This window comes from Uloborus diversus, chromosome 6 (assembly GCF_026930045.1).
Source record: "Uloborus diversus isolate 005 chromosome 6, Udiv.v.3.1, whole genome shotgun sequence".
In the NCBI taxonomy this organism is placed as follows: Eukaryota; Metazoa; Arthropoda; class Arachnida; order Araneae; family Uloboridae; genus Uloborus; species Uloborus diversus.
The window spans coordinates 155161573-155449930 of NC_072736.1; the positions used below are offsets into that span (position 1 = coordinate 155161573).

Here is a 288358-nt window from a genome sequence, read left to right on the forward strand (position 1 = left end):
TCCAAATTTCAGATATCCTCATAGATATATAATAGCGAATGATCGAGTAACGCTCCTAACGTCACCAACAATGAAACTCGCTCCACGGCATTATAATTTGATAATACAGTAGACCCTCTGTTTAACGACTTTCAAGGGACCACAAAAAATCGTCAAGTAGAATGCGTCCTTAAATAGAATGTCTTTAAAACTACAATGGATCATCTGGAACCGTGAAAAACCGCTTTTGAATAGAGAAAATCGTTGAATAGAGCGTCGTTGAACAAAGGGCCAACTGTATTTTTTAGTATACTCTAAAAACAACAATTTCAAAAATGACGAAAAAGTACTCAAATTTGAACATATCGCGAGTCAAAATGGCTCCGACTACGTGGTACTCAAATTTGAAACATTCAAATACTCAAATCAACAAGTGTGCTCATTTTTGAGGTATTTGTCCTCATTTTTGAATATGGAATAATTTTAAAACCGAGCATTATATACTCATTTTTGAGTATAAAATAATTCAGCGCATTTTTTGAAAAAAAGGTACTCATACTTGAAACAAAAGGTTTCAAGAACATTTGAAAGCATGAATGTACTCATTTTTGAAAACATTTTTCTCAGTGAATGTTTGACATGCAAGGAAATGCCTTATTTTGACGAGGTTGAACTGGATCCGATATCTTTACTGTTTACTGGAGAAATTGTCATCTTAGGAGGATGAAGAGGGAAAAAATGGTCAACAATGAACGCTATCTACTGGAGTTTAGGGTTACTCCACTGGAGTTAGGGTTAAAATTTCAACTATCAAAATATCATCAAACAGGCAATTGCTTCGTTCTACTGTAGAAGCAATTTTCACCCGTCATACTTGACGGGCGATTTTGTAGTATTTCATAAAATTTAATGAAGGAGAAATAAAACATATTCTTAGTAAGTAATTTTTCACGACGTTATACGCATTTACAAAACTACAAAAAACTTCAACAAAGTAAGAATTACGAAACATCATTTATTACTGGGACACTTTCAATAGTACAGAAGCAGTTTGCTTTCTTGCAATGCGTAAACTCTTAAACAAAACAATAAACCGTCTCCTTTTACTTACAAATGTTTAAACAGTCCAGGACTCGTCTGCACATTTATAAACTGTTTGTTTTCAATGAATTCTACTAACGTTCCGGTGTTTGCAAAGTGTTGATCTGTGATTGGCAGGAAAGGATTTAGACGGCCTGAGTCATTTCCAATAAAAGTCTCCGCAAAAACATAACTTTAAGCGTATGATTGGATGATAGGCTGTTGCCATGACAACAGTTTCTCTTAGCTGCCAATTCCGGTAATGGCGAACTTTATTTTTATGCTTCGGTTCTTTTTCTTTTTCTTCTTTTTCTAGAAAATGATAGATACAAAAGAGATAGATTTTCTTCTAAGACATTCGTTGGAATAGTGACCCAAGGATGTTGGAAGCGTCGGATGCACGTAAGTATGAGAGGAGTTCCTAGCCTCTGTCTAACCTGAGAGAGTAATTTTTGGGGTTACGCCAACATCCCCCCCCCAAATAGATGTTTCTGTAAATATGAAAACTTGTTTTCCTTTATAGGGCGTAACGAAAGCGTAAATTAATAGACAAGTATAAATTACTAGAAAACCACCCGTCAATGTATGACGGGTGAAAATTGCTTCTACATTTGAACGAAGCACTTGCCTGTTTGATGATATTTTGTTAGTTGAAATTTTGACCCTAACTCCAGTGGATGAACCCTAAACTCCAGTAGGTAGCGTTCACTGTTGATCACTTCTTCGTTTCTTCATTCTCCAAAAATTGCAGTCTTACCAGTAAAACAGTTGAGTTACCGGATCGAGTTTAGCCTTTTCAAAATAAAGCATTTAGCTGCATGACAAACATTACCAAAAATTATTACCAAATTATCATGCCGTGGCGCGAATTTGTTCTAGACGTGGAACTGTCTCAGACAACAAGCTAAACGGAACGTGTAATTAAGAGAAACATTAATACATTATAAAAAGTGAACAAAAAAAATAATTAAAAATTAATTTGAATGTTGACATCTTGCATTCAAATTATGTTTTTCGCAATCACAAGTGTGTGTGTGTGTGTGTGTGTGTATGTAGGCGTGTGTGCTTGTGTGTGGGGGGTATGTGTGTTTGTGTGTAGGGGGTATGTGTATGTGTGTCTAGGCATATGTGTTTGTGTCTGTGTGCATGCATGAATATGTGGGTAGTTGTGTGTATGTGTGTGTGTACGTGTTTGCGTGTATGTATGTGTAGGTGTCTGTATTTATGCGTGTGTGTATGTGTTTGTGTGTGTGTATGTGTAGGTGTCTGTACGTATGCGCGTGTGTGTGTATGTATGCGCGTGTGTGTAGGATATGAACGCAACCTGGAGACGGTTTTTGCTATAGGAGCAGCATCGTGAAGAGCCGGTCGACGGTGATGCTGCAGATGGTGCTGGCAGGAAAATAAAATGATAGTACATCAAAACAGTCAAATGAAAGCAATAAGCAATCGTGATTGCTCAAAAAAAAAAAAAAAAACATATAAAGTACTCATGACTCTAATTTGTTGCCAACCGATGTATGAAAAACGTTTGCAGAAATCAATTTTTCGAATATTGACAATTTCAACGCTGATTGGATGAGGATCTCGCCAAATATGGCCAATATCACCAACTTTCGACGCAAAATTCGGAAAACAAAATTCGACGCAAAATTCGGAATTTTATTTTTGTCGCCAAGTGGACGATCGCTCAGTTGGTGAAAATAACTTGGAGATCAAAAGCTTGTGGGAGTCGACAAGAGGTCATCAATTTTAGAACATCACTTCAGTCTGCGCTGAAAACATGTCTTTTGCTCGCTTTTGGAGCCAAATCGGTGTTTATTGCAATACAGACTTACGTGATTTTATAATCTTCGCTATCAATTGGCGATATATCGCCAACCTTTTGTCACCAATTGCAAGATTTTCCACTAGATTGCCGAGTTGGCGACAATTTAGTGAACTTTTGTTTACTGGAAATATTTAGTGAGGCATCCATTGAATCATATTAAAATTATTGATGTTTGGAAAATGAATCTCTACAACACTTTTTTGTGTTGGTTCGTGACAAATTAGGGTGTGTTTCTAGATTCAACTGGGGCACTTTTTGCTCTTCATACACGCTCCTACAGTTCTTATTCAATTTTAATTCATAGATGATAGTAAAAACATCACCTGTCTTTACGTTTGAAGTACATTTCTCACTGTTTACAATTCCTATACATTGCTGCTAAATAGCTACAGTAAAATCTGTGAAGATGACCACCCTTGTAAGTTCACCACCTGTCTAAGTTGACCACTTTTTCAGGCACGGAATCAGCCCCTATCATGTAAATAAACCTTTAAGTTGACCGCCTGTTTATAGCAATTTTGCTTTAACTCGTGTACATGAGTATAAGAAAGTCATTCTTTCGAGGTATTTAAAAGCATCGTTTATTTAATCGACGTAAAAGGAAGTGGTGACAGGTCAAAATCAGATTACTTTATATAAGGAATAGTCAAATCCATTATAGGATTATGGGTACTTAATGCTTGAGTTTATCAATGGATCTATTTCAAATAAATCTAAGAAGGTTCTTCTGCCTTTATATAGGAGTTTAGTAAAACCCCATTTGGAGTATGCTGTGCAGTTTTGGTCGCCTTATCTGAGGAAAGATATTTGTGTATTGGAAAGGGTTCAAAGAAGGGTAACTAGACTAGTAAGAGGACTTTCAGATTTAGATTATGATACCAGACTTAATAGGCTTAATATGTATAGCCTGGAGCAAAGGAGGATCAGAGGGGACATGATTCAGTTGCTTAAATTTATCAAAATGAATGATGTTAATGGATTAAATTTTTGCACCGAAAGCAGGACGAGGGGTCATTGTTTTAAGCTATTCAAATCTCAGGCTAACCTGGAAATAAGGAAAAACTACTACTTTAGTAGGGTTGTGGGCTCTTGGAACAGCTTGCCGGAAGAGGTGGTAATGAGCAAGGGGGTGGATAGCTTTAAAAGGGCCATTGATCCTCATTGGGGGGTAATGAATTGATTAGGAACCAGCCTAGCTGGGCCAAGAACCTGTTACTGGTCGTCACAAAATGCATCTTTAAAATGGCGTCTGATTTGCATCGTTTTCTCTCGAAAAATCAGTCATTCAACAATTTAAAAAAAAAAAAGGAAAATGCTCCGTTGAAAAGATAAGTTTATTTTTAAGTTTGATTTTACAGACGTTTAAAAAACCGGATGATTTTTTTTTTTCTTTTTTTAAGTAAGTAACCAAGAAATCTAAACCAAATATCGACAATTATGAAGGTTACAAATCCATTTTGATTTGTATTTCAATGCCGATTCTGTACGAAAAATAAGCTGACTCACTTAAAACACACTATACATCAGAAGAATGACTCGCTGGCAGTGGCACAGCGAAGGGGGGGGGGGGTAAAAACACCCCCCAGAGCCATTGGTTTTAACTTAATTGCAAATTCTAATACAGTAGTTTATGCATTTAAAGGGCTGTTTTGATTTAAAAAAAAAAAACCTTCAGGAGGTATTATTGATCAAAAAATCCCCTCCAGAAGGTATTTTTCATCTAAAAACCCCTCCAAAAGGTATTTTTTATCAAAAAAAAAAAACCCTCTAGAAGGTAATTCTTATCAAAAAATCCCTTCCAGAAGGTATTTCTGACTGCGCTAGTGCTCGCTGGTGAGAGTTAATTGTTTAATTCCGCCCTTTCCTTCACTTATATTGATTAAGTGGGTTCATCTTAAAAGTTTCGTTGATAGTTTTATTTTTTAATGTTTACAATTTCTTTTCTCTCCAAATTCTTAAGTAGTTACACTCAGCTCATAGGATTTGTGAATGTCTGCCTGAAGTGTCCAGGCTGAAGCAGATCGAACAGTTTGGGAGGGAAATATAACAGAGTGAAATAATTCCAAATACATCAAGGCTAAAATAGATCCCACAGTTACATAGATCTTCAGACACGCCCAAATTTAACTATAATTAGTAATGGCTTAGTTAATTTTTTGAAAAAATTTTTCATTTTAAAATACTATCTATTAATCTTGCACAATTAAATTGCTGAATTAGAAAGATATATATAAATATTGATTTTGGCAACGTTTGACGAAATACTAAGAACCTTGTTTTGACCAGTTTGATGAAAAATGTTGAAAATGAGCCCAGGACGGATCCAGAAATTTTTCAAGGGAGGGGCAATTGATTTTTGTTACTTACTTTTTACTATGTATACTGATTTAAAATTTTTGATCACAAAGATTTTGGACTTCAATTCCGAAACAGTTCCGAGATAAGATCCCAAACCCAAACTTCCCTTCTCCCAACATGAATGAAACTCGCCCAAATTTGCGTTTTGAACCTCATTTTCGAAAAATTACCGGTGGAGAGTATCTCGAGGGAAGGGCGATCGCCCCCATCGCCCCTCCCTTGTATCCGTCCCTGAAATGAGCCATTATAACGGAAAGGTATACCACTCTTATCCGGGTTTTTGTAAACTCTCGTGGTTTTAAAAAGAGTACAGGTTCTTTTCCGCAGAAATTTATCCTTTTACCTTAAAACATAAATATTTAGAAATTAATCGAAACTATTTCTATGGTAAGATATATTAAGAATTTGAATTTTTAAAAGTCATTTTTTAATATGTTATTCCCGTTAAAAACAATCAAATCCATCGAGCGTGCTTAATTTAAAACTATAAAACGCTACCTTAAAACGGAGTCTGACTTGCACCACTTTCGCTAAAAACCAGTCGCGCAACCATAAGAAATGTAAAAAGCTCCGTCGAAAAAAAAAAAATTTTTTTCATTCGATTTTAGAGAGGTTGAGGGTAAATAAGGTGTCGACATGCGTGAAATATACAACCGAAGAAAGGTATTCGATGGCTGTGATAAATATGGGAATGCTCCAAGTTAAGTTAAGGAGCAATGTCTGCTTTCCCATTTCAAATGATCTTTCAAGAGTTTGGTAAAGCATGATTCGCGGAATTTGTTATACGTAAGGAAATGGAGAATACAAACAAATGGGGGAGACGTATGAGCAGGTTTATTGAAAATTATAAGCGGGTTGAAATGTTTCTGAAGTCTCGCTTCGTTTTCTTGGTAAAAAATTACTCTTCGGGTAGGAATGAAAATATATTTCTGGTGTGCCTTGAGTAGAAGTTTCGGGAATGTACGTTTGAGTTGACTGAGAACGGTTTTATATAGATGTAAATGAATAGTCAAAATAAAACGCATTTTAGGATCAAATATTTTTTTTTCTATAGCATTTAAGACAATTATAAGTAAAATCACTGTAATTGACATTTGCTCTGCAAGATGGAAGTAATGTTTACAAACTTTAGTTTTTTGACTACTTTATCTGTTTCTTGTAGCACATTGTAATGTATTTAAATGCATTTTTATCATATTATCATATAATTTAATAATTCCTTCCGAAACCAAAAATGTTGTAGAGTTTTTTTCTGGCTTTATCAAATACAACTTTTATGGAAACATACGATTTTTTTTTCACTCATGCGAAATGTTTTTTAATTTTTTTCTTGAAAATACTTACAATAGCAATATTACTATGCTTACACAATAACGTAAAAAGGTAATTATGTATTTTTCAAAAAATAGATCAAATTTTTAAAAAGATGAAATATTAATACTAAACAGAAAGAAAAAAAAGGAAAAATGTCTTTTGCAAACAATGTTATATGAGTTAAATACGAAAAAGTTACTATGTACTTTGAGAGTTTGTCATTTCTAAAAATACTCATTGTTCAAGAAATTTGTAAAACATTTAAAATGTGAAATTTACTTCACCTTTCTTCAGAAGGTTGGATTTTTTTCTCTAATTTAGTGTTCGTTCTTATGTCCTCGTTTTTGTCTTGTCTTTGTATTGTTATTAACATTTTTTATATAGCTCAAAATTGTTTCAGTTATTCCTTTCGGCTAGTCATTCAAAATTTAAAACTTCGTCAACTGTTTATTTCGGAACATTTTTCAAAATTCTAGAAGTTTTATGTTCATTCTTCCTTAACAATAAAACTCACTTTTTTGGCTCTTGTTTCTCTTATTTAACAATCATTTGGCGCAGTATAGCCTATTAAGGCTCTTGCACCAAAAAAAAAAAAAAAACACAACCAAACCAACCAACTAAAACATCCAGTCTGTATTTAAAAAAAAAAAGAAAATTAACTTTAGAAAAAGTTGTGGATGACATCAAACATAGGTGGCTTGTACGTGGGGTTTGGGGAAACTGCCCCTTCACTTTCAAAAGTAGAGGGGCTTTATACCTCTCTTTTCTGTTTAAACTATTGATCGAAAAGTGGCGAAATTGATCGATTCACATGTTTAAAGAAAGATGAATTGATTTAATAAGTGCGTTTTACATTTTTCTCGTGTTGTTATTTCATTAAAATTTTACTGGAATTTTAAATTGAAGGAGGAGATCTACAATGGCTATTTGTCCCGATTTTTGAGACCAAGACCGAGTTTCTACTGAGAAGGAACATTGGGCATCATTGAAAACAATTAAAAAAAAAAAACAATGCTGCCTCCTGTTTGTCGAATCAATCAAAATGTTTCAAAAAAAAATTTTTTTTTTGGAGGTCACAATGACCTCCGGTGACTTCCCATGTGGGCGACCCTGGGGGTGGGGCGCAATTTCTTTCGTTCGCTAGGGGCGCTAGACCCCATAGTTACGTTACTGGTGACACTTGGTAACATTAGTGAAGGTTCAGAAAAATTTATGGTAAAAAATGCTTTTTTGCAAAACTAAATCGTCAATTTAGTAAAATTTTTCTACAGTAAAATAAACTGAAATTTTAATACTAGCTTTGCTTCCGTATCAGATTGACTTGTTCACTTCAGGGTTGAAAAAAATAGGATCTCCTGCTTTTTCAATGCCAAAATATTATCTTTTATTTACACGCATTTTTTGCAACGTTTGACTCTTGCATGCTAGGAAGAGGCAAAGTATTCATCAACTGTCAAGCAATTTGTACGTTTGACAAGAAGTGAATTATTTCCTTTGTCATGTCAAGCAGTTGCAGCTGACTGGAAGGGTATTAAGTTCAAAGGTTGAGACTACAATGGCTCCTTGGACTACGTCTTCAGTACAATTTAACAATGAGTCCTCCACGTGCGATTCAAAAGGTTGGTTTGCGCATGGAAAAAGAGCAAGTGCATGAGGTTTGAAGTCTTGAGTCCTTTCATAGAGTTCGTTCTTCTCAAGTGCCTTTTCTTATCAACAAAATCAACAGATTTGTCATCACAAATAAATGATGCGTGGGAGAAGGGGGATGAAAAATGGTAGAGTCGGAGTCGGAATTCATGAAAAATTATGGACATATAATTTTTCACGAGTGTAAGAAAAATATCATCACTTGCTTTGTCATCATGTATGATTAACATATAAAATGAATTCAAAATTTTATTCTATATCGATTCAGTTTTGCAAAATAATGACTAATCGCAGTGGCGCACACAAGGGGAGGGTCCAGGGGGTCCAGACCCCTCCCATCGCCCTTGAGTTTTTTTAATTGACAATGATCCTATGTATGTAGTACGAAAAATAATTCCAAACAAAGGTAATAATAATTTCAGATTTAATAAATGAAAATATAAAATTTATTTTATCTTTCTTCCCCTGCAAAATCAAACTGTATGTGAACATAAATTGTTCTATTATGATAATTTTGCTTCGCTGTTTTTGTTTTCATTTATTAGAAAAATAAATACATTCATTCTTGTGCTTTCTGGTATGTTAAGTTTTTTTTATTAATGAATTAATTTTATTAACTAATGCTAAGTAATAATTCAATTTTTTTTTTTTTTTGAAAAATGTTTTTTATTCCGGACAATCGATAAAATCAAAAGAATATGTTTGGAGTATGTCGAAGTGTGATATGAGAATGATGGACCTTCGATCATGCCCCCCCCCCCCCTTGAAAAAATTCTTGTATGCGTCACTGACTAATCGTCATCTTGTCAGTACACGAAATTTTAGACAATTTCAAGTGTGACTCAGAAAATTTCATTCGCTATTAACACCCCTAGATAGTAAATATAATGACAATATAGTTTTTAGAAAACGCCTTCGTTTAGCCCCAGAACAAAATCCTGGATTCGCCATTGAACGGCGGAGATCATAAAAACAGCAATAACAAGCTATTCCAACAGAATAAGCTTCATAGAAACAGAAAGCTGATAAACATTCCCGGAGAAAGCTCTCTATTGAGAAATTCTTGCTAAATTTCGCATGCCTTCAGGGTAACTTGGTAGGTAAACAAGATACACAATTGCGATTCCGAGTACTCAAGCACCACAAGGTAAGAACCTCGACCACGTGTTACCTGTCCATCAGTCGTGAAAGAAGACAACCCGAGGGGTGAGGCTGATGTCTTGTTTAGGAAGATTTGCAGTTTTACGGGGGTCAAAGCGAAGGGATGTTTGTGCAACAGCTTCAAGTAACATTCTCAGATTTGACGTAAAAATGAAAACACAGCATGAAAGTTTTACTTTGGATCAAAGGATCAAGTGTTTATGAAGAAGTTAGCTTGTGATCGGTTAGATTTTTTATTGGTTGGAATTATATTTCTGTCGCGTCTACCTAGTTTTGTATTTTTTTAGAACATACAAATTCTGGGTTGCCGGCATGGAAGAAAGAGCTTGGAACAGGGCCTGATTACTTCACAGGCCAACTTGGCCTGGGCCCCTAATTACTTAAAGAACTATGCATGGCATCAGGGCCGTAGACAGGGTGGCGGCCGTCGGGACAAATCCTACCCCGAAAATTTTTGGATACACACTTTTTAGGTTTTGAATTCCAATAATGCTGCCGTTTAATTAGTCAACCTTTCTTGCTTAAGTTTATTTTCCATACATTTTTATCGTATACCTTTAAGATATTACCTCGCACTCGTTTTATAAATAATTTCGTCGCCTGATAATTCTCCAACATAAGACTAAAAAACAGAAAAATGAAATAATAGTTTAAAAAACTAAAAAAACACGCTTTCGTAGCAAAATGAACTAAAAAGTGAAAAATAATCTTTGGATGATAGTAGTTGACCAATCACTTAATTTTAATGTAATGCAAAAAACTGTGGGGGGGGGGGGGGCTTCTTATCAGTTGTCTTGAATTTCTTCCATTTGTTGTCCAAGCAAAAATGTAAATAGACAGCACCCCACGCTTTTTTGTATTACATTAAAATTAAGTGATTGGTCAACTACTATCATCCAAAGATTATTTTTCACTTTTTAGTTCATTTTGCTACGAAAGCGTGTTTTTTTAGTTTTTTAAACTATTATTTTATTTCTGTCCACTCGCTTCTATCCTCATTTGACCATTTTTATCTATTCAAATACTCTCTTACTCAGCCTGAAGGTTTAAATTTTTAATCAACGGTCTGCATAGGCGGCTAGTGCATCAAAAAAGTAGGGGATCAAAGCAGCTATTTAAAGTTTTTTTTAAACCAAAAACATCTAACCTAAATAAAAGATATATGAATCTGTTTTATTTATTTATTTTTAAATACATTTAAAAAATCTTTTCAAAGAAGTCCTATCTTTTTACACCTTGGTCTAAGAATGTTAATGACTTTTATTACGAATAACAGTTTCAAAAGACGGAAAGAAAAGATATTTTTAAAACTTCAATAAGAGACGTAGCGGATATACATGATCAAAACTATCATTTTAAAATCCAATCATAATTTTGATTAAATGCTTGATTTTGGTAGATTCTAATAAATTAATGCATAATGAATTTATATATTTCGGTGCAAAAAATTTTATCTAATAATTAATGCATTTGTATAGCCTTTAAGAACATTAATTTATTTTTTGAAGTGGCGATTGTAGATTACGTTTTAATTGCAAATTGTTTTCATTTATTCGCCCGAAAGTTATTCTAAAATCCCCCGTCGTATGCATTTGTAATTGTAAACATGTAATAAACACTGTATAATATGTTATAAACTGTATAAGTGTACGCAGTCCTGTTATTTTGTTGAGTAGGCTAGTCATCAGGTAGTGATAGTGATCTTATATAACAATCTCAGTACTCCCCGAATGAATAATTCTAGTGTAATATAAATTATTAAAAAATAATGAAGTAATTAGTTAATTAAAACAATTATTTGATACTAATTTTTTTTTTAAATTTTAATTGAAGTTTTTTCAAACAAAAATTATGTTTTTTCACATAATTCTTAAGCGCTATTTTCCCCCTGGATGACATGCCTGGAACCACTTTTGCATCTGACCATGTCCCTTCCCGAAATGGCTTAATTTTAAAAAAGAAAGTAATGACTTGTTAATCTTAATATATAAAAATCTTCTGTGGGGGCGGACGTTTGTCATCATAAGGCTTTTAAACGGCCGGACCGATTTTGATCAAATTTTTTGTGTGTAATTAAGTTGTGGCAAGCATGGTTTCGAAGCGCGATGGATCGAATCGGAAACGTTTTTGTTAATTAATTAATTAATTAAAACATTGGATGGTTATATCTCCCAAATGATTAATATTTATTTTAATCTATTGTTGAGCGAGAACTGAAATAAATATTTAACTCGTTTCCAAAGGACAATAAGAAAGCCAGATCTGCTTTACCGTAGAGAGAGAGAGAGAGAGTAAAGCCTTCTTTTCTTTTGTTTCTCGGCTCAAATCCATCTGAGTTTTGGCACCAATGTCAAGAATACTTTAATCAAACTTATCAGTACATTATTAAAGGAAAAGATGGGATTTAAAGACGAAACAAATTTTATTTTCGTCCAGATAAATTACAGCAGGGTAGTTCTGTACATAAAAGATCAGTGCCGTGGAAGATCTTTATCTTTAGTGGAAAGATCAAATTAGGCAATATATGAAGTTTTAAAAGCTTTCGTTTAAAAGATCGGACTGCTAATCGGACGGAGTTGGCTTCGCTCACTGATCGGCTGGATTACAGTAACGTGGTGGCTTGGCGACTTTTGCTATAAACAATAGAGTTGCGTGATCATTTGTTTACCTTCTAAAGCTACTGTTAATGTAATTTATTGTATTCTTTGTTTATTTGGCGAAATATTTCAAATTGCAAAGAATTGTTTTTCGTTTTTAAAGAGTGTTTAGCCATTTTAGTTGAAGATTGTGTTTATTTTACATCGGGAGGGCGGGGGGGGGGAGCAATTTTCGCTTATTAAGAGAACTGTTTTTACTTTTATTATTTTTTTACACGATATCTTTTCAATTGTTTTATTCTTTTTCATATGGGGGGGGGTGTTGCAGCGGGATTTCCCGTTTGTTCTAGATGGGTAGTTAGTTTTTTACACTTAATATCTGAGGACGCTTTTTATACTTTGAGTGTGGCTGAAGGAACAAACCATCAATTACGGGAGAAAAAAGTTAATAAAACAACTGCACAGTGGGCATTAGATAAATTAAGTTGTAATAAATATACGCATTCCGACGCCAAGCAGCTTAAAACAATTCCTTTTCACTTTTTTGTTTTCAAGAAAAAGGTCCAAACACTTGAAAGTTTGTTGAAATTTTTCAACTTTTCAATTTCCAAAGGGGCCCCGAAGGAGATTCCTAAATGCACACGATAAATGATTTAGTTCTGTGATAGACAAAGAGGACCCCCAAAAGTGCATTCCGACAATACTCAAACTTGTAAATCAGCCACGGCATTCCGAGATAGTCTTCAGGAGCCTCCGAATTATTGTGGGCCTAGGGCCTCAATTTTAGTTAGTCGGGCTAGGAAACTAAAGCCCTGGCTAGGAAACGAAAATATTTACTCCATAGGGTTCCTTCCGGGGAGAAAAAATCGAAAGTGAAATCTGTAAAAGAACTTTTCCTAATGAAATCTAAATTTTTCTTTTCCTTCTATTTTTTTTTTCGTTATTTTTCCAAGGAGTGAATTTACGAAATAAATGTTTCTGTTGATTTAGTCTTTTTATCGAAACGACAATGTAGTCTTTGGAGGAGCGCTCAAAAAATTTCAAAATTGGGTTGTTTCCGAAATGTTAAACGTATTTTTTTCTGAAAGAGCATGCTTAAACACATAGAATTTAACCATTTTTTTTAAATAATATTTTTTAACAATGAAGTAAAAATTAACTAGCTAAAAACAATTTGCTTAGATTAGTTCACATGTATAAATGCTACACATGAAACAAACCGCAAGTTAAGAAATATTTCAAGAGTTTTAAGGTTTATGACAAATTAAGTGACTTTATCCAGAAATTTCTCAAAAATTAGTCACCTTTTTTTCTGTAAATAGCTATAAATCAAAAAATATTTCATCATTTACATAATCTGCGGTCTATTTCACTCCCAAGTACTTATAAGACAGGCATGCCAAATTTCATGTTTGAATACTGAATAGAAATTGCAAAATCATGTGTTCCGTAGCCAGTATCGAGCAAAAATTGCATTCTTCAAAAAACGTAAGTAAAGATTCGACTTAACGCGTGTTATACTGCAGACACTTAGTATTCAAATGCTTATAACCTTAGAGAAGGAATAAATGGAGGGAGTAAGTCCAAACAGTGGCTTAGCAACAGCTGGCCCTAAGACCACAAGTCACGTGACTCATCAACGACGAATGGTTGGCACGTTCTGTGTGAAATAAGCGAAAGACACCTGATTTCTTTCAATGCTTAGCTTTAAAATCTGTCACGTGACTTGGGGTCTGGGCTTCACGAATGAGTATTCACCCCCTCCATTATCTCTTCTCAATGCTTATAACATGAGTTCTAATTCGCGTAGATTAAAAAACCAAAAAGTTTTATAATCTTAAAGAATGGGGCTGTTGAATAATAAAATTGTGAGAAAAAATGAATTTTGGTTGAAAATCGCCTTTTCAACGTAGTCGAATGCCTTAAACAATCAAGTTTACAAACTCTTCCAGATTACGGATTGAATTTTAATCGTCCACGTTTCGGATTAAAATATCACTTAGGACTGGATGTAACTTTTCCGAAAGGTTCATCAACACCTGGAATCACCATTCGTGGGAAGAAAAATGCTCTTCACGCCCTTAGGGGTGAAAAAAATATCGGATTTTATTTTATCCAATTGCCAAGGTCGACATGCGGTGGTCAGCGTCCATTCCTTCCGCTATTTCGTTACACAAAAAAGATCCAACATACCACGAATTTAAAAAGTTCTTTCGCATAAATCAAACTCGCATTTCAGTCCGAAACAATTATATATTTTTTCCATATTTTCACTTTTCAAAGTGTGGGATGAATTTTTGATAAACTTGTATTTATTCGTGCATGAAAATGAATTTGAATATCACCACAGAGACTATTTCATGGTTCTTTTCTGCATGATATACCGTGCCTGTACCATGAACATGACAGAGACGATCGAACCTAAACCGTGTGTTGGTTACCACGCTACCATGGCTACCGAGCAGTTCCCCCCTTTTCGGCCACACCTGTGCAGTTTTCGCTGGATTTTTTTGTTTATTTGTTTTTTGCCTTTTATTCGATTTTTGCTCTTTGGAAACAGTTGTGGGAGTGACCAGCTTTCCACTGGCGGGTCATCACACCATCTGGTGATACCGGCGTAGGGAAGCGAAGCATCTGGTTTGATTCCAGCAGACTCGAATAGCTCAACGCGCAACTGCGACTTTGAAAATTTTCCATCTTCAGCTTACCGCATTCATAGTGGCGTATCGAATGGGGGATATGGAGGGCTCTCTTCTTAAAAGGTTGCAGAACCTTCTAAGACAGTGCCAAACAAAAAAAATTCCTCCCCTAAAAATACAATCTTTTATTATCTACCGCTCTACTTGCATAGCTATACAACGCTTACCTATATCTACCTATCTGTCTATTGATTTATATCTATTTCTATCTATCAATATATTTATATCTATCTATATATTGATTCATATCAATCTATATCTATCTACCTATCGATTTGCATCTATCTTTATCTACCTGATTATCTATTTATACCTGTTCATCTGTATATATCTGTATATTAATGTCCATCACTATATATCTATCGATTTTTATCAATCTATATCTATTGAGTTATATACATTTTTATCTACCTATTTATCCATTTTTCTTTTTCATCTTCAGTTATCTATTTATCAATTCATATCAACGTATACATACATCTATCTATCTATCAATATATATCTATCTTTACTTCCCTATTTATCTATTTATACTTGCCTATCTGTATCTATTTATACCTGCCCATCTTTATCAATCTCGTTATATCTTTCTATTTATATGTCCATCTTCCTGCCTGGGTATAAAACGAAATGAAAACCCTCTGCATGGAAAGTTCCTTGCTATACGTCACTGCATTGACAAAAGCTTAACTATTCATTCTGAATTCTAGAATCTCCGGGTGTTTTTGTTTGTGTTAATTAATGGGGGGGGGGGCACTTTCGAGCAATAAAATCACGTAAAAAAATAAGCACGATGGAAGTATATTAATATCAATCAAAGCGGTGAAATACAAAGCGGTAATAACAGGTGTCTACCGCTTCAAAATTTTCAAATGCTGTGTGTACCACTTTTTTTTTCCTTTCATAATTAACCAGAATGAATTTATGGGCATATTTTGTCAAAAACCTGACTTCATGTATTGTTATACTTTAAATAAAACGCTTCACTGTATCGCAGCGAAACACTTCACTGTATCATCACAATGAAACACTCCACTGTATCACTCAATGCATTACAGTGAAACTGTTCACTGTGTCAGCAACTATGTATATCAGTGAGGCACTCCGTCTCTGCTCGAGTACCAGAAGCTCATATTTTTTTATGTATTGAAAAAATGACGGTACAAAAAATATTGTGATTATGTTGATGAAATGTATATTTTCACTCCATTTATTTCATTATTTGTGTTAATTTTATTTGATGATTCACTTTAACAACTTCACTTTTTCCTGCAAAAGTGGACTAAAACATTTTTCAGGCTCTTTAATAGGCCGGCTTAGTTGGAAAAAAATGTTCAACTCCGACAGTTTTAAAGCCTCAGACTCCGACTCCAGCTCCGCCAAGCGCTGGCAGCGTTTCGAACTTCCAGGGAAAATGACCGACTCTGACTCTAGGAGTTTTAAACCTTCGACTCCCGGCTCAGTCTCCTTTACCCCAAAATCCGTCCAACTCCGACTTCGCAGCCCTGGGTTTTACACTAAATAATAATACAGGCGTCTCTCGTATAACATGGTTAATTCGTTCCGTGTAGTATCGAAACCGTGTTGTACAAAACTTTTTTGAAAATAACTGTTGAACTCTTTTTTTTTTACACTAATTAATCATGTACATAGTAAAAATCATGTCAACATGTGTCGTGTTGTATCGAAACCGTGTTTCGTGTTATATCGAAACCGCGTTATATGAAACTTAGAAATAATGTAAATCAAGGGATGTGTACCGTGTTATGTCGAAACCAAATTGCAGAAAAACAAAGTAAAAACTTACAACGTTAACAGGATGTATTAAACAAAAATTAAATTCCTATCTTTTTTAAACATAGCTTTCGTGTTTTATCAAAACCGTGTAGTATTTATATTCAAGTTTCAAACCGTGTAATATCGAAACCGTGTTATAACAATCGCAAATTTGGTACCGTGTAATATCGAAACCGTGTTATAACAATCGCAAATTTGGTACCGTGTAATATCGAAACCGTGTTGTACAATTACCGTGTTTTACGAGGGACGCCTGTAATCTCATTTGCTCTGTAATGTGAAAAAGACTCTTCTAACTTCAAGACTGACTTTATAATTTTTAGTGTCCTGAAAATTTATCAAAGAAGGGATTTTTTTCTTTTGGTATGATTGAAATGTATCATCTTTAATTCTTATTCGAAATCTGTCAATGGGAACTGGGAATATTGCGAATATTCTATTAAAAATTCCACATTAAATCGCTAGACAATTAGTGTCAAATATTTAGCTCTGAAATTTGGGTAAGTTATGGCTGGGAAAGCGTAGTGTGATAATAGTAAGATGTGGAGATTACATTCTGTATAAAATTTTAGCCTTTTTGCTTAGTGAGCAATATATTTTAGGTTATCTTTTCACTCTAAAAATTGGTGAATGGTTGGAACAAATTTCAATGAAACTTCTTTCAAACTACTGTACAGACACGTGATCCAAATAGGATAAAAAAATATAGTATAAAAAAGTAATATTAGTCCATGTCTACGGAATCGACTTTATTTATACTCAACCCTATCGATTTTGAACAATCCTCTTTAGACACCTAGCATCCAGTCCCTTGGATTCATTTGAATTTTGATGTCTTGAATTCAAACTATGATTTTCACGATTATTATTGCGATTGGAGCCATTTGTAGAAAAAAAAAAACCCCAACGAGTATGGTAATATCGCAATTTGTGATTGCAGAAAGCATAATTTGAATTCACAATGTCAAATTTTAAATTAATGCCAGGGGCTGGATTTCTTTCTTTCTTTCTTTCTTTTTTTTTTTTTTCACCATTGAATACAGAAATCTTATGTGTGAATATTATGTGTAAACAGGACACTGTGTTTTAACAGTAATTGTTTGTAGCAGTTTATACCTCTAAGCGTTACGCCCACGTCGTAAGTTTTTTTTAGGGTACGCAGATGGTTTCATTATCTTAACTGTGTACTGCTTAACAGTGTATATAAACTCGGTAAGTTCATCACTTCAAGGGACAGCATCTAAATCAAGAAAAACTAACAAGAAAATTTCAAAATAAGTCATTTTTAGTCTTGATATTTCCGCAGCGTTCAATGAATGCATCTGCTTATGTCAAACGTGTACAAATCGAAGTTATGAGTGCAAAGTAACGAGTGTGAAAAATACCGCTTTTCACAAGCAGAAAAAACACTTGTAGTGTCTGACCATCGATTACATGGAAAGGCTAATATCCGGTTTATAGGCGGAAATGGACGTATCTATTAGTTTATAGGGGTATTAGTTGGTTTGTTACAGATGTGCACTTTTGCCTCTCTTATTTAGCCTTAGTTTTGTAAAAAATGAAAATTTGCTCTCAGCAACATTTTTTTAATCTAACTTATATTTGATCTATATTCTCACGGGAAAAATTAATTGATTTACTTATTCACAACAAAGTTTTGATCTTACCATTTTGCTTTTACGTTCCTGAACGAAATGAAAATATTTTCCTTTCTTTTTTTGTTTCCATGGTAACTATTTTTGTTTTCCGTTATTTTATTTTAGAGAATGCAATAAATGAATAAGGTACTAGTGACATTATAAAACGCGTGCATCAAAATCCCATCGTTATTTTCCCTTCTCCCCTGCTATATTCATTCAGATGGAATAGTCTTTTCTTGGCAGATAGCCAAATTACATACAATCCGAGGCCAAACATCAGTAATAATATCAAATCATGCAATACACCAAGAATATTGTGATTTCTGCACTAATAACTACTTTTATAATTGTTTTAAGACTTATATTCACCGTATTATAATTACATCTGTTCTTATAGATATGTTCTCTCTGATCTCTTGAGTTCATACTTTTTGAAAACTCGAATTTTTGAAAAATACACTTTCACATTCGATACTTTACATTTGTTTCGACGAAATGTGAAAAAGGTCAGACGTGAAGACAGTTAAAATACTCACATTTTTATGGTGAAAGATAAATCATTAAAAAATGAAGACTAAAAATGTTAAGATCTCATATGTACATGTATTTTATTCATATAACTTATACAAACTGCATAATTATTTCTTATTTAGATATTTATACACAAAATTTCAAATCTACAAATCGTCCCAGAAATCTCACTCCGAAACTTTCTTCACATCCTTCTAAAAGTCATTTTTTTTCAACAATGTCTTCAAACAGGAATTTAAAGTTCGCAGTTATATGAAGAAATGAGTCCTGAAACACACTTATATAAAGCAATTTTTTTGATGACTTAGAATATTTAGGAAATCACAACCATTCTCTCAAAACAGCCAGGCACTCAAACTTTTTCATTCATCCGTCAACCATTTTTGCTATTTGATACTGGGAGATGATGTTAAAAATGATTTTATGTACACATTTCAAGCACATTTGATTTCACTGGTGTTTGTCGAATGCTTCAAATATAATTCCACGCCACTTCTGCAACAAAAATATGCCGCCATGAAAATATCTCCAACAACGAAAAATGGATGGGGAGCAATTATATCGGCAGGTCATTCCATAAAGTATGATGAACGATCCCCCCCCCCCCCCGTTCCATCCCCAACTCCCACACATTTTAAAGTTCTAAACATCTTTTACCCTCTCTAGATTTTTTTTTACTCTGTCTTTCACTTGCGCAGTCTATGCTATGTTAAAAATAGGTTTTAATATATTAATATCATATGATGCGGTAAACAGTTTGAAATACAGGTATTAATTTTTTACTTCAATAAACATAACTAGGCTAACGGCACCAGTAACAGACAAAGGTCCAGTAACAGACATTCGTAAGTTTGGATTTAAATAATCAGAATTTTAGGCGGGTAAAACTGATATTGCTGCAACCCATGAATACGGAGGAACCTTCTAGTGCTCATAAGAGTGAATTTTATGAGCCAGTTGGTATTTACAAGGCAGTGGTAGAAGGTTAGCAACAGCCACCATGATGTCTTCTGGTGTTTCATGTTCATTTGAATTTAATAAGGTTTGGTTTTAGATCTAAAAATGAAGAACTTTTGCACATTTCGAAGAGAAAAGGTTAATTCTGTTGATCACTCATGCTTTCCTCATCCTATCTGTTGCTGGGTATCATCAGAATTTTCGGTGTCTGTCACTGGGGGTCGGAACCTTTTTTCGAAATTGAGCAAATAAAAGTAGAATTAACTAATTCAAAGAATCCAGAAGAAGCCAAACGTTAGATGAGGTGCAGTTGCATGAGAGAAAACTAGTTTGAAAAGTCTAAAAACATTAAAAGGTTCAGAAAATTGAGTTAACCTGAGAGCGATGTCTTAAGCATACCTGTTACTGGTGCCGTTACCCTAAATCCATTACATGTGTCGATGCTTCGTAATCTTTTTTTTTTTTCCTTCAAAATGTTGAGGAACGTAAAAAAGAGAAAACAAAAATTAATCCAGAGGAAAGCAAAGGTACGTAAGGGTACTTTTTAAAGTTTTGAGTAAAACGCGAGCTAAATTCGAAGCGTCGGTAGTCTTTCATTGAAAAATTCCCTAAATCCATACTCTAGAGCTGCCCCTACGAGGCTACTCGTACCAGCACTTGCCCCAAAAAAAAAACAAAAGTTAATTTCTCCGAATTTTATTTTTAAACTTACTAACTTACACACCTTTCCTCCTAAGGGCTTCAATTACTACAGGAAATTCAGAAATGGAGACTCAGATCTTCAGTTCAGTCATAAAGAGCCCGCTCAATTGCATATCCACCCTCCCTAATCCTGCATATCCACACACCCCACATGGTCAACTAATACTTTGTTGATATGGAAATATTCGGAATCTACAAACGTTTTGGAAAAGCAAGCTTAAATTACTTGAAAGTAAAGTAATTTCACTTAAAACTTTTACAACTTATGAAACTTACTAATATAAACATCTCCTAATATAAATCATCTAAACGCCCCCTGCACCCCCCCCCCCGGGGATGTCGTCTTTTTTTCAAATCTTTTATTAAGCAATTCTTACGCAATTATTTTTTAAAGCAATTCTTAGAAGACATTTTAATAAATAAAACAATTGCCAAAAAAGTTTGTTGCTAATTTCAAGCTATTAACTATTTAAAAAAATAGTTTAAAAAAAACTTCGCTGTTTAAGTGTTTTATTTAAATGAAATCCCATATTTTTTTAACCGAAAAAAGCCGACAAAATATCAACACAATAGTAGGTTACACTGCCTTGGAAAGGAAGAGCGCAGTATCTGCAGAAATGAGATTTTGAGAGATTTGAACGAAATTTGTTTTGGATTCCATACTAACAATTGAGAAAAATTGGAAAATGACGTTTTATTCGTACTTTATTTTCAGCGGAAACAAAATAAGCTAGCTTGTGCAACAAAGCTTAAGAACAATATTTGACAAAAAAAAAATAAATAAATAAATAAAATCAGATACTACTCTTTACCTTCCCACGGTAGTAACAACACTACTGCTTAATTGCTTAGAAGCACAATCATCGTCGCAGATGGCGGGAAGTTTTATCAAAAACATGATTTAAGAAGACTCCGTAAGTCAAATGGTAAACAATCTGACGTTACAATGGATTTAATCAATCTTAGATGTACAGGTACAGTCTAATGTGCTTTTCCATAAAAACTTTCTCTGGTATCATGAACAAGAAGTTGCAAACTTCTCGCTTACATTTTTTCTCACAATATTGCTTTGACTCATTTAGACGAACTAAACGAGGTATTTCTTTTTTTTAGGTTCACACATTCCACAAAACGATCTTTTGCTTGATCTGATGAAACTGCATTTGAGATATCGGGATTAATTAATGTCAGAGCATTATATGATGATGACAATCGTTGTGAAATATCGATATTAAAATAATCTTTTCCCCATCCTAAGTTGCTCGGGAGCTATTGCTGTAGGATGGATGTGGTAGTTGCTGGAATTGCACTCTCTGGGTGAATGCATAGCTTTGTGGTAGCTTCATCCTCGCTGAAGACATTTCTTTGGAAGAGTATCTTTCCTCTTTGGACGTCGCGCACTCACAAGAGAACGCCACCTTCATCCACTGGACATCACATTTACGTAGCTTATCTTCCTCTACCTCGGACGTTTTTCGGACGTCTTTCTGACTTTTTTCGGGCACCTCTGATATCTTTCATACGTCTTTTTGACGTTTCTAGGACATCTCTGATATCTTTCGGACGTCTTTCTGACGTTTCTAGGACATCTCTGATATCTTTCGGACGTCTTTCTGACGTTTCTAGGACATCTCTGATGTCATTCGGACGTTTCGGACAAAAATGGCACCACCATTTTTGTCTCAAAAAACAGGCGACAAAATCGTTTTCAGTGGCGTACCTCTAGCTTCTGTTTCGTGGTGGCCGACCCCTACGCGGCCTGTGGATGGGCGGGCATCATTCACTGGTGGGACTTGAAAGCTCGGATGGCGTTCCAGGGATGTGCGACGACAAATTACTTGGCGGCTGATGTAGTGAATGTTCGTCGTGGAGGTACGGTGGCAGTGAGTGCGGAGGTCCGTGGACACCAGGTGGCATTACGTGGTGGTCTGGCCCGTGATCGCTGTACCCGTGCATCTGAAAAGAGATTTAAATAAATTATAAACATTTTTTGTTTTGCTGAACAGGTGTTATAAAACTATTGCAACAAATCGCACACACAGTTCAATACCACCATAAGTGTAGAGTTTGGATACTTGATTTTATCGCTGATTTTGAAATTAAGTACAGTGTGGCTCCAACTATCCGGAATTCGACTATCCGAATCTCTTATTATCCGAATCACTTTCAGAATTTTAGGGGGGCGGGGGAATTAAGGCGTAAACGTACTGCAATTCGCAAAATAATGATTCTGTCGACGCGCACTATTGACTTTCCCTCCTTTAAGCAAGGGTAGGCGCAGCTCGACCATTGTTGGGATGATGTCACAGTCTCATAGTTACTGCAGTTCTACTATTTGCTGCCGTTCGTTGCTAGATGGCCGGCCATTTCATTTAATTCATTATGAAATCTCTTTCTTTAAAAAAAAACTTTTTCTCCCATTTTCAGCACACATATAGTAATTAATTAAAATAGACCCTATTTTGAAAAAAAAAATCCAACTATCCGAATTGTTGATTATCCGAATATGGTCCGGTCCTAATTGATTGACATAATTGGAGTCCTACCGTACAATTAAACTAAATAATTACATATATTGAAAACAATCACTTGAGACTTAATTTCATTTCAAAGTTCAACATGTCAGCATTGCAATACCACCGCCAAAAAAGATATTGAAAATTTGTATCTATGGCGGTATTGAACTGGATGTACGAAATATCTAAATAGCTAAAAGTTAAAAACTATATTTCAACGTTTCTCCAACTCAATCAGAATGTTAAACAAAACCTGATTCGAAACAAATTATGACGAAAGCGCACTTGCTTAAAATTGTTACATCCTTCTTGTAAAAAAACCTCAAATTCTGGAGTAGAGCAAATTTGAAATATTCCGTTGTTAATTATTATAAGATAATTTATAATAAGGTAATAAGGTAATTTATAATAAGGTAAGGAAAATTATAATAAGGTATTATATTATAATTTTCTCGTACAATGCTACCACGAATGAAAGATCCGAGATTTAAATTTAACAAAAGGAGAAGCAAATTTTTTTTTTAAACTTCATGTTAAATTAAAAATAATCACAAAGTCACAATCATATCGCCGTTTTTTGCTATTCAAAAATATATATTATGAAAAAGTCCAATGACAACTTTTCGGCTGAAGGTAAAATAACTAGATAATTGCGCCTTTATTCACAGCAAACATTACGTCTTCAAAGCACCACTTACCACAGTAGCAATTACTAAGCATTATGTCCAAAAAATTACAATGAAAGCACGCGTGTTTATAATCGCTACATCCTCCTTGTCAAAGAACTCAAATCCTGCAGTTGAACAGATTCTCGAGCTCCAGAGCAGAAAAAGCTTCCGCGTAGAAAAAGAACTTCACACATCATAATCTTCAGACAACGTCAGCCGCTCACGGCCCATTTGGAACGCTGTTATTATTTCCTTCTATTTAAGAACTTCACTCTAAATACAGGGAGGTCCTGCGCTTAAACACCTCTCGCGGAACCGCAAGTCATGAACAAAAGTTCACGTGTCAATATGTCAAGCAAAATTTTACAAGAGCTTACCGGGAACATTCTATTAAGGGAGATGGTTTCACCTTGACGGTACCGAAATAAATAAATAAATAACCAGTGCCTTCGTTCTGTTTATTTAGTTTACCCTCGGTTGAGGTGGAAGGCTGCTAAACATTCTGGCTACCCCTCCGAAGATTCTTCTGTTTGTTCTTTTGTTCCATTTTGACTTCGAACTGAGTTGGCCGAGGAGGAATTCTTTGTCGAGGTCCAGCAACTGCGATTATTCCGATGACTACGGGATGTCCGAAATCAGCCGGGGGGGGGGGGGGATTGATCTTTTGCTATTTTGGTTTCGTATTTTACAAAAATATTATTTTTACAGCTCTTCCCGAAACCTGTCACCAGTAGAGATAACTGGAATAAGCTTCTTCTACCTGACTGGATTATGTCAGGTAAAAAAATAATAATAATAAATAGGAGAAAAAACTTTCTCGGTTTGATCGCAATGCTAGAGTCGAACAGAGCTCCTGACAGAGAAAGCCGACCAAATAGTCAATGAAGAAAAATATGAAGTCAAAAGGTAGGGAATATACCCTACCCTACACCATACGTGCTTCTTTTTTTTTTCTTTTTTTACATTCCTTTGCTGCAATTTAGCAATCCGACTATAATTACCACCAGAACAATGTAAAATATCCTGCTTATGCTTTCATAAAAGATTTTTTTTTTTTTTGCATCAGTCACCAATGTCAAAACTAAAAGCAGGAGAATACCTTTTTGGAGTTTTTTTTTTCTTTTTAAATCTTTTTCAAGAACAGAAAAGAGCATCTGGTAGCAAAACTTAGATTCGAACAATGCCTTTCACTGAGGAAAGTCGACCAAACTGTCGAAAGCGAAAAATATTTCAATTAAAAAATAGGGAAGAAGTCTTGACCTTACGTATTTCGTTTTTGGCATCTATTGTTGTTTAGATATCTCAAATAATTACTATCAAAACAATGTAAAATAGCTCACTCAAGTTTATCTAGAAGATTCTTTTCTCATTAGCGCTTTAAAACATAATAAACAAAAGAGAATGAATTTTTAGTTTTTTTTTTTTTAAACATTTTTTACAACGGAAAAGAATGATTGGAATACTTAGATTCAAACAGCGCCGTTCTCTGTGGAAAGCCGACCAAATTGTCGAAGGAGAATAAGAATGAGTGAACATATTTTATTACATAAAATTTAGCAATACAACTTCTTGCACCAATCATCAGTGGGCAGTGATGGGTTAAAAACTAAATACGGTCTTACGACGAAATGCTTAAATTCTCAACACATTACCTACCGTGTGCACATATTTGTGAGTTTCGTTAAACTTCCGGAAACTCTCATATGCACACATATGTGCCTTTTATCGAACACTCCGCTCGGCTTTGCCCGTAATAGAAAAATTAAAAGGTCTTTTGGTTCGCCTGTATATTTACAAATAATGTATGGTGAACTTTCTCACCAATTGTCTTGTACCCATGTTACGGTTCCACGTTATGATAATTTCGTATCTCGCCAATTGGCTTGTGCCCATGTTACGGTTCGACGTTATGATAATTTCGTAATTTACTCGTCCATCTTATGATAATTTTGTTCTTAAAACTGGAATAGAAAAAGAACCACATCGAATTTTTGAAAAATCGCTTCGAGGTACACACCCCCATGCTACAAACTAACTTTGTGCCAAATTTCATAAAAATCGGCCGAACGGTCTAGGCGCTATATGCGCGTCACAGACATCCAGACATCCTCCGGACAGAGAGACTTTCAACTTTATTATTAGTGAAGATCATGCAATACCCACGTGCGTACATTTGTGTTCGCTGATTTTGATTAGCTAAAAGTTCAGCCGGCACCAAAGGAACTTTTCTTGTAAATATTAGCGGTAGGTATGTGTTAGAACAGGGTAAAACATTTAAATTTGTATTATGAGTTCATTATTAATATGAAAAGGCCAAAGAGTTCTGGAAAGTACTGTAAATGTGCTAGTTACTGTTTTTAACCGTTAAAAAAATTATTTTTGAGTCCAAGTCGGTTGTGTAAACATGCACCGGACACGGGGCACGTTTGCGTACATTTATTTTAACACCTAACGTCAACGTGGTTCGGTTAGTGTTTCGAACATAATGTCTTACCATCGTTAAAATAAAGCGAATTTATTACAGACTGAATAGTGCATAAAGTAAAAACTGAACGGGCATGAAGGCAGCACTACATGATTGTAAGCTATAAGATACGAATTTGTAACTCAATTAAAAATTAAATGGCGATTTTTAAAATTAAATAACGTGAAAATCCTAAAAGGTTTTGAGACAGTTCGGAGCGGAAAAAACGTTAGTGCACGTTTAGAGGTAAGACACAGTAAGAACGTGCGTAAAGGTGCTCAGGCGTCAACGCGTAAACATGCCCCGTCGCCAAGTTTTTATTTATTTTTAACGTGCAAAAAATTTTAATAACATTTCAGTTCACACAAATACAATTCTCAAAAAAGGATAAAATTCTGCTAATGTTTATATATTTGTTCTTTCTTAACTAAGTATTATTTATTCACAATAAGCTTCAAAACGTTCAACTCAAAATTTACTCGACTTGGAAAAAAAGATAATTCTTTCTGCGTGTTAGACAGGACTGAAGCTCGACGAATGCTGTAATATTTGTGAGAATATTTGCTAGGGAGTAGCATTAATCTGTTATGACTGTTGGATCTCCAGTTATTATTTGTTTTAAAAAAAGGGCACTGCATAAACGTGCCCGATGTGTAAACGTGCCCCAGTCTACTCTACTCAGTTTCATAATTTTTAAACCCGAGAAAAATTAAACTCGAATATTTCAATTGTTCATTTTTCATCGAAAAAAAAATAGATTATAAAACGCAGAAATTAAATATGAATTTCTTGAGAGGCAAGGCAAAGCGCGATCTATCTGATTGATCGACAAAACGACGTGCGTACAATATATTTGTATAAAAATTGTCATGAAATTAAGCCCTGCCTTTTTTTTTAAATATATATATTCTTGTTGCTCTCGTGAGCGAATATAAATTATATTCAACTATGAGCAAAATATTATTTTGTATCTATCGTAGAAGTACACTATATGTTGTTTAACGTACAGTTTTCATACGGGTTATTTGCTTGTTCCTTGAAAAAGATTGTGCAATTTTTATTTATTTATTCATTTATTTTTTTGAACCAAAATAGTCACACAAGAATCGTGACGGGATTTGAAATGCTGTTTAATTCAATATTTATAGTATTACCATTCATCTTTGTTTGTGACTATTCGTAAAAGAAAAATGTTTATACGAAAATTTAAAAAACGAAAAAGGAACAGAGGAAGGTTTCATTCGCGAAATGTTACTTCTTCTTGATTTTAACTCAAGTAAAACATATAAGCAACATCAAATATTATGCAGAATAAACATCAAACGAATATAGAAAACATCACTAAGATCTCTTGCTTCAAACAACCTTGAAGCATTTTTATCTTTTTCAAAATGAAACGCAAAGCGAATTCAATCTAAAAATTACTTCTCTTAAAACTCAAAAATGAACTCCTCTCTTTTTGAATTCATTAGTAATTTAATTCCCCTCCCCATTTCTCGAAATATGTCCGAACATAAGAGACAAAGAAAAGTAATTGAAACGTCAGCTTTTATCGCAAAAGAAAACGAGCGTAATAATTTTTAAAAGGAAACTAAATTCATTTAAGCATCCTTACATCCAATGCTATCAGAATTTCTTTCCTCGAAGCGCGCATTAAAAGCGAAATTCTCTCGACCCTCATCGTAAAGACCAAATCTCCATAACTCACTGAAAGTAGAAATAATTACAGTATCACCTCGTTCTACCTGCAGTCGCGGAATGAGATCAGAGCCCAAAATCAACCTAAATTTATTTCACTCTAAACATCCGGGATCTGGTCAACAATAAAGACACCAGCCATTGTAACATGAATCCATAACCAACGACAAATATCAACAAAGAGAAGAAGAAGGGGGGAAAAAGGAGGAAAATCATAACGTAAAGGCGAGGCAATAAAGTTGTTTCGCTTTTACATTCATTGCAGACAACATGGCAGCAAAGATGTCTGCTAGGGTAAAAAGAACAGCAGAGCAAGAAGGGAGAAGAGCGAGAGATATAGAGCCGCATAGATGCTCTTACTGAAAGAAGGAAGACGACAGAAAAAGCCAGCAGAAAAAAGTAACAGAAAAAAAAGGGAAAAAGAGTAGGGGGAGGAATTGCCTGGAATATGTCAAAATGGAATCGATGAAGGTAAAACGCCACGCTCCTCATGATGCCAAAAAGCTTCCTCCCAGTCTCTCGTACTTTTTTCCCCGATTTTTTTCCCCTTTTATTTTTTTGCACGGGCGTGGTGCATTCAGGAATTTTTCTTTTTAAATCAAGAAAAGAAAAACGTTGCTATTCTTCGTATATATAGGCATCTTTTCTTATAGTTAATTTTTTTTTATTCTTTTTCTATCAGTATAAGAGAACGATATTTTTTTATTACTTCCAACTTCGGGAGGGAAAAAAAAGGGGAAGGAAAAAGCGAAGCAATCCTTTTTTTTTCTTTCCCCCTCCTCTTCGATGAAAGCAGTATGTTTTAAAGATTTCTTTCTATTCTGTCTTTCACCGCACCCCCGCTCCATCCTTCAAATTCCGTTTCTTGCCGATTTTCTTGAATACCGATTGATTTATTTCTCCGTTTTCTAGCATTGTTTCTTTGATGCAGCATCTCATTAAGTTTTTCTTAATGTGAGAAAAAGCGCGTAATATTCTGAAAACGAACAAAGCTGAAAGAGAATTGAAATTGAAATCAATAAAGCTGGTTTTAAACTACCTTTTTCTTTCATGTGCATTACATTTTTTTCTGTTTAATTATGCTTCTTTTTGATAAGAAAACTACTTAATGCTAACGAAGATTTTTAGTTTTCATTTGCTTTCTGGATTCAGTTTCATTAGCATCTTTCAATAAATTTAAGTGCGTAAAGAAAAAAGCTGACAAAAATATGAGTGCTATAATAACAAAAATGGTAAAAAACAAAACTGTACAAATACAAAAGTTTGCAACTGATTGCGGGTATGTTTTGACGTTTTCTAGGAATCCTTTTGCAGTGTGGAGAAAAAAGGTTTTTATAGATGTAAATTTATCCTATAAAATTTACAGGCTGGGCCGTCATTTTAAAATTTTCCAGTAAGGGGCGACAAAGGGTATACATTCAATAAATTTTATATTAAAGAATGACAAAATACTTACAAGCAAAAATGCAAAATAACATTATGCTTCTAAAATCTAATGCTAGGGAGAGACAATTGTCATCCCCTCCGCCCCCCCCCCCCCCCAAAGAACACACCTAAAAGCTAACAAGCTTTGGTTCAATGACTTAACATCCATAACCAGACTTGACTTTCTGCATTGAAGAAAGAGTACCTTGAAACCCGAAATATGTATCTGAAATTAGTTTCAAATTTATTAATTTATAACTTTGTTTTTCTTACTGTTACGTTGACGCACAAACGTATTTATTCATTTCTTGAAGAAACTGGTGTTTTATCTAATTCTGTAAAGCAGACTTCTTTCTTAAAACTTGTCGACTGAATTAATAGTTCGTAAAAGGTAACCACACACAATAATGGTTTAGAATTTAAGCAGTTGTTTATGAAGAAAACGCATTGAATCATAGCTTTTGATTAGCTTGCCTTCATACGTTATTACTCCCTCGAAATTATCTTCAAAATAGCAGCAAAGCAACCACATAATCCTCACGTTGGCAATTCCTCCAAATTATATATTCAAACTAGTAGCGAGTGTAATTCTCATGCTGTCAATTCCTCCAAATTATCTTCAAAATAGCAGCAAATATAATATTATCACCACAAGTAATTCACATCCATCATTCAAAATCTACTTTGAATGGGTTCCAAGCATGATGCTCACCGCCAATCAAACGAGAGGTTAGAAACATGATCTCCATTTTAACAAGAGAACGTCAAAACATTGCCTTATGGCAGACGAATTCCATTGCAATGGAATCATCCCTGCTTTTTCTTACGCTAAAAGAAATATAATATTAATAATAAAAAAAACATTAGTGCAATGCAATCAAATTTAGTTCTGCGCGAATTATGCCAAAGGGAAATAAAAGTCTTATTTTAAGGTTGTATTCGTTTTGTCCCATTAGAATATTCTCCTTACCGAAATTTAAAAAAATACTCGGAGGCATACTTAACTGAAATAATTTAAGAGGTCCATTTTATACGATTTTCAAGATCAACAACAATCTAAATGTTTATAGAGTGTTAATAAGACTAATCAGTGGTGTATGTATGATTTGAATTTGTTGGGAGACAATATGATCCGCTGCTCCACCTTTTTTTTTTTTTTTTTTTTTTGAGCAATCACGATTGCTTATTGTTCTCATTTGACTGTTTTGACGTACTATCATTTTATTTTCTCACCAGCAACTTCTGCCAGCACCACCGTCGACCGGCTCTCACGATGCTGCTCCTATAGCGAATACCGTCTCCAGGTTGCGTCCATATCCTACACACACATGCATACACACACGCGCATACAAACTCACACCTACACACACACCTACACACACACCTACACACACACGAACGCCTACACACACACACACACACACGCGAACGCCTACACACACGCGGGTACACACGCAGCACTGCATACACAACATGCACACACATGCTTACATACACACATCCACACACATGCGCCTACATACACACACACGCTCGTGGTTGCGAAAAACATAATTTGAATTCAAGATGCCAAAAATTCAAATTAATTTTTTTTTTTTTCAATTTTTATGAGAAGGAGCAAACTTGAAATTGCCGCCCGATTCATTTTTCTTCAAATTTCTAGATCAAGTTTGCAGTAAAGGAGCCCAGCTGTATTCTCACCTCTCGTTGGGGATTTGTTGAAGATAAAGCTAGGAAATTATTTCTGAACTTGCCCACTGAATCATTACTTTCGCTTTAAAAAAATTCTGATTTTTTTATGTGCCTGGGTCCCTCGAACACCCCCCCCCCATGCATAAGCGCTTGATGCGAATGTGACATTATCAACCCTCAAGATACGAGGGGCCGAAGGCGTTCCCATTCCTAGTTCTCGACTTTAATAAGATAAGTGACGCCTTCAGCTGCTGTTTAATGTCCTGTAGCAAGTGTATTAATATCACGATTTCAATAGTTACACGCACATACATACGACTAACAGACATCACGAAAAAAATATCAGATTCGGGAATAACCAAGACAAACATTTCAAAGTAAATTATATACCTAGGTACAGGCGCAAAAAAAAAAAAAAAGTCGAAATTAATTCAAAAGTAACTAAAATAGAATTTACTACAATACTTCGTTTCCTTCAAGCAATAAAGTACAAAGCAAAAAATAAGCATTGGTATCGAAAGGGTGCATTAATGACGGATGCGAATGTGACATCATCCACCCTCAAGATACAAGGGACCAAACGGCATTTAAATTTAAATGAGAAAGTTTTTCGAATTGAAATGAAGCAATTAACATCTTCAAATGCAACATTCTTCGTCACAACAAGCTTGATAATCACGGTTATAACGAGTAAATTTCACTGTCCCATCTCGCACGTTATAAGAAAGTTCGACTGTTAAAAAAAAGAACAGGATTTATTGGTACCGAAAGGGTACATCAAAGACTTGCGAATGTGACATCATCCACGCTCAAGACACGAGGGACCAAACGGCGTTTAAATTGAAATGAGAAATTGAAATGAAGCAAATTAACATCTTTAAATGCAACATTCTTCGTTACAACGAGCTTGATAATCACGTTTATAAAGAGTCAGTATCACTGTCCCATCTCGCACGTTATAAGAAAGTTCGACTGTAAAAAAAAAAAGAACAGGATTGGTACCGAAAGGGTACATCAAAGACGGATGCGAATGTGACATCATCCACCCTCAAGATATGAGGGGCCACACGGTGTTTAAATTCCCAGTTCCCGACTGGAATGAGACAAGTGACGTCTTCAGCGGAATCCGCTTGACGGCAGATTGCTGTTTTATCTCCTTTAGCAAGTGGCTCGCCCAAGGGTGCAAGAAGCCGGTCGAAAGAAGTCTCCAGCGGAGCCAGACAACCATAAATCAGGCCAATGGTCACCTGATATGTCACGTGACAGGGGCGCGATAACTGACGCCCCCATCCCTCCCCAGATGACTTGAAAAATTACTGGTTCGCACCAAAGAGACTGGCACGATACACGACTTGGTTTTTCCGATTTCGGCTCTTCAGAACGCCTTTACGTATCACTCTTGGCTTCAAACAGTCTTTCTTCTTTCGCAGTCTATGATAAACTTTTGTAAAATGATACTCACTATCACAAACTCATAAATTCAAAGAAAAGAACAAAAAAAATTTTAGTAGGACTATCAAAGAGGAATTGTAGATTCGTGATAAAAGCTTTAGAACGCTTTTCATGTGAGCATGGATATTTTTATTGCCATTGTTATTCTTATTTTGGTGATCAAAAATAGGGAATTAGTTTAAGCAGTTAAAATTTCTTGAACTGCTTAAAAATCGGTGAAAATAATTTCGGAAGGTTTTCGATCATCATTAATACATCTTCATTGAAGCCTATGATTTCATAGCACTTAATTTTTCTCCAATTTCTGATTACCATCAGATTTTTATTTATTCCCACTTAAATGAAGGGATTAATAGTGGCACCAAAATACTTTCTGAACAATATACAGTATATATATATTGATTGAGAATATGGAAATCCCAGCGCAGCTACTTTTGATGCCTAAAAAGAATGTATTAGAGTAGCGGAAAAAAATACATTTTCTACAATCATTGAGGCTATGATTCACAGATAACTTTTCTGAAGCATTCAGTGGTGTTTGTAAAGACTAAGGCTTTCGCTATCGGTGTATGACTATTTTCTGGGAAAGTGAGCCCTGTTTCACCCAGGATCAGGATATAACAATCAAATCCAAAAGGTCTGTATAGTATAGGCATAGGCTATATCGACGTCCAATAGGTCCAAAGAGCAAAAGGTCCGGTGAACGGGAACCATGGACGTTTTGGTTTTGGACGTTATGTCTGACATTGCCGGCGAACATAAGATTCATAGTCATAAAGTCCGACGAACATAAGATCTGCGGACAGGAAGTCCCGTTTTTTGGACAGGCTGGACATAAGGTCCCCTTTTCTGAGAAGGCCAGACATGTTTCCCGGATTTTAAAATTTGTTTGAAACTTGTTGGTTTATCGTGATATTATAATTCGAGTTACTTATGCTTCTGGCAAATGTTTCGCCGGACGTAAGGATAAGTCAGTCAGGAGCAATAGCCTCAAATTTGAATTCGATGTAGAATCGAATTTCCAAGCAGGATTAATATCATGTCTACGTTTTGCACCTCAGCAAGGAAAGTGACACAACTCAAAAAAACAACAATGGAGAAAATCATGGTTTAATGCAATGGCAGTTCTAAGAGATTTAGTTTCAGACATTACAATGCGCTCCAAAAATTTGTAATGTGATGTTTACCGGTTAGCTTTTGCTGTCTAAATTAACAATGCATGCCTAAGTTTGACAATTTTTCTTCTAAGTTATGAAATTTTAAATGATGTGTCACTACTGATTATATCGTTTTTATGCCACCACGCATGAGTCATTAAGGTTAACCTTGTGTGAGTTTTGTGGCATGAAAGAGCCTTAAATTTAGATTTTCAAATCAACAGCTAGTACGCTTTTTCGAAATTTTGAGTTGTACAGTACTCGCCGCTAATAAAATCACTGGATTATAAAATCAGCCGCTTTTTAAAATCAAATCTGGAAGAACAAAATCATTCCAATACCAAAAAATGTTAAAACCATCCTTTAATAAAATCACTATCGCCGTTTTATAAAATCAAAATTTTGGACATCATGCGGAAAAAAATTGATAAAGACGCACCAAGAAGTGAAGGAATTGGTCTCAGAAGATGAGGTAATCTCAGCGCCAAATTTGCCTCTTCAATGGATGTCAGAACAGCTCTTGATGATATACGATGCACTTCAGAGCAAGGAAGAAAATATAATGTTGAACGATACAAAAACATTTAGTAAACTCTCAAACGACATTGAATCTTTACTCTCCAATTCTGTTAACCAAACTGCAATGCGCCAATACTTTAAGACCTTTGTGTGAAAGAAAAAAAAACCCAGATGTTTAGTTAAAATAAGAACTGTATTTCGAAATACTTAAAACAAAAATAAATTGCGTAATTCATTTCGTTTTTTAAAGTATTTAAACTTCAAAACTTTTCATTTTTTAAGTGAGTGTAGGTATGCCGGTTTATAAAATCAACCGTTTTATAAAATCAAGTGTCCTCAGAACGAATGTGATTTTAATAAGCGGCGGTTATTATCGGTTTTCTTGCCGGTTTGCGATATGTTAACCACTTTTCTACAATGAATTTGCCTTAGACATTAGACAGAGGCTAAACCAAGAATATCTCAAAGGGGCCACGTGCTACGATCCCGAAAAATGGTTTTATTCCATACAATGACATATCTTACTATTTGCGGATATACGACGCACGCCGATCTATATTCCCCAAGTTGCCGCAGAGCCTCGCTCACTCAAGTCACAAAATACTCCAAAATGATCAAATGTGTATAAAACTGATTATGTTTCTGTAAATGGCAACGTATTATTGAAAACAATCGCCACGTTGAAACAACGTCAAAAAAGCACAAATTGCCAATTACAGCAGACACGTGTTTCGGCGTTACAGGGAACGCCTTTTTCAATGCAAAAGTAATGAGCTTATGGATGAAACGACCTCCGATGTCTTTTCATCCATGTGCTTTTTTGACGTTGTTTTTTCTTACTTTACTGTTCAGCACAAAGGTATTTTTTTATCTTAATCGCCACGTTATTTATACGTTGGAAGCACAAAACGAATGCTTATGTAAATGTTCAAAATATGTATATAACTGCAAAGAACTGGTTTTCAACAAAAATAGCCTCAACAGTTTAGCCCTCCATTCGTATTAAGATACGACGCCTCATTTCCACTTACGCCAAAATAATGTTTCACGATCCAAAATAATGTTAAGAGAAAGTACGTGGCAAAACAGCAATCATAAAAATCAAGAATTTGAGAATGAATTTTTATTTTAGCTTATCATGGACGAAACCTTAGATGAAATTGATACCATAGATTTATCAGAAAAAATACATTATAGCACTCACGTTAATAGATCTGCTAACGCGCCTTTAATGCTAAAAAGATACGGAAGCATGAAAAAATTACACCATAAAGTGAACGAAGCGAAAAATTGTGAAAACCAAAAGTTAACTATAAAATGTGGAAAAACTACAAATGGCGTTTCAAGTTACGAAATTTAGATAACAATCTAAAATGATACCTTGCTTTTATTTTAAAATTCAAATAGTTTCATAATTATATGTTGCAAACGTAATACCGAGAAGAACAAAAAAAAAAAAAAAAAAAAAAAACTAACTGAATTACGACAGTTATGTCACTTCTATCCGAAATTAAGAGTTTTCCCGCCGGTTATCAAAGCAATAACTCAAGACCAAAATCATCCTTTTTCGGCAAAAGAACGGCCATAAATTTTGCACTAAAGAGCAAACAAAATGTCCCCAAGAAAAAAATTTGACAAGACATCCAGTAGCAGTTTATTGTCGAGATTGAAACCTGCCGTTTTTGATTCTGATGCTGTTATGCGAGGATGCTTTATATTTAATCGTGTGTAAGATAAAGAAAAAGTCTAATTTTTAAAGCCGGAAAAAATGGAGTAAGGAGTTCCTAGACCAGTCTTGCAACTGATTAAAGCAACGGAGAACATGTATATAGGTTTCTCCCTGGAGCTCTTTATGACTTCCTTGGTAAAGCCATAAATTCCTGTTCCGATGTTTTAAAACCCTCTTCATCTCTCTCAGCTAAGACCATCACCATATCTGTCACCGTGAGAGGCTCCGTATTTCATCAGCAACTTTTGGCGCCGTTCCAAGTTTGCGCCCCGTTGCGCCCTGGGAGAAAAGTCCCGGCTTTGTTGTTACCACTATCTTGGAGTCTTGACTTCAACTTCACCTTAGTTTGATGTTTTCGTTCTCATTATCGGGCAAGGTTTTAAAAATGGAAAATTTGAAAAGGTATCACTATTTTGGAGTCTTGACTTAAACTTTACCCAATTTTGAGGATGTTTTCGTTATCATTGAACAAATATTTTTGAAATTTAAATTTTAAAAAGTAACCACTATCACTATTAAATTTTAAAAAGGTAACCACTTCAAACTAAGGTGAAGTGTTGACTTAAACTTCACCTTAGTTTGATGTTTTCGTTCTCATTATCGGGCAAGGTTTTAAAAATTGAAAATTTAAAAAGGTACCACTATTTTAAAGTCTTGACTTAAACTTTACCCAATTTTGAGCATGTTTTCGCTATCATTGGACAACGTTTTTGAAATTTAAATTTTAAATAGTAATCACTATCACTATTAAATTTTAAAAAGGTAACCACTTCACCCAAACTTCACCTTAGTTTGATGTTTTCGTTCTCATTATCGGGCAAGGTTTTAAAAATTGAAAATTTAATAATGTACCACGATTTTGGAGTCTTCAACTTTACCTTAGTTTGATGTTTTCGTTCTCATTATCGGGCAATGTTTTAAAAACTGAAAATTTAAAATGGTACCACTATCTTGCAATCTTGACTGCAACTTCCCCTTAGTTTGATGTTTTCGTTCTCATTATCGGGCAATGTTTTAAAAATTGAAAATTTAAAATGGTACCACTATCTTGCAATCTTGACTGCAACTTTACCTTAGTTTGATGTTTTCGTTCTCATTATCGGGCAAGGTTTTAAAAATTGAAAATCAAATAAGGTACCACTATCTTGGAGTCTTGACTGCAACTTCGCCTTAGTTTGCGCATATTTTCGTTCTTATTATTAAGGTATTAGGCAAAGTTTCAGAAATTAAAATTTTAAAATGTTACCATGATCTTGGAGTCTTGACTTAAACTTCACCCAATTTTGAGCATGTTTTCTTTATCATTGGACAAAGTTTTTGAAATTTAAATTTTGAAAAGTAACCACTATAATGGAGTCTTGACTTAAACTTCACCTTAGTTTGAGTATGTTTTCGTACTTATTATCGACCAAGGTTTTAGAAATTGAAGAATAATAAAATTTATCGGGATAGTAATTTCATAGAGGAAAAACTCTTGACTGCTGTTGCAACTACCTTAGATTCTTCACTTTAACTTCACCTTATTCTGAAAAGTGATATTTAGAAACAGTTATAAGACACGTAGTTACATCACCTTAGACTATTTAAGTAAACATAGATTTATTTTGATCGTGTTTTAATTTTTATTGTTGAACAAGATTTTAGAAGTTAAAATTTTAAAAGGTTGCCACTATCTTCGAGTTTTTACTGAAACTTCACTTTATTTTTGGCATGTTTTCGTTCTTATTATAATAAAAGCTTTTAAAAATTGAAATTTAAAAACGTTACCACTATCTTGGAGTCCTCACTTAAACTTCACATTTATTTGGAACATGTTTTCGTTCTTATTATTGGGCAAGGTTTTAGAAATTGAAATTAAAAGCTATAAAGGCTTGTAGTTTCAGGATGTAAGCTATCTTGACGGTTGCAGCTACTACCTTAGAATCTTCACTTACATTTCATAAAACATAAATTTCATCATGGTTTTCTTTTTTACAGATAAAAGCTTAATATCCAGTAAAGTATTAGTCGGAAAACTACTGGACTACTGCATAACTAGTTTCAAGTATAATTAAATTAGATTAAGTGAAGTTGTGAAGTAAAAAACGCCGTAAATTAAAATTAATATGAATGAATAAATACAATATTTGAAACATATTTTACAGCAGATTTTCTAGTTTATGTAATAGGTTTGACCACACTTTCTATTTTTCAATCAAAAATGTGCTGATCACAATATAACCAGGAAACGAAACCGTTATATCATTAAATATTTAGCATTGTTTTGTAACAAAGAGACAGTAAACAAGATTTTTGTTGTTTCCAAAGCATGTCTCTGTTCTTATAACCAGATAACAGATAATATTCTGAAAATCTGCCGTCAAAAGCAACTTAAAAAAAAAATTTCATGTACAATAGCAAAATGTTTTATTCATCTGCAGCGACAAACTAGCAAAAAAAATTACTTAACTGAATCAGATAAAAACGTAATAATTATCATAAGATAAAAACCATATCATAAAAACAAAGATAGGAATCGAAAACTATTAGCAACTGTTACATGAGTAACTGATATTTAAAAAAAACATAACCCTGCGTGGTTTTACCATAAAAACTAACTCATTTCTAAATATCTTATCGACTCGCATGGGGCTTTTGTCGAACAATCATAATTCGAGTCACGTTTGCAAACACTGAAATTTTCCAGACACCCAAAAAAGAGAGGCCGTAGGTAGTATCATACACTGGCAGCCTATGGGCCGGCACGTGACCCATGCTATATTCCGTCCCCCCCCCCCCCCCGTTCAGTGTCCTCGCACAGACAATGCGTTATTTCATCTTTTTCTGCATCTCTCTCCAGCGCTGCCCCCCCCCCCTCCCGCCCCGTAATGCACACGCCTCCCAGCGACGCGCTTTGTTCGGTCGGTTCACGCAACGATGATCGCGATAACTGTCGGTTGCTTTTGGTGAAGTGAGGGATGGAATGGTGGGGGGCACGGATTTCGCTTTCTCTCTTCAGTCCATCTGTTTTGTTTGGGAAGATTATTTGTATCTTGGCCGAAGGTTTAACTCTTTGATGCACTTGCACAGGATTTTAAAGAAAAAGAAAACCTGGTTATTGCCGATTTACAGTTGGTTCATAGCACTTCCAAATGAATGAAAAAAAATTACGTACTGCCCCAAACTGCGTAACTATGAACAACTTTTCAACTGTATGTCCTCGCTTTCTCCTTTCAGTCCTTTTTTTTTCGGGGGGGGGGGGACAATTTGTATCTTAACACGAAAGGCTAACTCCTTGACGCACTTGCACATGATTTTAAAGAAAAATAAAAGCTGGTTGCATCCCGTTTACCGTTGGTTCACAGCATACCTACGTGAGCGAAAAATTTTAAATATTGTACCAAACTGTACGACCATGAATTAGTTCTACTCTGTATGCGGCTATGAATAACCTCAACTGTATGGCTATGATTGTGTCGCGATAATCATAAGTTGCTTTGGTGGAGTGAGGGATGGAATGATAGGGGGGGGGGGGCACGGATTTCGCTTCCTCTCTTCAGTCCATCTGTTTTGTTTGGGAAGATTATTTGTATCTTGGCCAGTAACACGAAGGTTTAACTCTTTGATGCACTTCCACCATGATTTTAAAGAAAAAAAAACCTGGTTGTTGCCTATTTACAGTTGGTTCATAGCATTCCTAAGAGGAAAAATTTTAAATATTGTAATAAAATGTACGACTACGAATAACTTGGGAACCGGACAGAACGTCCAAATCCAAAACGTCCAATGGACAGAACGTCCGACGGACATAACGTACTGCGGACATAACGTTCAGCAAGACATTCGAATAACTTCGACTGTATGGCTATGATTGTATCGCGATAATTATCAGTTGCTTTTGGTGAAGTGAGGGATGGAATGGTGGGGGGCCCGGATTTCGCTTTCTCTCTTCAGTCCATCTGTTTTGTTTGGGAAGATTATTTGTATCTTGGGCAGTAACACAATGCTTTTACTCTTTGATGCACTTGCACACGATTTTAAAGAAGAAGAAAACCTGGTTGTTGCCAATTTACGCAGTTGGTACACAGCACTTCCAAATGAATGATAAAATTCACTTATTGTCGTTGACCCAAACTGCTTATGGAACAGAATATGGATAACTTCAATTGTTCGAATATATGAATATATTGCGGTAACTTTCGGTTGCTTTTGGTGAAAAGAGTTGGAATGGTGGGGACTCGAATGTTTTTGGGATGATTATTTGTATTCAATCAGAAACTGGGGAAGTTTTAACTTTTCGACGCTCACGATTTTGATGAAAATAAAAATCTAGCTGTTACAAATTTACCTTTGGCTATTAGTTCATAGCAGTTCTAAACAAACAAAAGACTTGAAATACTATACTCTGTAACAAATAACTTTAAGTTTTGGAATTTGTTAAAATTTCTGATGTTTATTCTGAAGGTCTGAAACCGACGAGTGGAGATGACAATTAAATGATTTGCCCATCTTGAGAGGACCCGGTTCGGAATTGTAGTAGCAATGTTCTATGTTTTATGTAGGAGAGGGTTCCGGTGACCAATATGACAAGGGGCCCCCCATGGCTCTCAGACACCCTGCTTATGTATAACTTGTTCCAAATAGTACTTTAACCTTCACAGAGATCTGCTCCAAAATAAAAAAAAAACTCAAATCAGCACCTGTGGAAGACCCCTCCGACTCACTCATGGTATACTAGGCAGGCTTCAGGTGGTGCTTTCAACATCAAAGTGGATAGAGCTACCCAGTCTGCTATTAGTAGACTTGCAAGTGGTCATATCAAGAGCCTTTCTTTTGATAAGGGGCAAAAATTATATTCGATGTGTCCAAAATGCGACTTACAACAGGCCTCTCCAGAACATCTGTTGAACTGCGCGGGCCTTAGCAGGAAGGACATTTATTCTAGTCTTCTGGTGTTTGACTTTTTGAAGGTTTTTGGACTTGTGGACCTGGTCTAGCCTAGCGGCTAGATCAGGAGGAATAAGACAACAACTTGTTCAGAAACCAGAAATTTCCGTCCGTGGATCTTTTGTTCGATGTATTTTCTGTCTGTGGGATTGGGACCTTTTGGACGTAGATCTTCTGTTGGTGAAAATCTACGGGAAGATCCACGGAGATATGCATTTTTCGAACTTGAACCTTATGTCCCAATCCCATATACAAGCTGTAGTGCAGTTTTTAAAGTAAAATTTATAGAAATAATTATTTCAAAAAGTACATCTTATATGAATTTTAAACGTTAACTAAAGTGAAAGTACAATGAGCCGTAGAATCTGTGAACTTATCCACCACGAGATATCTAAGGAGTACAAACATCGCTTTAGACCAGAGGTTCCCAACCGGTGGTTCGCGAACCCCCAGGGGTTCGCGAGGTGCAGGAAGGGGGTTCGCGAAAATTTCGGTGCAATGGCGGATTTTTCCTAGTTTGGTAAAAAATTATAAAATATTCAATTTGCACACATAGTTACTAAATTTTTTTTTAATTTGAAAACGCGCCAGACTCTTGTATTAAGCTCAAAAAAAAAAAAAAAAAAAATCTTTCAGCGGATTTATAATCTTGGTTAAAAAGAAATTTTCGCATTTTTTTTTCGATAGACAACAAAAAGAGATATCCTTCCTTCTTTATTGCGAGGCGCCATGCAGAAACGTTGTATTAAGCTGTGGCGGGGATCACGATGACCTTAAAAAGGCGCCATCGCGTGGAGTCAATCAAACAATATACATAATATACATATGTCGAAAAAAATAAAGAATTCTCAAACAATGCATCATAGGGGTATTAATTCTAATCTGGTTGAAATATAACTCGGGAATTTCCGTGGAATTCAGTCATCGAATAGCAGACATGACAGCAAAAGGCTCCAAACTTAAAATTTATTACTGGATTTTACCCATCTGTTCGTTTTCAAAAATATATAACATCAGCATGCTCATAGTTCTGGGGAAATAGTTGTTAACAGACGTATTTAGAGATACTTTAGAGATGCTTGAAAACAAGTGATTTTGTTTGCAATTGGTTTTGCTACGTGAACTTGCTACTCTGTTTGTGAAGTTATAATCGTGTTGGTAATTTTTATGATTTAATAACTTTCTGCTGTTATGGATCGATGGTTGAAAACTGGTAGTTTGGTTGAGCGACAAATGGACAAGCAGTCAATCGATCAACCCCCAACATCAGCAGTAACTTTCGAATCAACACAGGATATTGAAATAGATAGCTGTAATGAACCGCCGCCTCCCCCGACTAAACAGAAAAGTGAACTAGGGGAGAAAAAAGGAAAAAAGCGAAAATATGACAGTGACTATTTACAAATGGGCTTTTATTTTACTGGAGAAGAGTCTGAACCTAGACTGCTTTGTCTTCTCTGCAACGAAGTTCTAGAGAACAGCAGTTTGAAACCGTCACTTCTGAGAAGACACCTCGAAACAAAGCATCCGACACACAAGGACAAACCTATCGAATATTTTAAAAGAAAATTGGAATATAATAAAAAGTGTAGCGTCTCTACGTTCCTGTTAAAATCCAACGAAGATAGTAAAATGGCCCTTGAAGCTTCATATCGAGTCAGTTATAGAATTGCAAGATCTGGACAGCCACATACAATTGCAGAAAATTTAATTGGACCGTGTGCTAAAGATATTGCTAAGTGTATGCTGGGAGAAAAGTTAGCAAAAAAAATTGACCTGGTTCCGTTATCAAACAACACAGTATCACGCAGAATTACTGATTTGGCAAGTAATGTGGAGAAAGAACTTGTGAATAGAATAAAAGAGAATAATTTTGCGATCCAGCTTGATGAGTCGACTGATGTAGCAAACGCTGCAATATTACTTGTCTATGTTAGGTATATTTTTAACGATACAATTAAAGAAGATGTACTATTTGCAAAACCTTTGAAAACCAACACAACTGGAGAAGCAATTTTCGAACTGGTCAACAGTTACTTTGAAGAAAATGGAATAGATTGGTCTTTGTGTGTGGGTGTGTGCGCGGATGGTGCAAAATCAATGACAGGAAAATTGGTTGGCTTTGTGGTGCGAGTAAAGAAGATCAACGAGAAAGTTGAATGGACTCATTGCTGCATTCATAGACAAGCATTAGCATGTAAGCGTATTCCCGCAGAATTATCCGCTACTTTGAATGATGCGGTAAAAATTGTAAATTTCATAAAATCACGTGCCACAAACTGCCGTCTATTTCACGCGCTTTGTGAGTTATTGAGAAGCCTTCATGTTACTTTACTTCTTCACACAGAAGTTAGATGGCTTTCCCGTGGCAAAATTTTGACACGCTTATTTGAATTGAAGTCAGAAGTCCAAGCATTTTTTGTTGATCATCCATTTCACTTGTCCACTTGCATATTCGATCCTCTTTGGATGCAAAGGCTTGCATATTTAACTGACATCTTTTCAAAATTAAATGAATTAAATCTATCCTTGCAAGGTGCAGTTGTTAATATTTTCGTTGTATATGATAAAATTGAAGCTATGGTAAAAAAATTAAATTTCTGGATCCAATGCCTGGAAATGGGTGAGTTTTCTTGTTTCACTTCTCTTAGTAGTTTTTTTTATCAGAAAACTCAATGAAACTTGATGAAAGCGTTAAAAGAAATGTATGTGAACATCTGCAACATCTTGAACTAACTTTTGACGAGTATTTTCCTAATAGGCGTAACGTCCCTCTCTCAAACAACTGGATACGCAATCCTTTTGAAGGAAATCCATGCTTAGAGAACATCCTGACATTACCTGAAAAGGAAATGCTCATCGAGTTATCCTGTGATAGTTCATTGAAAACTACCTTTAAAGAGCTCTCGTTAATTAACTTCTGGCTCAGTGTAAGAAATGACTATACCGTTTTGTCCAAAAAAGCAATTCGAATTTTATTACCATTTTGTACAACATATCTGTGCGAGAAAGGATTTTCCTCCTATACTTATCTCAAAGATAAATACCGAAGCAGATTGAATGCAGAGCCTGATTTAAGACTCAAACTGTCAGACATTGAACCAAACTTTCAGTTTCTTTGTTCCGTCAAACAGCCACAAATATCGCATTAAGGATTTTTTCCCCAATTTAAAGTATGCTTAAAAAATAGTTGGTTTATAAAACTTCTTGTTTATAATTTTTCTTGTAGATGTAGTTTTAACTTTTTATTAATGTTTGCACTTAATGATATTTTACAATTATATTTTTGTTTATTGCAATCAAATGCTGCAAAAAATGGAAAGCAAACATGCTGTTTTTTTATTGTTTCTTACATGTTACTAATTTCAACATCAGGGGGTTCGCGAACTTTTTTGCCTGTTCCAAGGGGTTCGCAAAGAGAAAAAGGTTGGGAACCGCTGCTTTAGACACTAGAATACATATAGTAGAATTTCCAAATCGCCTCCGATGTCAGAAACTTTGTCAATCAAAAGTTGTTTCTATTTGAAAATTTAGGAATAACTTTTGATTCCAACTTTACTCCCAATTACTTTTCAAAACTTAACAAGAGTTAAATTCAACAACCACTCATTTATAATGTTCAAACTGTTCATTTTAACCCCATGTGAACTGTATAGTTTAAATTTTGTAACCTGTTCATGAGACATCGCACTCAAATGGTTTTAGAATCCCAATTTTTTAACTGCTTTGAACCTGTTTTAGATTTTGCATTTACTACTTAGTTTCAGAGAACTGTTAAATATATTTTTTAGATTAGGTATCGCATAACAAAATTATTTCTGTGATTCAATGGATTTTTTTTTAGTAAAAATATTTTCAGATAATTAAAAACACACACGCACACATACATACACAAGAAATCAATTTTCTTCTCTAGCAAGAGTTTAGTGGTTTAAAAAAAGTTTGAGTGGTTTAAAAAAAATCAGTGTTAAACTTTCTACCTAACTTTACATTATACTTTTTCGAATCGATTAATTTACTTTTACTGAAGATAGATGATTGAAGAGGATTAAGACAATTTCTTAATAACAACTACAGCAATTGTAATTTTTGTAATAGTGCAAATTTTAAAATTAATGTTTTTACATTATTGCCTCTTTAGTTGATTCCAAAAGCACTTGTGATTTAAAAACACGAAGAAAACAAGGCCTGAACCCCTAATACTGAGGCTATGAGTGTTCTGAGTAATTTCAAATTCAAGTTTAAGATTTAAAGTTTTCTCTTACCCGTTACATTTAGTTACAGAAGGCTAACAAAATAGAGAAATTATTTTATACATACAGTAGAGTGAGAGTCTCTTTAAAATCCGAGGCAATTGGGGCTCACGCCACCTCGGATTACTGAAAACTCTGATTATCCGAAAAATCCTTCTGGATTAAAATTTTACACCTTTCAATGACGTAAGGAGGCGCACCTTTTACTTACTTCTACAAAGAAGAAGAAGTATTGTCTTCAAAAAAAGTGTTATCACTAAAATTTCAGCATAAATTTTGCTTTTAATTACCTCTAAATGAATTTTGAATTTTTTCTTCATGATGTCTGTGCACGTATTTATGTGTTCAAGTTTGTAACAACCAAGCATGCATTTTGACAGTGCTCGAATCCATTTCGATAAGTTTTGTCATTACGTCGATATCTATGCTTGTAAAGGGTGTCCCAAAATTAACGCAAGATTTGAATTTGCCACCATTTTTTCCATAAATTGTTGGCAGCCATGAAAAAGAACAATTTGACAGTTGAGAGTTTAGGGTTAGTAAAAATGGGGTGTTATTGTACCATACAGCTAGAGAGAGTGAAACATTTCAATTACTGCATAAGGCATTTCCTGGTCGCGTACTCTCTCATTTCGGTGATCAGAATTGGCACCCTAGATCGTGTGATTTAACATTATTAAATTTCTTCTTATGGGGTTATTTGAATTCAAAGGTCTATGTCAACAAGCCCACAACCACCCGTGCATTACCGTGTTGCGATACCGAGCGCCAATAACAGTAACTGCTTGACCAGCCTCAACTTTTTATTATTTTTGAAACAATTGTTCAATAATGAAAGCGCGTTATTGTATCGTATAACGCTCCATTTTTTTAAACCCTAACCTCTCAGCTATCAATTGTTTTTTTTTTTTTTTTTTTTTTTTTTTCAGAGATGCCAACACTATTTTGCACAAATGGCAACAAAATCAAATTTTGTGTTAATTTTGGGACACCCTTTATGTGTGTCGCATAACACAAAAACGATTAGTTATAGAAGTTTTAAAATTTCGCATGTATGATTCGTATAATATAGATAAGTTGTGAATCTTCTATTTTTAGTCCAATCGGGTATTCCAAAACTGCAAGTTATGTTCTTTGTGGTTAATCAATGTCAAATTATTATTTCCAAATCATCTCTTAATCCATATTTTTAATAGTCCATGAACATTTCGTGCCACTTAAGGAGTGTTGTTGCAACCAACTTCTCAATGCATTTTTTTTTATCATTTACTGCTTAATTAAATGAGTTAGACAGTAGTGAAAAGTTCTCGTTTCAGATTTTAATGAAAATATTTTCCTTTTTGGAACTAAAAAATGTAACTGAACTAAGCGGAACCTCGAACTTTTGAGACTCTACTGTATATGTTATGATTATTATTTTATTACATCGCTAAAAATAATTAGCACTTGCAAATTTATCCTTAACTATTACATAAAAAAATATTTTGCGCTAAAATATTGAGGATTTACCAGTTTCCACTTTTGATTGATGGCTAATTAAGCAAAGTTATAAAGGAAAGAATTTTAGTCATCTAAAAATAAGTAGTTAAAGTGTGTAGAGCCATAACACATAAAAAGAAATTAGGACCGAGGAAAATAAGAAGCTTTTTATCCTAAATGAATCAATGGACAAAGAATTGTTAGTATAGAATAAATACAGCGTGAAAAATGAAGAGGAAAAATAAAAAATGAATAATGAGGGGAAAAAAGTAAGGATATGTTTTCAAAATAAGCAAAAATGGAAACGAATGCAAATTAAATAAATAAATAAATAAAAAGGCAAAGATAATGTTAAAAAAAGTGATGAATACATTTTAACAATAAACACAATGGGAATAATGAAAAGAAAAAAGATGAATAAATTTTCGTAAAAAATAAAAAGATTAATAGTGAATGAAAAAAAAAATAATGATATATTTTTAACTATATGAAAATATGTAAATTGAACGAAAAACGAAGAATCTATCAACAATAGTTTTAAAAATAAATAATAACTGAAAAAAAACCCTATTTTCACAATAAAGAAAACATTGAACAACGAATAAAGAATTAAATATATTTCATCGACAAATAAAATGTGCTTAATGAAGGGGATAAGAAAAAATAAATTTTCATAATCTTTACTAATAATAAAGCTGAAAGTCTCTCTGTCTGGATGTCCGGAGGATGTCTGGATCTCTGTGACGCGCATAGCGCCTAGACCGTTCGGCTGATTTTCATGAAATTTGGCACAAAGTTAGTTTAAAGCATGGGGGTGTGCTCCTCGAAGCGATTTTTCGAAAAGTCTATGTGGTTCTTTTTCTATTCCTATTTCAAGAACAAAATTATCATAAGATGGACGAGTAAATTACGAAATTATCATAACGTGGAACCGTAACATGGGCACAAGTCAATTGGAGACATATGAAATTATCATGACGTGGAACCGTAACATGAGTACAAGCCAATTGGCGAGAAAATTCACCATACATTATTTGTAAATATACAGGCGAACCAAAAGACCTTTTAATTTTTTCTATTACGGGCAAAGCCGTGCGGGTACCACTAGTAAGTAATAAAAAAGGAATAATGAAGGAAAGAAATATGGATGTATTTTCACAATAAGTAAAATCTTAGTTACAATGATGAAAATAATGATTGATCAAAATTAGAATATTCAATGTTCGCAATTAAATAAAAAGTGAAGAATTAATGCGAAATGGAAAAGCCAATATTCACAAGAAGGAAAGAAAGGGGGCAAGACGCTTAAAAATCAAACAAAAACTTTCTTTGGGCCAGGGAAAACAATGTTGGAATAGAAAAGAAATCCATTACTATAAAAAAAACAGCTTCAGGTTCGCTATCCTCTTAAAACACTCGAAACTCGTAGGAGTTCTGTTTATACAATCTATATCAAAGTAGCCTTAGGATATACGGAGGGAGGAGAGATAAGCCTCAGTCTTATTGAAAGAAGAGCTAATCTACCACAAAAATAACTTATATTCTTCATCTTGTATGTATGTCAGGGTCATTTTGAATAATCGAAGTTTGTATGTTTGTACACGAGTGATTTAAAGGTTTTCAGAAAATGAATCAGAGCGATTTCATCTTCAAATGCGAGACAGTTGGAATAAATTTGTCCTTACGATTTTATATATAAAAATTATTTAAGCTAAAAATTGAGAATTTACTGACCTATTGAATAACTTTACTTGCGCGATTTGTTGAACAATTTTTTCACAATATATTTGCTACTAGTGGTACCCGCACGGCTTTGCCCGTAGTTGAAAATTAAAAGGTCATTCGGTTCGCCTGTACATTTACAAATAATGGATGACGAATTTCTCGCCAATTGGCTATGTTCATTCGCTCTCCCATTCCACGTCATGATAATTTTGTAATTTTACTCGTACTTATGATAATTTTGCTTCGGAACATGTTCTTAAAATTAAAATAGAAAAAGAACAAAATCGAATTTTTGAAAAATCGCTTCGAGGTGCACGCCCCCATGCTACAAACTAACTTTGTGCCAAATTTCATGAAAATCGGCCGAACGGTCTAGGCGCTGTGCGCGTCTCAGACATCCAGACAGAAAGACTTTCCCATTTATTATTAGCAAAGATTGGTACTTTTTAAATGATGCTTACTTGTCACGTGCTGGACACAATTTTGGACATCAGTTCTCTATTTCTCAATTCTAGCGAAAAAGCTCCCAAATCTATTGTTAGAAAGTTTTTAAACAAACTTTAATTTCCAAACAATTATTTTTACTTTCTTCTATATCTAATATATAGAAGAAAGTACTGGATTCGTGCAAATTTTCGAATTTTAAATTTTGACGGATTCGAACGCTTTGAGGTGTGCTGAGTCCATTTCGACTATTTTTGGAAAATGTCTGTCTGTCTGTATGTGTGTGTGTGTGTATGTGTATCACGTCTGTGTGTGACCAGTTTTTTGTGGCCGCTCTACAGCAAAAACTACCGCATGAAATTGAACGAAATTTGGTACACATGTGCCCCTATGTGAACTTGTGCCCATTGGTTTTTGGCGCGAATTCCTCCAAGGGGGGTGGAGCAATGGGACGTTTTTTGAGTTACGCGTGCTTGCTATTCCTCAAGAAGTAACTGGCGGAATCAAACAAAATTTGGTCCACATGTTGCCCCTAAAAGGAGCAAGTGCTGATTCAATTTTGGTGTCAATAGCTCAAACGGGGGTTGAGTTATAGAACGTTTTTTGTCATCAATTGTGACTGCTGTATCTCAAGAAATAACGAACGGAATCAAACAAAAAATTTTTGACAAGTAGCCCTTAGTAGGTATAAGAGCTGATTTTATTTTGGTGTCAACAGCTAAAAAGGGGGTAGCGCAATCGCCCGTTCTTTTTTTCCATTGTGAGTGCCGTATCTCAAGAAGTAATGCTACGTTCTGGTTGAAATTTGGAATATATGTGAATCCATACGTAAACAGGCTTTGGTTCAATTTTGACTCCAATCGCTCCAAGAGGTGTTGATTTTTTTTTTTTTTTTTGCGAATAAAAATAGCTTTATTAATGCAACAATAAGAAAGATAAATCGTAATAGATTGTCGTCTGCGTATTTCTCGTGATTTTAATTGTATGGAAATGATCGGAAATATTATCTCAATGATTTAAAAATTTTAACTGCTGCCATCTTATGTTTGTTAATAAATAAAATATTTGTAATTAATTCAAGCAAGGCTTTTAAAATAACTTTCAATTTTCGCTCTTTGCTTTGCTTTTACAATAATTCAGACATTGGGATGGTCGTCAAGTTTTTGCATGTGTAATTTTGCTTTTGTTAGGAATATTGCTTCCTCGTCAAGCATGGGGAGGGATCAGAAAAAGGAGAAATATAGAAGAAAGTTTCGTGATGGCCACAACATATTAGTTTATTGTTAGTTTGAAAAAGGCTCGTTTCCACAGAAAAGCAAATATTTTGTAATGCCCGAAACAGCTCCGTGAGTTTTATTATTATTATTATATGAAAAATAAGCAAAAATTTTCATTTTTATGACAATGAATTAAAAAATTAAATACAAAAACTGAAATGCCTTCAACTTCCAAAAAAAATTGATGTTTTTCAAATTTTCTCCGCTTTTCATATAATATCAATGTCGCTTGTACGTAATACTATGATTTAGAGGAATCTTTATCTTTACTAATAATAAAGCTCAAAGTCTCTGTGTCTGGATGTCTGTAGGATGTCTGGATCTCTGTGACTCACATAACACCTAGACCGTTCGGTCGATTTCCATGAAATTTGGCACAGAGAGTTTGTAGCATTGAGGTGTGCACCTCGAAGCGATTTTTCGAGAATTCGATTTTGTTCTGTTTCTCTTCCAACAAGGCCGTATCCAGAAATTTTTTTCGGGAGGGGCCCGGATTAGCACATTGCCCTAACACACACACACACACATATAGTATATATAGACACAACAAACGCATAAAAATGTTAACATAGAAGACTTTTTGTCTCGATTTTTAATGGTTGCACTGTTTGGACGTTGTTATTTTAATTTCTTATTATTTTTCTTATTCACCTTGTAGTGGTAAGGATAACAGGAGAGTGTCCCTTTAAGTCGGTTGTAGAACATCCATAACTTCAGTGGCTCCGGGGGTTTTTTCCCCGAGAAATTTTCGAAAAAAAAATCTGTATTTTGAGGCCTTATATTAGGTAATTGAGACTACAAAAATATGAAAAAAAAAAACTAGGCAAACAAAGTCTTTTAAAAGTTATACATTCTTTTGCAAATCAAGATCAAACAAAATAAAAATTGCTTGCTCGACAAATCATGGAACTTAATGGACAGAGAGGAGAAAAGAGAAGCACTTCCTCATCTGCTCATATCGGCTTTTAGTGAAGTTTGTTTTTGATCACTCCCACTATCCCCATTTTTTTTCCTTAAATGCCATACAGTATGAAAATTGTACAAAATAGTTTAAAAGAAATGGTGTAGACATTCAGAAAGTAAGAATGGAAGAGTAATATTCTAGCCATTTGGACAATTCATACTTTATTTTCTTGATAAGATACAAAATTGAAGAACTTTTCAAGGAATTTCAAAAACTTAAATAATTTTCAAAGACTATCGAACAGTTGAAATTATTTGAAGCTCTTTATTTACACTTTTCAAAAGTTGATTGCACAGTCTTACAAAATGAGTATAACTTAGTAAGACACAGCCGTTTTAAGTTAAAAGTAAATGCAATGAAATATTTCTCGAAACAAACTTTTTTTTTTTCAATCACAAGTAGTGCAGAAAATGAAAGAGAGTATAGTAAGTGTTATTTTTTTCTCATACTAAAGGTATTAACAGTATGCAGTAGAAGTAAGAAAAAAAAACAAGCAATAACAAAAGAACTTCCATGATACTGAATTCGGCATTAAATAAATGCAAGACAAGAAACAAATCAGTCACAAAAATGATCATGAAAATTATGCTACAAAAACGCGAAAATTGTGATTTTTGCATTTTTTACTCAGGATGTATCAAGGAGCTGAATTTGGCACATCTTGGTAACAAAATACTCGCCTAATCGGAAACTAGGGGCCCAGCCTTTGGGGAGTCCCCGGCTCGAAATCAGTACAGTGCAAGTTTTATAAGAGTTTTAGGGGGAGGAGAGCAGGGTCGTGCACAGAGGGGAGAAGGGACACCTGTTGGCCCGGGGCTTAAATGGGGCCCAATATTTTTAAACCTAGGGTTGAAAATATGGGTAAACAATATGGAGGGGGCTCAAAAGAAGCATTTGTGACAGCCCCAAAATTTCTGTGCACGCCCCTGGAGGAGGAAGTGCACAGAAGTCAGTTCGGTAGACTTGAAAAGTCTACCGAACTTCAAGTCTACCGAACTGACAAAGGGCCTGCTTTAACCCTGGACTGCCCTGAATTGAATTGGGAAAGAGATCAGAAAGTCCTAATTAAAGGTCTAAATTTCAAGTGTGCCTTGCAGCTAATGAGAACTAGAACTGCTTTTTCTGTATTTCTGCAAAATATTATAAATTTTGAATAGTAGCAAAATTAAGAATAAAAGAAAACTTTGTCATTTTCCTTTTCTGACATTAGGAATTAAAAAAAAAAAACCCTTCTTCTGTTTTACGGTACAAAACATTTCGGGTTTCGGGGGGGGGGGGGGCGGGCCCGTCTGGCCCCCCCTCTGGATACGGCCCTGTCTTCCAATTTTAAGAACATTTTCCGGAGCAAAATTATCATAAGATGAACGAGTAACTTACGAAATTATCATGACGTATAATGGGAGAGCGAATGAACATAGCCAATTGGCGAGAAATTCGTCATCCATTATTTGTAAATATACAGACGAACCGAAAGAAACTTTTAATTTTCAACTACGGGGAAAGCCGTGCGGATACCACTAGTATTAAATAAAATATCAGAAGTCATGCAATAAATCAGACAGCCCGGTTGTCAAGTCCTGAGACTGCAGTTTCGTTCTTATCAGAACTCCTCAGTCAGGAATAGTGAATAACCGAGCAGATGTCATAGTTCTAATAAAAACGAAACTGCGGTCTCAGGAAGTGATAACAGGGCTGTCTGATATATTGCATGCAGTTCTGGGGTCTTAGCCCTGGCTTAGGGGTCGAAACTAACAGCTGAATCAGAAGTCAAGTTCAAAAGACGAAACCTCAGAAAAACAAGTTATCATCAAAGCTTACTTTTGAAGCATAGGAAATTATGATAAAAAGCTTTGAAAGAGAGGAATTACGTGGTTTAGTAAAGTTAATCAAGAAGCATCAGTTGGTATTTGTTGGTAAGAGAAATCAAAGTATTATCAAACATGCAAAGTGATAGTAATAACTTTTCAGGGAGTTTTGCAACATAATTTATGATTCCTAATTTTTGGATATTACAGTTCACTAGTATAGCTAGAATTCACCTTCGGGGGTTGGGGGGTGTCGAACAGTCTTCTGATGAAAATAATAAACCGTATCTGGATATCCTATGTACGTTAAAACCCAAGGGGATGAGTTGTTGATCCCTTCCCCTTTCGCTGCGCCACTGCGTAGGGTCTGTTATGACCAACTCTTACCAGAAGAAATTTCTTAACTGGCTAATGTGCAAACATTATACATATAATACTCAGGGACTGATCTACAGTACTTGGATTGACAATATGTGTTAAGGCAAGGAGTTCTGGGGGTTGTCGACCTTCCTCATTTTCGCTGCACCATTGCATATAGAATCTACGATCGGGTATGACCAACCATACCAGGAGAAAACTAACTACGCTTAGTATGCATACATTATACATATGGACGGTGCTATGCAAAATTGCGTCACCACACCACGCAGCACTTTTCAATAAATTGAGTTTAAAGTTGAACATCAATGCCCAGTTTCCTAGTAGTGGGTTGGCATTTTGTTCATTAGACAGCATAGGTATACAGAATTTAAACTTAAACATTTTTTTTTTTTGCATTGTATAGTATGTCAGGTTTATTTACCAACCTATATGACTAACTCATTGTTAAAAAAAAATGTGAGTTCACTTATTTTTCCATAACTCCGTCCACCGGAACTGATGTACCCTATTTGAATTCTACTATGTGTAAAAAACAAGGGTTCTGGGGGTCGACCCCTAAACCTCCTCTCTACGTCCCTCTGTTCTAGTTCAGATTTCTTTTTCATTGAAAAATTCTTCTCGTGATTAGTTCATTTCATTTTATCAACAGGATAACTGTGGTTGCACACAGAAATTCAAGCCTCCTCTCCAGTGGTAAACAAAACTAGTTCCCAATCAGAAGAGAAAAGTCATTCAACCCACAGGTTGGAAAAAACCATTACGGACGGAAAAAACAATTACTAATCTATCGAAACATTGCGAAATATCGACGATGGGCCAGAGGAACTAACTCCTGACGCCAACTGCGGGCGCGATAATCTTGAGAACTACCATGTGTAGCAAAAATAAAGCCAAGTCTCCCCAAAGATAGTGCCGAAAGCCCGGGGAATATCTCTACGACTCCTATGGCGCCAGGGCTATCTGGCCTCGATGTCGCGGCTGTAGTCTCGACCCACGGTGGTCCAGAAGAACTCCCTGGCACAGCCCTAAAGCCATGGACATCACTTTTATTGTGCAATTATTGCGGTCCGGCGCCTCTGACGAAAAAAATAGGTGATATTGAACGAAGGTGCCGAAGGTATTTTCTTACCTTTGTTATCATTTTTCGAATATTTTTCTCATTGCCCGACACCACACCTGTTGGACTCACTTTGCCAACGTACCGTGTTTTCAGGAAAATACTACCTAATAAAAAAAAAATGAGTCCTAACCAGGAGCGCCTCAATGGGAGGTCATTTGGCCACCTAAAAATTTCCTTATTCGGCAAGCTTTGTCTGACGATTCGGCAAAATCAGGATCATTCGGAAAAAATTGGAGTTTGATTCATCAAATTATTATCATTCGCGAAATTAGGATTTCCATTCTGCAAAACTGTCATCGTTAAGTGAAATTTAGAAGCCCATTTGGCAAAATTATCATCGTTTGGCAAAATTTGGAATTCCATTTGGCAAATTGAGAGTTTCTATCCTCCTAAAATTGTAAGTTTGCGATGCCCCTGGTTCTAGCATAATTTTTCTGTCCATTTCTTATAATATACCACAAGATGGGAGCTTTATTTCTGAATGACTAAACACAAATACAACAAACAAACAATTGAAAACGAAACAAACACATGTGCTTGCTACAATTCACATTTTCAGTACTTTTTAAAATCCTTGCTTTTTAAAAACAGAATTCATCTTTTTTTTAAAAACATAAAGCAAACAAAGTTAAGGGTTACATTTAAATAGTTTTAAGTTTAGGAGCATTGAAATTGAATTCTGAAAAATTTGGAAGAATTTACAGTTGCAGTAATGCGTGGAGCTAGTTATAAATTCTGAGAATAAAACTGAAAGTAAACTTGAAAAGAGAAAATCTATCCCATAATAACAGTAATAAAACGCCATCTCTTATTGACAAATTGATTTCTCCCGTTCAAGCATCAACTAGAATCAAAGTAGTAATAGTAATAACGAAAACAAACAGTTTATGCACCACAGAGCTTTCAAAGTTTCACTTTTCAGAAAGTGAAGTTCCATAAGCTTTATAAGCTGAAAGCTGTCAAAAAATACAGATAATAAAAACTTAAGGGTTTAGGTACAGATTCAAAAGATCATTGTAGATTTGTACGAAATGCTATATAATTCACTAAGGGAAAAACATTATTACTGAAGAAAAACATAAAACATTATCTCCAATTTCATGCATGGTAGTTTAAAATAAGACAAATGCTATACAAATCAAAATATTTCCGTTTTAGCTTAAATTAAAAAAATTTATATCAATTGAAAGCTTGAAACACGAACGCATTCAAATAACCGATATCCAAAGTTGAATAAATTACTCAGTTAAGTACAAACAATCTGAATTTTTAAGCAAAGATCTCTGCAGTAGATGTTATCTATTAAAAAGAAATCGCTTCAAATAAAAAGTAATTGTTGTATATTTTATTTCTCTGAAATGGTTTAAAAATTTCAAAACGTTTTCATAATAGTCTTTAGAATATACTCTGTAACGGTCTTCGATTCGAACTGGAATGCTTATTGCCTTTAAATCAATTCACGTATGGTAATAAAAATATTCTTATATGAGCACGTGACTTTTATTTTCTGTTAATAACTGAAAACATAAAATGCATATCATTAAGATCTCTCTTCCATTACGAAAGAGACTACTTTCGTTTATTCAAAAAGCAACAAATTTTATGGAGCAAATTTAGACAAAATATGATTAAAATTTATTTTTAAGCGACTGAATTTCCTCGAACTAGGGCAATTCTTAAAAACTCCATTTCAAGGATAATTAATGGATTTAGAATATTTTTAAGAGGAAGATTGTTTTATAAGCATAGGTTTAGTAATATAGATAATTATTTTCTTTGTTTTTTAACCACTTCCTCTCACTAGAGAGAATCAGTCTCCTCATTTACTTTTTAGTATATTCATTTACTTTTGGCATCATTATTTAAGTGATTATTTTCAATCAAATAGAAATGTTTTGCACATTGATGTTGCAGACTATAATTATTCAATACCTTTAAATGCAAATGAAACTAAATTAAAACATTGATTTTCTTTTCAGTACCCTCACTTCATTGAAAAGTTGCCTAGAAGAAAAAAAAAAGGCAAGCATTTCACATTTGAGTATTTATGTTCCCCCTTATTCTTGTTTAGATAATATGCTGAACGTAATTTAACTGAAAACTGTCCTATTTTAATGGTTGATCATTTAGCTCCTTAACACCAAAAAAGTAGTAGCTTGAAGTCCGTTATATTAATAGGCAATATTCATCTGATAAATTTTTCAATGCATATGTCACTGCAATTCGGGGTTCACTGCAAAGCTCTATGGCTGGGGTGTTTTCCCAGTGGTTTTATGTAATGCATTGGAAGGAATAGAAATTTTTACAAATTGGAATTGGTTGGGAAAAATCATTCTTTAATCCATGGAAAAAATAGTTTACCATTTAGCTCCTTAACACCAAAAAAATTACTGTCGTGCTAGTTCGTTACCTGAATAAGCAATTTTCATTGCAAATTGCCATCTGGTACGTTTTCAATGCAAATTTTATTAAAACTTACGTTCACTGCAAGGTGCATTATCAGGATCTTTTCCCGATGGCTTTCTTATTTTATGCTGTCTATTTTAGCAGATATTGAAGCTGAAGAATTTTCATTTGAATTGTCCAGAAAAAAAGGGGTGTAAGTGACAAAATTAAAAATTTGTAGGTAACTAGTACACAAATGATAGGATAATATATCATATTTTTTGCCGCAAGAGATTGTAATTTTTGAAGATGCTGCTATACACAATAGAATTTAGGGATGGATTCAAAGAAAGCATAGCTACGGATTGAATTTTGCACTCGTTTTACTTAAAACATAACGAAGTCCACTTCATCCATTTGCTTCCTACTATCAATAGAAACTGAACCATTTTTCGAAAGAAGTTCATTTTCCTATCGACCCGTCCGAGTAAAGAGCCACTGTACCAAAAAGAGTTGCATAAAGTTAAAATTTTTCATCACCTAAATCCGCGTTTCTTAATTTGTTTGATAAGTGGAATCCTTTTGAATGTCCACTTTCTTTGTGGAACCCCTGATGTGTTGCCCTTAAATAGTATAATTTGCATGAAACATTGCATGCAATGTTTTTTTTTTCAATTAAAGCGCTTTTCTTGCTTTAAAAAAATACCTTTCGACTTAAAACACGAATTTAAAAAATTAACTCGAATTTCTCTGAATACTATCTACAACTCGTTTCAAAGAAAATTTTAAAGTTTTCATTTACATATCGAGTAGTTTCTATTTTTACTATGACAGATACATCCTTAAAATCAGGCTTTTTGGAAAAATTGGCATTCTCAGATCAGCACTATGTCTGTGGTGATATTTAGTTTCTGTTGACAGATCAGTTGAAATTATAAATTTAGTTGAAGTAGTAAAAATGCCGACAAGAAATTTCGTGACAATTGAGGACACTTATCCTCAAAATTGCACCAAAATTTCACGGGATGGTATTATTTTAAATTTCTGGAGCAAGGGAAGGATCATTTAACATTCCATTAAATAGAGCTGACATACTTGAAGGACATACATTACCATTAAATGGCTTTTTAATCCACGATTGACATTTTTTCAGTAGAAAATACTCATTAGACACTTAACTCAAACCTAATTTTTAAGTAAATAATTCGTGGAACCCCTGAGTGATCTCCATGGAACCCTAGGGTTCCGCGGAACACAATTTAAGAAACGCTGACCTAAATCTATCACTATTCATCCTGACTCATTCCTCACTCTACCATAACAAGCCACTCTAACGTTTATGATAATCTTAGAAATGAAAAATCATATCAGACCACTGCCCACTCTGCTGAAAGTGAGGCGTGGTACGGTCGATCTATGGTATTAAAGTTCAAGAATTTGCGTTTATACTCTTTATCATCATACAAAAGCTATGCATCTGGAATTTGCAAAATAAACAGAAAAATAAAATAAGAACAGTTATGAGATTAATTTTAAAAAAGAAAATTAATATGAATTTTGACATCCGGAATTCAAATTATGTGGATCCGGAATCACGTGTGTGTATGTGTATGTAGGCGTGTGTGTTTGTGTCTGTGTGCAGGCATGAGTGTGTGGGTATGTGTGTGTAGGTGTGTGTGTGTGGGTATGTGTGTGGGGGTAGGTGTGTGTGTGGGGGTAGGTGTGTGTGTGGGGGTAGGTGTGTATGTATGTGTATGTGTGTCGGTGTGTGTGTATGTGTGCGTGTGTGGGTAGGTATGTATGTGTGTGTGTGCAGGTGTGTGTGTGTGGGTAGGTGTGTATGTGTAGGTGTGTGTATGTGTGCAGGTGTGTGTGCGTGTGTGAATGTGTGTGTAGGATATGGACGCAACCTGGAGACGGTTTTCGCTAGAGGCGGTCGACGGTGGTGCTGCAGAGGATGGCGGAGGGAAAATAAAATCATAGGAACACCAAAACAGTCAAATGAGAACAATAAGCAATGTGGTTGCTCAACAACACAATCAAAACTGTCTAGTACAGTTATTCGACATTTCTTTGTTTTCCCTTGACCCACCCCATAAAAGAACCGCTGTACTTAAAAAGGTTACAGAAAGCGAAAGTTTTTCGAACGCCTTTATCACAACTCATTCCTTACACCGCCCTAACAAGACACTGAAAAATTTTACCTAATCGTAGAAATGAAAAATCCACTCCAAATACCTCACACTCAACCGACTTAGGGTAGACCGACCAGTGAGTGAACACCACCCAGTGAATGAACAGCGGGTCATTTTTTTAAAAAAAGTAAGCTTCCAAAAAAAATTTTCTGAATAAATTCACTACAAAAGCGTTCTTTATTGATATTCTAAGCTGATTGGTTACTTCGGATACGTATTTTTTTCCTGGAAAAAAATAGAAATTTTTACTGCCGTGAATCGTTTTTTCTCTCTTTCAAAATAATAAGGCTGGTTTCGTGCTAGCAATTATTTTGATACATATTATTTTTATCGATAAATTTTATTTTTTAACTCTACGAAAGAAAAATTAAGTATACATATTTAGGCTATGGATTTAAATTGTTTCAGTCAATGCAGAATTCGTAGATTTTCAGGTAGAGGGGTGTTCAGTCACTGGGTACGAAAAATTGCGAAAACCCAGTGAATGAACAATGGCAAAATTTCTTTTGACTTAAAAAGAAATTTGAAGTTTCTTTGAGATATTTTCATTTTTGCACTTTTTTGTAATGCAGATAGTTTTATATGCTTATTTATTTATGTATTTCATTATATATTTTATAATTTCTTTATTTTTGTCTTTGTAAACAATGCACTTTTTACTGAGTTTTATCTTTTATCTATCTATATCTCTGTCTGTATATTAACCTACCTACCTACATCTATCTTTCTATATCTTTATTTCTCTTAATAGATAGACAGGTAGATAGAGAGATAGAGAAATGGAAATATATATACAAAGAGAGAGAGAATAGATAGGTAGATATGTACGTATGCTTGTATATAGATATATAGATAAATAGATAGAGGAAGATATAGAGACAGATATATAAAAAATAAGATGTAAATAGATATATAGGTAGATAAATATAGAGATAAAATAGGTAGGTAGATAGATAGATCGATAGATAAATAGATAGGTAGTGGTTAATAGATAGATAGGTAGATAGAGAGACTAATATAGAGATAGATAGCTAGGTAGAGAGACTGATATAGAGATAGATAGTAGGTAGATATGTAGACAGGTAGATAAGTGGACAGATAAGTAGGTAGATAATATATAGATAAGTAGATAATATATAGATAAGTAGATAGATAGATAGATAGATGGATAGATAAGTAGATAGATAGATAGAAAAATAGATAAGTACATTGATAAATAGGTAAATAGACATAGAGATAGACCGATAGATGTGTAGATAGAAAAATAGATAGAAAGATATATTAATAGATGGATAGAGATATAAAAAGATAGATATAGATAGATAGATATAGATAGTTATATAAATAGATAGATAGATAGATAGATAAATATATAGATAGCTAGATACAGATAAGTAGATAGAAAAATAGATAAGTACATTGATAAATAGATAAATAGACATAGAGATAGACCGATAGATGTGTTGATAGAAAAATAGATAGAAAGGTAGGAGATGGCTAGAGATATAAAAAGATAGATATAGATAGTTATATAAATAGATAGATAGATAAATAGATATAGATAGTTATATAGATAGATAGATAGACAGATAGAGCTCAAAGAAACTTAGTTTCTTTTTGAATCAAAATTTATCATGTTCATTCACTGGACCAATTTGTGTTCATTTACTGGTTCGAGGTGTTCATTCACTGGGTCGTTGTGCCATTTTTTCTTTAAACACCTAAAAAAGTCGGAAGCGGTGCCATTTAAGTTCTCGCGATTTTTTAGAGATATTTACATAGATCAATTAAAATGTTTTAACTATCACGATCTGTCTAGTATAGAATTTAAAATTACTAGGATTTTCAAAAAATGAAATTGTGCTTAACTGTTCATTCACTGGTCGGTCTAACCTACTCACTTCACTTTCTGTCTGCTGAAAGTGAGGTGTGGTAGGATCGATCAATCTTGTAAGAGTTCAAGATTTTTAATTTTTTACTTGATCATCAAGCAAAAAGTGCAAGTCGAGAATTTTTAAACAGAAATGACAAAAAAAAAAAAAATAAAATAAAATAAATAAATAAATCAAACAGCCCAGTTCTCCCCTCAGTTAAAGAGACACTGTTCCTAAGACGGTTACATAAAGTGATTTTTTTTCAGTCACTTTTATCACAATTCAATTCTAACTCATTCCTCACACCACACATGCAAGCCACTGTAATATTTAACCTAATCTTAGAAATGAAAAATCAATTCAAATCACCTCACAGTCAACCGACTTGCTCACCAGACTTTCTATCAGCTGAAAGTGAGGCGTAGTATGATCGATCTGTCCTGTAAGAGTTCAATAATTTAATTTTTTACTTAATCATTATGCAAAAAATGCACGTCGGGAATTTAACTTAAACAGAACGGACAAAAAATAAATAAATCCAAACTGCCCAGTTCTCCCCTCAGTTAAAGAGAAACTGTTCCCAAGACAGTTACATACATAAAGAGATTTTTTTCAGTCACTTTTATCACAATTCATTGACTCATTCCTCACACCGCACATGCAAGCCACTGTAATATTTAACCTTATCTTAGAAATGAAAAATCAATTTAGACCACCGCACTCTCAAGCGACTTGCTCACCTGACTTACTATCTGTTGAAAGTGAGGCGTGGTAGGGTCGATCTCAGGCTGTAGGGCGTATTCTGTGAGGGCTTTCCAGGGCGGCTGGTAAGTCTGGACTTCGATGGGGTTCATCTGGATGGGACTTTCATGTCGAACAGGGCTCGTCGCTACCATGGGCACGCCCCGCATGGAGCCCAGGCTTAACTGCCTGCCGTCCTGAAAGGAAGAAAGAATACTGTTGAAGTTTGAACACATTCAAAAGGTGAAGCATTGCGCTCCAGACAAGGATGACTAACTTGTCGGTAATAGAATAAGTAAATGTTTGCAAACAACCTCTGAAAAAAATCGTTGTAAGTCTGGTTTCAAAAACAAATTTAGACTGTGAAGAATTTTTCAGTTACGCTTTTTTAGGCTTTCTTAATTGTCCAAAGAGACTAAACAGTAAATAAATCGCAAGGTAAGTTCACCAAATAAGGCCACTTTAAGATTCATGGCCTAGTAACTTACTCATTTGGTATTCAATTGGTTCCACATTTTGTACATGGCTCATAACAAATAAAGAAAAAGTTTTAATTATGTTTTAAGCAGTTTTAAGAAAGAAAGGCGACATGGCCTTATTAGGAACATGAGTCGCCAATAAGGCTAACTCTGAAAACCAAAAAGATTCCTTATTTACTTCAATAGAAAGAAGAAAGTGCAATCGTCACATTCAGAGCACAAATATGTTGTTACTTTCTGTTTTTTTTTTTTTGGTCACTCCTGCGCACAGTTTGCGCACCATATGCATGATCGCATCCTCCGCCCGATCTTTCGTTCCAAATGAAGCCAATTATTGTCTTATTGTGCTACAATCTTTTTTCTAGAGTTGTCAAATCGCAGGAAAAATTGACGGCACATAATGACATTTTCTTTAAGAATTCATCAGTTACATAAATTAGGTTTTCTAGAAAAACGAAAGACTGTTTTTAACTTGTAAACTATAGTGAACCACGAAAGTCCATAATTTGTTGTGAAACAAGATCAGGCAATTTTGACGAGACTCTTTTGCAATAACTTTTGCTACACCTTGGCATGTTGATAAAAATAAAAATAAAAAACTGCTTATTGCTACCACTTTATCATCAGTTGGGATTTCTGATGACGACACAATCAGGATCTAGTGAGTTTTTACCATTCTACTTAAAAAAATAGAGGGTAGATATTATTGATCAACTTGGCCTTATTTGGGGTACCCATCTTAGTGGTAAAGGATGATGATTAGACAATTGACATTGGAATTGTTTGGACTGAAAGACATTGGCTTTCAGTTTCAGTTTCATTGGTTAATTCAGTTTCATTTCAGTTTCAGTTTCATTGGCTTTCAGTTCTGTAGGAAAAACTGAAATACTGACAAATCACCTTATTTACCTTATGTATTGTGTACATACACATAGAGAGAAGTACATCTACACAATATTATATACACATAATTAAACTCTTATAACTACATGGGAAGGTCTGCGTTCTGCGATACTTATGCTTTAACAATATGATGCAAGAACCGTTTTACAGCCAACAACTTCTTCAAATTAATAGAATTAAACCTGTTTTATTAATAGTAGCAAAATAATACATCATTTCTTGACGAAAATAAAGTGACCTTATCATTTTTGTCATTTTTTAAATCTAATGTCGTTTTTCAAAATTACTTCCAACACCACAAATCCTATTTTACAACTTCATAACCTTCCTCACTTTTGGATCTTATTTTTTCAATGATTTTCAATTTTCAATTTTAGAGTCTCGTCGCTGTATTATCATGCTAAAGTGGCGAAGCGAAATGTCAGTTTGTAAAATATTTTAGAGAAAATAACTAATTAATGTGAATCGTAGTGTCAAATTAATGACATTTTCATAAACCTGTCACAATCTATTTCATTCCATCCCAGGCGCGAAATTTCTCAATAAAATGTTAAAGAATATTTTAATTCAGCTCTACGAATTCAGCTATACTTCATAAAGAATATATTTATTCAGCTAAAAACTGCAATTAAGAGATGCAATAACTCTTTGATGCGATAAAAATCTTAAGTAGGCAACGACATCAAAATTGTTATTCATTTTCAAAGAGAAACATTGATAACGGAATTGAAAACCTCCTCAATGCTGACATTTTCTGCAGTTACTTAAAATATCCTTTATATGCAAATTTATCCTCTTTCGCAATGAAAAGCCTTATTTAAAATTCATATCGCAGGGGAGATAAAAAACAATTTACATCAAAAATATCAATATACACACGTGAAGAAATCTATTTCCATCTAGCAAAGCTCGAACAAACAATAAAAACAGCAACACATCAAAGTTTTCATCAAGTCTCATCAAATAATAAACATTTCATTTGTACTGTCGAATCGGTGCAGATGAGAATATCAAAGACATCTATGTTGCATTCTGTCGATAAAAGGTTGAAAGCAGTTACAGACAGCAACGGAATAGAAGTTAGCGAACTGCAATTAAGAGATGCAATAGCTCTTTGATGCGATAAAAATCTTAAGTAGGCAACATTGCAAATGGACTATACGCCCGATTTCAAAGCTCTAAGACGGAATATGCATTTCGAGCAAAGTGCTTCAGAATTATTGAGAAAGTTAGTAGGCAAGAGTAGGACTCAATTTGTAACCCATGAATCTTTAATAAAAGAGTGGTGAGCAGTCGGAAGGTAAGTTTGTTACGTTGTAACTTAGTCTCATGCGACGGTCACTGCGGAAATCTCTGATTATAACGAACATATTTGATTTCAGGGAGAATGGTCATTTCAGTTGAGTTCTATTGTCCACTTTAGATACCATTTGGTTCAAATTCCGTTATGAAATTTTGAACTGTACATTTCTAATTTTGCTTGTTCATTGTTAATACAGAATCGTTGATGATAACTTTTCTGAGATATTTAGATATCAGTTTCTGAATGTATACTACAGGGTGGTTCAAAAACACATGTTCAAAAATACATGTAAGTTTGTTAAGTTGTAATTTAGTCTAATGCGACGGTCACTACAGGAATCTCTAATTATAACGGACATATTTGATTTCAGGGGGAATTGTCATTTCAGTTGAGTTCTATTGTCCACTTTAGACACCATTTGGTTCAAATTCCGTTATGAAATTTTGAACTGTACATTTCTAATTTTGCTTGTGCATTGTTAATACAGAATCGTTGATGATGACTTTTCTGAGATATTTAGACATCAATTTCTGAATGTATACTTTAGGGTGGTTCGAAAATACATGTGAAAAAAAAATTCTCTTAAATACCGGGCAACCCCCTCAATATTTTTCGACCCTGGGATAGTAATATACTGGATGAATTTTAGCTTCCTATTTCAACTGAAAGAGGGTGCTCAACCCCCTCACCCAAAATTCATACATATTGGGAGGAGGGGGGGAGTTACAAAAATACATTGAACTGAAAAATCTGTGCTACATATTATAATATACACTAGTAACAAGCATATACATTGCAATAAAATAATTATTTGCAAAAAAACAGCTGGGGAAACTAAATGTTTCCTAACTTGTGGCATTTTCTATACTACGGCTAATGTTAAATTAAGGGGTTACTGAGCACCATCTTAAAATATTAAAATATGAGTAAGAAGCTAAAACTTTTACAGCATAACACTATTAGTGAGTCAAAAGTTTCCTAACTTGTGGCATTTTCTATACTACGGCTAATGTTAAATTAAGGGGTTACTGAGCACCATCTTAAAATATTAAAATATGAGTAAGAAGCTAAAACTTTTACAGCATAACACTATTAGTGAGTCAAAAGTTTCCTAACTTGTGGCATTTTCTATACTACGGCTAATGTTAAATTAAGGGGTCATTGAGCACCCTCTTAAAATATTGAAAAATGAGTAAGAAGCTAAAACTTTTACAGCATAATACTATAAATGAGTCAAAAAAGGTGGAGGGGGGAGGGGGTAGCCTCGACTTTAGCTCGAAGAAAAGTTGTTTTGAACCACCCTAGTATACTTGCAGCGGCCAGACTTTTAAAGCTAGCTAATCCCTGGATGACCGTAGAATGTTTTAAAAGAGCCGGTTACTTCTGGAGATTACATAGCAGAAACTGAGAGTATCAAGGGCTAAAATAAAAATAAAACTCGAACCACCATTTCGCACCCTGGCAGCATAAGTGAACCCTAAAACTTTTTGGGAACTCAACACGTATTAATGTGAAATATAAATCTAACACATACGTATGAATATATTTACACAAAGCAGTATAAATAATATATTCATTTAAAATTTCATGAAATTCATGAAGAATAATTTAGTTCATGAATAAATATTTAGATTCGAAAGTAAAATTATTTTTATTTAATTCCTTTCAAAGCGGTTGAAAGCGCAATGTTCCATTTAAAACTAGTTAATCGAGTCAATATTTAATAAAATGATGAATTTTACATCTTTAACAGGATTTGGTATTTCGCATCAATTTGATGGCAAAAATGTTTAGCATATCTGTGTTTACTCAATGACAAACCAATTTATCACTTATTAATTCAAAAGTTCTTTACTGTATTTTCAGAGTGAATCTCAATATTTATTTTCGAATTTTTATGTATAATAAGTATAAAGTATAGATTGTAATATAGTGATTGTGAAAATTTGAACTAGTTTTCTTTTAATACTACGAAACATTTTGCAAGAACTTATGTTCTGCTTTTGTTATTTCACACCATTATCATTGCAAAAACGTTTAATAAATCTACTAGTTAATGCACCATACGTTTATTCATTGACTCACTTATTTATTACAAAAGGAATTTAAAATTTCTTCATAGCATTTTCTGAATGATTTTTAGCATTTTTTTTTAAACTGTTTTAGTATTAAAAAGTTATTGTAAAAATTTGAAGTACGGGAACTAGTTTTCCATTAATATGGCAAACATTCTGAAGTGTTGAAGAGCTCATGTACTGCTTTTGGTGTTTGTAAAAAAGTTTCGTAAATCTATTGCATCATATGTTTATTCAATAACACACCTATTTATTGCAGAATTAATTTATAACTTCTTCATAGCATTTTCTGAGTGATTTTTAATGTTTATTTTTTTAAAAACTGTTTTAGTATCAGATGTATTGGCGACTAAATAAAGTGCTTGTAAAAATTTGTACTGTGTAAATTAGTTTAGTTTTAATACGATTTAACTTTCTGAAGTTTTGAAGAACTTATGTTCTGCTTTTGATGCTTCACATTAATATCATTGCAAAAAAGTTTAGTAAATCTATTGCACAATGGTAGTATAGATAAGTTAACAAATAATAAGTTAACAATAAGTTAAAATATAAAACATAATAAGTTAACAAATAATAAGGTATAACAAATAGTAGTTCAATGACGAACCTATTTGTTACAGAACTAGTTTAAAACTTCATCATAACATTTTCTGAGTGATTTTTAGTATTTATTATATCTAAACTGTTTTAATATTAAACGTAATGGAGACTAAATTAAGTTATTGTTTACATTTCCACTGTGAAAATTAGTTTTCTTTTAACACGCTTAAACTTTTTGAACTTTTAAAGAGCTTACTTTCTAGTGATAAATTGAAAAAAAAAAAAAAAATCACCCAATTTCTGTAATATGCACTCGATTGGGACTATTTTTCTCACTCTCAGGAATGCAAATTTCTAAACAATTTGGAATAAATAACTTGAGGAATTTGATTTAAAAAAAAATATCACTCATGTACATTAATCCTGCATTGTGATGAATTTGACACTCCGTTGTCGTCATTTTTTGAAGTCAAAATTACTTATTTATAGCTCACAAATGACGAAAATTAATATTTGTATTTACTTTGAACTTAAGTTAATTACGTTTTCTAAAAAGAGTAGCATAAATATAAAAAAGTATTTTCATTGCGTGGTTTCAAATTAAATGCTTGAATTTTATGATTGATAAATATTTATTTTCTTAATGTTACTAATAAATCAAACCTCTGATAAATAAGACCAGAAAAAAATATAACTTTCATTTAAATTATAAGAGTTTTGAAAACTTACGAAAATTCATTTTTCAAACGAAAAATTGCCGTCATAAATCATATTAAAAATTAATCTTCCCCAAAGTTTCAGAAAAAGCATGCGGTTAATCACAAGCCACATTAAAAATATATACTTCCCCCAATCTTATTCCCAGCGAAACTCAAGACTTGCGCTTTCCGCTTCGCTAACAAGATGTTTTTAATTTCCTTACTAAATAAAACTCTCAAAAAATTCAATTCTTGCATCTTGTTTGGGAAAAATTAATTAACAAGCTAAGTAAAGCAAATGCACTTACGGAAGGCCCAGGAATGTTAGCTTGCTTTGGAATTAGGAAGCGCTCGTGTTTAAAAACCCCTGAGGCATGTGTCCAAAGTTTATGGTTGCATGTGGATATTGCTGTGTTTGTGCGTGGGGGGGGGGGGGGGATTATTAGGAAGAAAAAGTCGATTATACAAGAAGAAAATTCCTGAAATTTCGTGACATTTAATTAAACAAGTATTACATATCGTTTGATATGAACTTTGGGGAAAATTTTTCTGCGGGTAATGATGAGCAAAATAGTCCCAATGGTATGTGTCTTACACATATTGGGTGATTTTTTCCTTTTTATTTATTACAGAGCATAAGCTCTTTAAAACTTCAGAAAGTTTAATGTTATTAAAAGAAAACTAGTTTTCATCGTGTAAGTTTTTACAATCACTTCAGTCGGCATTATGTTTAATACAAAAAGATCTAATAATCACTCTGAAAATGCCATGAAAATGTTTGAACCGAATTATTGATTAATAGTATTTGTCCAAAGTTTACGGTTGCTTGTGAACTTTACTATGTGTGTGTGGTGGGGTTATTAGGAAGAAAAAGTCGGTTATACAAGAAGGAAGGTAATTTCGTGACATTTAAATAAACAAGTATTGCATATCGTTTGATATGAACTTTTGGGAGAATTTTGCTGTGGGTAATGATGAGCAAAATAGTCCCAATGGTATGTGTCTTGCACATATTGGGGTGATTTTTTCCTTTTTGTTTATTATCGGAGCATAAGCTCTTTAAAACTTCAGAAAGTTTAATGTTATTAAAAGAAAACTAGTTTTCACCGTGTAAATCTTTACAATCACTTCAGTCTGCATTATGATTAGTACTAAAAGGTTTAATAAATAACTAAATACTAATCATTTCGAAAATGCCATGAAAATATTTGAATCTAATTATCGACAAATAGTTTTTGTTCAAAGTTTACGGGTTTATGAGAATTTTACTATGTGTGTGGTGGTGGGAGTTATTAGGAAGAAAAAGTTGATTACACAAGAAGGAAGGAATTTTCGTGACATTATGTAAATTAAAAAAGTATTACATATCATTTGATATGAACTTTTGGAAGAACTTTTCTGCAAGTAAAGATGAGCAAAAGAGTACCAGTATGTCTTACACATATTGGGTGATTTTCCCCTTTTTTTAAAATTTATTACTAGAACATAAGCTCTTTAAAACTTCAGAAAGTTTAATCTTATTGAAAGAAAAAAAAATTTCAACGTACAAATTTTAACGATCACTTCCGCCTACATTACATTTGATGCGAAGAGATTTAACAAATAATTAAATTTTAATAACTCCGAAAAGGAAATGAAAATATTTGAACCTAGTTATTGATAAATACTTTTTGTTTAAAGTTTACGGCTGCACGTGAATTTTACTATGTGTGTGATAGGGGTTATTAGGAAGAAAAAGTCGGTTGTACAAGAAATAATGACATTTCGTGATATTTAATTAAACAAGTATTACATATCGCTCTCGATATGAACTTATGGAAGTATTTTTCTACTGATAATGAAGAGCAAAATAGTCCCAATGGTATTTGTGTCTTACACACATTGGGTGATGTTTTTTACTTCCTTTTACAAAAAAAGAAGTGTTGTATTCGCGAAAAAATTTTCACTCAAAAATCGACCTTAATTTCCATTTTACTCACCCCCGAATGAATATTGAGGTTTTTTTTCTACTCGACCACACGTGGATAAAGAACACGTGGTGCCTAAGAACGTATAGACACGCGAAATAGCCATAATGACGATTCCCGAGTTAATTACTACGAATTTTCTCGTGACGTCTGTATGTACGTATGTATGTCGCATAACTCAAGAACGGTAAGTCCTAGAAAGTTGAAATTTGGTACGTTGACTCCTAGTGGGGTCTAGTTGTGCACCTCTCCTTTTGGTTGCATTCGGGTGTTTCTAAAGGGGTCTTTTGCCCCTTTTTCGCGGGGGAAATCATTGTTAATTTCGATGTAAGCTCAAGTGGTGTTATAATTTGGCAGACACTTGGCGATATATCACCAGTCTTTTGGTCGTCAAATTTTGTCGCGAACTTGGCGACAAATTTAGCGATTTTTTAAAAAAATCTGTTTCAATTTGGCAACTGTTGGTGATATTTAGAGAATAAACTATTGAATCACATTAAATTGCCAGTAATAGGGAAATGACATTAAATTGGAGTAAAAGGAAGTCATGTGATGCACACATCAGCTCGTTTTTCTTTTAATTTAGTACTAGAGCATAAGCTCTTTAAAACTTCAGAAATCTTAATAGTATTAAAAGCAAGCTAGTTTTTACCGTACAAATTTCAACAATCACTTCAGTCTTTATTATATTTAATGCAAAAAGATTTAAAAAATAAATAAATGAATAAATAAATAAATAAATAAATAACAATCACTCAACCAGCAGACCTAAAAATGCGAAGTTTCACAACTAGCTTTACTTAAAATAATCAATTAACCGACGTTTTGAAGCACAAAAATTGTAAATTACTGCAGACACGCGTTTTGGTATCACAAAGAACACTTTTTTCAATGCAAAGAAGTGTGAGCTTCTGGATGAAAAGTCGTCAGGTGGAAGGAAGGCTACATTAAAAGCATTTAGTTGTGAATTTCACCTTTCAAGCCATTTTTGGTGCGCAACACAGGTGTTTCTGTTTATTTCATAAATACTGTGTTCAGGGGCAAATGATAATATTTAAGTTTTTCATTCTTCCTTTTTTTTTAATGATCAAATTTTGATGAATATTACACTTTTACGTGTATTTTACATGAATTTATCTCATAATTGATTTTTTGGTATGATTTTTCTTTTTAAATGAATTATATTTGGAGGATTAGGGGGAGCACAGGGAGAGTGTCTAGAGTTCCCCCCCCCTATCAACCTCGATTTGTCACATCACTACTTGCACTGATAATTTCACGTGACAAAAAAAGTCGAAAATTCTTTCATTACTTGTATTTCATGATTCTACATGACTATATAACTCGGATTTTCTTCCGACGCAGTGTAAGTTCATTTGGATTTTCAGTTTTAAAATATAATTTTAAAATTACATTGTAAAAATGAGTGATCAAAATCTTAAAAATAAACAAGTCTCATTTTTGTCTTTTGTGAAAAACGTACGTGAAGATGAATAACAAAAGATTCTGGAAATAAAAGAAGATTATCTTTGTCAACCGCAAATGATTTACCATTTTTCATTTTTGAATTATGATAAAAGTAATTACATAAATGATTGTGGTTTTCTGACAACTTAATTAAGTATTTGCTATTAATTAAGTATTTATTGGTTAACAAATGCTAATTTATTTATTCAATAATGTATTTTAATTGTTTTTTGTTACCAACAAACGATAAAATCAAAGAATAAGCTTGTCGATGTATTGCAGTGATATAATACGATAATGGTTGACTTTCGACTCTGGACCCCCTCCTTGAGAAATTCCTGTGTCGTCCACTGTGTAGAACTTCTTCAGCTTCTAAACTGATTGTGTATAGAGAGATCTACCTACTCCAACCTAATGGGAGGAAAATAGGGTGCTTCCATCCCCCCCCCCCCATAGGGACAAAAAGAAACATGATTTCACTACCTGACAGTCATTCGAGTCAAAATTTTCATACCCAGTTAGTCTAAGAAAGTTTGGATCTGGACATAACGCGTAAAACTTTATGTATCAATTCATCCAAAACAAAGTGAATTATCTGAGATAAAAGGTTGAAATTATGTTTTCATTCCATTCCTTTTGCCCCTAACTATCCCTAATACCCTCCACCGTAGGACGATAGAAACTTTTATAAACAGCTAAATTAGCGTTGTGTTTTCCTAGCACTTCAACACTAAATCCTCTCATAATGTCAAAAGAGAAAAACAGAAACATTTTTATCAGGTGAAAAAATTAACCCACAATAAAATTTATACGAAAGAAAAACGGCTCGCGTGGAAGCTTTTAACAAAGTAACAACAAAGTAGCATAATTTTCTCACATCATCCCAATCCCTGAGACTTTCCATGAAATGTCTAATAAACTACACACACTTTTGCTTTCAGTAACTGGCAAACTAAAGGCAAGAGGAGAAAGGAAATATGAGGCAGTGAGAAGCAAAGGGATGTAAGTGGCAAAATTTAAAATTTGGAGATAACCAGTACACATGGTTGGTGAACCTCTCTTCTGTCTAGGGGCAAGAGATGGTACAAGTAGCCCTGGTAGTTGCTGCCATACAACATGATTTAGAAAAAAAAATTCAATGAAAGCCTACTTAGGATGTTATCTTTAAACGCGTTTAAATCAAAACTTGAAAATGTCCACTTACATCCCTTTGCTTCTCACTGCCTCATATGCATTAGAGAAAAAATCATCATCAAAATAAAACAATGCCTACGTTACGGGAAAAAGGACTTCCCCCTTTTTTCCCATTGTCAGCAGTGCACAGAAACCTCCGTTGATCCAATATTAAAGCCTCACGCCCCCAAAGCCACCGTTAAATAAGCTTATAGACCTATTAACGATCAATAGATGGCGGGGCTTAATGCCGCCATAGCAACATTGCCCGCGTCTTTAGAGGAAGTCTAAATGGACGATAGAGTACGCGAAAGTCGGAGGAAGAGAGCGAGGCACGGGCGGAGCATTGATTTCTGCGAAGTAACCACATAAGGCATTTTGCTTTTATACAAGTGACGCTCTCTATTGTGTTGTATCGCTAGGTACAATAAGGTCGGATATCTGTTTTCGGGATGTATGGTCTCCAGGCACGCATTGCTTTTGTTTGGATGTGATGAGTTTTTGGAAAAGTTTTTAATGTGAGTTTTGAGCGAAGGAGCTGGTAATCCAAGAGGCTGCTTAGAATTCATGCCAAGGCTTTTTCCTTTTTTTGGTTTTTTAACAAAGGCAGTGCTTGAGTATCCGGAAATCACAGGATAGAAATAAAAACAAGCATGCAAGATCAATTTGTCTCTCTTACAACAAAGAAAAGAATATCTATATATTTCACTTTTTATGTAGAAAAAGACTATCTATATATTTCACTTTTTATGTACAAAAAGAATATCTACATGTTTCACTTTTTATATACAAATACAATAGAGTTAGGAAATTCCGAGTCTCAAAAGGCCGAGGTTCCGCTTAATCGAGCTATCAAAAGTTTGATTTTTTCCCTCGCTAGTAGGAATGATTTTTTTCCCTCCATTTTTTTGATGGAGCAAATACATTTTCGAACAACACATATTCCGGTACATTCCTTCCTTTTTTTAGATGTCTTAAAAGAAAAAGGCAGCAAAAAATTTAGTAACTGCGTTCCTTACACATTTTCCACTTACACTTTAGTTCCGTACACATTTTTAGAGTAAAAGAAAACGATCTGATCTGTAAACTACATTAGGGTCATTAGGTCCTTCCTTATACTGCTATTAAGTAACAAACATTTTTAATAGCTAAAGATGATTTCTGTCATCAACAAATTAACGGCTTTTACTTATTATAAAACTTCTTTAACCTTACACAGTAAAATCATTAAAAACAATTGCAATGGCTGTGTCACCAGGCAGCACTCTTCAAAAGACGTGAAATTTTAACTTGACTAAATATTAAAAGTCAAAATAATTCAACGAAACTAATCGAAATGAACTAGTTGGAATTTTTTAGTTTCTCACACGTTTAGTAGACATCTTGGATCACTTTTGAAAATAGAGTTATCGGTTATTAAAATGGAAATCTAGGTGAAATCACTTCATCCCTACAATATTCCCTATATACTTTGTACTGGGAACTGAAAGATATATACGTCCGTTTGTAGTCTAAATAGTGTAAAATTGTAATGGATAAGAATTTTAAGCTAGTCCGAGTTTTCAGTAATCCGAGGTGGCGCCAGCTCAATTACCTCGGATTTTCGAGACTCTACTGTATATATAAGACACATCTGCCCTCAACAATGGGGATTTTGATGGCAAAATCTGCACCCCTCCCGAAAACTTTAGTTTCTCAGAAAGAAAGAAAGTCAAGGTTTAATCAGTATTTTATTCACGCGTGAGGACTCCTATTCCTAAATTTCAGATAGCTGACATTGTTTTAATCTTAAATTTTCGCAAGAGTATAATTCGGCGTGCATATTGTGTATTCAGTGTCGAAAAAATCTGGGGGAAAAAACACCTTGAAAACATTACAGAGCCAATTTTCTAACGTAGAAATACAGTCATTCTGAAGCGTAGTCTGCTCCAAGAGTAGGTACGCTCGAATTTGTCAGTATCTGTAATTCTTAGTTTACAAATGGATATAAGTGCAAATATTTTGAGTTAAATGTTGGAGTTCAATAACAGCTGAGGTATTAAACATAAGTGGGTACAAATTGAAATGTTTTGCTTTGTCTAGTAAAAACGTTCACTGTAAAAAAAATCCGAACCGTTACTGATTATTCCCATGTAACGTTTCGAGATTTGAGAGGTTTTCACTTATTTCCCCGTAAAATCAAATATTTTCCAAAAATATTTCCTGAATTACTACAAGTTGCCCGAATGCAGACTTTTCACTGCTGTGACAAATATTTTTAGCTATCGGTTTAAAGATTGACTGAGCGTGTTTAATAAGTATATCGGTTTTGCTTATATTACGCTCCGGCCTGTCCAGGTTGACTAAGCTCCCAATAGCCGCGTTCACAACTTACTTTTCGACCCGGTAAATCCCCGCTCTGGCTCCGCAAAAAACCCGATTGAAAAATTCCCCGTTTCCATGCAAAAAGATGTTCTCCCATTATTCACCAAATTCCAAACCACGCTTACTCTTTTGAACACTAGGTGGCAGGGCTGCCGGGGTCACTCAAAACTTCCGGCGGAAGTCATATTTGTATTGCTTCTTACGACGAATTGCTCTGTTTACGTATCTGTAATTTGATTGAATTTTTAAAATTAATCATGGATTTCAAAGGCGCAAAATTTTCGTAAAAAGAGCGGATGTTGTTCTGCTTTCGGGTACAGCATGATGACAGGAGCAAATAAGATGTCAGAAATAAAGATGTTCAAATTTCTAAAGGTCCTGATCGTCGAATCAAAGCCAATGCTTTAAAGCGAAAGGATTGAATCTTAATGAATATTATGTGGTAAACACACTTTGTGCGAGGTATTTACGAGCTGGAAACATTCACCTTAATTTCATCAGCTTTGTATTTTTACTGTAATGTGTGAAGATCTATATTGATCTATATTAAATTGATTATTAGAAAAACTCAACCTGAACAATTTTTTATTTGCTTCCTGCAAAGCTGAAAGTTTCCAGTGTTTTGACGGGTTTCAAACAGTTTGATTTGTGTGATTAAAATAAAAAACCACTATTCATTACTTCATGAGAAAAAACTTCCCATAGCTCGAACTATCAATAACTCGAACCATTTAGCCCGTCTCTTGGGACTTCGAGTTATTGACGGTACTTTAATATTAGGCGCTCTAATTGTAAACAAATTTAGATATTCGACAATCGGTAAACAAACACATTAATTAAAGTTATAGTATAGTGTCATAGTACAGCTATTGGTATTACATTCAAAGCAATTTTAACGCAGGAGAATGCACTCGGAGATTAAATTTAAATTTTGTTATCTTTCAATTTTTTTTATGCCTATCAATCTTGCTACAGAAGCAAGTTGATTAAAAAAAAAAAGAAAGTGATGAACAAATATGTAATAAAATATATTAAATATCAAACCTGAAAATTAGGTAGCAACTGTAAACCAATAAGTGTGTGTGAACTGAAAAGCTACAACAGGAGAATTGATTAAATATGACACCAAAACTCCCTGTCATAGCCATTCTGTGTGAACACAGTGCATTAATAAAGCATCCATCTTTGAAAAAATAGCTTCAACTTAAGAAGAATAGATTCGCCATCCATCTACTAAAGGATCGGCAAGGTCACAGCCATTGAAAGATAATTTTTAACAATAACTAAGTTTGTCTTTCTCATTTAATGCATTGAAATACGCAGAAGACATTATTCTGCTTTTTAAAGAAGCACAACAAAATCGCTTTCGCTATGAACACCTATCTCTAGCAATGGAGATTGGCGCTTAACCGGAAATAAGACTCGCTACTTCCGGTCTACGTCAGTGGTTTGTTTGTTTATTTAGGATATTTGGTGAATACCAGAGAAAGCGGTTTTTACCCAGCATCCTTAGCGGCTAGTAGACGAACTTATTTCGCGTAATGCATTCCGGGTAAAAACACCGCTTTCACTCCAGAAGCTAGCAGGAGTAGAAAGATTCCACATAAAACCCGCTAATAACCGGAATGCGGTGGAAAGCAGGTTTTTTCCGGGGTCGAAAGTGTCCATGGAAACGACCCTAATGAGAGCGAATAATTCTCTGGATAGTTGCAGCTTTGCAAGGCAAGAAATGCAGGCAAAAGAGATGGTAGGTTCTTACTTGCAATTCTGCATTGGCCATTGATGCTTCTAGAGCTTTCTTAATAAATCAGGAGAATTCTAATCAATTACGTTAAACGTACCTACTTTCCTTTGAAGGTTCCAGACTGGTTTGAGAATCTGAGAGATTTTCAAATTCTTCAGAACGATTCAAGGGTAATTTCAGTTAGGTTACTGTCTTTTAGCGAAAACGTTCCTGGTTTTTGCAAGATACGTTACTGGCAGAAATTGGACACATTAGCTGCCCATTGTTTTTCAGGAAAGTTTCTGAATCGGTTTTACAGTGTATGTCTCGAATGTCTCATAGCAAATCAACTTCATATATGAACTTAAATGTATAGATTCTTGCTTGATTTTAATCTTCTTGGTTATACTATGTCATCGTTCTCTTCGAAAAGTAAGTGAGAGTTTAAAGTTGCTCGGATGAATAGTGCGGTTTGAAAAATTAAACACAATTGAGATTTCAGTGGAATTTCGAAGCACATTAAAACTTCCCTTTTAAAAAAAAAAAAACCTTCCGAAAAGTTTTATTTGCATTACGTTATGTGTTATGGGGCCATAAGTAAGATTTCCATGGATTCTCGTTGAAGCACATCAATCTGTTTAATTAATCTATTTTCCCCCTCCGAAAAATCTTATATTGGCATTACGTTATGCATTACGCAGCCTTAAGCAATGCGTACGTAACCCTAAGATACAGGTAAGTCGCAGTTCAAACATTTTGACATAATCTATAGCAACTACTGTCCTTTCAAGCAGACCAGAAAGCTACCACATTCGTTTTACAGTAATGTAGTTTTCTTTGAAGGTTCAGGATTTATTCCCAAAAAATTTCACAATTTTTAGAAAGATTCCAGGCTTATTTCAGGAATGAAGGTTAAGATATGTTACTCGCAAAAATCAGGCACATTAGCTGCCCATTATTTTCAAGGTATGTTTCGGATTTTTACCCCTCTTTTCTAGTGTAGAGTGTTATTTCTAAATTTCAGTCAAGTTCACCAGAGAAAAAGCCTGAAAAAAGTCGTAATTACGACAGCAGAAACTTGAAACTGTTGCCTTTGAAGCCATACTGCCTTTTAAAGTTATACATGTAGATATTATGAGTAGATTTTAAAAATATGACATTAAGCACTTCATCAAAACCGTTGCATCATATTTAACAGCTTTTGAAGAAAGAAATAGCATGTGCATTAATATCATGACGTGCATTTATATCATTGACAGAGCTAAAGTAGTAAGAGGTACTTTCCCGTTTCGGGAGGCCGTAAAAAATTGAAGAAACGTCTTAAATTGGCCATCACTTGTCAAAATATTGCCATTTTTTGCCGCCAACTTGTCGACATATTTCCAAATTGGCAAACAATTTTGCGCTAACAATGATATGCCAACCCCGGGTCGGTTTGACAATATGGGCAATATTTAGCAAGATCCTTTAGTCACTAAATTGGTGACAAAATTTGGCGATATATCGCCACGTGATCGCAAATCTATGACGTTACTTCAGTTTGCGTTAAATTAACGGCCATCGCAACGGAAGAGCACCCAATTAAATTTGATGAAATGTGATATCAGATCATAGAGTAAAGAAATTACATAGAGAGGCCCTGCTATACTAAGAAATTGAAGCCGGAAGTTGCACCGCTGTATCCCAAGATCCTTTGCTTCTTGCTAAATATCTTGGAATCTCAATTGGTTGTTAATTTAAACTTGGATATTCTTGTAAGTTTATGAAGTACGTTTTTGAAATCGCATTAAAACATGAATTGAAATAGAAACCAATCCGCCAGCTACTTTATTAGGTCTCTCTGCGAGATTGGTGAAAACTATTCTCGAGAAGCGATCATGTTATCATAACCCCGCTCATCATTGCACTGCTGTATCCCATAATTCTGGCTTCAATTTCATCTCCTTTTTGCCATAAACGGGGCCTCTTATGTATATTTCTTTACTCTATGTCTAAGATGCAGTTTGGTAACAATGCATTTACTTTTATTGAAATCAAAATTTTAGCAATCAAACATAACATATGAAATTGCCTTAACTTTACACTTGCACTAAGCTTTCTGGTATGTGACATGACACTAAACACTGGAATTCATGAAAGTAGACATTGCTTACTATGACTTATGTGTAATGAATCATCAATGACATTGCTAAATAGTTTGCATATATAGCTTTAGTATGTTGTTACAACAGCATGCATTTAGCAATAATAAGAACATACCTCATGCAAAGTAAAACAAAGACATATTTTAATGATTAAGCGTCTAAACTAAGCGAAGCAAAAAGGCTAAATAATACATTTTTATTTAAAAAATAATAAATAAGCGCCCTACCGGGGAAGCCTGAGATGAGGAATCGGATTCGGACATGGAGAGGATCATAAACTGTGAAGGATAAAATTAAAATAAAATCAGAAATCTATTGGGAGTTTGTAAATTTGCACAATAAAATATAAATTGCATCAAAAGAAAACAACGTTGCATTTGCATTAATGGATATTAAAGTATTGAAAATTATACAAAATGAAAATGCAAACATAGTGATTCATGCACTTTAGCTTATTTTCATTGCTTAGAAATTAATCATTGCAAAATTGATATAATAGCAATAACTGGCTTTAAAATATATTATCATGATACTGAAACTTTGAGTAATCGATATCATTTAAAGCAAAGATATAATGGAAATTTTCCGTTTACAAAAAATAGTCTTCTAAACAGCAATTTGTAGGAGGGAGAAAGTTCTTTAGTTCTAAATCGCTGATAAAGAAATTCTTTTAGAATTTTTCAAATTATTTGTACGGTTTTTTGCATTAAAAAAATACAGTTGGTAGATACACATTTGATGCATTTCGATGATAAGTACTAAACATAGTCATCCATACATAAAAAGCAAATTACTAAATTGACTGTTTAAACAGTCAAAATGTTCAAGTTATAGAAAAAACTTAACACAAAAGGCTTATATAAAAGATATAATCTGCTGACAGTCTTATTTTTCAAATGTTTTCTACTTCGTATGGTTTTTCTTTTCCTTTCCTTTCATTCTTTAAATATAAACACAATTTGATAGTATTGTTTTCTTTTAAAAATATATATGTAACCCTCACACACATACCTACATACATACACAAACATTAATTATTTATGTAGACGGTAATCAGAAAATATGAGACCAAATTTTAAATGAAGTTAGAAGAATTATACAGGCAAGAATTATTATGTGGGAACATACGGTCGCAAGGGAATGCTTATATGCTACATAAACATAAAGTCAGGGGGAGGGGGGGGGGGAACTGACGCATGCGAAACATGCAACAACTTTTATTAAGAAGAGATGATTTTACACAAAATTTTCGGTTTAAGAAAGATTCTAAACAGTTTTTGAAATTTTGCCACCTGTAGCTGTATAATGTCGTTTGACAACGCACCGAACGTCTCAGTGGCGATTCTAGCGACGGGATTATTAAATATTTTAAAGCACTTCTTAAAAAAACTAATACGTTGTGTAAAACCATCATTGTAAAACACGTCTGTGATCTTTTTCCCAACCCTCAATTTCTGGCTATGTGAGCATATAGGGCATCAGCATTGTTTTTGCGACCAATGTTCTTGTACGATTCGTGCTTGGTTAGGTATTTTCTAATAAGATATATTTTTTTGTACCTCTTGCTGAGAATGCCCTTAATACTTCACGGCTGGGCGACGGATTTGGTGACCATTATACGATATTTTGCAATGTTTGATGTGAAAACTAGAAATTTTAGGATTGCTACACGATATTGTGTTGGAGATAATACGAGGCAGTGAGAAGCAAAGGGATGTAAGTGAACATTTTCAAGTTTTGAGTAAAACGCGTTTAAAGATAAGATCCTAGGTAGGCTTTCATTGAATTTTTTTTTCTAAATTATTCGGTATAGCAGCAACTATACCAGCCCTGGTAGTTGCTGCTATATGATGCAGTACTACCAGAAGAGATGGTACTAGTAGCCCTACTAGTACCATCTCTTGCCCCAAGACAGAGGAGAGGTTCACCTACCATGTGTACTGGTTATCTCTAAATTTTCAATTTCGCCACTTACATCCCTTTGTTTCTCACTGCCTCATATGTTAAAAAATTAGTTTCCAACCGAAGATTCCTGTAAAATTATTCCGTGCTTAGTCTAGAAATTCGCTATTTGTGTAGTTCCCTGGTCAGCATCGTTAACAACCTTCATTTATTAGTCCCCTGCCCTGAAGTTAAAATATTTATATCAAATTTTCTCCGCAATTCGTAAACAACCACACAAAAGCAACAGTTTAATTCGGATTGCGGTGTCAACCCCAGCTTCTCACATAATTAGAAAGGCTCTCTACTTCTGAAGGCAGGCACTGGGGGAGTCACTTCTGGGTCCGGTAGTTCCCCAAATAACTATAAATCTTCGTAATTACATCTCTGGCCCATTAAGCGTCGTGCGGAGGCATTAGGAAGTCAGCTTGAAAGACGACAGAGGTATCATCAAAGTACCCGACAAATCGCCGCATCGCGTGACACCTAACAAGAGGTGGATGGTGTCACGCAACTACCCTTTTTCCGGGTAGGACTGCAGAGAGACGCATCCCTTTTATGTTCTCTGGAGCTGAGTGTGGGATGAATGATATGATGAATAATGTTGGTAAACTCATTATGTAACGTGATGTATTGAAATATGACTTGTTTATTCCTATTGTTTCCGTTTTAAACATTATTTTAGAATTTATATTCCTATTATTATTTTTGTTATTCATATTATTGTTACTATTGACACTGACACCTTACAAGATCGAGATGGTTTCAAGCAACCACCCCTTTTCCGGGTACGATACTCATCCCTTTTATTCTTTGGAGGGGGGGGGTTCCCTTTTATTCTCTGGAAATACGGGATGAATAATATTAGTTAACCCATTATGTAACATGATGTATTGAAACGGGACATTTTGTTTATTTCTGTTATTCCTTTTCAAAAACAATCACTTTTATTTTGTAGTTATTATTACTTTTGTTATTATTATTTACACCTTACAAGATCAGAACGGTGTCCTGCAACCTCCCTTTATACGGGAAAGACTGCAGAGAGACGCATCCCTTGATGATCCCTTGAATGATATTGGTAAACTCATCACCACTAATTATAATACATACTCATTTTTTTGTCTATGTGTTTTTCCTTTTAAAAAATATTACTTTTATTTTAAATTTTTGCTAACTAAGAAACATCTACAGCTTTTCTTTTAAAGACGTGAAAATACTCTTTGGCATTTTCAGAGGAGTAGATTTCGTTTCGGAAGAATGAACATACGAAAACAAGGAGAACCATACTATTGTTTAGGTAAAAAAAAAACTATTTCAAAGCATGAAATGAAAAATGGCATTGAAAGAAGTGACGTATACTCTTCGGTTTTTAACATATAGACTGTTTGTAAACTATGTATTGTATTTAAGATAAATAACAAGACAATAGTAACATAACAAAATTACAATGTAATATTTTAAAAATCAAATTGCTTTTTATCCCCTCTTTGCAGTGGCGGATCCAGAAATTTTTGTAAGCAAGGTCAAGTTTTAATGGTCAGCGTTACACCTCCAACGTAAAATGGTATCAGTTAAGCAGGGGTGCCCATCCCCCCCCCCAAGCACCCCCCCTCCCCAAATGCTATCGAAACCCGGTCAGTCTTTTACCCCTACATTTTTCAATGCCGCATCCTGCGACATAGATTATATTCCCTCAGATTTTCATCAAAACTCATATTTCTTTAGGTAGACAGGCTAGTCACATTACCCTAAGCTCTGAATACATGAGATTACAGATCTTCTTTACTAATAACTAGTGGCACCCGCACGGCTTCGCCCGTAATAGAAAAATTAAAGGTCTTTTGGTTCGCATGTATATTTACAAATAATGTATGGTGAATTTTCTCGCCAATTGGCTTGTACCGACGTTACAGTTCCACGTTATGATAATTTCGTATCTCGCCAATTGGCTTGTGCCCATGTTACGGTTCCACGTTATGATAATTTCGTAATTTATGATAGTTTTTTTCTTAAAATTGGAATAGAAAAAGAACCACATCGAATTTTCGAAAAATCGCTTCGAGGTGCACACCCCCCTGCTACATACTAACTTTGTGCCAAATTTCATGAAAATCGGCCGAACGGTTTAGGCGCTATGCGCGTCACAGACATCCTACAGACATCCTACAGACATCCAGACATCCTCCGGACAGAGAGACTTTCTGCTTTATTATTAGTAAAGATAAAGCTGAATGTCTCTCTGTCCGGAGGATGTCTGGATGTCTGTAGGATATTTGTAAGATGTCTGTAGGATGTCTGTGACGCGCATAGCGCCTAAACCGTTCGGCCGATTTTCATGAAATTTGGCACGAAGTTAGTATGTAGCATGGGGGTGTGCACCTCGAAGCGATTTTTCGAAAATTCGATGTGGTTCTTTTTTTATTCCAATTTTAAGAAAAAAAACTATAATAAATTACGAAATTATCATAACGTGTAACCGTAACATGGGCACAAGCCAATTGGCGAGATACGAAATTATCATAACGTGTAACCGTAACATGAGTACAAGCCAATTGACGAGAAAATTCACAATACATTATTTGTAAATACAGGCGAACCAAAAGACCTTTTAATTTTTCTATTACGGGCGAAGTCGTGCGGGTACCACTAGTATTAAATAATTGAAAAAAGCTCAGACAACGCACACTATTAAACTTCAAACTTTTAAATCCGAAAAAATAGTACCTGCATGGAATCTATGTGGTTTGAGTTGGAAGAGTGCTCTGAAAAAACTCATTAGAAATGATTATTCTTTTGAAAATTAGCAAAAAATTAAAAATAGCAAAGGCCCAGTAAACGAACCCAGTCAATCCTTTGAATTATGACGCGCTGAGAAGAAATACCGAACAGAACCAAGCAAAAAAAAAAAAAAAAAAGATTTACATAGATTCCATGCAGGTACTATTTTTTCGGATTTAAAAGTTTGAAGTTTAATAATAATCATAATATAAATTTTGTCACGGGGGATGGGGGGGGTCAGTTGACCCTTTGACCCTCCCCTGAATCTTCCCTTGCCTCTTTGCAAGACACTCAAGTTTAAGCTAAAATATAAAGCGTGAAATTATGGTTGTTTAAACGTGTGAGTAGTATTTACGATTTTCAATGCCTGAAAATATACTTGCAGGTACGTAGCAAATATCTCTGTTTATTACAGTTATCATTAATCATTGTCAACAATTAATTGTCATAAATTACATTGTCAACAGAAAAAAGATTCACATAGATTCCATGCAGGTACTATTTTTTCGGATTTAAAAGTTTGAAGTTTAATAATAATCATAATATAAATCTTGTCACGGGGGATGGGGGGGGGGTCAGTTGACCCTTTGACCCTCCCCTGAATCTTCCCTTGCCTCTTTGCAAGACACTCAAGTTTAAGCTAAAATATAAAGCGTGAAATTATGGTTGTTTAAACGTGTGAGTAGTATTTACGATTTTCAATGCCTGAAAATATACTTGCAGGTACGTAGCAAATATCTCTGTTTATTACAGTTATCATTAATCATTGTCAACAATTAATTGTCATAAATTACATTGTCAACAGAAAAAAGATTCACATAGATTCCATGCAGGTACTATTTTTTCGGATTTAAAAGTTTGAAGTTTAATAATAATCATAATATAAATCTTGTCACGGGGGATGGGGGGGGGGGTCAGTTGACCCTTTGACCCTCCCCTGAATCTTCCCTTGCCTCTTTGCAAGACACTCAAGTTTAAGCTAAAATATAAAGCGTGAAATTATGGTTGTTTAAACGTGTGAGTAGTATTTACGATTTTCAATGCCTGAAAATATACTTGCAGGTACGTAGCAAATATCTCTGTTTATTACAGTTATCATTAATCATTGTCAACAATTAATTGTCATAAATTACATTGTCAACAGAAGTGAGAAACACTTCTTAAGCATGATTAAAAGATATAACCACCCAATACATATAATTTCTGCTTACTTGCAAAACTTTTTTTTAGGGAGGAGGGGGGAGGAGAGATACGCAGCAAAAGTCGAATAAAACATAATCAATCTGAATTATGCTTAAAATAATGTTAAAATTTAAAACCATTTAAATCAACTCTTAATTTACTTGAAATTCTTAAAGTTGAGAACATTAATTCAAGATGCCAGTAAACTAGCAAGATAAAATGTCTGCCGACTATTTCTTACAAGTTTGACTGTGTATTATACATTACTACAAGCATTGTCGTAAATACTGCAAGGTAGGGCATTGTAATTAATCTAGCATACCATGTTTAAGCCAGTTAGTTTTCTTAGACAATTTAACTAAACCCAAAAACAAAAGTAAACTGTCGCTTTTAGCAAAATCTGTTTTTTTTTTTTTTTTTTTTTGAAAACATGTTGCATCCGAATAAATTAATCATCAATTCCACAGCACGTTAAAGACGACTTTTAGAAAAACATTCTATCAAAATCTTTGTGTGATCTAATAGGATAGCACTCATGCTGACCTTACCTTTGTAAAGTGAATAAAACTCTTGAACAATTCAAAAATGAAAGCTCCATAACAGCTTATTGCATTGTTAGCCGGCATTAATGGGGTCGTTTCCAACATTTTAAAAGTATTTTTTTCTGAAAGAGCATGCTTAAAAACATAAGATCTGAACATTTTTTAAATAATTTGTTTAATTTAATATTTAAAAAAAAATACTTAAATCGGAGCGCTTTCATTGTTTACGTCTTCTGCCGATGACATCACAAATGATGAAATGCCATTCAGTTTTACCATGCACAGTGCAAAATATTTAATTCGCATCTTTAATCACGTGTATTGGCAACGATAGGGTTGATAGCAAGCGTAGAGCGCAATTTTAATTCGCTGCTTGATTATCATAACGTGGAAACGCGATAGAAAGTTGCTCCAAAGAGCATCATTTGTGACGTCATCAAGACCACACCTTGTTTGGAAAAATGAACATTTTAAAAATTAATTTAAAAAAAACTGTTGGAAAAATGAAAGTATTTTCTGGGTCCATGTTATTTTTATTTTATTTATTTATTTATTTTTTTTTTTTTTTGCTCATTCTACCCATTTTAATAACTAAAAGTAGTACTGAAAAGTAATAGAATCTGAAGGAAAGCACCCCATTGCAGTTTTACTTTGATTTATTTTTACCGTTAGCCTCGTTAATTAAGCAGATGCCATTGGGATTTCCAAAAATCTGAAAGCAGAGAAAATCTTGGTACACTCTACATGGTATATCACCTAATTTCCACCGAGTACAATAAATAAAATCTGTAATTTCGACAATACGTTAAAAACGACTTTCAACATAGAGAAACACTGTATCAAAATCTTTATGTGATCTAATAGGATAACGCTCACGCTGACCGTACATTTGTAAATTGAATAAGACTCTTGAAGAATTCAAGAATAAAAGCTCTTACTGTGTGACTACGGATTGTATGTAATTTGGCAATTTGCCAAGTAAAGACTATTGCATCTGAATGAATCTAGCAGGGGAGAAGGGAAAATAAAGATGGGATTTTGCTGCACGCGTTTTATAATGTCACTAGTGCCTTATTCATTTATTGCATTCTCAAAAATAAAATAAGGGAAAACAAAAATAGTTACCATGGAAACAACAAAAAGAAAGTAAAATATCTTCATTTTGTTCAGGAACGTAAAAGCAAAATGATAAGCTCAAAAACTTTGTTGTAAATAAACAAACAATTATTTTTTGCCGTAATAATATAGATCATAGATCGAATATACTTGAGATTAAAAATATTGCCACGAGCAAATTTTCATTTTTACAAAGCTGGAGCTAAATAATAGAGACGCAAAAGTGCACATCTGTAACAAACCAACTAACACCCCTTTAATCTAATAGATACATCCATTTCCGCCTATACACCGGATATTAGCCTTTCCATGTAATCGATGGTCGGACAGTAAACAGTTTATTCAATTGTAAGCCTGCTTTAATTGCGGTTTTGCTTTTGTTTCTTTCCATCGTAAGCCTCGCTAATCTTAAACAGATCAAGAAAGTTCTGAGACCATTGAGATTTCTAAAAATCCGATAGGAAAGAAAATTCCAGCAAACATCACTTAATTTCCACCGAGTATAATAAATAAAATCAGCTATTTCGAAAATACGTTACAAACAACTTTTAACATTGTGAAACGTTGTATCAAAATCTTGATGTGATCTAATCGGATAACGCTCACGCTGACCATACATTTGTAAATTGAATAAGACTTATGAAGAATTCAAAAATGAAAGCTCCTAAACAGTTTATTCAATTGTAAGCCCACTTTAATTGCGGTTTTATTTTTGTTTCTTTCCACCGTAAGCCTCGCTAATCTTTAGCATATCAATATAAAAACTGAGACCATTGATATTTCCGAAAATCTGAAAGAGAAGAAAATCTCAGCAAACATCACCTAATTTCCAGCGAGTACAGTAAATAAAATCAGCTATTTCGACAATACGTTAAAAGCGACTTTTAACATCGTGAAACGTTGTATCAAAATCTTTATGTGATCTAATAGAATAACGCTCACGCTGACTGTACATTTGTAAATTGAATAAGACTCTTGAAGAATTCAAAAAATGAAAACTCCTAAACCGTTTATTCAATTGTAAGCCCACTTTAATTGCGGTTTTATTTTTGTTTCTTTCCACCGTAAGCCTCGCTAATCTTAAGCAGATCAAGAAAGATCCGAGACCATTGAGATTTCCGAAAATCCGAAAGGAAAGAAAATCTCAGTACACACTACATGAAACAACATCTAATTCCCAGCGAGTACAACAACACGCTTTTAACGAATGATCATGATACTAGCCCCACAGTGAATCATTCGCCGAGCTTTTCAACTCCTAACTTTCAAAGGAATGATTTATGTGGAGCCTGTGAAAGTTGTCCCCACCTCTTTCCATCTTCTTTCCTCGGAAATGGTCTCCATGGCGACCAGACTTCCCCTCCCACATCACCATTCAAGGAGAAGGATTTTAAGAGCACCAGGAGCAAAGACGATGCTTCGGAGCTGAATGAATTGAGGGTGGAACTGCCCTCCCTTCCTCTCTCTCTCTCCAGAAGACGCTTACCCCTGTGAATGCTCTGAGCGCAACTCCAGTTCCTGCATTACTTTATGGTAAATTAAAGCAGTTAAATCTGGATTACCTTTGAACTTAAAAACGGCTCCAGTTTTGAAACTAAAGATTCGTAAACGCAATGAGCGATTTTTTCGGAAAACACGAATTTTAGATGCAAAAGTAGAAGCAAGATAACTTTAAAGCGATAAAAGAGATTCACCTTTATAAAGAGTCAAATAATGATGATTGGATTCCACATAACATCTTAGCTACCAGTAGTGTTACCATTAAATAACTGATGAACATTAACGTGCTTAATGATTTAAAATGCATGAGGGATTGTTTCTGAAAAAGTTCTCTTACTGAGATGATTAGGTTGAGAACCATTGCAAGATAAAAACGTACTGTTAATAAATCTAGAACAAAATTTGAATTAAAACCTCAACGAAATTTTAATCAAAAATAAACGGTTAAAACTATAAATATTCAGAAAAGTATGACAAAAATGTTTCGCACACAGTGAATTTTAGATGCAAAAGTATAAGCAAGATAACTTTAAAGCAATAAAAGATTCACCTTTATAAAGAGTCAAATAATGATTATTGGATTCCGCATAAAATCTTAGCGACCAGTAGCGTTACCATTAAGTAACTGAGCAACATTAACATGCTTAATGATTGAAAATGCATGAGGGATTGTTTCAGAAAAAAGTATCGTAATGAGATGATTAAATTGAGATCGACCATAAGAGAAAAACGTACTCTTATTAAATCCAAACAGAAATTTATATCCAAACGAAATTTTAATATAAATTAAACGGTTGCAATTAAATGTTCAGAAAGTATGCAAAGATTTTCTTCCAAAAACACGAGTTTTATATGCAAAGAAAGAAGGAAGATAACTTAAAGGGATATAAAAAAATTTTGAAAAAAAAAAAAAAAATAGAATCGACTTCAAAAGTGCTCAAAAAGTGAAAAATAATTTTATTCTTTAAACACCATCGATAATACTTTTAAACATAATTTTTGAAGTTGGCGCAAAAACGATAGATAAGATCATTCACAGCCATAACTCAACTACAACTATAAATTTAACCTGTCTTAGTTTCTTCACTACCACATACATTATGCATTGATAAGAGAATATTTGAGTAACGATATAAATGTTTTGTTCCAAACTTTGGATGATTTTCTGAAAAGAAAATGTGAACGAAGCATCGTTACACTGGATTTTACTTTTTGTTTTTGCGCCAACTTCAAAAAATTATGCTTAAAAGTATTATCGATGGTGTTTAAAGAATATTATTTTTTTTTACTTTTTAGAGCACATTTGAAGTCAGTTCTATTTTTTTTTTTTTTTTTTTTTTCAAATTTTTTTAATTTTATTCTTTTTAGTGTAAATGTATGTCAGAAATAATAAGAAGTTACCATCACGAAACTTCATCTTATTTTTTTTTCATAAAAATGATCCGTACTAAAAAAACTATAAACACGCCTTAAACTTTAAGCGATTGGCACTTAAAACTTATCTTTGTTCCTCTCTGGAATTCATTTGTGTGTTAATTTTATTATAACCATTTAAACATTACGTTTTCCCAAACTAATTTACATTTCACAGAATACAAGATGCTTGTTATGCAATCCTGTATCTCCTTACGTTCCCCGATCATCTATTATTGGCATGGATGATAACGATAAAAATACTACTATATATAGTTGAGGCAAACGTAACCTGGTAGCATTGTGAAAGACTAAGCAGATCCTAAACACTGCATTACCTCGCTTCCACGTTAGGTTTACCCCCACTATTGAGCAATGACACTGAAGAAACTTGATGCTTGCTTCAGAGAAGCTTTCACTCAAAATTATCATTACAATTACTATTAATATCACTGTTGTATGGCGCCAAACTTTTGTAACAATGGGTTTTATATTTTAACATTTAATAGGGAAAATGCGTGAAATTTACTGTTTTTTGCTTATAACCTTTTTTTCTAAAGAACAAATATGGTCAAACGAAGTAATGGGACCTAAGTTGAGCCATCCCCTATCCATTAAAAAAAGAATCATCAAAATCGGTTCACTAGGTGAGACGCTGTGAGTTGACAAACCAAAAAAAAAAAAAAAACATACATACGGTATGAACTGATATCCGCCTCCTTTTTGAAGTCGGTTAAAAAGAGATTCGCCATTTAGTCAAATATTGATGGTTGGATACCGCCTAACATTTTCGTTTTCAGTAGAGTTATCATTAAGTAACTGATGAACATTAATGATTTAAAATGCATGAGGGATTGTTTCAGAAAAAGTTCTTGTAACGAGAGGATGAGATGCACCATACGATAAAAAGTACTCTTTGAAAATCAAAAAATAAATTTAAACTGCTCATTCAGACCTGCTGAAAAAACCTATCAGCCTAGATGTATCCAAAACTTCCAGACCTGCTGGGTGGATAAACTCTGGTGTGGGAGCACTGGGGATGGTGCACTTTGAATTTTGCACCTACATTGCACAGTCTTTAAAATCATTGCTGCAAACGGAGTTATTATATCTCAAATTGCATGCCTAAATTCGTGGTTGGGAGCACTGGGGATGGTGCACTTTGAATTTTGCACCTACACTGCATAGTCTTTAAAATGAAGATAAAATTAACGGCCACGTGCTCCTCCAAAAAGCAAAAGGGTGTTTTTCGCTCATTCGTTGCTGCAAACGGAGTTATTATATTTCAAATTGCATGCCTAGATTCGAAAGAATAGTGGAGGTAATGAGGGGGGGAAATCAAACAAATGTGAATTACGAGAAACCCATTTCCCACGCGCTCCGTCAACCAAGTTCAGGTCAGAGGGTAGCTATTGTGCGACCGGTTGTTACCTGGGTCTTGTATTGATTTTTCGCTGGAGGTAAATTACGGGAACGGTTTCGTACAAAGAGAGAAATGTTGTGGGGGAGGATTTCGTTTGAATGGTGCCTTACTCATTATGGTAGATTGGATTCAAAGGATGGCAGAGATAATCGTTGGACGCGAAATCAAAAATCCTTACCAGGGAACCACCGGAATAGGGTAGTCATGAAAACAGTTTAAATAGGTAGCAATCTAAGAGCATATTTAACTTATTTTGATCAAAAAGTATTTGCTTTCGTGCCTCCGTTATCTATAGATAAATTCTTAAAATCTGCCGAAATTTTAAAGCAAACGCCAAATTTAAAGACTTGGCGAGATATTGATCACGCAACTTCACCGTCTGCATGTGGCAGTGACAGTACGTCAATCTGCAAATCGTGTGAAAGATATCCTCCATTACTCACCAAAACTAGCAAAATTTGGCCAGTTTTGCATTAAATATATTGATAGACTTTAAGGCATCATATTTCGATAACGGGGGTGCGAAGGCAAAAAATGTATGCGCCCAGAAACATGTTTTATTTTGCTCTTTCAACAGCTATTTATTTATTTATTTATTTACTAATGGTACTCACACGGCTTTGCCCGTAGTAGAAAATTAAAAGGTTATTTTGTTCGCTTATATATTTACAAATAATGGTTGATGAATTTCTCGCCAATTTGCTATGTTCATTTGCTTGCCCATGTTACGGTTCCACGTTATGATAACTTGGTAATTTACTCGTCCACGTTGTTATAATTTTGCTCGGGATAATGTTCTTAAAATTGTAATAGAAAAATAACAAAATCGAATTGTCGAAAAATCGCTTCGCCTCCATGCTACAAACTTACTTTGTGCCAAATTTCATGAAAATCGGCCAAACGGTCTAGGCGCTATGCGCGTCACAGACATCCAGACAGAGATCCAGATATCCAGACAGACTTTCAGCTTTATTATTAACAAGTGGCACCCGCACGGCTTTGCTCGTAGTAAAATTAAAAGGCCAGTTGGTTCGCCTCTATATTTACAAATATTGGGTGATGAATTTCTCGCCAATTTGCTATATTCATTTGCTTGCCCATGTTTCGGTTCCATGTTATGATAACTTGGTAATTTACTCGTCCACGTTGTGATAATTTTGCTCGGGATAATGTTCTTAAAATTGTAATAGAAAAATAACAAAATCGAATTGTCGAAAAATCGCTTCGCCCCCATGCTACAAACTAACTTTGCGCCAAATTTCGTGAAAATCGGCCGAACGGTCGAGGCGTTATGCGCGTCACTGACATCCAGTAGTAGAAAATCCACACAAACTTCCAGCTTTATTATTAGTAATAAAGATTGCAGTATCGTATGGTTTCCTGGTTCCAGGTACGGATAAGCAAACGTTCGGATAATAGGATATTATACTTCATGGATGCTCCCGACTAGACTAAAACGGTTGCCCTCCTTGGACATTCTTTCATGCGTAACGGTTATTTTTCACCGCCATTGGCGAAAAGTAAACAAACAATCCACGTTGTGACCGTTTTCTGAAAAATTGCCATTACAAAAATCGGATTTTTAAATTACCGCTGTCATGTACGAATGCTTCACACGGGTCAGCTAGTACTAATCATTTTTAAGTTTTCTGAAGTAAAAAAAATTGCGTATGCACTTAAGAAATTGACAGTACATAAACAAATTGGGTCACAAATCGTATAGATGTTACGCTCAAAACTAATCATTAGACCATGTTGCAACAAGAAAGATTTCTTTAGAAATTTTAATTTGAAGTTCACGCGTAGACATCTAAAACAGAATGATTTTCTCGAAATTTCTGATAAGCTAGACTGTAAAGGTTGAAAAATAATATGACCTGTTTTTGTATTTAATTTAGAATTTAAGACGGCTCATTTTGTCAAAAAAAAAAAGTAAATGGTATTATTTGGCTTTTTAATTCAATGTCGCAAATTCAAAATTGAGGGCTACGGGTAAGTTAATTTCTATTATTAAAGAGCTATTATAGTCTCAGTTATTAAGGTGCATTCAAAATTATTTTCTAAATTACTGAAAGTTGTATGATGAATAATATACTAGGCAATACTGACTATGTTAGTAAAACGTACTTTCCGAGCTGAACAACTTGTACGCTATTCCAAAGCATAAAGGAGCTTTAAGACTGATTGCGCGGCTTCTGTCTTCCCTTTAAGTCAATGCAGATTCAATTATCATAATTGAATTGTCCTCTTGTAACTATGCAACATTTTCCCTCTCTTCTCTACTTTTTCTTTTTTTCCAAAAAGCTTGCTATAAACAATGTAGGAACTCATTTTAAGGTTAAAAAAAAGTCTTTGGCAATGTCACTGAAACAAGCGCCATACCCGTAAGACAATTCGATGCAAACTGCGCAAGTGTCATTGCTGGAACATTCACTGTTTTTATTGATTTTTAGGTGGTTAAAGAGTGATTATTTTATGTATTTTAGTCATAAGGTAATAGCTCTGGGTAGTTTAGAAAAATAGATGATTAAGTGCATCCATGTTTAAGCTTTCATTATTAGTTAGTTCGATGCAAACTGCGGTTCATGACACAATTATTGGAACACTCACTATTTATATCGACTTTTAAGTGGTTAAAAAGTGATTATTTTATGGATCTCAATTATGAGTTTATAACTTAGGGCAGTTGAGAAAAATAAGAGAATTAAATGTATCCGTGTTTACGCTTTCATTAATATGTTCAAGCTTATTCTCTGATTTAAAACTTAAACAAAACATACATTCGTATTAGAATGAAAACGTCTGCGATCAGTACAGTACGTGGGAAAATTTTTGTAGTACTTTAATAAAGTATTTTATTTATAACAAATAAAATACAATTTACTTAAAAAAAAATGTACAACTCACAAAAATGAAACAATTTTACTTAAAAAAATATCTCACTAACCCAGATGAATATAAAAAAACTGAGATCTGGCTGGGAAATCCTAGGCATAGGGGAGCACTGCGTTTAATATGTCAAATTAATTCAATGCTTTCTATGACAGTTCGAATCACTAGTGCAAATTTCAGTCCATCATTGAGAGTTAGAAACTAAAGTTTTTTCAAACGCTTTTTTTTTGTCCCCCGAATGAAAAGTAGATTACTTTTTTTTCTACAAACTGTTGTTCTTCTGTATTTGATCAAGTTCTAGAATTGCTCACAGTGCGTTGTTAGCAATCCCACACGCAAACATTATCAAAATAATATGGTTGGGCTAACATGTTACAGTAAATGTGTCTCAACTTCCAACAAACAAAATAATGAGATCAGTAGGAAGTATTTTAGTAATAACAACATTACCTTTATGAAAAAAATAATTATAAGAGCAATTTTTATAATGTTACAGTAGAGAGCGGATTATCCTACCAATGCAGATCTGGTTGAAGAAAATTTTGAATAATGGGACAATTTCAACAAACTGTCTTTGAGGCAACTTTCTTTTTTTATTTCTAGGCTTGGGACTGACGACTGTACTAATCTGGTTTTCATCACATACAAATGGCCAATCTAGTTGCTCATTTTTATCCCCCCCTTTTTTTTTCTTTTTTTTTTTTTTGCAATATTGGAGTAAAGTTGCACAGAAATGCACATAGAAATTATTTAATACATTGCACACACTATATAGTTCATATTTAAAAAAATGGAGAAGGTAGGAAATAACTCATGGTCTTCAACCGAACCGATTAATTGGGCATGTGGTTTATCGGCGTCCTGATGATTGCGATCTACTGTATGATTAAAAATAATTTCAATGTAACTTTTAAAGTGATGAATGTTCAGGCATATGATACTGGCAAGCTATTTAGTATTTTCGAGATTCATTTGTTTCTAAAAACACTAAATTTTATTTGCTCCTAAAGAAAATTGCTTTCTAATATCACTTACGAGACAAAGTAGAGAGTTTTAAGAATATGCTCGCTCCTATAAACCGAAGTGAAAATCTACACTGAAATCTCGTTGCTACAAACACCAATACAACGAAATATCCGTTTCAACGAAAGATATTTTTAGTACCCTCCCCCCCTTTTTTTGCTATCACATTGCTTGAATTACACTACAACGAAAAACATTCGCGGTCCCTTGAAGTTTGTTGTAATGAGATTTCATTGTACTTATCCATGGGTTTTCTGCTAGTGAAAACCTTTACCGGAATGAAATGTTTTGCTGTTGGTAATAAAACATATACAACAACAATTTGCAACAACATTTCAATAAGGCATGTGGCTTGCAAGTGAGTACCAACTTCAAATCTCAATCACATCTCCAACGTCCCGTCATAAGTGTTTGCATTGTATTCCAACAAACTAAATCCTCAATAACGGAAAATTAACCCACCTCACAAGCAAATGGGTTATTTGCCGATCAAAGCCTCAAGTAAAATTAAATGTTTTGCTACTGGAAATAAAACATACTAAACAATAATTCACAACAAAAGAACAAATTTTAAATTAGGTAAGTTGCTTACATCTGAGAACCAACTTCATATCTCTATCACCTCTCAATATACCGTCATAAGCATTTTCGTTGTATTCCACAAAGCTATGAATTCTTAGTTACGGAAAATTACCTCAACCTCACAAGCAACGAGGTTCTTTGATGATCAAAGCCTCACGTAAAATGAAATGTTTTGCTACTGGCAATGAAACATATTAAACAATAATTCGAAACAAGAGAACAAAATTTAAATTAGGCAAGTTGCTTACATGTGCGTACCAACTTCATATTTCTCTCCAACATCCCGTCATAAGCGTTTGCATTGTATTCCAGCAAACTATAAATACTCAGTCACGGAAAATTACCCTGCCCTCAAAACTAACAAGGTTCTTTGCTGATCAAAGCCTCAAGGAAAATTAAATATCTTGCGATTGGTAATGAAACTCTACAACAATCATTTGCGAACAAAGCATAAAATTTAAATTAAGCAAAGTGCTTATATGTGACCAACTTCAAACCTCGATCATATCTCAATGTGTCGTCATAAGCGTTTTTATTGTACTCCAAAAAGCTATGAATCCTTAGTTACGGAAAATTACCTCAACCTCACAAACAACGAGGTTCTTTGATGATCAAAGCCTCGCGTAAAATGAAATATTTTGCTATCGGTAATGAAATTCTACAGCAATAAGTTGCAAAAAATCACAAAATTTTAATTAAGTGAAGTGCCTTTATGTGGTCAACTTCAAACCTCGATCACCTCTCAATGTACCGTCATAAGCATTTTTATTGTCTTCCAAAAAGCTATGAATCCTTAGTTACGGAAAATTTCCTCAATCTCACAAGCAACAAGGTTCTTTGATGATCAAAGCCTCAAGTAAAATGAAATGTTTTGCTACTGGCAATGAAACATATTAAACAATAATTCGAAACAAGAGAACAAAATTTAAATTAGGCAAGTTGCTTACATGTGCGTACCAACTTCATATTTCTCTCCAACATCCCGTCATAAGCGTTTACATTGTATTCCAGCAAACTATAAATACTCAGTTACGGAAAATCACCCTGCCCTCAAAACTAACAAGGTTCTTTGCTGATCAAAGCCTCAAGGAAAATTAAATATCTTGCGATTGGTAATGAAACTCTACAACAATCCTTTGCGAACAAAGCATAAAATTTAAATTAAGCAAAGTGCTTATATGTGACCAACTTCAAACCTCGATCATATCTCAATGTGTCGTCATAAGCGTTTTTATTGTACTCCAAAAAGCTATGAATCCTTAGTTACGGAAAATTACCTCAACCTCACAAACAACGAGGTTCTTTGATGATCAAAGCCTCGCGTAAAATGAAATATTTTGCTATCGGTAATGAAATTCTACAACAATAAGTTGCAAAAAATCACAAAATTTTAATTAAGTGAAGTGCTTGTATGTGACCAACTTCAAACCTCGATCACCTCTCAATGTACCGACATAGGCATTTTTAGTGTCTTCCAAAAAACTATGAATCCTTAGTTACGGAAAGTTTCCTCAATCTCACAAGCAACAAGGTGCTTTGATGATCAAAGCCTCGAGTAAAATTAAATGTTTTGCTACTTTCAATAAAATATATTAAACAATAATTCGTAACAAGAGAATAAAATTTAAAATTTGGCAAGTTGCTTACACCTGAGTACCAACTTCAAATCTCTCCAACGTCCCGTCATAAGCGTTTGCATTGTATTCCAACAAACTATAAATCCTCAGTTACGGAAAATTTCCCCACCCTCTTCAGCAATGATTTCTGAAAGAATAACACTTGATCGCAGCTTTCGAGTGGACCGCCGACCGTGAGAACCGAACACGGGGCCATTGCCTAGTCGAGTGGCTCTATCCAGATCCTAGGAGGGTCCTTCAGTTATTAGACACCCCCGCCTGGAAAACCCCATCTCTCTGGTTTCTTCGATGCATATCATCCACGGGATACTTTAAAATATTGTATCCCGGACGCGTGCAGGACACAATAGCTGCAAATGATCTACCTATGGTACGCAATGCGCCGGAAATGGTGGGATTAGTTTCAAATGGTTTCGGGATGAGTTTAGTGTGCTGGTGTATTGTTTGGTGTTAAGATCGCAATACTCATGAATTATTTAAAATTTCGATAAAAGGGGCTAAAATATATCTGGACTTTCAGAAAAAAATACTTTTAAAATTTTGGAAACGACCCCATTCAGAAATTGGGAGCAGTTTTTTGAGTGCGTAGTTTTATTTTGTCTGAAAATATTGCTTTTTCCTCAAGTACGGGGAGGGGTCAGAATTCATTAGAAAAAAATAGAAGAAAGTTTCGTAATAGCCACAACATATAGTTTCATTATAGGCACAAAACGCTCCGATTTCTCAACATACGGACAGAAATACTGATATAAATGTTAGAAAACTTGGAACAATTCATGAAAGGAATTCCTTAGTTCTTGAAACGTAAACGAATCATAAACAATCCTGAAATTTTGATGTGTTATGTGCATAAAAAGCATCGTGTCTTTCTAATGATATGACAAACAGACCAATCTAAAAACTCCAAAGAAAATTTTAACAATTTTATGAACTATTTCAGCAAAAGGATGAAGACATTGCAACTGTTTAATTTGAAGGAAATTGAAGAATACATCTAACATGACCATGACAGAGCATTAACTAATTTTTATTTTGTGAAAATTTAGCTTTACATTATATTATATGAACAGAAATTGAGGAAAATTCACAAGCGTCCTTATCTGTCTTTTCTTCTTTTTTTGAAGGTATGTGAATTTTAAAGTTTCTAGTTTTGATGACGCGTTTATAGGATACTAGTGGTACCCGCACGGCTTTGCCCGTAGTTGAAAATTAAAAGGTCATTCGGTCCGCCTGTATATTTACAAATAATGGATGACGAATTTCTCGCCAATTGGCTATGTTCATTCGCTCCCCCATTCCACGTCATGATAATTTCGTAATTTACTCGTCCATCTTATGATAATTTTGCTGCGGAAAATGTTCTTAAAATTGAAATAGAAAAAGAACAAAATCGAATTTTCGAAAAATCGCTTCGAGGTGCACACCCCCATGCTACAAACTAACTTTGTGATAAATTTCATGAAAATCGGCCGAACGGTCTCGGCGCTATGCGCGTCACAAACATCCAGACAGAGATCCACACAAACTTCCAATTTTATTATTAGTAAAGATAAAGATTGCAGTATCGTATGGTTTCCTGGTTCCAGGTACGGATAAGCCAAACGTTCGGATAAGACATCCTACAGACATTCAGACATCCTACAGACGTCCTCCAGACAGAGAGACTTTGAGCTTTATTATTAGTAAAGATAAAACACCGACCTTTTCCTTTTGATATTTAAACTGCATTTAAAATATGATGAAATTAATTGGTTGTTGTAGGTATTGCTACTTTATATATAGAAAAAATCAATTATTTTTCACTAGCTTTATATTTTTAATTAGCTTTATATTTCAATTAATTTTTTAGAGATTAATTTTAAACAAGAAGTTCGAGTGAAGTTTTAAAATGAAGCGACAAGATTTTTGTTTCTTCTTTTTTACTCTCCCAGCGCTCTTGAACTTATTTCAACACCAAATAAAATGTATAATGAAATGAACTTATTTTTGATGCAAAAAGATCTTGCACTATAGGTGAGTCAATTAGAAGCAAAAGGATGAACTGATCTTTTAAAAGTTTTGCGTCAGACGCGTGCTAAGTTGAAACTTAAGCCAGGTTTTCGTTGAAAACTTTTTCAAAACCATTCTGTATAGCAGCTCCTGCCGCAACTACTAATACCATCTCATGCCAAAAATGGATGAGAGGTTTTCCTACTATTTGTACAAGGTATCTCCAAAATTTTTATTTTAACACTTGCACCCCTTTTCTTTCGTTCATATCCCCTTTTCTTTCGTTCATTTCTTCATATTCCCTTTTTCCCTACGATTAATTCCTCTTTAACCTTACACAATACAACACAGATACAGGCGTAGCTCGTATAACACGGTACCAAATTTGCGATTATTATAACACGGTTTCGATATTACACCCCGGTACGAAACTTGAATTTAATACTTCAAGGTTTTGATATAACACGAATGTTATATTTATAAAAGATGGAATTTCGTTTTTGTTTAATACATTCTGTTAATGGTTGATAACTCTAATAAGTTTTAACTCTAATAAGTTTTAACTCTAATAAAGTTTTTATGAAACTTTGTTTCGATATAACAGGGTACACAACCCTTGATTTACATTATTTCATATTTATAGTCTCGTATAACACGGTTTCGATATAACACGAAACATGGTTTCGATACAACACGATACATATTGACATGATTTTTCTCATGCACACACATAATTAGTATTAAAAAAAAGTAAAAATGTTATTTTAAAAAGAAGTCTCGTACAACACCGTTTCGATACTACACGGAACGAATTAACCGTGTTATACGTACGAGGGACACCTGTACATTCAAAAAAGGGGCGATATAAAAACCAAGATATTATACACCGCCGCGTGTCAGACACAAAAGCCGCAAATGAACCGGTAAGCAACAAAGCAGGGATCGGTATCGGCTGCACGGCCGCCCGCTCGACGATAGCCGGCGGCTGGAGCTACCCCCGATAGCTCTCCCGACAACAACGGCACGCGCACATCGGTTGATATCGCTCGTCTGGAGAGCGCAGCCGCTGTACTTGGACGGGAGCTTAACCGGCTCAACAGCGGTGAATGGGCGGGACTTCTACGGCCACCTGTTTAGCGTGGCTTCTGTATTGAGGAGCGGGTATATATACTGCTTCATGCATCATTTGTTTTCTACGGAATGCTCGAGACGTGCATTTAATTATGCATATCGCCTTTGCAGCTTTTTGACCGGAACATCATTTTTTTTTCTTTCGAAATTATGTGATGCCTCTGATGGATTAGTTGTATTTTTTTCCTTCTTTTGCATAGAAATCAGTTGTGTGCTTAAAATTTTATGCGGTTGAGTTTTTTTTAATGAAAAACTAATTTACTGATATGTAATTTAGCTTTCGCATGTTTTATTCAATTTTAAATGTAAAAGTATGCGTCATTTTTTGCGTTTAAATTGTGGTTTTTGATGAAATTAAACTTACAAATACACTGCAAATAAAATTGAAATTTGTTTGGATTTAGATTCACTTCAATGATCTGCGCTTGAATACTGTTTTATGCTGGATTAAAATTTCATATGCGAGCATATTAAAAGCACTTTTCCCAGGTTTTTATGATCAACGTTTTAATTGAACGATATTCTCTTATGTTAGACTTTGGAAAAGATCTGTTTTCATCAGTGAAGGTAGTTTTAGTATTTACTTTAATTTGATCTAAAATATAGTATTTATCGTTTGAAATAAAACTTTTTATCCTCAGTAAGAATTAACGATTTGTGTTTGGCAACCTGCAACAAGTAGAAAATAATTACAGTAAACTTTTGTGCCGTACAAGCAGATTATACTATACTCCCTAACGGTGTTTCGACACCATTTGGCTGTTTCAGAACTTTTTAAACAATTTTCAAGTGATAGTAAACCTTGACGACGGCTAGCAATGCATGAGTAGTTTTCAAGATAATATTTTGTAAAAATCAGTATTTAAATTGAATCATAGTGCAAATTATGGTTCCTAATCAGCCATTTCTAGAACAATAAATGTGAATAAATCTGTATGATCACAAATAAAATTAGTAAACAAGTATAACCTCTAAGAAAACGATTGGTTCCATGTTCTTTGAAACTTCGTGTTTCGAGCGAACAAAATGCAGGATTACGTTTCAAGTGTAAATATTAAAAAAAAAAAAAAAAATTAAAAAAGCTATAATTTTGCCTCTGATCAGAACTTGTTTTTTATCACACAAATGACAAATTCGGAAATATTTTTTTAAATCAAATAATGCATGACTCTCTGGCAACAGCAATGACATAGGCAGTTCTCAAAAAATTGAAAATCTCTCAATAATTATTAAATTGAAATCTAAATGTAATCCCTTTTTTTTTGCCACAAAACTCTTACAAAGTTAAGTTACATAACTGGTGCCTGGTGGTATAGAAATGAAACGTAACACAACCATCATAACTTCAATACTATCAAAGACTTGTTTTCAAACTTGAACTATACACTATTAATTTCGACTTCAAAAATCAACCAGTAATCATGGCATGTTTTGCGCGTATTGCAGTGTTTGAGAAATAATCAGCGCGATGTATTATTGCTTGATGCTTTGCATTTCTCCAATATTTTGTTTAAAATGCTCATTGTTTTTCATTTAATAATATTTTTCATTATTTATTAATTAATTTATTGTAGTGTTTGGGAATAAATCAGTGTGAGGAATTATTGCGTGAATTCGTGGTTTTCTCCGATATTTACAAAAATGTTTATTGTTTTTCATTAAATAATTTATTTTTATATTATTTATTTATTCTTTTTTTGAGATGTGCCACAATTGTCGCTTGAAACCATAAACTACGTCTGAGACGAAAGATCTGTTTTCTCATCAAATCAAAATCACAAATATACAAAAGTCAAGTATAAAATTTTTTCCTAAAACTAATGACTTTAGTTTAATTACTGGAGGCATAAAGTGAAGCGATAGAAATTTTATTCTGTTTTAAATGATATGCTCGAAAATCGTGCAGTTTGAAACTGAGTAATTTGGAGGAGGTATCCATGTTGTTCAAAACTCTAGTATATTCAGTTAGAAGTGATGGCGAAAAGAGGGTTGAAGCTTGATCTTAACATTTACCACTTTCAGGATCTACTCTTTGGATTGGTGATTCTGTTCATGATCATTTCGCTTTTATGATTGGCGCTATTTTCAATTATCTCAAAGCCAAGCAGAGAACGGTATCGCCAAGTGTCACGTAGCTTTGTTTACGAAGTGACATGAATAAAAATAAATCCTTGTACGCAATATTGCCGAAACTGTGTAACAAGGTACATGGTTGGATGTCCAAAGACTCCGTCAGAAGACAGAGGGAAAATATAAATTTGATAAAATTAGACTTAGCATGGTTATACAATTAACTGGCTGCAATTTAATATTACACAACCACATGTATTGCATTTCACAATTGAAAACAAAAGAGAATGTGGTAGATTTATTGTTAAAATTAAAACCAAACCATACTTACTAAGTGTTATAACATAGTAGGAAAATTTATGTTAAAGCTTTAACGATACACAACTTTTGTGAAAAACAACTATACAGGCGTCCCTCGTATAACACGGTACTTCTACAACACGGTTTCGTATTACACGGTACCAAATTTGCTATTATTATAACACGGTTTCGATACTACACGGTACGAAACTTGAATTCAATGCTTCATGGTTTTGATACAACACGAATTTTAAAAGAAGGAATTTCATTTTTGTCACTGTTAAAAAATGTATGATAATCACTGTAATAAGTTTTTACTTTGTTTTTATGAAACTTTTACGAAAAATTGTCCCCCGTCTTCGGCTCTTTCCCCGTATAACACTAACTTTTAACTTTTAAATACATACTTAATTTTTCTCATCAGTGTTCTAAAAGCAAAAAGATGAATATTATTTTGTTTCCAATGCATTGTAAGAAAATAACATTAGGATTAAACATAAGCTAAATTCGGCAAACGGTAAATAAAAAATGTAGTCGAAACAAAATATTAAATAAAATAAATAGAACAATTCTATTTATTTTATTTTATATTTTGTTTTGTTGTTGCTCAGACGAATTTTATTGCTATATTAAAGCTCAGATTTTTTTTCTTATAGAATGCGTTTTGTTTTTAGTAAAGAGAGTTGATCAAGCTTTTTCTTGTTATGCATAACAGTTTTAATTTGAGGTATTTAAAATAATTAAGTTTTATCGTTGATAACAACTCTTATTTGTATACCAGTGGGTCTTTGTATGTTCTGGTGGCCAGTTTTCGTTTGTATATTCTATTGAGCCGAAATTCAGCAGTTATAAAATTTGCACCTTATGACTTAGTTTCGATATAACACGGTACACATTCCTTGATTTACATTATTTCAAGGTCTCGTATAACACGATTTCGATGTAACACGGAACATGGTTTCGATACAACACGGTAAACGTTGACATGATTTATAATATGTACATGATTAATTAAGTTGAAAAATAAGTAAAACAGAAGTATTTATAAAAAGTCTCGTATAACACGGTTTCGATATTACACGGTACGAATTAAAAGTGTTATACGAGGGATACATGTACTTAGTTCCAAGCAAAAACAAATGTTACATGAAAATTAATTGAATTATAGCCTTACGCCAACTAAGAAATACATAAAAATAAGTAATTATTAATCTCCTTTCTCTAACTGTGCTTTTGATGCTCGGTGAGTGAAATATTTAATAATTACAAAATAATTAAATGCTTAACCGCTTAAATTTTCCATGTTACTATCCCTCTATTCACTCAGTACATTAAAAAGTCTTAAGATTAAATTCTAAGCTCCATAATTATTACAAAAATGGATCGCAATCAAAAGAATTTGACAACTACTAATCAAATCCAAAATCATCTTTGTAATTAAGGGTTTAATTTTGATTCGTTACTGGCGGCAAAAGCTTAGAAAAGAAGTCGTATCCCTGGAATATTTTTATGTACTGAAATATCACATTACAAATTTAAACTTGGTGGTTATTTGAAACTTTCATTTAAAATATTAAAATTCACAAGCGAATTTATTGAAATCACTTTTCCGAAAGCTAATTTTTGCATTATTTATTCTTCGTCTGCCGGAATTCACAATTACGTCATTCAAAAATTAACAAAGCTGTGTGATGAATATTTTTTCCCCCCAGCAAAGACGTCACAGCTGATAATTATTACAATATTTTAAAACAAAAAAACTGTTCCGCCATTTTTAGAGTTTGGCATTAACTTTACCTCACACATGACATTGTGTCAACGCTAAAGTTAATGAATTATTAATGAATTGTTTTCTGCTGCTGGCAGCGTTCAGCCATATATTGTTGCTAGAAATCGGAGCAATATTTGAAAGATAACATTTTCTTCAAATCAATTGAATTAGTTTAGACATATTTATATGTCAGTTTTACAAACGAAAAAGCATTAATGAAACTTTTAAAACCTGAGTTTTACAGTTCAGTTATGTGCATGACATTCATTCAAAATTATTTTGTTGAGTATACTGGTCTTCGAATAATTACAGTCAGTTAAATTGAAATAAAAAAAAATCTTGGATAGCTCAACTCCATTATAAATACCTGTTAAGACATTTTCTTTTGTAGCGATGAATGATAAATGATAATGATAAAGGATTCGTAACGATAATGTATATGCTTGTGAAATTAACTGTTGTTAGCAGTGATTGGTAAATTGAGAGGTTTATGGCAAACTTCTTGGTTAGCAAAGGTTTTTACAGTCTATCATTTCCTTACCCTATTTAGCACTAATAACATTACATTAAATAGGCTAAGTTAAAGTAGAGATTGTTAAAGTGTTATTTTGTATAATGTAATCTTCAATGCTTCCATTTAACTCTACGAAACCCATAAATATAGCAAATATGTTTCAGTGACAAAGTGCTTAAGGAGTTAAATTGCATATTTTAGTACTCGAAGTTTAAAACTCTAATGGTTAAATTACTTAAGAAAGTTATTCTATTATGATGACTCCTGTAACGACAGTTAAGTAATCAGTTGAAGGAAAATTTTTTGTACTTGACTTTTGTAGACTTGTGGTTTTGATTTGATAGGAAAATAGATATTTTGTCACAGACGTTGTTCATGGTTTTAATATCAAAATAATGAGTGCTTAATAATAAAAATTACTTGACAAAGTGTTTTGAAATCAATGACTCCTGTATTATGTGTTTCACCTAGCACCTTCAAGGATTATACAAAACGTTCTTAAAATCCTGATGTCTAAATACAACTGTTTGTAGATTAAAATCTCTCTCTCTTCCACTCTATGTCTCTATATTTTTTCTGTTTAAATTCACAATGATGTTTCAGTTATTTTTAGATATGTTTACTGTTATTTTGTAAGGCTCAAACTAAAGCTTTTGCAAATGTAAAACAAATAACTCAAAAACAAATTATTTGTTGTCAAAACGATCTTTCATAAATTTAATAGTAGTATTCAACAAAAGAGTCTTCGCAAATGCCAAATTTTCTTCATCAGTATACCACTTTCATCTATTTAAACTTTCTATATGGCCCATGTTTCTCCTGTATTTTAAAATGGCATCACTTTAGTCATTCACTCCTTAAAATGAAAAAAAAAAAAAAATTCAAAGGCTCGTACATTAATATTTGTTTTGTGACCCTTGAAGTTTTATTTTCGAGCACGAAGATTTTTGATTGATACATGGCGTATGAAAAAGAACTCCAATATTTTGAAATGACATAACAGCAAAACTGTGTGAGATAGAAAGGTCAAACAAGTTGTATGTTATACCAGGGCTCTGGAATTTTCTATACACCAGTTATCAAAAACAGTTCAAAAATTAAGAAGGCGCTGTAGTCAAATGTTTTTTTTAATTAGAGTATGAAAGTGCTTCTTGAACAGAGGTCAATTCTCATTGCGATATGGCCACTTTTCACAGCAGTAATATGCCCATTCGATTGCATAATGTTATAGCTATGAAAGGTAGCTATATTGCAACAATGGGCTCGATGTAGGCATGAGATTTGACCTCTGTTGAATAAGCACACTTTCATACACCAATTAAAAAACATTTGACTGAAACGCTCTCTGATATTTAATTTTTGAACAATTCTTTAAAACCAGTGTATAAAAAATTCCAGACCTGCTGGTGAAAACATATCTCTCGTTTCACATTTCTATCTCACACGGTTTTGCTGTTAAGTCATTTCAAAGTAGGGAGTCCTATCTCATATAGGTACATCAATTAAAGACATTTGACTACAACGCTCTCTGATTCTTTGAACTATTTTAGAAAGCCGGTGTATAAAAAAGGTTCCAGAGTGCTGGTGGAACATGCAACTTATTTCACCTTTTTTTCTCACACGGTTTTGCTGTTATGTCATTTAAAAAATAGGGGAATTAGTTTTCAAACACACTGCAGCCTGCACAACAAAAATATTACGACAGTAGAAAGACAAAATTACCCATATGCAATTAGTGCGTAATGAAACACGCATTGTTTACACTGGCGACAAGCGTTTTACAAATTTTGCAGTGACAATACTTTTCTGTGTTAAAACGTAAAAAAATCTTAGAGTAAGTGATGAGCTACACATCACATCCAATTCATAGGAGCAAAAATCATAAAAATTTATCCGTGTCAATACTCTCCGTCTACTTTCACCAAAAGAAAATTCTGTCTAAATTTGTACTATTTCATTTTAAACCAAACAATCAACTAGAGTACTAGTAAGTCTTCCTAACTTACCTGTTTCAACAATTTATCTCCAAACGAAGACGCACACCATTATTTCCCTAAGGTCCATTCGAAAATTACCGACCTTGGAAAATAAAAATTGAATTTTTGCCTGTCAGCTCTACAGCGCTGTACTCATGAGTGGCACAGACAATTTTGTGGTAATGAGATTTCATCCAGACTCGCCCAAAGGTTTCGTAAGTTTGGTGAAAACACGACAACAGTACTTCGCTTCTGACACTTCGCGAGACTCACGCCTGCCTTGGAAGCATTCTGCTTAAAATTCGTTTAGACATAGAAATGTGTAACATTTTACTTTCGGGCTACACTTACGAGATGCATTAGATTTGCCTTTAGAATTAAAGAAATGTGTAAATTTAAACTGAGAAAAGGTGTCTGTTTCTGAAGTGATAAATTAGGTTTCACGTATTAATTATGTTCACCTTTTAAAAGTACACTGTTCATTTTACACTCAGCAAGGATTTGCCCGTAGTAGAAAATTAAGAGGTCTTTTGGTTCGCTTGTATATTTACAAATAATGTATGGTGAATTTCTCGTTAGTTGGCTTGCCCATGTTACGGTTCCACGTTATGATAACTTGGTAATTTACTCGTCCGTTTTATGACAATTTTGCTCGGAAAAATGTTCTTAAAATTGGAATAGAAAAAGAACAAAATCGAATTTTCGAAAAATCGCTTCGAGGTGCACACTTCCATGCTACAAACTAATTTTGTGCCAAATTTCATAAAAATCGGCCGAACGGTCTGGGCGCTATGCGCGTCACAGAGATCCTGACAGATATCCAGTCAGAGAGAGATCCAGACAGAGAGACTTTCAGCTTTATTATTAGTAAAGAAAACGAAATAATATACATTTTAATAAAGGTGAAGATTAAAATATGAAATAGCATATCAACTCAACGTAGCAAGCAGTGAATGATAGTGCACTTGTATCTGACAAAAATCTAGCATTATAAAATACATTTGAGCCAGTGAAAAGCAAAGAGATCTAAGGGGCAAATTTAAAATTTTGGAGGCAAACAATACAAATAATAGGGGAAAATCTCCTCTGTAATGGGGTAAGAGATGGTACTGGTACCTGGTTAGTAAACCTGGCAGGTTCTACTATACAGCATGATTTAGAAGAAAAAAATCTTATTCAAATATTAAAAATTTACTTATTCAATTATTTATTTAATTACTTACGTGTTTCTTTTTTAAGTTAATTCATTTCCAATCCTTCACTCAATATTTCAGTAACACACACACACACACTTATTCATTCATTCACTTATTTTCTTCTTTATTCACTATTTTATTCATTTCTTTACTTTTCTCATATATTAATTTACTAACCCTTTTTTTTGTTTTGTTTTGTTTTTTGTTTGATTCAATTTAAATTCATTCATTAATCGTTTTATTTACTCATTAATTTGATCAAAAATAATTTTATGGCCGAATAAAAAATATTTCAATAGAAAAATATGTTTTTTTTTTTCACTTTGTCCAATGAAAAAATATCTTATTTTTCAGTTTTTTCCATGAGAAAAAAATCTTATTCAATTATTAAAAATTTACTTATTCAATTATTTATTAAATCACTTACATATTCCTTTATTCGTTAACCGCTTATAATCCTTCACTTAATATTTCAGTTATTTATTCATTCATTCACTTATTTTCTTCTTCATTCACTATCGTATTCACTCATTTATTTTTCTCATTTATTAATTTAACAATTCATTTTTTTTGTCCTTAAAATTTTAATTTCTACATTAATTCTTTTATTTACTTACTAATTTGATCAAAGATATTTTTTTTACATAGTCGAATAGAAAATATTTCATTAGAAAAACATTTTATCTTTACTTTCTTCTATATCTAATATATAGAAGAAAGTATTGGATTCGTGCGAATTTTCGAATTTCGAAGGATTCGAACGTTTTGAGGTGTGCTGAGTCCATTTCGACTATTTTTGGAAAATGTCTGTCTGTCTGTGTGTGTGTGTGTGTGTGTGTATGTGTGTATGTATGTGTGTGTATGTGTGTGTGTGTGTTACGTCTGTGTGGGATTAGTTTTTTGTGGCCGCTCTACAGCAAAAACTACCGCATGAAATCGAACGAAATTTGGTACACTTAAGTGCCCCTATGTGAACTTGGAGCAATGGGACTTTTTTGAGTTGTGTGTGCTTGCTATTCCTCAGGAAGTAACTGGCGGAATCAAACAAAATTTGGTCCATATGTTGCCATTAACAGGAACAGGTGCTGATTCAATTTTGGTGTCAATAACTCAAACGGGGGTTGAGCTATTAGAACGTTTTTTGTCGTCAATTGTGACTGCTGTATCTCCAGAAATAATGAACGGAATGAAAGAAAAATTTATCGGCAAGTAGCCCTTAGTGGGTATAAGAGCTGATTTTATTTTGGTGTCAACAGCTAAAAAGGGGGTAGCGCAATCGCCCGTTCTTTTCTTCCATTGTGAGTGCCCTATCTCAAGAAGTAAAGCTACGTTCTGGTTAAAATTTGGAATATATGTGAATCCATATGTAAACAGGCTTTGGTTCAATTTTGACGCCAATCTCTCCAAGAGGTGTTGATTTTTTTTTTTTTTTTTTTTTTTTTTTTTTGCGAATAAAAATAGCTTTATTAATGCAACAATAAGAAAGATAAATCATAATAGATTGTCGTCTGCGTATTTCTCGTGATTTTAATTGTATGCAAATAATCGGAAATATTATCTCAATGATTTAAAATTTTCAACTGTTGCCATCTTATGTTTGTAAACAAATAAAATATTTGTAATTAATTCAAGCAAGGCTTTTAAAATAACTTTCAATTTTCGCTCTTTGCTTTGCTTTTGCAATAATTCAGACATTGGGATGGTCGTCAAGTTTTTGCATGTGTAATTTTGTTCTTGTTGGGAATACTGCTTCCTCGTTAAGCATGGAGAGGGATCAGAATTATAAGAAAGATATAGAAGAAAGTTTCGTAATGGCCACAACATAGTAGTTCACTTTGCCCATGAAAAGTGCAAATTTACTGCCAAAAGAAAAAAAAATCTGCTGCAAAGTTTATTATGAAATACATTGTTTTTTCTTTTTGTATTGAAATTTTGAAAACGAATTTCCACTTTGTTCATTTTGAAAAAGGTAATCTATCTTAACTATTTCACTTCGCTCCACATTCCTCTACTATGAGGGTGAGCAAAAATGATGGACTCATTTTTCTTTTTTTTTTTTAACTTTTTTTTAAAACTACTGACTACTACAAACATTCCATGCATAAGCCTCTTGTTTCACGACAAACATATAGTCTTTCTTCACATGCCATGGAAGTTTCTTTTCATGGGGTTGAGCCAAGGATACTTTTTCAACCCCACAAGCCGAAAACACTTTAATAACTTCAATAACGCATTTGTACAGAATTGCGAATTATTGACAGTGTAATACTCTAAAATTTGTGGATCGAACTAGATTACAGATTAAATGTTGTGCAGCAAAAGGTTCCAACATTGAGCATTTGAAATTGAACGATTTGTTCAATGTGGTCATATTTTGCACATTTCTGTAACTGATTAAAAAAAAAAAAAAAAATCTTGGTATTGCGGACTCCGATTTTACGTTTTCTCTCGGACCAGTGATAAAAAAATGTGCCAAGTAAGTAAAATCGGGGCCTTACTAAAAATATAAGTATATTGTTTAAAAATTGACTCTTGTTTTAGTATTAATCCATTGTTTCAGTGAAGAACTTTTATTGTTTTCTTGTTTTTTGTGTTTAAATACAATTGCATGTATAGCACGATCTCTACTAACAATATTTTGAAAATTTCCTTCTTAGTTGGCATTCACAAACAAAAATAGTTTGAGTTTTTATGCTTAGGAATCGCTTGATCAAATGCGGGACAGTGTGGATTTTGAGGGTGAAAACACCCCCCTCCCAGAGGCATTGGTTTTAACATAAATACAAATTATAATATCCCTTCAGAAGGTATTTTTGATCAAAAATCCTCTTCAGAAGGTATTTTTGATCAAAAAACCCCTTCCAGAAGGTATTTCTGCTACGCTACTGAATGTGGGGATACCCTCGATTGTTTTTTATTCGTCTTCAGCATTATCATCGAAAGCAGGTAGTAAATCTGATATTGTAGGAATTCGGGATGTAATGAGACCATACATGCATCACCAACTTCTGTGGGAAGTTTTCAAGAAGAGTGTCAGCAGCTCTAGTCCTCAAGTGTCACGAAGGAAGATTGGATGATGGGAGAAAACTCCTCCCACACTCTAAAAAATTTCCGTAAATTTAGGCGCATTGGCCATAAAATTATACGGTAAGTGCCCTTCTTCGAGGAAACAGGGCAGTGACCGTAATTGTAAAAAAACTACAGTAAATTTAAGTTGCGTTGACCGTAAAATTACGGGGCAGTCGTCCAGTCCCTTAATCTGTGCAGAATACGGTCATTCCCCGTAATTTGCTGGCTGATAAAGATCACGTGTCGTTGTCACGTGTTTCTACGCAAAGAAGCGGGAAGGAGAAAAGCCAAGATGGCTGCCTTTTGTTGAACGAATGTTGTCTTCCAACTAGATTATTACCTTTTTAATATGTAATATATGATATACGTCTTACAATATCTGGACTAAATATACGTATTGGAGAGTAGGGACTCTGTCTTCCAGGCTCTCATCTAAGTATTGCTCCTAGGCGTCGAAAAAAAAGAAAGTGTTGTCTTCCTCGCCATGTGTATTCCAATGTCTGGAATCAAAATATTAAGTAAGTGTTTTTTTTCTATACTATTGTTTAAGTGTAATTTTAATCTGCTGTTCTTTTGTAATTAGCTATTTTGATAACAATAATTTGTGAGCATTGATTGATGGCGAGTACCGAAGCTTCGCTGTAACGTTGAAATTTAGAATTGATATTGATTGTATCAAGACGTACTTACATTGTACAATGTATGCAAACGTGATGCAATATAAACGCACAAATGAATATCATACTATGCTCCATGTGTTTTAATTTCCATAGTTTCATCCAAAAATTTCTGCAATATTTTTCTAAATTAATGTAATTAATTAAAGATGTTGTGCATGAGGGCAAAATGAATTATTTACTAATTCTCTGCATGCTTTATATTCCTGGTTTTAAATAACCATGATCAATGACTAATAGGAATTGGTTACATTTTTTAGATTGTTTTTAATGAACTCAAATGTTACATTTAAACCAATGAAATAAAACATAGGTACGTAGTTGAAAATAAATTGCTTTACGCTACCTATTAACGACAGATTCGTTTTTAGTAGAAAATATAAATAATGACATCATTGTTTTCATTAGTTTCACAGCTAGAAATGTTTAAAACATGTTTCATACATTTTTTTAATAGCTAAATCTTTAAACAGTTATTCATACAATTATTATAAACCAAAAATAATGTGATGAAGCATGTATTTCTTATCAACTTTCAACACTTAATTACTGAATTGTTTCTGGTTCAATGTGCCTAAACTTATAAATTAAATGTAAATTTCTATAATAATACTATGTTTTACTGTAACTTACAACTATTCATAACTTAAAATATAATATTTTGTATAATAATTACTGTAAGAAGAATGTTCACATCATTAACTGATGTATTGTCTGAATGAAATTGAAGCAGTTTTCAATTTGCTCAATCTGAGCGGACGAGAAGCCATGTCTTTCTAGTAGGAAACTTAGGCTGTGTTTGCATCATAGAAGTATAATCTAGGTTTTTTTGGGGAGGGGGGAGGTGATTAAAGTGGTGAGATTGTGCTATTGAAATTTACTGTGGGTATGCCTTTTTTAGAGAGTAGTTCATGTGCCTTATAATATCAAATAACTTTTTATTGGGGGTTGCATAGCCAGGGTTTAATTTCTTTAAGGGTCTAATATACAGAATACAGAGTGGTTCAAACGGGGTGACCCCCCCTCCCCCATCGCATATTCAGTGTTATGTTCATTACGCAGTCACTTTACAGTCTTTAAAGTAGTAAAAATCGGCAGAGCACCATCTATGTCGTAACACAGCGGAATTCTGCTCCATGTTATTGCAGATGTTTTGCTGGGTTCGGAGCAGAATTTTAAACGCAATGTTCTAAACGCCCAAATTAAGTGGAATATAGTGCAGAATTCAGCTGTGTTGCAACATGGATCTTGTTCAACTGAAGTTCTTAAGACTTCAAAGTAACTGTTAAGCCCGGCTCTATAAATTTTTACCCTCTTGCAAAAACTTAGTGGGTCCCCTCCTAGACTAACAGTGTATATTGTTTACGTAAATAAGTCTCAGTACTAGTTTTTTTCCTTTTTTCCCCCTCAATTTCTTGGATCGTGGATCTCTTAAGGATGTGCCCCCCCCCCCCCCGAACTGCAGGTACTCAGATCGGAGCCTGAACTGTACAGCAAACATTCAACCATAGTAAAATTAAATGAGGGTTACTCCCCCTTTCGAACCACTCTGTGTATTATACAGTGAAGCACAGTTTATACGTTTATCTTTTATACGTTTTTATCATTTATACGTTATCAAAATTAGTCACTGCTGAGTCCAATACATAATAACGAAAACCTATTATACTTTTTTTTATTTATACACTTGTTTCATGCAGTACTTTCAAAAACGTATAAACGCTGCTTACTTGAAGTTTTCTTATATACGACTAATGAAATTATGTGTGAAACACAAATATTTTCATTTTTGAATTTTTTTGGTCATTTCAATTAGGGTCTAGATCCATGAACCCTCCCCCTGGTTGTACTACTGTTTTTTGAAGTGTTTCATTCAAATAGTGTTATAATCGAATGTTTGTTGTCAAAGGCGCGTTTCAGGTCATTCTTTTGAATGATTTGGTTCTGGTATGAATGTTTTGACTGGAATGTATTTTAATCATAATGGCAGGTTTATAGGAGTCATGGTTGCAGGTCCTTGAAGTGGGGGAGGGGCAGCGGTGGATCCACAGAGGGAGCAATTGGGGTGATCCCTCCCCCCCCCCCCCCACGAATTCACAAACCGAAATTTACCTTTGCAAATTTAATTTTGTAAATTCGAAAAATTTCCGGAAAAGGTTTCCAAACTCTCCCCCTCCTCCCAAACTCATCACAAAAAATCGCCAACTGTATTTTTACGACTTTTTAGTTCCAAAATTTTTTCAGGGGAGAGTCCTCAACCCCCTCTCTCCAATGTCATCAAAGATCGTCAAAAATTTTGAATTTTTGGATCTTCAATTTCGAAAAACTACCCGAAATCAAAAACGTTTTCGAAAATGTCGTTCATTCAAATTTTACGGGGTTCTTGAATCAGAAAGGAATGGGCCCTTACTGTTCATCCTTCTATTCTACTTTTGAATTTATGCTTTGTCTTATGTGTGTACGGTTATAAAACTATTTCAACGGTGTAGTTATTGAGTAGTACTTAATACATTCTAAACTACTGGGTTTATACATTTTTCTTTTTAGTTTTTTTGGTTTTTACGCAGTCTGGTTTTTTGTTTTTATTTAATAATTTTTTATTTAATCTGGAGTTTTTTTTATATAAATGATGCATAATCATACCTACCATTTTTTATTTTGTTCCATATACTTAGTTGAATTTTCTTTCACCCAGACAATCCTTGCTTTAAAGTTTTTGCACAATTGGATGAAAAATAACTTCTGGATCAAGAAGTGTTTCATCGGAATTTATTTAGAGGTATGTATTAATATTTTATTTTAAGAAATGTTTTTCTAAACTCTATTGAGCGACGATCAGTTTCTTTGCTCAGAAACTAACGATTGTAATTTTTCTACTTGTTACTTGTATTCAGTGCTTTTATTTCTGGTCGCTGTTGTATTTAAATGTTATCGATATGAAAAAATAAAATTTTATAATAAATTTAAAAGAATATAAAATGTTCAGTATAATTGTGCCACAGAGTAATGTCCGATGAACTGGACACGAAAACAGAACTCTTCATTTTGTAATCTTAGGTAGTCTATTTGTATTGTATAGGTATGAGAACACGTCCTATTTGTATTGTATAGGCAGGGCGCCCATATGCAAAGTTGCAAGGGGGGGGGGCTCAAATATTTTCCCTGTGGTTTAGCTCTATATTTTCCCCATGGAAACTGATTTCAGGACAGATTAGAGTCATTAAAATTTGACATTTTTAATAACTTATTCATTAATGGCTGGAGAAGAAATGTTTTTACATTTTTGCAAGGAAAAAAGTACTAAAAGCAAGGAAATTCTAATTTCAAGGGGGGGCTCTAGCGCCCCTTGCACCCCTATATGGGCCCCCTTGCCTTATACGCATATAAACTACTGTATTTCGGATTAGCAACATGTGTTACAACCAAGGATACTTGGGCAGTTTTCAACAGTTAAAATCTCAACCCTGGCTGTCCTACTGCATACCCATCCATGCTCGTCATTGGAGGGGGGGGGGGGATTTCCCCCCTCCCATTCTTTCAAGAAAAAAAGATGAGCATGACTAGGGTATGCATGGGCGCTGCCAGTTAGGAGGTTTTAGGGGCTCAATTCCTCCCAGAATCCTTGGTTTTAACCCCATTGCCGATCCTAATGCCTAACGCATTCACAGTAGTTAAAATGCCGGGCCTGATCCTACTTACGACAAAAGAAGTGCATTAGCCATCTTTTGTGGTACAACTTATAAATGATGAAAAGGTTGATATCAGGGGGTTAGATACTGCTATTTTAGGGCTGGTCATGCTGAAGAATATTTTTAAAGTGCATAAAAAATTCTGAAAATACTTGGGTGTCAATTAAAGCAATAACTTAGCCAGAAATAAAGCACCTTGTGGGACATAAACAATACTAATTAATTTTAAAAGCAATGAAAGGAAGTTTTATTCCAGATTTTTACTTTAAAAAATATTAAGTGAATTTAAAAAAAAAATACTCTAATTGTTTGCAGGTTATTCATTAAGTATATTTGAACACAAAGTGAGTGGATAATAATGTCGGCAGAGAATTATGACCCTCGCCTTGTATCCATCGTTGCATGTAGGATGCGCAGATTTCCATATTTATTTTGAAAATACAGTCAAACCTTATTAAAACTAACTCCAAGGGACCTTTATAATCTATTGGCCTTCACCTTAGTTTATCTTATCAAAATATCAATCATTAACAATCAATAGGACAGGGATCACAAATGTAGTTTATCTTAGCAGAAATTCATTTTAAGCGTGTTCAAAATAGTATGATATGTTTGATATTTTGTTTTCCAATTGCGATGTTTGCAATCTAAGAATTATATTAATCATATCAGTAACACTCATTTACTATTGAAAAGAACCAAAAGTAGACTGCTAATAAAATTGACTGTAAGGGTGTCTTTTTTAGGAATGTCCTTCTTTGAGGCACCGTCTTTTAGGGGATGAGGATGAGCCTCCACTATTGTGGAACGGACACCTTCGTGGTTTTTTAAATGATTGTTTCTTTAGTGTTTTAATTAAATAGTGTTATAAAATAATGTTTGTTGTCGAGAGTTTGGTTATTGATTTCTTCTGGATGATTTGATAGCTCAATTATATGTTTTTGAGCGAATATTTTATTAGAATTCTAGTCAAATATTTGACTGAAGACTGAATATTTGGCTAAAAAATGATTTATAACTTTTGTATTTTATTTTATGGCAATTCAGAATTGAAGATGCTTATCTATTTTCTGTAGATTAATTATTTTGTTTGAAGCATTACATAATATTTTGAATTGTAAAACTTCCGAAATCAAAATACTGCAAAATTTAATTTCTGAGTGTTTTCTTTGCACGTTATAAATTGCCTTTTTTAAACATTTGTGAGACGAGAAACGTTTCACAAATTGATTTTTTCTGCTTAGTGTTTCATACCTAAGAAGTCCAGTGGCACTTTGTGCCTCCTCATTGCAGATTTGAGTTTAATTCCCCGTTGGGCACAGTTGACTTCACCTTTCATCCCATAAGTGGGTCAATAAAATGAGTACCAAGCATGCTTGGAAACTAAACACTGGAGGTTCCACGTTTGGCTGACCACCTTACTAGAACACCTGCCTTTGCACCCCACAGCCCTCTGTCATGAAGATTGATATGGGCACGGTGGGATTGCCTCCAATTTTGCGCCACTGAGTTTAGTTTCATACTTATGACTTATAAGCGGTAAAAAAAAAATGTTTATGTGGCGTAAGATATAAAAGAAAGTGAAAAGTTGCGAAACTTAAATGTAACATCTGAATGTTTTCTCTTGCACTAAAATCACCTTAAATGTTTCATTCTTCAAACAGTATGCCTTTTACAGTAAAAAATTTTGGGAACAATTCATTTAACAATGATTTTTAATTTCATCAAAAGTATATTGATTTAAACCTGCCAGCAATTTTTGAATAACAAGTTTTATTTTAGTATATTTTTGGTTCACAATGTGTGAATTTCACTTCCATGGCATGTCACACACCTTGTGTGGCTGTTTATGTTGCTTAATAACTTGATTAATTAAAAGTATATACTAATTTATTAATTATTCCTTTCACAAGTGCCTCAAATGATAATTGTTTAAGTATATTTAACTTTTTAATAGTGGTTTAGTTCATTTTAGTAGGACAAGAAGTCATGTCGCACAAAAATTTACTAAATACTATTTTACATGTATTTGAAACTACTAATTAAACCATACTTTAATGAAGATAACTTAATTATATTCCCACTAATCATTAAAATAGCTGATTGATTGCACAATTAACAAAACTACCACTTTGATATTAAATTGGCCTCAATTTTTAAATACTAAAAGTTATTTTTATTTTAATTTCTATGAACAAGGGATTATTTTATTTTTTATTTATACGTAAAATAATTGGAACTGAGCTGGCCATTGTTTATGGTTACTTCTAGTAGGTAACACTTTCATGGAAGAACGAAAAAAAAAGGAAAAAAGGTTTCGAAATTGAAAAATATTTGCATTCAAAAGTTATGTTTTCTGAAGAATTACCCAAATGTGATAATATTAGTAAATAACAGGTTGGAAGTTTGTACTAGAGTACTATATACACATTCATTCTATATACACATTCATGGTATAAAAAATTGTTTGCCTACTAATTGTCAACTATTTATGTTATTTACTATTCAATTGCTGACTAAATATTAAGGTATTCAGCCAAACCAAGTATTCGGTTTTGTGTGCCAAATAGCCAGCAGTATACCAAAAATCAACTGCATATTCAATGTATCCCTAATTTAAACGAAGAGCTTTTTCAAAGTTGGTGGGTATGCATGTTAAAACCCAGTGTGCATGTGTGGTTGAAAACATTGTCCTACTATTGAGTGCAGTAATTTAGTGTAGTTGAGTAGTACTTAGGATGATTACTGAGTACTCGACCCAAGTTCTTGCTACTGGGTCAAGTACCGAATATAGATCTTTTTTTAACAATCAACTGACATACACAAGGGAAAATTTTCACTTATTGGAACATCTATATGGATCTTGAGCATGAAATAAGTTTTCAGTTAAAAAGGAAATCCAAAAAGATTTAAAGTTTAAAATTTAAAACTAGTTTTTTCTGAATGTATGGAGGAAAAAATTGAAATTGATTTAAAAAACTTAATTTTTCCATGACAGTTCTTTCAAGCATTAAAAATTGGTTAGTCATACATTGGTTAGCTTCTTTGTACTTAAAAAATTTTTGACCAATAAATTTGCTGTCTCTTATTTTGGGGTAAAGGAGTTAAAGATTCCCGGAGTTTCTTTTTCCTTCCAACAATGCAACATGTTTTCTGTCTTTACTTTTCTTTTCGAACTTGGAAAAAAAATACAAATATTAAACCAGTACAAATGCATCCTTTAGGACTGGACTCGGACTCCGATATTATTCCCATAGCGAACAAAAGTGGTTTTATTCAAATATGTTTTATGTTTTTATTTATAAAATTTGTTTAAAAGTTTTATTTATGTATGGGAAAATGAATGAAAATTTATCTAATAAAATAGTTTATTTTTATTTATCCCTTGTGGTAACGTAAGTAGTAATAATAAATAAACACGCATCTGGAGTGTTCCTGCACATTTGTTTTATCTGCTTTTAAAAATTATTTATGTTTGGCAGATTAGAACTATAATTGATTGGTATACAGTGAAACCCTTCCTAACGGACACCCCTCAAAGGCGGACACCCCTCTTATGCGGACAATTTTTAATTCCCCAGTTCCAATGCAAATAACATTATTAAACCCCTGTCCTGCGGACACCTCTATATTGCAGAAAAAAAATTTGTCCTGTTAGTGTCCGCATTAGAGGGATTTTACTGTAATTTGTTTTAATTCCAACTTGATTAATCATACCTTTTATTTATTTATTTTTAATTTAAAAAATTATTTTTTTGTAAAATTTTTGACACAAACAAAATTGTATATATATAATGCGTAATTAAATTTCAGCAGGAATTTAGTTTTAAAAACTATTATATGGACAAGGAGGTTTATACTACTATTCCAATAAGTTCAAAATTCATCACATGTGTGTCAGTGGTTCTTCTTAAAACATAATTGGTACTTGAAACTCTGCCGAGAACTCGGTACTCGGCCAAGTAATAAAAGGCCGAGTACTCGGTACTCGGCTACTCGGCCAAAGTGCTACTCGGTACGTCTCTACTATTTAGTGAGAATGCTGCTCTGCTTTAAATGTGTGAAAAATAAATCATTCTTAATTTTCCTTATGGTGATTTCTTTTTAGGGCAATATTTTGGATAAGTTACTGAACTAAAGGATCCAAAAGGAATAAAGATTTGGAAAAAGTCATTCAACCAAGTTTTGAAAAAATTGACCATAATTTCTCTTCTGAAAAAGTTTACTTGTAATTATGTTGTTATTTAACTTGTAATTAGTGTAAAATAAACCTTTTTGATGTTTTAAACTCTTTGCTTTCATTGTTGACACTTCTGGATATTGTCTCTTCTTATTTCTTATGTAGACATGCTCACATATTTTTTTGGTAATAATTTTTGAGCTAAAATTCTTTCTCTCGATAAAATTGTTTTCGAGATGCTTACCTTTAATGGATACTTATGGTGTTTAAAAATTAATTTATCCACAAGTTTATGCTAGCTAGTAAAAAATGCAGTCTATTTTTGAAGTCGACTGCACAAGTTTTTAATTTATGTATAATTTAATTAATTTACAACTTTTTAAATATGAAGTATAAATATGGTTTTTAATAATTTATATAACTTTTTTGAATGTTCTATGTTCTTTGAATGAACGAGGTTAGCAAACAAGTAAAGGCAATGGACGAACCATTAAAAAAACACTAGTTGCCAATATTGGTAACATGTGTTTTAGCGATGAAACAAATTATTGTGTATGTAAGCATTTTACATAAAATATTAAGTGTTGTATTTTACTATAATCCATACAGTAAAAAAGCTTTACTGAATTTGTTTTTTTTTTTTTTTTTTTTTCAGTTAAGTTTCCCTTATTTCACGGGATTTTTTCTATATTTCTTTTTATACTTCTCTCTCTTAAACATGCATTCTCATTTTTAGAGATCATTTAATAGAATATTTATAATTCTGGCAACTGGGGTCCTCAAACTGCATTACTAACAGTGTTAGCCTATTTTACGCATTAATTGAATTGTAAAAATGACTTGCATTTTATTGTGTTCTTAAAACTTTTATTTATAACTTGGTTCTTATATGACAATAAACTAAGTTTTAAAGCACCTAATAATTTGTGAGCAGTGACGATAAAGAATGACATTTTTTTATGAACATCATGTTAATTTACAGGAGGCAGTGACCATAGAAAAGTTTTATGAGCATAGCGCCAATTTACGGGCAGTGATCCTAGAAAACGAATTATAGCTTTTACGGAAGTAATATCAATTTACGGGCAATAGGCGTAGAGAATAAATTCTAGCTTTTACGGGAGCAATATCAATTTACGGGCAATAGGACTAGAAAATAAATTTTAGCTTTTACGGGAACAATATCAATTTACGGTCAATGGGCGTAGAAAACAAATTCTAGCTTTTACGGACACATAGTCAATGTACGGGCAGTGGCCATAGAAAAAGGAATATAATTTTCACGGGCACATTGTCAATTTACGGTCACTCCCCTTTTATTTTACGGGGAGGAAATTACGGGCAAACCTATTATTTTTACGGTCATGAAAGATTACGGGCAGAATATTATTTTTACGGGCAGTGACCGGACCATTTTCTGCCGGTCACTGACCGTATTCTAACGGTGAAATTTCTTAGAGTGCACAGGCAAAGAACAATTAGACGGCACAAAGAGAATGCGAGAGCTGCTTCAAAATGCTATGAAACAAATTTAACTTGGGAGAAAATCTTTAAAACAAGTTTCTGTAAGTATTATACAAATGAAAAATTATTTTGATCTGTTGGTAGAAAAACGTATTAAGCGGACTTTCTGAAAAAGGGTGACGAAAAATCTGGAATATTTTAGCATTATTAGGGGGTAGCTTTTTTCAAGGACCAGCAGAAAATGACGTCGGAAGCGTGATAACATATGAAACGGGAAACTTAAAATCGAGCTTCCATTGAATCTGTTTTTGAATCATGGATCAAGTTTCTGTTGAGACAAGTAGAAATCGCTTCGCCGAATCAAGATTTTGCAAAAAAGTCCAACAGGAAACAAAAAATGACAAATTCTTTCAGATATAGAAATTGATCAAAACATCTTTATAGCTTCCAAATTAACATCATCAGACGTCTACCAGATTGTTACGTAAAATCAGACGCTATTCATGAAATACATCGCTAGCTCAGTCAGTTCCAGCCGAGGACTGCAGTTTCGTGCTTATTAGCACTCATCAGCCCGGCTTAGGAAGTGGCTGAGCAGGAGGTAGGAAACCTCTTAAGAAAGTCAAGAGTGCCAAACAAACTGGTAGCTAATATAGAATTAGCAGACTGCAGTTTCGTGCTTATTAGCACTCATCAGCCCGGCTTAGGAAGTGGCTGAGCTGGAGGTAGGAAACCTCTTAAGAAAGTCAAGAGTGCCAAACAAACTGGTAGCTAATATAGAATTAGCACTGACCAGACGAGTGACCGAAGCAATGGTTCGGTTCAACTGGAAGATTTAAGTCAAGGCATGGTACTGAAGAGGTTTCCCACCTCCAGCTCAGCCCCTTCCTAAGCCGGGCTGATGAGTGCTAATAAGCACGAAACCGCAGTCCTCGGCTGGAATTGACTGAGCTGGCGGTGTATTTCATGTATTTCTGCCTTAGCCCTGGCTGTAGAGCGGTAACTTACTGAACAGACGCTATTATTCCAATATTGCTCTTTAAATTCATGTATCACTTATCAATAAATGCAGTAGATTGAAAATATGATTTTTTGAAATCGTGTCCGCTCACTCTGTGCTTATGCTCTCCCAGCCTTCCTATTTACCTAAACGTTTAAATCTACTCTGCGTACACGCGTAAAAGTTCATTTCGATTCACGAATGTAAATCCATAGCGTTGCAAAAAAACAGAATCAGAAACACTGTCACCAAATCCATCCAAGCGTTACAAGGGTTTTCCCCCCTCATCTCCTGACTAGCTTAATCACAGGCAAGGCGCAAAGCAATCTGTACCATACCGAACTGTAAAAGATGCCCAAACGATAACTGCTGATAACATCTTGCTCGGCGGAAAGCCATCTGTTAGGCTACAGTTAAAAGGAAAGGGCTAGTTCCGTTGGTGCTTTTTTTCCCCTTTCCTATTCGTCTAGGAATAAATCCAATGAAATAAATGATTTTAAGTTATATAGTTGATGATGGCTAATAATGTTTTTTTAATTTATAGTTATATTTTAACAGTCAGTTTACGAGAGGAACGCCGCTCCCAGAAATTTTTGGAATTTAAAGTTAAAAAAACCATTGATTGTCGGTTTCCTTTTGAGATGAACTTCGCTGGTCCGAATACATATAGAATGTAAATACATTTAGTTTTTGACTTGTTACAAGGATATAAAAACCTTGTGATATCCGATTCTCCAAAAACAAAACCATACGTTTGCCATTTAATGCTAAATATTGATTGCATACAAAAAAAGGATCAAGTCATAAAATGTACTCACTACAATAGAAAATGCCATAGATAATTAACTGACTTTAAATCAAATCCGCAAATATTTTGTAACTTTCAACTGCAACGCAAAACATACATTGCACAAAAGATCTTTTTCCTTAGAATATTGTATTTTCTAAGCTCAATTAAGGTGCCCAAAATTCAATTAATTGAATTTCTGACTGACTTTAACACATGTAAAATGTCAATCAGTTACCATGTCTTTAACAATTTTTAATTTTACGATTCCAAGAATTCCAACATAATAAAGAAATCAGAAAATGAGACAGATTTGACTGAATGATAGACTTTGTGTTAAAATCTATGTCTACGTGAGAGCTCTGTAGATGTTACTGGATATGTAAAGTCTCTATAGGATGTTAAATCAACAATTATTGAGCATTATGGTTCTAGTAGGGTATTGCAGTCCGGATAGTCCCTATCAACTCATGTCGTGATATCTCATTCTGAAAAATATTTTCTCCTTTCAATCACATACCATAGTATCAAACTATTCAGTCAAAACATCAAAATTGAAGGATTGTTTTTTTTAATTAAATTATTTGAAACGGAAAAGGATATTACTAAGACACTCAAGTCACATTTGTTTTGATTAGTATTACAAAGGATGGGAAAAAGCTGGAATAAACTGGATTTTCCGAGAAGGAAATTTGTCCGATATTTAAAGAAACGGAAACTATGTTTAGATTTTAACTTTTTTCCTACACGATTTCAAAATTTTAATGCTTTTTGCTGCTACCCTTAACTGACCATTTTTTTTATTGGTTCGCGATTGAATATATCACTGTGATAAGTCATGATACTCATTTTTTTGTCACGTCAGAAAGAGTTAGTATATAGTTATTTTTGGACATCAACCAAAAATTTGAAATTCTTTCAAAAAATTTAGAAAAAATCAACAAGCACATTTTTAGCTTTAATTCAATTTAAATTTCAAACAACTTGTTCTATACTGAGAACGTAGAAGATTTTTTAGCAATGATATCATCTACAAAAATCTTACATAATAATGTTTTATGCAATCAATTAATGTGGGAAAACATCGAGTAAGTTTACTCCCGAAATTCCCTAATATGTTAAATCTCCGAAAATCCCTAGGTTTACTCGCTCAGCTCAAAAACTGACTTTCTAGTTTTGGTTAAAGCACACAACTTTAATGCACAAAGATGCTCACAAAGCTAGCCCAATCAATGTGAGAAAACATGGGATATGTTTATCCCAAAAATTCCACAAAGTTCCAGGTTAATTACCCCAAAATTCCTAGGTTTATTCCTGTAGCTCAAAAACTGGGTTTCTTTGCATCTCTACTTTCGGTTAAAGCACACAACTTTAATGCACAAAGATGCTCAGAAAGCTCACTCAATCAATGTGGGAAAACGTGGAGTATGTTTACGTATCCCTGAAATCCGAAGTTCAAGTTTAATTCCCCCAAAATTCCTAGGTTTCCCTTAGCTCAAAAACTCGGTTTTTGGCATCTCTAGTTCTGGTTAAAACACACAACTTTAACACACAAAGATGCTCACAAAGCTAGCCAAGGGCACCCTTACAGGGGGGCAAGTGGGGGCTCAAGTCCCCTTTTAGAAATTAGAACTTCCTCACTTTCAGTACTTTTTTATTTGCAAAAAAAAAAAAAAAAAACATTTCTTCTCCTGTTATTAATGAATCATTTATTAAAAATTTCAAACTTTAGTAACTCAAATCTGTACTGAAATCGGTTTCTATGGGGAAGATATCCTGCTAAACCATGGGGAAAATACCTGATCCCTCCCTTAAAGTTTTGCATATGGGCGCCCATTAAGCAAGCCCAATCAATGTGGGAAAACATTTAGTGTTTTTATCCCCAAAATTACCTTAAGTCCAGGTTAATTCCTCCAAAATTCGTAGGTTTATTCCCTTAGCTCAAAAACTTGGTTTTAAGCGTCTCTAGTTTCGGTTAAAGCACACAACTTTAATGCACAAAGATGCTCACAAAGCTCACCCAATCAATGTGGGAAATCATGGAGTATGTTTATCCCCGAAATTCCTTAGTTTATTCCCGTAGCTCAAAAACCGGGTTTTTTTTCATCACTAGTTTTGGTTAAAGCACACAACCTTAATGCACAAAAATACTCACAAAGCTAGTTCAACCGATGTGGGAAAACATAGAGTTTGTTTATTCCCGAAATCCCCCGAAGTTCCATCTTAGTTCCCCCAAAACTCCTAGATTTATTCCCTTGGCTCAAAACCTGGGTTTTAATCATCTCTAGTTTTGGTCAAAGCACACAACTTTAGTACACAAAGATGCTAACAAAGCTAGCCCAACTCATGCCGTGGAATGCTAAACTTCCCACCCCTCATTCATGCACCAGAATGGACTGGTCCGCAAAAGTTTCGAACGACTTAACACAAGCAGAGAAAGGCAGGCGTGGTGAAATATCGACCCGCAACAACCTTTAAGATCCCAACTCTAACTCGTCTCAAAACGCTCTTTCGTGTGCAAGAAAAAGAGAAGAAAAAATAACTTTCAAAGAAATAAACAAGAAGAATATACGTGCGGGTATAAAGTTGGGAATAAATAAAAATGAAAAACTTGAATTCGTCGCATCGCGAACAAAACACTAAATCAATAATTCGATTTCAGTTCTACGTCATTAAATCAGACGAACCAAATGCTTTAAGAGACCGCAGGTTCCGAATCTCAATGAATTTGGAAGGTTATTTCTTGGTTTGTTTATTTATTTTCTTCTATATATGCTTCCAACAGCGTTATATAGAATTACCGGAATCTTAACTTCTTTTTCGTTCACTCGGTTTGAGAGGCGATAGAATTGTGGCGGTTAAAACATATAAAAGGATTTTAGATTTGTCTGTCCTTATCTTTTATTTTGCTGCCAATTGTAGAGAAGTAAGACGGAGGTGGAAACGAAATGGTCTTGTTTTATTTTTAAGCTTAATCTGCAGCATGCAAAAACTAAATTTTTTAATTGACATTTATCCTTTTGAATTCCGGCAATGAAGTTGTGCGCAAAAGGTAATTATTTTTCAAGAAACTTGTAAATGAGAAATGTATCATTCACTGTATTGAATTAAACTTTAATGAAAAAAATGTTCTTACATCAAACTAAAATAAAGCATTAATTATTTTCCACGCTAAAACATGCATTTGTTTCTTGAAGTTCGATTGACTTTCCATTTACGTCTTATTTACTCTACCAAAAAAAAAAAAGTTTTAATAAAAACTAAAGTTTTTCTTATTCAATTATTTATTTTTTTTCTAATTTTTAATATCATTTTAGCAGTCTAAAAATGAACTTGGAGTAAAAACTTTAAATTATTATTATTTTTTATTATGAGTTTTTCAACTGAGAATTACTACAATTACCTAATTGTAATTTTTCTTTTTTCGGTATTCTACTCGCGGCTACATCGAACTATGAAATACATACTATCTTATACAGAAAGATTTCAGCAGTATCTATTTCTGCAAATCGGGAAAAATATTTCTGTTAAATTCATGAAACATTCAGCTCTATACGCTTATCGGCATTTTAACTGAAAGTATCAAACTATTTCGGTTTTAAGCGGTTTTACTGATAAAGTTTACTTTCAAATTGAACGAAAAAGACATAAACAAAGATGGAAATAACTACTTCAACTCAATGCAAAATCAGTAAAAAAAACATTTCATCAATTACGAAAATCACCAATTCAAGACGCTCAAATCATTATTTCCAGAACACTACCGAAATATTTTCTATGAATAAAAGCACGATGAAAATCTCCTCTCAAAACTACCTGATCCGAATTAGTCTGCCCACCTAACGCGGACAGGTGTCAATCCCCGTTAATCCAGAGTCAAAACACACACCCCACCCCCCAGCGGATGCTCAAAAATTAATAAAGTAATAATCCAAGTTATGTTGATGAGTAACGAGGATATAATGCGTCCCCCGGGACTCTACCCTAGGCAGCTGGTACACTTACGCAACCCGTAACGTCACGCCCAAGCCGTCATGGGCTAGTGATGCACCAGAGAATTTGAGGGCTGTGGGGAATGGAGAGATAGGGAGAGGATGCTCCCGTTTTTACCACACCAGTTTAGGAAAAGGAGTTGTGAGGATACAGTAAAAGGGTTTTTTAGTTTTAGAGAATTGTGTTGTGTTCAGAGATATTGTGAGGGATTTTTTCGAGACATAAAATTATTCTGACTTCTTTTTTTTTTCTGAAGAGGAAAACAAATTACGTTAAGGAGAGATATTTACAAAAACAGAAAATGGTAACGGTGTTTAATTGCATTTAAAAAAAAAATTGGCAGTCGCGGGACTGGCAGTGAGAAGTTATGTTTTTATTGAATAACGTAAGCTTATAATATTGATGTTGCATTTATTAAACTAGCTGTATTTATTGGAACTTAAATCGGTTCGGTGTTTCAATATTCCTTCAACATTATAAGCTTATGTTATTCTTTTATTATTATTGAATAATATATCATAAGCTTATAATGTTGAAATTAATTATGTTGAATTAATAAATTTAAGTGTATCAATTGAAACTTAAATTGATTCGTTGTTTCGTTCAACATTATAAGCTTATGTTATTCTTTAGTTATTATTGAATTACATACGTAAGCTTGTAACGTTAAAGTTGATTATGTTGAATTGATTAATTTAATTGTATTAATTGGAACTTAAAAAGATTCGTTGTTTCAATATACGTTCAACATTATAAGTTTATGTTATTCTTTTAGTAGTATTGAATAACATAAGCTTACAATGTTGAAGTTGATAATGTTCAATCGATAAATTTAACTATTAACTCAATTTTAAATCAATTTGTTGTTTCAATATATGGTCAACATTATATGTTTATGTTACTCAATAAAAGTGTAGCCTCTTTCTTTCAGTCTCATGACTGCCCGCCCCCCTTTTTTTGAATAAAAAATATCGCTCTTTCGAGTGTGTTTAAACTACTAGTTTTTGAGTTGACATGTTTTCATTGTTTTTGGAAAAAATAAAAAAACGGAATTTCAGTATGTGTCAGTGGCGGATACAGAAATTTATGTAAGGGGGGTAAGTTTCAATGGCCTGCGTTATACCTCCTGGGTAAGAAAGTATCAGTTGAGCAAGGCTGGCAACCCCCCTTGGGTAAAACCGCACACCCTAATATGCTACGAAGCACCCCCACCCCCCAAATGAGTTGAAAATCAGGCTGCAGACAGGCTGTTGGCATTACTGTAAGCTTTAAATATATGAGATTACAGCAATAAAACAGTTGGAAAAGCACGCAGAACAATCATATCCGACATGTGGTGGAAGAGTTCACTGAAAAAACGTTAAGCTCATTAACCATGATTGTTCTTTTGAAAATGAACGAAATACTCAAAATAGCTATAGCCCAGTAAACGAACCAAATGAATCCTTTGAATTATGACGCGTCGAAAGGAAATACCTTACACGTAGGAAGATCAGGTTTTTTAATGTGCGACAACAATTGCTCATAAAAGCGAGAATGGTGCCCGAATGGCCAAAAAAAAAAAAAAAAAAAATTTGATGGGCGAAAGAATTCCAAGCTACTTTCGTATTACGAGTTTGAAAACCGTAGAAACGATTTTGCACAGTTTGCATTTGACCGGTATTCCGTGAAACTATGCCAGTTCAGTTAATACCGCGGTGAGCAATACGTACAGTAGGCAATGAATTACAACAGAACCTCAGTAGAGTGAAGTTGTGACATAAAAAAACTCTCGGTTATTATGAACGTTTTCGCTGATCTCAGGTCCTCTTTGTACTTGAAAAGTAAAATACGAAATAACAACGTACAATAACACAAAATTGCAGATTACTGCAGACACGTGTTTCGGGGTTACAAGAAAAAGGAACCATTTTCTCAATGCAAAATGAGTGACTGAGCTTATGGATGAAAAGACATCCGACAGAAACAGAGTGATAGTTAAACAAGCAAGCGAAAAAAGTAAAAGTAACTTATTTATCGAACACCAATGAGAAAATTATAAACTAATATAGAACCAATAGGGATACAAACAATAAGCAAGCGCTTTCCCACAGGTATGCAACAAGCGTAAGAAAGAATTCGATGGGAGGAAGATCAAGACACAAAGCACATAAAAAAATTAAAACATTCTCAATTACCGTTAACAGCAAGAAAAAAAAAGTGAATGAAATAAAAACACACTAGGAAATAAAACAAAACACAAATTTTTTGGAAAAAAAATAAAGAAAATATAAGAAAGGGAAAAATATCAACCTTATTACGAAAGCAAGTAAAAATAAAATAAACAAGATAGATAAAAATAAATGGAAAAAGAATAATAAAAAAACAAAAATATGCAGAATAGTAGTAGGTATAATAGTAGTAAAAATAGTCTTTAGGTTACAACAGCTATGCATTGTGGTCACAAAAAATGCCCGTCTTACTTTTCTAAGTATCCACTAATAGACTGCAGGTACCCCCTTTCCAAACTACCGTAGAATGTCGAAAATTCTAAATAATTGGACCATAGGCAATTCGAATTTTCAAATTGTTCGGATTTTTTTGATAGCGACTTAGAAATACCGTTCAGGAAAATAGAATGTCAGTTAATCAAATAAAGTGGCCATACAGTATGTATTCACGTAACGTACAAGACATAACGATACAATATGTAATTGGGTTGTTTCCTATTTTTCAAATAAAAGACTTTCAGTCACTGTTTTCATTTTCGCCGCTGACGTCACACGTGAACAAGTAGGGCTACCAGAATCAAGTTCCAGGATATTGCCAAACTTACCAAATGAATATTTTATTTAACTCAGCCATTCTCGTACCGCTAGTTATCACTGGCACGATTCAAGATGGCAGCCTTCACTTGTGACATTACACAATGAAATATTTTGTTTTAGAAATCTGACATTAAAATAAAAAAAAATAATTAAAATTAAATATTGGGAAAATAAAAGTATTTTCTGGCTCTATGCTATTTTCTTTTAGCTTCTTCTATCAATTTCAGTGACATTTCAGTGGTGTTTTTGAACTTTCATTGTTTACTGAACAAAAAGGGAAAATATTTTCAGTACTGTACGTACTCTGTGACGAACTATGTTACAGTCATTAAATCTCGTAAATGTAATGAATTTCATAAAGTTACATCGACTTCGATTAAACAACGTTGAATTAAATTCTATAAAGAAACTCTGGCTCAAATTCATTTTAAAAAATCAATTATGTATTAAATCTTCATGGGGATTGAATTTGGATTTTTGAAGTTCTATAGTGCCCTTGAAAAAATTACATTGATAGTTTAACGAAATAGTTTTCGACATTTTTCAAAAATGAAGCAATGGATTTTGCAATAACTGCTAACAAAAGGATGAGAACCCTTTTTAAAAGCAATATGTTGCCAATAATAAAGAAAAATGTCCTCTTCATTTCACGAAGAGGAATTATTAGCCATACTTGGTTATATTTACATTTTTAAACGTAAAGAATATATTTCTAGGCTCCTTCTAAAAATACATTCGTTATTTTTTTCAGTTAATCCATTGAAAATGAAAAGGTAACACTAAATCTACTTTCTTTGCAATTGCTGTTATTTCGTAAGAAAGAGGGCGTCAAAAAATGTTTGATTTCTTCTTTTTTTCACGCAATCGAATAATATGAGTTGCAGTCAACAAAATGGAGAGGAATTACCAGTCAGTGATCAACATGACTGTTGATTCCTCTTTATTTTCATAAAGCAAAATTATCAGTCATACTTATTGATGCATTTACTTATTTAAAAGGTAAAATATATCGCATCAAAGAATAGGATTCGTTCGTCATTTCTCACATGTGCATCCATTACGATTGAAAAAGTAACACTAAACCAATTATGTCTACAGCAATTGTTACTTTGAAATTAAAAAAAAAAGAAAAAAAAAAAAAACGACGATACGCAACGAACGAAATTCCTGATGCTAACACGTATTTTGACCAAACATATGATACCAAATACGACTTAAAGAGGGGTTATCAGTCGTACTATATATATATATATATATATATATATATATATATATATATATATATATATATATATATATATATATATATATATATATATATATATATATATGCACAGAAATAATACTTTTTTAAACTCATCCAAGTGTAAGCAAGAAACCTATCAGTGTAAATATGTTTTCATTGCAGCGTCAGTCACCTCGCAGGAAAGGGAACATCAAATAAAATGTTTTTTTTTTCGGCTTCTTTTTGTTATTATTGTTATTATTTATATAATAACAATAATAACAAAATAATTTATTGTTTATTATATATTTATAATTTTATTATATATTTATTGTTATAATTTATTGTTATTATTTGCAAACGAACATATGTATGATGCTAATAATTTTGTGATGATAACATGAATTGTGATCAACAAAATGAAGAGGAATCAAGTGGTGAAGATGACTAACGATCCCTCTTCATGAAATGGGGAGGAATTAAATACACATCGTATTATGACTGATAATTCCTTTGCATTTCGTGAAGAGGAATTATTAGCCATACCTATTTACTTTTTTAACGTAAAAAATATGTTTCTAAATTTATCCAAAAAGTAAGATGCATTCGTTTGTTCTCATAGTTAATCAATCCGTCGCAAATGGAAAAGCAAAACTGTAAATTTGTTTACTAGCTCAAAGCTATGTGGTCAGAGAATGAATTGACAATAAAACTAAATGACACCGTTTAAAAATAATGCAGTGAACAACTATACGAAAAGTTTTAATAGAAAAAGCATGATTGAACTGATAGTATCTGACGATAACATGAGTTGTGATCAACAAACCGAAAAGGAATCATCAGTCAAGTGATGAAAATGACTGAAAATCCCTCTTCATGAAATTCAGAGGAATTGAAGACTCAAATAAGTATGACCAATATTTCTTTTTCATTTCATGAAGAAGAATTATCAGCCCAACTTATTTACTTTTTTTAAATAAAAAAAATTCCAAAAATAAAAAATATTTCTAAGCTTATTTAAATATAAGATTAATTTGTTATATATCATAGGTAATCCGCCACAAATGGAAAAGCAACCCTAAATATGTTTTCTCAGCACCCGTACTACATCGCAGGAAAGGACAATAATTATTCCAAATCTGTGTAGTCAGAGAATAAATTGACAAAAAAAAAAAAAAAAAAAAATAATAAATAAATAAATAAATAAATAATTAAAAATAAAAACTAAATGACGTCGTGTTAAAATAATGCAGTGAACAAATACACGAAAAGCTTTAATAGGAAAAGCATGATTCAACTGATAGTATCTGACGATACTATGAATTGTGATCTTCAAAATTTTAAGAGGAATTATCAGTCAAGTGATGAATATGACTGATAATCCCTCTTAATGAAATGAGGAGGAATTAAATATTGAAATAAGTATAACTAATAATTCCTTTTCATTTCATTAAGAAGAATTTTCAGCATTACCTATTTATTTTTTTTAAATTAAAAAATATATTTCAAAAGTCATCCAAAAGTAAGATTCATTCGTTATTTTTCATAGGTAATCCGTCGTAAATGGAAAAGCAGCACTGTAAATCTGTTTTCTCAGCATCCCCTGTCACATCGCAGGAAAGGGCAATAACTAGATCAAAGTTACGTGGTCAGATATTGTACTGACAATAAACCTAGATGACACCGTATTAAAATAATGCTGTAAACAAGTACACGAAAAGCTTTAATAGGAAAAGCATGTTTCAACTGATTGTATCTGACGATAATATGAGTTGCGATCAACAAAATGAAGAGGAATTATCAGTCAAGTGATGAACATGACTGATAATCCCTCTTCATGAAATGAAGAGGAATTAAACATTGAAATAAGTACAGTCGGACCCCGATTTAACGAACCTCTATTTAACGAGTTTCGCGATTTAACAAATTTTTCTCTATTCTCGATTAAAATAAAGACAAAAACCGCTATTTACCGAACAATAAACCCCAAATTAACGAATTATTTTAACAGCCCCCCAAAAAATTATTTTGTTAGTTTGAGTTAGGAAATATTGGACTGTTTTCCAAATGTTATATCCATATTGTCCGAAATAGGAAAAGACTTTTCTTGGAATCAGAAATTTTTGACGGGCGAGGGGGCAACCAACGAATATTGATTTTGATGCAGAAAGCGATAGTGAAACTCCCATTACAACTGTCATTTTTCAAATGCTTTACATGGTCTGGAAACTAAAAACCTGTCTCGTGCAGCTGGCTGCAAATGACACAGTATTTTCCTCTCTCCATAAAGTCGAAAGAGAACTATTTCGAGTCAAGTATCAAGGAAATTGTGAAACATCAATTACTCAGTAGTTTAAAATTTCAAATTAACTAGTATGTAATAAGTCGTGAAATGCTGAATAAAAATTTTACAATTTAACTATGGATATTTTTGCGCGGTTGCTTATTAGGGGTTTCAGATAAGGTAAGTGCAGTTTCTTTTATATTGTTTTCACACCCCGAATTTACGAATAACCCCGATTTAACGTATAAAAGTTTCGGTCCCGATGAATTCGTTAAATCGGGGTCCGACTATATAACTAATAATTCCTTTGCATTTCATGAAGAAGAGTTATCAGCCGTACTTTTTAAAAGTAAAACACGTATTTATAAAATCATCAAAAAATAAGATGCATTCGTTATTTGTCATAGGTATTCGTCACAAGTGGAAAAACAACTCTGTAAATCCGTTTTCTCAGCACCCCTTGTTGTATCGCAGGAAAGGAACTAGCCCAAACCTATGTGGTCAGAGAAAAGACATCCAGCAGAGATCTCGGGGAAAGAGTGGCGCATGCCGATGATTAACGTCCGCAAACCTCTAGGGAATCAGCTTATGGCAGACTCCATAAGTAGATTAGAACTGATGAAATTTGTCTTTTTGGGACTGGCTACTGGCTTACGGACATTACGGAACGCGGAATTGTATACCTTTTGCATTGGTTACCCATAAAGAAACAAGAACCGTGGAGGGACGGTTGGCGGAGGATCCATGGACTGCTCTTCCCTAGGGGGCATCAGGGGCAAACTGAATTTTCCTTTCCCAGCAGACGACTTTGTGGCTGCTCAAAGAACTCGTTTGGGGGGAACCGCCAAGTCGCACGTGCCTTGGTTTACCAAACATCTGGGTCACGTGATGTATTATCTCTTGGGTTTTTTTTCTCTCTCCCAAAAAGGAAGGATGTCACCCCTTTCCACAGTGGGGCTCCCCCTCCCACTGAAAAAATAATGATGAGCTAATGAGGCGGGCTCCGGACTTCTACTGATCGGAGGTAATGAAATTGCGGCCGTTTTCACGTCCGTGTCGTTGTCTCCAGACGGAGATTTTAATCAGGGAAATAGGCTGGCAACCCCTTAGGCATATGTTAAGGATGAGGATGGATGCTTCAAAAATATCCCACAGGCGAAGCAACATTTTTTAAAGTAACTTATTCTAAATAAAGCAAAACTTAAGCAAAAGATAAAAAAAATAGTTTTACATCAATCACTTCTTTTTAACCCTTTGAAAAGCGGTGGCTTCCTGTGAGTCTACCTAGAGTTTTTCCTTTTTCTAGCCAACTGTTGAAGCCACTGTGTGAGTTGGCTGATTTTTTTTTTTTTTAAATTAAAGGAAAGGTCAACTCAAAGAAAGACACTATGAAGGATTTAGTGACGTGGTAAAGATATTCACAAACCATAAAAAGCAATAAAACGTCTCCATAAGTAAAATGATATTTTTAGTAACTTATTTGCATATAAATCCAAGAGTTTAGCAAAAGAAAAGAAAAACGTTTGATGCACATAGCTTTTTTATTATTATTTTAATCCTTTGAAGCATGGTGGCTTCGTATGGCTGCCTAGAGTTTTACATTTTCCCAGCAATTGCTAAAGTCACTGTGCGAGTTGACTGAATTAAAAATCACTGACTGAATTCAACCAAAGACACTATGATTAATAAAGGGTTAGTAAATTCGCGAAAGAGTAACGCGTTAAGGACATTCCCGAACCATAAAAAGCAGCAAAATGTATCTGCAAGCAAAGCGATATTTTTTAAGTAACTTATTTGCATATAAATCCAAGACTTTAGTAGAAGAAAGGTTAAAAGTTTGATGTACAATCAATCATCTCCTTTTAATGAATTTGAGAAAAAGAAAAGTGGCAAAGGCATTCAAAAACTATAAAAAGCAGCAAAATGTCTCCACAAACAAAGCGATATTTTTAGTGACTTTTTTGTACATAAATCCCAGAGCTAAAGAAAAAGTTTGATGTACATCAATCTTTTTTTTTTCAATCCTTTGAGGCAAGGTGGTTTCGTCTGGCTGCCTAGAATTTTACATTTTTCCAGCAATTGCCGAAGTCACTGTGCGAGTTGACTGAATTAACACTAGAACTACGGCGGTCTTTATATGCCTAGAAATACGGAAGGGGTCATTTTGACCCAATGAGAAGAAGTCTGCATAGTTCCCCACATCTATATATATAAAACGCTTATGCGTGGCGCAAAACGAGCCTTTATTTCTTTCTCTCCGTTGGCAACGATCCGCTTTGTTTACGATCGCTGTTTACAAGTGCTGCAGACTCGCTTCTAGCGTTAGATGTCTAGCATTAGAATTTCGATTTTTGAATGAGTGTTTTCGATCACTTGAATATAATTTAAAAAGAAAAGAGCAGTGTGCTTGGGAGTCTTTAGATGAAAGATTTAAGCGCTGATCGGTAAGAAATGCTGCCGATAGGATTAGGCGCGCAAACGCACGCCGTGAACCGCGAATTGCAAATCGAGTAAGTTCTGTAAGTGTTTTCAAACATATTTCCGGTATAATCATGCACTTTACCGGAGAAAAGAGTTGAAATGACAGTGATAGTATTGAAACTGGAGAAAAATATTATTTTATTTTTAAAAAAATGCTAATAATAAATGCTGATACTTATCCTCGAATACCACTTATTTTATCCGATAGTAACATGCCTTTTAAATTCAAACGTGAACAATTTCCTGTTAGATTAGCCTTCCCCTAATAACTATAAATAACGCACAGAGTCAAACTTTTGATAAAATTTTTTTAGATTTGACAAAACCACTTTTCAATCACAGATATATAAGGCATTCAAGAGTCATAGTATCTGAAAACCCAGAAATTTTCTATCGTGTATGCATAGAAGTATTATGATTTTCTTCTTTTTTTTAAAAATCCTTTGCAAAGTTAATCTTGATGTCGAAAGGTTTTTCTTTTAACCATAGTGCTTACAAAAATTAAAGTTCCCTGCTTACGAGGGCTGCAGAGTCGGAGGAAAAATGTCTTACTCTGACTACAGGATTTTTAGAGACTACGACTCCTTTACCCAAAATTAGTCTGACTCTGGCTGTGACTCCTCAAATATTGGGAGAGCTGCGAATTTTGAGAGAAAATTACTGACTCCGTCTCTTGAAATTTTAAACCTTCGACTCTGACTCCTGTACCATAAAACCAGTCCGACTCCACAGCCCTGCTATAGCTTACCACAAAAAGAAGGTGGATGACCTTAATGCAAAAACATCATTTGTAATAGGTTGTTTGTGATTATTTTGGAATAGATAGGATTAGCGAGACTATGCCTCTTACTATTTGGTGCTTTCTGGAAGATTCTACCTATTACAAATGATGTTTCCCTTCAAGGACATCCGCCTTCTTTTCGTGGTGAAACTTAACTAACTGCAACCTGTAAATACTGAATTTTTTTTTTTTGCAACCACATTTTTTTACATACAGTGAAGCACCGCTTATACGTTTTTGAAGGGACTATGAAAAAAGTGTACAGATGAAAAAATGTATAATTTGTAAAGAAAATGTATATTAGACCCTCCAGGGACAATTTAAAAAACATATAATTGATAAAAACGAATAGAAGAGAAACGTATAAACCGTGCTTCACTGTATTATGCTATTCCACATAGACTAAATGAATTTATTGGACAATTCTCATTGCAAAATATGTCAATTAGTTTTGCAATCCATTGAAGTTAAGAACTGAACAACAATGACAAAGTAAAGCAACAAATTGAATCGTGAAGGCCTGAAGAGCGAAACATTTCACATACTTTTGCAATGGCATTGATGTTAAGAACTGAGTCACAGTGGCAAAGTAAAGCAACAAATTTGGAAACCTGATTTTACTGCTAATATGTTTTCACAAAATCATTTTGACCCTCTGCTTTATTTATAGTCATTAGGAAGGCTAATCTAACAGGAAATTGTTTACGTTTGAATTTAAAAGGCATATTGCTATCGAATGAAATAAATGGTATCCGAGGTATGACAAATATTAGCGTTATATAATAATCAATAATTTTTTTTTTGCTACAATAATATTTTTCTGCAGTTTTATAATTATCAGTCTTAGGTCAACCCTTTTCCTCCAGTAAAGTGCATGATTAGTCCGTAAATGTATTCGGAAACACTTGCAAAATTCTCTCGATTTGAAGACGGTATAAATTTGTGCACCTTAGCGTATTGGCAGCATTTCTGATCAATCTGCGTTCAGATCTTTCACCTAAAGACTCCGTAGCCCACTGCTCTCTTCTTCGTAAATTATATTCAAGTGCCAGAGGCAAACTGGTAGCCCTTCCACGCTGCAGGTCCGGGTTCGATCTCCAGGTTGGGCATGATTGATTCAGCTGTTCATTCCTTCAGTGGGTCGATAAAATAAGTTCCAAATATGCTTGGGAACTAAACACCGGGGGTTCCGCGTTAGGCTGACCTCTTAACTGGAACATCTGCCTAGCACCCCAGAGCCCTTTGTTAGAAGGAGTGAGATGGGTACAGTAGGCCTTGGCCCTCATAAGCTGTCGTGCCACTGGATTTAGTTTCTTGACTTTTAAAACACTCATTCTAACATTTTTTTTTACTAAATCACTGCTTTCAGAGAATGTCAGAAGTTGCTTGCTCTTTGCAACTGTTAGACATTTTGAAATATATATATACACATATTTTGACACTGAACATAATATAGTTAATGACCAAGAAATGTTTTTAAGTATGCTAACATTGTAGGGTTTTTTTTTTTCGCTGCAATTTCTTTTGCATTCAGTAAATGTAGGAAAGAAAGATTATATTATGTTTGTAACATTAGTACAAAAATGTTCCTTTGCATACTTCTCTCAAAAGATAATAGAATTGCAAACTTTTGCTTTATAATAATCCAATGCACGAGTTGCATGTCAAAGTAATTGTCCCCTTTTAAATGTATGAAAATTATAAGTGTTATGATATTCATATTAAGAAAAGAAAAACTACTTTTTTTTGATACAGATAAAGCTAGACCAATATTTGGTGACCGGTGAGCGAGCGTAGCGAGCTCGGATCGCGTAGCGATCCGAAGGAACTGCGTAAGCAGTTCCGGGGGTTGGCGAGCGTCAGCGAGCAGGGGGCGATAGCCCCCTAGTAATGCTATATATTTGTAAAAATCAGTTTAAAATAAAGATATTTATAATGAATGTAATTTGTTTAAAGGATGTAGAGACTTTAAGGACAAATAGTGCTGTAGTTTTAAAAAAGTTAAAATACACTCAAAATAATCAGCGCTGTTCGAGTGTCATTTCAGAGACTAGCGACTAATTCCCGCTTTTATGTACGAAAACATTATGAATGTTTCAAGTTCTTGCAATGAAATGTTCTAAGAGGTATTTTTGAGTTTCTGCTCTGTTTCAGAATTAGTAAATGTGTTTAAATTTTTTCTTTTTTGCTCAAAAAGGTCAAAATGACGCCTGCACACATTTTAAGAACAACTATTTAGTTTGGGTTTTAAATAAAATACAACTTTCTTGAAAACTTTAAATTATAACACAGCACGATGATTTGGGAAAAGTCAAGGAAGGATCAATTTTTTTGCGAAAATACAGAGAAGCAGTAAGCTAAAAAAGCTTGCTTGGGGTCAAAACGACCCCTCCCGTAATTCTAGTCTTAAAAGGTAAATAAATAAATGGCGAGGTAAATTCAACCAAAGACTCTATGAATTAATAAAGGTTTAGTAAATTCGCGAAAGAGTAACGCGGTAAGGACATTCCCAAAATATAAAAAGCAACAAAATGTCTCTACAAGCGATATTATTTTCAGTAACTTATTTGCATATAAATCCAAGAGTTTAGCAGAAGAAAGGAAGGAAGTTTGAATGCACATCAATTATCTCCTTTTCATGAATTTGAGAAAGAGTAACGCGGTAAAGACATTCTCAAACCATAAAAAGCAACAAAATGTCCCCACGAGCAAAACGATATTTTTTTAAAGTAACTTATTCACATATAAGTGCAAGATGTTAGCAAAACAAAGGAAAAAAGAGTGATATATATCAATCATCTACTTTTAATGATTTCGGGAAAGAGTAAAGTGATTAAAAATATGTGTGAAACGTAAAAATAACAATATATATCAACAGGTAAAGTGACAGATAAAAAAATGACTTATTTGCATGTAATTCCAAGACTTTAGCAAAAAAGAGAGGGAGAAAACGAGTTATGTGAGTGCCAATAATTTCCTTTTAATAAATTCAAGAAAGAGTAACTGATAAAGATGTCCATGCACCATAAGAAAGAAAAGATCATTATGAATGTAAATATAATCAGCCAAATGCAAAATTCCAAGAAAAATATGTTGCAAGATTTTTCTTGGAATAAATATTTAATTAAGAAAATGAAACTTCGTAAAAATTAGGACAACATTAATTTGCTGGCAATGTTGTAAACACTCAAAATAATAAGTAATTCCTCAAAACAATTCCAAGAAGATAAAACATTTGGAATGATTTACACAGGAAATTTAATCATTGTAAATAGTTTATTTTTATTGTAATAATTTCAAAAATAATGAAAGCGTTTTGAGAAACGAAATAAGATGAGAATATCAATATTTCTTGAATTATTTTGTTTTTATTGAGAACCTTAAATATGTATGTTTTCACGTTTCATGACATAGTGTAAATATTAATTATAACCACATGTTCACTATTGCTAAATTTTTGAATTGCTTTAATAAGCATTTTAAACGTTTGGGTTAAACAAAAACGCTTATAAAGCAAATAAGTATATTTTAAAAATTGAGATACTTCAAGCCTACTTTGATCACGCACTAGATCAAATTATAACAAATTTAAATTTTCTGTTTCTTTTTTTCGCAACAAGAACTAACGAAATACTTTAGAACGTCAAAAATCCGAAACATCAAAAATCCGAGCTTCAAAAATCCTAAACGTCAAAAGTACAAACTTCAAAAATGTGCACTCCCTTGACGTTATAATAAATTTTCCTATTTGTTCAGTAAGCTATGAGAGTGAACATTTGTCAAATTTTGGTAAGGATTGTAATTGCATATTCTAGCGTTACATACTGTACTGTATGTTATGTATATACATATTATATAACCACTTTATTTGATTAAAAATTTCCTACAATTATACATTACATTTTCCTAAATAGTATGAGTTAGGCTCTTGATTTGAAAATCCGAACATTTTAAAAATCTAAACATTCCATAGTCTTAATTAGTTCAGATTTATGGCGCTCTACTGTCATGGGATCACAAGGATAACTGAAAATTAATTACTTTTTACACTTTTCTCACTTGAGGAGCTTCATAAAATTTCTTTATTTAACAAGACCCTGCAAAGTTCTGCGTATTTGAAAATTTCTTATGAAGGGTTAAACACAGTTGTTGAGCATAGAACTATGTTTCAAAGAAAAGACCGTATTACCCCGCATTATCCGGCATGCCGCAAAATTCGGGGGTCACCAGAATTTCAATAACACTTGCTTGGTTCTTTCCGGAATGCCGAAAAATTCAAGGATAAAAAAAAAAAATAATTCAATAAAAAATATATGTTCAGCTTAAAAATGAATATAAGTTCTATATATATCTTATTAATGTTAATAAACTGTTTAATTTTGTAACAATATTTACTAACAATCTCATTTGTTATATCAACAAGAAAAATATTGTTTAATAACGATAATTTTATGAAAGTGAGATTAAAACTAAGTAAACAAACATTTAAGCAGTAAGCTACCACCCCTCAACCAGTGCTAAAGAATTTACCATAGCCATTCAATAAATAAAAATTAAACTTACCTCTCTAAAAGGAACCTAAAATAATTTATTTAAAAAAAATTATGAACAAATCGTAGTAACGATGATTGCTTCTGAATTGATTACTTTAGTGTCATATAATTAAATCCATAATTAATGACCTACCATAAATAATAAGTACATATAATATGCAATACACATTTTTTTTTTTCGAGAGAGAGAAGGTTACTTTCGGGATTTATTTATTTTTTTCCTTACATTGGTTTGCTTTCGGATTGGAACTGAACGGGGAAATTTACTGTTTTGTTGCAAAATAAACCTCAAATTATCCGGCATGCCGGAAAATTCGAATTTCCCGTCATGCTGGTCAACCTCGCTTTTTTTTCCGGCATGCCGTATAATGTGGAGCAATACGGTACATGAAAAGATGAAATGTTTCAGAATAGAAGACGGGACACTTACTTTCTCTTGCTGTTGCAGTTGTTTCATCATGATAGTTTTCTTTTTGTCTTTGCACCTCTTGTTCTGAAACCACACCCTGATCACACGCGGACTGAGTCCCGTCATTTCCACCAACTGCTCTTTCATGAGGGCGTCTGGTCGGGGGTTGGCCGCATAGCAAGTGCGCAACGTATGCAGCTGTTTCTCGTTCAGGACGGTCCGGACCCGCGTCGGTTTGTGGTCCGAGCTCTGCTTGTGCACCTGCGGCCGCACCGAATCCCGGCTACGATTCGTCTGCATGGACTCGGCATTAGCTGGAAACAAACAAGACATTAAATTAAGATTCTGAAAAATTAACAAATTTGGCTAAACATGGAAACAAACAGAACAGGAAACTATTCAGGAAACGCAACATACAACTCCAATGGTGAATATAAATAAATAAAAAAAAGAAGAGTTGGAAGAGATTCAGTCGGCTCAACAAACTCTTCTAATGATGAACATGGAAACAAACAGAAGAGGAAAAGTAGATTCTGGAGGTTCAACAAATTTTGCTAACGGTAAACATGGAAACAAACAGAGCAGGAAACTATTCAGGAAACTCAACATACTACTCTAATGGTGAATATAAATAAATAAAAAAAGAACAGAACTGGAAGAGATTCAGTCGGCTCAACAAACTCTTCTGATGGTGAACATGGAAACAAACAGAACAAGAAAATTATATTCTGGAGGTTCAACAAACTCTTCCACAGGTCAACATGGAAACTAACATAACAGGAAGCTATTCAGGAAACTCAACATACTACTCTAATGGTGAAAATAAATTAAAAAAAAACAGAGCTGGAAGAAATTCAGTAGGTTTATCAAACTCTTCTACTGGTGAACATGGAAACAAGCAGAACAAAAAGAAAAGATTATGAGACTCAACAAACTATGCAAAAAGTAAACATGGAAACAAACAGAACTGGAGGTTAGTCAGGAGGCTCAACATACTACTCTAATGGTGAACATGAAAAAAAAGCGGAACAGGAAGAGATTTTGACAGCTCAACATACTATTTTAATGGTGAACATGGAAACAAGCAGAACAAGAAGAAAAAATTATAAGACTCAATAAACTCTTCTCTTGGTGAACATGGAAACAAACAAAACAGAAAGAAGAGATTCAGATGGCTCTGTAAACTCTTCTAATGGTAAACAAAACAAGCAAAAAAAAACAGAACATAAAGAAGAAATTCAGATGGCTTAGTAAACTCTTCTAATGGTGAACAAGGAAATAAACAGAACAGGAAGAAGATATTCAGATGGTTCAATATACTCTTCTAATATTGAACATGGAAACAAGCAGAAGAAGAAAATATTCTGGAGGCTGAACAAATTCTTCGAACATGGAACCAAACAGAGCATAAAAAAAGATTTAGATGGCCCAGCATGCTCTTCTAATGGTGAACAGGGAAATAAACAGAAGCGAAATAAACTATTCGGAAGACTCAATAAAATTTGCAAACGGTGAACAAGGAACGAAAAATATTTGTTCAAAACAAAAACAAGGAGTAAGGAGGAGATGACCTTCGTTATTCATTGATACTATAAAGCAAGATACAGCATGTGAATCGGAGGCTAAAATTTCTCAGTATTAGCAGCTATAATCATGGTAAAATGTTACCAGGGAATCAGAGAGCAGGATTTAGTTCTTGAAAGGATCAAGTCTAACACTTTCGATATAAATAGCTCAGTCGCCTCGCTCTACATCGGCGAATGTGGATATGTTCGGTGTGGAACAAATGAAACAAACCTGTTTTCTTCCAATTTCACTGGTAAATACTGTCACATGACTTAAGACTGGCTTCGTAGAATAAACGGTTGCATTTCCTCTACCATTTATTCCTTTTCAAGGGCTAACCTTGACAGAATGGTGAATGAAAAAATGAGCAAAAGTAGATTAAAGAATCCACTAACGTATAGTCCAATCTTCCTTACTTCATGTTCTTAGTAGACAAAAACGAGTAGCTATACAAAACTTATTACCCGAGCGTCCTGTTGGGTGCCTTGTTGAAGACAAATACCTAGCAACGAGTTGCCTTTCTTGACACAAACTAAAATGAACTCATCTCTAAGATTGTTTTGTTGTTGCAGTCCAGACTCACACTGGCTTGTGGTCTGAGCTCTGCTTTTTCACCTGCGGCCGCACTGAATGCCGATTCCGAAGCGTCTGCATAGAATCATGATTGCTTTGCAACAAACAGCAGAGAGGGAGAAGATTCAGAAGGTTCAACAAACTCCGCTAATCGGAAACATAGAAAGAAAAATCTTTGCTCAAGACAAACACTCCAAGTAGACCAAAGCAAATATTCACCGAGCCCTTATTACCCGAACGTCCTGCTGCGTGCTTTGTTTGGAAAAAAAAATCTTGCCGATGAGTTCTATCTCGTCTTGTCGGAGATTTCTTTGTTTGAATGGGAAAAAAACGGTTCGCAGAAAGTAGACCGCGTCTCGTAAAACTGTTGGTCGATAGCCAAACTAGTCCGATGCGCATGACTAGCCGACTAAATCTCAATGTAAATATTACCAGAAAAGGGAAGTGTTGAAATTATTTGCTTCAATATATAACTGTGATTTGTAAGAAACAAATGATTGCTAGATTTTTCTTTTCTTTACATTTGTGTTTTCTTCGTTTAAAATGATCACTTTTTCATTATGACGTTGCCGTTTTCATCTTTTTTTTTTTTTTTTTGCTTTTTCATTTATGTGAATTCTCAATATTATATTTGTACCAGTAACGGTGATTTATTGCAACTTACGAAAATATTACAATGCAAACTAAAACCGCGTTTACATCATATGCACCTGAAATCCAGGCACAGATTTACTTTAATTTTCATAATGCAGAAATATTATTCGAAAAAATTAAACAAGACATCAAAAGCTTCAAAAAACAGCTAGTTCTAATTTTATTGTTTATTATCATTGCCAGCAACAATAAAAAAAAAATACTAAAATCGACGCCGCTATTAATATATTTATTTAGAAACGAATGGCAACTAAGAATTTCAATGTCATGTGATCGTTTGTTAAGTTTCGTTTTTAACAAAACTTTCATTCAAATTTTCTTTCTCCCGTTCAACAACAGTAAAATCAGGCATTTGTACATCTGTAAATACAACGCAACAAAAATCCAATAAACACACGATTTTTCATTTCTACCAAGTTTCAAATTTGACATTGTACTGACTATTTAAATTCTCATTTCTTAGCTTTTGAAACATCGTCAAGGATAAACATTTTCTTGGGGAAAAGCACCATAGTGTGGTGAGCAGCTGATTTTTGGGCTACATTGGATACACTAAACTTATTAGAGATTTTATTTGAGTAAAAGGTACATCAATTATTTTATTAACATTTCTTTACGTGCAATAGTTTTTAAGCATTTTTCAAGTTAGGAAAATTTTTGCGGCGAAATTTGTATATAAATAATAAAAGTTTCAGTCAGCGTTTTGTTCAGGTAAATAGTTCAAACACTTCATGTTCGTCTGGATTCAGGTTGGTTTCATCTCAGAATGGTTGGACTCAAGGCCAACGAGAGGCCATGTTAGCTTTGTCGGAAACTAAGGGCCCGGTCCTTTGGGGGGCCCGGCTCGGAATCAGAGTTGTACAAATCTTATAAGTTTTATGGGGGGAAGGGGACCAAACTGACATGGGACCCACATTGGCTCTCGGCGGGCCTGGTTGTACTCAAGAGATTGCAAAAGTCCACTCGAGTTCTCATGCTGCATTAGTCTGGCCATGACTACTAACTTCCCAAAGTGTTTGCTGTTTATTTGTATTCCATACAATAAATATTCTGAATTTTATTTTTTCGTCCTTTTTTCAACCAATGTACACCTTTTCGGAATCAATTACACAGGCCTACATGTTTTTTGGTGTTTTGAATTTGACAAGTGTCCTTAGTAAATACGAGTACGCTGAGCTATCTATACATATAATAAAATAAGATGTTTGTGTGTGTGTGTTTGGCGCGCATCCCGGGAAAACGGTAAGGCCTAGAAAGATGAAATTTGGTATACTGGTGCAGTTTTTGCTGAAGATGTGCACCTCGGGCTTCGATTTTTGATATTTTTAATAGAAAATAAAAGTTATTTAATGTTTTATGCGTTTTTTTTTTTTTTGCACTTTTTACCTCACAGACCCCGAACCAATCGCACCACACAAATATTTTTTGTACTATAGTGTAGAAAATTTAATTTTAAATATGATGAAAGAAAAAATTTTGAAGATAGAGCAATTTTTGTATTTTTTATAAATTTTTGAAAAAACCTTTATTTCGCATTTTTTTCTGGGTTTAGTTTTTTCGAAACCCATCCTGCAAAAAGTATTAAGCCCTAAATTCCAAAATTTTAGTTGGTAATAGTAAAAACATTCCGCCCCCTTCAGAAGGGAAAAGTTTTTAAAAATACGCAAAAGTTTTTTTTTACAATTTTTTAAATGCAGAACACGACGCGACCTGTAAGCATTGCCGGCTGAGTACCGCACTTCCTCATCACGTGACCTAACTTAAATCGTTTGCTTTCTCTCTGCCTTTTTTTTTAACGTTCAGAGATTTCTCAGATCTTTATTTTTCCAACTTTTTTTTTCTGGACTGTTTGCTATATTTATTTTTGGTCAAATATTTTTGCGCATTTTAATTCAATAAAAGCGGTGATTTTTTTATCTTTTGCAAGCGCTGCTTTTTGGACACTACAGGGAATATAGAGCCTTTTTTTGCGTGTAATTTTAAGTAAATAAATAAAGCCCGCGGTCTTTTTTGCATGATTTTTGTAGGGATTGGTGGTTATGTTTGGTGGATAGAGAGATGATATTAAGTGGGCAAATTCTTTTTTTTTTTTTACATAGAAAGGATTGTTAATTACTATCAGAGGTAGATATGCATGGATCGTATAGATAGATAGATAGATAGAGAGAAAGAAATGTGGACAAATATAGAGGTGGATACAGTAGATGAACAGTAAGAAATAGAGGAACTTCAACGGGGGATCAATAGCCTACCCCACCCCACCCACCCCCACACACACACCAAGACTTTGAAAAAACAATGATTTCACATGCTTTTTGTTATTTTCCGACAAAATTTGCATGAAGAGTATGCCTTTTGTGCCTCCCCTCCCCCTTCCTGAAAAATATTCCAAAGGACATAACAGGAGATATATCTAGAAAATACTTTATTCAATACAAATTTTTTTTAAGCAGCCGCCGATGGCGGCAACCTTGGCGTAAAAAGACGAATGTTAATATTGATGTATAGAGAAAAAGATTGATTAATGCCATCGACAATTTTTTTTAAGCAGCCGCCGAAGAAGTCAACATTGGCGTAAAAAGGCGAATGATAATAGTTATATAGAGAAAAACATTGATTAATACCGTCGCTAAATTGTCTAAGCAGCCGCCAAAGGCGGCAACCCTGGCGCAAAAAAGCGAATTACGTAAAAAGGCGGACCAGCTGGTCGCCGCAGGCGGCTAGTTCTGAATATGAATTTGGATTTAGCCCATCACGTCAAGATTTTTCACAAAATCAAAAAATAAAAAAACCTTATGAGATATTTTGTACTAAAGCAAAAAAGTACCTTATGGATATTTCATAAATTGCATAGGAATTTTTCTTTAAAATGTCCTACTACCAAGAAAACCAGATGTCGGCCACCAACAAAACCAAATATCTACCGCCAAGAAAGACGAAAGAAAATAAGCACGCGATTAAGGACAGTTTACATGACAGAACAGTTTTTCACTCCTCTGTATCTCAGCCCCATGCAGACCCCCGAAGTTAATTTTTAGTATACTCAATCTCTAGTGAGCCCTGACGAAGCCTTGATACATCTATTAAAAATATTTTAGTAAAATAATATATTTATTTCATTTCAAATAAACAAACTTGAGTGGCAACACTTTTTTATTTTCGCATCTGTCAAAGTCAACTAGACACTCAACGTTAAATTCCGGTTATCAAAAATTTGCCATTTCAACTGCGCTTGCGCGTGGAATTCGTTGATTTCAAAAATCTTGCTAAAATTAATGACAAACATTTTAGATTTGTTAATAAATATGAGATGGCAACAGATAAAAATTAGAAATCACAAAGCTTTCTCTGATTTAGTTTTTAGGCCTCGTTAAAGATTGAGTTTTGCGTCTTAATTATTAACGGATTCTGTGTCTGATTTTTCTGTCCCTTTTCAGTGCCAAATTTTTAACCTCAGAAGAGCGTACTAGAATTGCAGCGTCACTTCTAATACAAAGCCGAACCCTCACAACCTAAATAATCTTAATATATAAAAATCAATGTCCTGAGATAACATATATATATATATATATATATATATATATATATATATATATATATATATATATATATATATACATCAACGCACAGCCAATACCGCTGAAGTCTCAGGCTTGAAATTTGGCAGGCATGTCCACATGATTACAAAAGTATCCACTAAGAAAGGATTTTTCGAAATATCAATTAGTTCAGGAGAAATTAATTAAAACCCCTTAATTTCTGTGAAATTAAAATCTGTCATTGAAATTTAAATCCCTTATTTTCGGAGGCTTTCCTCCATTCAAATCATTATTCAGTACTTTATCTCAACTTTTGGTCGATAGCGAATTTTGAATTTGATATTGTTTTTATTTCTCATGTGATTCTTCGAGGCTTTTCTCAAGTCAAATAATAATGTTTCTGTCTTTTGCTTTCATTTTTTTCAAAACTAGAAACGATGTTTTTAAGAACATCATCACAGGCGGACTATCCTTTTGAATTTAGAAGAGTGCAGTTTCCTGTAAAAGTTTGCTTTGCAATAACCGTAAATAAGTCACAAGGACAGACATTAAAAGTAGCAGGGATCGAGTTAAGAGAAGACTTTTTTTCACACGGCCAATTTTATGTGTCTCCAAAGTCAGTTCATCAAGCAGCTTAATAATTTTAGCACCAGAAAAAAAAACTAACAATGTTGTATACAAAGAAGTTCTTGCTTAAACATAGGTATAACAATAAAATGTGGATGGCCTGTGTTAGCAAAGATAATCAATACTTTAAAAGGATCGTTAATAACAGTTAAAGATCGGTTAAGGACAAGGGCCATATATATAAACAGTCCAGGGGCCCCGGGATCCTCCCAAAATTAGAAAAAATTATAGGTAATAAGTAATTATTATAGGGGATTTTCGAAACTAGGTGCACCAAGCATTGTTAACACCTGCTAACTCCATTACCCGAGAAATGCCGGGTACGGGAATGCTAGTAATGTATAATACTATGCTGTTTACGCCTAACGTAAAATATCTGCAAAAGACGGATATCTGTAGTCCTATTCCAATCATTTTTGAAGTACACAATATGTTTTACGTTTATGTTAAATAAATATTTCTAAACCAATAAATATTGAAGTGTCATTTTTCTCTTTACATTATAAAGATTATTAGTTATTCATATCCATAGTTTCATAAAATGCATCACGAAATCGCTGTGAAAATATTCTAATCGCGTCATTAATTTGTTGGGACTCTAGCTCAGCCTAAATATAAACAAGCATCACGAAATCTTAAAAAAGAAAGGCCAAAAAAGCTCAAGTACGCGTGCAAGCGCAGTTGAAATGGCTAATTTGTGATAACCGGGATTTAACGTCTAGTCAACTAGACGGCAGCGGCAGTTGTTTACGAAATAGTTAGCGTCAGTTGTTTGTAGCATCGAGTTGTGTTTTGTTTTCTGAGTGTTTAGTGCGTCATAGTGTCATCAAGAAAGTGTAAAAACTTAACCTGATACATTTTGTTACGTGTGTGGTGATTTAACGATTACTAAGCATTAACGAAACATAACAGTTTTTATTAAGAAAGCTTATCACGCATACTTCGGTGTAAAGCTTTGTGATCAGGAAAAACGTTGGGCTCTACAACAAAGTGTGCTTAGCTACTGAGAAAGTGGACAAAAGGTACACTTAGCTCTTTACTCTTTGGCATTTCTATGGTACTATATAGGAAACCAAAAAACCACTAAGACGACTGTTACTTTTGCTCCTACGATGTCAAGGGTTTCAGTTCGATAGATAAACGTACCATTCAGTATCCTGATTTACCATCTGCCACACGACCTATAGGGGATATTTCGATAATTGGGAATCTGGCGATCTTTCTTCATTGGCTTCAATTTTTGTCTCAAGCGCCTGCGCGAGAGGTATTTTTCTTTACAAATCAAAACAAAGAGATCGGAAACATCTATTCACATAGGGTTACTATAAACCAGCAGGGTTACCAAAATAAAATTATTTTCGCCAAAAATGAGACGACCGCGCCAGATTCTCAATTATCGAAATATCCCCGACCTGTACCTCATGGACCAGGAATTCCCATTCCTCCACCTTTTCTGACCATCCAACAGCAATCATTAGATGAAAGTTCAAACGACAAAACCGATGAAAAAGAAAAAAAACAATTTTATTCAAAAATAAAATAAAAAAACAACGATTGTCTCACGTAAATAAAACTGCATTGTTTGTTTTTTTATGACCAACGCAATTTCGTAGGAATTTTCTATTAAATATAGTTTCAATAAATATTCTCTCAGTACTTTTGGCAGTTTCTATGATAATTTTCTTGCACACTTTTCTTGAAAACCTGACGTGCTGGAAAAAAACTAAGCTCAGATTCGTGAACAGCACTCAACATTTACTATAGGGCACCTATTAAACTTTAACCACTTTTTCATGAAGAAAAAAATGTAGGCCAGTGTTATCTTCAAAAGTCGAAGACCGCATACAATTAAGTAATTGCATATTTCATTGAAACGAAACTCTTTTTAATTAACTTGCTGCAGGAAAATGGGGAAAGAGAAGATCAGATTTCTGGGTAGAGAATCCTGTGGGAAGCGACATGTGAGAATCCAACTGGTGTGCAAATAGCCTCTCTCAAAATCGGGCTTTTTATGTTCGAGTGGAAAAGAGGGTTCGACAAGTGGTGAGGGGAAACTCTGCACGAGGGAGGACGGAAGGCCGGGTTATCACAGGCAATATTTTCGAAAAGGAAATAAGAATATGCTCTTCTATCTCGCTCAAATCTTTATAGAATTCAACTTTGAGTAGAATAGCCATAAATTCGTTTCATACAAATGTTCGATTGAATTCGAAGAAATTAATATCTCTAAAATTTTACGCAAACCGACTTTGACAGAAAACTATAAATAAGGCAAGCGTTTGGCAGCGTCGTACTACTTTGATTAGGATCTACATAAGCCCTGGTTTCCTTGGAGCAAATCGCCGATCTTCGACGTCGCTCCTCGCCGTTACGCTGAAATCAAAGTGTATTCTGGCGTGGCCATTCACGACGTCGATTTAGCTCGGGCGCGCGTGCGCAGAAAAATCAAGTTTTCTCTTCGGCGAGGAGCGACGCCAACGATCGGCGAGTTGGCTCCTAGGAAACCAAGACTTTAGCCTTCAGAGTGCTTCCATAAAGGTTAGACTTGCCTCAACTATAAGTATTGTTAATCAGATTTTTCCACCTCTCTCTCACTCTCTCATTATTATTTTGAACCATACTACAAAACAACACACGTTCGTAAAAACTAGAAAGCTGTATTTACATTCTTTCCGCTTTTTTGAAAAATTAATACAACAAGTCAGAAAACGTGATCAGATGTACTCTTGAAAAAAAAAATGATATCAGGCTCCTCGCAAACAGTTAAAAAAGTAAAATAATGGTAAGAAAATCGATTAGATGTTTCTATGTCATATGGACACGACTATTGCACTGAAAGATTTCAATTGCATTGTCAGAAAACATTGGAAAGTCAGACGACATGTAACTTAAGTGTTAATGACTGGCATTCGTATAGATAAATAAATGCTTTTATGTCTATCAAAAATAATGAGATATATTCAAGAAATGATGAAGTGAAGGCAATTCAATAAGGTAAATGAATGAAACACATTTTTTTGGTCAACGAGTGATAAAAAATTACTTTATATTTTTTAAATTTAGCACCCATTTTTAGTAAAAATAAAATATCAATAAACTATAAAGAGGACGATAAGAAATCATTATTAAAGGCAATTAAGAAATTAGCTGACCCATTTGGCAAAAAAAAAAAAAAAAACAATCCGTGTATTATTAGTCTAACATTTTCACATCAAATAAAAGAGCATAACCTATTGAACAACCGGTATGGAATAAATAAATGAAACAATAAAAATAAACGTACTATCTAAAAGAAACGATATTATAAAGTATTAATAGGAGATTAATAAGGAAAAAAAAGAAATTTAATTGAAAACATCCACTATTAGCAATTCCTTGTGAAATATCTTTTTTCTTCCTATGAGTGCAAAAAATAAATAAATAAACAACAGCACAAATCGAATGGTGATCGTTTAAACAGAGCAAAATAAAATAAATCCACCATTTTGGAAGACTAAATAAACTAAGATTTTATGAAGTAAATTAATGTCTTTAACAAAATAAGGGGAAAAAAAGGTATGAAAACATTCACCCGAAAGTTATAATACATAATTATAGTTTACACATGAAACAAACTTGAATAAATACGCTATAAATGTTTTCTACCTAAGCAGAGCAATATACTGAAGCAGATTTTTTTTATCTCAGACATTCAGGAGGCTTAGAAGTAAGGGAATCTGGTAATATTTTAAATATGTTGTCACACATGTAGTCTATTCTATTCAGGGAAAAGTTATCTCTCAAGATCAAAGTATATAAATAAACAAGCAATTTTCAAACATTGATACACAAATTGTAATATTTTGTAGTAAGTCAGAAATTATTTTTCTTGTTTAGTTCTTGTTATTTTAAATATTGATATATACTTTCTAACATTCGATGCAGTATTTATTTATTTAATATTAAGCTTATTTTTATTTCAAATATTTTGTGCTATGAGTCAAATATATGCTGGAAAAAGCGGATGGGATAGGGCAAAGTGAAATATGTAGTTCATTTCGTTTATTTATTCAACCATTTATTAAATCACTTACATATTCATTAAAAATTAATTAATTTACATTACTTCATTAAGTAATTTACTTATTTATTCATTCACTTATTTTCTTATTCATTCATAATTTTATTAACTCATTTTTTTTATCTTATGTTAATAAATTTATTTGTTTATTGTTTCATTATCCATTACTTTATTCATTCATTCCTTTATTTACAAATTCATTTGAGCAAAAGTATTTTTTATAATCAGATAGAAAATATTTCTTTTAAAAAACATTTTATTTTTCACTTTGCTCCAATAAAAAAAAGATAAACTTTTCCACCTTTTTCGAAGGTACAAATTAACTGCCGAAAATAAAAAATAATGTTTCAATTCAAGTTTTATTGTAAATAACATCGTTCTTTTCTTATTTATGCCCTACATTCCCTTAACCACGAAATGCATCACATTGGGGCATTTCTATAAAGGAAATTCTGCTGTAAACATAGTTTCTTAAAATAATGGGAAACGCAAAAGAACTTTTACAAATGGAATAGTTTAAGCCTCAGGGGATCGGAAGACAACTTATGAAAACCATACTATACTCAAGATTCCAAAATATTTTAATCAGTCCATAAGATTAAAAATTTAGTTAGTTAAGTTTTATTGTTAATTTAACTACGATGCTGCCATTTTTTTCCCCAGGAACATGGGACTAAATGTCTGAAGAAAAGAGATGATAAGTATGGTAATGGGTGTTGAAAGTGTAAAAGGGGGAAAATTCAGAAACTATTTCCCCTCCACGTGCGTCTCAAATGAAAAAAGTTTAACAATACCCGAATATACAATAGGAATATAGTGTTATAGTAGCGGAGCAGTGCAGTAGAAGTGAAAAGGACAGAATCCGACTCCAGGAGTTTTGGAGCACACACACACACACACACACACACACACATAATATATATATATATATATATATATATATATATATATTCAATTTAAGAAGGTTTTCCAACATGCCTCGATCAAGAACTTTGTCAAATTTAAGTGGGTTTTGAAAAGTTCGGATTTATTTTTTTAACTAAATTATCTGGGGTTTCAGTTTCGTAGCTCATTTTCTCAAAAGTTCAAAGACTTTTATCACCTTCCAAGTCAGAAAAATAGGGGAACCACTTCAATGGCTCTAATTGAAAAGTTCCTCTCAATACAATGCAAAGTTTATATCGATCATTTTTTTTTCAATTGACTACTAAATAATTGACCATGTTCACTAAGACTACCCTTTTATTCTCTCCCCCAGCGTGAAGAATCAGTGCCTTGTGGTGAAACTGCCGCGAATCCCCTTGTCAGTGGGGGGTTAGAGGACACGCGCCTACCCCAGTCGTGAGAACTCTGTCCGCCCACTAGGATCGCCGGCTGTCAAAAGCGCCACGTTCAAAGAGGATAATAATTGTCCGTTAATAATCGATGATGGTCTTAAAAGGTGCAATTTTTTGTCTATCCTCCCATGGCGAATCTGTGGGGGGACACTCCTCGCCAACGCTAATTCGGGGTTTTCTCACTGTTTGTCTGCGAGTGTGGGCCCCGAAATTAAGGGGTGAGGACGAAGAATGAAGATTAATTGGGGTTTCATAGAGATGAAGTTTTACGGTGTTGGAGGTTTTGGAAGAAATGAAATCCCACGGTATACATAGGAAATCAATTTAAGATGGTGAACACTGAAAATTGAATGGAAATAAAAAGACATTTCTAGAGATTTTCTTCCTTAGATCTACTAATTTTGGTTTTGTTCGAATGTAGTTCTCCATTTTTTCAAACAATCTTAACTGCTTCGGCGTTTCAGGGGCTTTTGAGATATTCCTCTCTAACACTAATTCGTGGTTTTCTCACCGTTTGTTTGCGAGTGTGGGTCCGAAATTAAGGGGAGAGGACGAAGAATGAAGATTAATTGTGGTTTCATAGAGATTGAAGTTTTACGTTTTTGGAGGTTCTGCAAGAGATGAAATCCCACGTTATACATAGGGAATCAATTTAAGATGGTGACCACTGAAAATTGAATGGAAATAAAAATACATTTCTAGAGGTTTTTGATCTACTGGTTTGGCTCGAATGCAGTTCTTTATTTTTTCAAACAATCTTAACTGCTTTGGCGTTTCAGGGGCTTTTGGGGTATTTTTCTCTAACGTTGATTTGGGGGTTTTCACTTTTTTTCTGAGATTGTGGTCCTTGCAATTTAGATGCGAGGACAAAGAATGAAGATTAATTGGGGTTTCATAGAGATGAAGTTTTACGGCGTTATAGGTTCTGGAAGAGATGAAATCCCACGGTATACATAGGAAATCAAGTTAAGATGGTGACCACTGAAAATTGAATGGAAATAAAAAGACATTTCTAGAGGTTTTCTACCTTAGATCTACTGATTTTGGTTTTGTTCGTATGTAGTTAGGGGCTTTTGAGGTATTTCTCTCTAACTTTAATTCGGGGTTTTTCACTTTTTTCTGAGAGTGTGGATCTCAAAATTTAGGGGCAAGGACGAAGAATTTAGTTTTAATTGTGGTTTCATAAACATGAAGTTTCACGTCATTAGAGGTTCTGGAAACGATGAAATCCTACGGCATACATAGAAAATCAATTTAAGATGTTGACCGCCAAAAATCGGACATGAATAAAAAGACTTTTCTAAAGGTTTCTTTCTTTGCAATTTAGTGATTTTGATTTTGTTCAAATGTATTTTTTTTATTTCTACAAGCAATCGTAACTGTTTTGACGATTAAGGACTTGAAAGGTTTTAATCGCTTACCCTAATTCGTGGTTTTTTCAGTTTGTTTGCGGGTTTGAGTCTCGAAATTAAGGGATGGGGACGAAAAAGGAAAATTAATTGGGGTTTCATAGAGTTGAACATTTACGGCGTTGGAACCGATGAAATCTCATGTTTTACGTAGGAAATCAATTTTAAGATATTGACCACTGAATATTGAATGGAAATAAAAAGACTTTTCTACAGATTTTTTTCTTTGGATCAACTGATTTTGATTTTGCTCGGCAGTAATTCTTTATTTCTCCATGAAATCTTAACTGATTTGACGTTTTAGCGGCTTTAGAGGCACTCCTCGGCAACGCTAGTTCAGGGTTTTCTCAAAGATTGTCAACGAGTGTGGGCCTGGAAATTAAGAGGAAGAAGAAGGAACATTAATTGGAGTTTCACACAAGTGAATATTTACGGTGTTTAGAAGTATTGGAAGCGATGACATCCCATGACATAAGTAGACAATACTTTAAAGATGATGGACACTGAAAAATGATTAAAAAGTATCTTCTAGCGTCTTTTATTTGTCATAACCTGCTGATCTTGATTTTGCTTGAGCGAAATTATTTATTTCGTCAAACAATTTTAACATTTTTGGTGTCAATTCACTGCTTATCTGATCTGAAGTTGTTTTAAACATGATCCAGATGTTCATTCTAATTTGACATTGTTAACGGGTTTTGCTTATCCTGCTCACCAAGAAACCACACTATAGTGGAAAAATGAAAATAATAATAATAATAATAAATAAATAAATAAATAAATATATAAAGTAAGATAAATAAATAAATGAATAAGTAGCAATTGAAAGAGCATTACAAAACATGTTTTGGGACGCATAAATTAGTTGCGCTCGTGTCCCCGTTATCAAAATATGAGGTCTCAAAATCTGCCAAAATGTAAGTTAAGCTGTCAAATTTAGTGAGCTTCAGTGAGTAATGGAGGACATCTTTGGTATGCTATGTAGACGGTTGCAGGCGGTGAAACTTTTTTGAAAAGCTCTCATCATCCAAAATCCAAGAATATTCAAAAAAAAAAAAAAAGTAATAAATTTCTCACAAGTCTTTAATTAGTCAATTTTTGCGTAAAGATTTTGTCGTAAGAGGCTCTTTAGATTGCTACACTGTTAAAACTGCAGGTTGCATGGGGCATCTTTTAGGGTGAAACGTTGTAAGCACCTAAAAAAGGGTGCCATATGGTTCCATATGAAACCGATTGTTATCTTTAACGGTGTCCCTGGAGCTTCATAGGGAGCCAAACAACAGCCATAAGAGGGGCCACTGGCCACTTGTACTACAACGTTTCATCCTAAAAGTGCCATACTGCAGTTTTAAGAGTGTACCCATTTGAATTTTTTTCCTCTTACACTGTTCGTCTGGTTCCGTGGTCAGAGTTTTACAAGTGTTACAAAGGCTGAGGTTCGTTCAAATTACCTGGATTTCCTGCCATTTGTAAGGACGTCCCATTGGTGGTACCGTTGTGCTGCCCGTTAGTCGTGTGACCGTTGGGTGTGACTTTTTTCTCTACGAGTGTGCAGTCGTTGTCCGCCTTGCAAAACAGTCCATCGTCCCTAAGGGCGAACTCGTCCCCCGGCAGGAGCTGCCTTGTACAAGTGACGCAACGAAAGCACTCGATGTGGTAGATCTTGTTCCGCGCCCTCATCACGAAGTCGCTTTTGCTGAAGCTCACGCTGCACCGGGCACACTTGATGCCGAACAACCTGCAAGCGAAAACAGAGTGAGAGGAACACAAGTTAAATGTAAGAAGAAGAAACAAGCATGTTATGGCCATCAATGAAACTTTTCTTCGTATCTTTTAAGAGGAATTCTTGGCGCAAACATACTGTCGCAACTGCCTAGATCCAGTGCCTTAGTATAGCTTGACCACGAAAAGAAGGCGGATGACCTTGAAGCAAGAACATCATTTGTATCATTTGTAATAGGTTGTTTGTTATTATTTTGGAATACATTGAATTAGCGAGACCATGCCACTTACTAATCGGTGCTTTTGAACCGATTCTTCCTATTTCGAATGATGTACCTCTTCAAGCTCATCCGCCTTCTTTTCGTGGTCAAGCTTTAATAAGCTTAATTCTCTTACGTATTATGGCAACCAGATTGGCGTCGTTCGTTTTCTTGGCAAATTTTCCCATTTCTGAATTATAATAAAGAAATTGGCACAATTCTGGGCAGAAGATCATGTTAAAAGAAAAATATTCGATTGCGTCATCCTTATACAGTGACTGGAAATGAAGCAAATCTGCACATGGCTTAATCGAAGTGCAATGCACATTTTGTGTGATTCCTTGCATTATTTCTTGAGCCTTTAACAAGTCACACTTCGATCGAAGAAAAAGTTCGATGGCTGCCAATTTTCTAAGTAGCACCCATTCCCGTGGAGATTAATATGCGTTGCAAGTCAAACTTTGTTCGATTCTATGCGCTGCATTTTGAGTTAGAGCGGACAACAAAGTAGTTGCATACATACGGACAGCGTTTTGAATAAAATTATCAATTTGCTTGACACAACATAAAACGTTTAATTCTGTCCAAATTTGAGCATTTCTATGAATTCACGACTTTCTTCTATAGTATGGATGTAGAAGATGACAAAAACCTTGACAACTAACGGGACACACTTTTCAGTTGTAAAACTAAACCATTTACTCAAGTTTTGTTTTTAGTTACTCAGAAAATGGTGAAAATTCCTGTACAAAGACATCATGTGTACCTGTAATAAGTCAAATGCAATGGAAGGGTTGTCCTTCATAATGTGTCCCAACATTCAGTGCAACTGATATTTATAAGGAGATAACATTTCCGGGCTTATTGGCCGTGGTAGAGTAGAAATTCCAGACGTTTCGGCTTGCTTTGCTGCAGCCATCATCACTGGTTTGAGTTTGGTGAGACTGATTCCTGGCTTCGGTGGCTCCGGTATTTAAGCAACAAGAATAAGGCCTTATTCTACCAGCGGCTTGAGAACGCCTCCCAATCAGGATCAGCAGCCCAGCAGCAGTTGCTTAAATACCGGAGCCACCGAAGCCAGGAATCAGTCTCACCAAACTCAAACCACTGATGATGGCTGCAGCAAAGCAAGCCGAAACGTCTGGAATTTCTACTCTAATTAGACCACGGCCAATAAGCCCGGAAATGTTATCTCCCCATATTGACGCCGGCCGTGAAAGCCTTAAACAGTATTTGATATTTATAAGTTTCTGAATTTTAAAAAATGAGTATACTTAGATCTGAACTATCGATAAATCAGAATTTCGGATATATAGTACAAAATATAAAAAAATTATACTAGAATTTTGAAAAATAATTCCATTAGAACTGAAATATTAGTGTTTTGAAAAACTAGCAGAATTAGTATATTAGTATATTTATATTTATGTTTTGTTCCATTAGTATATTTTGTTATTCGTATACTTATATTTCAGAGCAGCAGTTATGTACCGCAGATATTCACTCTCAAATAAAATATATGTTTTATATATATATTCAAATAATAAGTTTTGATTTATCAAAAGCCTCTTATCAGCCATAGACAAAATATTCATCTAAAGTTTCTAAAAGAACCAAAAGACTTCCCAGACAATGATGGATAACCATTGTAGTCAGTGAAGCACCGCTAACACAGAAATAATTACTCCCTCAGAAAATATCGGAGATTTCCGTAATGAATGTTCATTAAACAGCCCTAAAACACAGCTCAATTATGTGTGATTTGTTGAATCGAGGTTAAAAAATTCCAGCTTTTCTAAATGTACTTTTAATATCTCGTGGCTAGGCGTGATGATGAAGTAATTTGTTTCTAAGGAGGAGAGAATATTAATTATGATGGCAAAGCAAATGGATATTAATGATAATTTTGCACAACTCTTCTTTTAAACTTTTCCTTGAATCGGTGCTTTTTTACCGCTCATTTAGCCTTGAGGATTAATTTAGGGATCAATGTTCTACGTTAGAATGAATGAAGAATTTATTGTTTGAATTTGTGTAGTTTGTTGCTACAGCTCAGCTTTCATTAGATTATTGTGTGACATCGTAATTTTTGTGACAGAGAAGGAATAAATGACTAATTGCGGAAAGACTTAATGACATAACTGTTTTGTTTTCTTGACATCAAGCATACGGTTGCTATAAATAGGGTATGCTATTTATACGTGAGGGTTAACGATTCTGCTTAGTTTTAATTCTGTTAAAGCATCGGCGAAAACTATTATATTATGTAATGAATAAGGCTCGGATGTTGATGACATTTGCTCTTTTTTTTTTTAATTTTTGATCTATTTTTATCTTCCAAGGCATTACTTTTTAAGGCAATTTTTGTTAAAAGGCAGTTTTAAAAATGAAATGCATTTATTTTACTCTAGAAAATCGCCCATCAAGGTATGACGGGTGAAAATTGCTTCTTTGAAGGCTGTTTGGTGATATTTTGATAGTTGAATTTTTGACCTAATTCCAGTGGATGAACCCTAAACTCCAGTAGGTAGCGTTAATTATGGATCACTTTTTCTTTTCTTCATTCTCCTAAAACTGCAGTTTTACCAGTAAATCAGTTAAGTGACCGGACCAAGTTCAACCTTTCCAAAATAAGGTATTTCCCAGCATGTCAAACATTACCAAACTAGTACGTTGTGGCCATCACGAAACTTTCTTCTATATATATTTTTTTTTTTCTGATTCCTCCCCATGTTTGACGAGGAAGCAATATTCCCAACAAAAACAAAATGACACATGCAAAAACTTGACGACTATCCCAATGTCTGAATTATTGCAAAAGCAAAGCAAAGAGCGAAAATTGAAAGTTATTTTAAAAGCCTTGCTTGAATGAATTACAAATATTTTATTTGTTAACAAACATAAGATGGCAACAGTTAAAAATTTTAAATCATTGAGATAATATTTCCTATCATTTCCATACAATTAAAATCACGAGAAATACGCAGAGGACAATCTATTACGATTTATCTTTCTTATTGTTGCATTAATAAAAATATTTTTATTCGCAAAAAAAAAAAAAAATCAACACCTCTTGGAGCGATCGGCGTCAAAATAGAACCAAAGCCTGTTTACATATGGATTCACATATATTCCAAATTTCAACCAGAACGTAGCATTACTTCTTGAGATAGGGCACTCAAAATGGAAAAAAAGAACGGGTGATTGCGCTACCCCCTTTTTAGCTGTTGACACAAAAATAAAATCAGTTCTTATACCCACTAAGGGCTACTTGCCGATAAATTTTTCTTTCATTCCGTTCATTATTTCTTGAGATACAGCAGTCACAATTGACGACAAAAAACGTTCTATAGCTCAACCCCCGTTTGAGTTATTGACACCAAAATTGAATCAGCACCTGTTCCTGTTAATACCAACATATGGACCAAATTTTGTTTGATTCCGCCAGTTACTTCCTGAGGAATAGCAAGCACGCGTAACTCGAAAAACGTCCCATTGCTCCACCCCCCTTGGAGGAATTCGCGCCAAAAACTAATGGGCACAAGTTCACATAGGGGCACATATGTGTACTAAATTTCGTTCGATTTCATGCGGTAGTTTTTGTTGTAGAGCGGCCACAAAAAACTGGTCACACACAGACGTGACACACATACATACACACACACACACATACACACACACACACACACACATACATACATACACACACACACACACATACATACATACACACACACACACAGACAGACAGACATTTTCCAAAAATGGTCGAAATGGACTCAGTACACCTCAAAACGTTCGAATCCGTCAAAATTCGAAATTCGAAAATTTGCACGAATCCAATACTTTCTTCTATATATTAGATATAGAAGAAAGTAAAAATATTATTAAATGATCATGACATGGCGCAAGTTTCAATGTTGATGACGTCAAGAGTGTTACTCGATCATTCGCTATTATATGTATGAGAATTTTAGACATCAGGAACGGTTACAGGAAGAGGGTCATGTGGGTCATAAGCCTCTCCCTAAAATCATCGACCCCCAAAACCATGACCCTAAAACCGTCGACACCATTTTCATCCACCATTGTGCTCAAACAATTTATGAATAAAATGTTAACGATTGTGGTAATCTTTTTAATTCATTGGAAAAATTTTAGAGTAAAGATTTAAAATATTACTTCTTTTCATTGCTTTGGAAATGAATTGGCAATGTTTTTTCCCTATTAGGTACATTATTCCTGGCCGATCTGGGACTTTTTATTGACACCCAAGCAATTTCAGAAAATTTTTCCACTCTAATCCGTATTTTCATTTTTAGAGGAGGAGGATAAGGGATCATTGCTTAACATGACCCCCCCCCTCCCAAAAAATAGTAGTCTGTATGCGCAACTGTAGTAACTTTTAGACATTTTAGAAGACTTTTTTTTTTCTTTTTAGTTTTTATGAAATTTTCGCGTGTGATTATTTTTTATAAGAAATTTTTATAATATCTCTTATAGCCAGCTTATCAGTACACACCGCACCAATAGAGATTCAATCGAAAAACTAATTTAGTGTTGATGCTTTCTTTCCTTTTAACTGAGTTGCACTGTTTAGTTTTTAGGAAAATGTTTAACATTGCTCATAATTGAAAGGGTAGTTGATAACAAAAGGAAAAAGATATAACTTGCGGAGATTTTGTGGGAGGGTGAGACAGGGGTTTTATCCTGCTTTTCTTTTAACTGTTTAAATCGGGGGGGGGGGGGGAAATAGGAATTAACCCTTCCTTGACCTTCTTTCTCATGAGTTTACGAATGCGTGGTGTTCTCCGCCCCCTCTTCTTAACCTTATAAGCAGAACATTTTTCTTTCGTTATTTTGATGTAATGACATTTACCATTTATTTCGAATTTGAATTAAAATTCCGTCATAATTTATCTCAATATAAATATTTTAAGATATTAATAAGTATATTCAGTGCAGAAAAAATATCTTCAGTGAAAATTCCCGTTCATATACAAGAGATTTGTTTTTCTTTCAAGTGCATTGTTTACATTTTTATGTGTCTTTTTACAGATTTTTTTTAGGTCATCACACTCCTAGCCCTTGTTAAGAACAAAACTAAAATTCAAGAAATATCAACTTATCAGTTCATCGAAAAATTAGTACTCGATAGTTCATAGATATCTTTTCTTTTTAACTCTTTGATAATTTATGAATGTAAGACATCTTATTCCAAAAATTTTATGGCCTACTAGCGGTACCCGCACGGCTTTGCCCGTAATAGAAAAATTAAAAGGTCTTTTGGTTCGCCTGTATATTAACAAATAATGAATGGTGAATTTTCTCGCCAGTTGACTTGTGCCCATGTTACGGTTCCACGTTATGATAATTTCGTAAATAATGTATGGTGAATTTTCTCGCCAATTGGCTTGCACCCATGTTACAGTTCCACGTTATGATAATTTCGTATCTCGCCAATTGGCTTGTGCCCATGTTACGGTTCCACGTTATGATAATTTCGTAATTTATTCGTCGATCTTATGATAGTTTTGTTCTTAAAAGTGGAATAGAAAAAGAACCACTTCAAATTTTCGAAAAATCGCTTCGAAGTGCACACCCCCATGCTACAAACTTTGTGCCAAATTTCATGAAAATCGGCCGAACGGTCTTGGCGCTATGCGCGTCACAGAGAACCAGACATCCTGAAATCCAGACAGAGAGACTTTCAGCTTTATTATTAGTAAAGATAAAGATTACGTAACGTTTCTGACACTCAAATCAACTTACAGCACACGTAGTTCGAATTGCAATGAACGTAATGCTACGTGTTATGTTAGCAATATGTCGTCTCCTCGTTGGAACCCTGTCATTGTGACCTTAAACCAACGTCTGTAAAATTATAATTGATTGTTACAAACATCTACGTTTAATATGCTCTAGAAATCATAACTCAGAACGGCAAGTCTACAAAAAGCACCACGCAATGCTAGTGTTCTACCCAGAATCTATTGTTTAATACTCATCGACTCGTTTCCGGTTTATTCCTCACTAGCGGTCCCCGCACGGCTTTGCCCCTAGTAGAAAATTAAAAGGTCTTTTGGTTCGCCTGTATATTTACAAATAATGGATGATGAATTTCTCGCCGATTTGCTATTTTCATTTGCTCGCCCATGTTACGGTTAAACGTTATGACAACTTGGTAATTTAATCGTCCACGTTATGATAATTTGCTCGGTAAAATGTTCTTAAAATTGGAGTAGAAAAAGAGCAAAATCGAATTTTCGAAAAATCGCTTCGAGGTGCACACTCACATGTTACAAACTAATTCTGTGCCAAATTTCGGCAGAACGGTTTAGACGCTGTAAGCGTAACAGACATCCAGACATCCCGATATCCAGACTTTCAGCTTTTTTATTAGTAACTAGTGGTATCCCCACGCCTTTGCCCGTAGTAGAAAAATTAAAAGGTCTTTTGGTTCGCTTGTATATTTACAAATAATGTATGGTAAATTTTTCGCCAATTGGCTCGGTTCCACGTTACGATAACTTAGTAATTTACTCGTTCATCTTATGCTCGGGAAAATGCTCTTAAAATTGAAATAGAAAAAGAACAAAATCGAATTTTCGAAAAATCGCTTCGAGGTGCACACCCCCATGCTACAAACTAACTTTGTGCCAAATTTCATGAAAATCGGTCGAACGGTCTAGGCGCTATGCGCGTCACAGACATCCAGACAGAGACTTTGAGCTTTATTATTAGTAACTAGTGGCACCCGCACGGCTTCGCCCGTAATAGAAAAATTAAAGGTCTTTTGGTTCGCTTGTATATTTACAAATAATGTATGGTGAATTTTCTCGCCAATTGGCTTGTACCGACGTTACAGTTCCACGTTATGACAATTTTGTATCTCGCCAATTGGCTTGTGCCCATGTTACGGTTCCACGTTATGATAATTTCGTAATTTATGATAGTTTTTTTTTCTTAAAATTGGAATAAAAAAAGAACCACATCGAATTTTCGAAAAATCGCTTCGAGGTGCACACCCCCATGCTACATACTAACTTTGTGCCAAATTTCATGAAAATCGGCCGAACGGTTTAGGCGCTATGCGCGTCACAGACATCCTACAGACATCCTACGAACATCCTACAGATATCCAGACATCCTCCGGACAGAGAGACTTTCAGCTTTATTATTAGTAATGAAGATTATTAAAAAAGGTTTAACAAAGAAAATAATCTATTAAGAAACATTTAACACGTTTTGAGTTCAGAAGAATATATTTTCTATTTGCTTGTACAGTAAAACCTGTAAAGTTGACCACCTTTGTAAGTTGACCACCTGTCTATGTTGACCGCTTTTGTCAGGAACGGAATTAGTCCTATCTTGTATAATGAAGGAGAACCTCTGTAACTTGACCACCTTTCTATCTTGACCACCTGTCTAACTTGACCACTAATGTACCCCAAATTTGGTTTGGAGTATTGTAAAAAACCCTTTGTAAGTTGACCACTTGGTTTATTTTTTAAAACTTAATTTAGCAAATTATTTTATTATTTTTTTATAGCTTTCCAGGAATATTTTTGGTGCCAGACCAGCATTTTACCAACTAAATAAAACAGCAACATAACTAAACCTCCTTATAAGTTTAACCACATTGGAAAACTACTAAGAACCCTTTTATTCTCCAAACTTGTTTTTCTTTTGTTCTATTTGAGATTACCTTTTGTACTCTCTGTTCAATGAAAACATGTGTCAGTAGAAAAGTACAAAGTATTTATTTCCACTTGCAATATTTTGTGGCAACACTGGAATTGTGCTAGAGTAAAAGTTACTTGCATTGCAGTATTTCTAGTGCAAGGGATAAAGAAATTGTACATTTTCATTTTCAACTGCCATATTGAACTAGGAGAGTTCATCACCTTGTTGCTCTTTGTGTTATAGTTTTACATAAAATGGCTTCAAACAGAAAGTTAGTTGAACTTGAGATTGATAAAAAGTATGAAGTTTTAAAATTAATTGAAAAGGGAGAAACCCAGAGAAAATTAGCTGACACATATGGAATTTCCAAAACTAGTGTCTAATAAGTGCGCCAAACTTCAATGAGGAGTTACTTTTTTGAAAAGTAGATCATCATGGTTATAAATGTATTAAATGTATATTTATATATATTTACATGACACATTATACGTCATTCTGAGAAAATAACCTCTAAAAATATTTGAATAACATTTTAAATTATTGTTTCAAAGTAATGTTAAACAATGAAAGTGAGTTGAACGGAGATAGTAAGTGTCAATTAGTCAAAAAATGAATACATGGTGCAAGAAATGACAAAAAAAAAAAAAAAACATTAACCCCTTTATAAGTTGACCACCTGTCTAAGTTGACCACCAAAGTACTGCACCGCAAGTAGTCAACTTACACAGGTTTCACTGTATTATAAACTAGTGGCACCCGCACGGCTTCGCCCGTAATAGAAAAATTAAAGGTCTTTTGGTTCGCTTGTATATTTACAAATAATGTATGGTGAATTTTCTCGCCAATTGGCTTGTACCGACGTTACGGTTCCACGCTATGATAATTTCGTATCTCGCCAATTGGCTTGTGCCCATGTTACGGTTCCACGTTATGATGATTTCGTAATTTATGATCGTTTTTTTCTTAAAATTGGAATAAAAAAAGAACCACATCGAATTTTCGAAAAATCGCTTCGAGGTGCACACCCCCATGCTACATACTAACTTTGTGCCTAATTTCATGAAAATCGCCCGAACGGTTTAGGCGCTATGCGCGTCACAGACATCCTACAGATATCCTACAGACATCCTACAGACATCCAGACATCTAGACATCCTCCGGACAGAGAGACTTTCTGCTTTATTATTAGTAAGGAAGATAATGACACTTCAGATCACGGGCAAAGAAGTCAGCGAGCAGAAATCAATAGATGTGTCTTTGCATGTATTAATATTTCAAAACATCGCGTTGAAGGCGCGCCTCAACAACAACTCTGCTTATTTTCCAGTTAATGCTCGATAGCCTCAGGGGACTCCTTTAAATATCTTTTTCAGCGAGATCAGCACCCTTTATTTGATAATGCTAAGGAAAGGCTAAGGAACTGTCTGCTTGAGCGATTCCGAAAGTTTTATCGAGTAAATGGGGGCACTGATGCCAACAATTTAGTTGCAATTATAAAGGCATTTTAAGATATTTAGGTCATAACACCAGCAGCTCGCGCATTATTATTTTAATCTCTGCCAAAAGTGATGTGCTAAATAATTCTTGGTAAATGTGATAGCTGGTGTATTGAACTATGCTTGACTTGAACGGCAGAGAAATTTATTCGCAACTCCAATAAACTATAGGGGGCGCTGCAGCCACTGTCTAATGGCGGATGAAAAAGGTAAAACAAACACACGCCGCAACTTATAACTTGCTTTGACGCTTAGTGAATGACAGTAATTTTTCATCGTGTTTGTGGGAAGCTTTCTTTTCTATTCTTCTGAAATTACATTACATCATAAACTGTCTGAAGCCTGTAATTTACTCCAAAGAAAACACGTGGAAAGGAATGTTTTACCTTTTTCTTTAGTATTGTTAATCACCGTAAGGTAGCGTATTCGAGCTCTGGAGTTGCGAATAGGAGAACTAGCTGCGTTGCCAGCGTTGAACGGTCTACCTCGAAAACAAAAGTTGTGCCAAGTGACGTGTGTTCAACAATCAGAGTGAGAGAAAATTTTAAAAAAAGTGTTGAATTTCCCGGCGAAGTGTAGAAAAATGTTATTACTCAAAATTTAAATTTAGACTTATTAGGGTTTTCTTTTGAATTTCGAAATTTTAGTCATTGTTATAAATAGGTGTAAACACTCCGTTTCAGAGAGATTCTCTGGTGAAAACTCCCCCTATGTGAATTCCTGAACATCAAAGGACCTCTGAACCAAATTTGGCAAACTTCCGACGTAGACTTGGGATTTGTGTTAAGAACACAGACACATGGACGGACACACACGTACACATACGTGTATTGCACATTATACTGTACATATATATATATATATATATATATATATATATATATATAAGAGAGAGAGAGATTTAAGTGAAGAATATTACTGGAAAAAGGATATGAGGCAGTGAGAAGCAAAGGGACGTAAGCGAACGTTTTTTACGTTTGAAGTAAAACACGAGCGAGTTTTCAACCCTACACTGTAAGTGTTTCCTGTAAATTTACGGTAAAAAGTACTGGCGTCCATGTTAAATGTACTTTTTACCGTAAAATCCTAGTATACTGTGAAATTCCGTTGTACAAAAGCAGGGACACTGTGGCTACTTGCGCTGATCAAAAAGGACGGGATGTAAGCAGTGGGAATCAAACCTGCCTGCTTGCTGTTCGTAGAACGGAGCTCTGACCTCTATACTGAATGAAATTAGAGAAGAAGGACAGAAGGGCGAAATACAGTCGGACCCGCATAATGGAATAGCCATTTTGCCATAAAAAAAGTATTCTAATATGCGGGATATTCCATTAACCGGGAGGAAAATTACACATTTCATAGGTTTGGCACGTTGAAAATGTATCACTGTACACTTCCGATTATCCGCGAAATTGAATGGCACAGGTACCGCGGAGAACCCGAAAAAGTCTTAAAATGTGGTGCAATTAAGAAAAAAAGTCTTTGATTTAAAACAAAATATGATATAACGTACAAAAAGTGAAAACATATGCAGTCCGTGCACTAAAAATTAATTACATTATATGTATACCAAAGCATATAAAAGCACCAAAAAAAAAGTTTGATAACGCCCACGTAGACTAATTTATTCGTCAAATTACATCTCACTAGTCTGACGGACATGTAAAAAAAAAAGCAACAAACTTTAACATTTACGATTTTTTGTAAAAATTCATCATTTTGTTTTTTGCACTCGCGGATAATTGGGAGTGTACTGTTTATTAATCGGGATATTCTTTTAACCGATATTCAAATAAGCGGGCTCGATTGTATGTCTTTTGCGGCCTAAGTCAAGTGGTATAGCAGTTGGGGTTGCAATCATTTACTTTACCAGTACAAGTACCTCAGGCAACATGCTAAAAGATGGAGTGAGGTAGAGAAAAGATACACGTGACTGACAAATTTTCTATGTATTGTAAACACTCCGTTTTAAAGTAATAGTTACCTTAAAATTAACATGAATTTTAATAGTGTACGTAGTATTTCATTGAAAGATGCTATGTTTATTTATTCATTTATTTAAACCCCATCAATCACCACCGCAACGAAAGATACAAGGGAGGGTCGATCGCTCCCTCCTTGAGCCAAGATGTAGGAACTCTCCCTCGGCATATTTTCCACACTGAAGTTCCAAAACCGTCAGACGATCTTCAATAATGTTACGAAAAACATGGATCTGCCTTGGAATTTTTTCAAAATTGTAGTCTTGAAAACGCAATCATAGCACATCTCTTAACACAAAAGTTTTCGAACTTTTTCGAAGTTCCAAAATCTCAATTTTAGACGACCTTAGATGATCTTAGATGGTTTTTTCGAGCTCTCCCCTCGAAAGTTTTTTTTAATTGAAGTCCCAAAATGAAGGAATTATAGGACACCATTGAGGAAGTTAAATACGAGGTTCATTACACCTCTCCAGAATTTTTTAGAAATGGTGGTCAAAAAAAAAAAAGAGAAACTTGATTTGAGATTATTTTTAAGGAAGGAGGCGTACATTTGGGGATTCAAAAAAGGGTTAACTATCTGAAATCAATCGCCCCCCCCCCCCTTTAATTCTTTCTGAATCCGTCCTTGCACCACCGTACCAACCCTGGTGAGAATTTAACCGGATGTGGTGACTAGGGGGAATAGAACAGGTCACGAGCGACCAAGCGCTCGCTGGAAAAAATTTAATACAACATACTAATACAAAACCACATACAAAAACATAAAACATTTAAAAACACAGTAAACAAGTGAAATGGAAGTTGGAAAAATCTGGTTGGTTGGAAATACAATATAAACTGCAATGGAAGTTCTTTGAACGTTTTAAGGCCGGGAATTTAAAGTCGTCTGCTTGTGATATGAGTAAGGACATTATTTTATAGATATTCTTAGCGTGAAACTGGATGAGATAGAATATGTGCAATAATTTTGGAAAAAGGTTGGAATTGCAATGAAAGTTCTTTGAAAGTTTCTAGGCCGGAAATTTAAAGTCATCTACTTGTGATATGAGTAGGGACATTATTTTACAGATATTCTTGCGTGAAACTGGATGAGATAGAATATGTGGAATAATTTTGCAAAAAGAAAGGTTGGAATTGTAAGTACAATGGAAAGAGCTGGTTAGAGGACAGTTAAATATGTAATATTCAGTAGTTCCAGGCTGAGTGAATACACACAATGGGGAGCTAATTATCTTGAATCGGTGTAGATAGGACGGAAATGGTCCATGTGCACTGAGTAATTGTACTTCTATTGGATATTAGCAGCGTGGTTTTAGTTTAACTTTTGGCAGGAAATCTGGAACTCTCCGACCAGTTTCTGCTATGTCCCAGATTTCCTGCCTTCTTGCCAATTTTGAAGAAGTTCAGACCAAAATCCATGCTATGTAAAAGCACATACAAGAGCTACTGGTACCAGTGGCGCACAGAAGGGAGTGGTCCAGGTGGTCCGGACCCATCCCATAGGTCTTGCATTTTCCCCCGATCGATTACGTTACAATGTATTTTGTACGTAGAATAATTTCAAACAAAGGTAACAGTAATTTTAGTTATAATAGGTGAAAAAATAAATCCTCAGGTTAAAAGATTTTTTAAAAGATTGTGCACTTTTCGTATGACAAATTGCCTATAAGAAGCAGAATGGTGATTATAAATGAACGCACAGTAATAACCATGTTTTTAGTTTTGTAATTACAGATTAAAATGAGATTCTATGAATTTGGATCCATTTTTTGACTATGAGAAAAGTAAAAGAGCAAATTATTTTGCTTTCTGGTTATTTATTTAAGTATATTTTATTACATAATGCTAATTATTTATCCGATAGTTTTTTTTTACTGTTTTTCGTTCTTGGGAATCGATAAAATCAAGTCAATAAGTTAGACGACGTATTGGGATATGATATGAGAATGAGGCCTTCGACCTTGGACCCTCCCCTTGCAAAATTCCTGTGTGCGCCACTGTACTGCACACATAAACTGTGTACTGCTTAACAGTGTATATAAACTCGGTTAGTTCATCACTTCAAGGAACAGCATCTAAATCGAGAAAAACTAACAAGAAAATTTCAAAATAAGTAATTTTAATTCTTGATATTTCCGTAGTGACCATTTCTTGCTCCAAAGCAGGTAAAAGTTTCTTCTACCACTTGAACTAATCCCCTGCAACATTTTAAAATTTTCACACTTTCAATATATTGATATGGCCATGAACAGGGTACAGTTTAATTTAGCAGGCACAATATTCGACTGCGTATCATGTGTGTCACAGTATTGTTTCAGTAGTATTTAAATACATAAATGTTACTAAAATCATGAAAAATTTTCTTTGATTTGCTGAAATTCTCATGGAATACACAAGAAATATAAACTTGGAACTGTGTACACCCCACAACCCTCAGCAGCTTTAAAAAAAATAAATAAATAAAAAATAAATAAATAAATAAAATAAAGTAAAATAAAAAATAAAGAAATAAATAATAGTAATAATAATAATAATAATAAACTTATGAGTTAAGGATTAACAGCATTGCAGAGCTTTTTTCAAAACTTTAAAGTTCATGATTTTTTTTAACTTTCTTCGAATAATACTACAAAAATACTTAATACTCTACTAAACACATTTCTATTAATTTAATACAGTAAATGGTCTTTACATATTTTTCAAAGCCACTTAACTTCCTGATAGAAGTATCTTTCAAATAGTCAATATTTTCAGGCAGTTTTCTCGCAAACGTCTATTTTAGAAGTCGAATTTAATTTTAAAAGAGCTTAAAATTTCTGAAAAAAAGAACAGAGAAAATAGCAGCCATTTCCAGGAATTATGGCAAGTTTACTTCTTTTCGTTTATAAAATGCGTAACGAAATGTTTAATCGTGGAAATAGCGTGCTCGACTTCAGCAGATGTGATTTTTCAATTCTTATTGGCTTCACTGAAATAAATATAATTCCTTGCGATTTGAAAGAAATGTTGTGAAATACTGTTAGTAAATGCAAAAGTATTCATGAGTAACTCTACCGTCACTTGTGGGATCAATTGGATTAAATTGTTCCTAACATTTTAATGCATAGATACATAATTTTGGGGCTAAGTAATGGATGCAAATTATTTCGGTTTAAAAGTTAAAAATTTGATGACCCAGGAAAAGTACTTTATTTGTGTGATTTGTTGAGCAAAAAAAAAAAGAAAAAGAAAGAAAGGAAAAAAAATCTTACTAACTTTTAAAATTATTATTTTAACAATGGCGTTTACCTGTAATGTGCAAGTCACACTTTTGAACATCTGTTTTAGTCTTCTGTAGCGAGATATCCAATTCCAGAAATTAGCCGCCTACAAATTTATTGTTAGTTACAATTTCAAATATATACTTTGCACTCCTACTATTTTTTTTAGTGTTAGTTTTTAAAAGAGTCCAATTGAGGGTCATTCCACTGCGAATCAGACCTTCACCCGAGAGTTTCATCTTCATATTTTATTTCAAAGAAATGTTTAGAAATTGTAATAAACGAAAATTTTTCGCTAAAGAATCACACTTATGTATATATGAAATTTCTTTAGGAAATTTTTTTTTTGTTTATTGTACGTTTTGAAAGAAATGCTTAGCTGTCTTGTTCTTCAAAAAATATGTTCTTTTTCATAGAATTATTCGTATTTTAATTTCAAAAAAATTTAGTAAATTGATCAATTTAAGAAATAAATAAGTTAGTAAAACACATACTTGATACCTTGAAAGGGGCATAATATAAATATTGTATGACGAGCACACGATAATTTTCGAATTGTTTGTTGGCAGCACTGAGTTTCCTACAAAAGAGCGTTGCTGTATTGAGTGGTGGCTATTCGAATGTTTGTCTGCTGTCGATGTTAAGTTTCGGAATGTGCCTTTTGTTTACTCACTTTTAATGTACATATAAGGCAGTGAGAAGCAAAGGGATGCAAGTGGACATTTTCAAGTTTTGAGTAAAACGCGTTTAAAGATTAGCACCTAGGTAGGCTTTCATTATTCTTTTTCTAAATCATGCTGTATAGCAGCAACTACCAGGGCTACTAGTACCATCTCTTGCCCCAAGACAGAGGAGAGGTTCACCTACCATGAGTACTGGTCATCTCCAAATTTTTTATTTTGCCACTTACATCCCTTTGCTTCTCACTGCTCATATGAGGCAGTGAGAAGCAAAAGGATGTAAGTGGACATTTTCAAGTTTTGAGCAAAACGCGTTTAAAGATGAACTCCTAGGTAAGCTTTCATTGAAATTTTTTTCTAAATCATGCTGTATAGCATCAACTACCAGGGCTACCAGTACCATCTCTTGCCCCAAGACAGAGGAGAGGTTCACCTACCATGTGTACTGGTCATCTCCAAATTTTTTATTTTGCCACTTACATCCCTTTGCTTCTCACTTCTCATATGAGGCAGTGAGAAGCAAAAGGATGTAAGTGGACATTTTCAAGTTTTGAGCAAAACGCGTTTAAAGATGAACTCCTAAGTAAGCTTTCGTTGAAATGTTTTTCTAAATCATGCTGTATAGCATCAACTACCAGGGCTACTAGTACCATCTCTTGCCCCAAGACAGAGGAGAGGTTCACCTACCATGTGTACTGGTCATCTCCAAATTTTTTATTTTGCCACTTACATCCCTTTGCTTCTCACTGCCTCATATATGTTCAAGTGTTTGAATTAAAGTTTTAACCTGTTTCAAAACGGTGAACTGTTGTTTTTTCGAATTGAATAGAAATTTGCTCTCCCAATGGGTTTGTTTCCTTCAGTCAAAAGTATTACTTTTAGTCACTGAAATTGATAGGATAAGCAAAAAATAAATAAATGAATAAAAATAAAATAAAGTGAAGCGAGAAAAAAACTTTCGTTTTCCCAACGCTTAATTTTTAATTAATTTTTTTAAATGTCCGATTTTGAAAACAAGGCGTGGTCCTTATGACGTAACAAGTGATGCACTTTGGCGCATCTTTCCACGTTATGATAATCAAAAAGCGAATTAAATATTGTGCTCTACGCTTGCTATCAACCATGTCATTGCCAGTATAAATGACTAAAGAAGCGAATTAAATATTGTGCTCTGTGAATGGCATCAGCCAATGGCATTTCATCATTTGTGATGTCATCGGCAGAAGCGTAAACAATGAAAGCGCACCGATTAAAATATATTTTTCAAAAATATTAAACTTTGTCAAATTATTTAAAAAATGATCTGATCCTATGTTTTTAAGCATGCTCTTTCAGAAAAAAATACTTTTAAAATTTCGGAACCGATCCCATTATAAAAAAGCTATTCTGTAGTGAATTGAACACATTAAATAATATTTTATCTCTAACATATACTGATGTAAATGTTAAAGAATGTTCAGCGATGAAACGAGTTATTGATTTAAATTAGCAAGAAACTTTAGAACTCCATGATTTCTACAATACATATATTCATGCTTTAAAAAAAAAATTCTTTTGTTATAACCACTTTTTGACTGAAAAGTTTATTGAATTTATAAATATTAAAATTTACCTTCATCGTTCTTAAAAGAAAGAAAAATATTACATCGAATAATGCAAGTTTCAAAACGTTTCTTACCAGAAGCAAGGGCATAAAATTTTTTGGCGTAATTAAATTTCCTTAAAGGCAATCTATGAAAACTCCGAAAGTATAAATTTAAATTGTGCTAGTCACTGGTATTGAATTGAAAACTCCGTTGTCATAGCAACGTATATCTATGGCAGGAAAATTAAATTGAAGCAAGAAAGGGAAAAAAAATCAAACGACGTATTTATACAAAATGAAATGTCTTTTTACTAAAATGATTCTACATTTTCATTTGACTTCATTGAGTTATAGATTCAAAGCTATGTTAAAATATATTTTTTTTTTATCTTATTACAAATCGATAGTTTTAGGTGTTCTTTATTTAAAATGAAGAGCATTTAAAATTATCTTGTTATTTGGGAATTTGAGCTTCAAAAATTACTGAAAATTAAGGAACTATTTCGAACAAAGATCAGCGAAGAGAATTTACAAGAAAAAACATGTCAAAATAGGGTACTCATCGAAAGCTGAAAACGGAATTCTGATATTTCGAAATTTGGAAATGTAGATTGAATACGTCATCTCATAATTTGTTAAATTTGACATTATTGAATATGTACAAAATGATGGCGTATTAAATTTAAAAAATATATATATAGACTGAATAATGTTTTCCAGGTTAATATATTTATCTTTTTTTACTACATAAATACTAAAGCTTTATGTTTCATAAGCATTTTAAAAGAATAACTTCTACGTTATTATTTACAGTAAATTGCTTTAACATTGTTAATTTTGAATTAACAAACTCGTATATAGGAAAAACCTGCTAGCAACATTCCCCAGAATGTTACGTAATAAATACTAGTATAACTACAATTAAATGTACACACAATGTATACGCGCAAATGTGCTGGGGCGGATAAAAGGGGACGGTCATGGCGGTCATGATCCTCCTTCCCCCCAAGCAGCTGACAATATTATCCAACCATTTTGTGTTTAAATATCTACAATCGTTAAATGCAAACGATTGCAGTAATATTTTCAATTCATCAAATATTTCATAAAGTAAATACAACTTCCTTACATTGCTTATAAAATAAATTAGTAACGTTTATGTCCTATAGGTGCCTTATTTCTGGTTGAATTAATGTTTTTTATTGATACTCAAGTGTTTTCAGAATTTTTTTCTTACCCAAAACCTTATATTCTTCGGTCACCCTTAAAATGGTAGTCTGTATCCGTCCCTGCAAATGTGTGCGCAATACATGTTCATACCATGCAATACAATTTTATGTACTGCTATAATTAATGCAAACGATTTTTTTTCTCCTTTCGTAAGTATAACTAATGTAAAATGGTACTTTCGCTTAAAAGAAGGTGTTCACAGATAAAAACAACTTAAATGTTTAGCCCGTACGCCGTTCGGATATTGCTAAGGATTTTTAGAAAGGGTCTACCCTTTCTAATTAGTAAGAACACCACACGTTCATCACATTTTTTTACGTCTTTCTGTTAATTTATGCGTGATTATCATCATTATTACTATTATCTGACGTTGGCAGGTAAAGAGCAGTAACTGCGATTTTTTTTTTTTCATTTTTGTCATTTATTGTATTTTATTTTAGAAGCTTGCTTATTTGGGTTCTGCTAAAAAGAAAACTCGAAAAAAACCCCCCGCCAAATTCCAACATTTTCTAGTTGTTATTACGGAATCCAAAACACGTTTCTTCAAATGTATCAAAAACTCATTTCTACAGTTACTGCCGTTTACCACAGTCGTCGGGAGTATTATTATTATTATTATTATTACTACTATTTTACAGTTTATTTTGTCTTCAGTATTGATTAACTACTGTAAACCCTTTTCAGGGAAAAATAAACGAGATTGATCTAAGTACAAACAAAATAATTAAAAATTAAAATAAATTCATACAATACTTGCATCATTTTGGACAGCGGATTTCAGTTTATGTAATTGATTTCAACACAAAATTATTTATCAAAAATGTACTTATTTTTAAACGCAATACGGCCAAGAAACGAAGCAGTTACACGATTAATTTACTTAAGTTGCTCAGAATCCGACGCGGAATTTCTAAACACGTCATTTGAAAAGAGCAATCTTAGGAAATAATAAGTCTTTAAAATTGTTTGCAAGGTGGTTTAAGACGACTATCTGTACGACCAAACCTGAATTAGGTGTAGGAAACACAAAGACGATTCAATTTCGCACAACCATTGCAGAATCTGAATTAGGGCGAGCGACGGAAGTGTGACAAACGGAACAAAAATTCTCCTTTATGGTATAGCATGCATTGAAGCAGTTTGTTGTAAATGACGAAATCAATGATACAAAAGCTTAAAAAACTGCAAAATTTTCGCACACTTGTTACAAGGAACTCCTTTTTCAATGAAGAAAAAAAAAATTGAAATTTATGTTATTACATTCGTAGTGCTTTAGCAGAAAGACTATGTGCATTACAAAAAAAGAAAAGTTTAATTGGAATTAGTACTGTCGGAAAACTTCTTGAGAGACGTGAACCTAGTGGAACTTCAGAGGACTATTCAGAGGACGAATCTAAAAATGGCGTTTACCTGTCATGTGCAAGTCATACTTTTGAACATCTGTTTTAGTCTTCTGAATTCTAGAAAGATATCCAATTCCTGAAATTAACCTCCTACAAATTTATTGTTAGTTACAATTTCAAATATATACTTTGCACTACTACTTTTTTTTTTTTTTTTTGAGCAATCACGATTGCTTATTGCTTCCATTTGACCGTCCTTGGCGTATGGTTCCTTTTTCAACTTGGACCAGGGACACCAGCACCACCGCCCACCGGCCTCTGCAGGCGGCGCGGCGCGGCTGCTCCGGTCCTGAGCTATACGCTTCTCCTGGTCGGAGGCGTCCATGTCCTACACACCTGCGCGCTCATACACACACACACACTCATACACACAAGCCTTTACACACATACACACACGCCTACGTGCAGCATACACACAGGTCTACGCACACACACAAGCCTACACTTGCACGCACGCGTGCCTACATATACACACACGCCTACAATAGCCCCCAATGAGTAGGGCCGTGTCGCAACTCGTGATTGCGAAAAACATAATTTGAATTCAAAATTTCAGAATTCAAACTAATTTTTTTTTTTAGCGTTAGTTTTTAAAAGAGTCCAATTAAGGATCATTCCACAGCGAATCAGACGTTTTGACCTTCAGTTTCATATTCATATTTTATTTCAAAGAAATGTTTAGAAATTGTAATAAACGAAAATTTTGTAGTGCTTTAACAGAAAGACTATGTGCATTACAAAAAAAAAAAAGTTTAATTGGAATTAGTACTTTCGGAAAACTTCTTGAGAGACGTGAACCTAGTGGAACTTCTATTCAGAGACGAATCTTATTTAGTGCCATTCCACCCACAAACCGCCATTTTGTGTCGCATGTGACAGCTCATATATTTCTAATTTTAAAAGGTAAAGAATAACATTTTTGCTGAAGAATTCATATAAAGTCAATAATATTAATTCATATACGTCTTGTTAGTTATGTCGCGGGGCCCCTCCCGCCCCCGAAAAAAAGAAAAAAGGGGGGGAGGGAGAAAAAAGAAAAAAAAAAGGGGTGAAAGATAAAAAAAAATTAAAACTACTTACTAGAAAACAATTAACTCTATTAAAAGTGCCACAAATTTGAATAAATTTTTCTTAATATTTACGTTTTCATGAGTTGTCACGTGCGGGAGAATATGTTCGTTTTTCCGTGGAATGGCTCTTTAGTGCAATTTTTCCCTTAGTATGTTGTAAGAGTGAAATTTTTAGCCACGTTTCCCATTGTCATATTCAGAACGGAGAACCAAATATTATTACATATTTAGTATTTCCAAGGAGTTAGTAGTCTTTTGCAAGTTTTTAAACTTTTGACTTTCTGTTGTCACATTTCATTAAAATTGGAATTAATTATTATTTTTTTTTACCTATCTAAAAAAAAAATATTTTATTAACTCAAGTAACAACTGCCCTCGTAGTCTAATGTCTACTTATAATTTTCGGGGAAGATATATGTGTGTTATCATGAGGTTCCTGAAAACGAACCTCAGTTGTGTGTTTGAAGACTTTCAGTAGTTGAAAAATATTAAAGTATCAATTCAATAATTTAAAATATATATCTGAATGATATTGAGTATAAACAATTCTTTAAATATGCAACAAATGGAGTACCTCAACTGTCCTTTGTAAAATAGAAAGACACACCTAATAAAATAAAGGCGAAATTTAATTTAAAGGTGATTAAAGATTTTTTTACTCAAGGCGTTATTTTAAAACATTCTCTTACATGTAAAAAAATAACGAGATTTTAGAAATAAAGTTCCAACCAAAAAAAAAAAAAAAAACCTGGAGCTCTAAACACATCTACGCTCATATCTATGTTGCCATTTTATGCAATGGAATTCCTGGAGAGGTGATCCCAGAAGTACAACACCGGCACGGTTACAGCGTTCTCAACCGCATGAAGCTCCCTAAACCGGAGAGCGCGCGATGCCAGACCTTAGCCTCTTGAATAATTCAGCAGTTGATTCTGGAAGCGCATGAGCATCGGTTCAGGGGGTTTCTATTAAAGCGAAAAGCATAATGTTTGGAAGCAAATGACAGGGATAGAAAGACCGAGACCAACCAATCACGAAATTAGCTTGGGGACCTCCCGAGTTCCCTCTCTCCCTTTTACCTTCGCACTCCCTTCCCTTTTCTCTCACTTACTCTTTCGAATATCGTCATCTAACGGAGTCGCTTAAAAGTGGTATTCTATATCGTTAGAATGATTTAAGTCACCGGGTTCTGGCTTGAATAAGCTATTGCATTATATGGGGCTCCTAGCCGGTTGGAAATTTGACTGTGAAAGTATCGATCATTTTATCAGTTTTTTTTCCCCCTTCTGAAACACTTCTTTCTTCCTTACCTTAATGTTAGAAGTTTGGAGCCAGGACGCTATTTTTGACTTCCCTCTCAGCTGCAATCATGAATTGAATTCCAGTTCTTCAACTGCATTTGCTTTAAAGTGTTCCATCAGTTGACTTCATCTCTTCCCACTGCATATTAAATCACATTACCCAATAATAAGCGGAGACATACCTGACTTTTTACCCTTCTACAGATCATAAAAGAACTGCTCTAGTCGTTTTTTAACAACTTGATTTTTTTCTATGCGTGTTTTTTAATATGAACAATTACGTTGACATATTAAACCACATTGCCCTAAATAAGCAACTACATTTGTTTTAAGGTCATAATAGAACTGCTCTAGTCGTTTTTCAACAGCTCGATTTTTTTTCTTCTGTACGTGTTTTTTTAATATCGACAATTACGTTGAACTCCAGTGCAAACTAGTACTTTACCTGGCCTGTGTTTAAAGAGTACCATTAGTTGAATGCATCCCTTTATACTGCATATTAAACCACATTACCCTAAATAAGCAACTGCATTTGTTTTAAAGTGTTCCATCAATTAATTTCATCTCTTCCCACTGAATATTAAATCGTATTACCCAATAATAAGCAAAGGCACACCTGACTTTTTACCTTTCTACGGGTAATAAACGAATTGCTTTAGTAGCCTTTTAACCACTTTATTTCTTTTTCTTCCCCTATGCGCGGTTTATTATTTTTTTTTTAATAATATGGACGATTACATTAAACTCCAGTGCAAACCTGTACTCCACCTGCCTATGTTTAAAAAGTACCATCAGTTGAATTAATTCCTTTCTACTGCATATTAAAATCACATTACCCAATAACAAGCAGAGACATACCTGACTTTAACCCTTCTACAGGTCATAAACGATTTGCTTCAGACGTTTTATGTTCAGCAGATTATTTTTTTCTGTGCGCTTGTTTTAATATGGATAATTATGTTTTTAACTCCAGTGAAAACTAGTACTCCACGTACTTGGGGTTTAAAGAGTTAAATGAATTGAATTCATCTCCTCCCACCTCACATTAAATCACATTACCCAAGAGACATGTCTGACTTTTTACCCTCATGCAGATTATAAACAAATTGCAACAATACCTTTTTAATCATGTAAATATATTTCTTCTCCACGCTTGTTCTAAAGTGAACTACTAGTTTGCACTGTAAGTACGATGAATTCCAGTGCAAACTAATACTGCAACTGCCATTTGCTTTAAATTGTTACATCAGTTGAATTCATCTCTTCGCACCGCATGTTAGTAGCCTACTCTTTGACTTGTTATAGATGCTAGTGATATACGGATGCCTCACTTGCCAAATCGATTAAATCCATAAAAACAAAGTAGGGAAAAGTTATGAAGAAGATGGTGTTATTCATAGGAGTGAATAGGCCCTCGTGTTATATTTTCTGCCATCACATAGTCAGAAATGTACTGAACCAAAACTTTAATATAAATTCACATGCTAAGCATTGATTAAGCACTATTAAAGCAGAAATGATGTTTTTTTTTTAGTGGAGCTAATCGATTTGGCAACTGAGGCATCCATATATTGGTGAACTAAACTAACTAAACTACAGTTAACAATAATTAGCCACGAGTTTAAAAATTGAGAGATTCGTGGATGTCTATTGGTATGAAATGATATTTTTCTAGTTGATATTATTTCATGTTTGTCAAAGGGTTTTTGTACACAATGAGCTCTCAAGTGCTTATATCAACTCCACAGAACCTATGTAAATACTGGAAGTAGTATCAAGTAGTAGGCGTTTATTCTTGGGCAATTCGTTGCTTTTCTATGAATTTTTGAAATGTGTCAAGAACTTTTCAGACACCCTGTACATTGGTGAATTTAGCTGTAGACAACAAAATTGTCTAATGGTTTTAAAAATGAGAGATTCAGGGTCAACATCTTAGTATGAGGTGGTATTCTGCTGGTTGATCCTGTTTCATGTTCGTCAAAGTTTATTTTTTGTGCAAATGGGCTCTCTAGTGCTTATATCAACTCCATAGAGCCTATTAATACTGAAAGAGCATATATGGCTCCTTACTGAGTACAACTTGCACTTACCTAAAATAGTCTCGCTTACAGTATGTCTTTCCGTCCCTGACGAAACACGTACATGTTTCGTCCAGGTACTGGTGACAGTCAGCACACTTTAAGCAAGCCGCGTGCCATTCTAGGTCGGGAGACACCCTCAGGATGTATTGGTCAGTGATTGCACATCCACAGCCAACACAGGTAGAGGAACGCCGCTTTTCTGGAAAGGAGGGAAAGAGATCATGAGAATCTGCATGCGTGCTCGATCTATCTCTTTGCTGAAAATACAGTGGTGGTAAAAAAAAAATGCATCACCCGCGCCGCAAATTAGAAGAATATCATCCCGACTGCATTCAACACACAGTCAAGCATCCCGTATCCCAGATGATTTGGGGATGTATTTCTGATCAAGGAGTTGGTGGGCTTCACTTTGTGCAAGGAACAGTAAACGCTCAGGTGTATATTGGCATTTTGGAGGAGAAATTGCTTCCTACTATCCGGGATCACTTTACTTCAGTTCCAAACGTCTTTTTCCAGGATGATTCTGCTCCGTGCCATAGGGCAAAACTGGTAAGTAACAATTTAAAAACCTTTATCCTGCCATTAGACTTAAATTGACATGGGGTTAAGTAATTTTTTTTCTCTATACTCACACGCAGGTTCAGAAATGGAAAAATGAGCAGTTTGCCTTGTCCCAGAAGCAGCCCCGATCTACGTAAACAATGATCGGATTCCTGCTGTTAAATGTTTATTACATAAGTTTTGCAGAATTTCACAAACATTCATCGTTAATAGGTCGACCAAAACTTCTCACATAATCCTATTGTTGTGAAAATGCAAAGTGATGCAATTTTTTTTTACCAGCACTGTAGTGTATTTAACATCAGTGAAAATATTAAGAGCAAGAGTCTGAGAGAGTGTCACGCTTGTGATTCATGCCATCTCAGATTTTCTCCAAAAAATTACTAATTATTACGTATCTTGTTAAAAACCGAATCCAGAATTTTTTGTTCTGAAGTCGAGTTGTTCAGTTTTTATGGGCCCTGAAGGTCAACGCGCAGCGGCAAAAATTGAGCGGATTTTTAAGACATGGACAGCTTAACCTCAGAAAAAAAAATTCTGGATTTGGGCTTTTAACAAGATAAGTAATAATTGGTAATTTTTTGGAGAAGATCTGAGATGGCATGAATCATCTCATAACGCTAGGCGTGACAGTTTCTCAGATTACTGCTATTAAGCAGTAAGTTACCGCCCTTAACTAAGGCAGAATTATATGCATTGTACCGATAGCCCTGCTATCCCATCTAGAGACTGCAGTTTCGTTCTTGGTATGGACTCCCTCTGGAAGAATGGATAGCTTAGCTATAGGCAGATGTCATTTCATTGAAGCTGAGAGTGCCAACACACTGGTAACTTAAGAAATTTAGCTTACCAGCGAGGGTCTGCAGCTATGGTGCGGTTTAGCTCGTAAATTGATGGCAAAGCTTGGTTATTAAGCAGTAAGTTATCTTCCTTTAAGCTAGGGCTAAGACAGACTACATGCAATAAAACAGAAGCCCAGTTATCACGTTTAGAGACTGCAGTTTCGTCCTTGGTATGAACTCATCAGTCTGCAATTGTGGATAACCGAGCTTGAAACCGGTAGAAAAAATAAATTTAGCTCACCAGCGAGAGTCCACAACCACGATGCGGTTCAAATCATATATTGAAGGCAAAATTTGGGTATTAAGCAGTTAATTACCTCCCTTAAGCCAGGGCTAAAGGGGCAGAACTACGTGCAATCAGTGAAGGTGTTTTTGCGTTAGTCAATTAGCATCAAATCTGGCACATATCGAAATCAACTGAAAGACACGTGGTTTAGGAGCATGTAGAAATACCTTGGCCATGGTATCCAGAGACTCGCTATGGCGAGAGTATGGCTATGGCTACTCCAGACTGAGGAGTCTAGAATAAGAAAGAAATTGCAGTCTCTGAGTATCCTGTCCGAGCTGTTGAAATATCCTTACATTTCTACCTTAGCCCTGACTTGTGGGAGTAACTTACACTTACGTAGTAGCACAATTCTTTAGGAGATGGTTGGTCAAAACGGTCAAGCTTATGGTTGGCCAAAAGTCGACAATGTCTGCTTCTGCAACCGTTACCCAACCAATCATTTTCCAACGAAGGGCCCACCTATCAATTTTCCAACGATGGCCCGTCGAAAATATTCACGGTTGGCCCAACGATGCCCTGAAAATGTAGGGCCATCGTTGGCTCATCGTTCGTTGCAAAACCATCATTCTCCACCGGATTCTACCGATAATTACCGTTGGCCAACCGTCTCCCAACCGATTGTGCTTCCCGTTCCAACGAATACCAATCCAACGAAAAAAAAACCCCAAAGAAATAATTTATTTATATTTCTTTTAATTTAGGAAAACTGGAAAAAATGATCAACTTTTTTTTTTTTTTTTTTTTTTTGTATGATAGAAAATGAATATATTGGAATTGCATTTGTTGGGGGGTTTACTAGGAATCAGGGGAGGAAGAAGGTAAGCGATAGTTTTTATTTTTGAGAAAATGGAATACAAAAAAAGTGCAAATGATTTGATTACAAGCTTATATATATATTTTAAATTTCAAAAAAAAAAAAAAAAAAAAATCAAATTGTCACACTCTAAAAACTTAATGAAAATGGGTGCACAATATTTTTATCATCAAGAAACTGCTTTATTATAAAGGATTTCCTATCTAGCTGATGGATAATCATCACAACGCACTTCCTGATTTACACCAGAAAAACACCCCCTGCATAGTAATACCATTTACTGTTAATAAGTTTCATTACAATATTTTTACTAGAACGAATCTGAGGCGGGCATTCGAAATAAAATAAATGCGATACAAGATACCCGTGTAAGACACGGGCATTTGCCGGTACCTTTCGACGTGACTTGAAATGTCTAAAATTGTTTTAAACATAACTTTAAAATCAGCAGTATCAATAATCAATGCAAAACTCCTATAAAAGCGCTTCTTTTTGCAAGTCACAATTTTCGCGTAAATAAAGATATCAATGATTTCAAGAGCTGAAAATTTTTCAAATTTTACATGAATAGAACTTAAAAGTCGATTATGTTTATATAATTGAAATATTTCATTGGGTTTAAATTTTCACGTTGAAGGTCGACTCGCGAAAATTAAAACCTTGCAAAAATGAGTGCACTTGCGCAGTGGCGTGCTCAGAAAATTTGCGATCCGTCAAAAATGACTTTCATGGTCCCTCCGTATCCAGCCCCCCCGCCAAAGCCTCTTCATTTATTTCACTCCTTATTTAATTTGTAGTCTTCACCCCCCCTCCTCCCCTTGAATAGTTACATAAGGAAGATTTTAAAAACCTGTTTAAACCAACGAAAGTTTTTACTAATTTGTTAGCTTTCCGGACAACACGCTATAGAATGATGCTCTACGAACACATTTTCAAGATGTTAATATCATCCACAAATGTATTCACATACACTACGTGTGAACTTACAAAGCAATGCAAAAAAAGAACATTTTATTTCTATAACATACTGTTAAAAAATTAGCACAATATGAATGCAACTAATGTGTGATTTTATTGTTATACAATCCTAAAAACATTTTTAATGAACCATTAAAATAAGGGAAGAGTATCAAAAATTCAACTCAACTCAACTACATATTTCTCACCATAAATCTGGGACCTTTTCAGGCTAGGGGCCCGGGCCAACAGGTGTCCCTTCTCCTCCCTCCCTCTTTACCAGGGTTGCCAGACGTCCCGGATTTCAAGGGATAGTCCCGTATTTTGAAAAATTGTCCCGCGTCCCGGAGAGCTTCAATACGGGACGGCTAAAGTCCCGTATTGTAGCTGATAACAATATTTTACAGAACAAGACTTTATTTTATGCGAAAAAAATAAAGTTCGCAATAAAGTAAAACAAAAAATATGAAATAATGAGCTCTAAGAAAATCATGTGGCAGCAATCGCAAAAATTGTTTTCGTTTTGATTTGGTTTGTATGTTTTTGTTTTGGTGGCAGACCATGAGAAGCCGCATGGTTGCTTCTTCTTTGCTCATTGACTAATGCTGGAAATATATTTCTGCGCATGCTTCGTCAATCAATCGCAATGAGAACGATTTTTATATTTTGATAGGCAACATTTTGCAAAGTTTAATGCTTTGTTGCGATTGAATTTTTCAAATTTATCATGAATACACGTCTCAAAAATTCCCCCCCCCCCCACTTATTACTCCTAGAAGCTTGTCCCGTATTTACTGTTCTTAAATCTGGCAACCCTGCTCTTTACACCCCTGTACTCGCAATATTCAACTGTAACCAGAGCTTGATTACCGCAGGGGCATGTGGGGCACATGCTCCTTCTCATAGAGTTCAGGGGGGGGGGGCAAAAGTCCCTTAATTTATCATGCTAATTAAAAATAAATAATGATTTCACTCAGAATCAAGAGTACAATGATATCATTGATAGTTTTGCAAATGCCAAAACAAATTTATTTGTTGAAAAAAATTATTTGTTGATAAAAATTCTACTTAAAAATGTGATCTCATTGCAAATCAGAAAACCACTCCAAATTTAGTCTGTATTTGCTATTAAAAGTTATATCATAGATAATTTTGGTATTTATGGTTTACTGTAACGGGCAAAGTTGAACCACATTTTATATATTTATTGTATACTAGTATATCTCTTCTACTTTTTAAACGTATATATTATATTGTGATATGAGATACAACCAAGTTTAGTATGGTTGTGTAAAAACGCAAGTATGGAAATATTCTATTGCTTCAACATATAAAAAAAAAGCGGGAATGGGGGGGGGGGGGCACAAAATGAATTTCATGCCCAGTGTCTTCAAAAATCTTAATCGGGCCCTAGGGGGGCCTGAAATAGAAATGTGCCCCATGTCCAATGCCAGGATGATTGGGCTCTGACTGTAACTACTAATTTGGGACATAGGGAGTATAAAAATTGCAAAGCACGTATGTGGAAAGGTTCGAAGCTCCACCTAACTAGTTTCGTGAGAGTCAAGCTTAACTGATTTTAACGAGCATGTTCATTCATGTTCCTCACCTATTTACATCACTGAAAATTATCAGCATTTGGAACAAGCCCCTCCCCTTTCATTCTTTTTATCAGGTGCACGCAAAGTTTCATGGTTCAATGCTTCCATTGAACATACGAACTATGTTTACATTGTCATGTCACGTCTAGTGGGAACAAGATATTCGTCACATTTCGCTAAAACTGTAGCCCTTTAATGTCCCCCACTGGGTGTGTACATAGTGTTGTACATTAAATGTCCAATTACTTGACAAACTGGATGCTACGGAACTGGAAAAAAATAGAGAGAATAAAACTATAAGCTCAAGTTCTTTATATCCTTCGTATTTTGACTAATCGTTATAGAAATTAGAAAAGTAGAATTTTATAATTTTTATGGTGTGAAATAATGTAAAGATATTAAAGTAGTTAAAGAAAAATTTAAGCAGTTAAAAATACAACTTTTTTAAAAAAATTATAGTAATGATGTAAACTTTATAGAGCAGAGTAGGAGAGCTGATGGCTGAAAGTAAATAAAATCCGAAGCTAGTAAAAAAGGGTGAAACTAGAGTAATATTCTCGGTGATGAAACAAATGCTGAGCATATACGATTTTTTTTAAAGCTGTCTGTTCTTAAGTATCTTCTGTGCTTTTTTAAATAAAAAACTGCGTGACATTCGCAGTACAGAAATAAATTACACGTTTTGAAATCATATCAATTGCGACAGTGTGATGTTCAACCCGCGGCCCGCTTGTGTAGATTTCAATGGCTCGTTCAAAGATTAAGTTTCAATATTTTTTTTCTATATTTGCTGGCATTTCGATAACTACTAGTGTATTGAATGGAGCATATTGCGTTTCAATATAACAGCGATTTACAAGAGAAATTATTTAAAAACTTTGGACTATTGGATTTTTATGCATTGTTTGCTTAAAAAGATAAATTCCCACCAATCAGATATGTGTTCCTCAGAGATGTAAGTGCTGCCAGAAATGTTTGGTGTGCTAAAAAGCATTTTTCTTAACTAACCAGGAGAGGCAGGGGTAAAAGAGGAATTGGCACAAATTTGCAAACCTGCAACTATGCAGTTTCCTTCAAATTTTTGCCTATTAGAGTTTTATTTTCTGTTTCTTTTCAGCACGAAGGTATTTAAATTTCATTCTTATGTGACAGGTGACAGCATTCACATATGTTCATTGGTGAACACCATCATAGTGTTCACCAATGAACATAACGAGCAGAACTAGTTTGAGCTTTCGAGAAAAATGAATGAACGTGGCCTCGAATGCATTCCAGGACTTTGGTTGTCATCTGCTATCAATAACAAAGATCGACTCGAAGCAATCGTACATTATCTACATTCAAGGTTAATAGGCAACAATTTGTAGGGACCTGCAAACATGCAATTTTCTTCAAATTTGTGCCTATTTACATTGTGTTATTTCATTTTACTTTTCAGTCCAAAGGGATTTATTTATTCTTATGTGGATGTTGTTCGCCAATGAATGTAACAGAGAGAACTAGATAAAGCTTTCAAGAGAAATGAGTGAGCGTGGCTTTGAATGCAAACCAAGACCTGAGTTTGTCATCTTCTGTCAATAGCGAAGATCTGAAGCAATCGTACATTATATACATGCATATGTATTGTCTGTGAAATAATGTTCACCCAATACAATAATCAATCAAAATCTTGATTTAAAAACGCTCATTAATAGAGCATTCGTTGTCAAGTAGTTATCAGCATTAGCGGCAAATTTAAATTCGCAGGGAACTGCTTGCTGACTCAAGATCATCAAATTTGGTACAGTCATGTCGGCGACGGGAAATAAAACATATTCTTAGATCCTGATATGGAAAAACAGTGGCAATGTTTGAAAGAGCCATCAAAGTTACTTGTCAATTACTTTGAACACAAGGTCCTGCTACGTGTTTGGTGGACTTTCGTGTGATTTCAGAGTTTTGATTTTATTCTTTTTATCACCAATTACAGCTATACTGATGACGTTCTGAAGAACTGGAATTCAAAATTAATCAGGAGATAACGTTTAACTCTTCCGACACATAACAACCTGATTGACCAAGCCATGACTCCAAGAACTCGAGAAATTTTCAAATTTCTCCTAATTCCATCATACAGAAGCAAAACAAGAAAAGGTTCAAAAATCGGAATCCAGATTCCTCCCCAAAAACCTTCGACCTTGCACCATGCTGCCATTCCTAGTATGTTGTGCATATTTTCTCTCGGCAAAATTATTGTTTGGGCCACTGGTACGATGTAATTCATTAATGGAAATGATGTGGTGAACTAGTGTCAACTTTTCCTCCAAGCCGGATGAGTGGGATCAGGTCATTTTGTTTGAGTGCAAATTTGCTGGAGAAAAAATGAAAAACTGAGGAGTGAGTAAAGTTGGAAAATAAAAACAGAACATGCTGAAAAGTTAGCTCTTGTATTTTTGTTAGATAAGTAAAAAAAAAAAAAGAAAGAAAAGGCAAAAAATTATTTAGTCATCAAAACTAAAATTTTAGTTCTCAAATACTTTTTAAACTAAAGCTCTGGGTGCAGGAATATAATGGGGTGGGTTTTAGTGGCCGCCACCTTCTCAAGAATTTGCTCTAAGCTCCCAAGTGGCAGTATATCTCCCTTCGTTTTAAGTAAGCCATATTTTGAATCCTAGTTTGATACTTTTTATGCAAGTAAGACCTGTTAAGATCAAGACCAGGAAAACGCCGAGAGCCAGGGCGGGCCCCTTGTCAATTCGGTTCCGGAGTAGCTTACCCATTATAAAACTTCCAAAACGTACACTACTCCTATTCCAAGCCGAACTCCCTAAGGACCGGGCCTCTAGATTCCGACTGGGCTGACATGTCCTCTCGTCGGCCCTAATCAAGAACCCCACCCACCCCTCAGGAGGGTACATTCTGGCTGTGCTAGTGTTTGGGTGAATAATAATACTGTACATGTATTTTATATTCACTTATCGCCAAATCGTCATGCACACACACAATTGCGATTGCGCACAATTTTTCCTTCGAAGTTGTTAAGAGGTTGTTCATAGATGATGTCACACTTTGATGGGGGAGGGGAGTTCTTGAAATTGTGACAGTTTGAAACAAGGGGGATTGAGGGAGTAACTAGAAGTGTGACATCACACATTTTTGGAACGATATGTGTACGTATTGTAGGGTGATATGCGACAAGGGAGATCAGAGAGTGAGGTGAAGTGTGACTTTGTGAAAAAGAGAGGCAAAAATGTTGGAAGAAAATAGGATATCATTAATAGAATATCCCTAAAGACAAAAGCAGGGAATGCTCATCACATATGAAGCAGTGAGGGGCAAAAGGACGTAATTGTAGTGGTGTCGGATCCATGGGAAGAACTACACTCTAAGACAAAACAAAAGTTGCACCAGGAAGGTGTGGACCGATGTGAATGAAATTTGGAGGGATGGTTCTTCTGCCTAAGATATGCAAATGATTAAATTTCCAGGTTAGGGTTGCGCATGCAACGCGCGCAGGGTGGCCCTAAGCACAGCGCAAGACCAGCTATATAAGGGCGTCCAGTAGAGCAGCAATTTTAATTTAACTCTGATTTGTTAGTTACGTCGTTTAACATTGGATTATGCTTCGAAATAAAGTTCGCAAGCAATTTACGCAACCAGGAGTGTTTGAAAGGGGTCGCATAATTGGCCTCCGAGAAGCTGGATGGTCATTTCGACGGATAGCACAGCACGTTGGTTACACTGATGTTACTGTTGCACGCATTTGGCGGCAGTGGACTCAACAAGGCACATATCAGCGTCAACCAGGCTCAGGGAGGCCGAGACAAACCGTACCGAGGGAGGACCGGAGGCTCGTAAGGCAAGCTCGTAACGATCCAACCAGCACAGTTGCAGACATCCAACGGGCTGTGGGACCTTCCATCAATCAGCCAATAAGTGGTCGCACCATTTGCCGACGGCTGCACGACGTGGGACTGCGCTCACGTAGACCGTTACGACGACTGCCATTAACAGCATTGCATCGTCGGAAAAGATTGGAATGGTGCCGTACAAGACGGACATGGAGCGTCGAATGGTATCGCGTAGTCTTCACTGACGAGTCCCGCTTCTGTCTTGGTGGAGACGACAATAGAATCCGCGTGTGGAGGCAACGTGGTCAGCGCCAAGATTTACGGTTTATTGTACAGCGTCATACGTCCACGAGACCTGGTGTCATGGTGTGGGGCGCAATTGCATATGATGCAAAATCACCTCTAGTGTTCATTAACGGTGCTTTGACCGGCCAACGTTACGTTGAAGAGATCCTGCAGCCAGTTGCTTTGCCATTCCTGAGCACCCGTGTTCGGCCGCTATTCCAACAAGACAACGCTCGACCCCATATTGCTGCCGTCTCTATGCTTGTCTTCAAGGCCTAGACAGCATGGAGTGGCCGGCATATTCACCAGACCTGTCCCCAATCGAGAATGTGTGGGATGCCATGGGACGAGATGTCAACACTCCACCCGTACCTCGAAATCTGCCGGAACTCCGTAACAAAGTTAAAGCAGCATGGGATAGACTACCACAGGACTTCATTAAGAACCTGTACGATTCGTTACCAAGACGATTAGCATGTTGTATTCGGAATAATGGCGGCCATACCCCATACTGAATGTTACCCATTTCGTGTATGTTGTTCAATAAATTTTGCTTATATCGTTCTCATTTTCTAATCATTTACTCTTCCATATACACTTAACATACCTTCCAAATGTCATTGTATTCTAAGACTTCCTTCATGGTGCAACTTTTTTTTTGTCTTAGAGTGTATTTACATCCATGTGTCTGCAAAACACAATCGGCGAGTTCCTTGATGTTGCCGGAGTACAGACTAATGTCTTTTGGAGAGAATTCCCCAAGCCGGACCAGAGATCTTAAAATGGCAGGACACTCAAAAATAGGATTTGATGCGAGTGGGACGTCACCACAATTACTGCAGGGACGGTAGGTTCTATTACTATCTCTCTGGATCACTATGCCTCTAAAGTGACCAGTTCTAAGGCTGGTGATAGTTTTGGTAAGGTCTCTATTTGCATTTATTTCACGTTTCAGCGAGTCTTTTATTTTGATGGTGTTTTCTCTTAAACGGAACTTTGCGATCACATAGGATCATTAAGAGTGACCTTGACGGAAATTTCATTATTGAGATTTCTCCCTTCTTTGGCAAGTTGGTCTGCCTCTTCATTTCCAGGGATGCCTACATGCGCGGGTATCCACTGCAGTATACATATCTTGTTTAGTTTGTTAATTTCTTCCAATTGATGTTGGATATCATGGGTTAGCCTTGATTGACATTTATATAATGCTTCTGAGGCAGCTTTAGAATCGCAAAAGATGACTAGGCCACTGACTTTGTCAGTGTCGTTGAGTGAGATGTATTTATGCAATGTGTTGTATATTGCTTTAAGCTCACTGGTAAAATTTAAAACGATGGAACCTGTGACAAAAATGATGTAAGTGGCAAAATTAAAAATTTAGAGATAACCAGTACAGTTAATAGGTGAACCTCTCCTCTGTCTTGGGGCAAGAGATAGTTCTAGTAGCCCTGGTAGGTGCTGCTGTACAGCATGATTTAGAAGGGAAAAAAATCAATGAAAGTCTACCTAGGAAGTTATCTTTAAGCGCGTTTTACTCAAAACTTGAAAATGTTCACTTACATCGCTTTGCTTCTCACTGCCTCATATATTAGTAAAATAACGAAATTTTAAATCGAAAAAATATGCCAGATGCACATTTTGATTTAAGCAAACAGATAACTACTTGAGGTAAATACAGTCAAATGAGTAATTCATCCAAATTTCGACAACATTTCAATCATAAATCATTTCGCTCAGGACCCAATCCCCATACCCGAATTTATACTTTTATTCATCTTCAGTAGAAAAAAAAAGAAACGCCCTAATTACTGTTTAATCTTCGATTCACGTCTGAGAGAACGAACATGTCAGAATCCACACCCAATCTGTCACGCAACAACACACAAAACTTGCCAACTCAGACGGCAAAGAATATCTCCCCCCCCCCCCCAACACCCCAAGAATAAAAGATGGCGCGGGAAAATAATAACAGCTCCCCCACTTCTAGCAGTCATTTGATCCCTTTGTTTACAGACTCTATAAACGAATCCTATGATTACAGCTGGACACAGAGTCAACAAATCAAGCTCAGCACATAGCGCTGACGGTTCTTCAACAAATAGCGTGTGCTCTCTCTCCCCAAGACAGCACAGACAACGTTACCGCAGACCGACACGCTGGCACCATCAGTGATTGGGCTCTGAAGTCTTCTTTTGTGTGTAGTATTGGGTACGTTATCAACCGCGAAACCTGAAAAAGCAAATAGAGAAACACGGGAAAAAAAAAGAAAAGGAACAAAGATTAAAATAAAGAAGAAAAAAAGAAGCCTTAACGGGCGTTCAGAACGCGGAACAAAATGCTGGCTGAAGGAAAATTTCGGTTCTTGAAAACAAAACTGTGAGAAAATTGCTGTGATGAAAGTGATGTGGTATATATGTTCTCGTTTGCTGTATTTCGGTTAATGTTTACTATTTATTTCGCGTTATACAAACACTTTTAAGTACGTAACTGTATGTTTATCAAAGAGCTGGAACGCTGATTGCTTTTTTACCTCCCCCCCCCCCCTTCTCTTCATTTGTTAAAGGTGGGGCTGAACATGTACGATACGGGATGAAAGATTTCAATAAGGTTTTTTTTTTTTTTGGAATTGGAAGTTAGATTTCTCGTACTCAGTTACACAGTATCAGTAAAATTAAATGAAAAAAAAAAATGAAATATATTTTTTCAATGTAAAAATTTTATTACAAATCTGCTTCGCGCCTATTTTAATTTATAGTCTTTCTAAGATGTGAAGAACTTATCACGTAACAACTGTTGTACTGCCGTGGGCAGGTAAAGGGTAAAGGACAGTAACTGCAAATATTTCATTTTTCTGCATTTTTGCCATCTATTGTACGTTAGCTTTATTGTACGAGCTTGCGAGTTTGAGTTCCGCTGGAAAATAAGTTGAGGAAAAACGACTATTTCCAACATTTCCCTTTGTTAGTATTGAATCCAAAATATGTTTCTTCAATTATCTCGAAAATCATTTCTGCAGATACTGCAGTTTACTTGCCCACGACAGTCTAAAAGCACTTATCTTTGTAATGCTTTAATTTTCGCGAGCCCGTCGTAATGGTGAAAATTTAAGCCTCTCGAAGTATTTTTTACTTCAACTTCTGGTTCTGTTTGTTAAAAATTCGCGAAATTTTCAGCTCGTGAATTAACCGATATCTTCATTTTCGCGAAAATTAAGCATCACGAAAAAAAGCGCTTCCTCACTTTTCGCTTACTGACAAAAATTTCTTTTTTTTTTTATACGCTTATTTATTTAATGATGTGTTTTAAAAGACTTTTCTGTTAATGCTAATTCTATAAATACAGAAAGACTAAAGAAGGCCGAAAGTATTAGAGTAGTTTTCGTAGAAAACTTCTCTATAGCTGAAACGTTTTTAGGAACGCTATTTCTAAAAGCAAAACAAAAGAAACTAATTAATTAAAAACATAGAGCAGTGCGTGTCCTTGCGACGACTTCGTACGAATGCAGCTGAAGAATTTTTAACTAGCTCAATTCAACATTAGAAGCTGACCAATATTCAAGTTGGTAATACTAAATCTACTATTATTGTTATACAGTAGAAATGTAACATGAATAAAACTTTTCAATCTGAAACGAGTTTAGAACTTAAATTAGATTAAAAATATGGAAAACATAGTCATAATAACAAAATAAACAAGTTAATCGGAAGATGGAGAAATCGAAAGTGCTCAGTTTTAATTTAAAACCTCGGCGGTATGATTGAAATGAACCAATAATCAATCCCAAGAACAAATTTAAAACAGTTCAGTTTTATCATCATTTTTTCACTTGAAATATATATTACTTCCAAAACTTAAAATACGTTTTCAATTTGCTAAAGTATTCTGTGCCCCTCCCCCCGTCACGTGAACATCACCCACTTAAACTATTTTCAAAACTGAAACTTTTAAAAACTATATTAAAATCATTTACTTTTAAAACTTTGATCAGAGTATCTCCATGAAATATTTTCTCATCAAACACGGAATAACTGTATGCCGAAATCCTGTATATTTGACTGCACATTTATCATAATCAATCTATGAAACAAATTTTATATCCATAATTTACAAAACTCTCCATACATTGTTTGAGTAAAATATTTTTTCACAGCGCTACGCTGAACAATCATCAAACGATTCTTTTATTTATTGACAACATTTCGTTCCACTGTCAAATTTCGATTAATGTCACTTGAAGACAAATTATGATATATACGATAATCTGAGATAAAAAATGACAAGCCGCATTTTTACTACAATGAGCACAAAGACTATTGTGAGATTATCAAACATAATCTTCCCCAATGTAAATATTTAATGTTTTAATCTCTTATCACTCGCGTTAGTTCTCTCCCAGTTTTATTGACAATGAAGCCTTTGATGTACTTAGCGATGAAAAAAGTGATAACTTTCCCTTTTCTTTAAAAGAAATAGACTGATTTTATGTACTTTAAACCAAAAGTAATAATTCTACCCTGGTGTTGAAGTAATAAAACAGAAAATGAACATCATTAAACGCAGGAATACATCCTAAGATGACATTTTATGCGTTTATAAAAGGGTTCAATGTACTTCTGTAACACGTGACTGAAGTTTAACCTTTATTTACGTGTATGCATAGTTTGAATTTTTACTTTATCATTATTCTCAATCAATTAAAAACTAACTAGTTTATCTTTTCAAATTAAAGCCTAGTATTTCATGCTGATGTCATTTTCCTGATTTATGATTCGGGATAAATATTTAAAACAAATGAGCTTAGACATTCCTGAGTCGTTTTATATTTCGCATTAGTAATTTGAAATTTTTTGAAAGAAAATGGTTGAGGCAGAAGCTTCTGGAAAACATTTTACTTTTTTCTTGATTTTCCATTAAGTTGCAAAGAAAAAAATATTTTCATTGCATCTTGTTGAGAGGAATCCCTCCCCCACTAAAACGACAATATGGCCACTTGTGGACATTTTTCCTTACATTTTAATACCTATACAAACTAAGGGTTTGAAATTTGAAAAAAAAAAATGCTGACCTGGTGAAAAAACTTTACATGTGTGATTTGGTAAGGATTATTTCTCTGCAATATCGCTTTTGACTTTTATTTTTTAACTGCAGTTGACGTGTAACGTACTAATAACTGTTTTAGAATTTTCAATTCTATAAAAATATCGTCCGAATCTATTGTTGCAAATGCTTTAATTGCATACTTTGCATTAAAACAAAATATTTTTATTGTTAGTTATAAAAAGAAACAAATAGTGGGTCGCTCCACCAAAAATCAGACATTTTGTCCTGCTAGCGCCAGTTCTATATATTGTTTCAAAAGTAATATTTAAAAAATGCACTATTTTTTCCCCTTAAAAATCTCACATGCGTGATTTTAGGGGATTTTTTTTTTTTTTTTTTTTTTTCATCTTACGTTCTGAAATGAAATATAGAGCTTTCACGTGCAGAAAAAAAAAAGTCTGCTGCTTTTCTTTGGAATGGTTCTGCAAAGTATGGCTTGCCAGTAGTCGTCGCTTTACCGAGATTTTTTTTAATTTTTCATGAATTATATGCTTGGAGTTAATGTAAAATTATGTGCACACATCAAAATCAACGAAACAAAACCGTGCGGTTACAGCTAGTAAATACTAAAATACGATCCTGCAATAAAACTTTACTGTTACTTTGTTGAGTGATAACGACAGAAGTAAATCCACTTTTATAATCTCGAAAAACGACACCTTTTCAGGCACAGGCTGTCTGAAGCGCTTACGCTTCGTTTACTCAGCCGCTGTAAAAGCAACGCAGCTGAAAAGGTGAAACTATGTGTCTGGCGAAAATAGTGTTAATAAGATGCTTATTAGGAGCTTACGTAATGTCTGAAAATACAGTGCGAAGTAAGTTTCAGATTCTCTTTTATTTTTAGAAAAATGATCGATGAAGAATATTGGTAAAGGAATTATGGAGGGGAAAGAAAATAAAATTATTTGGAGCCTGCTCAATCCATTTGCACAAGTGATGAGTCGAGAACGTTTGAAAATCGAGCTCTCTGGAATTGAGTGATTGACAATCGAGATCTTTCGAATCGAAATCTCGAGAGGTTGGAATTGATACCTCGAGCGGTTGACAACTCGAAATCTTTTGAATCGAGATCTTAAGCGATTGACTACTCGGGATCTCAAGCGATTTGGCTACTCGAGATCTCAAGTGATTGGCTATTCGAGATCTCAAGCGATTGGCTAGTCAAGATGTTTCAAATCGAGATTTCGAGAGATTGACTGCTCGACATCTCTAGCAATTGATTGCTCGACATCTTTCAGATCGAGATGGAGCCTGCTCAATCCATTTGCACTAGTGATGAGTCGAGAACGTTTGAAAATCGAGCTCTCGGGAATTGAGTGATTGACAATCGAGATCTTTCAAATCGAAATCTCGAGAGATTGGAAATAATATCTCGAGTGGTTGACCACTCAAAATCTTTTGAATCGAGATCTTAAGCGATGGACTACTCGGGATCTCAAGCGATTGGCTACTCGATATCTCAAGTGATTGGCTATTCGAGATCTCAAGCGATTGGCTACTCAAGATCTTTCGAGTCGAAATTTCGAGAGATTGACTACTCGACATCTCTAGCAAATGATTGCTCGAGATCTTTCAGATCGAGGTCTCATGATGTATCGAATCGAGATCTAGAGAAGTTTTAAATCGAGAATAAGTTTTCGAGCTGTTGGCTTTCCGAGTTTTTCCAGAATTGAGTTCATTTCTGGAACTGAATCACTCAAGATGTCAACCACTTGAGAGATTCATTTCATTCCATTCTGAAATCGTTCGAGAAATACACTGCTCGAGCGTTTGACTTATTAAGAACTCGAGAAGTCCATTGCTCCAGAACTCGAGAAGTGATAATCGAGTGCTCGAATGATCTTGAACAATCAAAGGGTTCTATTATGCCCACCACTAATTCTCACGAGTGAGACATTTTTTAACATATGTTTACAGTTTGTTCCCACAATTATAAACTTCGGCTTTTAATTTTGATACATTCGAACATAAGGAATCATTGTGAATCATAGAATGAAGTATCAACTTTCTAAGAATTTTTTTTTTTTTTTTTTTTTTTTTTTTTTTGTTCTTGAAAAATAATGATTTGTACTTGTCGTCGGTGGATGACAATAGTGACACATCTTAAAAAATAAACAAATAAATAAATAAACACAAGTACTGCTGGCGTAAACCTAACGTGACAGCAATGTGAAGGCTACGCAGATCCTGATCACAGCAGTACGACGCTGCAAAGTTAGCTGTTGTGGACCATCACGGCAGTTTCTTTTATATATTTCTTATGAATTCCTGGATCTTACGTATAGTCACGACGCAACCATTAAGTTCTGCTGTTAGCCAAAGTAGAATCAAGAGAGGAAATTAATTGTAAAAGTCTTAGACCGGGAAGTATCCAAGGGAGGATTTGACCCCCCCCCCCCCCATCAATTTTCATTTTTATACCATAGAAAACTTGCCATACCTAACCTTAAACTTACCATACACAGCCCGAAATTTAACCATACACCCCCTCCGAAATTGTTTTTGACTATTACGTCACTGGCCCTGCCTATATACCAAAATCAACAGGTTTGAAATTGATACACGTGTAAATTTTCTAATGAAAATATCATCTCAAGAATGTTGCCTTTTCATAAACAAATAATGTAAAGATTTAATCTATAATACAAACGAAGAAGTGTTGCTTCACTAGGAAATGTGAGCTGTAGCGTGAGACACAGTGGGATTGTGGTGTCAGTCACACATCACTAATTGCTTCTCAAAATTATTAAAAAGTATATTTTATTTGTTTTTGTTGCTTGATCAAAATTTTGTCCATTCAAAAATCGTAATCTCATTTTATAAATATTTACGGAATAGCTTAAATCAAGCTAAATCTAACTAATGTAAAATAGTTATTTAGGTACCAAAGTGACATAAAAACGATAAATTTCTGTTTTTAATCAGTGATACTGCTCTAGAGTCTTTTAAATGCTGAAAAACTTTCATTTGTAATGCGAGTTCGTAATACAATGCCTTGTAATGCATGGAGCTGGCCTCCAAAAACTTGTTTTTTGCAATTAAGAATTTAAATTATATGCAATATTTTCCAAAAAAAAAAAAAACTTTTAAAATAAAATTTGTACAAATCCCAGATCCATTTTCAAATTTCTATTGAAGCACTTTGGATTCGAAGCTAGATACGAATAATTTCAAAAGCAAATATTTTCAACCTTAAAACAAGTCAGTTCTTCATTTTCATGTTATCCAGAAACATTTGCGCGATTTTTGCGAAAGCAGAAAATACACTTGGGAACAGAATTTGATTGCGTATTTCTTTGTAAGAACCTTACATTGTATTCACCTTATGTGCAAAATCATTTTTAAATCAATAAATATATCAATGTAAGTATCTTTATTTCTGAGATAAAGTAGAAAATTCTACCGAAAATTTAGTGTCAAAAACCCGGATACGAGGTACACTTGCGATGTAATTTAAACTCAATATCATAAAATGCAAATATCGCGAAGAAATCCAAAAATGTATCAAATATATTTATGAGATACAAAATTTCAAAACCCATCTAAACGAGACATAGCATTAAAAAATTTATATTACCAAGATAAAGAAAAAATATACATTGAAAGAAGGAAAACTCAGGAGAGAGAAAAAAATAAATGTCATTTCGTTTTTCAGTTTTAGCAAATATAATCCTTTTTTACTCTTAACAATAAACCAATTGTACGAGTAAAGGTTGTTACCACTTAATGCGAACAAATGCACTGAGAAAAAAAATACAAATGCAAATTGTTTCATTTGGTCTGGGAATACCTGAAACTAAAGGAATAAAAGTTACCGCGGGGAATGATGTTTAACCTAAGTAAACAGCGAAATGAAAAATGACTTCATTTTTATCTTGTCATTTCAGTTATTAGAGCTCGAATTCTAGTCGAAAACGATGAATAAAAAGAAATGCATTGTTTTTAAAATAACGAGAGGAACGTTTGAGATGGAAAATGGGAGTTATCAAATTACTAAGGGAAAATATTTTATGCTCTCCAAAAAGTTTAATTTTATATTCAAACTAGCGGTACTCGCACGGCTTTGCCCGTAGTAGAAAAATTAAAAAGTCATTTGGTGCGCGTTTATATTTACAAATAATGGATGATGAATTTCTCGCCAATTTGCTATGTTAAATGACTCGCCCATGTTTCGGTTCCACATTATGATAATTTGGTAATTTACTCGTCCAAGTTATGATAATTTGTTCGGTAAAATGTTCTTAAAATTGGAATAGAAAAAGAACAAAATCGAATTTTCGAAAAACCGCTTCGAGGTGCACACCAACCTACTACAAACTAATTTTGTGCCGAATTTCATGAAAATCGGCCGAACGGTCTAGGTGCTATGTGCGTCACAGAGATCCAGACTGGGAGACTTTCAGCTTTATTATTAGTTGAGATTCCTTATATTCTTTACATTTTAAAATACTTTTAAGTTTAATTTATTACGTTAAAGTTTATATAGAGAAAAGCTCATTTCTACTATATTCTCCTATTCATTTATCTGAAAAAAAGAAAAAACATCTTACGTGAATTGTGCAACTGATTTATACGAGTCAAACAACTGAATTATACGAGCCAAACTGACTTACATGATTCAAACAACTGAATTATACGAGTCAAACAATTGAACTATACGAGTCAAACAACTGAATTATACGAGTCAAACAACTGCATTACAGTAGTCAAGCAAACTGAATTATTTTAATCAAGGAACTAAATTATATTTTATCAAGCACTTGCCACGCATCTAAATTATTCAAGTCGGGCGACTGAATTGTGGGACTTAAATCAATTGAATGATATTTTTGTATCCTTCACATTCGTAATTTTTCAACGGGATGAATGTTGAAATTAAAGAAATAGAAGTCACCACGGAGTGTAATTTCAAACCTTCAACGGCAAAATGAAATATGACTTCATTTTATCTTGTCATTTTAGTTGTTTGAGCTCAAATTCTAGTCGAAAACTATGAATAAAAAGTAATGCATTGTTTTCAGAATAATGAAAAAATCATTTGAGATGAACCAGTAGAAGATATCGAATAACTAATGGAAAGTATTTTATGCTCTCCTAAAAGTTTAATGTTCATATTCCTAAATTCTTTACATTTTAAGACATACTTTCAAGTTTCAAATATGTCATTGAAATTTATACACACTGTTAAAAATTCAGGAAGATTTTCTGGTAATTGTTACTGTAAAATTGCATCGCCGACGCATCGCTGATTTTTACGGTAATTTATACCGGAGAAATAAGCGATCCCAGCGCCAACTGGTTGCTGTGGCCTACCGAGGAAACCGTAAAATTTTACAGTAACATTTGATTTACCCCCCGGGCGGTGGAACCAAAGGCCTACGGCTAAGAGGTGGGGTGCGTGCGGAGAAAAGTAACATTTGATTTTTACGGTAATAGTTACTGGCAACATGGATGCCAGTATCAATTACCGTAAATTTTCCGGAAAATTTTTAACAGTGCAGAGAAAAGCTCCTTTCTTTCATATTCTCCTATTGGTTTGTGTAAAACACAGAAGAAAGAAACAATCTTAGGTGAATTGCGCATCTGAATTCTACGAGTCGAACAACTGAATTCTACGAATCAAGCAACTGAATTATATAATTCAAGAAACTGAATTATTTTATTTAAGGAATTAAATTATACTTTGTCAAACACTAGTCAAGCAACTAAATTATACGAGTCAAACAACTGAATTACTACAGCAACGTTTCAACAAGATGCCCACTGAAATTAAAGGCATAAAACTTAACGCGAGGAATGATATTTAACCTAAGTAAACAGCGAAATGAAAAATGACTTTATTTTTATCTTGTCATTTTAGTTATTATAGAGATCGAATTCTAGTCGAAATCGATGAATAACAAGCAATGCATTGTTTTTAGAATAATGAAAGGAACATTTGAGATGGAAAATGGGAGATATCAAATAACTAAGGGAAAATATTTTATGCTCTCCGAAAAGTTTAATTTTATGTTCATATTCCTTATTCTTTACATTTTAAGACACTTTTAAGTTTAAAATATGACGTTGAAGTTTATACAGAGAAAAGCTACTTTCTTTTATATTCTCCTATTCGTTTATGCAAACAAACAAGACAGAAACAATCTTACGTGAATTAAGCATCTGAATTTTACGAGTCGAACTACTGAATTATAAGAGTCAAACAACTAAATTATACGAATCAAACAACTAAATTATATAAATCAAGCTACTGAATTATGGGAGTCAAGCAACTGTGATTGTTTTAGTCAAGGAACTAAATTATGCTTTGTCAAACACTAGTCAAGTAAATAAATTATACGAGTCAAGCAACTAAATTATGGGAATCAATCAACAGAATGATAATTTTGTATATTTTACAACGGTAATGTCTTAACGGGATGCCTGCTGAATTTGAAAGAATAAAAGTTACCGCTTAGAATGATATTTAACCTATGTAAACCGTGACATGAAAAATTACTTCATTTTATCTTGTCATTTTAATTATTTGAGCTCGAATAATAGCCAAAAACGATGAACAAAAAGAGATGCATTGTTTTTAGAATAACGAGAGGAACATTTCAGGTGGAATTACTACATCAAATTACTAAGAGAAAATATCTTGCGCTCTTCAAAAATTTTAATTTAATGTTCAAAATATCACGTTAAATTATACATAAAGAAAAAGTTTCTTTTTTACATTTTCTCCTATTTGCTTGTGTGAAACTAAGAGAAGAAAAACTCAACATGAATTGCGCAACGATTTATACGAGTCAACTTAATTATACGATTAAAAATTTGTGTTAAACTAGTCAAGCACTGAATTATACGAGTCAAGTAACTGAATTATGCGAGTCAAAAGGTAGTAAACTACACTCTGTCCAACACGAGTCAAGCAGCAATTATACGAGTCAAGAAAAAATTAGAACTGTATAAAATACATGCAGAGCAAGTTAAATTACTGCTGAGCCCTGTGTACTTTTAAATCAGTTTATACTATAAGAAATGATAAAGAATCCACTAAAAAAGAATTAAGGTATATAAGAAATAAAAACCTTCTCGGAATAAACCTCGTAAATACCATCACACATTAGGGAAAACTACTGAGACTTGACCTAATTTTCGGTGTTTTATTTCCCCCCCCCCTTTTTTTTTTTTTTTTTTGTAGAATAGTTAGAACAAAATATTTTAAAAAAAATGGTTTTTTATTTTGCACATTATTATGGCTAAAATTAACAACATAAGTAGAAATGGTACAACAAACTGTATTCCTCAAGTCTGCATTGGGTCAAGTGTCTCTAGATCAAGGCAGAGTGGACCCAGTACTTTAGGAAGACATGACCCCGTTCATGAATATAAGACTCATAGATATTGAAATTAAAAACTCAGGTTTTTTTGGTGATTTTTTGTTTTAATAAACGATACTTGTTGTAAATGTACAAAATGTTCACTCTTGAGGTGAAGTGCTGCATTTTTTAAAAAATAATCTTACTCCACATCAGCAGAAAAGCATAAGTCGAATTCAAAACTTTATCAGCTCTGACCTAAACAATATTTCATTCATTTTATTACTAGTGATACCCGCACGGCTTTGCCCGTAATAGAAAAATCAAAAGATCTTTTGGTTCGCCTGTATATTTACAAATAATGTATGGTGAATTTTCTCGCCAGTTGGCTTGTACCCATCTTACGGTTCCACGTTATGATAATTCCGTATCTCGCCGATTGGCTTGCGCCCATGTTACGGTTCCACGTTATGATAATTTCGTAATTTTCTCGTCCATCTTTTTTTTTCTTAAAATTGGAATAGAAAAAGAACCACATCGAATTTTTGAAAAATCGCTTCGAGGTGCACACCCCCATGCTACATACTAACTTTGTGCCAAATTTCATGAAAATCGGCCGAACGGTCTAGGCGCTATGCGCGTCACTTACATCCTACAGACATCCAGACATCCTCCGGACAGAGAGACTTTCAGCTTTATTATTAGTAAAGAAGTAAAAGTCCGACGAGAGGCCATGTTAACCTAGTCGGAAATCAAAGGCCCATCCCTTGAGAAGGCCCGGATCGGAATCAGAGTAGTATAGATTTAGGAAGTTTTAGGGGAAGGGGGAGGGGGGCGCTTTTGCCACAATCTCGGCGGTCCTGGTAACAAATCATTGGGCTTAAAGATTATTGGTATTTTAGTTATTTGTCAAATTAAAACAATTTATTAGACTAAACTCTTATATATTTTAGGTATTCATTAAGTAGCAAGGAAAAAAAACAGCCCTTCTTATTCATAATATTAGAGTTATTCCTAAAAGAAAGTCATTAGGCCTAAATCATAATATTTTAGATATTCATGAACAAAAATTCATTGCAAAAACATATCAAATTAGTCTTTGGATCAAATCGTCCTAGTTAGCTTGGGTCAAAGATCCCTACTTAGCTTTCTTTTGTTTACTTTAAATTTTTAGCAACTTAGATTAAAGTTACATAAAACTATTGCATATCAATATATAGCTAGGAAAGTAACCAAAACAAATATACTTTTAAAAATTAATTTCTTTCAAAACTGGTGGTTAAAATTTTAAAAAATTCAAAATCTTCAAACTTTACTTAAAAGGTGCAATATTATTTAGAACTGAAATTCTTGAAAACCGATGATGACTGAAATTCGACTGGATTCGACCTGAAAAATACTGCAGTGTGATTGGTCGACCAATAATATGACTTAAATTTTAATTAAATATCCCTTCTATAGAAAACATACCCATGGATCAAGTCTCCTTCTGGGTCAAATCTCCCTAGTTTCCCCTACCTTGTGGTAATGAACATTAAAATTTTAATTTCGTACTATTGTCTTGATTTAAATTCGTTATTTCGGGAAACTAGTTACTGCTTGTTTTTTCCCACCTTCCTGGCAGAAATTGGTTTCATGGGAGGGAGGGGGAACGACAACCCTGAACATAAATAACAATCGATGTCATTGGTCACTCAATCATAACAAGTATTGCAAAATTCATTGTCGATTTTTAAATTTAAAAGATAGGAAAAGTGAAACTTTTTTACGAATGTATAAAATTAAACGCACGCAAACACGAAAGAACAACTGGTAACACAATTTGCGTTTAATTTGTCGCTGTTTTGAAATAAAATAGGCATACTGAGTTCAAAACTGAAGGTAGTTTTCCTTTACCATGTTAGGAGTTTTCTCTAAACCTTATGTGAATATGACCACTTATCACAGGAAGCTTTTGTTCTCATATTGGTTGACATTATCCTTTTTAACCAAAATCAAATTTTTATTTTTCATAATAATATTATTTTTATGCAAAACAAATTTTAATTCACTTTATCGTCACGACAAACAATTAAATTTTCACGAAGAATGTATAAATACTTCCGTGTTCATTAGTTACATAAAAACGTAATTTTGCTGTACTGTATATGAAATGTAAGTAATTGCTGCTTGCCTAAAAATATTTCTTTTTTTACTATATTGTTTTCAAAAATATCCTATATTTTATGAGCTAGTCGATTTGATTCCTATGCAGCTTAAAAACTCAACGTTAAAACTGAGATTTATTTTTGGACTCAGATCATAAATTAGTCCAAAACAAGCCACAAATCTAAGACAGTCGAAACCTAATCGTTGTTTTTCCAGTGCAGATTTTGAACTTGGAACACTTTCTATGAACATTTTATGTAAAATGGCAAGTTTATTACGATCAGTGTTTGACCTTACAAGTTACTTATAGAGCCATTTTCTTTTTGAATGCATTGAGTTCATTAGAGAATGTCCAGGTATAGGAGTTTCTTATCAGGTTACAAAACAGGGGCGGATGCAGAAATAAATTTTGGAGTAGGCACAGGATGGCAAAAGTTAAAAAGCGATTCCTCATACAATTTTTCATTACTATATTTCCACGAAGTTCTTTTTAAATGGTTTTAGGCTCCCTCACTGTGAATAACCCATTCTATTAAAGAATCATTGGACGAATCGCGATTTAATGTAACTTTGAATCCTAAGGCAGTGAAGTAAGCTAGTTAAATACAGTAAAACCTGTCGACAACGATACTGTTGGGACCTAAAAAAAATATCGCAATAGACAGATTATCGTTATAGACAGTTTGATTATTCATGCTGACATTTTGCTGGAGCCAAAAAAAAATATTGTTATAGACAGGTTATCGTTATAGACAGTATCGTTATACACAGGTTTCACTGTATATCCTTATACACTGACCTTTGACCCCAATGTTATTCCTAACGGAAACCAAAAGTTATTTTATTAAAATATTCTGTGTGTTTTTTTAAATAACAGTTTAAAACATTTGATCTCTGCTGTTTTGAAATTAATTAAAAAACATTTAATGGGATATTTAAATTTGTTTCATCTCTTTGGGTGGAGAACGGTCCCTTTACTCCCCCCCCCCCCGCTAGAATCTGCTATTGTTATAAAAAGATTCATTAAGATTTCTTAACGTGTTATCAAAAGTAAAGACGTTGAGTTATGAAAAAATATTGAAATTGTACACGTCAAAATATTCTTTTCGAGCATAATTATAGTGTAAATGGTATAAACAGCATAATCATTGGTAAAATCATGCAGCAAAGGTATATAGTCACACTCGCTTACGCAAGCAAAATCTGGAAACTTAGTCAAAGCTCGAAATGGCAAGAAAATAAGAATTTTGTGCTGTCTACTTGGAATTCAACCAAATCACAATTTCCGTGGGTGACATCGTACCTTCTTTTACTTCTAGGAAGAAATGTTGGATCACAGGATAACAATAATCTTCTCTTATGCGTTCCCAATGCATTAATGGGGTTGTTTCCTTCAGTCAAAAGAAGTACTTTTAGTCCCTAAAATTGATAGAATAAGCAAAAAAAAAAAAAAAAAACATGGACCCAGAAATTTTTTTCATTTTCGCAACAGTTATTTTTTAATTATTTTTTTAAACTGTTCGATTTTTCAAACAAGGCGTGGTCTTGATGACGTCACAAATGATGCTCTTTGGTGCATCTTTGTACTGCGTTTCCACGTTATGATAATCAAGAAGCGAATTAAAATTGCGCTCTATGCTTGCTATCAACCATATCGTTTCCAATACACGTGAGTAAAAATGCGAATTAAATATATTGCTCTGTGAATGGCAACACAAAATGGCATTTCATCATTTGTGATGTCATCAACAAGAAATGTAAACAGTGAAAGCGCACCGATTTAAGTAATTTTTTTTAAATATTAAACTTAAACAAATTATTTAAAAAATAGTTAGATCATATGTTTTTAAGCATGTTCTTTTAGAAAAAAAATACTTTTAAAATTTTAGAAACGACCCCATTGTGAATAATCTTCCAGATTGAGTGACAAGAGCATCTGTATACAAAGGATTTAAAACTGAACTAAAGATAAAAGCTGGTGGCTGCACGACACTACTGTTCTTCGGCCCCCGGATGTAAGAATCTCCTGGAGTATTTTATCAAGAATTTTCTGCTTAAAGCTCATTATGAAATATTCTGGTAAAATACTTAAGCCGAATGCTTGTTTGGTTATCAATTGCTATCTGCATCATTCGTGCGTTTTTTTTTTTTTTATTATTTATTTATTTATTTATTTAATTTTATTTTTTATTTATTTATTTATTTATTTTATTTATTTATATATATATTTTTTTTTTTTGAAGATTGCACTGAGAAAAATGAAGTTTTCAAAAATGAGTACATTCATATTTTCAAATTTTCTTAAACGCCATTTTCTTGAAAGCCCATGATTTTCTTGAAACCATTTGTTTCAAATTTGAGTACCCATGTTTTCAAATAGTGTGCTGAATTTTTTCATACTCAAAAATGAGTACATAATACTCAGTTTTGAAATTATTAACATATTCGAAATTGGAACAAATGCCTCAGAAATGAGCACACATGTTGATTTGAGTATTTGATGAGTATTTGAATGTTTCAAATTTGAATACTACGTAGTCGGAGCAATTTTGACTCGCGATATGTTCACATTTGAGTACTTTTTCCTCATTTTTGAAATTGTTGTTCTTAGAGTGTGTTAGAACATAAATACCATGGAACACATTTCTGCATGTTTCAAGGTAACAACACAAAGGACCCAAAAGGGGATCAATTAGGGAGTGACGACTATCCCCGGCTGATCTATTCAGAGCATCAAGATAACTGACGGCTCCGGTGGTTTAGAGAAAAGAATGATATCAGTGGTCACCAGTAAAATGAAGGTCAACGCACCCCTTTCAATAGGCATAGCATGATTTTATCAAAGCTTATAGGAAATACTTTTCCTTTTTCTAACGCACGCTTTCTACAAGCGGGTGTTTGCATAAGAAGAATCAAAAAATTTTTTTGAAGGATCGTTTTGCATACTTGCTAGCCTTACAAAATAGGAAAGTAAGAGAAATAAAACGAAAAAGCTGAGACGTTTTTGTACTTCTGAAACCAGATTATTGCTAGCACAAAATTGATAATTTGTATGTTCTTGAGACATAAATTATGAAATAATTATAAAAACTTGTAATAATTCACAAGATATATTATTTTAATTTGCAAACTCATTGTTTAAAATTTAAAATAAAACACTGATTTATGCTACTATTATTTTTTAAGATTATTCACTACATTATTTGAATCAAGTTTATTTAGTATAGCAATCGGTTAAAGAGGGAAACTTTAAACACACACACACACAAAATAAATAAATAAATAAAATATTTTTTTTATAATTAGCATACGTACAATAATTGAAATTAAAATACATTAAACTGCGGCCAGCTAAGTTCTAACAAAAACAAAAAATTAAAATATTTGTTCAAAGATGCTTGAATATCTGCTTTAGTTTTTCCAAAATCATACTGTCAAAATTATTGTGCAACAAACATCAGATTCCTTTGCTTTACAGTCATTAGATTTTCTAAATTTTCGCTATTAAGATAAATGAAAATAAGCTATTCTTGGCAGCCACTGAGTTCTGAAACTTTTTAATTTCTTAAAAAGAAGGGAAAAGGTCTTTGATGGCAAGAAGCTAAAAATTGAACACAAAAGCAGGAGAATTGGCAAGTCTGGTTTTGTATTACAACTCACCCTGCATGCCGAAGGTACAGAATGATTGATAGAGTGATTTTTATACATTATACGTTTAGTTTTTATTGAAAATATAGTTTGAACCATAACTGAGTATCAGAATATGAAGATAATCACTACAATAATTGTATATTTATGTCGATAGAAAGAAAACTCAGATATTCAACGCAATATTTTTGTCGTTATGAAAATGAGAATGATGATTAAATTATTTAGGTTATTACATGGAAAAATGAAACTATAGCTGCTCTAGATTAGTGGAAACGACATTTATACCGAAAGAAATCAAAAAACTAAATGTTACTAAAAATATAACCAACTATGTTACTAAAAGAAACTGTAATCTTGAATTTATGTTACACTGATAAACCAAAGAAACGGCAGAGATAGTTTGATACTTTTTTCTGAATAAGAGAAATAGTGAAATCCTGTTACAACGAACTTCAAGCGAGCATAAATTTTGTTCGTTGTAACGGTAATTTCGTTGTATAAAATTTAAGTAATGTGATGGATGAGATTTAAGTCTTGAATAAAAATTTACTTCGCTGAAACGGGTATTTCGATGTATTGGTATTCTTTGTAACGGTATTTCCTTGTATTATATAAAATGAGTTACATAAACATGATCAAAAAGGTTTGGAGCAAAAGAATAAACAAAATGAAATAATGATAATAATAATAAATAGGTAAAAGTAACGTAAATAAAGCAAATCGTTAAAAATGAATTTTCTTGAATATGCGTTCTTTATTTACGTTCTTTGTTCATTTTCTCATTATCATTTTACATTAACAGTTTAAATAGGCTATTTTGAGTGTCAAAAAAGATGCCGAAATCTTTTATGTATTTCCTAGCAAACGCATCTTCATGCACAAGTCCAAAATTTATTCTATCAAATTTCTGCGTATAATGGGAGATCCTCAAATCCTTAATTTCTTTGAAAACAAAATATCATCCATCCAAAAAGAGTATGCGAATGAAAGTTGTAACAAGAATTGTATCGTTGGATATTAAATGCTGAACTAATATGTATTGTTTCATTCATTATGTGTTTCGAACACTTGAAGTAAACTGAACTCAACTATTATCTGTTAAATTATTTGTCTCTTACTAAAATTGTCTGAATAGCAGCTACATCGTACTCAGGGTTCAAAAATCCCCTCCGAAATTCTTCAAAACTATTCCAAAAAAAAAAAAACTTTTCGTTTTTTTTTTTCCTGAAAAAAATGTCTTTGCTAATTTATATTTTACTAGTGGTACCCTCACGGCTTTGCCCGTAATAGAAAAATTAAAAGGTCTTTTGGTTCACCTGTATATTTACAAATATTTATGGTGAATTTTCTCGTTGACTGGCTCGTACCCATGTTACGGTTCCACGTTATGATAATTTCATAATTTACTCGTCCATCTTATGATAATTTTGTTCTTAAAATTGGAATAGAAAAAGAACAACATCAAATTTTTGAAAAATCGCTTAGAGATGCACACCCCCATGCCACAAACTAACTTTGTGCCAAATTTCATGAAAATAGGCTGAACGGTCTAGGCGCTATGCGCGTCTCAGAGATCCTGACAGAGAGAGATCCGGACAAAGAGTCTTTCAGCTTTATTATTAGTAAAGATTTATTTAATGTTTATTTTTTAAATTTTAATTGAAAAAGAAATATTATTATTGAAGAATTGTTTGAAATCAGTGCTTTATCTACAGTCTTTATCTTCATTGTAGTTATTGCGAACATCATTTCTTACAAAACAATGTAGCACTTTAATACAAATTAACTAACGCTAACAGATCTATCAAAATTCTTTAAATTTGAAAGTGCCAAACTCTACATTTAACATATTTTATATTTGTCAAAAAATATGAATTTAATGATTGCTACTTCTAATGCAAGTACATGAGTACACTCATCCATTATTCTTCAGAGTTGTTAAAAATACATAAACTATTTAACAGGAGAGAAGGTTTAAGTGTACACATGAGATCTTTCCCCTTAATTATAATAGGTGCGTCAGCTTTTACTGCTCCTGTAATGTCCTTAAAGCAGCACCCCTTTGTTTAAGTAATCTATTGTAACGAAAATCAAAAGAACAAACAAATGAAATCAAATTTTGCTGATCGTATAGATTTCACGAGAATTTTTTTTCGAAAACTCTTCCCGAAACAAAAACATGGTTAAGGTCTTGATTGTACTAACTAATTTCTCGGGATTTTCAATTGTCAACAAAAATTTACTTCGTGTATGGTGCGGATTTCATTAGTTGCGCTATGACCTTGACAATGTTTACCTGTTTTAGGGGAGTTTAGTGAAAAAGAAACGTGTTATCGACGCGGATTCGAGTTGAAATATTTTTACAAAACTATTAAGAAAGTTACCCATCTTAACTCAGGGCCAAATACCCGACAGAGGTAAACACGGTCTAAGTCGGAGCTCAATTCATTCAGAGCCTCAGTACACAGTACCACTCGTTAATTTCAGTCCACTGGCGAAAAAATGAGCAAATGTTGTTTTTGAAGCGAATGTTTTCTGCAATGAGAGTTTTTTTTTTTTTTGATAAAGCATATATGTAGGATTAATCTCAATTACAGTTTTCGTCCAATCAGATGCAATCCTAAGTGAAAAATCAAGCACAAAATTTTTTGATTGGACTGGAGATAGTCTTACATTTAAATTTTTGGCTTAAAATGGGTATAAAATTGCATCTAAGAAACCTACTACCAAGATAAAACAGCAAGAAAGCATCATTAGGCATGAAATTAGGAGTGCAGTCAGCAGTTGACATCCTCCTTCCGATACCATTGCAAAGCTCTTCCCGTAGCTCGTGGAAGATTTAATAAATATCACGAGTGAATAAACTTCTCAATATATAATATAGGGTTTCAGTTATTTGGACACATTGACTACGATATTGGTGTATCTATTGCTTTCTTCCGAGTTCTCCAAAATGATGCGTTTTCCCTTTTCTTGCATATTGCGAATTAATAAAGAGTTAATACTTTATTAATTCTAACAAAATGTGATTAACATTAATTCCATAACTGTATTTTATCGAAAAATACCCTCATTGCGTAGAAATTAATGAGTGGTATTGCGTACAATGTGCAATCACACTATTTTTGTATCCACCACTCTTTGCGATGGCTATTTTCCCAGGTCGACAAGCTATCGCCTTTGTCGACAAGCTATCACTTCATCTACGTACATACCCACATTGCCTTACAAATGTTATTGGTTCATTCTTTTGAAGCCAAACAGAAATCACCTAATTAATGTATCTCATCATCATAATCTCCTTCAAGGATTAGGCATATAGCCTGTTCCGGCTTCTTGGTCGCCCCACCACTTCCTGGGCCTACCACGGTCTCGTTTGCCCCTTGGTCTGTAATAAAAGGCAGCTCTTGCACTCTCCCTCGTGCCATACGTCGAACATGGTTTTTCCAATCGTTACGATATTCCGTAATTTTTTCATTGAGGCTGAATACCTGTAATTCCCATCGAATAGATTTATTCCTTATTTTGTCTAGGATAGTGCAGTTCTTCAGTGATCGCAAATACTTCATCTCTGCTACTTGAACTCTACTAGTTTCTTGACTGTTCAAAGTCCATGTTTCAGAGCCATGTAAGGTACACCCCAGTAAGGTTAGCACCGCCATAACCTTATAGAACTTCAGTTGTGTTTCGTTTCTCGTTTTTCCCTTTAGGGTTCTTGTAAGGGTTCCACATAAGTGTTGAAACCTATGTAGTTTGTTTTGGACATCATTGTCGTGGTTAAAGGTGATGTCACATCCTAGGTAGTTGAAGTGCTTCACCTGTTCAATAATTCTGTTATCAATAACAATTTTACTTCTAATTGGCTCTTTACCCCATTAATGTATCTTCCAAAGCTATTTAGTTCCTTATAAAATAGATTGTGACGGCCAGTGATGTTCCCACTTTTTTCTGAGGGTATACTCCCAGTAATCCATTACGTACAATATGTGTATGCGATCATATACGTAATATGTCATATGAAAATTTTTGAAGCTTGAGGGTATACGCTTTGTGTCTAAAAAATGTTTGAGAGTGTATGGCGTATATGGATACATTACGGGAACACCACTGGTGACGGCAAATTCCGCGAGTTTTTCAATTTATCAACGAAAATTCATTTGATAATAATATTCATCAAAGATTCTGAGCTAAGCGTACATGCACTTGCCTTACAAATGTTAGATTTGGCAGCATATCTGAAGCACTAACGCAGCCAGAAATACCTTCTGGGTGGGTGGGGTTGATCAAAAATACTTTGGGGGGAGGGGGTTGATAAAAAAAAATCTTCTGGAGGGGTTTTTTGATCATAAATACCTTCTGGTTGGAGGGGATTTTTCGATCTAAAATACCTTCTGGCTGGAGGGGATTATTTGATCTAAAATACCTTCTGGCTGGAGGGGACTTTTTGACCTAAAATACCTTCTGAAGGGGATTTTTTGACCAAAAATACCTTCTGAAAGGCGTTTTTTTAAAATCAAATCAGCCCTTTCATATGCATAAACTACTATATTAGAACTTGCATTTATGTTAAAACCAATGCCTCTGGGGGTATTTTCACCCCTCCCCACCTTCGCTGCACCACTGATCTGAAGCAAATGAAAATTGACTCTCCAAACGTGGACCCACGGGGTGAACAGAAAGGGGTCATGATCTCCTCTTAATGAGACCAAAGAAATCATAAAAAGGGATTTTATGGACTTAAACTTCGAGAAATTACTAGGAGAGATTCGCGCTCCCCTATATATATGCACGAATACTTTATTTATAGCTAAACTTTCCTTTACGTGTGCTCGTATTCTAATAATGATCCCCCCCCCCCCCCGAAAAAAAAAGACAGAAGCCAAAACGGTTAGTACTTTTTAAAAATACCTTGTGACGGCTATTTCCCCGGGCCTTTGCATTTGTAAACAAACACATACTTCATACACATACATATACGCATTCCCTACAAGTGTTACGGGTTTTAGTATAAATAAACAAAAATCAACGAATGACTCGCTTTGCCAGAACTACAAGTTAATTATAAAAATTTAATTCAATAAATGGCTTATTAATTGCGTCCACTTATTCACGAGACTTTCCCAACTGTCAGCAAACAAATATTTGCATTATGTCACTACTACAGCCAGAATTTATTTTATAGGAGGGGGGAGGTCATAACAGCCATTACCTGCACAAATTACAATATTAGTATTGGCAGTATGTGTTAAAAATGAAGGTGCTGGGGGGCACTCCAAGTTCGCTGCGCCACTTCTTCATGTACATACAGTGCAATGTAGTGCAGTAGTGACAAATGTAGTCGACAATCCTTAGCTATATTCGCATGGGAGCTCATAGGAGCCCGGCTCCTGCCCTTCTTTTCAATCCAAAGGGATTTTTTTCCGGGGGAAGGGAGTCTAGAATCTTGAAGTATGGATATAAATCCCAAAGACTAATTAGTAACCAAGCTCCTTTTACCAAAAAACAAATAATGAACTTCAGGGACAGATTCATCGGACCTCCACAAGATAGGAAGGGGTTCCCATTCCCCCCCCCCCCCCCAGAGCAAAGACACACCCTCCTAAATACCACAAAGACTTCTCAAATATTGAACACCTAAATATTCAAAGGGAAAATGCCTCTCAAAACAACCTCCTTAAACATTTCAATAGCGCAATGACCCTCCCCCTTTCATGTTGGGTTGGCCCTGACATAGGAACCCCGAAGAGGATCCAAAAAAGATACATTAAAAATATTTTACAAAGTTCTGTTCAGCTGTAAGACTGCGTTGCGATGGGTCCCCGAACCACTAAATCCACCCACAGATGATATTAGTGAAGTTATCCTTTCGCAAATCTGCATCAATCCGAAATCAACAAAACAAATACTAACAAAAATGAAAACTTACTTTGCGGCTGTGTCTCTGCCATGTCGGCACTATCTCCGCTCTTGGAGGGCGAAATTTTGATGCTTTCGTTGGGCCTCAGGGTGGAAAAAGTGATGTAGGCTGTCTCCTTAGACGGCAAGATGTGGGCCAAGATGCGCTGCGCCGCTCGACGGTAAGGGTCTTTCAAGTGTCCAGAAGCCAGGGTGACCGCAGAACTGGACACTTTGGTTCTGAGATACGGACAAGAACTCTCGTTTGTCTTGTGCTTCCGAGTTGTGTCTTCAGAAGCTACATAGGTAAATTTCCCAACAAACTGGATGGTCAAAACTCAATGATACAGCTTCCAGGAAGATCCTTACCGTCCGGATCTTAAGTCAAAAGACTTGGCAGCCAGCTGGTCATTGTTGTTGAAAAGTGAGGGAAGCAGTAGCCTGGGGGAAATCAGGCACTCAGTAAATATAACCAAAGGAATTCCAATGTCGACGTACTCTGCAGCCTGCTGGACTTAACTATACATCGGTTACATTCCCCATCAGGTAAATATTCTTAAACTTTGGACCAAACTTGGCTGCTTAAAGTTTCAACAGGCTTTGGATTAAAAACGTATTTACAATTTAAAATGAATATGAAAATCACCAGCAGAAAAAATCCATTTCTTTGAGTTGCAGACGTCTGAAACGTTCCAAAATAGTGCTTTCCAAATGCTCGAGACGTGAACTTTCAGTTTTAAGGTAAACAAATCAAGCTTGACTGGTTTGAGTGGTGGACTGCTTCGATGGCTTGATTTTGCAAGTACGGACGGTCAAATAGCATGCGGGCGACGATCAGACTAGAGGCCCCTTGCGCGGCTGACATGTAAACTGAAAATCCCAGCAGCGCTCGTTTGACGTAAGCTCCGCCTCTCTCCGCGCTGATTGGTCGGCTGTTTGCAAAGTACCGGATCGGGGATGCAAGCTCCTAGATTAATATTTTCCAACTGCGTAGCTAACGCCGCCTGGGTGAAAGAGCAGGAACTTTTCTCCGTGCGAAATAGGTGATGAACTATCTTTATTTTTTATTTTAGGAAAAATATTTGTCTTTTTATTTACAATCAACAGGTGTTGTAAATATTTACATCACTTCCAGTTCGCGAGTATATTTTGGATGGATTTCTTAAAGTCAACTACAAATTGTTCAATTCTTTACTCACATTAAGATTATTTCTTTTATTTTGTATTAGTTTTACTTTTATTCACACTTTAAAATGTTTCCGATAACTTTAAAACTTCTCTAGTATAAAAGAAAAATAAAAAAATGCACTCACTACAAGATCTTTTTCCACTCCCACATAAGAATAACTCTATTAAATATATCCCTTGAGGCAATAAAGGTTTTGGTTTTACCCCGTTGGAAAAAAAAATTTAGAAAACAAAGAAGAAAGAACTGTTTGTAATTGGTAAGAGCAGGGCCGTCCCAAAGGGGGGGGGGCGAGCAGGGCAATCGCCCCGGGCGCCACGAAATGAGGGGGCACCGCAAGGCGCCCCTCGTTTCGACGGAACACGACGACACTCACACGAAATGATTGTATAAAATTAGGGGCGCCTTCGGCGCCCCCTCATTTCAGGTATCATAGACACACAAAATAGAAAATCATTGCAATGATTCTTTATTTTGTCCTATGGCACGAAAATATTCCTGTCTCTCAGTCTCCAAAACATTCGTTTGCTTTGTATCGTTGAAACAGATCCAATTTCTGAGAATATAACTGTTTAGAATCAAACAAAATGCATTTCTTATTTGTCTAGTTCTCACCAAATTTGCTTGAGTTCTGCCCCTGCATGCAGTGACGTAACCAGAATTTTTTTTAAGGGGACACATTTTTAAAAAAAATATTGATCGCATAGGAAAAAAGGTCAAAAGGTGTCCGGTCAAAATTTTGAAACTTTTAGTTTTAAAAGCGCAATTTTAGCCTTAAAACGCGATTATAGGTCGTGTTTATTGACGTTAGGGAAAGAGAGAGGGAGCTCAGACACTGTTTCCGATCGATTATTTTTTTTAAATAGATTGAAATCAATTCCAGCAAGTTTTCGAAATTGAAGTTTCAAAAACGCAACTTTTGACAAACTTTGAAGATTTTATGAATAGGAGGATCTGGAGCGTTTCTCATTAAAATTTTTCAAAACTATGGATCAAAAAATTTCAGCAGTGTTTTACTTTCAGGGGCTATCCCACTTAAATTTTTTGTGAGTGTCGTTTGAAAAACGCATTGCTTGTGATATTAAAGAAAGGCGGCATGGGGACCCTTACACGAATATTTTCTTAAACTCAAGTCTTAAAAGCAATTTGTAAGGCCATATTATGTAATATTAGAGCAGTGCTTTTTCGAAATTACAGCTCCAAAAATGATGCAATTCTGAGCAATTTTCGGTGTTGTTGGGAGCTTCTCCTTAAAACTTACAAATATTTGATGTGCAAAAGAATAATATCTTTGTTTATAACATATAAGAAAGCTGATATTAAATTGGTACAACTAAAACCAAAAAACTCTTGAAAAGAATCATTGGATGAGTCCAGATCGAAATTTATTTTTGATGTAATATACTCCGATAAATACATTTTCTATTTATAATCAGCAAATTATTTATTCGTGTTCTTAGTTTGAACAATATGAATAACCAAGTCAGTTTTAATTGTTTGTTTTTTATCTAGTGGGATAACATTTTACTAGATAAATATTTGAATTTTTAACATTTTTAACGAAAAGTTTTTGGGGCATTAATGTTTCACTATTAAAAACAGATTCAGTGCTTGCGTTTTAATATGTATGATGCATAGCCCTTTGATTGTTCTGTTTATCAATATGTAAAAAAAAAATCATGTATGTATTATGCGCTGGTATTATAACTAACTTGATTTTTCTGTGTATATAGGGGAGGGGGAGGGCGCCAGGAAACTTTCGCCCCGGACGCCATCAGCTCTTCGTACGACCCTGGGTAAGAGTATAACTTTTGAACTTTCACATCATTCGCAAATCTTTTTTTGTATCGAAAAACTAAATTAGAATAGAAGCAAAGCGAAACTTTTTAGCCAGAATTCAAATATTTTTTGACTTCACTGTCTGAAATAAAAAGTTAAAATTTGTGTTGGCATGAGTACAGTTTAATCCCGAATATCAGCGAGCGTTTTATCCGACACCTTTCACACTTTTTTTTTGTGAGGATTTACTAAATGAAGATAAATGCATCCATTTTATCAATCAACATTTTTATACATTTCTACTTCTTCCTTGCCCCCCCCCCCCCCCCCCTCCAATGACATCAAACCTTCCAACGTCATCGCCAACTGACTAATATTGAAATCTTATTTTCAGATAAACACTTTTTACTGCTTAAATCTATACTGCTTGCTAATTTTTAGATCTACGCAACTAACGCGTGTAAACCAGTGATCGGACCAGTCTGCTAAAAAAAATTCCCCTCACTGCCCCGATACGTTTTTGATGTAACCAAGCTTAATCTGTTTCAAAACATCTATTTGTATGACTTGCTTGTTCTCCCATGTGTATAATACGTTTGTAATAATAAGCGATTTTTTTTTTTTTTTTTTTGCTTTCGCATAACTTTTTTTCCAAACACCGTTTCGCTTTAGCTAAAGTTTAAATGTATGTACGTGTTATTGATTGCTTTTACCTATTGCAGCGGTTCCCAACCTTTTCCCCCTTGCGAACCCCTTCCAAACTCCGAAAGAAGTTGGCGAACCCCTTGGGTACTAGGTAATAAATAACAAACGAGGGGGGGGGGGGGACGCGCGCGCGCGCACACACACACGCATTGACAATAATATTGAGAGATTTTTTTTTAGTTTGATGCTGCTCCGTAGTTCATAACAAGAACGAAAACACAATTGCAAAATATAGAATTACAAATATTGCTACGAACTAAAATGATTGCTAAAAAATGAATACAAAACAAATTCACCGAAAAATAAACACAGTGATTATTCTGTGTTGAGCTTCCATCGACTATGAAAAAATTTTGAAAATGGGATATTTGTGGAACAAAGAGGCTCAAAAATAAAGTTTGGCTGACATTTTTCTGACCTAGGATACATTTATCTCCAACAACTAAATCAGAAATCAATTAAAGAATGATCTTTAAAATACCTTTCAGGGAACTCTCAGATTAACTAAATGAACTTTTTTTCTTGAAATAAAATGAGACAGATCTCTAGGTCTAAGTCTTCTTGAAAAGGACTACGAGCCTAACTGTTTGATAAAGATATACTGCGTGAATAAACGGCGTATATTAAAAAATAATAGAAGCGTCTATTTCCAATATACGCATTTACTCCAATTCTTACATAATTTTTACCAAGACAAATAGTTTTAAGCTCACTTACTACAAAAGAAATTTTCTACACAAATTTCATAAATACCTTATTTACATATAGCGCAAATTAAGTTGCATGGTTAAATTCCGTTGATTTTTTTTACTGGGTAAACCTCACACTGCCAAAATTTCAACCACGAAAATTTTCTATAGTAATTAATTTTTCATACTTCCCGTGGTATTCTTGGATTGCTAGCCATTCTTTCCCTTTTTCGACAAGAAAGCTCGAAGTAAATTCTAGTCGATGTAGTGTGAAAATAATAGCAACTAACAACAGCGTAATCTCACTTCTATGCATTTTTGACTCAACACAAAAGAAGAGCCATAGCTCTTCGTCGGACTCAAATGGTAAAGAAACCAAACAACAAAATATTTTAGACACTCGTATGTGCTCCATGTAATGTTTTTATCAAGTTTAATCAAACTTTTCTGTCAAAAGCTTGTGAGGAGACGAAAGCTTTCAAATTCTTTCATCTGAGGACACTGTATTCACAAAAAGAGTTTTTTCAGCATGCGGCTTCAGGGCTATCATTGTCAATGGAAGCGCTAAAACTGGCACTTTGCAATGACAGAGTAAACCATTTAAATGTAAAATGTGTCAGGAAGTATGCAAATATTTTCATGTTAAGAGTATCGAATGTGCGAGAGACAAATGAATAAAAAAGGAACAAAATTTGCCTGAAACCACTTGAACATCCGAAACAGGCATGTTAAAACTCTGCCATTACAATATTTTTTTCGCGAACCCCATGAAAACCTCTCGCGAAACCCCAGGGGTTCGCGAACCACCGGTTGGGAACCACTGACCTATTGCATACACTAACAATGATATCGGTTTTTACCTATTTTACGAATTATCCACGGTAACCGTGCCACCCTATTCCGCAGATTATCGGCAGTTTACTGTACAGTAGAAACCCGATCTTACGTTTTTAATCGGATTAGTGTTAGAAGAAACGCACAAAGCAAAAAAAAGTAAAATCGGAGGCGGGATAATTAAGAACTTTTATTCTTCTTTACTAATAATAAAGCTCAAAGTCTCTTTGTCTGGATGTCTGGATCCCTTTGACGCGCACAGCGCCTAAACCGTTCTGCCGATTTTCTTGAAATTTGATACAAAGTTAATTTGTAGCATGGGGTGTGCACCTCGAAGCGATTTTTTGAAAATTTGATTTTGTTCTTTTTATACTCTAATTTTAAGAACATTTTACCGAGCAAATTATCACAACGTAGAATAATATATTACGAAATTATCATAACGTGGAACCGTAACATGGGCGAGCCATTTAACGTAGCAAATTGGCGAGCAATTCATCATCCATTATTTGTAAATATATAAGTGAACCAAATGACCTTTTAATTTTCTACTACGGGCAAAGCCGTGCGGGTACCAATAGTTTAAAATAAAAACGGTTCTGTTTTATATGCTACAACGCATCACTCCGGTTCTCAGTTTTTGTGAAAGAAAATTCGACGATCGGAGGAAACCCCCCTTTAACCCACCACTTACAGACAAAAGGGCAAAAAGAATAACAGAGCGGCTTCAATATCATATTTCACTGCCGAGCAAAATGACGTAAAAAGCGGGATAACATATGAAACGGTCGACGTAAAATCAGAGTTCCACTGTATTTTTGTTTCCATGCTCTGTAGTGATCAGAAAAATCTGAGGCTTGCTTTTGCTTATATCTCAGCAACTAGACCACTTAGAGACTTCGGGATTTGACTAAATGATTTGCTTAATCTTAAGGTAAAAAACTTAACGCTAAAAAATTCAATTCTGAAATAAAATTATTATTTCGGTTAGGATGGAAAACAACAAATTTCATGTAATTTCCCCATTAAATGTTTAAGTATAAAACCCATTGTTGCAAATTTTGTTGCCTTACAACAGCAATATTAATAGAAATCATAAAAGAAGTTTTGAATCAATTCTTCTTAGGAGCAACCATGAAATTTATCCACTATCATTGCTTTCTTATGATTTTTATCCTCATCTGTGCCAATAATCGATAACGGGGCTAAGTAAAGACACATATAAAGATCTTGATCAGGAATAACTTGTGTGTTGTGAAATATGAATTAGTTTCGCAAACCTTTAATATTTAAATGGTTCTAATTAAATTAGCGCACAAACAAATCCTAGAGGGGAACAAGGATTAAATTTTAGTGCCAAATGCTTAAGGTTTTAGACACGTATATAGTTTTTTTTTTTTCCTTTTAGTATAAAAAAATTTGTATGAAAAAAGAAGAGGTGAAATTTCGTGATGGCAACAATATTTATTTATGAAATACGTTTACACTAAAATGAATAAAGTAACAGAATTTTTAAAAAATGCTAAGCACTTTTCATATAATGCAGTCAAAAGGACAAAATAACTTTTCTGGGTGAGAAAGGACAATATTTAAGTATTCCTATGTAGTTTTCAATTATTCCAAGAAAATGACTCCACAAACGAGGAAAAGTGCGGATCAAATCATTTCAAACCAAACTTTCCCAGAAAAATATGCATGTTTCAACACTCGAATTTATGACTGAAAGTTATATAATGATAAGAAATTCTCTCCCTGGCTTGAGCTGAACTTCACCTCGTTTGTGGAGTCATTTTCTTGGAATAATTGAAAACTACAGGAATACTTAAATATTGTCCTTTCTGACCCAGAAAAGTTATTTTGTCCTTTAAAGTGCATTGTATGAAAAGTGCTTATTATTATTATTTTTTAAATTCTGTTATTTGAGCTTTTGTCGGATATTTTCCAGCTCATGCCAGCGCCATATTCGAGTTTTGTATGCATTATAGTTGGAGTTAAAAAAATAAATGAAAGCAGGATCGTACTCAGGGGCTTGTACAGGGGCTAGGGGGAGATGGGAAACCTGTTGGCCCGGGCCCGAACGGGGCTCAATATTTTTAAAACTAGGGGTGAAATGTAGGGGTAAACAATATGGAGTGGGGTTCGGAAAAGTCATTTGTGACGGCCCCAAAGTTTCTGTGCACGCCCCTGATTGTACTGCTAAAAGTATATTTGTTATAGGCGTGATGAGTGAATTACCATTGGAAAACTACGCTTTCCTATTAGTTTCAAGTAAGATGTTGTAGAACACTATAATAATAACAGGGGTGCCCACCGGGGGGGGGGTCATGGCACAGACTGCGCCATTGAAATTTTTAGGGGGGATTGTTTTAAGCGGTATTTTCCCCTTAGTTCTATGAATTCCTAATAGATGGCAGGGTAAGTTAACTCATCGAGAGGCCGCTGGCTGACAGTGTCGATAGCTGCGAGGAACCATGCCGGGGGGGCATGCTATTCTGAAAGTATCATTAGTATCACCAAATGTGCTTTATCTGCATATGATTTCATATACGGGTATCGAATCGCATAGACACAACCAAACAACCAACCAAGAAAAGTTGTGTATTTAATGCAAGTTTAAGTGAAGCACTTATGTGAACACTTTTGTGTGTGTCTGGGGGCGCACAGTGGGGCGAAAATGCCAAAAAGCGCTTTTTAATGGGTTTTTTTTCCTATACTAAACCAATTGAGGATTAATAAATTTGCACACAGGCCTACCTCTTAGGCAATCAGAACTGGAATTTTAGAGCCCTTTGTCCACTACAAAGCTGAAGGGAGCCTTTAGAAAGTTGAAGAACCATGAGTGCGGAAATTTACAAAAATTGCTTTTAAGCTGTCTAAAATTTTTTTTCTTATTAAAAGCGGGTATATTTAATTTCTCTTGTGTCCAACGATAGTAATAGGACGAAAAAAATGAGTAATCGAATTCTCAAACCGAAAACCGGTTTTGATCAGCACCAAAAGCTTCGGAATTCAAAGTTATTTTTTTCAAAACACTCTACAAAAAAATGTCCTCTTATGTCCTCTTAGAAATTAATACTAATAAGTCATAAATGGTCTGTACAAAAACCCTAAAAAGGAATTAGCTGCATAAACCTGCGAACTTTGAACCCTGAACCCAAACAAATCGAGAAAACTCCATTATAACATGCCTATGTAAGCAAACAAGCGAGAGCAGAGGCGTAGGAACTTGGTGGAAGTAGGGGGAGCTGAGACACATTATGCCATAACCAGAAAATAACTTAAGGAGAGGGGGCACTTAAATTTTTCCCCCATAAAATATTAGCTTCTCAAAGCTTTTCTCTCTCCATCTCTCTCTCTCTCTTTCCCAGCAAAATTTTCAATCATATTTAATAAATACATTGTGTATGGAGATAATGAGGTGATAAAACTCTGGTTTTGAAAGAGGATCGGTCAGTACTCGAAGATGAGCGCGTATAAGGGAAAATTTCAAAATTCTTGTTCTAAAAACGAGTTTTTAAGCGATTTTTGGAATGTTAAGAGGAGAAAAGGTTCGAATAAACTTCCCTGAAAATTTTTCGAAATTAATGTCTTAAAAACGGATTATATACCATATTTGTTGTCGTTAGTGAAACTAGTAATATGACTCAAGGGATTGTCCTCGATCGAATTTTCAAATCTATTTACATTTCCCTCTCAATATTTCGAATTTGAAGATCCAAAATCGCTATTGTAGATAATCTTCAATGATATCAGGGGAAAAGGCTGTACTAGGGCTCTACTCTGGTAATTTTTCAAAGTTGTCCAAGGGAGCGTTCTTCAATGATGTTATCAGAAAAGGTTCAGAGGTTCCTTCTCCTTATTTTTTCGAAATTATAATCTCTAAAAAACGCGACTGCGGATGATATTTGTCAGCGTTAGGGGCAGGTCTCGAATAACAAAATGTGAGGCCCTAGGCCTGCAATAATTTCAGGGCTCCCTGAAGACTCGATTAGCCATGTCGGAATGCATTTTCGGAGCCCAGAACTATGTAAATTATTTATCATGTGCATTCACGAATCCTTTTTGGGACACTCGAAATTGTGGCATGGTAAATTCGCTAGTAGCAGAATTAATAAAAGTTCTCCTTTAAGGAAGTTCTTTTCTAAATAAAATGTCTTTTTTTTTTAATTATTACTTTTAAAAATACATGGAACTTTTTCGTATAGTTGTAATGTTATGCATAATTATTTCAGTAATTTGGGGCCCCTTAGGGCAGGCCAATTAGGCCGAGGTCTAATTGGCCTGTGACGTAATCAGGCCCTGGTTAGGCGCCGGGCAATTTTTTGAAATTGAATTCCCAAGAAGGGAATATTATTTAATTTCCCATGTTGTTGGAGAACAAGGTATTCAGGGACTCTCTTTCGGAAATTTTCAGGGAACCGAGTCCTGAAAACAAAATTTTAGGCGATCGTCTGTAATAATTTTGAAGGAAAGGGAGGACTTCGGCAGCGTAGCATTTAGAAGACTCTCTTATTTTCGTAGAACTAGAAAAAGGGAAAAATATGAAACAGGAGGGTGGAGAAACAGAACGTTGGAAATTTGTTAAAATGAAGTGTTCGTTATATATTTTATTGTTCAGATAAATTTTAGTAAAAGTCTTTGAGATAAACTATAAAATATTGTTGGAGTTTTTTTAATAAATGAAAAATTATAAATGAAAAGTTACAATTTTGGCATGAAAATATATCTGTATGTGACAAAAAAATCGTAAATTAGGAAAGCAAAAAAATTGAATAAATCTAACTTCGTAAAGTATTATTATGTTCAAAATTTTTCATTTCAATGAACTCGCATTTTTTAAAACTGATTTTTACGTAGTAACTGTTGTTATAATCATTAAAAGATTTTAGGAATATTATAATAGTGAAGATTTCACCGATTTTGATTTATGTGAATTTTTGTTCCTGCAATGTTTCTGTACCTTTAGTATTCTTTGAATGATATTCATCTTTTCAGTTTTATAACTTCATGAAAAAAATCTATCCCTGACGGTTTAAAATGAATCAAAATACTGGGCACATTTTTTTTTAATTTTTTACAGTGAGATTGTTCTAAAAATTGCGTTTTTTTATCACAGCAATGATTTGCGCCTACAAAAGTAATTTCTGAGTACGCCACCGATTTATGTTGTTTCTTTTGATAATATTTCCCATTAAAAATAAGTAAAAAATTTGTTTGAATAATATCTATTTCGGGCGCTACAGGGTCTCTATCTGGTAACAGATTACTTTTGGTTTCGATAGATCATCGAACAATGGCATTTTTGCGATCTGATGGTACCTTTTGAACGAAACATAGAATTTAAACCTTAAATATATGTACGTTCATGATCCCTCGAGAATTAGTTTAGGACTGTTTCTTGTTTTGTAACTACATAGACTTTTGGGAAGTCTTTAAACATTTTTCTTTGTTCGGGGCTTAACTTTTTATGAAGGAGTAAAAAATGATAAAAGAGAGAAATAAACGACGGAGTAAAAAAAAATTAATTAATTAATTTGTTTGTAAATGGGGATCCCCCCCCCTCGAGTTTTTTTTATGTAGGTAATTGCAATGAATAAAGAACACGACCACTTGGTCCTTTAGTTTAACTTTCACGTTATATTTTGCAAGTTTATTTTAATCAACCAGTTTCAAAGGACTCCGATGGAAATTCTTTACATTGTGCCTTAAGAAGTCAGATATCTTAAGATAAGATAAGTTTCTGGAAAGTTGAAAGCATTTGATTTGAACAAGTTGCTTACCTTAGTAACCTTTTTTTATGGTTATGTCTGTAGCACCTTCCATATTATTCGTATTTAAATGCCAAACTGACTCACTATCCTTTTTATGATAAAGTAACAAAAAAACGGCATGAGAGCAAAACTAATAAAAATGTGAACTAAACTGCGATGCCGCTCCCGAAACACGAACTCAAGGTGGGGAGCAAACCCCTATCGGTACTGGTACTGATTTTTGCAGGCCACGGGGCAAAGCCCACTTTTCCGCAGCCGGTAGGATAGCTTGTCTAAAATTCTTTAATTTTTCTTCCGGGAATCAAGAGGTGTGTAAACAGTGAGAAAAAGGGTGAAGGTGGACTCAAGTGCACTGACCACTCCCTCTGTCCCCTGCTTTTGTTGCTTATTAGGTGGAAATTCTTAGAAAAGGCAGATCACATTTTTGAAATCAGGTTTGAGGTAAACAATTTACGACAGAAAGCTGCTGTACGAGAATTTTTCCGGGGGAGCTGAGCCGGTCTGAAATATTCCAGGGGGAGCTCAAGCTCCCCCAGCTCCCCCGGCTCCGACGCCTATGAGCGAGAGAGGTTTAAAAATACTTTTAAGCGCTTTTTGGCGTTTTCGCCCCACTGTGGGGCGAGGGGAGAAAACATGATTAGCCTATGGTCTAAAATTTAATGCAAACCGCGACCTTGTATTATCTTTAGAAAGATTTCTTACGTTGAGTTTTCCATTTCAGGTGTGATTGTGAATCATCCTTTGTAAAGTTGCCTCTTAGCTTATTTGTATTTTTGTAAGGACAATTTGTATTTATGCAAGCTACTTCCACAAAACTGTGTTTCTAGTCACTGAACCGAGTTTACTATAACCTTGAAGCACATATTCGCAATTTTTATATATAATTCATCCAATTTTTTACTTCATATACCACAGTGGCGTAGCGAGAAAAAAATCCTTGGGGGGGGGGGGGTTAATTTTTTTTGAAGTTTAAAGTAAAGCCATGCCCTTAAGTTTATATATACACACACACAGATATATATATATATATATATAACAGGAAGACATAAGCTTTTTACCGTCATAAAAGCTATTATATTAAATAAAAATATTTTAGCTGTATAAACAGAACCCTTCAAGTTCGACTGAAAAATGATTTTTTGGGGCTCATGGAGAGGGGGGGGGGGTTCTGACCCCCCCCCCCCATGACTACGCCACTGTATACCAATACTTTTACGATAGCTTTTACTCCCACAACCGCAGCTTGGAAAAATAGATTCGATTTTACATATGTGCAATGGGTAACTTCAGAGTTTTAAGAAATGCTAATGCAATGAATGAAGATTTAGGGAAATTGTCAACTACAGTCGTCTCTGCCTAATGTGATCACTGTACGATCATAGATGTAGGAATAAGAATACTCGTACCTCCATGTGTGGGACATCACAATTTTGATAACAACCGATTGATAAAAATAAACAAATCCAAATAGTAGATATGCTTACGAATTCAAGCCACACATTCTGTTTCAAAATAAATGAAAAAAAAAAAAACTGATCATAATTTACAGATTTTAAATTAAAATACAGTCAGACCTCGATATAAGGTCACTCGCTTATAAGCTCACCCGCATATAAGGTCACTTTTCTAAAGTCCCGGCTCACTGAATAGGAATTCTATGTTGTGTCTTATCGGATATGTGGTCAGGTCATAATGCATTAATCGCTTATAAGGTCACTTCTGTCTGATTTCTTTAAATAATTTCAGTGCTTAATAAATTCACTTCCAAGAATTTTTCGCGATATACGATCCTTAAAAAGTGAAAAGTCGTATTCCTATTACGTAGCATGTAATGCACCAAATGCAGTAGAAAGTGAGTATTACGAGAATGACGCTAAAATATGAAGCAGTGAAGGCACTCAGCGTGTACATTCGCACTTTTTTACCAGTCATGAGAAGCTGAAGAAAATTTTCAGAAAACAATTAGAAACCATTGTGCTTAAACGAAAGAAAAATCCTATCAGTCCTGTATTTATGGTAATTTTAAGTTAGGTAAGTTGCTCATCAGTTCTCTGCTTGGGCATATTTGTATGCAACTTTACTCTAAATGAAAGTTCTAAAAAATCATTTCAAAATGTCTTATTGCTTCCAAAAGTTTTAATTGGTTCAAATCTATTCAACTATTATAACCTAATTACTGATATTTTTAAATGTATTAAATTTTAGAAATAATTAATGTATATACATGTTTATTTATCCATAAATATACATTTATCGGTTATAAGGTCACCCCGCTTATAAGGTCAGTTTCGTGAAGTGCCGAGGGGTGACCTTATATCGAGGTCCGACTGTAGTAACACTGTTCACAATTCGAAACAAAAAGAAAAAAAAAAAAAAGAAATCACGATGTTTGCCTGTAATTTTTCACAAGCTCATTTATTAATTGATCGTAATAAATGTTTGTTTTAAATTTATGCAATCAGAGCGTTGTTTTACTCCGCTTTTAAACAGTTTTTATAGATTCCTCATTCCATCAGCATTTGTAAGAGGTTTACAGCATCAAGGCATTCTTTATCTGATTCATCAGTTCAATCATGCGTCTGCTTTAATGTCACAATCCGGTGGACGTCTGCTGATGTTAATCTGGAAGCTTCAAGCAGGATCTGATTATTGAATAGGCCAACTAGGCCATGGCCTAGGGCCCCCGCTATTTAGGGACCCCCAAATGGCAAAAAACTGTTTTAGTCAGTGGCTAAAATTGTTTTATCCAATGGCTAAAATTGTAATGCTTAAAAACAGGGGGCCCCAAAAATTCTTTGCCCTTTGCCTCTCGATGTCTTTATCGGGCCCTGGTTACAATGATATTTTAAAATCAAAACATTCTTCATCTGACTTACAGTTCCGTCATGCGTCTGTTTTAATGTAATTATCTGGTAGACGTCTGATGATGTTATAGTTTGGAAGCTACAGTCATATTTTAACGCCAAGGCATTCTTCATCTGCGTCTGTTTTAATATAACATTTAGCAGATGTCTGATGATGTTAACCTAGAAGCTAAAGAGATCTTTTAACATCAAGGCATTCTCCATCTGACTTACCAGTTCCATCATGCGTCTGTTTTAATGAAGCAATCTGGTAGATGTTAATTTGGAAACAACAGATATATTTTAACATCAAGACATTGTTCATCTAACTCATCACTTCCATCATGCGTCTATTTTACTATAACAATATAGTAGGAGTTTGATGATGTTCATTTGGAAGCTACAGGCAAGGGATATTTTAACACCAAGGCATTCTTTTTCTTCTTACTCCTCAGTTTCATCATGCATCTGTATTAATGAAATAATTCGGTAGACGTCTGATGATGTTAATTTGGAAACTACGGGGATATTTTAACATCAAGGCATTGTTCATCTAACTCATCAGCTCCATCATGCGTTTATTTTAATATAACAATCTGATAGCCGTCCGATGATGTTAATTTGGAAGCTACTGGACAGGGATATTTAAACATCAATGCATTCTCCTTCTTAATGATCAGTTCCATCATGTATCTATTAAAATATAATAATCTGTTAGGCGTATTATCATGTTAATTTTGACGCTGCAATGTTGTTTTAACATCAAGGCATTCTTCCTCTAACTCATCAGTTCCGTCGTGCGTCTGTTTTACTATAACAATCGGGTAGACATCTGATGATGTTAATTTGGAAGCAGTAGGAATATTTTCCTCAATTTATATCCATGACTCGATCTCTTGAGATATTATAACTGAGGTAGTTCTGTTATTTTTAAGTTTCGTGGTTGACCTTTGTGCAAAATCTTGACTAGGCGAAACGATTTCTTATCGCTCTTCAGCAGAAACCCGATTCCTGATTTGAATACATATAACATTAAACGATATAATGATCACCTTAAGGAATTATTTCAAAACTAGAAAACCGGCCGTCATGGTATGACGGGTAAAAATTGCTTCTACATTTGAACAAAGAAGTTGCCTGTTAGGTGATATTTTGATAGTTGAAATTTCAACCCTCACTCCAGTGGATTAGCTCTAAACTCCAGATGATAGCCTCAATTTTTGACCCCTTTTTCGACTCTTCATTCCCTAAAATTACTGTCTTACCAGTAAAACAGTTGATTACCGGATCCAGTTCAGCTTTGTCGAAATAAAGCATTTACTTCATGTCAAACATTACCAAAAAATAATACCAAATTATTATGCCGTGGCGCCAGTTTCATTGTTGGTGACGTCAGGAGCGTTACTCGATCATTCGCTATTATATATATAAGAATACAGATGATTGAAAAAATTACGAACAAATGATTTTTATAACAAACAACGATAACGAACAATACGTGGACTCACATTATACGGATACTACTCTACTAATATTAGGATATTCAACAATTCAAGCTCCAAAATTTTTATTAAATGCGTTTCGCATAGAAAACTTTCGTTGCATCCTCGGTAATATCAAATGAGAAGTTTCGAATTTCACTAGAGAATAGAATCCGAATAAAATGGAAAACGTTGATTTATTCGATCTGCACACAACTTCTCTCGCAGTTACTTTCATTCTAGTTGATTCTATTTTCGAATTTAAACACAACATTAAAACTGAATTTCAACTCCACAAACTCACTTAAACTCTTTCCGCCCGGGCGAAGTTAACAAAAAGGGAACATTTGGGATAGCGATTACTAAGGCCACTGTATTATAGGGGAGCCAACTCATCCGCCATTTTGGCTCCAAACAGTACGCGAGATACCACAACCTACTACACCAAAAACGCGTTGGATAAAATTGCACTGCTAGTTCCCAGTACACGTTGAAAACACGTTCGGAACACTTCAGTTCAGACGAAGTGTTCACTAAAATAGGTTCCGAATGCGCTCCGTTAAAAAGAAAGTGCAGGTGTCCCTCGTATAACACGGTAATTCTACAACACGGTTTCGATATTACACGGTACCAAATTTGCTATTATTATAACACGGTTTCGATATTACACAGTACGAAACTTGAATTCAGTACTTCACGGATTTGATATAACTCGAATGTTATATTTATAAAAGATGAAATTTCAATTTTGTTTAATACATTCTGTTAATGGTTGATAACTCTAATAAGTTCTTACTTTGTTTTTATGAAACTTGGTTTCGATATAACACGGTACACATCCCTTGATTTACATTATTTCTAAGTCTCATATAACACAGTTTCGATATAACAAAGAACACGGTTTCGATATAACACGATACATCTTAACCTGATTTTTCTCATGCACATGCATAATTAGTATTAAAAATAAGTACAAATTACTTTTAAAAAAGTCTCATATAACACGATTTCGATACTACACGGAATGAATTAACCGTGTTATACGAGGGACGCCTGTACCTTAATGTGCACAGAATTTGTTACGAATGCGTAACCGCTCAGGATAGTTGTTAAACTTGAACTTAGGAACACGTTTGAGAACAGATTGGGGAAACAGTTGAGAACAGATCAAATCATCGCTTTCTTTAGCACAAATACTATTTCAACATCTTCCTTTAACTACCAGTAGCTTAAATTGACGGCGGATGTCTTTATAAGAAACTTCCATTCCTCGTAGAAGACTGGAAAAATACTGTCCGGTGTTTCCTGTCTGCCGCTCGAGCCTGCAGTAAAACTAACAGCAAAAAACTAAGATATATATGGAAAGAGATTTGTGTTTCATAAATTTACTAAAAATTCTCTAAAATTTATGTCACAAAATGTTCTAAAAGAAGGGACATGGTCAAATATTAACGTTCCCAGATGATATCCTAAAAGTGGTATTAAAGTGCGCTGAACCCAATACGTGTCCTGAAAAGTGTTCCCGGAAGTGGATTGAGTACTGTTCCAAAAAGTGTGTTACAAAGTGTATTGAAAAAGGGGACAAGTGTCAGAGTTCGAAAAATGTCTAAAGATTTGCAATATGGTGTCTAGACTGAAGATGTTCTGTTTGGTTGATGTGTGACTATTTTAGTCTATAAACGGGGAATATTTCATTATTTCAGACTTAAATCAAGTGATGTATGAAACTGACATTATTCTTTAGAAGAAATATTTCTCAAAAAGCTATCATTGAATTAATCGGCTATCTTATTTAGAGGGAAATTTTACTCAACTTTACGACGTACGACGTAGAAAAGAGTGGCTTTAATAATGTATTTTTAGATCAAAACCCGTTATAACGAAGTTGAAAGGACCAGCAAAATTATTTCGCTACATCGAAATATCGTCCCACCGATGTAGCGAATGACATAGTTCCCATGCAATTTGGGTAGGGTATTACCAAAGTTTTCGAAAAATGAGACTTTGGCTGCAACGAACTCCGATAGAACAGGATTTAACTGTACTTGAAACAAGGCTTGACCCAAAGTTGTCTTGGAAACAAAATGCCAGATTAGTCGAACTCTCCTCTGAACGACAGTATCGTTGTAACGGTACTTCGCTAAAACGGGATACTTGAAACAAATCTGGATTCTATTAGCTCTTGGAAGCAAATTATCTGATAAGTCGACCTGTCCTCTGAACGAGATTTTTTGTTGTAACGGACTTCACTAAATCGGAATATGCTTGAAACAAGACTGGATCCAAAGCTCGGAACCAAAATGTCAGATAATTCAGCCTCCCATTTAATCGATATTTTCATTGAACGGACTTCGCTATAACGGAATTCTTGAAACAAGGGTAGATGCAAAGCTCTCACGGAACCAAAATTTCAGATAGGTCGGCTTGTACTCTAAACTAGAGTTTCGTTGTAACGGACTTCGCTAAAACGGAATGAAGTAAAACCTGTAAAGTTGACCACCCTTCTAAGTTGACTCCCCTTCTGCCAAGCGTAAAATGAATCCGTATATCATATCTTTCAACTCTATAAATTGACCACCTGTCCATGTTCACCACTAAAGACTGCTCTACAATAATGGTCAACTTACAGAAGTTTCACTACTTGAGACAAGGCTGGATCCAAAGCCCTCTTAGAACCAAAATGGCGGATAGGTCTGTCTGTGCTCTTAAGTGGAGCCAACGATTACCATACACTCGCGTAAACGCGTAATCAGCAACGGAGGAGTCGAAATCTAATTTTTTAGGTGATTCTGCCGTAATTCTTTCGCTTGGTTTTACACCGCACACGGGAACGAATACAAACATTTGAGCAAAGGAATAGATTGAATTCCTGAAAAGTCAACCCAATTTCCAATTCCTGAATTGGTTTTTTTTTTTTCAGTTTTTTTTTTCTCGCAAAAGCGCCTGAAATTGGTCTGTCAGAAACCGCATTAAGTTTAGCTATTAAGCCCGGGGTCTTGAATAAACACGTGTCTGTTATTTGTTCGAAAGACACGGAAAGTTTTCAAAAGGTTTCGATTTTTTTCCCTTCCTCTTCTCAATTCTTCTCTCCCTCTTTTTTCAGGAGCTTTTCCCGTTATATGCTTTTCAAAGACTTGTGCCTCGGGCATGGTACCCCCTGGGGACAAACCGGACTATATCCATAGAATATTTTGAGCTAGCTTTCTGTTATATATATTTAAATGCTTGTTGTTACTTACACGTGAAGTCCGGATTCAGCGTAATTCCACTAGAACTGCCTTTTTCATTGTAATTGAGTGCACATACGGCGAAATTGAATGGTTCTAAACAATAGTTTACTTTATAGAAAATTCATTTCTAGGAAGTGAGTCTTGAATACCGGTTATTGAGTTTAATTCCCCATACAAGTTCGTCCTACTGTCTATTTATTAAAGACGCATCTACGAAAAGTGAGACTTGGGTAGCGCTTCTGGTTTTCGACGTCGTTTTCTCTTGATTTTGCAAGATCTCTCTACTTTCCTTCTGAATTTAGCCTCTAGGTTCAAGAAGTAGGGGAAAAGGGGGCACATGTAAACAATTTTTTTTCTTTTGTTAATTTTTCAAAAAATATTAAAAAATTTTCAACGCAAAAGTGTCCCCATGATTGAATACACTTTTCTTTGTGTCGTGATTTTTTTGTTGGGGGATTTTAAAAACATTGTTTCTTTACTTTATGGTATTTTTAAAAAACGTCTGCAGTTGTTCACATGTGCCCCTAGAGGGGGGCACTTGTGAACAGACCTGAGGCACATATGAACACGGGTAAAAAATGCAGGAGAAGCATCATATTTTAAAGGAAAATTCTTCAATATGAAACATATACCTAAATAACAAACACGTTGAAGGGTCAGTTTCAATTATAGTTACTGTTTCAGTAAGAAAATATTTTTCTGCTTTTTTAATATATAACTGCTCACTGTCAAATTCTGAAGTCTCGTAGCCTGTTCTGATCACTGAATAGACTAGACAAAAACTTATATGACTACATAATACAAAGACTTTTTTATTATGTAAGGGCTACTATATATATATTTTGCTTTTAAGCTTCATACATTGCTTGATAATGTATTTTAAAATAATTTTGAACTTCAGTTTTTAATTAAATGAAAATATTTTGTGCCATTTTATTTCTTGTAAGTATTATATAAGACTAAATTATGGATCTAATATTCAGTAACAAAAAAATTTAAAAAATAAAAATATTAAATATTTATTTTTTTTATACTTATAAATATTAATAACAATTAACAATAAATTTACAAACTGATTATAGGACAATAATAACTATAAATATTTTAAAAAATTTTAACACTTACAATATCCTACATTAATAATAATATTACGGAGAGCGACTATGGGAACTGTTCACTTGTGCCCCTGGATGTTGTGTTCCCAAGTGCTCCATCGTCTACTCTAGAGCTAATTCGCAAAAATAAAGAATTTTTAATTTAATAAATTAATTTAAACATTGTCATAAATTTACTTGAATGTTCATAGGGTTCGTAATAGTTGGATTTAGATTAGCAGTTAGTTTTTAAAATGTTATCACGTGAAGAAGACAGTGATAAAAGAATTTCCACAACTGTTAAAACAAAGAAGTTGCCACCACACAAACATAAAATGGTTCATTGCTCTAAATATTTGTCCAAGAAGTACATCTGGTACTGTCCTTAATAGAGAATTTTCCAGATTTTTTACTTGAAGTGATCTTAGTTAAAAAAAAAAAAACATATTCTCATGTGCCCCGTGTTCACATGAGCCCCCTTTTCCCCTATTGAATTCGTTAACATTTTTGAATTTTGAGGAATTCGCATGCTTTGAGGTGTGCTGAGACTATTTTGACGATTTCTGGAAAATGTCAGTCTGTATGTGTGTGACCGACTTTTTGTGGTCGTTTTAGAGCAAAAACTGCTGCATGGATTCAAACGAAGTTTGGTACACATATGTGCGCCCATGTGAATTGGTGCCTTTTAGCTTTTAGCGCCAACTCATCCAAGGGGTGGAGCAATCGAACTTTTCATAAGTTTTACCAGACTAAAAATATCTAAACATAAAATTATTTATTAATTTCCGTTGTATCACTGTTCTTCCTGTCTCACCGTACTCACTCCTCCCCTTTTTGCCAGGGTTGCCTACCTAGGGGGTGAAGTGGTGTTATGGCCCGTTACAGTAGGACACATTTATTGCCATCATTAAAAAAGGAATAATAAGAAGACATTTTTTCTCAATACAGTTATGCAATTTATTTACTCAATATCCCCCAGTGACTTTTTCTATCTTTGTACCCAAACTTGGAACAAGTTTAGAGTGCAATTGCAAAGTCTTGCATTTATGAACGAAAAAGTTAACCTGAATTAGTCAAGTGGAAATGAAATGTGCATATTTGTCAATAGTTTTAAAATAATTAAACTTACCCATAATGTTGAAGAATCAAAGTTTAACTTCAAAACGTAACTATTCATTTACCTTATTTCTCACTCTTGCAGTCCTGACAGATATACAAGCACTCAAAACAAAGTTCGTCCGAATGTCCCAAGTTAGGGTACCGTCCCAAGCACTAGCGCAGTCAAAAATTCCTTCTGAAGGGGGTTTTTTTGGCCAAAGCAGTCCTTACCCCGCCTGCGGAGTTGGAGGGAATAAATGCCGACTTCAACTCCGGAAATTTTAGAACCTCCGACTCCTTTAACCCAATATCATTCTGACTCCAACTTCGCAAGCACTGGTAGAGTGACAGATTTTGAGGGAAAATGACCGACTCCGACTCTTGGAACTTTATACCTTCCACTTCAGACTCTAGGGGCAACCAAGATCATTCCGACTCCGACTCAGTAGCCCTGGTATGTACTATATTAGGATTTGTTATAATGTAAAACCAAGGCCTCTAAAGGGTGTGTCCCCCCCTCTCCCTTCCATGTACCTCTGGGCTCAAGTATGGTCACTTGATTGCATCAATCATTTAGTTAAAAACGCTTATGTACAGTGAAATCTCGTTACAACGAATACCAATATAACGAAATTTCCGTTACAACGAAATAAAATTTCATTCCCGATTTAATTTCTAGTACGTTGTTTGAATTTCAATACAACGAAATTCCCGTTACAACGAACAAAACTTACGGTTCCTTGAAGTTCGTTGTAACGGGATTTCACTGTATTAATAATTAAATTATATAGCATTTCATTATTTAAAAAATGGTCATTACAACTTTAATCACCATGGCTTTATATTTTTTACTCAGATTATTGCAAAATGCCCATTCTTTTCATTTTTACTTCCTTTTACACAAAAAGAAGTATTGTATTCGCGAAAAAAATTTCACCCAAAAATCGGCCTTAATTTCCATTTTGCTCACCCCCAAATGAATGTTGAGTTTTTTTTTTTTTTTTTTTTTCAATCTGACCACACGCGGATATGTGCCTAGGAACGTACAGACACCCGAAATATCCATTTTGACGGTCCCCGAGTTAATTACAACGTGTTTTCTCGTGACGTCTGTATGTGTTTGTGTGTATGTATGTCGCATAACTCAAGAACGGAATGTCCTAAAAAGTTGAAATTTGGTACTCAGACTCCTAGTGGGGTCTAGTTGTGCACCTCTCTTTTTGGTTGCATTCGGATGCTTCAAACCCCCTTTTTAGCCCCTTTTTGGGGGTAAATCATTGTTGATTTCGATGTAAGCTCAAGTGGTGTTATAATTTGGCTGACGCTTGGCAATAAACCGCCAGTCTTTTAGTCGCCAAGTTTTGTCGCCAACTTGGCAACAAATTTGGAGATTTTGTTTTTATTTTTTTTTCTAAGCTGGTTTCAATTTGGCCACTGTTGGTGATATTTAGAGAGTAAACTATTGAATCACATTAAAACTGTCAATAATGAGAAAGTGACATCAAATTAAAGTAAAAGGAAGTCATGTGATGCACACATCAGCTCGTTTAAAATTATTTTATCGAGAGAAGGGGAAAATGTACATTTTAGAAAAGTAATGGCTTGAGCTTTAATAGAAAGAATTAAACTTTCAATCACTGAAATGTTAGAAGCTAAGTGGCACATTTTAAAATTTCAGACAAGACGAAAACTTCTGTGGAAAAACTTGAAACTAAACTTCTTAAGAAGTTAAATAACAATACATAAACAGGAGCAAGTTTGAGGGCAGAGAAAAGAACTTATTAACCGGGAAACATCACGGTAACTTCTGAAACAGGTAATATGACAACCGACACAACCATCCATAGCTCCACAACGAAAAACTTCCGAAAATGAAAAACAACCTATGCATTCATTCAATATGTAAATATAACTTTAGAACAATACCGGATAATATTCTCCACAACCTGTGAAAGAAACCGCAGACGACGTATTTTTGTTTCTCCTGACACAACAACCGGTAGTCAAGAGGGGAGAGAAGAAAAAAAAAATCTCGTGACACCTTGCAACACAATATGGTGCCCAAGCGCCTCTTGTCGGGCAAAATTCCGTGCCCTAATACGACTTGACAGACGGCAGGTAATTTGTAGAAATCTGTCTCGCTCTGTCGACACCCCTAACTTGCAAAAAAGAACGCGGGGAGGCAAGGCAGTATATACTGTAAAAGATACATCATTCTATTCCGTTTTTCAACCGAAGATGATAGGATTAAGCTTAGCGTCAAGAATGAGAATTTGAGCTTGGTATTATGTGCTAAAAGGGGACGGGGGTTGGACCAGCAGTTCTTTCTACATTTTTTTTTTTTTTTCGTTTTCCAAACGGATAGAGATATATTCTGGAGTACTTTGCTACTCAATTGCGTATAAAAAATAAATCTTTATACATCGGTACTGTGGTGTGTTTTTATGAGCATTTATAACACTTTGTCATTGGTGGATCAGTATGCTAAGTACAGTACCCACCTTTAATAAATCGCTGGATTATAAAATAAGTCGCTTTTTAAAATCAAATCTGGAAAAACTGAAGCATTGCAATATCAAAACATGTTAAAACCATCTTTTAATGACATCACTATCGCCGTTTAAAAAAATAATTTTTGGACATCATACTTTAAAAAAAATGATAAAGCACCAAGAAGAAAAAGAATTGGTCTTTGAAGATAAGGAAATCTCAGTGCCAATTTTTCTCTCTTGAGTAGGTGTCAGAAAAGTGATTGAAGCTTTTGCGACGCACTTTAGAGCAAAGAGGAAAATAGTATAATGTTTAAAGTTAAAAAATATTACGTAAACTTTCAAATGATATAACATTTTGTAAACTTTCAAGCGATATTGAATCTTTACTCTCCAGTTCTGTTAAAATATTGGTGTATTGTTCTTTGATTAAGATCCTTATGCAAATAAAAAAAATGTACCTCATGCTTAAATGTCAACTGTATTTTGAAACACTTAAAATAATAATAAATGAAGTAATTCATATTTTTTAAGTGAGTGTAGGTATGCCGGTTTATAAAATCAGCCGATTTATAAAACCAATGACCTCAGAACGAATGTGATTTTAATTAGCAGCGAGCACTGTATTTAAATTGTTGCCAAAACGAAAATAAAAATTAGTAATTATAAGGCTAATTTCGTCAATAAAGTTAAGTCAACAACTAAAACTAATTAATTTCAAGAGTAAATCCAAATAGGTTTATGGATTTGTGCTTTTGAAACTTTTGAAACTGTGCGCTGCAAATAACCGGTGCACATTGGAAACACAGTCGGAACACAAAAAGGGATTTAGTTGCCTGAATGTGCACTAAAATGTACTTCGATTGTATTCTGTAATACAGAAAGTGTACTGAAATGTTTTCCTACTGCTTTTCGTTATGAATAAATTGTTCCAAAAGTGTACCGCATGTGTTTTGCCTACGATCTTTACTAAACTGAAGTTTGGGAATACAATTGAGAAAACATTGTGTGCACATTTGAGAGAACTTGTGAAATCAACGCTTTCTTTGCTACCAACGGCGCCCATATGCAAAACTGTAAGGGGGGGGGCTCAGATATTTTCACCATGGGTTAGGAGGGTATTTTCTCCATGGAAACCGATTTCAGGACAGATTAGAGAAATTAAAATATTACATTATTACATTATTTTACATTATTTATTACATTATTTATTAGTTACTTATTCATTAGTCATTGGCTGGAGAATAAATGTTTTCACATTTTTGCAAAGAAAAAAGTACCAAAAGCAAGGCAGTTCTAAGGGGGAGCTCGAGCCCCCCCCCCTTGACCCCCTATATGGGCGCCCTTGTTTGCTACAACGATGATGGCTAAGGTCGGTAGGTTGTGCTATATACTTTATGTACCCTGGAAAAAATGTGGTACTGATTACAGCTACTTTTGCTGTATTTTTTCAATCATCGCAGCTATTAACTGTCTCAAAGTTCTTTGTACAATTAAATCGGAACTTTTTTTATCACGTGTTCCACGTAACCATTAGTAAATTCGAACCAATTTCTGCGTAAACATTATGGATCATCCGCAACCATTGTCGTATTACTTTTGAATCTTTCAAAGGTACGTTACTTATATATATTAATGTTCTTTACAGCATGCAAAATTTTGCATTTATAAATTTACTGAGCTTCGTATATTTGCTTTAAATAAACTACTAATTTATCATGCAGCATAAGTTGTGAAATTATCTGAATGGCTCAGTTTTAAAACCATGTAGTTGGACGTAAAGATTAACGTGCTACGATTCTCATCGTCATGTTTGAAGTCGTGAGGTTTATGCCTCCCAATCTTTAGATTTTTAATTTTTTCAAGAACTTTGGATTCAGAATTTTCAACAATGACTACCAAACTCTAGAGCTACTCCATCAAGGCATTTTTATGGGGGTAGCAAAGCATTCCTAATCCTATTCTATTTCCATATTTAAAAAAAAGTCTGTTTCATCTATTTGCTTTCTATGCAGTCTGTCATTTACTTTTTCGTTTTTACAAATAGTATTTCAGGTGATTTTTTTTTTTCTGGTTAGCAATTTTTGACACTTAAGTACTTTGCTCGCAAACGACCCCAGCGATCTGCCATCTGTACCAATGAATGGCTAAACAGCCTGAAAAAGAATGGAGTATAATTATGTATCCAGTGAAAGTTAATTAAATTAGTTTTAAAAATATTCTGTTAAATGACCAAATATGTTTGACAAACTCAAAACGGTTGAGGTGCCCTTCTTAATTTTACAATATTCCCACGTAATGATAATTCTCTAGTAATATATAAGGAAACACCTCATCCATATTTGTAATGTCTTTCAATTGTTAAATTTATTTATTTATTTTTTGGCACAAATTGCCAAATGGCAGCACCTCATTGTGAAAAAGTGAAAAGACGCACGAGATTGTGTCCGATAGATTTTTAATTCAATTGAGCGACGACTTCTTGAGGTGTAATAACTTTATGTGTGATGTTAATAAAGTTTGATTGATATTTATAATATAATGAAGTCAAATGTATATACGAAATTAGGGAGTTGGTTTATACCTTCCCGACTTCCCCAGTGGTGACCCGGATGTGATTTGAACACGCAACCTTCCGTCACGTCCGGGTCACCATTTTGTGGCGTTCGGATCATTATTATGTGAACGATATGGAGGATTGTCCGGGTCGGGATTTGAACCACCGACCTTTGTAATGCTAACCCAGTGCTTTTACCACTGAACCAAAAGGACCTCAAGGTGCGGGGGCAAAGTTAGGTTATGTGCTCTCTGACGTACGCCACACAGTGTTATTATGTCCTTCGTTTAAAATATGACTCCAATGCATATTTTAATTTTAGCTAAAATAGTCAATGATTGTAGAACTTTATAATTTTTTGAGTTAGATCGGAAAATAATCACTCGCCATTCGCCATGCCATCTGGCGACTAAATGGTCATTGGAGGCTAAATAAAATACTCAACTGGTCACTTCTTAAAAACCCAACCGGCCATCGATAATTATTTCGTTGATCAACTTTTTATGCTCAAGTCGTTTCTAATTTGAAGCAATTAGTTTGTGAAACAGTCCCAAGTTCTCACATAGTATTACATATTGCCGGCCAATGAATAATTAAAAGCCATTATTAATTTCACTCGTCTATCACCATCACTTGAGAACTAGCTAACGCAAATTTTCAAGCTTGTAAAAAAGATTTTAACACACCAGGGGAGGAGGGGAGGGGTGAGAGAAAAAAAAATCAAATGAATCAAATTGTAGTTAGATCTCATATGGCAATATATTTTCTTTGACAGCTTCTATTTTAATGTTGCGGGTTTTTTTTTTTTTTTTTTTTTCATCTTCTGGGCGTTTCTAGTATTTTGGCCATCTTCTTAAGGGGTCCCAAATTTCTTATAGAATTAGGCATAACATAATAACTATACGAAAAATACATGTATTTTTTAAAGAATATTGAAAAAATAATAACTCACATTAATTGAAAAACACACGAATTTGCCATGACACAACTATAACGGGCCCTGAAGGGCATCTCACATCATATAAAAACATGATAAATGATTTACATAGTTCTCTGATAGACAAAGAGGTCCCAAACATGCATTCCGACGGGGCCCAAGCCTGTAAATCAATCACTGCAATTCGCTATAGAATTTTCCGAGGGGAGGGGGGGTCCAAATTATTGTGGGCCTAGGGCTTCACTCTTAGTTAATCGGACCTTGCCTTTACTTCATTTCTAGCATAATTTAAAATGAATATTCAAAGCTTTTTCAAAGCAGCATGCCATTTGCTTTCTGTTACGATGGAATTGCACTTAAGTCACAAACTGCCTCAATGAAAGGCAGGGAATGAAATTCCGAAGAAGACTAGACCCATACATGAAGGAGACAATATAAAAATAAATTTCATTTTCTTCATTTCATGTCTTCATTTTCACCTGAATTGCCAAATAAGTAAAATTGATCAAAATACAATAGTTAATCCTTACTTTTGTCAGTAGCGTCACCAAAGAACGGAGGTGGCTGTTCGCCCCGGGTGACGAGGGTGATATCCAAAAAGGATTTAAGATTTTAAAGAAAAAATAAAAGGTTCAATTCTGAGAATTATCCCCTTTTTTTCTTAAACTGTTCTTCGAAAATTTTGAAAAAAAAAATAGAACCGACTTCAAAATTGCTCTAAAAAGTGAAAAATAATTTTATTCTTTAAACACCATCGATAATACTTTTAAACATAATTTTTGAAGTTGGCGCAAAAACGATCGATAAAATCATTCACAGCCATAACTCAACTACAAGTATAAATTTAACCAGGTCCAGTTTCTTCACTACCACATGCATTACGCATTGATGACAGCATATTTGAGTAACGATATAAATGTTTCGTTCCTAACTTTGGATGATTTTTTGATAAAAATATGAACGAAGCATGGTTACAATGGGTTTTACTTTTTGTTTTTGTGCCAACTTCAAAAATTAAGTTTAAAAGTATTATCGATGGTGTTTAAAGAATAAAATTATTTTTCACTTTTTAGAGCAATTTTGAAGTCGGTTCTATTTTTTTTTTTTTTTTCAAAATTTTTTTATTTCATTCTTTTTAGTGTGAATGTAGATATTTCAGTAAAAGTAAGAAGTTACCTAGTAAGAAGTTCGGCTCTATATCACTGTATTGCTTTAGAAAAGCCTTTATTCAAAATTATCATTACAATTACTATTAATGTTACTGTTATATGGCACCAAACTTTTATAACAATGAGTTTCGTATTGTCGCGTAGATGAAGATAGCGAAGACAATGTGAAAACCAAATGAAGCGAATACTCGTTAGTCTCAACTCGAGATCTTTATTCAGAACCACGAATGAACGTTACATCTCCTTATATACAACTTGAGAAAGTGCTGGAACTTTCCAGACTTGGAAAGATACAGAAATTAACAGAACATTCGAGAAAATACGGGAAACAGTAGAAACGAAATTTTAGTAAAATTCACTTTGTCCTAGTCGGGATTTGAACCCGGGTCGCTCGTGTGGGAGGCGAGAATTCTACCACTGAGCCACCGTTATCCACGGATGAAAAGTGCGAACTTCGCTACAATATCATTTTAATCATTTAATGGGGAATTTGCATAAAATTTACTGTTTTTTGCCCATAACTTTTTTTCTAAAGAACAAATATGATCAAACAAAGTAATGGGACCTAAGTTGAGCCATCCCCTATCCATTAAAAAAAGAATGATCAAAATCGGTTCACTAGGTGAGACGCTATGAGTGGACAAACAAAAAAAAAACATACATACGGTATGAACTGATAACCGCCTCCTTTTTGAAGTCGGTTAAAAATGGAGCACAATTTTGCACACAGGGGGTCATTAGATATGCATTTGTTGCAAATCTTGTAGAAAATGCTTTCATAATTTATACTTGCCTTTTAATATTAACTTTCGTTTTCCCACATGGAAAAAAAATCTGAAAATTGTATAAATCTCATGTTTACATAAAATATTGAAGGATTATTTTTTTTTTTTTGAAAAAGAGGTGGGGGGGGGGGGTACCACAAGTTACCACCCTCGGTGACACTCGTGCTAGGACCGCCACTGCTTTTGCTATTCATAATTTTATATTTTAGGTAATGCAAATGAGATTTTAATCAGTCCCACAAGGAGTCGCATATTTTAAGAAAAAAATCCAGTAACTTCATCGAATGAAAGCTGAAGTACACGTTTTCACATGAGTCTCTTTGTCGCACCATGTTTACCGAGAATGTTATCTTTTTGTCACCCTCAAACTTTTGTCCGAATTTTTTGATTCCTTCTCCTATCCCAGCCGAGTTTTTCGGATCAGTTCAGTCGAGTAGATTTAATCCTGTCGACTATCGATTCCGCTTGACAATAAAAGCAGTTCCGACAAAAATACTCGGGTTCGAAACCAAATCCGAGCTTTTGTAAAGGGGGTGATTCAAAGCGAGCATGCTTCGGTTCGCTTGAAGTGGTGAAGTAAGGCGGAAAAACTGTTCCAGTAACACAGAAGAAAAGAGCGAAACATGCTGTTCTTTGGAGGACTTTATATAAACTCTTTTTATTGCAGGAGTTTCTTATCCTGGTAGAGATCAAAGATGAGGACTTAAAAATCAAAGATAAGAGGAAACTGCTACGTTCCCTTCCGCCACATTTCATATTTGCTCCAGATAATTCCAAATTTTTACAGTATTCCGAGATGCTTAATTATGCTAATAACAGATTATTTACATGAAATTTAATGTGTACTGCTGTTCTTTGGAGGACTTTCTATAAACTCTTTTTATTGCCGGAGTTTCTTATCTTGGTAGAGATCAAAGATGAGAACTTAAAAATCAAAGATAAGAGGAAACTGCTACGTTCCCTTCCGCCACATTTCATATTTGCTCCAGATAATTCCAAATTTTTACAGTATTCCGAGGTGCTTAATTATACTAATAACAGATTATTTACATGAAATTTAATGTGTACTTCTGTTCTTTGGAGGACTTTATATAAACTCTTTTTATTGCCGGAGTTTCTTATCCTGCTGGAGATCAAAGATGAGAACTTAAAAATCAAAGATAACAGGAAACTGCGACGTTCCCTTCCGCCACATTTCATATTTGCTCCAGATAATTCTAAATTTTTACAGTATTCCGAGATGCTTAATTATCGTAATAACAGATTATTTACATGAAATTTAATGTGTACTGCTGTTCTTTGGCGGACTTTATATAAACTCTTTTTATTGCAGGAGTTTCTTATCCTGATAGAGATCAAAGATGAGAACTTAAAAATCAAAGTTAAGAGGAAACTGCTACGTTCCCTTCTGCCACAGTTCCTATTTGCTCCAGATCATTCCGAAGTTTTACAGTATTCCGAGAAGCTCAGTTATGCTAATAACAGATTATTTGCATGAAATTTAATGGTCAAAGTGGTGGTAGTTAAATAAGGACTGAAAATTTATTTCACTGAAAGGGATATTTCTCTGTGTTGGTATTCGCTGTGACGAGATTTTACTGTATATACTAACTACACGATTTTTTTTCGGCAGGTTATTTTCTGAAAATAGCAATTACAATTTTTGCAGGATTAAAAAAGTAAAAGGGAAAAAGAACGAATTTACTTTATTGACATTCATATTTTGATTTATATCAAGTTCACCACTTTAGCTTCTATCTAAGCGTTGAAGACTTAACAGCAACTTATATACTTAAGGGATATTTTATTGCACTGTATATTCTGTATACATTCTACGCGCTTTAGATTTACAAATTATTTTTAACTTTCTGATACTTTCGAAGAGGAGAAAGAAGTCCATGAATTTATTGTTCCATTTATTGTTCGCACGTTCTATAATCAAAATACTATAGCAGTAACAATTACACGATGTTCAAGTTTCTATGCTGTTAAAATATACTTACAACTTCATAAACTGTTTATCACACACCCTATGTGCAGAATACCACAGCTGTAACAATTATGAATGCTGTTCAAGATTTCACAATGTTAAAATAGACTTAAAATTCTCCATCAGGTTTACCATCAGAATTTTGATTCGCCTGAAATAAAACTTTATACTGTAAAAAAAAATCCCTAAACGTTTCTGATTATTTCCGTGTAACGCTTCGAGATTTCAATGGTTTTCATCCACTTTCTGGAAAAATCAAGTATCTGTGTCAAAAAGTTTTTTGAATTGCTACAAGTTTGACGAATGCAGGCTTCTCACTGTTGTGAAAAATCTTTTTAGCCCCCAGTTTAGAGATTAACTGAGCGTAATTCTAGAGTGCAACGGTTTCAGTTCGGTTACGGCCCGTCCAGACTAATTAAGCTCCCAAATGGATCTAATAAGTCCATGGACTGCGTAACTTTGCAAGCATTGCGAGAGAGTAAAATTCTTGAACTTTCCTCCAATTCTGTCTTCGCTTTGGCCATGTTTCCAATACTGATTTTGGAACTTTCTTGATAAATCAGGAAGGTTACAAGCTATTATATCATACCTACCTAAGTTAACTCTAAAATTCCAGAGGCACGACTGGCTTCACACGGGAGGATTTTTGAATTTTTCAGGAGGCTTCCAGGTTAGCTTTAGGAAGGCTACTGAACTTTAGCGGAAAACATTCCTGATTTTTTCAAGATATGTTACTGGCAGAATTGGGCACATCAGCTGCCCATTATTTTCCAGAAACGTTTCTGCATTGTTTTCACACACTGCAAAAAATAATTGTTGTTTTTACAGTAATATACTGCTTTTTCCTACAGTTTAATACTGCTCTTCTAAATAACAGAAAAAAACTGTAAAACTGTTTTAGATTGCGCAAAACGATGCGCAAAAGGTGTTTCTTTTCATACGGGAAGAGAAACTAATGAATTCAAAGTATCGACAGCCATGTTAGTTATTTTTCGGGTGTGCTGAGACAGGACTGCTCAGCTGTAATCCAAGTTAAATGTAAGTGCTAGTAATATTATTCATTCCCTTTTCTCAAAATGTAGTTTTTTTTATCATCGATAATGTATGTAAAATAACAGTATTTATTTTGAAATCATAATTCGTATTCCAATATTCGTTGACGTTGACTTTGCAATTTCTTTTAGTTGCTAAGTTGTAGCGATTGCTTTATAGCAAAAATCCGAGTAGTTGTTGTGATTCTGAATATTTTACTGCCCGTATGATAGTTTTTAAACATTTTCTGAAACTCAAATTTGATTTAAAAATAAATCAGTTCCTTTCTTTATCGTTTTTAAAGTTATTAGAACATTAGATTTTGTTTACGATAATATTTTGTGTTATATAGCATGTGAGTACTTAAAATTTAAATTATTATGTCTTCTAGTAAATTTTTAGCGAATCGCGATTGACTTCTTCCTTCTGGTTTTTTTTTTCTTTCTTATGTTCAGTTTTAAATTCTTTAACAGTTTGCATTTAACCATTTTATTGATAAACTTTACGTTATAGCAATGTAAATAAATAAAATAACAACGTGACCGAGAGACATGCAAACAGTATCAAGTTTAATGATATTTTTGTTGAAGAATTTGCCACTCTGAAAGACTCAAAATTCTCTGAAATCTGCAGCCAGCTTTCATACTTATCTAACAAAACTAAAATAATTATAATTAAAAAAAATCATCAATGAAGCACTCCAAAAAAAATAAAAAAATAAATAAAAATAAGCATCTTTAGATACAAACACGAAACCCTTGTGTTTTAAAAGTTTTATATTTGCGTCAGTAAGAAATTAAAGTTTTACTTCTGGAAAAATGCACTAATAGCATTGAAACTTGTCAACTTAAAAATAATTTTAGAAACCATATTCAATGGCACTCGATGGGAGGTCACGGGAAGTCACTATGACCTCACCAAAACTGCCATATTGGGAACACTTTGTCTGCCGATTCGGAAAATTTGGGGACATAATTGTAACGATTCAAATTTTTGAATTCTCGAATGTCCAAATTTCATTAGATATTGTACTTAATTGTGCGTACTTAATTTATGCATGCACCAGTATTTTATTAATCGGCAAATATGTAAGTTCCGTTCGACAAATTGAGATTTGTCATATTTTCTTCGCCTTGAAGGACATGCTCATTTAGAAAAGTAGATACCTAGAACTACAGTAGAATTTGAAACTCTTTTAACCTTGAAATCGTCAGTTTCCTTATGTTTTAACTTTAAGAACCCTTTGAGTCTTAAAGTTTGGTATCAATGCGTTTATGATGAAGACAAAAACTATATTATAAATACTGAAAAATGTGATTCTGTACTTCACTGTCTTTCAATGGATATAAAAAGTAAAAATATGTCAGATTGTTATCCCCGTAAAAAGAAAAATTGCAGAATTTCGTTTAAACCTGTAACGGAGATTCAAGCCAAAGCCGGGTAAGATCTTTTGCATTTAAATGCGATGGGTTCCTTAGCAGTTGAGTTCTTTAGGGGGGGGGATTATTTTCACAATAATAGACGATTTTTCAAAAAAGTGAGGTTTTCGAATACTTTGTCAGGTTTCAAAAGAGAACAGAGAAAATTACGGGAAAGATTCGATTTCAAAAAGAAACTTCTGAACACCCGGTTTGAAATTTAAATTAGCGACCAAAGCATAAGAATCAAAAAAACCAACAAATCCTCCATTTAACAAAGTAGCGTCATAGAACATTATAACTAAACATTAATGAATGGAATTAGAACACTTTTAAATGAATCGGGTTTGCCTCAGCAGTTTTGAGCCGAATCAGCTATGTGCTTCCACTACTTACGGACTAGAGCGGTTTTAAAAGGAAGAACCAAAACCTTTTTAAAACTATTTGAGGGAAGAAAGCCATCTATTAAACACTCCCGTGTTTTTTGGCTGTATTTCGTATATTGCACTTCTAAAACAGAAAATAAGCAAATTGGATATGAAAGCTAAACAGGGAGTCATGGTAGGATATGCGTTTTATATGAAAGGTTATAGAATTTGGGATCCCGAAAATAGTGAAGTGACAGAAATGTTAAATTCGATGAAAATAAATTCTGGGCGGGAAAAAAATAGGAACGGGAAACAGAGGTATACCGTTTTATTTCACTTCTGAGTAAATCTGAAGTAGAAGAAGAATATCCTGAAAATCATGAAATAGCATGTTATGAGAATTAAATTGGTTGAAGAAATACCAAGGCAAAGCATATATTGACACGACGGTTCTAAAGTCCGAATCGTGAAACCGAGGTTAATTGTTCTGAAAATAACATTGAATATGACCCAAAATATTTTGATTTCATTTCTGATGATAATTCAAGAAAAGTATCAGATTCTGATGAAGATAGGGGGGATAATTCAAGTAAACTAGAAACTAAGATTTCCGAAGATGTAATTCCTTCGAATTTGAAACAAAGTTTGAGAATGCCAGAAAGGGAAGATTGGCAAAACGCAACAGAACAGATGAGCAGAACGAAATAATTCGCTTCAAGGCCAGACTGGTAATTTTAGGTAACAACCAGCTATTGGGGGGGGGGGATACTTTTCGCAAGTGTTCTCTTCAGTAATTTCCTTTCCTTTGGTTGAGGCTTTCTTTTCAATTTTTGTGTATAAGTTACATTGGGTCCATTTCCGAGCAGATGTCTGCAATGCGTATCTATATGCGGATTTAAAAGAAGAGATTTGTGAGACAACCTGAAGGGTTTGTCGGTCCCTGAAATCTAAATTTTGTCTCTAAACTGAATAAATCATTTTTATTCTGATAAAGATTACGCCTCAAATCAAGACGACTGGAATATAATGGGGGGGGGGGGCGCTTGTAATGTTTTTGGATAGGGTACGAATAATATGGTGTACATTCAAACAAAAATACGTAGCACTCTCAACGATAGAAGCAGAGTATATTTCAGTTAGTGAACAATCTAAGGAAGTTATGTGAATAAAAAGAATTTTAAATGCCACGAAAAGAATTCAGTATTTTAGACTGATTGTCACAGTATAGAGTGCTATTAATCTAGTTGCGATCGATTTTTCTAGTTCTGCAAGAAAAAATTGCAGAACTAAGCAGATTGATGTGGGGTACCATTTCCTACGGAATTTGATTGATGAAAATGAATTTGGAATAAATTTTGTTGAGAAACTAAAAATAATTTAGCTGATTGTTTCACAAGACCTTTCTGTATTGAAAATTTACGTAAAGCTTGAATTGCAATGACATATTTTTCTAGAGTTTTTTTTTTTTTTTGAAATGTCTCAATTATTCCATTATGTTTAAGCTATAATTTGTGCACACAAACGGATGGACTATAATATTTTTTAATTTTTTATTCATGTCTTAATGTATTTCCTTTTTTCGGTGTGCTGGCGTGCCAAGAAGGGGGAAATTTGCTAGCGAATATTTTGTTACTGTCCCTCCAGCGCACGAAGGAAAAACAATTGTAGTTGATTTCATTTTGAATTTGCTCCTGGTGATATGGTTGCGGTTAGGTATTTCGGAAAAAATTAAACTATAAATTTTATTCTAGCCGCCTGAATTTACTTCATTTAAATTTATTCACTAATGCAAAATTATTTATTTTTTTTTTTTTTTTAGTGGTATGCAAATGTAAAGAACTACGTAACTTGTGACCAGAACTGAATGGAATACTGGTTGTCTCATTTTATCAAGATAACAGTTCGCGGTTGTGCTCCGCTTGGAATTTAAAATAGGCCTCTAGTCTGAACGATGTGCGATAATTCACTTAGTGACATGAATGCCGGCAACGGAAGTTTATAAGTATCTCTTTTCATTTATATTTTTGTGTTTTCGGATGTAATTTGTAATTACCAATGCTTTTGAGTTTTAAAGCGTTCTTAGCCACGTAAGCCTATTCGACGGTCTGCGTGCCATATTGGACACCTGAAGCTGATTTTTGTGGCCCGTTGTCAGGTTCTATGTTACAATCAAGAACTATCTTTTGGAAGAAGTTAAACTCAATTTTATTTTGTTTTGATTAAAATGTGATCGGTCATACAATTTATTTAATTCTGAATTTTTTAAATTTTAATTCAATATTATATTTTACGGGTAATTGAATATTATCACTTCAAGAATCACCGGAATATAGAAATTTCTGTTGCTAGAGCTAAATTAGACGTAAATTTCTTTCATTATTATTTTTTTTTAATTTTCCAGTAAATTTTGGAACACTGATTCTTTGTTTTTACATGTTATTAAAATCGAAGGAACCAAAACAGAATGTTAAAAGTACGATGTATTACAGCGTACGAAACTTTCTTCGCATATTCAGACTTGCAAATGTGAACATGTTTAAATCTACAGTTAAAAGTGGTGCGATCTTCCGGCAAAGCATTTTCAAGAAGGATAGCATTGTTTATAACAAGGACGGTGGGCCAAATGTGGACTTGCAATTCCTTAATCATTAGAACTGGCCCTACCAGATTTACTCTATTTTGACATGTTTGACTATTTATTATTTTGTTGAAAACTTTAAACTTTTCTGACCGAATTTTCATTTTTTGCTGAATTTACTTTAACTAAGCCATTTTGATTTTGGGAATATAGAATTGTTTCTTCCAGATTTCAGGTACATTCCGAAAAACTTAAAGATAAATTGCCTAAATCCTCGCAAAAAAAGTGCCACTTAAAAAAAAAGTCGCTGGTGGCTTAAATGGGGACATCGATAGTTGTTCAAAACGGGTGTCGGGGCTGGGGGCTTCCCCATTTTGAAAGACATAGAATATACATGAAACATCATAAATTATGCTTAAATATTAAGACATATATAAGATAGAATGTTCTTACGATATTATTTTATTTCAACTCAAATGACTCTTCAATGTGATTTCTTTCAACTTAAGGAAAAATCTCCAAAAAATTAAATTTTAACAATATAATAACACAATTATGGATTAAAATGCTATTAAATTTCTTTTATATAATTAAATTTCTAATAATGGGCAGCTGTCAAAGAAAAAGAAAATGAAGATGGTATCAGTTGAACATACCTCGAGCTGTTAACAAGTGTTGGAACGGAATATGGGTTACAAAAAAAAAAAAAAAGAAAGTAAAAACATCTACGGTTTTCAATGCTACTGTGGCAACTTGGGGGGGGGGGGGGGACTAAAAGAGGCTAGATACAGTATTCATTGTTTTGAATGAATACCCCAATATTTCCCAATTGGTTGTCCTAAACTTCGACCTTGCTCCATTTTCTACAAAAATATTTCTCTACCTTATCCTTATTTTCGTTTTGAAGTAAACATATTGCAATTCGATAATCTGGAGCCTATTATAAGAAGAGACTAGTTTCAAGTTGTATCGTCCTTAAAACATTTTAATTTTTTTCTTTAGGCCAAGATGTTAGTCCCATTTCGGAAAACTTTCCGCTGCTTTTTTTTTTAATTCTTCACTTATAGAAGGAGTTACTCTCCCGATCACTTCAGTTAGCCGATCAAAAAAAAAAAAACATTATTCTTAATCAACAGTCTCATATGTAATTAAAAATCCTTCAAAAATGCCGAAAATTAAAAGGATTTTTCTTTAAATTGTACTTCAGAAACCAGTACAAGTGCGTTTCTTTGTATGGAAGAAAAAAATGTAAGATATTATTTTCTTTCTTTTTTGAGTTCTTATGTAAAGTATCCAGATTAAGTCTACTTTAATTAGACATTAATAATCACCGTTACAAATGCTTAGCTTGCAAATTGCTGCCAAAAAAATTTTTCTCTCCTTAAAACAGCATAAGCGCTTAACTGGTTCCTGAAATAAAAGGTCCAATTACAATTTAGGTATATGTTGAGAGGTTTCAAAATAAAAGCAACTCCCAAGGCAATTTCAGATCATTCAGAGTCATAATTTTAATCATTTTAGGGCGTATTTTTATACCTACGTAATTTGATTTTTCCATGTATGTTTTTTGATGTCTACAAGTTTTATGAGATTCTAACATTTTTTTATTTTGACAGATGCTTTCATAACATAAGTTCTAATGATGGCACCGAAGTCGGCTAAGGTGTCACAAAGAAGAAGCAAGTTTGTGATGTAAAAACGCTGACCTTGAAAAAATTAGCATTCGATTTTAAATGAATTTCTGCAATTTCACTGTAAAAAACTACTAATCGATATTCAAAGGTGATGTATACGAAATAAAATAATTTGGCAATTTTTATTGGTGTGAATGTTTCGTTTTTTCTCATGAAAACATTATAACAGAATATAAAGTTATATAATTTTTGGAGTAGTAAAACCAATTTTTAACTTAATACTAGTAGTGATAAACCTGACAGATTTTATTATACTAAGTGAAAAACTGTTTCTGTTTTGTTCTGCTTTGGAATTTTGAACCGTCATATATTTGTTTTCATCTATGAAAATTTTAAAAGGCTAATAGGATAAAGTATTATCTAATCTATAATAATCAGTTTACAATAAAAACCATTCTGTGCAGTCTCAATACTGCACATATGGTGTAAAAAGAAGTTGATTTGTTACTAGTATTTCTGAAATACAGTAGGTCCATATGCAACTTATAACATTAAAAAAAGAAAACCATAAAAATATTCTGTTTTACCAGAAAAAGAAAAATAAATGCACTGAATTGCATGCATAAAGTTAAAATAAGCTTAAAAGTTTAATGGATTGCATACAGCAAAACATTTCCCACGTTATGCTGCACATTTCAGCAACTCAATGCTGGAAGTGAAAAAAGTACTTTTAGTGAAGATACGATGTAGTATTTTCAGTTATGTATAAAAAACTTTCTAATTTTTAATACCTTCATGGATCAAAAAGGTTTGTTTTATGAAAACGCTATAACTGTTCTGAAAATAAAGCTTCAGACCATATTTTGCAATTTCCTTCTATTTGTAAATTTTTAAGTTTGCAATAGAGCTAAAAGTTTTTTGTATAAATGAAAATGCGCCACTTTTTCTTCTTTAACAGGTATTTGTTTTGTGTGCAAGGAAAATATCAATATAAAATATATTTAACAGCAGTTAATTATTTTTATGTAAAAGGCTTTTATATTTCTTTACTTGTCGCTTTTCATAGCCTAAAACATTATTTTTTTTTTTTTGTTGAAAAACTTTAGAAAAGGAACCGATTTCGTATGTAGGCTGATTTCTACAACTTACATACAAAATCAATTGCTTTATTTTTCTAAATTGTTCTTCAGCTGTAAAAGCAGTGATTTCGACTATGAAAAGAAACAATGATACTGTGAAAAAACCCTTTTGCATAAAAATTGATAACTATTTATTTTATGGTTTACTGCTGTTAATTTTACTGTACAAATCATTTTTTAAACCGTATACTACTGCTGCTTTTATGGCGCAATTTAGCTGATTCCGCAGCATAATACTGCTAACTTTACAGTTCCATACTGTTAATTTTGCTGGGCAATTCCGTTAAAAAACAGTATATTACTGTTAATTTTACGTATTATCTCTGTTAAATTTACAGGTTAAGTCATTCCTAAAACAGTATATTACTGCTAATTTTACAGTTAGATACTGTAAGCTTTACAGGGCAGTTCCATTAAAAAACAGTATTTTACTGCTAATTTTGCAGTTAATCATTGTTAATTTAACAGGGCAATTCCATTAAAAGACAGTATATTACTGCTAATTTTACAGTTGGATACTGTAAGTTTTACAGGGCAGTTCTATTAAAAAGCAGTATATTACTGCTAATTTTACAGTTTATCGCTGTAAATTTCACAGTAAAAGTCTGTTATAAAACAGTATATTACTGCAAATTTTACAGTTTAGAATTGTAATTTTTGCAGTTTTTCTTTGGAATGCGAGCTGCCAGTATTTTACTGTAAAAACAACAGCTTTTTTTTTGCAGTGCACTGTACAAGCAGAAAAATCTTGCAAACGCCCCTACCTCTAAAACTGCTCTCCGATTCTGATGGATTATTGCGCAGAATACGAAGGCAAATTGTCACAAGGTATGAATAATTTAACCACTTCACAAAGATACAATTACTGCACAATTTTTTTTTGTACGTATACTGTCAGTCGCATATGTTCAGAACACTATATAACGGTAACAACTACATGAATGGTGTTCAAGACTCCATTGTGTTAAAATATACTTAATATTCCATGAATTGTTTATTATCAGAATTCTAATTCGCCTGAAATGAAACTTTGCATGCAGAGAATTCTCGCAAAGGCTACCTATAAAACAATTCTCCGAATCTTTTGAATTGTCGCGCTGAATACGAAGATAAATAGTCCCAAGTTATAAATATTTTAGCAAATTCACAACAATATTTCTATGTATATACTGTCACTCGCATATTCACAGAACACTATAGCTGTAACCATAGCTGCGGAGTCTGAGTCGGAGTCGGGAGTCGAAGGTTTAAAGTTCCAAGAGTCGGAGTCGGTGTCAGTCATTTTCCCTCAAACTCAGTAACTACTAGTGCTTGCAGAATCTGAGTCGGACTGATTTTGGGGCAAAGGAGTCGAAGTCAGAGTCGTAGGTTCTAAAATTACCGGAGTCGGAGTCGATAATTTTCCCTTCAACTCCGCAGCCCTGGCTGTAACAACTACATGAAAGGTGTTCAAGATTTCATGGCGTTAAACTATACGTAAAATTCCATGAATTATTTATCATCTGCATTCCAATTCGCCTGAAATAAAACTTTACAAGCAGAGAAATCTCGCAAACGCTACCTCTAAAACTGCTCTCCAATTCTGATGGATTGTCGCGCAGAATGCGAAGGCAAATAGCCCCCTGGTATGAATACTTCAGCATTTCCTGAGCCTCATGAATGCGGAAAGGCAGATCTCATGCTCCCCCGCATCCAAGCAAATCCTCATCATCCCGGACCCGGATAGTTATTTGCCGGATACCTGTAGGCCAGGATATTGAGACACGATCAAAAACTACGCCCGGCTTCAAAGGTTTATAAATTATGTAAGGCCCAATGGTACATGTACAGCTCTAAAACGTCATTCGGTCTCCGATTGGATCATCAGCTTTGGACAAACGGAATCGAGATAAGGATGGGTTCGGGTTTCGTTTCTTGGGTTCAGTGATTTTTTTTTCTTCCTTCCTCCGTTTGCTTTTCCGGATGGGCGAACGTGATGTATACTTTTTCGGAGTATTTGTTTCGCCTCTTATTTGCTCGCTGCCGACTTTCTTTTTCTTGGAAGAAGCGAAAGAAGCTTCAAACACCTGAAGATTTCGACTGATGTTTCAAAACTACTACCATGAACTGCTCTTCTAGCAACTTTTCACAGAGATATTTTATAAGTAAAATTTAGTTCCTAAAATGTTCAATGAACAACAAAAAATAACAGTAATATTAAATATATACATAGTAGTACGGTATGTATATATTTTGGTCCGGTAAAGGGCAGTAACTGAAAATTTCTCTTTTTTATTTTTTTCAGCTATTGTAGGTTAGCTTTATTGTACAAACTTGCTTATTTGCAAGGTCGTATCCAGAAATTTTTTTTCGGGAGGAGCCCGGTTTCGCACACTGCCAAAGCACACACACACACACATATATATATATAATATATATATATATATATATATATATATATATATATATATATATATATATATATATGTACATACATATATATTTGATAGCAATATAAGGATTGAACAAGAAATAATAAAAAAAAAATAAGGAACGAAAAATTGAAAAAATCCCAAAATACCCTGGGGCCTCATCAGAGCCCCCTGATGAGGCCCCCGGGTTCCTTTCCTTAAAAACTTTTTGTTCTTTCTTGTTCAATTCTTATATTGCTATCAAATTTGTCGTCTACCAGTACCATAGAGCTGCCTATGGCGCCTATTGATCTGAGTAGTTCATTTTGGTTGAATTGTCCAGGTTACAAATACAGTATATGATAGTGTTTCTTATATATATATATATATATATATATATATATATATATATATATATATAGCCGGATTTAGACGGACATAGCCGGATTTAGACGTGATGGGGCACTGAACTATTGCAGGTACGTTTTTCCCTTTTTGCGGCCCTGACATTTTTGTCGTAGGTAAAAACAGACCATTTTCCCCCGTATGTGTCTTTTTTACGAAAACAACTCTCATGTTTTTGTCTCGTCTTTTAATTCTCCCGCTGCTTTCATTTTATTTTCTATTTTTTTTTATTTACCTTTGTAGTGGGAAGGATAACAGGAGAGTAGCCCTTTAAGTGGGATGTAGAATATCCATTATTTCTGGGGATCGTAGGGTCTCTCTCCCGGGAAATTTTTTGAAAAACATGTATTAAAATTTGTATTTTTAATCTTTATATGGGGGCGTTTGAGACTACAAAAATATAAAGAAAAATTGGCAAACGAAACCTTTTAAAAGTCATGCATTCTTTTACAAGTCAAGATCAATCAAAATAAAAATTGCTTGTTCGACAAATCGTTGACATTAATCAACAAAGAGGAAAAGCGAGGGAGGAGAAAAGGGAAGCGCATGGTCACTTGCTCATATTGCTTTTAGTGTAATTTGTTTTTGTTTATTCCCCCCCCCCCCCATTTCATCATTTTATCAAATGCGCTATAGTTTAAATTGTTAAAAATGCTTCAGAAGAAATGGTGTAGTGATTCAGAAAATAAGTAACGGGAAGAGTAATATTCTGGCCATTCAGACACTTCATACTTCATTTACTTGATAAGCGACAAAAGTGAAGTACATTTCAAGGAATTTCAAAAACTTAAATTATTCTCTGGACCAGTTGAGATTATTTAAAGCACTTTATGGGGGTGCCCCCCCCCCTCTCTGGATACGTCCTTGCTTTTTTGGTTTCCTCTGTTAAAAAAGGCGTGAAAAATCGTAATTTTCCAATATTTCCCTATTGTTAGTATTGAATCTAAAACGCGTTTCTTCACCTATCTCGAAAGCTCATTCTGCAGATAATGACGTTCACTTGCCCACGCCAGAATATTCTGTAAATATGAACTGTAAATATGACATTTTCTGACATATGTCGGGTTATTTGCATTGAATTCAAATCTTGGTTCATAATTTTCCTACTTTGCACCTTTTATTTTCAAACTAGCTGCTTCGCCCGACTCACGGCCCACCTCGAAAATAAAAGTTATGTCAAGTGACGCGTGTTCTACAATCACTATTGAACAAAAAAAAAAAAAAAAAAAAAAAAAAATCCGCAACATTTTGTGGCAGATTGCCGAAAAATAACCAAAAAGGAAACATTTTAAATACCCCGATTACAGGAAAAGCCTCAAAACAAAACCCAGAATTTTATTTGTTCATATTCGAGAAAAAAAATGGCAACTGATTTTTCTTCTCAATGATTTTCCTCACGCTACAAATTTCAATAAAAGCATTGTTACGGAAAGTTGAGATGAGTCACTGATTAATAATTTGAATGGCCTTCGAAAAATAGGGATTATATGTCGAAATCTAAGTATCATAATTAATAGTTTTATTTGATATCTTCGCTAATTATTATCGGAGGATTATGTTAAATAGCCAAGCACAAAGACGGCAAAATGACGAATCCATTGATACCTGGATCGATGGTTAGTTCACTGGCGTTCGGTAGAAGTAATGCGGACATACATAGATAGGTACATACGCTCAGTTTTTAATTATATAAGATAAGACACTTCAAATTTTTCTTCAGAGTGCCAACAGCATCTTATACACCTGATCGATCATTTAATCATAGTGTATGACAGTTTTTTAGTCCTCTTTTCATCATCACTTACTGAATCAGACTCAAAAAGACAACAAAACAGTTTTAAGTCACCATCTGAGAGATAAAGAAGCTGTTTTGAGTGCATTACTTAACTGTTTTTTTTTTTTGGCAATTTTACGCGAAATTGCACCTTAAAATTTTGTTATTTTTCTTTCAAAATATGTTACAAACAGTAACCAGTACAAAGTAAACTAGGAGGCAAATGGTACATTGTACAATAGTTTTTTTTTTTTTTTTAAAGAAAGCAGATGGCACAATAGTTTTGATGTACGAAAAACTTCCAAGTTCTAAAAACATACATAAATAGGGGAAGATACTGTACCCACATACGGTTCTACCTACGGACGTTGGTCGGGTAATTCAGTGTATCGTCGAGAGAGATCTTAATTGGGGTTCAACGTGTGTGTCACAGCCCACTCCAGTACCCCAGGAAGTTTCAACGCCATCAAACGAACATTTAAGATAAAATCACATTTTTTTGGTTTTAGTAGGGTCTAAGTAAAAAAAAAAAAACATGAGCAATTTGTTTTTTTTTTCGTCCGTCGTGGATTGTATTATTAATTTTTGTTGTAGGTATCATGATTCCCTACATTTTGAAAGTTTTGTTTCTGATTTTTAATGTTGTAAAACTGTGGTCTTGTCGATGTGACTGCCTCGCAAAACCAAAATGGCATACCTTTGTACCCAAGGACACACAACCATGTGTACCCACGGACAGCAATTTTTAGTCTCCTTGGGACACACATGAGCCTTCTTACAATGTGAAGTACCTCAAAATAGTGCTTTGTCATCAACGTCCGAAATTTGCTGTCAACAATGATGATGAATTTGAAGTAGGGCTTGAAGTTATAGTGTTGAAGTAACCCCAACCCTGTTGTAGGATCTACAAGCCGTCAATCCCACCTGTTTTCATTTGAAGTCAACTTTTCTAGATTTTTGTTTGTTTAATCTAAACTGAGTTTTTTGTGGTGGGTTAATTTTGGTTAAAGGTTTCAATTTGCATATAAATGGAAGTTGTTATGTAGAAACATAGAGAGCCATACTATCATGAATCTAGTTATATTTTTGTTTAAAAACATATTAATTATTCATAACATTATTAACTCTCTTAAGACTAATAACTTTTTTAAAGAGTTCACTGATGTTAAAGATTAAGGAAAATTAAAAAAAGGAAAAAAAAAAAAACCTTCGATTAATTTTCTAAGTTTAATTTCTGTTGGAGATTTTATTTAATGTTATTTTCAATGGATGTTTGAAGTATTTCAATATAAAATGGCTTATGAAAATGTATTGAGTATAATTGAGTTCCTCAGACCTATTTATATATTATTTTTTTATATGTCCATGGGTACAAAGGCACCTGTCCCGCGGGGTGAACGGGTTGTTGTACCAACATACAAAAAAGATGGTTTTTAAGAAAAAATTTCTGAGGTTGAAAGCTTTGAGATTTTCACCTGACAAAAATTGCAAAATTAGATGATAAGGTGTAGATTCTGCCAGAAATGTTTTCCGATCGATTCTCCATTCCCAGAGACCAGCAAAAATTGAAAAGTAAATTTTATCCGTGGGTACAGCAACTTCCCCTACCGTAACAATTTTTGCAAATAGATGTCGTTTTTATGATTTTCAGCGACTAATTTATCGTTATCTTGCTAAATTTGGTGTTTAGTCCTTTACATTTCATTCTAAATTACCTATGCATTTATGCTTCACCTGTAAGCAGTTTTTCTTTGTTTCGAACTAGTTTTAACATTATGTTCAAGGGCTTGGCGAGGCATCACCAAGCTGCCTTCACTTTTAGTGACTAAATTTATGTCGCCAGATATGGTGAGAAATCGTCAAATATCGTCAGGCTTGATGACATTTTGAATCTCATCCCAAAAATTTATTGGAATATTGCTGTAGTCTCTTCCGAGACTTTTAATAGAATCTTCTTCAATGTTCAGTTAGCGAGTTTTTGTCAGGCAATTGTGAGTTGTTTAGTTCTGTGTTTTCTGAACAGTAAATTGACTAGATGTTTTAACGTATTTTGGAGTAAATATTCGTTTACCGTTGTGTTTACAATATTTATAATATTTGTATTAATTTCTGGAAGTTTTTGGAATTGTATATATTATTTCTTGGTAATTATAAATAAATCTGCTGTGTTTTTAAAAGACCTGAATCATATATTTTTTAATAACACATGAAGAAAAGAAGGACTCGAACAATAAGGCACCTATCAAACAAACATCAATCCTTCATACACTGATAAAAATTCAAGATTTTTTTAGGGAACTCGTACTAAGAAATGCAGTGTTTATAGTGTGGAGAAAAATTAACAGCAAATTGTACCGCATAAAATTACCTATTACAGCGCCAATCGATATACTACATGCACTGTTAAAAATTCAGGAAGATTTTCTGGTAATTGTTACTGTAAAATTGCATCGCCGACGCATCGCTGATTTTTACGGTAATTTATACCGGAGAAATAAGCGATCCCAGCGCCAACTGGTTGCTGTGGCCTACCAAGGAAACCATAAAATTTTACAGTAACATTTGATTTTTACGGTAATAGTTACTGGCAACATGGATGCCAGTATCAATTACCGTAAATTTTCCGGAAAATTTTTAACAGTGTGGTTTAAAGTGTGAAGCATTTATTTTTCCTTTCCCTTTCTCCCTTAAAATCCCATTCGGTACGAGTAGGGATTACAATAACGGACCAAAATTTCAGTACCGGTATTCGGTATTTTTAAAACGTGATACCGGAATACCGGTATTTAAAATTTCTCAAAAAATACTTAAAAACATATTGTTTCGCTGACACATTTCATAATTTTGTACAAAAATTGTATTTTATGAAAACGCATTGTGAACAAATGTAAAATGAAGGAACAGGTGTCATAATAAAAAATCAATAACAGTAAAAAAACCATTATGCATCGATTGAATTGTTTCTGAGCCTAGAACTCATTTAATACTCTACTTTCCAACAATTGAAAGTACTCTTTCCAAATTCACGTAGGTTGGTGGTGGTCGGAGGTACTGTTGTCAATGCGTGATACACCTCCTCTAATTGTCTAAAAGTATGTCATCTTCAAATATTTCAGTCCCTTGCATGTTATTTTTGGATAAATCCTTTTGTGTGTGTGTGTGTGTGTTTATTGTGTGTATTTATTATTTTTTTCTTAATTTATAGCTAGTTGTAATTTTTTCCCGAGAGACGATACTTTTCCAATTTTAACATCATTTTCTCTTGAGCAGACGAGGTTTGTGTTTGATTTTTATTATTAGCCCTTTGGTTTGAAATTTACGATAAACTTGAGTAAATTTAATTATGTTAGTTTCTCTCATTCATTTTCGCGTTCTTTTCAAAATTCTTTACAATTACAAGGATGTAAATATCTGAAAATATGTTTCAAATGATTATGCTTAACCTCTATGCAAATTTTCAAGGTACTATATAATTTCTAAATGTTATCTTGCCAAGTATAAAGCGAGACATGACAACAAACTAATACCGGTGACAACAATTACCATTTGTTTTACTAACAAGGAAAATGTCTTTTTTGCCAAAATTCAGTACAATTGAGACAAATATTTTTAAAAATATCATAAAGTATTACTGCAATCGAAGGTTGGAATGAATTATTCGTAGAACAAATACAGCCTGAGTAAAAACTTTAAGGCCATTAAATTTTTTTGTGAAAACTAGAAAATAAAACTAAATTGATTTTAATGCTATTGTATTATTAATTATTAATGTTCATTTATAAAAAATAACACAACAGACAGGATTTGTAAAGTATGCAATTACCAGAAAAACAGTTCTATATTCATAGTTGGTATTTTAGCTTGAGTAAAAACTTTAAGGACACTAGTTTTTTTTAAACTACAGGCTTATATACTGGAATAAATATCACCGCAGTTAACAAGATTATGGAAACCCTTCATTTTGTAGTTTTGTCCTCAATTTCTTCAAAGTTTTGGTTTTCTTTGTGAAAATATCGAAAGGTAAGAAGTTAACTGTTCATGCAAGAGAGCAGATTGAAGTTTTTTCTTTAGCGGGGATGATTAGGCGTACTATTGCGAAAAAAATTTTAAGATTTAAGATTGAAGTCAAAAACTTTTTTAATTGAAACACAGTTATGGTAAGAAGAACACCGGGAAAAGACCTTAAGCTTTGCCTTCGCGTGATGGAGGAGGAGTTTGATAACTTTCCTCATCTGCAAAGTACTCAATCAGGAAACTTATTCAAAAATTATGTTTGAATGTTTGTCAAAAACGGTGAGTAACGCAATTAGAAGGTGTGAAATTTATGCAGCAAAATTGCCTAAGCCTCAATTACTAATCAGACACAACATATGGCATTTAAACTTTAGTCAAGAAATCATGACATCGGGTAACCAATGGTTACAAATAATTTGTTTGACGAAAAGAAGTAGAATTTGGATGGACCAGACAGATGGAAGCACTATTGGCATGATTTACGAAAAGAAAAGGAAATATTCTCCTAGCGCCAATTAGATGGAGACTCCAGCATGACTTGAGATGGCTTTTATTACAATGGTGCGGGCTCAGTTATGTTTGTTTCAGGTAAAATGAATTCACAAGCATATCAAGATGTCCTCGCAAGCCATCTTTTACCAAATACTGAATTTATTGCTTTAGAAAATTTGAAATATCAGCAAAACAATGCACCCGTCCATTAGAGTAACAGTGAAAAAAATTGGTTCCAAGTCAACAATGTTAAAACTTCGAAATGACCAACTAAGTCTCCAGATCTTAGCCCAATAGAGTACTTATGGGGTGACTTAGCAAGATCAGTTTATGCAAATGGGAGACATTTTACTTCATCAAACAGAGCTGAAATTTACTATCGATGATGAATGGCATAAAATAGACCCCGAACGTTATCAAAAATAGTTTTATCCATGAAAACAAAAATATTTAAGCAATTTGAAGGAATGCCTTCTAAACAAGCTCATAAATGTTTTTATTTTTGTCTTCATATGCTTTTTTCTTTGTTGGCCTTAAAGATCTTACTCAGGCTCAAATATTGATGGGTAATATTTTCTAATATAGAAATACTTACAAACGAAATTTTTTGACTTTTTTACTTGTATTTAAGGTTAATAATTGTCACTCAAATGATTTTTTGATAATAAGTTTAAGATGTGTCCAACTTCTTAAAAAAGCTTACTGGCCTTAAAGTTTTTACTCAGACTGTACATTCGAAATTACACTCGAAATTAACTTCCGCAAAAGGGAAAGTGAGGGATCAGGGAAATAGAAAAAAAAAAAAAACATGGTGTAAAAAAAAAAATGCTATTCATCTCACCATCTAGTAATGAAAATATCATTTTGCAATATTTCCGCTACTTTTGTTTCATGATATTCTATTAATTTGTGATTTTGAAGCCAAATTTTTTACATCAATAGATTGGTTTTGGTTCTGTATCATGGAAAAAGAGATGCACATTTAAAATATAAGTAGATATTTAATAAGTTAAATTGAAAATTCTTTAATTAAAACTAGTTATTATTTTCAGCTAATACCGAAAATGCCGGTATTTCGAAATTGCAAAAATAATCGAAATACCGGTATTCGGTATACCGGTTATTGCAATTACTAGGTACGAGGTTAGTAGTGCCGTTCTCTGAACAAAGGTCATGTAGGTTCGAGTCCTGCTGTTTGTATCTCGTTCTTTTTATTCAGTGTAACAGCGTTTTTACCATTTTACTTTAAATTTTTTTTTATTTATTTTTTAGTGCACTCACAAACTTTGAATTTTGTTTATTGTTTGTCACTGCATGAATACATCTTGTTTTCAGATAGTTATTACTGGAATTTGACTACATGGAAGATAAGCACTAATGAACCACTGCCCAGTTTTTAAAACGCCATGATCAATCATAAAGAAATAAATCCATCAAAAATCATTATTTACTTGAAAAGGAACACCACTCTTACGAATATCCACTATCCTTCTTGAAAATCAAACGCATACAGCGTAGCTGCAGTAATAACCGATACAATGATAAATTCTTTTATAACGATAACATCATGGGTCTCTCTGAATTTGTGTGGCAGTTTAATTTAAGTCGCCCTTCAATTGAACTATATTTTTGCATTTTGAAACTAAAAAAAATGAAAACAAAAGAAGGGGAAAAAACAACGGAATTTTTTTCCAAGAATGATTACTATTTCTTATTCCTTTGAAATGATGAGTTCAAATTTCGTTCAGTAACAGAAAGGGATTTCTCTTTTATCCCCTTCGTAATATAAAAATATTTTTCATGACAAGTTTGAAATGTATAACTATTCCTAACAAATCAAATACGAGGGCAAACCAAAAAGTCTTTGTGCCTATTTTTTTTTAAGCTAAAATACGACTGTGAATACAAAGTGAACATATGCATTCTCAGGAGTGACCGTTCCTTGAACCGTACCAGCCGTATCTGCTTTTTGCTCGGAAGAGCGGAGCTGCGATCAGTCATTTAAGATGACGGTCCGTCTTCAGACGTCCACAGCTTATGAGCTGCGAAGTGTTATTCGTTTTGTATGGAGCAAGGGACAAAAGCCCATAGCAATTCACAGGGAAATGCACTTGCAGTCCAGACCTTGCCCGTAGTGATTTTTACGATTTCAGTCCACTGAAGAAGTTTCTGGCAGGACAGAAACCAAGAACGCGGTCTGACGGTGATTCCACAGGCAACAGGAAGAATTCTACGACAGGGGATCTCTAATTTAGTGCTGCGATAGGACAAAGATAGTCTGAACTGGTGTGGTGACTATGTGGAGAAATAATGTAAGGTACGCAGTACGATACGTATATTTGTAAATACCTGTATACCTGTTTTTGGCGAATAAAAATAGGCGCAAAAGCTTTTTGATTTGCCCTCGTATATTCTAGGCTCTCCACTATCCAGCTTCCATTTCATATGATTTGAACCAATTTTATAATAAAAAATACCTCTTTGTGCTATAAACATATCACATCAATCATATGTTGACATTTAAATGCATGACATTTAAATGACATGATATTCCTCTATTGCGGTAATTGCATCGGATCTCTTAAGTATTGGGGTGTCAAAATTTTACTGTAGATCAATTCAGTCTATCAATACTAATGAAAACTAATTATTAGTTATTAAAAAACAAGCTAAATAAAAACACGATTCATTTCTATGGAAAATAGGCTAAAAGATGTTAAAATAGAAATTAACGGAACTGAAATTATTTATTACTTTATGTTAGTAATTTAAGAAAAAAGGGAATCACTACGTATTCTTTCAACTCTAACGTTTGTTCTTCTAACAAACTTTAAACAGAACTCTTCTTTGATCTTTAGTTATCCAAAAAAATGTTAATGCATCTGATATTTTCTCTCTCTTTTTTTTTTTTTGGATTGCGAAACTCCTGTATCAATTTGCATTCATCCGACTGAATAAATTACTTTTATAAATTTCTGAGCTTCATTATCTGAAAGTGAAGTGTTCAGTTCATTTCAGAGCAGAAAAAAGAAAATATTCACTATGATAGTTTAAGGTGACTTTTTTCCCCTTCAAGAATGGATTTTTTTTACTTTACGTAAATTAAACTATGTTGCAAGTTAGATCTTCAGCTCAGCGTTTGCCTATTATTTTCTTCTTTATCAAGGGGGGGGGGATGAAAATTCTTCCCCTTTTCTGAATCAGATTTAAAAACAAATTCCTGTTAAGATAATGATAAAAATAGGCCTGAAAAAAAAAAGGAATTAAAAGTAATTTTACTCACAAGATGAATATACACAAAAAGTGTTTTTTATGTCGTTAGTATTTTTACAGCTTTTAGTTGAATGTTTCAATTTCTCTGACAAAATACTGGAATATTCATGTGTTTGTTATCGTTGTCGAGCCGTCCTCATTTTTATAATAGCCAATTCACTGATCGAGTAACGCTCTGATGTCATTTCTACATAGTATAAAATGAAGTCTCCCAAAAGCGTCTGTTTGTTTAAACGCGCAAAACTCGAGAACTACTCGGCCGATTTCGCTAAATTTTCACAGTACATACCTCTCTTTTAGCCCCGGAAAGGTTTGCAAATCAGTTTGAAAAAAATTCAACGAGTATTTCTTTTTTTTAATTCCAATTTAGGCCAAATTTTCACATACAGGGTTCATACACTTCAGGGAGAAAAAAATTCAAGCACTTTTCAAGTACTTTTCAAGGCAAAAAAAATTTTTCAAGGCAATATCATAAATTTGTACTAAAAGTATTGTATGCAGATTTAATTTACAGCAAACATAAAAATAAGGCAATAATACAAAAAAGTATAGGAAAACAAAATTGCTTTTTCTACAACAAGAGGCACTTTGATGAAAGATCTACTGTGTCGAAAGTTTTTCTGAAAATGTGTGAAAAGTTCGGTCATAAAGAGAAGCAGATCCCAAGAGGTTTAAATTTGCAATCTTCACATTCAAAGAAGTATATTTTCTAGAATCAGCAAATTAATATTTAAAAAAAAATATATATTTCATGAGTGTTTTAATTTTCATGGGAAGAAACCAGGGTTGGCAAGTTTCTGCCGAGGTGGTTAAAACCACTGGTAGAAACCGGTTAAAACCGGCATGGCAAAAACCCCTTTCTGCCACATTTGTGGCAGAAACTGGCAAAAACTCAAAAAATGACATAAAAGAAATCTTTGATACCCAATAAGAATTTAGCATGGGAAAATAATGAAATGTTAGCCAAAGCACAGTTTAATTACAATATCATTAAAAATCAAACATTATATTTTTTGCACTCTGCAGCTGTCTCTAAGAAAAGGTGGATTGAAAATATAAATGATTTCTTAATTTAATATGAATAGAGGACAAATAACAGAATACTCTCGCAACAGAAGAACTAGATGGCAAAGCCATCAAGGATCCAGCAAAGATTCACGAAACTTTCATCAATTGTATATATTTTTTAAACTGGTCCACTATGTAGTAACTGGGGTGGTTTTAAAATTTGACTGGAAAAATAAGTTTTGGGAAATAGGGTCAATTTGTTTTGTAAAGCTGTGAGATTAGGTATAAAATCGAGGATCGGCAAGTAAAATTCTGGCATTTTCTTCTTGAGCACATGATAATTTTAATCCCAAGGATTTTAGATGACGTGTATAAGCTAGCAAATGTCAACCAGTAACTGCCTGTTTAAATCTGTATGTCACTTCTTTTTCTTAAGTGCCCTTAAGATTCTCATCCTTTAGATTAATACAATTGTTACGAGCATCTGCAGTAAAACAGTTCTCTTTCTGATCAAACTAAATCTAAGGCAATTACTTTTATTTTTTACAATGATGAAATGGAATTACATTTTTTAGTTTACTTAAACAAATATAATTTTGTAATTACTTGAATTAATAAAGATGCTTTTTAATTTTTGCCAGTTTCTGCCGGTTTTTACCGGTCATAACCAGTTTTTGCCACCGGCAGGGCAGAAACCAGTTTCTGCCGGCAGAAAGCCAACCCTGGAAGAAACCAAATTACCCAAGTTCAATGGCATTGCCAGAGAGGAGTTTTTGAAGTCAGCACACCCCCCCCCCCCTCCCGGTTTCAACATTTATTTCCAATATTAATACGGTTGTTTATTACAATATAAGGACGGTTAGGAAAAAAACACCACCTAGAAAGTAATTTCAGGTTGCACTATTAAGTTCTAAAATATTAGAGGTTCGCAGATCATTTATAAGTATGCAAATCGATTATTCGTATGTAAAGGGTGTTTTTTTTTTAGAGGTATAGAACTTTAAGTTGGCAACACTGTTTGATATGTGAGCCATTTTGATAGCTGTCACTTATTTTGTGTTCAGTTCGGTTTGCCATTTCATCGTGAATAGACAACAAGGCGGTGCAACATTCCACACAGCGCGTGTCACAATTGATTTATTGAAAGAAACGTTCGGTGAACGAATATTTTCGCGTAATGGACTCGTGAATTGGCCTGCAAGATCATGCGATTTAACTACGCTGGGCTATTTTAAGTGGGGCTGTGTGAAGTCTCAGGTCTACACCGATAAGCCACAGACGATTGACGCCTTGGAAGAGAACATTCGCCACCTTATTACTGACATACGGCCTCTATTGCTGCAAAAAGTGAGCAAATTGGACTTTCCAATTGGACTTTCTCCGAGCCAGCCGAGGTGACCATATGCCAGAAATCATATTTAAATAAAAATGGCAAAAGAATCATCTTTCGAATAAAGCAACATTCATGGCAATTAACAACATTTAACTGTGTTTTATTTTAACCTAAAGTTCTCCACCTCTAAAAAAAACACCCTTTACGTATTAGTTGTTCAGCCAATTACGCATTTCAACTGTCCTTGAGTAAATTTAAAAATTAGTAAATAAGAAAAGTTTATGAATGTCCTCAGTCCAGTCTTCACACCTCAAAATATACAAAAGCTGTTTAAGATGTGATCAATACTCTGAATGTAAACTTGAGCCTATTCAGCATTCACTGAATAACTTGTAATAGTCAATAAATGTGCAAGTTCAAATTCATAGAGCCATATTTTAAAATTGAAAAGATTCACAAGAATTTGACATATTATGACAAAAGTAGTTTAATTTAGGGAATAAATGAGTTATTGTTGAAAATAGAATTTAAATTTAGAAATACAATAATATTCAGGTGTGTTTGTGATTTATGAGTTCATAAAAAATTACCTATAAGTTTCAAAGAGTCGGGACAAGGGGGAGTAATTTTTAAAACTAAGGCCCCTATTATTCAGAAAGTTACAGCCCTATAGCCAGGGCTAAGGCAGAAATACGTGAAATATACCGCCAGCTCATTCAGTTCCAACCGAAGACTGCAGTTTCGTGCTTATTAGCACTCATCAGCCCGGCATACGAGTGACTGAGCTGGAGGTGGAAAACCTCTTAAGGAGCCTCAGTCACTCCTATGCCGGGCTGATGAGTGCTAATAAGCACGAAACTGCAGTCTTCGGCTGGAACTGAATGAGCTGGCGGTATATTTCACGTATTTTTGCCTTAGCCCTGGCTATAGGGCTGTAACTTTCTGAATATACCTGCCTTGCCTTCAATATTCGAGTTGAACCGAACCATTGTTTCGGTCACCCGTCTGATCAGTGCTAATTCTATATTAGTTACCAGTTTGTTTGGCACTCTTGGCTTCCTTAAGAGGTTTTCCACCTCCAGCTCAGTCACTCCTATGCCGGGCTGATGAGTGCTAATAAGCACGAAACTGCAGTCCTCGGCTGGAATTGAATGAGCTGGCGGTGTATTTCAACTAAGAGCCCTATTACTTGAATATAAATATGTACAACAATAATTATTGATATGCATACAATTAATTTCTTATGTTAAAATAGTTTATTAAGTCGAAATATTCTGCATAGAAATCCTGTCGATAACTAGAGCAACCAAACAGAAATTCCAACAACAGAAATTTTGGGGCCCGTCACAAATGACTTTTCCGGGCTACCCTCCATAATATTTACCCCTATATTTCACGCCTAGTTTTAAAAATATTGGGCCCCCCTTCAGGCTCGGGCCCGGGCCAACAGGTGTGTGTCCCCCCCCCCCTCCCCTGTGCACGCCCCTTCCCAAATCCCATAGTTAAACATTTTACTGACAAAAAGAAACCGCTAATTAATAAATTAAATCTGCTAATTTATGCGATGAAACATGTTTAAGCTCCTTTAAATGCACATGTAAGTTTCACACAAAACTTAGAAAAGCACATCTGCATCTTTTTCCTCTTCACTGTCTAAATTATGAAGGCAAGAACGGTTGTCACCTTATTAAAATAGAGAAAGTGCTGAGCATGGGCACCCACAAAGGGGCGCAAGTGGGGGCTCAAGCCCCCCCCCCCTTAGAAATCAGAACTTTCTTCCTTTTAGAACTTTTTTTGTTGCACAAATGTAAAAACATTTCTTCTCCAGCCGTTAATGAATAAGTTATTAAAAATGTCAAGTTTTAGTAACTCTAATCTGTACTGAAATTGGTTTCTATGGGGAAAATATCCTGCTAAACCATAGGGAAAATATCTGAGCTCCCCCCCCCCTTAAAATTTTGCATATAGGCGCCCTTGGTGCTGCGTATAACATTCTTAAAAGAATGAGTTACATTACAATCAATGGATGCACACAAGACACAACAACATGTAGCGATACGAATTCAAGCATGAAATTGAAATATTAAAACCGTAACTCAGCTCCTGAATTATTTTCATGACTGCAGAACTCCATCATAAAAAACGTATCACACGAATGATAATTTGTAAAACGATGTTCCAACACCTCCATTCCATTTCAAACGATTTATTCAACTCTTTGAGAATGCAGTGTGCAATAATTGATCTCAGTCTCAAAGAATCGATTCTGCGATTGTTTGAGAATTGAGACTGAGCTGAATTACATTCAGTCGATCCAAAAGATATAAAAACATATAGCTTTTTCAAATTCAAGCTTGAAATTGAAACATTAAAACCGTAACTGATCTCCTGAGTTATTTTTATGAGTGCAGAACCCCATCATAAAAAACTTATTACACGAATGATACTTTGTAAAACGATGTTCTAACACTTCATTCTATTTCAAACGATTTATTTACATATTTGAGAATGCAGTCTACAACAGTAAACTGAGTTCAATTATATTCAGTCTATGCAAAAAACACAAAATCATTTAGCTATACGAATTCAAGCATGAAATTGAAACATTAAAACTGTAACTCACCTCCTGAGTTATTTTCATGACTGCAGAACTCCATCATAAAAAACTTATCACACGAATGATAATTTGTAAAACGATGTTCCAACACCTCATTCCATTTCAAACGATTTATTAAACTCTTTCAGAATGCAGTCTGCAGTAATTGATCTCAGTCTCAAAGAATCGACTTTACGATTGTTTGAGACTGAGCTCAATTACATTCAGTCGATGCAAAAGACGCAAAAACATTTAGATTTTTCATATTCAAGCATTAAATTGAACTATTAAAACCGTAACTCACCTCCTGAGTTATTTTCATGACTGCAGAACCCCATCATAAAAAACTTGTCACACGAATGATACTTTGTAAAACGATGTTCTAACACTTCATTCTATTTCAAACGATTTATTTTACATATTTGAGAATGCAGTCTACAACAGTAAACTGAGTTCAATTATATTCAGTCTATGCAAAAAACACAAAATCATTTAGCTATACGAATTCAAGCATGAAATTGAAACATTAAAACTGTAACTCACCTCCTGAGTTATTTTCATGACTGCAGAACCCCATCATAAAAAACTTGTCACACGAATGATAATTTGTAAAACGATGTTCCAACACCTCATTCCATTTCAAACGATTTATTAACTTCCGCTCATTTGCCGTCTCCTAGCAACATTTTTTCGCGGGTGAACGCTCTATCTGAGTTTCTGACACGGCACAGCCGCGGTCTGTGGCCGAAAAAAGATTCAGATATAAGTTTTCAGAAGCCCAAACACTCATAAAAAAGCGAGCAGTGAGATAATTATTCTCGAAAACCTTAGAAAAGAGGAAACTCGTGGCACGAGCCACGTTCTCGATGATCGACGCGACGGCGCGCCGACGTTTTCCATGCTTCCTGGGTGGTCCCTGACGATAGGTGTCGACTTTTATAGAATTAGGGGTTTAGTTTTACAGAGCGGTGTCCCTCCATTCATTACGTTGGTATTTGTTTAAGCTTGTGATTATCACAACACTATTTGTCGCGGGTTGATTGAGAGTGGAGGAAGTCATTCTATACTGTTTCGAGAAAATGAAGGTGTTGCGAAAATATATCGTGGGGGTTACAAGTGAAACCCGCTAAGTCAAATATAATTGATTTTCGGAATTTTAGCGTTTCTTGATCACAGAAATCAGTTTTTTTGACTGGCGAAATGTATTAAGTCATAGCTTATTATTCTTCTTTTATATTTCAAAGTTTTGTAATCACATAGTCATGCAATTGATGATAATTACTTCTAACCGTATGCATCGTTAGTGTAACATAAAAAATAAACTTTGAGAACCAAGACCGTTCCATGATTTTGAAGAAAATGCCAGTGTTTTAACTTTTTTGATAAAATAATAGCCGTACCAAAGTAGACAAAGAAAAAAAAACTTTGATCGGCATTTACTCAAAATCAAGTTTTTTGACTTAGTGTGTTTCACTTGTAACCCCACGATATCTGGGCAAAAAAATTAATACTGCATGGATTTGTATTTGAAAATAGGTACATTTTTGCATCATGCATCAACTCATATTAAAAGTTACTTGTAACTTGGTTTAAAGTAACTTTAAATGACGTATACCAGTGTCCTTCTACATTGTTTCAAGTTAATGAAGGTGTTGCAAAAATATATCTGGGCAAGAAAAAAAATCAAGACTGCAGTGATTTAAACTTCAAGAGCAGAATTTAAACTAAAATATACATAGGTACTTTTTTTTTATTCTTATGCATCAGCTTTTATAAAAAATTACTTGTTATTTTTAGAAAAGTAACTTAAATTGACATACGCCATTGCCATTCTACATTGTTTCGAGTAATTGAAGATGTTGCGAAAATATATCTGGGCAAAAAAGTTAAGACTACATGGAGTTGTATTTAAAGATAGGTACGTTTTTGCATCATGCATCAACACATATTTGAAGTTACTTGTAACTTGTTTTAAAGTAACTTTAAATAACGTGCGACATTGTCCTTCTACAGAGTTTCATGTTAATGAAGGTGTTGCAAAAATATATCTGAGCAACAAAAAAATCAAGACTACAGAGATTTAAGAAATATAGGTACGTTTTTATTCTTATGCATTAGCTTCTATGAAAACTTACGTGTTACTTTTTAAAAAGTAACTTAAATTGATGTACGCCACTGTCATTCTACATTGTTTCGAGTCAATAAAAGTGTTGCGAAGCATATATGCAAAAAAAAAAAAAAAAAAACATTAATTTGAACTTTGACATCTTAATCAAATTATGTTTTTCGCAATCACGAGTGTGTGTGTGTGTATGTAGGCGTGTGTGTTTGTGGGGGGAGGGGGTATGTTTGTGTGGGGGGTATGTTCAGCTAACTTCCTTGGTATGTGTATGTGTGTTTGTGTGTGTGGGGGGAGGGGTATGTGTATGAGTGTGTAGGCATGTGTGTTTGTGTCTGTGTGCAGGCATGAGTGTTTGGGTAATTGTGTGTATGTGTAGGTGTGTGTGTGTGTTTGTGTAGGTTTCTGTATGTATGCGTGTGTGTGTATGTGTTTGTGTGTGTGTGTGTTCGTGTGTGTGTGTAGGTGCGTGTATGTATGCGTGTAAGTGTATGATATTGACGCAACCTGGAGACGGTTTTCGCTAGAGGAGCAGCATCTTGAGGCCGGCCGACGTGTTGCTGCAGAGGGAGGCGGAGGGAAAATAAAATCAAAGGACGCCAGAACAGTCAAGTGAGAACAATAAGCAATCGTGATTGTTCAAAAAAAAAATCAAGACTATTTGGATTCAAACTTTGAGAGCAGAATTTGTCCTTTAATAGATCCTTTTTTAAAGTTATTCATCAACTTTTATTAAAAGTTAATTCTAACTTTTTAAAAAAATAACCTTTAATGACGAATGCCACTGTCATTCTACATTTTTTCTAGTAATTAAAAGTGCACCAAAAACACATCTGCAAAAAAATCAAAACTGCCTAGATTTAAACTAAAAGAGCAGGATTTGTATTTGAAGATAGGCACTTTTTTGCATTATGCATCAACTTTACTTCAAAGTTACTTATAGCTTGTTTTTACAAAGTTAATTATAACTTGTTTTTACAAAGTTACTTATAACTTGTTTTTAAGTAATTTTAAATGACTTGCACCACTTCATTCTGCGTTTATGATAGGTTTATGGTAAGAAAGTGAAATATAATGGAGCTCCAATTATTCGAATCAGTTGAGACCGGACCCCAGACAGATAATCAAAGATTTGGATAATTGGATTTTAAAATATGTTGCAATTAATAACTATGTGTGCTGAAAATGGGAGAAAAGCGTTTTTTAAGCAAAAAGAGCTTTTAATTAATTTAATGAATGGTCAGCACTTAAACCTGTTCAGCGTACTTTCAAGTGCTATACTTCATAAGTTAATAATGGAACTGCACTATAAGACGGGGACTCATCATCGCAATAATGTTCGCATTGCGTCTACACTCTAGCTTCATAATCTATCTCTTTTTACTTCCTTTTACGAAGTAAAGGAAGTATTGTATTCATGAAAAAATTTTGACCCCAAAATATGCCTTAATTTTCATTTTGCTCACCCCCGAAGGAATGTTGAGTTTTTTTTTTCCAACCTGACCACACGTGGATATATGCCTAAGAACGTATAGACCCGAAATATCCATTTTGACCATCCCCGAATTAATTACAACGAGTTTCCGCGTGACGTCTGTACGTATACGCATGTATGTGCGTATGAGTGTATGTGCGGATGTATCTCGCATAACTCAAAAACGGTATGTCCTAGAAAGTTGAAATTTAGTACGTCAACTCCTAGTAGGATCTAGTTGTGCACCTCTCCTTTTGGTTGCATTCAGATGTTCCAAAAGGGTTCTTTTACACCTTTTTGGGGGGAAATCATTGTTAATTTCAATGCAAACTCAAGTGGTGTTATAATTTAGCAAACACTTGGCGATATATCGCCAAGCTTTTGATCGCCACCTGGGCGAAAAATTTGGCGTTTTTTTTAAAATCTGGTTTTATTTTGGCGATTATTGCCAATATTGAGAGATTTATCATTGACTCACATTAAAAAGTCCAATATTGGGAAAATTAATCCATGCAAAATGTTTTTTTGCTTCAGTTCGCAACAAATTTGGGGTACAAATATTTAAAGCGTTTCTTTGCTTACTCCAAGGAACTATTATCATTAAATTGGCGTAAAACGAAGTCATGTGATGCACACATCAGCTCGTTTAATACCTTTCTTAACTTTTTTTCTCTGCAATTCGGAATGCGATTCGGCAGTTACGTACAGTAGGAGTTTGGGTAATTGAAACTCTATCGTACATACAAACAGGGGCGGCATTTCAGCATTTCATTTGGGGGGTCGAGTTTCTTAAATATGAATTACCACAGTATGGAACCAAAACACATATTGACTAACAGCAAGTAGTCATGATATGGGTTTAGAATTAATAAAAATAAGTGTTCAAAAGCAAATTAAATTTTTATGAAAAAATTTGTAGTTCGTTTTAGAATATGTTATCATACCAAGTGTTTTAGTACTACAGTTTTCACCTTTTAATAAAGTTTTTATGCTTGATTTTTAAAATACAGAAGAACATGAAATCTTGTTACTAATCCAGCAATGCCCAGCATCATGCTCTTTTTTTCAGCTAAATTTTTTTCCCCATTGTGTTTCGAAAATAATTCTCTAACCTCCTAAAACACGAAAATGATTTTTCTCTACGAACTGAACTGATTGGAAAGTTGAAAAATAATTGAAGTAACAAAGTTACGTACGAAAACACATCTTTCACATCTTGCTCTTCAAAATCACCCTAGTAACTTTAAAAATTGTGATGATCTTCATTTTTCATTATTAAATAGTCTATTCTAGGCTAGTCTCTGAACGATTTTTCTTGCCTCATGCGATAAATTTTACTCATAATTGAAACAATTCATTTTTTGCTTTCAACATCCAATCCAGAAAATAAAGAGCCAACAATGCAGAAAAATATTTATCATCAAATCTTGTGTTAATTTCATTAGAAGCTGAATCTATTATTTTATACAATATGTTAAATCAAGGTTTGACTTTACATCATCAAGTGCATTTTGGTTACCTCTTCTAAATTTATTTGAATATTCTTTGCACTTTTTAAAAATTCTCTGGAGTAAGAATTTTTTGAAAAGATCCACGCTTGGTTGAAATAATTTATTTTAGTTTAATATTTTTAAAAAATTACTTAAATCAGTGCGCTTTCGTTGTTTACACTTCTGTCGTGTGACATCACAAATGATGGAAGGTCATTCAATGTTGCCATTCACAGAACAAAATATTTAATTCGCATCTTTACTCACGTGTATTGGCAACGATATGGTTGATAGCAAGCGTAGAACGCAATATTCAATTCGCTTCTTGATTATCATAACGTGGAAACGTGATAGAAAGATGCGCCACAAAGTGCATCATTTGTGACGTCATCAAGACCACGCCTTGTTTGAAAAATCGGACACTTTAAAAAATTAATTTAAAAAAAACTGTTTGAAAAATGAAAGTATTTTCTGGTTCCATGTATTTTTTTTTTCTGCTCATTCTATTTCAATGACTAAAAGTAGTACTTTTGACTGAAGGAAGCCACACCATTGTAGCTTAAACTGTAGCTTGAACAGTCCAAAAGTTCATGTTAGCTGATTGAAGATGTTTTGATATAGTAAAGCACTGGTTCAAAGACTCTCCGCAATACAAACAAAACGAATAAAAATTCATATGAAGACATGGTAAAGGATATTAGCTTCTTCATTATTCAAAGAGTTGTTTTTCAAAATCACTGCTTTGAAGTTATCGAGAAGAGTTTTTACGGTTTGAAAGACCATCTTGTGTTGTGTCTTAAAGACCCTCTTGTGTCACCTTGATATTGCATTGTTAAAGAGGCCACAGAAAAGAGATATTTTTTTCAAAAACAGTATGTATTTTTAAGACGTATCTATGAAAGTAGTAGTAGCGTATTCATTGAGCAGTTGAAATGAGTTTTCAGAAGAAAGTGATGAACACTCATTAAATGTACACACTCAAAATATGAGCGTAACAATGGATGTAAAATACCAAGGCATTTAGTGAAAATCATGCAGCCACACCACTACACGAGCCTCTCATAACCGTCCTTACACAGAGCACACAGGAATGAAATATTTAGCCTATATGAGGTTTACGTCTTTAATTAAAATTCACCTTAATTCTTTATCAGTTTTTTTCTGTTCTGAAAAGGCCGGTAAAGTCTTGATGAATTTCTAATTATTTAAAAACATAGAAAACACTAGCTCAAATCTAAAAATACGTCGAGTTTCTTCAACCATTACGGGGAACCAGCAAGATTCCTTTTCCATGAACATTGGTTTGCGATTTACGAAAATTGAATTGCTCGTTTTTTTTATCATTCCTCTCAAAAAATTTGGGGGTGCGACCGCCCCCTCTTGACCCCCCTATTTGCCGCCCCTGCATACAAAGACTAATAAAGTAGCAGAAAAATTTGACTGCTGAGGGTGCAGTCAGCAGCATAGATAGTGTCTTACGCCACAATCCTTCATACCTGAACAGCCGTTCAAGTTAGTGGATAATTGTTGGGCAATTATTTCTTTTATTTACGTACATTTACAATGTAGGCGATATTTGGAACAGCCGGCGGTGCTAAGAATATCTTTTTAGAAATTTAAAAATGTTATTGTTAATTTTTTATCTTTATTATTTCCAACATGCTGATGATATTGAAATTTCATTGTGTTAATATCAAGAAAAATGATATCACATCAACTTCACACAATATAGCACACATCGATTTCATACTTATTTTAGAAATATTTATACCTTTGGGGAGCAAATTATCTAAAGTGAGTAATATTTGAGCCCCTATCTTCGTTTCTTTTTTCTTTCCTTATAATATGTATCGCGTTTGCACTCTAGACCGCTCCCTTAAAAAACTTTATACTCACGGAGTAATTTACCGCTATAACTACATTGCAAACAAAATGCAGACACTGGAAACGCATTTGGAGCTTTTTGTACCAGAAAAAGTAATCTCAATGTGAATGTGCACTAAGGCGTGTTCTGAATTTGCTCCACAAAAAGAAAGTGTAGAGTCTGGTGGGGTAAAGTGGTCATAAAATCGTCGGTTTTCAACTTAGGTGGATAATAAATACAATAAATTATTTAAACACTTCAACTTTTTTTGTTGTTATTTTACATTGCATTATTAAAGAACACGGTACATAGAATTTCAGAGTAAAAAATATTGTTTTAAGTAGTTTTATAACACTTTCATTTCCCTATGTATTTATGACCACTTTACCCCATGGGGTGAGGTAAAGTGGTCATAGCATGGGGTAAAGTGGTCATAGTAAAAAATTGATGCAAAACAGTTATAAATAACAGTAATATTTGTATATTTTGATTATTTTTATAGTTACAAATATATGCACGAGTATATGCGGGTATACATAAGCATTTATACGTGATTACCTACAGTATACGTGTCTAAACGAGTACATACGTGTCACGTGTGTATACAAGTATATACGCGTATATACGAACATCATATACGTGTATGCACTTCTTTCTCGAGTATATACATGCATACCTGAGTATATGCGTGTATAGTAGACATATATACGCATATATATGTATACATACATACGTTTACGGTTATACACGAGTTATATCGTGGATATATCCAGTGCGTGTTTGTACATGTCTATTCACGTACATATGTATGGAAGCAACGAGTATATGCGTATGTTTACGTGCAAACACGATTATGTACCAGTATAGACGTATATGCGTACATTTACGTTTATATCAATACATGTATCTATACACAGGTATATCCCCTAATATACATATATGCTTACAGAGTGAATCCAAGCTACGGGGCAAAAACCAAAGGGTTGTGAGAGAGGAGAGGATACGAAGCAAAGAATCATCATGAACTTATGGTCGCTGACGCGCTACATGCACACTGAGCCAGAAACTGATGGATGCAAAACAGGCCACAAATTTGTTACACAAACATGATTTATCTGACCGGCTGGTGGCGTGATGGTTAGGCGCTCGCCTTGCAGGTCTGTGGACCCGGGTTCTGAACTGGGGATGCCGGTCGGTGGATTTTCGACATGAAGAAAATCATCAGCGCCCATGTCGTATGATTATGCGGCATGTAAAAGATCCATAGGGTATTCGTTTGGCTTAGAACTCCCTAGGCAAAATTAAATTCCTTGTGCAATTTCGCATCAATGAGAGCCCAGGTGCTTTCACCTGGTGGAAACTGGGCGTCAAAAAACTACTGTGTCATGCATCAGTGCCTTAATGATGACACATGAAAAACTGATGCATTGTAGGGGAGCGCACTAGGTCTGGTTATGGCCCAGACCCCTCTTCAGATGGGTCTCTTGTACAGCCCAATTGGAAAAAAAAGAAAAAAAAAAGATGATTTTAACCTTTCATTTTAGTTTTTAAGAAATATTTAAAGCAGATGTTAAAGTTACGGCCTGTAGTAGCTCTAATCCACGCATCGCAACAAAGCATGTATTACAGCAACCGGCCACAAATTTCATCAATCACTTTAACACTTTTATTAAGATCTAAAATGTTGTGTAAAATTGTCTTTGTGTAATAAATTTGTGACCTGTTTTGCATCCCTCAGTTTCTGGCTTTGCGTGCATGTAGCGCGTTAGCGTTGTGTTTGTGACCATATGTTTCTTATGATTCTTGTTTCTTCTACTCCCCTCTTACATCTTTTAAGAATTTGCCCAAGAGTTTAATCTTACCCTGTGTACGTGTATATCATATGCTTGTGTGTAAGTGTCTACTCGAGTTTCGAGTACGTACGCGTATATACGTGTCTACCTGAGTATATACGTGTTCGTATTAAGGGGTCTAAGGACCCTTAACCTTCAAAATTTTCGACTTTCTGGAAAAAATATATGTTATGCATATTTTAATTCTGAACAATTTGATACCTTGTTTATTACCATACGTCAAAAACTTTTCAAGTTATTGTAAAAATGCGTAAACTTTCCCCATAGAATTTATGTTAACAGCAGCTGTTTAAGCCTCTTTTTCTCAGGTGCCGGTTTCTTCGGTTTTCTCGTTTTGCGCGCATAATATCTCAGAAAGTTTCTTACATATTTCCGTAAAACTTTTCATACTTGTTTGTCTGGTTAATATTTATGACCTGAACCTAAATTTGCTTAATTTTTTTAAAATTATTTATTTATTTTTTGAAATTTTACAAGTCATAATCAAAAATTTCCAAAATTTTGGGCAAAAGTATATATATATATTTTTATTACCTTTCATTTTTAGGAAAAATTTAGGTTCAGATCATAAATATATACCAGACAAACATGTATAAAAAGTTTTACAGAAATATATAAGAAACTTTCTGAGATATTATGCGCGCAAAACGAGAAAACCGAAGAAACCGGTACCTGAGAAAAAGAGGCTTAAACAGCTGTTATTAACATAAATTCTATGGGGAAAGTTTACGCATTTTTACAATAACTTGAAAAGTTTTTGGCGTATGGTAAAAAATAAGGTATCAAATTGTTCAGAATCAAATTATGCATAACATATATTTTTTCCAGAAAGTCGAAAATTTTGAAGGTTAAGGGTCCTTAGACCCCTTTATACGAGTATAAGCGACGTGTATAGTCGAACGTATATCTTTATAGACAAAAAATACTTGCAGATGTCCATATACTACGCGTTTATTGGTGCATTTATGTGAATACGTATGTATACGTGCCTACACGAGTATATGCGTATGCATACGCATATACTCGTATATTTAACCCTGTTTACTGTAAAAACAATACATATTAAGTGAAATTAATATTTCATTTATGTCTGCCTCATACTTAAAGATTAAGTGACGTTAGAAGGACAATATTCGTTAAGCCTAATATTATGACCACTTTACCCCATCTTATTTAAATTGTTCTAAAAAATGAACCAAAATAGATTCAGCTAACTGCTAATGAGTAAGAGTTCTTGAGACATGTAGGAAACTTCCTGTGCAGTCAATCTGTTCATAATTCTAACAAACAAAATTTTCCAAGAAAGTTAAAAGAGGTGTTCGGATTTTAAAATTTTTCATATTCACACAAAATATTTTATTTTACCAAGTAAAATTTTGCCAGATGTGAAAATTTGTATCAAAAATGTAGTTTCTAACTGCCCTATCCTAAAATAAAATTTTCACGTTCATTCGAACATTTATTTCCAAGCTATAGCCATTTATCTGACGAATGACCACGTTACCCCATTGACCACTTTCCCCCACCAGACCCTACTTAAGAAGCTGTTCTGTTAGAAATAAAATATTCCAGAAGAGTACGGAATGTGTTCTGAATACTGGTGTATTAATACAAACATACTGGTGTGAGAACATATACGTAAAACATTTGAGCACACTCGTGAAATCATTGCTTTCTTTGCTAAAACGATGATGACTTGATAAAGATTGACTGGTTGTACTACAAACTGTATGGGTACACTAAAAAAAATGTGTAATTTTTGCAGCAAATTTTGCTTCAGTTTTTCAACCACCGCAGCCATCAACTCACTTGGAAGTAATATGTGCTATGAAATCGGAACGTCTTTTTATGACGTGTGCCATTTAACCAATAGAAAACTCGAGCCAATTTCTGCGAAGCTACACAAGTGTTAGTCAACATTGATATTGATTTCAGGATCGTCTGTAAATGTTTTCGTCTGCAGCGAAATACATTTAACGTAAGTTACTTATGAATACTAATTTTCTTTACATTATACGAAAGTTCGCATTTGCACATTGTCGAGTTTCATATTTTGTTTTAAGTAAACTTTTGCACTGTTTAAGTTGTTGAGGTATCTGAGTTTTAAAAAGTTTGTAAAATGTACAGATTATCGTGTTGCAATTCTAATCCTGATGTTTGGCTATTGATTATGCTTGGTACAAGGAATCTCAACTGTTAGATCGTGAGCCCAAGGCACTCATTTGGGGAAAAGAGAGGTGGTGGGGGTCGCAAGGCATTTCTCATGATATACTATGTCTATTAAGCATCTAAGTCGGTTTTATCATTGTACTTTTTATAAATTTTGTTTCTTCTTGATACTGTTTAAGTTGTGGAGGTATCTGAGTTTTAAAAAGTATGAAAAATGTACAGATTATCGTGTTGCAATTCTTATCCTGATGTTTGGCCATTGATTATGGCTTGGTACAAGGATTCTTAACCTTTAGATTGTTACTCCAAGACACTCCTTTGGGGAAAAGAGAGGGGGAGGGGTTGGCAAGGCATTTTTTATGATATATTATGTCTATCAAGCATCTAAGTCGGTTTTTATCTGTGCACTTTTTATAAATTTTGTTTCTTCCTGTTTGTTTTAAAAAACATTCAGGAGATATTTTCTTGCTAGTGTTTTCTTGCTAGTTTAGTACTTTTGGTTGTAAACAACTCGAGCGTCTTGTGAATTATATTTTGCTAAACAGTTCGAAAAAGAATGGATCGCGGAAGGGGGGGGGGAGGGGCTACGGCTAAAAGTGGGCCCGTCGGTAATAGTATCCGTCCACATTGGGTTCAACCACTTTCTGAATAAAATGTAAACGATTTCAGTAGTCTTTTCAATTCAGTACAGCCGTCCCTCGTATAACACGATACTTGTACAACACGGTTTCGATATTACACGGTACCAAATTTGCGATTATTATAACACGGTTTTGATATTACACGGTTCGAAACTTGAATTTAATGCTTCATGGTTTTGATAAAACACGGAGGTAATATTTTAAAAAGATGGAATTTTATTTTTGTTTAATACATTCTGTTCATGTTTGATAACTCTAATAAGTTTTTACTCTGTTTTCATGAAACTTGGTTTCGATAGAACACGGTACACATCCCTTGATTTACATTATTTCTAAGCCTCGTATAACACGAAACATATTGACATGATTTATGGTATGTACGTGAATAATTAGCTTAAAAAATGAGTAAAAAAAAACTATTTATAACGAAGTCTCGCATAACACGGTTTCGATACTACGCGTAACGAATTAAACGTGTTATACGAGGGACACCTGTAATTATATTTTTGAAAGAAAATATTTGAAATACTACTTCTTTTCACTGTTTCTGAAAATTAATTTGTAACGTTTATTCCCTGTCAAGTACATTATTGATGGCCAATTTGGTGCTTTTTATTGACATCCAAGCAGTTTGAGAAGTCTTTCGTACGCAAAACTGCAGGTTCGTTCATAGGGCAGGGACGGGGAGCATTTTTTCAGTTTCCCCATTTGCTAAAATAGTAGTATGTATCCGTCCCTTCCTAGGGAGAAACTCAAAAGGTAATTTAGATCCCGTACTCACAGACGGATTTACTTCAATCAAACCGAGTTCAAAAAAGCTCATTGATGAAGAACATGTTGAGATTTTTTTTTTGAGATTTATATATATATATATATATATATATATATATATATATATATATATATATATATATATATATATATATATATATATATATATATATTAAGGTTACTTTTTGAAAGTGCTCAGAGTAAGTGTTCAAAAGACTTCGTTAACGCTTTCTCAAAAGTTTTTAAATAGTGCACTAAAATGGTGGGCTGAACGAAATATTTGTTTCGAGCAATGTTTTTTGAAGTGTTTTGAACATTGTATTTCAAAAAGTGCTCGCAACGGCGCACAATGGTTCAAAACGACAAAAAAGTGGAAAAAATTCAATAACTTTGAATACCCTCAAAAAATGCTATGGAAAATTGTTAAAATTGTTGTATGGTAATATTTATCTTCACGCTTGCTGATCGTATACACTGCGAAACCCCGATTTTACGTCCCCCGAATCTACGTTTCCCCCTCATTTTACGTTTTTTATTATCAGGTTTCAGTTTTTCCGTATACTAATAATATTAATTTAATCTGGACGGAAAGTTTGTTATATGTGAATTTCCCGCATATTACGTTTTCCCTTGGCAGTTAAAAAGAAGAGAAAAAATGTTTTTAAATTAAGCAGCGTGTTTCCTTTTGTGCATTTTTAAACATAATCCACTCTGTTGAAAGTTAATACACAAAAACAGAAATGCTACTGCTCCATCCGTAGCCGACCTTATGGACTTTTCAGCCGCCAATGAAGATGAGACAAGTTGTGTTTCCTCTTCTCGTTCTTCTTTCAATACTGCATTTAAGAGCTTACAAATAGTGAAAGACTATTTTCTTTATCATAAAGACCAGGAAAAAACCTTGCAAAATATTTCAATCCTGGAAGATGCTGCATTTACTTTGGATCCAATGACTAAAAAACTGTCCATTATTACGGACTATTTTCAACCTAAAAGCCCGGATTCGTAACTTAATGTGTTCGAATAATCTAAACTGGTATGTACAATAATATTCTTTTAGTAAAATATCGAGTTTTTACCTTTTATAAGAGTCATCGTAACAACCTTAAGTGTTTTTCTTTTTTCTTATTTGATTTTTGCTTTCTATACGTTTCTCAAATTTTACGTTTTCCCATGTTTTATGTTTTTTAATTCAGGCCATTGAGAAATGCGAATTTGGGGTTTCTCTATATTTCAAATTCATTCCTATTTTTAGCGAAGAAAAAAAGTAAATTAAATCAGTTGTATGCCACACGCAAAGTTTATTTATTTGCAATTGATACCCTCGAACAATATTTTCTGGCAGTGTTGACGAGCTGAGAACAGTTTTATACTAGAATGATTTCGAAAAGGAAATCGGAAATTTCAAACGTTTGATTTTTTAATTTCAATGTTTTATGAACAGAATGGTTATTTAACTTTTTATATAAAATTCCGAATGAGTTTTAAAAATTTCCTTCTCATATGTATCTTTGTTAAAATCATATTAAACGGGTACAAAAATTGTGTCCCGCATTAAGCCACGTAAATATGTTTTGAAAAAATCCTCTATATTTATTGATGAATGCTTTAAGAGCTGCTACCTTCGGAAACAGTAAACAAACGTTTTTATGCTCTTCTGAAAAGTAGTAAAACTGTGACAAACGTTAGTCTAGAGCATATTAAATTTGATGACCAATCTCTTTGATAAAAAAGTAATTAACCCCCGTCATGCCGTTACGGGTTATTTTCTAGTTTACTATATTGGTATTTGTAAATAGCGAAGATCAAACAAAAACATCTGTCACGACAGCAGTCGCAGGTGGTCGCAGCTAAAATGTTGTTGTTTATTTACAAGAAGGATTGAGCTATTGATATATATATATGATTTTTAGCCCTCCGGAAGCCGCCGATAAAAGTATATTTAACAATATTTTTCATTATATTTTTTAGAAAATAATTTTTTTCAGGTAGTTTTCAATTTTGATAAATTTTTAATTTTTAATTGCGATGTAATATGCATCCTATATGTGTAAAAAGGCCAATCAGAAATGACTTTTATTAAAGTTTAGTTCCCTTTATTGAACGAATGAATTAAAACTGAAGTATAAGGGGTACGTCCGAAAAAAGTAAAACATTAATTGTTCAACAATCTTGGCTTATTTTTGTAAAAACGATTTTTTTTCAATAAAATGTTATGGAGTAAGTTACTACATCTCAAGGGCTAAGTAATTACGGCATGAAATATTTTCTATCTTAAAATTTAAAAATGGCTATTTTTTCCGCCCTTGAACCACTGTGCGGCGTTCTGAAAGTAGTCTAGTAAGATCGCTGAAATATGTTTCAAAAGAAAAAAGAAAGAAAAACTCTAAAAAAGGGGACAAGTGTACGAGTTCAAAAAGGATTTAAAAAATGTTAAATTATTTGCAGAGTATCCATAAACTAAAATCTACTATATATTAGCCTTGCAAACTTATATTATGATGATACATGCAGCCAAGAGTTTTGTACCAGGGAAAGAGGCTGTTTGCACTGCATTGATACTGCTCTAGCAAAGAAAAAACTTTTACAGAAATTAAACTTTTACAGAAGTGCTTTTTGTTGGCAAATGACGGTTCTGGGGTGACATTGGGGAAGGTCTGCTTTCCCTGCAACGACACTGCTCCAGCAGAGAAACTACTTTTACAGAAATCAATGTTTTTTTTTCTTTCTTTTTTTTTTTTTTATAATTGGCGGTTTTAGTGGTGACATCGGGAAAAGGCTGCTTTTACACTACATCGACAGTGCTCAAGCAGAGAAACAACGGTTACATAAATCATTTATTTTTATTGACAACTAGCTGTACCCGACGCGCGTTGCTACGCCAACAAAGAAATACATCATTATACTGATTTTCATGACAATCGGTTGAACGGGGCAGAAGTTGCTACTCTGCAGTGCCACCTGGTGGCGAGTGGCTTCAATGAGCATATTATGCACCTTCTCCGTGGAAAAATACATATATATAGCAATTTTCATAATAATCGGTCCAGGTATCAAGTGAAGCCGTGACTATACTCAAATTTTGTACTCACGCAGTTTGCAAGATCAATTAATCGCTAAAAATATCAAATAGAAAAAGTTTTAAATCCCCCCGTTGCATGAAAAGCCATAAAACAATAAAGAAAGAATTTATTTGTTCAAACTCAAGAAAAATGGCAACAGCTAACTTCTTATCAATGAGATCTTTCACGCGAATTAATTTATGCAGCCGATAATTTTATTCGTATTTATCCAATGGATTGTGACTTAAATTGGAATAAAAAAGGAACTATCGATCGGATTTTTTTCGAACTGGTCTATAAACATTCCCAGTACCAAAAATAACAAACGATGAAAGTTTCAGCCAAATCTGCTGGGTAGTTTTTGAGTTCATGGATGACAAACAGACAAACATTCATTTTTATATATATAGAAGATTGACGGCTTTAGTCGTAACAACGGGGAAAGGCTTTTTGCACGCAATTAACACTATTCTAACAGATAAATCTTTTCTTCTACAGAAATCGTTTACTTCCATATGGAACTTCTTATTATCAAAAAAAAATTATGCTTCGTAAATTTACAAATACTGCCTTGTGAAGTTACATCTGCTGAGAAGAAATTTCTCTGAATTCCAAAATAATTTTCAATATATGATTAATCAATTACATCAACAGATTTCGGTGCTCCTGACACAGAGACATTTTTCATTGTTCGATTCGTCTGTGGCCTTCAAGTGTCACATTTAATGGAAACGCAAATTTACTTTTTTTTCATTCTTCTACTGCCTTGAGCAGGTTGTTCCTTTACGAAACTACCTACAGTCAAAGCCTTTTATTTCGGACGCTTACGCTTTTTGCATTTTAAACGTTTTGGACTTAGGTAAGTAGAAGAAAACACGAACATAAAAATCTAAGTAATCTAAGCGAGATTTTTTTTTAATATATATTTTTTCAGTTTCAATAAAATATTACTAATTGTACATTGCTCGCATAAATGATGGACCCGATTTCAAAAAATCATACTTTCGAACTTACAGCAAAGATTATAATACATGAATACAAAGATAAAAAATGCAGTGATAGTAAGCAAGTTGTGAGTTTGTGACACGAGGAAGAACGAGGGACAACAAGCAGTATGACATCACGGCTTTTTTATGAGATATGTTAATGAAAAAAAGCGTGACATGAGACAAGGGGTAGGGGGAAGTGAGGCGCGAAATTTTGTGACAAAGGAGGGATGTACGACGAAATGTGACACTTTGGGACACAGTGGTGGGGGTAAGGTGAAGTGAGACATTTTTTGACGAAGGGGAGGGGTAAGGTGAAGTGTAACACTTTGAGAAAAAGGGGGGGGGGGGTAGGGTGGTAAAGAGAAGTGTGATGATTTGTGACAGAGGCTTTGTGTTAAGGCTAAGTGTGATACTTTGCGCCTACACGCCTTCCAAAATAATTCTATCAACATTCATTTCTTCAATAAATGAGAAATAATGTGACATGTGTTAAAGGGGGGATAAGGTGAATTGTGACTCTTTGTGTCAAGAGGAGGGAGGGGTAAGGTTAAGTGAGACACTTTTTGACGAAGGGGAGGAGTAAGGTGAAGTGTAACACTTTGAGAAAAAGGGGGGGGGGGGGTAAAGGGAAGTGTGATGATTTGTGACAGAGGCTTTGTGTTAAGGCTAAGTGTGATACTTAGCGCGTACACGCCATTTTTTTACAAGAATAAATGAGAAATAGTGTGACATGAGTTAAAGGGGGGACAAGGTAAATTGTGACACTTTGTGTCAAGAGGAGGGAGGGGTAAGGTGAAGTGAGATATTTTGGGGGGAGTAAAGTAAAGTGAAACAATTTGTAACAAGGGGAGGGGCAAAGGGAAGTGTAACGTTTTGTGATAAGGGCTTTGAGTTAAGGCGAAGTGCGATACCTTGCACACACGCTTTTTTTTGCAAGAATAAATGAGAAATAGAGTGACATTTGATACGGTGGATAAGGTGAATTGTAACGCTTTGTGTCAAGCTGGGGGGGTAAGGTTAAATCTGACGAAGGGAGGAGGACTAAGGTGCTGTGTAAGTCTTTGTGATAAGGGGAGAAGGTGAAGTGTAGCACTTATTGACAAGGGGGAGGGGGCAATTTGATGTGTTACTTATTGTGAGAAGGGGGTAAGGAGAAGTGTGACACTTTGTGGCAAGAACGGGTGAGGCGAAGTGTGACACTTTAAAAAATGGGGGATACTGTGAAGTGTGACACTTAGCGGCAAAGGGGGGATATGGGTCAAAAATGATGGAAAAAAGGTGGAACATCATTTATAGTCAGCTCCTATCCCAGTAAATGAACACACCCTAGTGGTGAATGAACTTATCGATAGTTGGGGCAAACCTAACCTGGCAGCTTCGCAATACTGTGATTAGGATCTCGTAGCCGTCACAATGTTGCCCAGGTAAAACAAATTGTATAGCAGTCATTCGGTACGTAAAGACCTGAAAAAATATTAGTTGTAGAATAGGTTCCCTCACTTCCAAATAAACGCATTAATGCGCTATCATTTAACAGTAGAATAAACTCATGGAGCAAAATTTTAAATTGCACAAAACGCAAGATTTTATTTTGCCGATGCCTCCGCGGGAATTAGTTTTATATTCCAATTCCGCTAAACGTGAAAAATAGCTCTCGAAAAGCCTGGGAACAAAACTTCTGCTACTAGAGGAGAGCTGGGACTTATCAAGTCCCCCCCTCCCACCTCTGTCCCTTCACCCACAGAGAGCGGCTAGCAAAGGAAAATCTCTGGTAAAATAAACACAGCTTTTTTTTTACTATTTTTTTTCCCCTCTCTTAAGAGCGGCGATGCTTAAAGCTGTAGAATGAAATGTGCAAGGTCGAAGTTTTTCTTCTGTTTTGTTTTGTTTTTGTTAATCTTAAGACCTTCCATCCCTCCCCATTTGTTTAGTCTTTCTTCACTTCCTCTTTTATTCTCTTTTTTTTCTCCCTTCTTCTGGATTTTCCAACGAAAGACGATTTTAAATTCAATTTCTACAAACGCTAACGCATTTATAGAGGCAAAAGGTAATAGGTAAATTGTCGTTTTCAATTTGTGATACAGTGAATGAATGGAAATATTGCTATTTTTGAGGAGAAATTTCCCTCGGAGATTTACTCTTTCGAAAAATAAGTTAAGTATTCCCAGTTTAAGAATTTTTATTTTAAAGGTCATATTTTTGTTCATAGAAAATGATGTTTTTTAGGTATTTAACCCAACAGGTTTTGTATGTATCTTCAGGGGCGGAGTGGCTGAGTTGGTCTGAGTTGGCTGAGTTTGGCCCAGTCGGCAAAAGAATATTTTGGCCCACCTCTGTAAATTAAAAAAGTTAAATTAAACAGTGCCGGATCTTATTCTACCGCGGTCGACTACTACCGCTAGTTCCTATTTTCGTTTAAGTTTTTAAATCAAGTTTTTAAGTTTAAAAAAAAAAGAAAATTGTTAAGCGTAAAATGAAGTTAACTTTGACACATTTTTTATGTGCCTTGAAAGAAGGATACTATGGTTACAAGTCTTAAATCTCCGAAATGTAAAGTTTTAGAAATGCAATTTTAGGCTACCCTTGGTAAAATTAATGGAACAGGGAAGCATCGAGGGCTCTCAACGATAACGTTTCGACG

The 288358-nt window shown here is 34.3% G+C and overlaps 1 protein-coding gene across 2 annotated transcripts; it reads right to left on the reverse strand.

Moving 5' to 3' along the window:
• Nucleotides 1-22013: 22013 nt before the first annotated feature.
• On the reverse strand, nucleotides 22014-213319 carry LOC129223970 (insulin gene enhancer protein ISL-1-like). 2 transcript variants are annotated; one of them, XM_054858354.1, is made up of 7 exons: nucleotides 213226-213319; nucleotides 179927-180116; nucleotides 155613-155899; nucleotides 140418-140710; nucleotides 78246-78296; nucleotides 61182-61379; nucleotides 22014-22249 (listed from the first exon to the last, which is right to left on the reverse strand). In XM_054858354.1, exons 1-7 carry the CDS (start codon nucleotides 213245-213247, stop codon nucleotides 22070-22072), a joined length of 1221 nt encoding a protein of 406 aa, XP_054714329.1. In that variant the 5' UTR covers nucleotides 213248-213319; the 3' UTR covers nucleotides 22014-22069. The 2 variants fall into 2 exon arrangements, with proteins under 2 accessions (XP_054714329.1, XP_054714330.1); XM_054858355.1 differs by lacking the exon at nucleotides 78246-78296.
• Nucleotides 213320-288358: the final 75039 nt, after the last annotated feature.

Coding starts and splice junctions, on each gene's coding strand:
- LOC129223970 (XM_054858354.1), bottom strand. CDS start 213,247: ATGGCAGAGACACAGCCGCAAA. Junction 78,297..140,417: donor AACTGCAACAGCAAGAGAAA/GTAAGTGTCCCG, acceptor TATCCTTCACAG/TTTATGATCCTCTCCATGTC. Junction 22,250..61,181: donor TTCAACAGATAGTAAGTCAG/GTGAGCAAGTCG, acceptor ATCTCTTTTCAG/ATGCACGGGTACAGCGATCA.